We start from the raw sequence: 287,006 nt of genomic DNA, 5'->3' as shown, positions 1-287,006 counted from the left end.
GAAGTGAAAAGTGGAAGAAGAAAAAAAAAAAGCTTGGTGCTTTGGGAAAGGGCTCTGCTTACCATACTTACAATACCATCCTTGAAAAGAGACAATTGTAAGAGAGGAAAACCGGTACGACACTGGTACTGGAGTAGAGTGACTAAGGAGTGCTGAGATGATTTCAGACTTCCAGTTTATTCTTTGTAACTGTCTTCCTCTCCGCTGTTGACCTTGCTATATGAATAGTATCAATCATATTCATTCCCCTGTATTAGCTCAACAAACAAGAGCCATACAGATAAAAGGCAACCAACGCACGCACGTGAGCCCGGCTCTCTGCCTATCCACCCAGGGGAGGTATGGACTGGTTAAAATTCTCCATTGAGCTTTGTTATTCGGGGGCAAAGCCTCTGAGCTGGTGAGATGTGAATCCCCATTCCCGATAGTCTGAAGAAGGGTGGGTGGCGACCAGCTCAGGTCCACTGCAATAGTTCAGTTGCTGTTCTGATCCCAGGTAGGAGACAGATCGAGGAAGGGTAGACTTGGATGTGAACAGAGTCCATTAACTACTTGGGAAACTGCTGTGCCTGAGAGGATTTCATCTTTCAGGGCAAACAGGAGCTCTCCCTTTGATGCCAGAAAGCAAAGAGGGTGAGATCCAGAGCCTTAGTGAGAAGAAGGAGGAAGAGGAGAGTGGAGGCACGGTAGATTCGGCCTCTATCCATCAACAACCCAAAATCCAAGCCCTTCAGCAGTCCAGTTGCAGCAGGTGGAGACTCAGGACTGCAAGAGTTAAGACTCCTGTTTCCCATTACTGTCCTCACTCGAGCCTATTCCCAGCTGGGATGGGTGTACATTAAGAACCTTGTGTTTCTTAACGTGTCACCCACCGCACACCAGGCTGAGAGCTTCATTTGCTTCTTGTTTGTAGGGGAACAAGGTCTCACTCTGTCACCCAGGCTGATATTAAACTCATTTATTCAAGTGAGCCTTGCAACCAGCCTGCCTTGCAAGCATGAATACAATCTAAAGAAATATTTGTGCCCCTCCCTTTGGCTACCACATTATTCAAACAATGAACCCCCCAAGAAATTAGGATTTGCAGGGAGAAAAGGTTGATGCCCTGGGGGGGGGGGGGGGAGGAACTTTCCTCTTGGAAAAACTTTTAGAAATTGTCAGCATTGCAAGAGAGATTTGAATCTGTGGGTAGTGGGTCAGGGAATCACACCTTGGCTAGACTGCTTTTTGTTGTTGTTGTTGTTTTTAAATCTATACTCATGTAGGAGCCTGAAGATGGACTTAAAAGTGGCTGGATTTCTTTGTCCCTCTTTCCTAAATGGCTACATTGAATAAATATCCCTTTTCTGTTTTTCTTTTCTAATTTGGCTCTTTTAACTGGCTTGAATAAAGTTATCTAAACCTGGCTTGTTACCGGCCCAGACTGTGACCCTAAGACTGGTAATAATCGCACTATGTTGCCCAGACTGGTCTGAAACTCACCTACCCCAAGCCTTCATCCTGAGTAGCTGGGACTATGGGCATGCCCCCCCAAAACAGCTTAATGTCCCCAGACCACCTTAATATTGATGTCACAGATTGTTTCCCCTACACTTGACATGAAAGTATCGATTCTTATCAATTTAAGTATAAATACACAACAGAACTTGGGAAACAGCAATTTGTTCCAAAGAGTGAAGCCTAATGTTTCTGTTTTGAAAAAAACTAGTGGAGTGGAACATTAAGATCATGTTTTGAAATAACCTTGTTACTAAGGAAGTGAAAGACCCCCGACGTGGGTAGTCAATCAATCTGAGGAGACCCTCTCAAGGACCAGCGAGACCACGATTCGGATGCAAACAGCAAGAGGCTTTATTGGGAACACGGGTACCCGGGCGACGCAGTCTATCGGAGGACTGGCGCGCCGAGTGTGGAGTTTTTACCCTTTTTATAGGGCTGGGGCTGGGGAGCAAAAAGCGCGGTTACAGAAGCGAGAAGCGAGCTGGTTGGTTAGTTCGAATAAGGCTTGGGGTATTTCTCGGTCATTTGGGGAAACTGAGGTGGGACTTTTTAGTTCTAAACAATGTCTATTTTCAAGAAATGGGTATGGGAGGGGTACGAGGAAAGGGTCTAATGAAGGTTCAACAATGGGCACACACCTGGTCAGAACATTGGCAGACACACAGGTTCAAGGAGTGGCCAGAGCACTGTGCACCTCTATTTTTTTAAATCAGTGAAGCTAGTTCTGCTAACACTGACGTCTGAGAGCCATCTGTTCTTGGCCCTGAGCCGGGGCCCAGGTGCTTGACCACCGATATTTGGCCCCTGTCCCAGTATTATTTAGCCTTAATCTTTAACTGTTAATCTTTAACTGAACTTTCTTGTAACTTTTGAGAACTCAGCTCTGGTACTTTTTCATGCCTTGCAAAATGGCGTTACTGCAGCTAGCTTGCTAAGCCTGATGGTGGGGTCTTTCATTCCCCCCTCTTTCTGGAAACTGAATAAAATCTTTTATTCACGTGATTCCACTTCTTCTGGATCTATTGATTTGAGTTGGTGATACTGTTGGGTCAAAACCAGGGCCTGCACTACCGAAATTCTGTCTTTTACAAACTGGACCAAGCGGTTGAGAATACAGGGTCCTTTCCAGCGAGGTTCCAAGTTCTTAGTCTGGTGCCGGCGTACCCACACGGTGTCGCCGACACGGAAGGGGTGTGGTATCACAGGCTGGTCTTGTTGGTCCTGATAGGCAGCGGCCAGAGGCTTTCAGACCTCTCGTTGTACTGCTTGGAGGGCCTGTAAGTGAGCTTGGAGAGAGGGGCTATTAGTAAACTTTGACATTTCAGGATCATGGAAATTAACAAGGGGCGGGGGCGCCCCATACAGGAGTTTATACGGAGTGAGTCCATGGGGGCCCGGAGTGTTGCGGGCTCGGTAGAGGGCCAAGGGAAGTAGGAGTACCCAGTCTCTAGTGCCAGTTGCAAGCGTTAATTTGGTCAAAGTCTCCTTGATTGTCTTATTCATTCTTTTTACCTGACCTGAACTCTGGGGTCTGTAAGCACAATGTAGTTTCTAATCAATCCCCAGTAGCTTGGCCACCGACTGACTTACCTGGGAGACGAAGGCAGGCCCATTATCAGTCCCCAATACTTGGGGCATTCCAAACCTTGGAAATATTTCTTCTAGAAGCTTTTTGGTCACAACTTTGGCAGTCTCATGCTTGGTTGGGAAGGCTTCCACCCAGCCAGAGAACGTGTCTACAAACACCAGAAGATACTTATGCCCATACAGTCCGGGCCTTACTTCAGTAAAGTCAATTTCCCAATGGGTGCCTGGTCGATGTCCTCTTACTCGCACCCCGGGACCGACCTTAGCTTTACTGGCATTTACTTGGACACAGGCTTGGCATGATTCCGCCACCTCGTGGAGGATCTTATCTTTATTTAGCATGTAATAGGGGCTTTTTTTTCTGTCTAGAAGTGCCCTCATCTTCTGATAGCTAAGGTGGGTGAGCTGGTGAAGGAAGTCTAATAATTTAAAGGTGAACTGGTCAGGCATCACAGGTTTACCTTGCAGGACCCAATATTTTTTCTCTCTATCATATGTGGCTCCCAACTCTTGTAGGTTCTTTATATCTGTCTCAGTATAATGGAAGAAGTCTGGAGTGTACGGGGTTGAGGTCTCTATGAGAAGTGAGGAGGCCTTTGTGTCAGTCCCCATGGCTGCTTTCCGGGCTGCCTGGTCCGCCATTCGGTTGCCTTTAGCTTCAGCACTATTGCCTTTCTGATGTCCTGGGCAGTGAATTATACTGAGTCTTTTGGGCAGAAAGAGAGCTTTCAGTAAGGCCAAGATTTCGCCCTTGTTCTTGATCTCCTTGCCTTCTGAGGTGAGCAACCCACGTCTCCTATATATTTTTCCATGGACATGGGCGGTAGCAAAGGCATAGCGGCTATCAGTATAAACATTTAGCTTCTTACCTTCTGCCATCTTTAGGGCCTGGGTGAGTGCTATTAGTTCAGCTGGCTGGGCGGATGTCCCGGCTGGCAACGCCTTGGCCCAGATTACCTCGGTCTCGGTGGTCACCGCTGCTCCAGCCCTACGTTGTCCCTCTTGCAGGAAGCTGCTTCTATCTGTATACCAGGTGTGGTCGGCGTCTGGGAGGGGCTGGTCCGTGAGGTCTGGTCTGGTTCCGTGTGTCTCGGCCAAGATCTCGAGGCAGTCATGGTGAGGCTCTTTCCCCGGTAGGGGGAGCAACGTAGCCGGGTTTAGGGCTACCACCGGTCCGAACTGGACCCGGTCCGTATCTAGGAGCATCGCCTGATAGTGGGTCATGCGGGCGTTGGATAGCCAGCGGTCAGGGGGTTGCTTGACTAGTGCCTCTACTGCATGGGGGGCCAGGATGACTAGCGGCTGTCCCATGGTTAGCTTGCCTGCATCTTTTGTCAGAACGGCAATGGCTGCTATCATCCGTAGGCAAGGGGGCCACCCAGCTGCCACTGGGTCTAGCTTTTTGGACAGGTAGGCCACCGGCCGACGCCAAGGTCCCAGTTTTTGCGTTAGGACGCCTTTGGCGTAGCCCTGCTTCTCGTCGACAAAGAGTTCAAAGGGCTTAGTCAAATCTGGCAATCCCAGGGCTGGGGCAGTTAGAAGAGCCTGTTTGATTTCTTGATAGGCCTTTTGCTGGTCTGGGCCCCAATTAAACAGAGTCCCCGTTTTGGTGAGAGGGTACAAGGGGGCTGCCATTTCTGCAAACCCAGGGATCCAGAGGCGACAGAAGCCTGCCGTCCCTAGGAACTCCCTTAGTTGTCGAGGGGTCTTCGGAGTAGGCTGCCCCATCACAGTCTCTTTTCTGGCCTCAGTCAGCCATCTCTGACCCTCTTTTAGAAGATACCCCAGATACTTGACCTGTTTCTGGCAAATTTGGGCTTTCTTGGCCGAGGCCCGATACCCGAGGTTCTCTAGGGTTTGTAACAGGGCCCGAGTACCTTGTTGGCAGTCTAGCTCAGAAGTGGCGGCCAGCAGTAAGTCATCCACGTACTGTAGCAGGATCAAGTCTGGGTGCTGGATCCGGAAGTCTGCTAGGTCTCTGTGCAGTGCCTCATCAAACAGGGTGGGACTGTTTTTGAAACCCTGTGGGAGTCTGGTCCAGGTCAATTGTCCTGAGATTCCCATTTCTGGATCTCTCCACTCAAAGGCGAAGAGAGGCTGACTGGTGGGGTGGAGTCTTAGGCAGAAAAAGGCATCCTTTAAGTCAAGCACAGTGTACCACTGGTGGGACGGTGGGAGCCCGCTCAAGAGGTTGTAAGGGTTGGGCACGGTGGGGTGGATGTCTTCCACCCGCTTGTTGACTTCTCTCAGATCTTGGACAGGCCTGTAATCATTAGTCCCTGGTTTCTTAACGGGTAGCAGGGGCGTGTTCCAGGGGGACTGGCAGGGTACCAGTATTCCCTGGTCCAACAGTCTCTGTATGTGGGGCTTGATCCCCAGTCTGGCTTCTTGTGACATGGGGTATTGTTTTATGGACACGGGGGTAGAGGTTGCCTTCAGAGGTATGATCAGAGGAGCTTGGCGAACTGCCAGTCCCATGCCCCCGGTTTCCGCCCAGGCCTGGGGAAAATCAGAAAGCCATGTGGACCCTAGAGAAACATCCGGCTCTTTTGAGGTCTCATGTAGCCGATACTCATCTTCTATGTTTAGGGTCAGCACTTGCAGGGGCTGTCCCATTGGTCCCACAACCTGAGCTCCTGATCCCTCAAAGTGGATTTGGGCTTTTAGTTTAGTCAGCAAATCTCTTCCTAGCAGAGGATAGGGGCAGTCTGGTACATGGAGGAAAGAGTGGGTGACCTTACCGGTAGCTAGATGCACTTTGCGATCCGTGGTCCAGCGATACCGCTTTCCTCCAGTAGCCCCTTGGACCCAGGCAGACTTGTCACTTAGGGGTCCAGGATTTTGGGTCAGCACGGAGTGTTGGGCCCCAGTATCTACCAGGAAGGTGACGGGTTGCCCCCCGACTTTGAGGGTTATCCTGGGTTCAGGGGGGGGCTCCTGACCCTGACCTCCCTAGTCACCTAAGGTCAGGAGGGAGGTCTGGGGCCTCGGTCCTCGGGGCCCTCGTGGCTTCTTTGGGCAGTCTTTAGCCCAGTGTCCCTTTTCTTTGCAGTAGGCGCATTGGTCCTTATCAAGTTGGGGCCTCTTCCGCTCTCTCCCCTGTCTATCCTGTCTCTGACCAATAACTACAGTGGCCAAGAGCTTGCTCATCTCTCTATGTCTTCTGCGGTCCCTTTCTTTCTCTTTCTGCTCATCCTCTGCCCTACGGCGTTCTTCTTTTTCCTCTGTTTCTCTCCTGATACGTTCCTCTCTTTCTTCCGGGGTTTCTCGTTTATTAAAGATCTTTTCAGCTTCCCTCACTAAGTCTCCTAAGGTCTTGCTCTTTAAATCTTTTAACCGCTCTAACTTTCGCCCGATATCCGGGGCAGACTGCCAGATGAATGACATAGACACATTGGTTTCTTGCCCTGGGTCCTCAGGGTCATAAGGAGTGTACCTGCGATAGGCCTCCTTGAGTCTCTCTAAAAAGGCTGAGGGAGACTCATTAGGTCCCTGGGTTATCCCTTTTACCTTGGCCAAATTGGTGGGGCTTCTGCCCGCGTTTTGGAGACCCGCTAAGAGCAACTGGCGATAGAGGACTAGGTGGTTTCTACCTTCTGTAGTGGTGTAATCCCAACCGGGGCGTTCAAGGGGAAAAGCAGCATTGACTTCATTAGGCAACTGAGTGGGGCGTCCATCATTGCCCCGGACTGCCTTTCTAGCCTCTAGGAGCACCCGCTGCTTTTCTTCTCCGGTCAGCAGGGTCCCCAACAACTGCTGACAGTCGTCCCAGGTGGGCTGGTGGGTGATGAGGACGGACTCAATCAAGGCCGTCAATTTACCTGGATCTTCAGAAAAGGAAGGGTTATTATTTTTTCAATTGTATAAATCCGAAGAGGAAAACGGCCAATACTGAAGCTGGCCATCTCCCCCCATGCGGAGTGGAAATGCCTGGGAGGTGGTGGAGTCCACTGCGGGAGGGTCTCTCCTTCCCCGCAGTCGAGACACCATGGGAGAAGGGGGGGAAACCTCGGAGGTGGTGGCCGCCTCTTCTTCGTCGTTCTCCCTGGCAGAGGAGGAGGGTTGTGCTCTGTACGGCGGGGGGTCCTCTGTGAGAAGGTCAATGAGGGGTCCGCCGCTATCAGGGAGAACCTGGGGCTTAGGAGGTTTGGACTTTATAGAGGGGGTAAGGGCAGGGTAAAGGGCAGATCGGGACGGAGGTTGCGCAGAAGGACCGGGCGGGAGGACGGGAGCTGTCGGCAAGGGAGGAAGTTTAGGAGACACAAACGGTTTGACCCACGGAGGGGGGTCATAGGCAAGTGCCTCCCAGGTGACGATATATGGGACCTGATCCGGGTGTCCGTGGGGACCAGGACAAAACACTCTAGACTTAACCTGAGAGATAATACTTAAATTGAAAGTACCATCCTGAGGCCATCCCACATTGAAAGTTGGCCATTCAGCGGAACAGAAGGTAATCTAGCGCCTCTTCCTGACATCCACAGACTGGTTGGATGCAATGCGCTGGACATCTCCCCAGTGCTGCAAGGTTAAACTCAGAGGGGTAGTTACGGTCTGTCCCATGATCTCGAAAACACTTAAAGACAGAAGAAAACTAACGAAGAACAAAAGAACAACAAACAAATCAGACGCGCGGCGCGGCTTCGGCGTAAAACCGAAAGCAAAAATTCAGACGGGGGCGGGAAGTGTCTCTGTCTCTCGTCCCCCAACAAAGCCACGTACAGTGGCGGAGCTCCAAAAAGTCCGACTCGGGTAGGTTAACTGATACAGAATGGGCCACAAAACGGGCCCCCGAGGCCGCTGGGACGTCTCCCAGGGGCTGCGGCCGGGAATACGAACTCGTCAGTTCTTCCGCGGAACCGCCAGATACAGATCTAGTTAGCTAACTAGTACAGACGCAGGCGCAAACATTGGATGCCGGCACAAACACGCACGAAGACAGAGACAGACACGAAACGACCGCTGGCCAGCTTACCTCCCGGCGGGGGATCGGTGGTCCCTGGGCAGGGGTCTCCAAATCTCGGTGGGACCTCCAAATGAAAGACCCCCGACGTGGGTAGTCAATCAATCTGAGGAGACCCTCTCAAGGACCAGCGAGACCACGATTCGGATGCAAACAGCAAGAGGCTTTATTGGGAACACGGGTACCCGGGCGACGCAGTCTATCGGAGGACTGGCGCGCCGAGTGTGGAGTTTTTACCCTTTTTATAGGGCTGGGGCTGGGGAGCAAAAAGCGCGGTTACAGAAGCGAGAAGCGAGCTGGTTGGTTAGTTCGAATAAGGCTTGGGGTATTTCTCGGTCATTTGGGGAAACTGAGGTGGGACTTTTTAGTTCTAAACAATGTCTATTTTCAAGAAATGGGTATGGGAGGGGTACGAGGAAAGGGTCTAATGAAGGTTCAACAATGGGCACACACCTGGTCAGAACATTGGCAGACACACAGGTTCAAGGAGTGGCCAGAGCACTGTGCACCTCTATTTTTTTAAATCAGTGAAGCTAGTTCTGCTAACACTGACGTCTGAGAGCCATCTGTTCTTGGCCCTGAGCCGGGGCCCAGGTGCTTGACCACCGATATTTGGCCCCTGTCCCAGTATTATTTAGCCTTAATCTTTAACTGTTAATCTTTAACTGAACTTTCTTGTAACTTTTGAGAACTCAGCTCTGGTACTTTTTCATGCCTTGCAAAATGGCGTTACTGCAGCTAGCTTGCTAAGCCTGATGGTGGGGTCTTTCAGAAGGAACAGGCAAGAGAGAGGCCGCTTAGGATGAATACACACGAATATACTTGACAGGCAAAATTATATCCCTCAAATAGTTAACTAGCTCTGGAAACGTCAGAAGCAAAGAAGACTCTAAGTGTATCTTAACAAAAAATTCCACTGAGAATCACCGTATGCTTCAGAAATTCCACGGTGCAGGGACCTGAGCACACCTGTTTGTATGTTGTTTGTATCCTGGTTCACAGACGCATCATCAACATAGACAAAAGGTGAATACAGCTCAAATGCCCACCGATAGATACGGCAAATATGATATACTTCATATAAGAGAATATTATTCAGCATTCAAAGTTACAACATGGATAAATCTTAATAATTTTATGCAAATGAGATAAATCAAACCCAAGGGACAAAATTGTATGGCTTTACTTGTTAGAAGGGCCTAGCATAATCAGATTCATAGGGATGGGAAGTATAATTGTGGTTGCCAGGGTGTGGGGTGGGGTGGGGAAGGAATGGGGGATAGTGCTTAGTGGGTGTGGTTTCAGTTTAGGTAGATGAGAGTTCTGTGGATAGACAGCAGTGATAATGTAAATAAATACCACCGAGCTCTGTATTCAAAATGGTGAAAATTGTAACCATTATGGGAATGTCTATTTTTTCAGTTTTGTAGTTATTTAATGAGTAATTTTTGAGACAGGGTCTCATATAGCTCAGATTGCCCTGGAGGTCTTTGTGTAGCCAAGAACTTCCAGTCCTTTTCCCTCTATCTAATCTTGGTTTATGCAGTGCTAGGGATCAAACCCAGGGCTTTTTGCATGTTAATGAAGCTAATAGAACTCTACCACCCCACCCCATACACCAACTACCCTTAAATGGGTAAAACTTCCCAGAGAAACCCCTTCTGAGAGTATGTAGGAGTCAGCAAATGTAGCAGCAGTGTAGCCAGGCAGGAGCCACATGCCTGCAATTCCCGTATGAGAGAACCTGAGGCAGGAGGATGGGGAGTCACAGAGCACCCTGGGCTACACTGGGAGGCATCCTGGGCTACACTGGGAGACTCTATCTCAAACTAATCCAAAGAGAACATTAGCAAAAGGCTCCATGGGAACCTAGAGCCATAGTTGCAGTTAACTTGGGTCTACATCCCCACCAAGACACATGAGCTACCTATGATCCTTAGCACCAGCCTTGGCCACGCTTCAGTTCTGGCTCCTAACTACAGAGAAGAGAAAAAACATTCTGGGTTTAGGAGACACTGAGACAGTCTGTCCTGTTGAATAAGATTTATTCAGAGGGTAATTAACACTATAAACAGACAGACAGACGTCAGACAGACAGACATGATGGGAACTCTAAGGAGAGTTCAGGCCCATGTGGCCTAGTGGGGTGGTAATGTCCCTTCTCAGAAGAAGGAAAGAGGGTCTATGTCATGTGATTGATGGATCCTTTATACAGAGCTGGCAGCCAGGCTGTCTCTGATTGCTGGGTGACAAATGGGACTGAGGAGAGTATATTAGCCTGGGAGCTGTGTGAAAATCAGCTGTGAGGGAGGGGAGAGACTCAGCTGTAAATGAACATGACCTGGGCAGCAGCCTGAGCTGGCTTGGGATCTAACGATGAGCACCAGAGACAGAAAAGCTAAGAGGGGAGAGAAAACCTGGTTTAGTGCCTTCCCAGCCTTTCAGAGTTTTGTAGCTAAATATTACCAGTAGTAAAACATATGAACTCGGGGTTCTACAGTTTTACTCTCTGGAGACAGAGTGTACGACTCTTGTAAGACTTTGGAGGTTTCTTTGAAGTCCTGTGTTCCATCTGAAATATTTATGTCCGTTTCCCTTCTAGACCCTGATGTATTTATCTTCATCCCATTTTTAAAAATGTAGCAGATTTGGCTAACATCTAAGTGTTTACACTAGACAACAGAGATGAAATGGGAGACGAAAGAGACAGGGTCCCAACCTCTCACAGATGACCTCTCACTGGCCTTGGCATTGCCTACTCTCACTCAGACTACAGGATCCAGACCTCGGCTCTCTGCTCCAAGCTTGACAAACTGGCCTGGGAGACAGGGGTCGGGGTATATGTGGCTGGAGAGCTCTCTGATTCTCCTAGCTCTCCTGGCCTCGAGTCAGAGGGCTGCACCCCTGCAGTTTCCTGGGCAGAGGGCACCCTGCAGACCTTGTTGCGTGTTTCTTTGTAGATCCTCTCTCTCCAATCAGTTCCTGAGAACCGTGGCTCCTATGTACATAAATTATTCCTAACACCCCGGGAACCTTTACCTTCCTCTGTGAACTTATCTATGCTTGGAGACTGGGCATGCTCAGAGATGATCCCTGTTAACCTCAGATTTGTTATGGTCCAATATCTGGGTTCCACTCTGCTCTCCTTTTAATCATTAACGTTTCTGAAATGCTCCAAATATGCCACACACAATTAGGTGCATCGGTTCATTGACCCCCGGGGAATTTAACCAGGCAGTTCAGTAATTGTTAAAAGCCAGGCTCTGGAGTCCCGTTCACTAACCAGCCCTGTGGTTTCAGGAGAGTGATGACTCCCATCTGAGCCTCCCCCTTCCCCGATCTTGTTTTCTCCTATAGAAAATAGAAGAAGAAAACTATTTAGCGGCTAAGAAGATGAGAGGATTCATTTCCAACACCAGATGCAAACGCTCTTTTTTCTCTTTAAGGTGTGTGTTTTATCTTCAACTTACAGATGGGGAAAGTGAAGCTTAGAGATGTCAACTGATTTGCTTACAGTCACACTAAAAGGGAGGCGCAGAGATGGGATTAGAATTCAAGACTTTAGATACTTCAGTGGGTGGTCTGGACAGTTTTCCCCTGCTTCTCAGGCAGGGCATTAACAGGATTTCAGGCTTTTGAGAGCAGCACCTCATTAGAGCAATTTCTTTCACCTGATCTTTTGGCTTTAACTCTGAGACCACTGAGCTGGCAGCATGCTTTGCCAGCTATTGCTACAATCGTGATACTCCGTGGTTTGCATTAGGGTTTGTGGTATCTCTGAGAAACCACACTCTTCTTGGAGTAGAATGCTATGAAATGAAGAAAAACAATTGTATAACGATACTAACAAGATCCATAATTATATATAAGTCATTTATCAATGGTTTCTTGATTCCATTTATCTATTTGCTATATTGTCAGCCAAGTATGGACCACCAAGATACACCATCCACCCAGGCAATACTGGGCCTATAAATCAACCAAGCCTCCAATGCCTTCTGAAATCCAGTATTTGATGGTGTAGTTTCAACTACTGCCGAAACCATGGAAATGTATAGCTCAAAGAAAGCTCACTCACTGAGCATGCTCATGTCAACATGACCCAGATCAAGAAACAGAGAATAGGGGCTGGAGGGATGGCTCAGTGGTTAAGGGGTATTGACTGCTCTTCCAGAGATCCTGAGTTCAATTCCCAGCAACCACATGGTGGCTCACAACCATCTGCAATGGGATCTGGTGCCTCCTTCTAGTATGTCTGAAGAAAGCAATGGTGTACTCACATACATAAAATAAATAAATAATCTTAAGAGAGAGAGAGAGAGAGAGAGAGAGAAGCAGAGAATAGTTCTCAAAATGGCCACTCCATGGATGGCTCTTCACTATACCCTCCAAAGATAAGCTCTTCAGACTTCTAAACTACACTTATCTGCTTATCTAAACCTCAGGTGTTTATGTAGTTTTCATCTGCTATGCTTTGAGTGTGCCCTCAGAAGTTGATATTATGTATTGGCCAGACCCCCAACCCCTATAGCTGTAGCCATTTTGGTCCATGCCTGCCAGCTAGTTAACATTGTTGCTGTAACATGCCTGCCAGTCACTGACACAGAGAAGTGACTTGGCTCAAGGACATGCTGACCACACACCCTGTTTTGTTCTCTATGCTCTGAATGAGCAGTATGAGGTTTGCTAGTTAGTCTTAAGACATTCCACAAAGGTTTATGTAGGACCCATCAAATCAAAGGTCGGTATGAACTGTTATGTCTAAATTATCTTGGGTCAGAGCTAACCACAGGGCAGCCCTTCCTGCATCTATGTATGAGCTCACTGTGATTTTTGTGGGTAACACTGAAGAATGCTACTAGTAAGCCAAAATGTTGTGATTATAATACTTGTGCTCTGTTATCTGAATCTTCTGAAATTCCCCTGTTTGCCACCCATCCACCACCTCCCTTGCCTTACCCAGGACCAAGCAGCTTAAAGGTTAGCTGATAATACTTTGCCTAGTGAGCCATCTGCTCCCCTCCTTGCCCTTTAAACTTTTGAACCTGGTTTTCCCTATAAAAAGTCTACCCTGAGAGCAGACTGGTGCCACAATTAGGTTTTTCCTTCTCGTGGACCTGGACGTCCAGTATTATGGTGTGTGTTCAATAAACTTTTCTTGCTTAACTGAGATTGGTGTATTCGTGGTTGGTATGGCAATTTCCTGAACCCCACAATTGGAAATGCAATCCTCAATGTTGCAGTGTTGAGAGATGGGACCTTTAAGAAATGAGCTGGCCTACAGTTGAGTAGGTTAATGTCATTAACCTGGAGTGCGTTCGTCACTGCAAGAATAGGTTTCTAAGAAAGATGAGTTAGTCGCCATCCCCTGTGCCTCTAATGCATGTGCCCTCTTGCCCTTCTGCCTTCCGTCATGGGGTGAGGCAGCAAGAAATCCCTCCCTTTGACCTTGGACCTTAGGGACCTTCAGAACTGTAAAACAAATTCTATTCTTCAAAAAGGTATCCAGTCTTGAGTTTTCTGTTATGGCGGCACAAAATGGATTAACAGAGCATGCTTTTATGTGACTTCTTCCACCAGTATTTGTGGAATTTGTCTAACTGGGTTCTGTTTGATTCATCTCATTTGCTGAATGATACTACATTTTAGCATAGTTTATACATGATTAGTAATGACTAGTATGAAGGGCACTGCCATAGTTAGAATTATATATGTCTTTGTCAGGGTTTCTATTCCTGCACAAACATCATGACCAAAAGGCAAGTTGTGAAGGAAAGGGTTTATTCAGCTTACACTTCCACATTGCTGTTCATCACCAAAGGAAGTCGGGACTGGAACTCAAGCAGGTCAGGAAGCAGGAGCTGATACAGAGGCCATAAAGGGATGTTTCTTACTGGCTTGCTTCCCCTGGCTTGCTTAGCTTGCTTTCTTATAGAACCCAGGACTACCAACCCAAGGAAGGTACTACCCACAATGGGCCCTCCCCAACCCCTTGATCACTAATTGAAAAAATGCCTTACAACTGGATCCCATGGAGGCATTTCCTCAAGGGAGGATATATATATCTATATATCTATATCTATATATCTATATATATTATATCAGAACCTTGGAAACACTGGGTCTGGGCTGGAGAGATGACTCAGTAGTTAAGAGCACTGACTGCTCTTCCAGAGGTCCCGAGTTCAATTCCCAGTAACCACATGGTGGCTCCCAACCATCTGTAATTGGATATGATGCCCTCTTCTGGTGTATCTGAAGACAGCCACAGTGTACTCAACTCCAAAGAGAGAGAGAGAGAGAGAGAGAGAGAGAGAGAGAGAGAGAGAGAGAGAGAGGGCCTGAGTTCCAAAACGGTTATCACAGTCTCTATCGAGACTGAACTCTAAAACTTACATATTTATACATGTCACCTGTGTGTTTACTATGTGTCAAAACCAAGTCAGATGTAAAGACTAGAGGCCTTTAAATGTTATAGGATGTTAGAAAATCTGATCACATTGTAAACCCTAAGATTGTGAACTGGAAAAATCTCGTTGTGGTGTGGCTCAGCCCTAGCACACATCCTTAACCCAAGAGCTAAATAAAGTCAACCCTAGGTCAAGAGGTGGAGCAAGTAACCAGCCAACAGGGAGTGAATATGAGAAAATCCTTCTGGGATGTCGGTGAAGTAGGAAGGTCAGCTGGGAGCTTTCTCTGTCTCTCAGAGCTAACCAGTTTTCACCTCAGAACCTGTCTCCTGAGTCTTTTTTGGAAAAATTGAATGACGTGGGTTTTTTTATTTGTTTGTTTGTTTATAAAACAACATTTAAGAATTTCACAGCCCAGTTAGAAGGGCAGGAAGACAAATAAGTAATGACAATATACTTTAATGTCTGAGATAACTAGAGGTTTCTTAAAACTACATAAATTGTGTAATCTTTTAAACATTCAATTTTAACAAAAAGTGTGAGCCTGTACCAGTGGGCCCTCCCTTGGGATTCTCAGAGGTGCCCTTCTGGAGCCTTTAGACAGATTAAAGAGTCACTCTTTCAAAGACTCTCAGTGCTCAGTCAGTTGACAAGATCCCTTTAGGCATCAAAGAAATGTCAATACTATTCCCCAGAGGCCTACCTTCCAGTGCATTCTCCTTAAATGCCCTCAGTGCTTTTAATTTCTTACTTATTGTCTCTCAGCTCTCCACCCGCTGGGCTTTAAGGCTTTAATTATCCCATCAATCAGTGAATAACCCCCACATCGTTAATTCTATGCAGTCCCCTCCTAGAACCACATGTGAGCACCTCAACTTTAAATATCTATCAAATACACTAGCAGAGCCATCAACAGGCTTATAATACTGGGAAGCCAGGCCGTCCCTAGCCCTATCAATCACTCAGGCTGGGAGCCATTTTAAATCCTCTCTTCCCCCTACATGTCCAGATCTTCCTGATCTGACACTCATTTTTTTCATACTGTTCTGAGTATCCTGATCCTTAGCTTAAGAACAATGCTGGCGAGTGTCCTGTCAACCTGACACAAGCTATAGCCCTCCGAGAGGAGGCCCCTCACTCGAGAAAATGTCTCCATAAGATTAGGCTGTAGAAAGTCCTGCAGGGCATTTTCTTAATCAGTACTGGGAAAAGGCTCAGCCCATCGTGGGCAGTGCCATCTCTGGGCTGGTGTTTCAAGTTGCTTTGGATGGTGGTGTTTCATCACAGCAATAGTAATCCTGACAAGTGCCAACCATGTTAACAGTTACCCACAGGAGTCTTTCCCAAAGGCATCCTCTAACTGTTGTCATGGACTACAGGGTGCCCAGTTTTGCAATGTACTATAGGCTGGCATTCTGTATTTGTGTTTACTTCCTGTGGATGGAGTGAACAGAAACAGAACTGGTAACAAGATTTTGTCCACAATCTAGGTCCTTGCTAACCTCTCTGGTCTCATCTCCCACATCCTATTATCAAATGATTGACATTTCCCCTGCACACCGAGCCTTTCTCGTTGCACAAGGGGCAAGCTCTGCCACCAACCTGAAGTGAATTTCTTTTTTTCTGCCTGGCAATTTTTTATACTTCTTTTAATTTTTTTTTTAACTCAAGTTTAGCTTCTTGGGTAGATTCTCTGGGTTTTTAGCGTGGACTTGGCCAGTTGAGCCAGTGTGACTCATAATTCAACTCTATTATATACTTTCCCCTCTATTATGTGTCTCCTCCATAATGAACATATAATCTACTCTATTATGTGTTCCTTGTGTAACTCATAATCGCCTCTATTATGTGATTTCACTATAACTTATAATCTACTTCTATTATGTTGCCACCACACTGGAGAACATCTTTTGATTTATATGTTTACTTCCTCTGGTAGTTTATAAGTAGCTTGAGGCTTATTCTCTATTTTCCCACTATCTGGTACAAGAGGGCATAAGGAAAGGCTCGGTGAACCAAATCCAATACAATAATTTACAGCGGGAATGGGCTAGGTCGTACTGCTGTGACAAATGACTTAGCAGAAAAGTTTGCGTGTTGTTCAGACTGGTGTCAGTCTGGCTGATGGATGCTACTTATCAACACGTGTGTCTGTGATTACTCTGAAGAACTGTGTGCTCATGAACACACACATATTTTTAAAAAAAAAAAAGATGTATGATGTAAAACATTATAGTATACACTAAGTTGTTCTTAACAAAGTGTAACTATAATTTAGTGGAATTAATTGTGTTCACAGTTATAGAATACAGTCACCACTATGTGGAGTCAGAAAACCTTTATAACCCCAGATGGAAATACCCTCCTTACTGCACAGTCACACCTACCCTACTTCCCCTAGCAGCACACAGCTAGCTATCTGCTTTCCCTCTTCTGAGCATTTCATATGAATGGACTTACACATTAATGTCCTTTTGTATCTAACTTCTTCACTAGTATAACATTGTCAACTTTCATCTATGTTGTGGCATATATCTGTACTTCGTTCTCGTTGATGGCCAAATACTATCTCATTTTATATACATCATTTTATTTACCCACTAATCGGCTTATAGATAACAGTCTTCCTGTACTTGACGGATTGCAGCTGAGATGCTATGAATACTTGTGTTGTAGTGAATGCATATTTTCTCTTTCAGGTGTATACGCCAGAACAGAACTGCTGGCTTCCATGACAATTCCTTTTTGGAGACATCATCTTAGTCTACCCAGACTGGCCTGGCACTCACAGTGATCCTCCTGCCTCTGCCTCCCAAGTGCTGGGGTCAAAGGTGTGCATCTCCACACCTATCCTCACATTTAATTCACTGTGGATCCATCCAATGTTCCCCAAAGTGTCTACGCCATTTCAGATCCCCTCCAGCAGCGGTATACTCGTATCTATCTCCCTACAGCTTTATCACCACTTATTATTTCTCACTAAGAAATGAGAAGATGGCTGGAGAGATAGCTCAGTGGTTAAGAGATGGCTGCTTTCCCAGAGGTCCTGAGTTCAATTGCCACATGGTGACTCAAAAGCATCTGTAATTCTGGCATGCAGGTGTATATGCAGATAGAACACTCGAATACATACAAGAGGAAGAAAGAAAGCAATTACTGTCACTATTATTAGAATTTATGTGTGCTTTCCTCTTAATACATTCACATCATTCCTCATGTTTTAGTTGCTAAAGAAAGTCATGTGATGACAGGAATCGTTGAGACCGGTGGGAGATACAGTCTTGTCACATGCGAGGAGGGGAGGAAGGCTAGAGATATGGGAAAGAGCCCCAATGACAACTGCATCATTGCTATCCAGGGAGGTGAGTGGCATCAATACGGCTCATTGCTTATCGGCAAGTCCATGAGCACAAGGCAGTGTACTTGGTAGCTCTTACTTAAACACTGCAGAGCCTCCAGAAGCAAATAAGCAGAAAATCACCGAGATGGCTGCAGTTGTGAGTAGAAGGGACACAGGAAGGGAAGAAAAAAACCCAGTAACAAATTCAAACTGGCAGCTAGATGTGGGTGCATTCCTTTCTATCCTCAGCACTCAGAAATCTGAGGCAGGGGTATCAAGAGTTCTGGGCTAGCCTAGGCTATGTATCAACCAGAGAAATTGTTGGGTAAGTAAAAGCATTTGCCAGGAAAAGCCTAGTGACCTACGTTTGGTCCCCAGGGTCCACGTGAAAAAGCTTGGTGTGTTAACACACAGCTGTAATCTCACCACTTTGCTGCTATGGAAGGTAGAGACAGGAGACTTACCCAAAAGCTCACAAGCAAGCTAGCCTAGAATACAACCCAGCAAAGAGGAAAAACAAGAGAGACCTCAAGCAGAGTAGAATAAAACCAAGTCTGAAAGTTGTCCTCTGACCTTCACACAGCACAGGGTGGCACACACATACACACACACACACACACACACACACCTTTTTTTTCTGATTAAAAACAAGCACAGAACAGCCAGTGATGACGTCTTTATCAGTAACTGCAGCTTTACATTTGGTTAGATAAAGTAACTAAATATTTTCTGATGAAATTACAAAATCGACTTTTAAAATATGGGAATAAAAATCTTCGTGGAGAGATTTTTACCAAAAGGGAACATTTCATGTAAGCAAACTTCGAGTTACCCAGCAACCCTCTTCTGGACTGACCCCTAATGGGGTAATTGCAGTTGGCAGCTGGCACAACCTTGAAATGATCCGTTTGTTTTTCTTGCTCCCGAAAAGTGTAGAGGTCGTTGCAGATAATAAATAATCCGGAGGCCGCTCATTATTTTCTGGAGTATGATAACGTGGTCTAATGGCCTGGAAATTCTCTTTTTAGCCCTCTTGACATTGACCCCGTGAACAAAGTTGGGTCATACTAAATGCACATTTCAAAGCCTAAAGATATTTACAATTTGGAAATTAAAGTAGCCTCTGTGAGGATGTGAGGGGTGGATAAGCATTGTGTACTTTACCCAAACAAACATTCACTATTAATATGAGTTTGAAGCTCAGATCCACCAATACTAGTTACATATTGTAGACACTTGTTAATTTAGAACAAAGAGGCATTTAGACTTGTGAGGGTTGAATTAGCATGTGTGCTATAAATGTATATATATGATATACATGTATATAGCTTAAAACAACATAGGGCACATAGTGAACATCACATATGTCCTGACTTTGATGGATTCTCTCTTTCTCTATTGAGAGATAACTTTCTTTTCCACTCCCTTGACTAGAAGTATCCTACCCTGTGCCTCTATAATGTCCTCCCCAGGTCTAGACAGCTTTGAAAGGGAATTAAAGGTTTTTGCTTAATGGCCTGTGTCCCTCACTAGCTAGCAGTCAGGGGCAGGTAGAGGCTTGGTCAGTCTTCCAGCAAATCCTGGTGTTAGATGACCTGCTTGTGTGTGCTCTGAAACTACAAGGGAATGTGGAGAGGGAAGTCATTTTCTGAGATTTCCCAGGACTTTGCAGAGGTTTGGGGGGGGGGGGGTGGGGACTGCTGAGTCATAGCATGCCTGTTAAAGATCAGATCATTTTAGCTGGCCTGGAGAGTTGTAATCTCACTGCTTGGGCATGTAGCTGCTTGGGCTGCCCCACTAGGAAGCAAACAAACACAGCTATTCATTGTATGATCTTTCAACTCTGGCGAGCAAAGAGATTCACTTGAACTCATGTCAGAAAGGAAAGAGGTCATGGTGGGTTTAGGAAAACGCAGAAGGCACCTCCCAATTCGAGGGCAGGAACATAGCTGGGTGTCTGAGGAAATGTCACGAGTAAGGTGACCTTGGACTCCTCTCAGCTCCACAGGGACACTCGCTATCTCTGACTCTTCAGGCTGCCTCTCCTTACGGCTCTATTCATTGGGAAAAGTCTCTAACCCCTATCCCCATCTCTCTCCCTCCCTCTCCCTCTCCTCACCCCTCTGTGTGTGATATATATATATATATCACACACACACACAGACACACACACACACACACACACACACACACACACACATATATATGAGAGAGAGAGCGCTCAGTTCCATCTGCACCCTGAAAATTACTAATTTCGTAGCCATCAGACCTGAGTTCTAGGAGTGAATCTGATTGTCCCAAACGGGGCCAGATGTCTCTATTGATCTAATTGATAATCTCTTAATTGTTTCTTACAAGCATGGTTATTGAATAGGGCCACTGTGGAATAGGGGGCAGCCACTCTATGTTATGGTTTGGATGTGAAGGGCCCTGCAAAAGGCTCATGTGGTGAAGGCCTGGTCCCCAGCTGGTGGTTCTAATCACTGGAAGCTAATTATATCCTGAGGACTCTGGAACAATCAGTAATTAATCCACAGATTCATAATCCTATGACCTCATAAGGAGGAAATGCATCATTAGGGATAAGCCTTTGACAAAGTATCTTATCTCTTGTCCCTTGTCTCTGAGTCCTGGCTTCCCCCTGGCTGCCATGAGATGACAACACTGTTCTACCAAACCCATCTGCCATGGATTTCTGCCTCATGGGCGCCCCGAGTCTGCCAGTGAAGCTACCAGACCATAAGCCAAAAGTAATCTTTGCTCCTTTAAAATGGTTTTCTCTCAGGCGTTGGTCACAGCAGTGAAGCGTTAGCATGGGGGTATAAAGAGCATAGCTCATGACGGTCCCTAACGCTATGAAAGCTCAGTTGATGACCATAGCATGAAGTCCTCCTTGTTGGACCTAGATACAACCATCAGTGGGCAGTTATGTCTAAGGTAAGTACTATTTCAAGAGCTTTCTACAGGCACCACACAAGAACTCTTTCAAATTCTCAGGTGCCCCCTGCTTTTGCTTAACTGGTATCTATGGATAACAAAGGTTATCTTCAGCATCTGCTAAGATTGTAAGCACTCAAACAAGATGCTCTGCTAAGATTGTAAGCACTCAAACAAGATGCTCTGCTAAGATTGTAAGCACTCAAACAAGATGCTCTGCTAAGATTGTAACCACTCAAACAAGAAGCTCTGGACGAAGTGCTTGCCCAGAGGTGTCACTTCATGCACGAACTGACACTAACTTCTGCTTGAGTTCTCCAAAATGAGTGAATCCAGTTTTCAAAATCTTTACAAATTACTCCTCTCCCCCCCCCCACCCCGTTGAAGCCCTTCCTTCCTCGTCCTTTTTGGAATACACATATCATTTTCTGTCCCATGAAACTTGCTATTCCTAAGTGTTGTGAATATCATTATTCTTCGGAGTTATTTTAACGGAGTATAAAGTTCATATACTAACCACTGGCTTCAGTAGATTTTTGAGAGCTGTTCTCTTAAGGACATTAAAAACATGCAAACCAGAAGTCTTTTGGTAGAATTTTATTTTAAATGAACTGCACAAGATGATATTAATTTTTCAGATCTTAGCTTGACACACAAACTCAGGTAGCAAGACTGTGAAAATAGTTTCCTGCAAAATGAATTTCTGTTGTGAGTATACTTCTTTCTGGTTTGACTGGGAGCCGCTGAATCTTGGTCAATCATTATTCCCTGATTTCTCAGGGTTGTGCAGAAGTTTGGGTATCTAGCATTTGGGGTGGGCATGAGGGGATACTCATTTTTCTGAAAATTTTGTGATCTCATTTTTTTTTAAGAGCTGAATAGTATTCCACTTTATATGTGTGCCAGGTTTTCATTATCCATTCAACAAAGATGTTGATGGATATCTAGTCGTTTCTATGTTCCCCTGTAGTGAATAGTGTAGCAAACATGAGTGTGCAATTATTTCTGTGGTAGGGTACAGAATTCTCTGGATATATCACAAGAGTGGAATAGCCGAGTCATGTGGCATTTCTATTTTTAATTTTTTGGAGAAACCTCCAAACTGATTTCCATAATGCCTGTTTTAATTTGCATCCCAGCTGGCCAGAAATAAAGGTTCCTTTTTCTCTGCATCCATTCCAATATTTATTGTCAGAGTTCTTGATGACAGCCATCCCCACTGGGGGTGAGGTTATATCTCAAAGTAATTTTAATTAGCATTCCCCTGATGACTAGGGATATTTTAAGAGTAGTTACTGGCCATACATGTTTCTTTTGTCTTTTTAGAAAAATGTCTATTCCATTCATTTGCTCATTTGTTGACTGAGTTTTACTTCCTTATTTAATTTCTGCAATTCTTTGTAAATTCTAAATTTTTAGCCCTTGTTTGAAATATAGCTGATAAAGGGTTTTCTCCCACTCTTTGGACCATCTGTGTGCTAGCCTGATAGTTCCCTTTACTGAGAGATACTCTGTCAGAGATTACTATGAAACATACACTCTAAAAAAATAAATCAAGAAAAATAGAAGATTTCTAAATGTATATCATCTACAAAATTAAAGGCAGAAGATAGAAATAATGTAAACAGGCCATTATAAGCAATGAACTAGAAGTTGTAATTAAAACCCTCCCCTAAGAGAAAAGAAAATGGGAGGCAGAGGCAGGCAGATTTCTGAGCTCAAGGCCAGCCTGGTCTACAAAGTGAGTTCCAGGTCAGCCAGGACTACACAAAGAAACCCTGTCTCGAAAAACAAAAAAACAAAAAACAAAAAAAGAGAAAAGTCTAGGACCAGATGGGTTCATTGCTGAGTTTTAGCAAATTTTCAAAGGAGACCTCACACCAAAGCTTCTTAAATGATTCCACAAAATAGAAAATTAAGGAACACTACCAAATCCATCTTATGAAGTCACACTCATCCTGATACCAGAATTAATCTACAGATTTAATGTGATGCTTATCAAAATGTTGGTGTTATATTTTAAAGATTTAGGAACAGAACAATCCAAGAATTCATGTGGAATCACAAAAAAAGATCAGAAATAGTCAAACAATATACAGCAGGAAGTACTCAAATACCCAAGCTCAAACTATAGAACTGGATTGTAGTGATAAAGACAGCTTTTGCACTGGAATAAAAAACAGACTGGTAGACCAGGGGGGTTGGCTAGAGGACCAAGAAGTTACCTGACAGCAGAGGTTCTTTTTTCAAGATTCATTTATTTTATGTGTATGAGTGTTTTGCCTGCATGTATGTATGTGTACCGTGTTGCACTTGGTGTCTTCAGAGGTCAGAAGAGGACACTGGACCCTCCAGAACTGGAGTAATGGCAGGTTGTGTGAGACACTACGTGGTGCTGAGAACCCAAACCAGGTCCTCTGCAAGAATAGCAAGCACACTTAGTAACTAAGCCATGGCTCTGACATCAATTCCATCTAATTTTTGACAAAGGAGACAAAAAAGGGGGTTGGGGTGGGGAACAACCTATTTGTGGTGGTTTGAATGTTTGGCCCATGGGAAGTGACACTATTAGGAGATATGGTCTTGTTGAAGTAGGTGTGGTCTTGTTGAAGGAAGAGTGTCACTGTGGGTGTGGACTTTAAGGTCCTATGCTCAACCTCTTTCTCCTCCTGGTTACCTTCAGATCAAGATGTAGAACTCTCAGCTCCTTTATCCAGCATGTCTGCCTGGATGCTGCCATGCTTCCTGCCATGATGATAATGGACTGAACCTCTGAATCTGTAAGCCAGACCCAATAAAATGTTTGCCTTTATAAGAGTTGCTTGGTGCCAGGCATGGTGGCACATGCCTTTAATCCCAGCACTCAGGAGGCAGAGGCAGGCGGATTTCTGAGCTCGAGGCCAGCCTGGTCTACAGAGTGAGTTCCAGGACAGCCAGGGCTACACAGAGAAACCCTGTCTTGAAAAACCAAAAAAAAAAAAAAAAAAAAAGATGTCTCTTGACAACAATAAAACCCTGACTAAGACACTATTAAACAAAAGGGGCTAGAAAAACTGAATAGCTACTGGGAGAAAAAAAAATGGAATCAGATAAATAATTCACAAAATCAATTTGAAATGAGTCAAAGACCTCAATTTAAAACATGAAAGGCTGAAGCTTTTAGATGAAAACACAGGGAATCTTTTCAAGAGCCTGCAAGTTAGGGGTTGATGAAGGAGAGACATTTTTCTGTAGTGGTCACTTCGGTGCGATAGCACTGATAAGGCGCCCACACTGCTGTAAGCAGTCTCTCATCCATGCACCTGGAAACTCACAGGCCACAAAAACAGACAGACAATGACGGGGGGCTACTTGAGAAGAGAGAGTTGGGAACAGAGGGGTGGTGTGATCAAAAAAATATCCTATACATTAGATGAAAATGTCATGTAACAAAGCCTTTATTATGTGTATAAAACTTATTGTGCTAATAAAAAACACCTTCCCCTGAAAAGGATGAAGAAATCTTTTCCTACCGAACCTGGAGAAAAGAGAGCCAGAGTGATGTAGGCAAGGAATTGAGCCAGACTGAAAGAGAGGCCAGACAGTGTCATACACCCTGTCACTTATATGGTTTCCTTCTTCCCTATTGGTTAAAAGCAAGTCACAAGTTCAGTTCATAATCAAAAGGACTTCCTGTCCAAAAAAAAAAAAAAAAAGAGTTCTTTCAAAGGACTGTACCTTTTGAAAACCAATCTCTGGGTCTGTTTAACCACCTACTGTTTGCATGGAAGTGAGTCAGCTTTTCATTTCTGTGAGAAAATAGACCCCCCCCCAATCCTCACCCCTCAAAAACTCAGCTTAGAAGAGAAAAGCTTTATTTTAGCTCCTGGCTTCAGAGACGTTTGTCCTTGGTTGGTTGGTACCCTTGTTTGGTGAGGCAGGACTTTCATCTCCTGAACCTGAGAAGGACAAAGGAGGAAAAAGAGGAGAGGGGAGAGGTGGGGAGAGAAGGGGAGGAGGACTGGGGGCTTGAATGTGCAGGGCCAGGTTCTAATCAGACCATGCTCCAGTGACCTACTTTCCTATCTAGGTCCCACCTCGGAGAATTTCCACCTCTTTCCCATAGCGTCATCACCTTCAACCAAACCTTAGGGAGATGGTCAGATCCAAACCCTAGCAAGAGGACCACACAGAAATCCAATTACATTCAATTGTGACACTGAACTCTAAGAGAATCATGGAAGGTGCCCTATAGTGGGATTGCCCGTATGATATCCCTCTGTTCTTCAGGAGTCTGCTATCCGTTAGGCCAAGAGCCTGCTTTCCTTCCCATGCCTGTCCTTTCTAACACCTAGTTAACTGCTCAGAACAAAACGAGTGCACACTAAATACCTCTTGGAGGTTGAAAGAGCCCATTGATAACTCCAAGGGGAGTTCAACTCCGTGCCACCTGAGAAACAGTGACAGCACATTGAAGTTTAGCCTGCAAAGACTCACTGGCCAATGACCTCTTCAAGCATCTGATGTAGTGAGATGTACAAAGGGGAAGGCCATTATCAACTGGTGGTAGATGTTATCTGACTGTAAAGAACAACTCTGTGACAACGTGGAGCGTTTGTTTTTTTTTTTTTTTTTTTTTTTTTTTTTACAGTGCCGTGGAGTGCCTGAATGGGGCATAAGCGGTTCAGTGCTAGTTGAAAGATCATTTGTTGGGAATATTGCCAGACATGTCTGATACATTGGATAAGTCTGTAAGATCATCGGATGACTTTTATGGAGCTCTGAGATAAGGTGAGTCTGTGACTTTCCATGGGTGCTCTTTTCTCAGTTTTAATCCATCAAAACAAACAAAGTGTGACAGGCATTTGGCACTAAGCAAGCATGTTTCGTCATGGCTGGGGTCAGACAGGAGGATGAGGGTCTGGGAGAGGTGGCAGATGTGGCTCTAGCCTCATAAAGGGAGTGGATGCAGAGAAGCAGCTGCAGACGGGAGTGGGGTGACTCCAGGCATTGGCTGCCAAGTGTTCCCGTCATCTACTTTCTCTGCAGTTCAGTTTTATAGGCCAATAAAGCTCTTTCGCTCACAGGAATTCAAACTGACTTTCTGTTTGTTGCAGTCAAACCAGTCCTGAGGTCTCTGCTCCTGTAGGAGATACTCCCAACTATTATCCCTGGAACCTCCCAGGCTTTTCCTTTTCTCTGGAGCCCCAACAACTTCCTCTTAGGAATTTGTCTTTCAATCAGGTAATAAGACACGGAACTTCCAAAGTACAAACAAGTCACTTGCTCAGGAACCTCTAATAAGACAAATACACACACACACACACACCTTATTGTTTCCTGTTTTATATCTAGTTTTTAATTATTTGCTTGTTCTTGAGACGGGGCCTTGTTATGTAATCATGACTACCCTAGAATTCACTGTCTAGACCAGGCTGGTCTCAAACTCACAGAGATCCACCTGCCTCTGCCTTCTGAGTGCTGGGATTAAACACATGCACCACCATACCCAGTTTATGACTTGCTTCCATAATTTTGTTTTGTTTTGTTTTCTAATTTTGAGACAGGCTTTCTCTGTGTAGCCCTGACTGTCCTAGAACTCAGTTTGTAAACCAGGCTGGCCTTGAACTCGCAGAGATCCACTCTTGAGTGCTGAGTGCTTATAAAAGATGTGATCTACCACTTCCCGGCTTCTTTTTATAATTCTAACGAGCTCCCTGAATATGAAGAAGGTGGCTTACATAAGTAACATACCTTAGATTACTGGTTCTGTCACAGACACACATTTGGGAGTTCATCCTCCCTGCCCATAGCCACTGGGTTTCTGCTATTGTGTCAGGAATTATCCTTAGCTCTGGAAATCAAATGAAGATGTCTACTCTTCGTAAACTTACACTCTAATGAAACCAAAACAGAAAATAAGTTATCATGAATAACTATACCTAAGAACATAACATTTATTCAGCTATAATGAGAACCACATACAAAGGCATAAATCTAACCCATAACTAAAGCATAAAGTACCCTTTAGTATGCAGTGTGTGTGGGGGAAAGTTCAGAGTGCAGATTGAAAATGTTAGGGTGTTACAAATACACACAAATACATATTGACTGATATTGTTTTATATTACTTTATCAACTTTTCAAGTATATCTGAAACTTAACTCATCTTTTAATAACACCCACAGAATCTGTTCATTTTCAAAGGTTTCCTTATTTTAATTATCTTGTAGCTATAATTAATTGTTTCTTTGATATCTTATTAAATATAACCTAGAAGTTGGCTCTAAACCCCCAAGAAACAAGAGTTGCAAACCCTGGGTCCTGTGGGCCAGGCTGTAGGGAAATAACGAGTGGGAAACCTTATTTCTTTTACCAGGCAGGATTCTAGGAGTGTTGCCAACATTTTCAACCCAAACCAGAAATTTGATTTTCAAATTCACCAGCTAATCATATTTAAAAATACCTCACACAGGTCCAATAAGATCTGTCTGGACTGAGTTTGGCCTCCAGGTCTCCCATTGCTTGAGGTCCCACCACCCAGCATCACCACCACCCTTTGTTAATTAGCCCTGCTTTTGTTGAACGCTTGCCCTAAAAGGCTGTATTCCAGCAATATTATTACCTTTAACCTGGCTTTAACTGCCGGTGACTCATGTCTGGGCAGACTGGCTCAATAGCTTAACCAACCTGTTTTCAATGAAAACAGTTTGTAGTCCTTGATCCAATTTTCCTTTCACGGATCAGGGAATCATCAGTCAGAAGAGAGCTCGTGGGAGAAGAGGTGAGAATGTCCCATGATGAAGCGTACCTCCTTCTTTGGCATCCTTACAGAGGGTCGGCCTGGCTCACAGAGCTACAGGCATGCAGCTCACTGTCCATCAATGATGGGTCCATCCGTGAATGGATGGATCCATCCATAGACAGGGGACAGCCTATAACATTTCCAGGTTACCCAAGCTTATTCCTCTGAACAGCACAAAACAAAGTGATCCTGTGAAAATTATACAGAAGGAAATATAACCTAGGAGATGGCTCTAAAACCCCAAGAAACAAGGGTGGTAAACCCAGGTCCCTGTGGGCCAGGATGCAGGGAAATAAGGAGTAGGAAGCCTTATTTATTTTATCAGACAGTTGCCAAGCCTGGTAAGAGGCTAGGATGAGGGCTTAGTGTGTGATGGGTCAAAGTCCAGTAAAGGAAGATGGGAACGTTCTAGAATTGGATGGTGAAAGAACTTGATGCCAAAGAACTATTCACTTAACAAGGCTAAAATGTTGATTATTTTTGTTTTTGTTTTGTTTTGTTTTGTTTGGTTTGGTTTGGTTTGGTTTTGGTTTTGGTTTTTCGAGACAGGGTTTCTCTGTGTAGCCCTGGCTGTCCTGGAATTCACTTTGTAGACCAGGCTGGTCTCGAACTCAGAGATCTGCCTGCCTCTGCCTCCTGTAATCCAACTCTTGGAAGGCAGATGAAGGGAGATCAAAAGTTCAAGGCCCGCTTCTTCTGCTACATTGCTAGTTCTAGTTTGGGACCAACCTGGGTTACAGGAGATACACACACACACACACTTCATTTGCCAAGTGTTGACATTTTAACAAGTGCTGGGATCAAAGGCGTGCATCACCACGCCCGGCTAAATGTGGAATTTTATATCATGCATATTTTACCATGATAAAAACAAATGGCTTTCCAAAAAAATTGTCTTCCGTCCCTGTTATTGCTATTTAGAAATCATCTGTATCTTAAAGAAAAAGCAGAATCATCTTTAAGATAAAGATCTACTTTATCTTAAGACTTGTCTTGTTTAAAAAAAAAAAAAAAAACTTGTCTTGTTAAAATGTCAACACTTGGCAAATGAAGTGTGTGTGAATCTCATGTAACCCAGGTTGATCCCAAACTAGAATAACAATGTAGCAGAAGAAGCTGGCCTTGAACTTTTGATCTCCCTGCATCTACCTTCCAAGAGTTGGATTACAGTTATGAATCATCAGACATGGTTTATGTCATGCTGGGATTGTATCCCAGGATTTTATGCCTGCTTAGGCAAAAGCTCTACCAACCGAGCTACACCCTTTCCCCCCGGCCCCGCCCCTTCTCTTACTAGCTCCACGAGCGCCACCTTTAGGCTCTTTCAGTCATCACACCGCGCTCATTCTTTTACACTTGGCGCAACATTCAAAAGCCATCTGTTTCCCATCAGGCTCCTGAGCAAGGCTAACCCCTTATTGATATGATACACGGTATCCTACGGTATACTTTATAGGTATCCATAAAGGGTTTTCCATCTATTGAAATCTCATCTTATAGTCTTGCTTCCATTGTGTCTCCGCAGGTTCTCACGATGGCATGCTCCATCAACGCAGGTATCGCCATGTCGCTTTAGAATTGGAAATGTTTGGATCCACAAGGTGTATGGATTTTGGTCGCAAGACTTTCTATTAACAGTCAGGCCCAACACAGCTTAGTTTATGAAGTCTGATTTTTCTAACCACCTGCCTTCTCCCTTTATCTGCTGTTATTTGTCCCAGCATACCTCCCCCTCATGGTTCACTTTTTAATCTATCTTGGGGAAATTTCCATGGTTTCTCTTGCCTGTGTATTTCACTTCCTCTCCTTTTCTAAGGTGTGGCACATAGCCAGATAGCTGACAATAGTTATCTTCTGCTCCCTTCTCCCCTGTTGCCTTCTATTGTGTAAACTGGGAAAGTTAAAGACTCACTTCCCATGAGCCTTTTCAGCTAGGAGTAGCCAAGTGACAGTTTCGGCCAACAGAACAGAAGCAGACTTTAGTGGAAAATGTTTTAGTTTTTCTGATGAAAGAAAGCAAAAAAGAAGCAAATGGACACACACAGCCCCAGTTTCTTCCCCTGCTCTTGGGTTTTGTTTTTGTTGTTGTTGTTGTTGTTGTTGTTGTTGAACATGATATTTGGAACTGGAACAATACCACCTTGAAGGAAAGCCCTAGAAAGTTCTGAGGCGCTGGCTCTGACATCTCTGAGCCAGGACCCAGTGCCAGCAGCCACTTACCTCGACCCCTTGCTTGCTCATTATCTGAGAGAGGAAGCAAAACCAGGAGCCACTGTTAGTCATGTTTTTCTGTTGCCCAAAGCTGAAAACGTTTCTTACTCTTGCCTAGTATAAGAGATATAATATTTACTTCAAAGTGTTGTAAAGATAAATGTAGGTAATGTCATTAGTAATTGTTTGGCATTTAGGGTACCCTAGCTACTGTTCTGAGCACTTTACATATGTGGATTATCTAAACTCTCTCAAAAATGCTTGTGAAGCCGGGCGTGGTGGCGCACGCCTTTAATCCCAGCACTCTGGAGGTAGAGGCAGGTGGATCTCTGAGTTCGAGGCCAGCCTGGTCTACAAAGTGAGTTCCAGGACAGCCAGGGCTACACAGAGAAATCCTGTCTCGAAAAACAACAACAACAAAAAAAGACATGATGGCCCTCTCCACCTTAAAGACAAAGAAATGAAGCCACTTACTCAAAATTAACAACTTATGAATGACAAGATTTTGTGTACTGTCGTCTGACTCCAGTCTGTCTACTTACTTACAAAGCACTTAGCCCAGAAGTACGAAGTTGGCACCCTGAAGCTGCTGGCAATACTAACGATGGTGATTAAGGAACATTTCCCTCTGGGGTGACTTGAAAGCCGAGCACCTGTGGTTGGGAAATGTACTGTGCACATGAAGGCAAAAACACTTGGACAACAAGATAAGCAATCCTGCGACAGGAGTCTTAAAACTAACAAGGCAGAGTTTGGGGTCAACTCCAATGGCATTCCAGGAGCCATCCATGATTCCCTTCCTTAGCTCTGTCCTCATCCGTAGGCCTCCATTCCCTGAGGACTATGTTCTTACCCGCCCCACCCCCACCCCCCGCTGTGATCCGCACCCACTCCCAGCCCTCCACCATCGGGATCACAGCTTTTCTTTATTTTGGGCTAAAACATCTTATACTTTTGTTCTTGTTGTTTTTATTTTGTTTGTTTGTTTGTTTGTTTTTTCGAGACAGGGTTTCTCTGTGTATCAATGGCTGTCCTGGAACTCACTTTGTAGACTAAGCTGGCCTCGAACTCAGAAATCCCCCTGCCTCTGCCTCCTGAGTGCTGGGATTAAAGGCGTGTGCCACCATGCCCGGCAACATATTATACTTTTAACTACCAATTGTGGCCACTAGGTGTCAGCATCTATCACAAAATGAGCCATTGCTCACACCAGCCTTCTTCAAATTTAAGCTCAAGACTGCAGTTATGTAAAAGCAAATCTGTTTTCTGGTCTATGGATGCTTAGTCTTTTTCTTGTTTTCTTGTTGTTTCCAGGCAGCAGACAGAAAAGGAAAGCAAAAGCTATTTCTTTTGATCTGCTAACCCAAGAGAGCCAGCTGCCACTACTGCGCTCTGGTGGGGACTGCAAGGAGTTATGAAAACTTTAAAGAGTGAAAAAGGGCCTGTCCCTCATGGATTCTGTTGGCATGCAGAAGCTTTAGTTGGCTACCATGAAGTAAGGCATCCTATGTGATTGGCTGGGGCACACATTTGATTTCCTCTATCAGTACAGAACTGAAAGCAGGTAGCTGAGAGGATTGGGGAGTGTCAGTCACTATCAAGGGCTGAGCAAGCCGGGCAGCAGATAGAGGAGCTCTGATAGAAGCTCACTTGTGGAATTAGTAACTAATCCATCAGGGGTTGTAGGATAGGCTGACTTCGAAAGCTATTTGCTGTAGATGGGGTTGGTTCCCTGAGCAGGGGTTAGGTTAAAGTTCTATTTTGATATATACTTTGTCGTATGTTTCCATCTCCCTGTGGTAAGCAGTAATCTTAGCTTTACATTTTTTTTATCATGTTTACAATGTATAAAGTGCATTTGTGTTTATCTCATGATTAGTGAGTGATACGAGACTTTGTCTCTTTACTGTAAAGCCAAGGAGTAGACTCAGAAATGTTCATTAATCCAAGCACCGTGGCGATGAAAGAACTTTAGGGGTGTGTGTGTGTGTGTGTGTGTAGGTGTGTGTGTGTGCCTGCTTGTGTATGGGGGTGGGGGGGAAGGTGCCTGCTTTAGGACTTCAAGTTCAGAGACACAGGTTCAAAAAGCACTAAATTGCTTTACAGAAGAAAGTAGAGGGTGTGGAAGCTAATAAAGATAAACAGTGCTAGTTTACCTTTGTAGTAAATGCCTATTGAATACCGGAGAGAGGGCGAGGCTACATGATAGGTAAGGTGAGGGACAAGAAGCCAGGTATGACTGGAAGTGGTGGTGTAAATCTTTAATCCCAGCACTTGGGAGACAGAAGCAGGCAGATCTCTGAGTCTGACACCAGCCTGGTCTACAGAGTGAGTTCCAGGACAGCTGGGGCTACACGAAGAAACCCTGTCCTGAAAAAAACAAACAGAAAGAAAGGAAGGAAGGAAGGAAAGAAGGAAGGATGGAAGAAAAAGCCAGTGTGGGACTTATGTATCCACTTCCAGCGTTGAACAGGTTGATACCAGAGGACCGTTACACTGTCCAGGCCAGCCTGAACTATATAGTAAACTCCAGGCCAGTCATAAGATTCCCATCTCAAATAAAAACAACAAAAAGAAGAGAATCCAGGCATGATGGCACATTCCTCAAATTCTGTTGCTTAGGTTGCTGAGTCACAAGAGGATCACAAGTTCAAGGCCAATCTGGGCTACATACAGCGTTCTAGATTAGCCTGGGCTGATAGTAAGACTCTGACTCACTCACTCAACCAACAGACCTATTATCAATAAACCAATAAAATAATCCAAACACATAGTAAAAATGTCATACTAGATACACAAAGGAAGGCTAGATATGTATTCACCTTAGTTTTTCTGACTGGGTCTCATTGAATCTAGAGGTTGCTCTTTTAGCTAGACTCGACTGATTGGTAGGCAAGGCCCCTCCTGGCTTTGACCTCAGCACAGGAGCTAGAGACGTGCACTGCCACACTGGCTTTAACTGGGCACTGAGCATCTAAACTTGGCTCTTTGTGTTTGTACAGAGGCATTTTACCCATCGAGCTATCTCCCCAGTCTCCAGAGACATCATAGCATCCATCTGGAGTCTCTGATGTAACATAAATACTAGTCATGCAAGATGCCTGTAGCCAAAGGCGAAGGTAACCAAGAATGCCCATTGCCAGAGAGTGACTTGAGATCTGATTCAGTCCTGTTGCCTTAATGGTATCTAGACTCTGGAAAGCTCTCTCAACACAGCTTTCATTGCAAGTTTCTTCTTTTCACAGAAGTCATTTTGAGGTAGGACAGAAAGACTGGGAGATTTGAGGGACACAAGAGGGATTAGAGTCAGTAGAGAAACAAGAATCCCAGCATAAAATTACATTCGCTGTAAAGGCTGTAGGCACATCCCTTGTGCATGCATGTATATATAATTGAATGTTCATGATCACGGGGGCGGCAGGGCTTCATTCATTTCTGTCACTCATTGCCTGAGAGTCTCAAACTGTTACGGTAAAGCAGAGGGGGTACCTTTGGCAGTTGGGGCTAAGATGTGCCACTAAGAGATCACACCGTGCAATAGATCTAATGCAAGAGGTTTAGTTGTAGAGGGGGGAAACAAAAGGCTGTCCAGATGTGAGAACATGAGAGAGAGATAGAGACAGAGAGACAGAGACACTGGAAGACAGAGAAGAAACATGGACCTTTTAAAGGGGGAGCTAGTCCACTTGATTTACAACACAGACAACTTTGCCCATAGAAAAGGTACTCTACCTTCCTGAAGCCCAGTAGGTTAGCTTTTGGTTAATCTATTATAATGTCAGGTGTTGCTGTGGAAGCACTCATGGATACAGTCATGACTGCAAATTCTACCAGAATCTTAATTGTGAATTCTGGTTCTCTTCATCGTCGTGCTTAAGTCTGTATTAAAAAGCTCTTTTGATGGTTGGTGATGGTGCAAGCCTTTAAATCCTAGCACTGAGGAGGCAGAAGCAAGCAGGTCTAAGTTCAAGGACAGCCTGGTCTACAGAGCAAGTTCTCGGATGCCCAGGGCTACACAAAGACCCCTTGTCTCAAATAAAATCAACAATAATAATTAATAAGTAAAAATAATAGTAACAATAAAGATCTTTCATAAAATGCCCAACTCTACCATACTGGCTAGTCCTGAAGTCTTTTCAGTGTTGGTCTGGCTTGAGTTGAGATTCCTAAAACTCTAAGGGAATTCCCATCCCCCACTGCCAAGTGAAACAGTAGGGAGCTGTGACTCTTACCTGTAACCCCAAATGCTGACACTCTGTGACCTCCTAAAGTCACGATGCTGCTAAGTCTTGAACCACGACTGACATCCCATTCAGTTAGTACTGCCTAGCAATGCAAAATCTACAGCTGTCATCTTAAAGGGAATAAAAGACAGTTTATTTTGGAGCCATTTGAAATGATCATGCCCATGAACAGATGTAGACTACCCCAAATCTCATGTTCCAATGTAGAAGCCGTTTCATGAAGTCTTCCTAGTTTTGCAGAACAAAGAAAGACATAAGTCAAGGCAAGTTTAAACTATATTGGTGGTTACATCAGAGAGGTGGTTACAGCAAGATGGGGGAGACTTTTCTATACACCCAAGATGCTATCGGATGACATTCTTAGCTTTGGGACTGACCGAAGACTGTGAGTCTGCAAAGGTTTTTAATCTATTATGTTAAAGGCCTTGCAGAGATCAGCAAGGAATGACTGCTCCAGAGGGCTAGAACTAGCCCAACAGAAGGTAGTTAGCCTCTGGCCCAGAAACATTCCAGTCTCCCTACTGTACTGAAATTCTAATCACTGGTCCATCGGTCTCTATAGACATAACTTTTCAGGAGTGTCCAGTCATAGTCCTAGATGAGCTTCCAGAAGTCCCTGTGTTTGAAAGAGACATTAACTGATCACCCCATCTTATGCAGAGAGGGACTTGAACTCGTAGCCATTCAGTTCTGGGACCACCCACTGCTCACCTCATTTCTGTTCATCCCAGGCTCCCTTTCACAATCTCCAGGTTTCCTTTGTCCAACCCGCAGACTACAGCCCTAGGGTATATTGAAACAAAAAATATCTTTGCAGTCTTCCGATTAACAACGATCTGAAGAAGGTCAATTACAAAAATCTTCTGTTAAGAGGTAATTAGTTAAATGAACTAGAAAGGTAAAAATACAGCTTGATGTGTAATAGTTTAGTGGCCCTTACGGAACCATCGACCGCCAGCGGGAGTAGTAAGCACAGAACAAAGATGAGGTGACGTCTGTTTGTGTGGATGGTTAGCCTCTTACCTGGGGAAGACTTCAGTACTTAGCAGCTTCTGACCTCCAAAAGCCCATAGAAACATTTTAAAACAATTAAAATAGTGTTAAGTGAGCCCATTGAAAATCACTTCTCTGCAAGGGCACTGCTGCAGCTGAATATAGGTTTCTCTTCCACAGCCAATTAATTCTGCCTTTCTTAAAGGGAACGTCTGATTGCCTCCAGCTACAAAGAGCACCGCCCCGCCCCCCCCCCATCCCCACCCCGAACCCACAGAACAGAAAAGCTATCTGCATAGTTTATGTTAATACAAACCTGCAGGTGGTAAATGGCTGTTCTTTGGAATAACAGCGGTTGGCTATGGGGAGAGGTGGAGATGCATCAGAAAAAGAAAACACTAAAGCAAGAAATCAATTGGTCTTAAGCTATTTACCAACTGGATCGCCCCAGGGTCCCTTTCTGAGCCCGGGTTTCTTGGGCCCAGACTCCACTCTGATTCAGCGGAAACTCCTCATTTCACCTCACCTCCCACCCCCTTTCACCTCACCCCTGCTTTCTCCTCTCTGCAGCAATCCTGGGTTAATGAACTACCTGCCTCTCCTTAGAAGAAAGATCCTTCCAGTCAGGGTCAAACCAAACCACAGCTCCTCATACATCTCACAGCAGGAGCCTTCCTCCTGAAGATCGGCTCTAATTCTATGCCGTTGGGTCCAAAGGAAACTGCGTTTCCCCAGATTCTGCCTGTTAGACAAAACCCAGCATTCCTTAGGACCTTGTGAAGCCAGTCCCCCTCTACCCAAGAAACCATCTTCCTTATCTCTGGCAGAGGGACCTATGGCTATCTGTTGTGCCTATTAGCATACCAAGGGGGGTGTTGCTCCCCATCAGCATGAGAAGACCAAGAGAGGGCATCCCAGAACTTGCTCTGTAGACCAGGCTGTCCTTGAACTTAGATCTGCTTGCTTCTGCCTCCTCAGTGCTAGGATTTAAAGGCTTGCACCATCACCAACCATCAAAAGAGCTTTTTAATACAGACTTAAGCACGACGATGAAGAGAAACAGAATTCACAATTATGCCCTCTCTTGGTCTTCTCTTTTGCCCTCATGTTTCTCTCTCTCTCTCTCTCTCTCTCTCTCTCTCTCTCTCTCTCCTCTCAGTCCACTACTTGGCCACCTTGCTCTGGAATCTTCCAGATGTCTCTGGCTATTCTCTCCCTCATACTTAGAATAAAACCTTCTCCTTAAGCATACCTCAGGAGTGGCATGTCATCAGTTTATACATATGCCCCTGGTGGAACTGCAAGGTAGTCTGGTCCATGCTTTTAACTTCCGGTGAGATGGTATAATATAGAGTCTTGGTCTAGATTTTTATTGTTGTTTAGAGACACCATGACCAGTGCAACTTCTACAAAGGAAAATATTTAATTGAGGCTGGCTTACAGTTGAGAGGTTTAGCCCGTTATCATCATGGCAGAGAGCATGGTGATGGTGACATACGGCTTAGCAAGCAGGCAGACATGACGCTGGAGAGGTAAGTGAGTTCTACACTTGGATCTGTTGGCTGCATGAGATTGTCCTGATCTGAGATACTGGCTAGCCTTGAGCTTCTGAGAACTCAAAGCTCACTTCCTAATGACACACCTCCTTTAGCAAGGCCACACCTACTCCAACAAAGAAATACCTTCTAATAGTGCCACTCCCTATGGGCCTATGGGACCATTTTTATTCAAACCACCACAGATGATGGCATGTCATTTTATTGGCAATCATTGGGGTCTATGGATATGTGTGGATGGTGCCCAGAACTGCAGTATGCTAGGGTAATTTTTACTGTAGGCGGAAAGGCTTAACCTTGGCTGGCTTAAGTAACTTTAGCTGGCCTAGGGTGTAGGGGAGCTATCTATGATTCTTTGATAACTGACCTAAGAATGCTTAGGGTTTCAGAATAGTGATCCTGAGTGTGAAGACCTCAAGAGTGGCAACAGGGAGCTTCTGGAGTCATTATTCTGCATAAGACAGGCACAATACCTGAGAGCTTTCCTGACTTTGGGACTGGTTAGCACCAGATGGACACCCATTCTAGGGTCAGTGAGTCAACAGATGTAAGTATCAGAATACCAAAAATAAGATTCCATACAGGGGCAGCAGAAAATGTACAGGCCGGACTGTTTGCTCTGGCTATTGTGAACTGCCCCCTGGGAAGACTAGATAGTCAGAAAATAAAGGGGGTATGAGGATGGAGAGGGCCCTTTACTCTTAATATCTAACTCTGGCTCCAATTTGTCTCATTGGATGACATCCTGGAATTTAGGCATCACTGATCAGATCACCTGCAAAAGAAGTGAGAAACATCTCACAAATAAGATCATCAAAATGGCCACGGAACTATATGCATATCTTAAATCCAATCTCCTGACATAAGAAAAGGTGCCTTTGATGGATATTTTTATGTCTTTTAGCGTTCCCTTCTTTGCATGATGACAATGTTCCCAACACATCTCTTCTTCAAGGGCAGAATTCTTTAGACAAGAATAGTAAGTATACCAGTGCATATTTCCCCTGATATTTAAACTCAGTTGCAGAATAAATAATCTTAAAGCCCCAAGACACACATACAGAACAGTTGAGCCACAGTGGGCTATGTGCCTTCCAATGTTTGTACTTGACTCTTTGGCTGTGTCTGTTTGCTTTGTCACTGAAGTTGCTAACTTTGTTGTTGTTTTATTGTTTGGTTTGGTTTGTTGCCATTATTGTTTTTGTTATTATTTGTCCTGAAATTCTTTTCTGTGGGGAAAAGGCAGATCTTTTCTGTGCTGCCTCCTCTAGAAGTCAGCTGGCTGCAGTCAGCTTGCTAGATACCAGACTGTCCATTTCACCCTCACCCTTCTCCCCACCTCTGAGTATCTGGAAGAATTCAGGGAAGTAGCTACAATGTTCCCACCTCTCAAGACAGAAGGGGTCCTAAACAAGTGCTGCTGATGGGACCAAGCCTTTGATCTCTGTGTGATGTTTCTGAAAGACCTACAATGTGAGGACTCCCCCACGTTCTGACTCAGGAGAGGTGACACCCCAAATCACTCACGAGAAATGGTCTTGATGCAAACCACAAGAGGACTTTTATTCCAAGAGCACTCTGGGGCCCACAGTCATACACCACGCAGGGGTAGAGGACCATGCGGGCCCTGAGTAGCTGGGTAAGGTGGTATTTAAAGGAAGAAACCACAACTCAAGGGGGTGGGGAGGACGTTGTTAGAAAACACCAAAAATACCAGTTAAGAGTACGAGGGTGTGGAAGTCACAAGAGTCACAAGGAATACTTGGTAATTGTGCAGGTTATTTCTCAAGACAGTTTCTATGAGCCTCTAACAATAGCACATTTGCATAGTGGGTTCCATGAACGGTCAGGGTGACCTTTTTTTAAACAAACACTCCCTGAACCCAGGAAGCAGGTGGGTGAAGGAATGGCGCCATCTGTTTTATGAATAGCATGCCTTGGAGCATTGAGTCACAAAGGTCACATTTTCAAGCCTGGGCCTAAAGGCCTAGTTTTTTTTTGTTGTTGTTTTTATGTTATACTTTTTTATTCCCTGCCAGGGACACCTATGAGACCTCAGTTCATTAGTGCAAATATATAGAAAGAATTTTAAAACTATTTCTGTTTCAGAAATTCTATGGAACTCTCATTATCCTAGCAAAATTAAAGCAAAAAGGGGAATCAGTGATTATTTAAATAAATTTAAAATATACTGGCCTGGACAAGACACTGGTACAAGAAAATTGGAGTAATTTTCCAGAGACTGAACACTTTCTAAGAATTACAGGTTTTTGGCAGCCAAATATCCCAGTAAACATGTCTGGGCAAATACTGGGGAATTTTAAATATCTAATATTCCTCTTTATCTCTCTATTCTCCTTGCCTACTTTATGCTGTTGATGCTGTGATGCTTGTTGTTGTTGTTATTTTTTTTCAAGACAGGGTTTCTCTGTGTAGCCCTGACTGTCCTGGAACTCACTTTGTAGACCAAGCTGGCCTCAAACTCAGAAATCCACCTGCATCTGCCTCCCCAGGGCTGGGATTAAAGGCCTGCACCACCATGCCCTGCTGCTTTTTCTTTCTCTCTTTCTCTCTTTTTTTCTTTCTTTCTTTCTTTCTTTCTTTCTTTCTTTCTTCCTTTCTTTCTTCCTTTCTTTTCTTTCTGAAATAAAGTTTCCCTCACTCTCAATACTAAGTTGCCTTAAACCTAAGCTACTCCTTTTAACTTTTACTCAGCTTCAGGAGTGCCAGGATTAGGGACAGGAGCTACTTTGTCCAGCTCGTTCTTACTTTTCCCCCCACCGTGTCTCAGCAATGCCTGCTGAGCTGCTCTCCTCCAGCAGCACTTGGTTTTCTGCAGAATGATGCTGCCTTATTGAATGACCATGTGTGTTGTTAGCACAGAGCTTCCTACAGTGGATAAGCCATGGGCATGGTTCCCAAGATGTTCCTGGGTTTGGGAAGTACTTTCTGGTTGTGCATTTTTTATTATCCCCGTGGGTCATGTATGGATTGCAGATTAAGAATCTTGGTCTAATGGGAAAGGTAAACAAAAAGTTATGCCAGAGGACATTTGCTCCAAAGAACGGAAGTAGCTACTGCAGGGGTTCTGGGGAGCTGGCTGTACATCAGAAGTGTTATTAAACAGCTCCCCAGGAGATACCCGTCCTGATGATCTGCAAAAGGCCAGCAAGGACACACTTAGCTCTAACACTCCCTAAAGCCAAGTGGCCCTGCCCTGTACTGAGAACAGGTGAGCAGCAACCAGAGCTACAGAAACCATCTGGGGTCAAATTCAAAAAGAGAAGCAGGGGCAGGTCTTTCATTTAAAGAAAACCTTGGTGCTGGTGAGATGGCTCAGCGGTTAAGAGCACTGACTGCTCTTCCAAAGGTCCAGAGTCCAAATCCCAGCAACCACAATGTGGCTTACAACCATCTATAACAAAAATCTGATGCCCTCTTCTGAAGTGTCTGAAGACAGCTACAGTGTACACACATATAATAAATAAATAAATAAATCTTTAAAAAAAAAAAAAAAGAAAACCTTGTGGGCAGAGTGAGAAAGTGGTTCCAGTCTCCCTATTTCAAGATGGACAGGGGCCTAGGAAGTGCTGGTCTTGGCCTGCATTGTCTTAGTTAGGTTTCACTGCTGTGAACAGACACCATTGTAGGCGTCCAGCGGCCATGGAGAACTGGGTCTACCAGAAAAGGGGGCTGGAAGTGAAAAAGGACGGGGTGCAAGAGAAAGATGAAGCCAAGACAAAAAGTTTCTAATCAAGGCTCAAGGTTTAATATTCAGCACTGTGTTGGAGAGCCCACAGCCCCATCCTTTGTTTCAGCTAGACTGAGTTGCAAAGCAAGCTCATCAGGCAGTGAATTCCTCAAAGCTCCTGTAAGAAATTGCAAATGCAGAGAGGCCAGCCAACTCTAGCTAAGTTGTAAAATCATTGTGTCAAGCACTCAAGGTCTCTTTAGCCTACTCAAGGCTGGAGGAAGGGCACACACCATGACCAAAGTAAGTCTTATAGAAGACAACTTTTAATGTGGGCTGGCTTACAGATTCAGAGGTTCTGTCCAATAGCATCAAGGTAGGAACATGGAAATATCCAGACAAGCATGGTGCAGGAAGGCTGCTAGCAAAATACTGACTTCCAGGCAGCTAGGATGAGGATCTTATAGCCCACACCCACAGTGACACACCTACTCCAACACGGCCACACCTTCTAATCCTGCCACTCCCTGGGCTAAGCATATACAAACCATAACAGGTATTAAGATGTGTTTGGTGTTCGTAGTGAGAAAGTTAGCTACATGTGACTAAACTCTTTTTCTGTTGTTGTTTTTTCGAGACAGGGTTTCTCTGTATAGCCCTTTGTAGACCAGGCTGGCCTCGAACTCAGAAATTCGCCTGCCTCTGCCCCTCCCTAGTGCTAGGATTAAAGGCATGTGCCACCACGCCTGGCTGTGACTAAACTCTTGCAAAACCATCTAGAACAATTCTGTCCATAAAGGAAAATATGCACTACACTTCCTTCAGACAGGGTTATCATTCAAGACTGCAAAAACCAGGGCTGGTGGGCAGAATTGACAACAGAAATAATAATTCCATCAAAATATTAGCTGAGTATTTATTGTGCTTTATGCTCATTACTTACTTTTCATAATTGGCTTTAAGAAGTAGCACTTGGCTTCCTGTTCGGCCGCCATCGGAGAGCAGCAGCCATGGCCCTGTGCTACCCCATGGCCATGGGCCTTAACAAGGGCCACAAGGTGATGAAAATAAGAGGAGACACAGCTGGCGCCTCGGGCGCCTCACCAAGCACACCAAGTTCGTGCAGGACATGATCCGGGAGGTGTGCGGCTTTGCGCCCTAAGAGTGAGCTGAGAGCCATGGAGTTGCTCAAAGTGTCCAAGGACTAGCACACACTCAAGTTCATCAAGAAGAGAGTGGGCAGCCGGGCAGTGGTGATGCACACCTTTAATCCCAGCACTTGGGAGGCAGAGGCAGGCGGATTTCTGAGTTCAAGGCCAGCCTGGTCTACAAAGTGAGTTCCAGGACAGCCAGGGCTACACAGAGAAACCCTGTCTCAAAAAAAAACAAAACAAAACAACAACAAAAAAGAAGAGAGTGGGCACGCACATCCGTGCCAAGAGGAAGGCGGTGGCCAAGAAGGATTGATAACCCTCCCCAATAAAAGATCGTTCCTACAAAAATAAAATAAAAAGATTGGGAGGCAGAGGCAGACAGATCTCCGAGTTCAAGGCCAGCTTGATTTACAGAGTGACAGCCAGGTTTTCACAAAGAAACCCTGTCTCCAAAAGCAAAGCTGGGTGGCAGTGGCACTGGAGTTTAATCCCAGTACTTAGGAGGCAGAGGCAGGGGGATCTTTGTGAGTTTAAGACCAGTTTGGTCTACAGAACGATTTCCAAGACAGCCAGGACTACATAGTAAGATGCTATCTCAAATAACTGAACAAGCAGAAACCAAACAACGGATCAAAAGAGTAGCTATGATTGCTCTGTTTGTTTTGTTTTGTTTTGTTTTGTTTTGTTTTGTTGCCGCAGACCCTCTGGGCCCCTTTGTCTGTGTGGAACGGGTCTCTAGTCGGGTGGGCAAAGCATCGGATGAATGACAGATGCACACAGGAGAGGATGTGTAGAATCTGAATGTATTTTTTCAAATCGAGCATCAAACTTTTTATACAGAAGACAATAAGGAAGTTGGGTGACACACTCGCAAGGTACAAAGAGGTTACTAAATTCTTACATAAAACAGAGGAATGCAAACACAGAAGGTCTAACGGGAACCACCTGGAATAGAATTCATTGTTAACAACTGGGATCAACAATGGCTCCACCTAAGATTCACTTAATCTTAGAAGCCAGGGTCAAGGGCTCCATGCCCTTGCCATAGTTCCTATTTTAGTCTATTGTATAGTCCACCTTCCCCTTAGGCCATTGTAAATACGTGTGTATGGGTGTAACTCAGCTATAGTTCTAAGTGTCTATTCTGGTTTCTCCTTAGGTCTGAAACTTCCTTCTTCCTTGGTGATGGTAAATTCCTGTGTAGGGGAGTGACTTAGCTTTTATTCAAAGTGATAGTGTAGTACCAGAGGCTATTCTGAATGTCACTGAATAGCAACATTCTTACTGAATTTCAAGCCCATGGTCTTGCTCAAGGACGTTCTAGGACTGTTGGAACTCTGGCGAAGGCTTTAGCTATGTCAGAATTCAATCTTAAAAGGCACTTATAATAGGATATTAATAAAAGAGAGCACATGGATCCATACACTAGACTACTAAAGTGGGAATGGAAAATTAATGTATGGGTTAGAGAGAACGCCAGAGTCCAGGAGTGAGTTTCTGTTAAACTCTTTTGCCTCGTGAGTAGCTTCTAAGCCTCAGCCTGTCAAGATGACTCGACCAGAGATCGTGGCGTTTTGTTTTGTTTTGTTTTGTTTTTCGAGACAGGTTTTCTCTGTGTAGCGCTGACTCCTGGAACTCACTCTGTAGACCACTCTCAGAAATCTGCCTGCCTCTGCCTCTCAAATTCTGGAATTAAAGGTGTGCACCACCACGCCCGACTATAATTCTTCTTTTAATAGATGAGGAACTTAAGGCTTACAAGCCTGAAACGTAAAATGAATGCCCCTAAGAAACTTTACTCAGGCTATTGCAATAGGAATAATGTTCATTTTGAATATCATTTCAAAGACAGCAAAGTGGGGCTCAGGCTTTTATAAAATCAGGGTAAGAAGGGAGTTAGCCATATAGGATCTCTGTGGAAGGACAGAGACAGGTCGAAGAAGACATATGGGAGGACAGAGTAGCTCTTTACTGTTTTCAACAATACAGTGGGTGCTAGAATTTCCTGCTTCCCCCAGACCCCCTAGATGTCAAGTAAAATTCAGTGTTGTCACAGGTTGAGTAACCTGTCCGAGGTCAATCAGCCAGATAGTGGCCCAGCTGGATTCACATCCAGACTGCTGGGTGTAATCCATTCTAGCCTTGTAATCTGAACAATCAGAGATATTCCTTAGCCAGACAAACCAGCAGAGGAAGAAGCAGAGACCAAGGTCCAACCCAAATTATCCTGTGACCTCTGCTAACAATCACAGGACTTATTCCAATTAAATGGCTTCGAGACCAGTATTTGAAGACTCTTGCAAACCAGGACCCTTGTCCGAGGCTGAGAGAGTAGTTTCTACTTATAGCCGAAGGGAACAGCTGGGAGCTGGAGGAGCTGCCTGTGCTTTTCTTGGAAGACCCCTAATGCCCCTAGGGGCTTAGACAAGTAGGCAAATATGCAGAGACCCTGAGAAAGGTCTGCTCCCTGCCAGAGCCTCTGGGTGACCTGAGCCGCTTAGTGGCTAGCCGACTTCTTGTTAATTAGCTATCATTCTCATGGGTTCATTAAGCAAGTTCAAGGACCTTCACTGCTGTGTTGACTGAAGGGTAAAATGAAAATGAGTTTCTACACTTGAGCAGCTTAATAATTAAAAAGCAAAGAGGTAGCTCTGTATTTCCTAACAGGAGAGACCTCAGCTAAACTTGCCCTAGCATTCCCAATACCAAGCTTTTTTTGATGGTAGTGGGGTGGGGTGGGGTGGGGGAGTTGCCTCATTCTGTGGCCTGGCCTCTTGTCTTAGGCTTTTGAATGCTGGGATTGAAAAGTGTGTGCCTCTATACCTGGATGGACAGTCTCTTACTTAATACACATTGAGTACCCACAATGTGCTAGCCCTGACGTGGAGTGGTTGGTGGCCCAAGCAGACTCATATCCCTCCTCGTCTGAAGTTACAGCCTAGTGGAGTAGTGAGGGAAGAAACAACACATAAGTAAATTATGTAGCATGATAGAACATCGCATGAATAGTATGTACATTAGGGGGATACAGAGCATGGTAGAGAGCCTGGGAGTGACCTCAGCCAGCTTTCTGTGTCAGAAGCGCTGCCCATGATAAGCCCACGTATGAGGAGTAAGTTGCTCTGGTTTATGGCTTCATACTCCTCAGTCTCTGGTCACTTAGCTCTGTTCCTTTGGGTTGTGGTGGCAGTGTATCATGGTGGGGGATCATGGCTGGGGAGGTATTCACCTCACGGCAGCTGAGAAACAAAAGAAAGAGGAAGGGCTAGGTTCTTTTTTTTTAAAAAATTTTTTTGATTTATTTTATATATATGAATACACTGTAGCTGTCTTCAGACACACCAATAGAGGACATAGGAATCCATGATGGTTGTGAGCCACCATGTGGTTGCTGCTATTTGAACTCAGGACCTCTAGAAGAGCAGTTAGTGCTCTTAACCACTGAGCCATCTCTCCAGCCCAAGGGTTAGGTTCTTAATATGTCTCTTTCCAGATCATGTCCTCAGTAGCTAAACTTTCTTCCACTCCTGAAGAGTCCACCATCTCCAATCGGGGCACCTCAGGCTTGTGACCACATCTTTAATATGTAGATCTTGGAGGACACTTAAGGCCTAAAGTATAGCAAGAGTGTAGACTGGGTGATAGCTTTTACTCATGTGTTTATTTAAATTAAAATTGTTTACATTAAATACACATATTTATTTAAATTAAGCTATTTATTTAAATTGTTTTGTGAGATAGAGTCATGCTGTATATAGCCCAGGCTAGCCTAGAATTTATTATCTTCCTGACTCAGTCTTATGAGTCTTATGAATTATAGGCATGAACTACCCTGCCCAAGAAATTTTAAATTATTTTAACTGTAAGCTAAAGGCATACAAATTGTGGGTATGAATGGGGTACCATGAACTATTTCCATATGCAGATCCATTATATAATATTAAACATATCTATATCCTCAGGAATTCATCAGTTATTTACTATGAAAACATCAAAATCTTTTCCCCTGTTTTTTTTTCTTTTTTTAAGATTTATTTATTTATTTATTTATTGTAAGTACACTGTAGCTGTCCTCAGACACTCCAGAAGAGGGAGTCAGATCTCGTTACGGATGGTTGTGAGCCACCATGTGGTTGCTGGGATTTGAACTCCTGACCTTCGGAAGAGCAGTCGGGTGCTCCTACCCACTGAGCCATCTCACCAGCCCCTTTTCCCCTGTTTTGAAACTATGTAGTACATTATTGTCCGAAGTCACTGCTAGCATTCTGTCTAAACTCCAACCCACAGTCACCTGGCAACAGCCAGGTATGCTCCTCCCCACAGTTACCTGGCAACAGCCAGCTAGGCCTGGCTCACTATAAAGGGGGCTGCTTGCCCCCTACTCTCTCTCTTGATCTCTTGTTCCTTTCTTGCTCTCTTGGTCTCTTGCTCTTCTCTCCCCGCCCTCCCCGCCCCCCCCCCCCCTGCTTCCCTTCCCATTCCTTTCCTTCCACTCTCTCCACGTGCTCATGGCCAGCCTCTACTTCTCTACTCTCTCTGTCTCTCTGTCTCTCTGTCTCTCTCTCTCTCTCTGTCTGTCTCTCTCTGTCTCTCTCTCTCTGTCTCTGTCTCTCTCTGCCTCTCCTACCCTCCTAACTCCCCTCTCCATGCCCTGAATAAACTCTATTCTATAGTATACTGTCGCGTGGCTGGTCCCTCAGGGGGATGGGATGCCTCAGCATGACCTGTCAAGACATCCCCTTCCTCACACCTTACCACACACATCCATAGAACATATTTTTTTCTCTCTTTTAGTAAACTCATCAGTCATGCTACTGTGCAATAGCACACCGGGACCTCTTACTCCTAACTCTTACTTTGTAATCATTGGTCAGTTTTTATAGAGGCCCATTTAGATAGTGAGGTTGATACAGGTGTGGCTATGAGTAAATATTTGAAAGGGAAAGAGCAAGCTTTGAAGATATCTAGGGCAAAGTGTGGCAAATAGTGGGGGGCATGTGCAAAGGCCTTGGGGCATGAATGTGCCTGGTGTGTTCAAGGACCTCAGAAAGGCCTGGAACAGGAAAGGATGGGAGAAGATGCTGGAAGAGATTGGAGACGAGATGGCGGTGATATAGGAAAGGTTGTTGTAAGGACTTTGCTTTGAATGGAACAAGGACTATAGAGTTTGTCAACGCTATAGCCTGACACCTATATACCCTAGGCTAGCCTGGAATCTGTTGCAATACCCTGTATCCAACACAAACACCACTAACAACAATACCAACAAAGGGAGAGACCTGTCAGACTGTTATTCAGAGATTGAACTAGTCTTCCCAGAAGGGATCAAGGATAAAGAAAACTTTAAACTTATGTTTAGTTTTTAGTAATTTGATGGCATTGATGGACAAAGACCAAGGAGAGCCTGCAGTTGGAAAGGGAGTGTGCAGTACATAGATAGGACTTACACTTGCTTTTTTCCCCCTTGACTCACTGGGAAGGTCACCCCCAGATCCCGAAACTGCCAAGCTTAATGGCCTGCCCTGCTGAGGTGGAGGTGAGGGTAGGAGGTGGTGCCAGGCAGGGGTATTGAGAGAAATAAATTCTCTTTTATAACTTTTGCATTTTGAAGTATAGGTAGCCTGTATGGGAACAGCTCATTTTAAGACAGGAGGTTAAATTCCAAGGTGTGTCTTGGGAGAATGGGCAGGAGGTAAAAGGTCAGGTGTGCATAGCACGTGCAAAGGCATGTGCAGCAGTGTTACATAGAACAACCCACTAGGTGAGGCTGGAAAAGAGTTGGCAGCAAGAAGCCGCCAGCAACGTGTTATGAGCTTTGCCATTTTCATTGGCTCAGAATTGCTGATTTTGTGAGTGTGTGGTGGCTACTGCTGTGATCAGCATTTGGGAGGCTGAGGCAAGAGGTTGGAGAGTGTGGCTGGCGTGGCTACATAGTAACATTGTATCTCAAGACAGTACAGAAGGAAACCCCCTCAACTCCCAGTGGCAAGACTTGTGTGTCTGCTGCTGTGTCTTTGGAAGTCATGGAATCCTTCCATCCCATTTTCTTTGAAGTCACTGTTACCTTCCCAGCAGCAGCAGCAGCAGCGGGCGTCCCTTCTGTATCCTGAATCTGAGCTGTTGCATGAACTTCAGCGTGTTTATCCAAGAGTTCTGACCGCATGGACTCATTCATTCTTGAGGACAGGGGATGTGAACATCAACTGCCTCCAAGATCATAATGTGCAATATATAGGCTGTGAATAAGGACAGCATCCAAAAGCTTTGGGAAGGCTCAACTGTAGAAGTTATGGTCCGGTTCTTTCCCCCCAGCCCCCAAGCCCCATGCTCCCAGAAATGACTCAGATTCAAAATATATTTACAAACACCTTAGCCATACAGCTAGGCTCTTCTCTGACTACAATCATAACTTAAGATAACCCACTTATTTTAATCTACATTCTGCCACATGGCTGGTTATCTGTGCTCAGGTACCCTGCCTCTGTCTCCTCACATCTTTCCAGGGTGATCTTTCTACATCTGGCTCCATCTCAGAATTCTTTCCTGGATGTCCCACCTTTTATTTCTTGCCTAAGCCATAGGACATAGGGTTTTTAATTGACAGGTGATGCATCCATACAATACGTAAGATATTCTTTTTACAATTGACCTCTACAAATAAGCTCATCAGCGTAACAGTGAAGAGCCAAGAGCCCATTGAGGCCTTTAGGTACTCTCACACATGGCACCTGTGTTTATATCTTTCTACTTTCCCAGCCTCACTCAAATGCCATCTCCTCCCCACAGCCCCTGTTTGGCTACACTACTTAAAATTGCCCCCTCTATCCACATCAAGGTTTTCTATGGGCCCGCCTCAGCCTAGCAGAGTAATATTGTTTGAATGTGTCCAGAGGTCTCTGTAGGAAGCCTAATCCTCAAACAGAGGTATTTAGAGGTGGGGCCTTTGAGGGATAGCCAAGGTTAGAAGAAGTCAGGAGGGTGGGAGTATGCAGTGGGAGGGAGGGAGGGAGGGAGCAGGAAAGTGATATCAGTGGCTTTATAAGAAGAGGAAGGGTGACCTGAGCTAGCAAATCTGCTTTGGCTTCCCAAGTGATATCCTTCACCAAGTTGTGAGGCAAGACTGTCCTAATCAGGTAGAGAAGCCTGTACCAAGCTCTTGTATGGCCCAGCCTTCAGAACTATGAGATAAGTAACCGCCTGTGTGGTTTTGTTTTGTTTTCTTTGTTTGTTTTGAGATAGGGTTTTATTGTGGACTGCACTGGCTGTCCTAGAACTTACTATGTAGACCAGGCTGGTCTCTAAGTCACAGAGATCTGCTTACCTCTGACTTCTGAGTGCTGGGTCTAAAGATGTGTGCCACCATGCCCAGCACTTCTTTTCTTAGAAATTACCAGCCTTAGATATTTGTTTCTAATAATAACAGAAAACTGACCAAAACACAGAACATATATTTTACTAATTTATATAATTTATTGTCTGCTTATTCCCCAACATACAAGTTCCTTGAAGTTCTTATGTCTACTGGAACATGTAGGTTAGAGTAACAAAATATTCTTGAAAATTTATCTTTATTAATTGTATACATTTTGCTAGGGGTTCAGAAGCTCTGAAATTTATCTTTAACTAGATATAAGATTATCCTGTTATGAGCAAAACACCCACAACTCAAATAACAAAAGGGAGATGAATGAAAGACTAAATAAATGAAAAAAACAGGAGCCCAATAACCTGTGTCAACCTAATTAGCCACCTTACAAATTCAGTAGTCTTAATCATACTCTTTTTTTTTTTTTTTTTTTTTTTTTTTTGGTTTTTCGAGACAGGGTTTCTCTGTATAACCCTGGCTGTCCTGGAGCTCACTTTGTAGACCAGGCTGGCCTCGAACTCAGAAATCCGCCTGCCTCTGCCTCCCGAGTGCTGGGATTAAAGGCGTGCACCACCACACCCGGCTCTTAATCATACTCTTATTTTTAAAAACGCTTAACTTGGGTCTGGAGAGATGGCTCAGCAGTTAAGAGTACCGACTGCTCTTCCGAAGGTCCTGAGTTCAAATACCAGCAACCACATGGTGGCTCACAAACACCTGGAATGTCTGAAGACAGCTACGATGTACTTACATATAATAAATTAATTAATTTTAAAAAACACTTAACTTTATTCTTACGTGTGAGTGTGTGTGTGTGTGTGTGTGTGTGTGTGTGTGTGTGTGTGTGTGTGTATGTGTGTGTGTTCCACATGTGTGCAGGTACCTGTGGAAGCCAGAAGAGGGAGTCAGATCCCCTTGAGCTAGAGTTACAAATAACCATGATTGGCCTGACCCGGGGCTGGGCCTCATACTTGGGTCCTCTGGAAGAGCAGCAGTCCTAGTCACTGAGCTGTCTTCCAGGCCCCTCTAGCATACTCTGGACATTTCTTTACATGACATAGATAACTCAGCTACCTCCTTTTTCACACCAGGTCATAACCATATACACAAAGACTTCAAGAAGAATAACGAATTCAAAAGATATTTCTTGTTCTTGAAAAACTCTAATGTGTTGATATGTAGAGAAGACCCTTTGCAGCAGATAAGTAACATTTCGAACTGACTTCATATTGGAAACTGGAGGGCAGGCTCCATTTTTTGATGTGTGGAAACTATTTAAATTTTTAAATTCTTTTTTTTTTATTCTCTTTACATTTAATTGAACCTGAGTTTCTACTGTTTATACAATTGCAACAATTTAACTACTGTTAATACAATTTAGTTTCTTCCCACTTAAAATTCTCCATCAACCAAATATTATGGGATGCTTTACTTACACTTTTGTTCTAGCTTTGTCTTATTGTGTAGCTCTGGCTGGTTTTCAAACGCCCAGTGTAAACAAGGCTCAGACTCACAGGATCCACTTGCCTCTGTCTTCCAGTACTGGAATTACATGCTTTGTTCTGTTTTGTTTTTAAAGGATTTATTTATTTTATGTATATGAGTACACTATAACTGTCTTCAGACACACCAGAAGAGGGCAACTGATCCCATTATAGATGGCTGTGAGCCACCACGTGGTTGCTGGGAATTGAACTCATGACCTCTGGAAGAGCAGTCAGTGCTCTTAACCACTGAGTCATCTCTCCAGCCTGTTAAAGGGTTTTTAAAAAAGCAATAGTTAGAAACATTTCTTACTACCTGATTTATGTTTGATAGAAACTGCTTTGCTCTTCTCTCTGTGTCAAATCAGAAGGTTCTGTGCCACCTCTAGATCACCTTGTATGATCAGGGGCTTTTCAAACATATTTCGTGATCCACAAGGGTCTGTGTATATTCTGGAGAGAGGAGCTTTTTCTCAGAGGATTCATGCTTGTATGCGCTGTAGACTCTATTGTTATAGAATGGTCACCCCCCAGAGCCACGCTGCAGGACTGCAGTTGATTCAGACCCAGTTCCTCCAGAGGCTCCTCACTGCCCCTGCAGAGCAAACTGGCCTTTAGTGCAAACTACAGTTTTGTGTAAAAGGTTCTCTGACTCCACAGGGCAGATCTACCTAGGGGTCCTAATACAATACAGATCTCTGGGAGGATCCCTAGAGACTCTTGTTCAGTGAATCTAACAACTGTCAGAAATCTACATCTCTAACAAGCATCCTTAGTTAAATTGGGGTACTGGTGTGCTACTGATCGGTGGACATTTTGAAAGATGCTTATTATTGGGGAGGGAGGAACACCTCTCCCTTCTTATAACAAGCTCTATTTTGAGACCCTAAAAACTTCATTCATCGAATCAAACATTTGCTTAAGCCAAACACCTTAGAGTCATAAGAAGTACTAGCCATGATTACACCAAAATTATGTGTTATCTGAAATTCACATTTAGCTGGGCTTTCTCTATCTTTTCTGGCACAAGACAGGAGACATTGTATGTGAGGCAAGCCAAGCTTGAGATGGAGCTGAAGGTTGCGTGGGAGGTACTCTTGAGATGTACACATGTCAAACGCTGGAGAAAGAAATTTATTTCTGGTCCCAGGAGCCCCAGCCAATCATAGGTGCCTGCCAGAAAAAACTCAAAGCTGCTCTAACAGTGGGGCTGATGTAACCCAGACTCTGTATTCAGCTCCAATCTAGCACTGTGTATAAACTGCCACTTGGGATGCAGTCCTCTGTGGCTGAGGGCCACTGTGGCACCAGCTGAAGGGACTCTGCTGATGAGATTCCCAGCAGCCAGATAAGTCCTTCCTGGAAGGGGATCCATTTTCCTTGAAGGCAGTGGATCTCGGTGTGTACTCTAACTCTGAGATCTAGAAATGGAGACAGTGTGGGTTCTAGACATTAAAAATGCATGCAATTGTATTTTCTGCTTGAGAGGGAACGGTAAATACCTGGATATGGTGGCTACACTGATTTGGCAGGAAGCCTCTGGCCTACAATGATGTACCGCCACAGGGCTTTCCTGAGCTGGTTCACAATGGGTATTTTTTTGTAGATACCGACATTGTCACCCCCCCACAGCACAGCCCGGAAAAGAAGAATTCTGAGAGTGAATGAGTGACTCACAGGGAAGCCTCCAGAGCGGAATAAATAAATAAATAAATAAATAAGGTAGAAGAGAAGCAAAAATTTCTAGCTAATCATGGGGGTGCCAGATTCAATTATACCTAAGATGTGCAGGACAGTTTGCCTATAACTGTCTCAGGATTACCTTGCCTCCTATTTCCTATTCATTCACTCATTCATTCATTCATTCATTTATTTATTCATTCACAAATGCTAATTGATGATCATAAGTACTCTTACTTCCCGCAGGAGAGGATTTCTAAGAAACCTGTTGTATAATTTGAGTGAAGAAGAAGAAGCTGTTCATATTCTCTTAAACTTTTCAATCCATGCTTTTCTTTGAGATAGGCATTCCAGTTTCTCTCTCCTCTACGTCAATAATTTATTAAAAAAAAAAAAAAAAAAGGACTGGTTCCCATAGCAACTTCAAAGGTTAACAGCCCCAGCTAGGCCAGCAAGATTTTCAGAAACCGTTTATCATAGCATCTCCGGGGTTTCTAAGAGGGGTGAGGGGAATCTGTTTAAAACATTTAAGAGCAAAACACAGTGAGGGAATAAACAAGTGCACACATGGACACCTTTGCTGGCCCACTGTTGGGCTTCCTGAATGCTGGTGCCTTATTACAGTGCAGAAAGAGGGAGAGAATCCATTGAAAGTTGTGGACCCAACAATATACTGCATGATGCAGAGTTAGAGGAGAGACAGCCCTTCTCATACAGACTTTTTTTTTTTTTTTTTTGGCAATAAAGTTTCAAGGGGTTGCAGCTGAGTATGGCAGCTCACACCTATAATCTTGGGACTCAGGAGGAAGAGAACAAGGCTTTGAATCCTGGATAAGTGTGACAGAATAGGAGAACCTAGTTGGTAGCAAGATATACAAAGTTTAAATAGATGTCAGATGTAGTTAGCTGTGTCCCATAGAAGTGCCTCTAAAAGTCTTGATAGATAAAGAATGCTAAAGAATGGAAAGTTTAGGGGCTGGAGAGATGGATCAGTGGTTAAGAGCACTGACTGCTCTTCCAAAGGTCCTGAGTTCAAATCCCAGCAACCACATGGTGGCTCACAAACACCTGTAATGAGATCTGATGCCCTCTTCTGGTGTGTCTGAAGACAGCTACAGTGTACTTATCTATAATAATAAATAAATCTTAAAAAAAAAAAGAAGAATGGAAAGTTTCTGCCTATTTTAAGACAGATTGCTTGGAGAGGTCTTGTGGTCTTTGCTCTGACTTGAGACAAAGTCAGCTGAATGGCCTTAAGCTACCCCACCATAAAGGTAGAATGGTTGGCCCCTACTGATTTGGCTTGGAGTCCCTACCCTGTGATGGTGACAAGGCTCTGTCTGCCAAGAATGTAGGGGAAGAGCTAGAGACTTCTTTTATAGCAATTGAACATTTGAGAGCTCGCTCTTTTGGCTTTTTTTCCCCTTTCTTTCTTTTTTGAGACAGGGTCTCTCTACATAGCCCTGGATGTCCTAGAATTCCTTCTGTAGACCTGGCTGGGCCTCAAAACCACAGAGATCCATCTTCCTCTGCTTACTGAGTGCTGAGACTAGAGACATAGGCCACCACACCCTGCTAATTTATTTATCTTTTGTTTTGTTTTGTTTTTTTGTGGTTTTTTTGTTTTGTTTTGTTTTTGTTTTTCAAGACAGCATTTCTCTGTATAGCCCTGGCTGTCCTGGAACTCACTTTGTAGACCAGGCTGGTCTCGAACTCAGAAATCCACCTGCCTCTGCCTCCCGAGTGCTGGGATTAAAGGCATGCGTCACCACCCTTGGCAATTTATCTTTGAGTCTTTTGGTCCTAAACAAACGTCTTTGCCAGTTGATGGTTTGGTTGAATGTTACCTTTTGCTTAAAAGACTATTCAGCTACCTTGTAGCTCGACAAAAGTAAACTAATACATGTGTGGGTCAATTGTCCTTGTTCCAGCCATCATTCATTATGCAGTATCATTCCATCATGGGTACTGTTCATCAGACAGTGACTCTAGATATCAAGTGATGACAATCCTCCATTGTTCTTCAAAATGCTCTCAGTTCTTCTAGTACTCAACCAGGGTCTCAAATCAGATACTCTGCACAGCAGATATTTACATTACAATTCATAACAGTGGCAAAATTACAGTTATGAAGTAGCAATGAAATCATACTCTTATGGTTGGGAGTCACTGCAAGATGAGGAATTGTATTAAAGGGTCACAGTATTAGGAAAGCTGAGAACCACTGGTCTAGCTCCTTGTATTTCTATGAACAGTTTGGCAGTAGATCACTAACTACTGTAGTGAGCCTTGCTGATTTTTGAAAGGGGATGAATCAAGTCTCGATGGTTTAATTTGGAGAGAATTGCCATTTCGACAGTATTGAGTCCTTCAGTGCATGAACATGCTGCCTTTCTGCTTTAGATGATGGGTTTAAATACCCCAGGGGGACATTCCAGAGAACCAGGGGAGCATTTTAGCTGCTGACCTTCATGGGTGAAGGACAGCTTACCATTGCCAGCTCAAGGTCACCCTCTTCTGTCAGTGTAGTGAAGTACAGTTCCCAGGAGAAGGCTTTCCCCCTCTCATTTATATTTAAGGGGAGATCACTTTAATGTTGTGTGCACGCTTGCCATGACTAAGTCACGCCATGACACTTGTTGGCAGGGCAGAAGACACCCGGTGGGAGTAGATTCTCTCTTTCCACCATGTGGGGTCCTGGGTAGAACTCAGGTTGGTCAGGCTTGGCATCAAACACTTTTACCCCCTGAGCCATCTTGCTGGCCCTTCTGTGTATTTTTATTTATTTTACCAAATCCCAGTCTTAAATTCTCCTACCCATGTTTTTATAGATGTTATCATATAGGGGTTTTTCCTTTTTTTGTTTTGTTTTCTTGAAGATTTTAAACAGATTAATCTCACAGACCATTCGAGGGTCTTCCAGATGTAGAACAGCTGTTGTATGTATGAGCGGGATGAGCAACCTCCCACACATAAGTAGATGTATTGAGATGTACTACTTATTAGTTACTATGACATTTTGTTTTTCAGAACAGGGTCTTTGTTATGTAACCTTTGGGAGAGTGGCCTCCCAAGTGCTAGGATTACAGGCCACCATACCTGCTTGTGTGTGTGTGTTTTTTTTTAAACCTTCTTAGGAGACTTCTTTTTTGTTTTAATTAATTAATTTATTTATTTTTTATATGTAAGTACACTGTAGCTGTCTTCCGACACTCCAGAAGATGGCATCAGATTTCGTTATGGATGGTTGTGAGCCACCATATGTGGTTGCTAGGATTTGAACTCAGGACCTTTGGAAGAGCAGTCTGCGCTCTTAAGCGCTGAGCCATCTCACCAGCCCCTCTTAGGAGACTTCTGTGGTGGCTAGAGTTACATTTAAAGTTTAAATTGCTGTGCTTAAGATATCTATAAAAGGGCACTGGAGAGATGGCTTGGCGGTTAAGAGCACTGGTTGCTCTTCCAGAGGTACTAAGTTCAATTCCCAGCAACCACACGGTGGCTCACAACCATCTGTAATGGGATCCGATACCCTCTTCTGGTGTGTATGATGACAGAGACAGTATATTCACATTCATAAAATAAATAAATCTTTAAAGAAAAACAAAAAACAGATATCTATAAAGCAGAAATGCCTCTTACTTGTAAGCCGCACTTGCCCAAGGACAGATAACGTCCTGAATGCTGGGAGCTGTTGCTTATGTAAGATAAGAAACCAGCTTGGTTGCCCCAACTGCACAGGATCACGTGATCGATCACATGTAGGTGAAAGGAGCATCAGGATGTATGCTTACCCCTGATTGGATGAATGTGGGAAGTACGCGGAGCCTTGTGGGTTTTGCCTTTATAAGCCTCTGACTAACTCATGACCGTGCTGAGGGAATCCCTGATATGGAACTCAAATTTTGTCACAGTGGGATTAACACTTCCCCCACTTATCTCCAGATTGTAAAGCACTTTCAAGCTGGGGCTGCTTTGGCCTCTGTCTCACCCTGGCTCAGTCTGATGAGCTCCCTAGACTCAACCTTTGTCTGAATTCTCATCTCATTTCAGAGGTCCTCGTTTCCAGAGTGCCAATTTTCAAAACTCACATGGTATAGGTCATTTGGGGACCTACTTGGAATCCCAGAGCTGGTATAGGACAAATTGAAGTGATCCAAGAGTTAATGATACTGCACCTTAGCCGGGCATGGTGGCGCACGCCTTTAATCCCAGCACTTGGGAGGCAGAGGCAGGTGGATTTCTGAGTTCGAGGTCAGCCTGGTCTACAAAGTGAGTTCCAGGACAGCCAGGGCTATACAGAGAAACCCTGTCTCGAAAACCCAAAAAAAAAAAAAAAAAAAAAAAAAAAGATACTGCACCTTATTGGAACTTCTCTCCGGACACCCGCCTGAGTAAAAGGAACTTTTGAAGAACAACGTGGCCATTAGTACCTTCTACCTTGGCGGAGTGATGGTCTTGGGAAAGGAAAAAGACCCCTGACACCTATATGTATACAGGCACTATCACATACTTCAGTGTATCCAACGGGTTCTCGAAAAAGCCACTTGTTGCTTAAGATGGTCTTCTCTTCTTTCCTTTCCACACTGAGTGAATAATCCCCTCCCCCTTCCCCCATTCTAATCTCTTCAAGGAAGCACCTCTGAGCATGCTCAAAGAAAGCCTCCTCCTGATAATCCATCCTTTGTCCACTTGCATTGTCAGCTCCCTCTAATCTCTGAACAGAGTTTTCCTCCCAGCCGACTGAGCTCTGGACACTGGCGCTGAGAAGGAGGCGTGTCCTGCATTGTGGTGCTCTTTGGTCTGCCCACTGTATTGGTGAGGCGGGTTCATATTGGCAGGAGGTGTGGCCAATCTTCCTCCAGGGGGCTTGCTGGACTCCAACCCCACCATTTGTCCCTGTGGAATTGGAAAATGTTGAATGTTAAGTTTCATTGTCTTGAGCCACTGAAACTTTCCTTGCATGTTTTGTGAGAAGCATGTAAATATATAGATATCCTGTTTCTCATCCTGAATAACTCAAAGGACAGAGGAAGAGAAGTGTGGATTCATGTGACCTGAATGCTGCAGGCCTTTGAAAATATAAGGATGACAATATTTATCTGAACTGGAAAACATGCCCCAGGGGCCAGACACTGTTTCCAGAAGTCTCACTTGAGGAAACCAAGTAGCAGAAATAGAAGGTTCGCAACAAAGGTATTTATGGGAGTTTTACATTTTGTTATAAAGATCTGGATAGAATACATTTTCTAACAGCCGAGAAATAATTAGCAACTGCAAAATAATGATTTCCAAAGAGTGCATAATGACAGAAAGAAAACTGTTCTTAACTACTTTATCTTTTAATTTTGGGAAATTAAACCAGGACACTATACATGCTAGGTGTGGTGGTTTGAATGAAAATGGCTCCCATCTGCTGATATATTTGCAGACTTAGTCCCCTGGTGGTGGATCTGTTCTGGAAGGACAAAGAGGTGTGGCTTTGTTGGAAGAGTTGTGTTATTAGGAATGTGCTTTTAGGTTTAAAAGCCTATGCCATTCCCAATGTGCTCTCCCTACCTTGTGCTTGTAGATCAGATGTGAATTCTCAGCTCCTGCTTCAGCGCCATGCCTGCCTGCCTGCCCCCATGCTCCCCACGACATTCATGGACTTACTCTCTTCAACTATTAAGCTGTTCACTGCCACGTGAGTGCTAGCAATCAAACCCCTGTCCTCTCTAAAAGCATTGGGGCCATCTCTTCAGAGCCTCTAGGAATCGTTTTTATAAACGTTTATATGTTGACAAAAAGCAGAGTGATAGAGAATGAAATTTTAAGATGGTGTGTTGTGGACGGGCCTGGTGCTGTTCTTGTGAGCCAATCTCCTAATGAATAAAGGAGCCAATCACTGGCCAAGTGGGCGGGACTTCCGGGTTGGACGGAGGAAGAGAGGAAGCAGGAGAGAGTGAGGTCCTTTTAGAATGGGGACAGCATATGGGTAAGATGTAGCTGCTAGAGTTTCCCGGTATCATGGCAGATCTGCAAGGATTGACCACTGGAAGAATCAGATTTTAATAAGGCTTACAAGATTAGGTTTTTGTTGTTGCACCTAGAGATTGAGTTACCATTGTTTCTGAACTAACTTTGTGTTGTGTTTTCCTTCACATGAAGGCTTGTCTGGGTTCAAGAGAGAAAGGTATGGTGGCAAAGCATGGGTTTGCCTGAGTGCACCACACAGGCCATGGGGGATTTGCAGCACAGGGCTGGCATGGTAATGGCCCACCAGTGGGAATCTAGCAAGCTGGTGGAGAGATTGTGGAGTTCTAAGTCAGAGCCTCCATGAGATAAAAAGAGGTTGGCCATTGCCCACCACTGGTGCATGGCCAGCTCGGCCACCGAGGCTGAGAGTTGCAGGCACTAGGGTGGAAACACGCCAGTTCTTTTTAGAATATTTCCTGCAACAGATGGGTATCTCTCAGTGATTAGAGAAAAATGTAGGCGTGCTTCGGAATGACTGCTTCTAAATCATAATTCTGATGGCACACAGGTGATAAAGACAGCACTCATGTTATGCAGTTGAACAGATTTTCAGCATCAGGGCTTACTTCTATGATGCAGTTTAGACAGCAGAAAGGCAGAACTAGAGAGAAATGACAGATGGTAGGAACCTATGGACTCGTGACCAGGAGCCAGGATGAGACCCAGGAAGGAAGGAGTTGCTGGGAGACCACAATGGGGGTCTGTTGGCAGGGGCCTAATAGGAACTAGCAGGTTTTGTGTGGCTGATGAGCTGTGCCAGACACTCTCTGGGATCCTGAAATACAGATAGGGAAGCTCAGAACAGGTCTTGCCTTCATGAAACTCTGTAGGGCAGAGTTCAACCACAGTAAGAAGGAATCTAATTAGCGTGTGCCATTAGGTCGAGGGAGACGCACAGGCTAATCTCTTACTCGTCATGTACTTACTAATTATGTTTAATAGTTTTATGCTCTAATCTGTCCAACTCACTACTTAAAAAGAGTTTGGTTTGGCCACTTCAGCTGCAGAGAGAAATTGCATCCTAGTATTTGGAGACACTCGCCACCAGGGAGCAGCCCTGTGCTATGGTCACCAGGATAAGGAATTCTGGGGCACTCTGGCCATCTTCCTACAACCCCAAGGATGCCTCCCAGTCCCCCTCTCTAACTGCAGCTTTTACAGTCCCCCCCCCCCCCCACATCCCGATTCTTCTGCACTCTAAAGGAGTATATAATCCTTTCTAATGTAAAAGAACCCCACGGCTGTCTGAGCAGCCTGCCTGCCTAGGTAACTGCAGTTACTAATTCTTTCAGTACAGGGGAACGCCAGGGCCATAAAAGGGGAGTGGGTGGGTAGGGGAGAGGGGGTGGGTGGCTATGGGGGACTTTTGGTATAGCATTGCAAATGTAAATGAGCGAAATACCTAATAAAAAATGGAAAAAAAAATAAAAACCTGAATTTAGCTCCAGCTATTCATGGTCCCTGCCCCTTAACCCATGACCCGATCACCCCCTTCTCTCTCTTTCTCTTTTGTCCTCGGCCTGTGATGCTCTTTGCCTACTCTTCTCCACACCTCCCACCTTCCTGCTGCTCTGTCACTATGGTTACGGTGGGGACCAGTTTCTGTGCTGCCCCAGTCCATAGCTTCTGAAGTGATTTCCCCCAGTGGATTCCAGCTAAGTTATATCTTTGTTCTAATCCTTTTCCATCCATCCATCAATCAGTCAACAAATCAAAAGGGGGTGGGGAGAGACAGAGACAGACAGTATCACAATGTTCTATCCTGCAGTACCAGACGTTGTCTAGCTGCTTCCTGTCCTTTTTATATCAGAGAAAGCCCTGGACTCCTACTTTTGCTGTAAACCCAAATCTACATACTACTTATTAAGCACTTCTTGGTTTTGTGGTTTAGTGTGAAAACACTAAATTCTGTATTGTTTAAATACTTTCAATCTGGGGACTTAAAAGGGTCTCTTAGAGAACAATGAATTGAAGTAGAAACCCAGGCTGTCACATGGGGGAGACATCAGCACAAACCAAGTCAGTCCAAGCCACAGTGAGCCCTATTAGGGAACAGCCCACAGCTTTTAATGAGGTTGAAAGCCAAGACTAGAGCTTAGAACTGTCCCCAGAAAGATAGAGAGGACACATTTCCACTGATTTTTTTTTTTTTTAGCAGTGAAGATGATTCTGGAAGAACTTGCTACAGTAACATGGGTCAGAAGGGCAGGGATAGGAGCACGTTGACAAGTGTTTGGAATCCTGTCTGTTGGATTCTGGGTTCCTTAGGATCCTGTGGGTAATTTTCCAGGTTTCTCTGGAGTTACAACCTGCTTAAGTTGTGCAAATGCTCACGCAAAGGAAGCAGACTTATGTTAGTCATTTCTATAATCCTGTTGAAACTATGATTCATGGACTGTATTCTCAAAGGAGATATATATGATGAACATGGTCCAGCCATGTGTTTTTAAGTGGCGTAAGGGCTTTAACTCAATGACACACTTCTCAAAATTTACCCCCTGTTCCCTCCCACTCACTCTCCTTCCTTATAAGGTTCTTTTCTGGATTTCTCTGAACACCTAGAGACAGGCCAGACATCTCAAGTGGTGGGGGGTGTTGCATCCTTCACCCCCCTACACTTGAGGCTTGGCCTTACTGCACATTCAACCACGTTCAGTCTCCACACACTTAATCACTGAAAAAAGAGGCAATTTGTGCTGGTCTATGAAGCCAACTCCCTCATCATGTGACCCATCATAGGTCAGAATATTGCCCCTCTTGATTGGATGGGAGACTAAAGGCCTATGGGAAGAGGAAAGCCAAGGGTTTCCATCATCTGTCTTTGTTGAGGGCAAGTGGGCATTGATAATCCCGATGGTGCCTCCATTTTGGTGCACAGGAGAAGCTGTGTGATTGTTTCAGGGTGATTGAATTAATTGTTCATATCTTAATTGAGTCCTTATGAGTTGTTCTGGTTTGACTCTGAAATGTTTCCTCACGGGCTGGTGTTTTGAATGCTTGGTCACCAGATGGTCAGGCTTTAGGAGTCAGGACCTAGCTGATGGAAGGTCACCAGAGGTGGGTCTTTGAAGGTGCTAACCGTCATCTGATGTCTGTCCTTACCTCTGCCACAGGCTTGCATGGCATGAACTGCGACACATTGCCATGTCTTCCCTACTCTGCCTCTGTCTCCTACAACCATCCTTATCATTCAGCAAAGCTAGTCAGTCATCCTTCTAGGTAGCCTGGGACGCTGTTTTTGGACTCACCAGAATAGATCCTCTAATTACTCTCTGGGACAACATTGTCTTTCCAAAACTCCCTTGCCTAAATCTTTTCTCATCTTTGTTTCCTGGAGTGTAGATGTCCACAATTACCATACATAGTCATTGAAGCTACATGAGCATGCCAGTTCTGCTGGCAGCTCTCTGGTGGACATGTAGATCTATTCTTCTTGAGCCATGTCCCTCTCCCCTCCTCCCACCTCCCAAAAGCTATGAGTCATGCTGCTCAACGCTCCTTCTTCAGAACCCTTTAACAGGTACCAGACTCTCCTACAGTGAAGATCCATGGCTTGAAGCCATATTGAAGCTTCTAGGTAGACGTTATCTCTCGTGCCTGGATGAATGATTCTGGCATTTATCATAACAGCTAATGGTTTGTTTCTGGGAAGAACCCGAAAGTACAGTCAGAAAGATGTCTGAGATCATCAACTATGATCTGGTTCTTATTCGATTTGTTGTCAGGCAGTGGTATCTTTTCATCTTGTACCACATATTGCGGTTGTTCCAACTCAAGGGCCTTTTAAGGACAAAGCTGCTTGCTCTGGTGTACTAATAATTGTTACTGCTATGACTCACTTGCCGTAGCATTCGTGACAAAGTAGCTGAGAATGTAGACATCTCCAATATCAGCATTAGGTCACTGTCCCCTTACAAATTCTTATTTTTATGTGTATGTATGTGAGTTTATGTACACCATGTATGTGGGGGGGGTGCTGTGGAGGCCAGAATAAGGCATCAGTTTCACTGCTGGAACTAGAGTTCCATCCTACAGGCAACCACCTGCTGTGGGTGCTGGGATCTGACTCCAGGTGCCCTTAACTGCTGAGCCATCTCTCTACTCCTAGGTTGCCCTTTAAACTTTCTCCCCGGGAGAGAAGAAGATTTAGAAGTTGCTAACTATGAAATGCTGGAAATAAAGGGGACTGAATTTAGATAGTTCAAAGTCCTGGGTTATTTATGATCAATAATACCAAATTTCATTTCATAATATTCAAGGATGTAGGTGTGACTAGGAGTGTACTTCTAGGTAGATGCTGTAAGCCCTTTTAGTTGATAGATCTGTTATAAGGGGTCTGTGTGCTGCTCCCAAGTGTAAGCATAGCAGTGCACATCTGGCTCAGTCATCAATGACTGCCAGGACACTGGCATACTGACCTCAATATAGGTATATGAGGCAGCAAAACCACCATCAAGCCAACAATGGTCTCCACAAGATAGCTGAGCTGGAAGGGGAGGGGACTTATTATTGCCTTTCCTTTATGAGGAAAACTTCCCACTGAAAAAGCTATTCAAGTGTTATATGAAGGTCACATGAGGGCCAGCAAGATGATTCAGTGCATAAAGGTATTTGCTGCCAAGCCTGCTGACCTGAGTTCAATCCTAAGGACCTACATGGTAGAAGGAAAGAATGGACTCTTGATAGGTGTTTTCACACACACACACACACACACACACACACACGTACATGATAAATAAATGTATACAATATATTTTAAAAAGAAAGTCCCTTTAAATATTAAACAAAGTGCTGGGGGTGATGCATGTCTTTAATCCCCGCACTTGGGAGGCAGAGACAGGAGGGTCTCTGGGTTTGAGGGCAGCCTGGACTACAGAGTTCTGTGTACTAGTCCTACATAGAGAAAAGCTGTCTCTACAACCATAAAAAAAAAAAAAGACAAAGCAATTCCAGTAATAGCAGGAGCCCTTCCCCACCCCTCTCCAGTCTCCTGAAACAGAGACTTTCAGCTGTTTTGTGTTTCTAATGATACCTACTTCTGTATTCTAATTGGGGTAGTGTGCAAGGGCTGAAATTCCTTACGTTATCTGTCCTGGATACGCAGTTGTTGACTTATTATTAGAATGGGTGGAGATTTAAATTTCTCAGCGCTATCTCCCAGGGCCCTTCCCATTTCCCTCCCTAGGCCCAGGACCAGTGATAGAGGCCATGACAGCAGGGACAGCAGTCCCCAGAGTACGGGCTGCTTAAGCTTGCATTCAAGCTTTGTGACCTCAGGGAATGAATGTAAGCTCTCCAGCCTAACAGATACGTTGACAATAAGAGCGACATAGGTGAATGAAAAAACAGATTGGGTTAAACTATTGGAGCAGTTACATTAGCTGGGAGTAAGTGTTTCATAATGCTGGCTTCAAGTTAAGTTTTGTAATTGTTAAATTTAAAGAATTACACTTAGGGGCTGGGGCAATGGTTCAATTGGTAATGTGTTTGCTACATAAGCGCAAGAAGAAAACCCAGCTTTGACAGTCCTGCTGTCAAACCTGGGACCCAGTGCTGAAGAGGCAGAGACAGGAGAATCCCCTGTGCTCATTGGTCAGTCAGTGAGAGACTCTGTCTCAAGCAGTAACAGAGAATTGAGGACACATGGCATTGCCCTCTGCTGTCCCCCGCCCCCCACATGCACACACAAGCAGGCATGTACGCAGGTACACTCATGCACACATACATACATGTAAACATATGCTCACACTCACATATGTAAACACAAACACACACATAGATTCTGTATTCAGATCACTGCAAATATATAAATATTAGTCCCTGCTAAACATTAGTCGGTTTTTCTGCTTTCGTGACTTGTTCCCCGGAAGCTAATAATTGCATTGGTACTTATTTAGTTTTCGGTGAATCTGATAACTGATTCTCAAACCCTCCTCAAGCTCAATAGCAACAATACGTTATCAATAACTTCTCACTTCATTTTAACCCTGGGGACCCCCCCTCCCATCGTCCCAGGAAGCTTCTATACACCTTTACCTTCTGGTCATTTTGTTGCCGACTGCATAGACATTTCAGAATGAGGGTCAACAAGTTGGCTCAGGAAATAAAGGTGCTTGCTGCCAAACCTAACAAGGTGAGTTCAATCCTAGGACCTACACGGTGGAAGGAGCCAACCGATTGCTCCAAGTTGTCCTCTAACCTCCACACATGTACATGTGCATGGATACAAACAAACAGAAACTTTAAAAAGGAAATCTTAGAACTGCCTTCTCGTCTGCCTTAAATTCTGTTTTCAAATCCCGATCCCACATCCCTTTCTTTGACAGTCTATTCTCTCGTTTTGGTGGGGAACACTCTGCAGTATCTTCTAGGGAAAGATTCATAGGAAGTAAAAGTTACGTGATGCTTTCATGACTTGTGCCCCCTGAAGTTAGTAAGTGCATCATTTTTGCTGTGTTTTGTGTCCCTAGGTCTGGAATCTTCATTTCTTTCTTTGGACAGTAGGGGCGATAAACACATCACTGCAATAATTAAGTGATTAAATGTGTGAAATCTATTTAGCACATTTCCTACATATTGGCAAACGCTCAGGCAAAAGTCATTCTCAGAATTTATCTCCATCATCAACACTTTCAGTCTATTCTCTGCAGGTGGCGAGACCATTAAAGATGGGCATGAGCCAGAAGTCACTGCATTAAATGGAAAACTGCATTTTAGGAAATAAATTTAGAGTGATGCTGATGTGGAAAAGGAGCCACTTTCTCTTCTGCTGGTGAGCTCCTGTTTCAGATGACTCTTTCCTTGGAAAGGGCAGCGTGGCTGCCTTCTCCTTGCCTTGAGATGAAAACTTCAGGGCTTCCTCATAGTTCAGACTTGCTTCTTCTAAACTTAGCTTTCCTGAAGATATCTAGTCTTTTTTTTTTTAAATCTTAAACCAAGCTGCAGGAAAGAAGAGTGGAGCTTTTCTTTCAATCCCTGCCTTCAATTAACATCAGCTTCCTAATCTGGCCATCCACAGAATCATAGAAGCCTTATGTCATCAGAGCTAATAGAGCATGGGCCAAAGAGATGGCTCAGTGGGTACAGATACTTGCTGCCAAGCCCGATGGCCTGAGTTCAGTTCCCAGGACCCACACGGTGGAAGGAGAGAATTGATTCCACAAGTTGTCATCTTCTACACACATATGTATCTCCTTTTAGGAAATACTCAAAATTTCTGGCTTTGTGGTACAAATGAAGGTGAACATGAGCATTTTGTTGAGAGAGCTTTTTCTATTTGGTCTTTTAACATAGTGTATCTGCTTATTCATATGCTATTCCAAATACTAGTCTTTTTTCCCCTCTAAACTTTGGTGATTCTGTGCTAAAAATGCTTCCCATTTGGTGAGTAAAATGCCACACCTGTCAAACACCAACATACCAAATGCTGCCTGCAGATCCCTAACCAGGCAAAGCCAAGCGAGAGGAAACTGGCAAGCTCCATAGCCTCATCTCGAACATCTCAACAAGTTATTCCGCAGAATCTGGCCACGTCTTCACTGTCTTCCAAACCTCTAAGTTTCTTCCCCTTTCCCCACCCTGCCCCAAACCCTCTACAACAGAGAGCTACAGACTTTTTCCAAATTGGAAAAGACATGAGGACAGTCCTGATCAAGTTAAAATATTTTATTAAAAAAAAGAAGGAGGAGGAGGAGGAGGAGGAGGAGGAGGAGGAGGAGGAGGAGGAGGAGGAGGAGGAGAAGAAGAAGAAGAAGAAGAAGAAGAAGAAGAAGAAGGAAGAAGGAAGAAGAAGAAGGAAGAAGAAGAAGAAGAAGAAGAAGAAGAAGAAGAAGAAGAAGAAGAAGAAGAAGAAGAAGAAGAAGAAGAAGAAGAAGCCCAAAGCAACTTGGACATCACACTCTGGATGACATTTCAGCCCAGAACTTTGGGGGAACCTTCCCAAACCAAGACTTCAGAATCCACTAGAGAACATTGCAAAAGAAAAATGGAAGACAGGAGCCTGGTATGGCTGTCCTCTGGGAGGTTCTGCCAGCACCTAAGACAGATGCAGATACTCACAGCCAAGCACTGGACTGAGCCCCAGTGAAAGAGTTAGGGGAAGGACTGAAGGAGCTGAAGGGAATTGCAACCCCATAGGGAGAACAACAATATCAACTAAACAGACTCACCTCAGAGCTCCCAGGGACTATACCACCACCAAAGAGTATACATGGGTGTGAGTCCATGGCTCCCGATACATATATTGCAAAGGACTGCTTTATCTGGCATTAATGGGAGTGGACATGCTTGGTCCTGTACATACTTGTTGCCCCAGTGAAGGGGGATGAGGAGGAAGTGGGTGGGTGGTGAGCACCGTCTTAGAAGCAAAGGAGAGGAGGGGTGGGGAGGAGGGTTTGCTGAGAGAGGATCCAGGAAGGGGGACAACATTTGAAATGTAAATAGATAAAATAATTAAAAAAGAAGAAAAAAGCAAGGATGATTCCCAAACCGAGAGAGAGGAGAGAGAGGAGAGAGGGAGAGAGAGAGAGAGAGAGAGAGAGAGAATGAAAATCCCCTTGTTACAGGTCCAATGTGTATAGTTTGGACCCTAAGAATATATATATATATTTCCTTAGTTAACTTTTGGTACCCTTTTAAGGAACTTTGTAAAAATTGCATTATTTATGTGCATATGGGAGGAGATACATATGTGTGTAGAAATGAGAGGACAACTTGTGGAATCAACTCTCTCCTTCCACCATGTGGGTCCTGGGGACTGAATTCAGGCCACCAGGCTTGGCAGCAAGTTCTGTACCCACTGAGCCATCTCTTTGGCCCATGCTCTGTTAGCTCTGATGACATAAGGCTTCTATGATGCTGTGGATGCCCAGATTGGGAAGCCGATGCTAACTGAAGGTGGTGATTGATGCTCTACTCGCCTTTCCCGAGCTTGGCTTAAGATAATTCCAAAGAATGCCTAGGTATCCTCAGAAAAGCTAGGTCAGGAAGGAGCAAGTCTGGGCTGTGAGGGAGCCCTGAAGATTTGAGCCTCAGTGTTAGGAGAGAAGGCAGCTATGCAGCCCTTGCCAGGGGAAGAGTCATCTGAAACAGGAGCACAGCCAGAAGAACAGAACATGAGTTAGGAACATGGGCTCGTCTCCCAGAGCTGGATGGCCAGCTAAGCACAGGCTTTGAAGCCTCCCAGGGAAGGGATCTTACACACATCACAGGACATTGCCTGGGCATTCGGCTCTGGAAGTTGAGCTCAGACTCCTCCCAGTGACATCACCTGCACTCGTGTGCCCCAGCATTCCCTTTCTATTTATAACAACTCCTTAGTTTTACACCTGGAAATCACTTTTAACTTACTTTTTGTCTAGTTGGTTCTCATCCACAGGTTCTAGGAAAAGGCATTATGACCCAAAGTGGCCAGTGGGAGAACTCTACCCTTTAACCACAATGATTGTCAGGTCTAGCTCTGGTCCAAAAAGTCTCAGCCCTGAGACACTGCTTTCAAGACAGAAAGTGGCTCCTAAGCTTTCTGCTGGGAGTGGCTGACCTGACAGGACCAATGGCTGGAGCTGCTTGTGACTGTCTCTCCTCTCTGGAAGAAAGAAGACCTAGGAAGATGCTAACACAGAAGTAAACAGACCTAAGAGGCAAGGAGTGGCAGGGTTATAGAAATATCACAGGGTTACATGGTTCAGGCATTTCTGAAACTAAACACACATGGTGCTTGACTGAGAATGGCCCCTGTAGGCTTATAGGTTTGAATGTTTGCTCCTCGGCTGGTAGAACTGTTTGGGAAGGATTAGGAGGCGTGGCCTTGCTGGAATTGATATGCCACTGGGGAGTGGCTTTAGGGTTTCAAAAGCCAAAGAGTTCCCAGTTAGCTTTCTCTTTTTCTTCATTATGGTTGCTGTCTCAAGATGCAAGACTGCGGCTCCTTCCCCAGCACCAAACCTTCCTGCCTATTGCCGTGCTCCCAACCAGATGGTCACGCACACACTTCTGAGACAATAAGTCCCAGTAAACTGTTTCTTCTATAAGTTGTCTTGGTCACAGGATAACCACGGCTTTTTCACAGTCATAATAACCCCGAGGACAGTTCATGTCACATAACAACTAGCTTAGTTAACTAGCTTAGTTAAGTTTCTATAACGTAGCCAAGAGAACTTTTGGCTTACTGCTTTAGAGATCAGAGATCTCTGCACCCCAGAGATCAGAATCTAGGGTAGAGACTTGGTCACGTGCATTTGGAAAAAAAATCCCAATAATTTTGATATATCCACTGAGAACATGGGTGGGATTTGGGACTAGAAAATGGAGTCTGTTTTTCCTCACTGAACACTTCTGCTGGAGACTATCATTTAGGAAACTCAGCCAGAGTCATAGAACTAGAACTCAGTAAACCTCCCCTGAGTTCAATTCTACCCTGTTTTACATGCAAATTGCAAGCTATCTTCTTAAGAAATAAAGCACGCATCACTTCTACCACAGAGACTGTGGTAGATTGCTTCATTTTGTCATTCGGGCACATTTGACTTTTATTGGCACAAAAGGGAGACAGAAGTTTGAAGAGCTTATTTTTCACAAAGTGTTCCCTTCACTGAGACACCATTGGCCACATTGGAACAAAAGCAAGTTCTATTAAAATAGAAGTAGTTTCCCAGAGACCAAAGTCCCTCCATGTAAATCACAGTCCTGCTGTCTTCTGTGTTGGAACACAACAATGCTGCTGGCTCTTTACCCTGCATGTCTGTCTTCTCCACTCGGTAAGTCTAGATAACTGTAACGGCAGAACCGTCTGGGTTTTCGTTTCGGCCCCCCTTCCAGAAGCCCACACATCTCCTCAGCAGTCACAGAGAAGGACAACCACATTGAAAAGCTTCCCGCCTACCCTCCCGATTGCAGCTCCTGTACAGCAGCAGGGTATCGCTGGTCAGTTACCCAGTTCCAGCCTTGAGAGCAAACTGAAACGCTCCAATGTGTGCCCAGTCAGATCTGCCAGCTGTACGGCCCAAGAGAAAGCGCAGTGTGTGAAAGCGCTTGCTGAGCAAGTCTGATGACCTACCTGAGTTTGATCCCTGAAACTCCCTGTGGAAGAGAATCTGCTCCTCAGAGTCGGGCCTCTGGCCTCTGCGCATGCGCAGTGGCATTCTCATCCATGTACTCACAGGCACATCAGAGAGAGAGAGATAAGTAAAATGTGAAACATTTTAAAATAAATATACTTAAACTGAGTGGCCCATTTAGTAGGATAGTTAAGAAGCTTAGATGTAATCTACCAACATCCCCTATAATTATCATTTATCCATATTTTATAGAACATTAATAAACTTGTCTATAATCATAAAACTAGTAAAAAGCCTCTTGAGGTATAAACCCAGGTTTGCCTAATTGTAAAACGTGTCACCACGATGTCTATTGCCCTAGAAAGAGGAATACTGGGAGGAGCAAGAGGGGTGGCTTAGACGCCAAAGAGCCCCTGGAAGACATGGTTACCATCTCTGTCAGACTCTTAAAGAACTAATTTCTGCCATATTTCCTCATGTTGTGCATTAGACTTGTATACATAAGCTAAGCAACTTTGTAAATCCTTCAAAGATAGGGGTGACTTTCGGTCAGTTCAGCGGTTTTTTGTTTGTTTGTTGTTTTGTTTTTGTATTATCTACCATAGTGAGCTGCATATAGTAGGTGTTTAATAAATAGCCTCAATAAAATTTAACTTGTTGTATTCATAAGTGTGAAGCTTACCAGTGTGCTACTAGGAACATTTCAGGCCCTAAGAGTGTGTTTATGTGTCTGGCAGATTACAGAGTTCTGATTTTGTTTGTTTGTTTGTTTGTTTTGTTTTGTTTTTCGAGACAGGGTTTCTCTGTGTAGCCCCGGCTGTCCTGGAACTCACTTTGTAGACCAGGCTGCCCTCGAACTCAGAAATTCGCCTGCCTCTGCTTCCCAAGTGCTGGGATTAAAGGCATGCACCACCACTGCCCAGCTGAGTTTTGAATTTCTAATTTAGGATTTAGTCCCTGGGCAGTTCCTGGAATGTTACCAGTGGCAGATACCATCCAAGCAGATCGGATCTTTCTTTGTTTCTTAACCAACTAAATGACCATGAGCAAATTATCTAGCCTTCCTAAATGCTTTTCTATCTGTGAAACAATGTCATAATCTTAGAATCACAGAGGAAGAGACGACGATGCAGAAAAAGCACTTAGTACAGTAGCTGGCTCAGAGTCAGTACCCAGTAAGCATCACCTGTTATATTTCAAATACTAAAGGACGCATCCTATGCTACGGGTATTTTATTTATAGCTGTCAAGTATATATGGCTACACAAGGCCAAGGGAATGAAGAAGACAGGGTCCTAGTGTCTGAGGCCCAGTTTTGCTAAGACTGACTTCTAGATCCTTGGTTAGAGAGGAAGCACCCTGGGCGCCTTTGAGCAGCTGCCTGTGGGTCTACCTTGTTCTCTGGGATGACTATGCCAAAGGATTTAGATATTTTGAAAGCACTGCCGTTGCCTTTCCTGCCCTTTGCTCTTGACTCGTGGATAGTCCACAGGCAGGATTCTCTGCGGGATGAGAACGAACTGGAAGGTAGGAGGCTGCTCCATAGACATGCAAACAGGACTGTTGAAGCAGGGGGACTTCAGCTATTTCATTTCTGCCCTCTACTAGGTAGCAAGCACTGTTTTTGGAGCTTAGGCTTCAGGTAGAATGAGATGATAAAAAAAGTGGCAGGTAGGATGCAATCCTGACCCTCAAGGATGCGAAGTTGGCTAGGACTATGCAAAGATGGCTAGATCAACAACTAACCACCTCTAAGGCAGGTTGAATTATGACCCCTGCTCCTGGTGAAACCAATGGGCGGGCAAAGCCAGAAGAGGGAGCCACCACATGTAATGGGCTAGGTATGAATGAAGATTCCAAAGTGTAGAAAAGTCAGGAGAAGAGTGTTACCGGTGGGACAAGTGACCTGAGCACAGAATGACGTAGTGCCTAGGTGATGGGGGATGGGAAAATTGTTAAAGGAACTACAAATGTGGGCAACATGGAGAGCATTGGGGTAGGAGGACAAGGGTCATTTTGAACTTCAAAACATGGCATCTTTAAAAGGCTGGATGTCGCAGGCACCAAGCCTACTAAAATGCCTTCACTATAACCAGTAGGGTTGGCATGTTATGATACTAGCAAAGCTGAGTGAACTGAGCTGTGATTTGCTAGTACAGTGTTCTATAGATGAGCTTGTAGGACCAATGCCAGGCAACCATTTAGAATCAGTTTGAGGTGAAGTAACAAAATCTGAGGCAGTGCCACAGCTATAAGGATACGATCACTACCCTGGCAATTTAGATTAATTTTAATTGTAAAATTTGCTGATTTGCAACATAATTAGAAATCTGTAGGTCCAAAATGCATCATAAATCTTTTTCATTTCCGTGGTGCAAGAAGTTCTGATGCATTGAAATTCTGTTTTAAACATTGAGAAGTCCTGTTCTGGTTGGAAAGGTAATTTTTAAATTAATTTGACAAGAGGTGTCAAAGTGAGAGAAGTGACGTCATTTGAATGGCAGAGAAATATTGAATTATCTAGTGCTTCCCTCATATTTCCAGCAGAGCAAATCTCACCTGCATATTCTTGGTTGGGTGCCAGAGTCCAGCTCCAGTGGGGTTCAGGTCCCAAAGAGGTGTGGAGTTGGCGAGGAAAGAAGACTCACACAGTCTGAGGGTGGTTCAGGACAGCTGGTTTATTGAAGAAAGACAACACCTTTTTATACTCTATGTTTGCACAGCAGCTGAATCACAGGTAATGCTGAAAGCAGACTTAATGATTCCAAGAGATGGATGATCTTCTCACAGATGGTTTTAAACCTGTTTTAGACCGATTTTTCAACATCGAGAATGAGCGAGGTAATCAACTTTATTACAGTATTTTTCTTTGAAGCAAAAGCAGTAAGTTCAGCAAGCATCTAAGTCTTTATTGTTTTCTAAGATTCAGCAACCCCACCCAAGTGCCCCTTTCCTCCTGTAGGCTCCCAGCTTTTGTAGTCAGGAGGTCCCAGACATTTGAGTCCTGAGAAACAAGCCCAGAAGAACACTTTCATTCCTCAAGGGGCAGTGTTTGCACCCTGGAGCACACTAAGCATTGAGCTGGTTCCTACTTGCCTTCCTAGGTGCCTTAGTCTTACAGTATGGACCTGTTCTCCTCATTCTCTCCCCAGAGGGAAGCTCCTGGTATCTTACTCTTCTTTCATTATGCTGTACCATCCTCCTTCAGTGGATGCTCCTGTACATGGCAGAGGGGGAATCAAGCCAGTCTAACTTCTTGACAGACTCTGCTCCTCATAGGGATACCATTCATCCTGTAAGTCACACGCCTGGGGAATCAGTTGTGGACACTATCCTATACTCAGAAACTGAACTTGTGCCCTCAACTGCTAAGGCCTCAGACTCTGGGTCTTGATGATTTTTCTCAATTGTGTGTTTTCATCTTTGGGAGTAGGTGTAAGTGCCTAAGAGTTCCTGGAGCCATCTTTCAGGTGATAAATCGTTAACGTCTCTGCTCTTGGTGCTGAGGGGCACAATGGGAGTTCTTATGTGGGAGTCGGCAGAGTTAATCATGTTGTGTGTGGTTCCACGGTGCAGAGACTGTTCTCCAAAGAATTGTTTAGAGAGATTGCCATTGTACACATTTATGCACTCTATCTACTAAAGCTCATATAAAATTCCCCAAAAGGGAAAAAAAAAAAACATAAGGAGACTCCCATAACACACAGTAAAAGTCCAAGATGAAGGTAAAAGGATGCTGGAGAATTCTGGTTCACAATCTTTTTTTTTTTTTAAGATTTATTTATTATTATATCTAAGTACATTGTAGCTGTCTTCAGATGCACCAGAAGAGGGTATCGGATTTTTGTTACAGATGGTTGTGAGCCACCATGTGGTTGCTGGGATTTGAACTCAGGACCTTCGGAAGAGCAGTTGGTGCTCTTAACCACTGAGCCGTCTCTCCAGCCCGTGGTTCACAATCTTGATATGCTGGAACTTTGTCAAGCAACAGTAGTCACCATGTGGCCCACACCAGTTGAAGATAGTTTATAAAAATGTAGAAATCTCTCAAAAAGTGTGTGTGTGCATGCAAGGTGTGGGTGTATGCAAGTGTGCTTGTGTGTGTGTGTGTGTGTGTGTGTGTGTGTGTGTGTGTGTGTGTGTGTGTAGTGATGGGAACTGGATGGTTACAGAAGTATCTCAAATAATTGGGCAGAAAGCACAACCAGATCTCTTGGGATGTGGGGCAGAAAACAACATGGACTAGGCAGCTGCTCTCCTCCTCCTCCTCCTTCTCCTCCTCCTCCTCCTCCTCCTCTTCCTCCTCCTCCTCCTTTCTCTTCCTTCTCCCTCTCTCTCCCCTCTGAGGTGGACACAATGAACTGCCAAGATGCCCATTCAGGAATACAGGGCTTTTCGTCAAGGAGTTCAGTAGTGAGAAGATGGACTCTGATGGTTGGTATCTTTGCAGATGGCTTTGGCTAAGCAACAGCCTCGCCTGAGCCCATGCCAGAGCCCATGCTTCCTTCCAGGAACAGCTTTCTTCCATATCTGAGGAGAAATGACATATCTATAAAAGTGAGTTCTCTTGCTCCAACTTGGGACAACTGAAAAGAGACATTTCAACTCCAGAGCTCGCGAGCTCTGGAGCTGTCAGAGGCTTTTGTTAGCATCATTGTGCCCCTCCGCCTAATCCTGCTCCCATTCCCTCCTTCCCAGATGTCGACTTTGAGAATATTCTCCAACAAATGCTCCAGCAACCGTTTTACACAGTCTGGTTATCAGGGCGGCCACCCTGGCATGCCACACCTCATCATGCGTCTGACACAGTCCCTCCCTCCCTGACTTTCTTTCCTTTGTGTCCTCCCCTCCCTCTACCCCTCCTCCTTCTCCCTTTTCTCTGCTCTTTCCCACACACTGTGTAGCATCTCACTTCTGCTTCTTTTCTATTTCAACCGGGATCCTGGTACATACACGGGCCATGACAACCGTTCAGAGATGGCTTCGGCCCCTTGATCACTATCATGGTGGTATAGGCTCCTGGTACCCCACCCAGACTCCCATTCCCAGTTCACATACTCACTCCACAGTAACTGGGATCAGTGACCAGTGACAGCTTATGTGTAGTGTTCTCTAGAGGACGATCATTGGTGGACTGAAACCTCTTCTAAAGTTGCCCAAAAGTGATACTCTTCACTCTTGGGCTAGTGTGGCATAATTCACACTCTTGAGTCCCCATGGGACGAGTCCCCACTGGGATGAGGCTGAGACCAGGCATCTATCTTTACCCAACATCCTTTCCTATCCTACGTTGCTCCTTACTTCCTCAGCAAACCTCTCTGCTTCTAGAAACCCCAATTTATCACCTTGCCAATCTGGCGCCTGTGTTAAAAGTCCTAGCCTCTGTGGTCCTAGTTCCAAATATTCAAGGGAGATAACTGACTTGGAGTGCACCCAGACCCAGTTATCTGTGGCCAGAAGGGGCTAGAGTTGAAACTCAGTTGGATCTTAAATGATTTTCTCTTCCTCCCCACTCTTTTCTTGTCCTGTTGACCATCACGCATATAAGCTGGAGAGTGAAAAACTGAAAGATAACACCTGATGACATAAGGTAGACAGGCCTGGATGACAGTCTGAATTCAAGCAGCTCATCACCCAGCATCGTGTTTCAGGCTTTAAGGAAAATTACTAACACCGCAGACTGTGGATGCACAGTCTCTGCACCCGAGAACAGTGCTCGGTACAAGGTAAGAACACCGAAATGGCGTTGAGTAGAAGTAGTTATCCTTTAAAAGGTATAGTATGATCCAAAAGTGGGTAATGTGCTGGGGGTGGGGGTGGGGTGGAGCCTACCAGGTAGCTATTGTGTGGAGAGTGTTCACACAGGCCATTCTGCTCCTGTGCTCCATTTACCTTCTGATGACTATGGATGTGTAACAAATCACCCCAAACAGATCCATTTAAAACAACCACTTTATTATTCTCATAGAGTCCGGGTCACAAATTTGGGCAGGGATATTGTGGATGGCTTGCTGCTCTTTAATGGCTGCCCCTTAGGTGGGAAGGTCTGATGTCTGGTAGGAACTTGACCACACGGTCTGGAGCTGTAGGCTTTACAGGACTGGTGGTTGATGATGGCTGTTGGCTGCAACACCAGCTGGGCCTGTTGACCAGAGCACCAGGAGGTGGTTGCTCCCGAGGGGATTGGTTTTCAACAAAGAAGAATGGCCTCTGGTTAGAAAGACTTCTTATGCAGATGTTCTGGGCTCTGCAGGCAAGTGTTCCAATTTGCAAGGCAAGAAGGAGTTCATGGTTTTTATGACTTAGCGTGGAAGCCAAACTATCACTTTCACCAAATTCAACGTATTAACAGCAAGTCACCAACCATTCAGGTGAGTTCGATGCTACCTCTTAGTGAATTTTGGACAAGGTCTCACAGGCGTGGGGGTTCAAGGTGCGGTAGGGGATGTATTTGGAAAAAATACCATCTGCTGTTCACGGGTTTTCTCATTTATCCCTCTTCTCAGAAGTAGGTTTTGTTATCCATCTTTACGAATGAAGAAGTGGGCTCAGGTTGGTTAAGATCTTTCCTGTTACAAAGCCTGTGCATGGCAGAGCTAGATTTCAACTCCGACTGTACAGTGCAGGCGTCCTCCAGCAGCATATGATGATGTTGCTTATTAGAACAAAGGAAAAGGCATTCCAAGGCCAGCGAATGATCAGGAGTTAAGCTTTCCTCTTCCTTATCACTCTGAAGCCAAATCTACTATCTTTTCTAGATGAGTAATGAAATTCTGTCTTTGTGCGTGGTGACCCAGGGTGTTGCTTCTTTGGAGACTGTGTGATTATTGTGGAGACCCCTGATGCTCCAGGCAACCAGACTTATCCTGGGCAGAGGGTACTGCTGTCTGCCTACCTCCATCCAGTGGGAACATAGCAAGCTCAAAAGCTCTCCATAGAGGCAGCACACATAACCAGTTTGTGCCCGCAATGTCTTCCCTACACACTTTCTTTTGCCTCTTCCCTTTAAGTCAGACGAAGAGCATAGCTTCCCCAAAGTTGCTCTGGTTGTTCCCATGATACTCAAAATCTAGAATTTTCAGGTCATTCTTTGTACACATTGCTTAATCTATAGATGTTTTTGTATATTTAGCCCGCTGCCAATCTTTTTCAAGACTACAGAGGGTGAGCATTGCACCCTCCTCCTGTATTAGTTACCCACAACCACACCATATTCTGAACAAGTAGCCAGTAAGTACTCGATAGGTCAGAGGGACCCGTGGAGTTTATTATAAGAGAAGGAGTCACTCGTTCCCCCTCCACCCCCGCAAACTCTTTTGTTTTATGCTGGGAATTGAACTCCAGGTTTTACACAGGCCACATTGAGTACTTTTCCGTGAAACTATATCCTCAGCCTTTGAAAAGCAATGTTTGAGAGCCTACATGTACATAACAGGCATTGTGCTAGCTACTAATGACTCAAGTGATCCAGAAGCAGGAATCTAGAAAATCAAACATGAGCCTCACAGGCACTGTGTGGCAGGTCAGTCACAGCAAATCCAGTGTCTAGAAGCAAAATGTCCTCTGCCAGATAGAGAGGCCTCCAGGGCCAGCATGTTGGGAGGCAAGTGCTCTCCATAATTTACAATCTACCAGCTGTCAGGAGACTCTAGAGTTAGATATTCAGAAGGTCCCAGATCAGGAGCTTTTCAATCCTAAATCTGAAATTTCTTCTATAAAATGGCTGAGTGGTATTTAACCCAGGCTATCAGATAGAACAGGGTGGTCTTCCTTCTCATTACAGGTTAGCCTTATCATAATAGGCAAACTCCCTCTCATTGAAGGGTGTTACCCTTTCACCTTTAAGTGTCCCTAAACGTCGTGACTTCTGAGTATTCAAAACCCACGGATAGAACCCGGATAAAGGTGCTTATAAATTATGGGAAATTATTTTCATTTGTTATCTTTACTCAATATTCATACAATAAATCCTTGATCCAAATATAATCCTAGTGTATAAAACTATTTCCTCAACATACAATCAACAGGAATCAAACAGCTCTTGTAAATAATTACCTTTGGGATATGAAAGAAAATGTAAACATTTTATTTGGCAGTTGTTTCTGAACACGTGAATAAATAAATGGAAAAGTACATATGAATATTTCTTTTCGGAGTAACAGATGCCATTAAACGCTTATTTACACATCTTCACTGCAAAGAACAGTTACATAAGGAAACTTTTGTCTTATAAAAGGTAACTTCCCACACCACTGGACCGGACAGTTAAGGATGGTGATACTGGTAGTATTGGCTTTAGCAGTCTCAGTGTTGAAAGGTATTCATCTGCAAGTGTGATAAGAAGAGTCATCATGCATTGAGTTCATCCAGGTCACGCACTGTAGAAAGTTTCCGATGGCAGCCGTGGAGTTTGGTGTCTCATGCGCTTAAGTCAACTATGACATGTTTGTAAATCTGCGTGTTTCCCTTAAAACTGGAAGCAAAGAGAAAATTACGCTTATTAATGGATACGTGTGTGAATGATCTGGGTGCCTGAACGTTTAACTCCTGAAACTTCACAAATTTGGCTTTCTCTGCATCCCAGTTATACACTTGAGTAAAGGAGTAATCGCTTCCGAGAATTGCATATTGGTAATTATTTATCTGAAGAGGTTGGAACACCATGGATCCTCGAGATGGCATCCTCTGGATGTCCTGGAAGGAGGAGCCGCCCCACTTCATGACTTTAGAGTCGCCAATGAATCTGGTCAAGCAGATGTACACATCACCTTTCACAGAGAAGTGCTTCACCGCGTATACGTCCTCCATGTTAGGAATGTCGGTTTGGTTAGTGAATAGCTGTGTTGCTTTGCTCCACTGGTAAATAACAGGGCGCTGAGAACTACTGGACAGGATTAAATGAGGTGTTCTGAGGGCCAATGGTGGTCTGGCTATTTCAAGGTATTCCACATCAGTATCCCTGTACCAGGCATGTAAGGATTGGTGGGAGTAGAATCCGTTTCCATTCCACTTGTAAATGGTAGTAAACCCAGCTTTGGAACTGTCAGCGACAACGAAGTACCAGTTGTCTTCAATCTTGAATGTTTCGATGTCATTGGGTTTTCGAATTTTGAGAACTTCAATATCTTGGATTTTTATGAATTTGTTTGCAAAACCATCTCGCTTATAGATATGAGAGCCACCAAACAGCTGGGCCACAATGACATAGAGCTGAGTGTCAATAACTATGGGCTTGCACACCACAGTGGACGTGCCTGAGGAAAAAAACAAATGAGATGTTAGATGTGTAGCCACACTCTGTGGAACATGTAAACCCATGGTTCTCAACCTATGGATTATGAAAGGGAGGCCAAACCAACCTTTCACAGGGGGTCACTTAAGACCACCAGAAAATACAGATATATAAATTATGATTCATAGCAAAAGCAAAATTGCAGTTATGAAGTAGCAAAGAAAATTTTATGTCTGGGGGGGGTGTCATACAACATGAGGAACTGTATTCAAGGATCACAGCATTGGGAAGGCTGAGAACCACTGATGTAAATGCACAGGCTGGAGTTGGAAACTTCCACAGAAATCAGCCTAGAATGAGAGATTCCCTGGGTTTATCAGGCGGGACCAATCTCCAAGGCTAAAGCAGCAGTGCCCTCAGGTTCTGGACCTTTATACCCATGGGGCCTTGTTATGAACAATGACATTGTCATGTTACATCCAACCTGCTCTTGACAATTAGGATGTACATAAATGATCAGAACTCTTTCCTCTCACTCCTTGCAGAAAGTCTTGTTTTCCTTGACATACTGATTTAATTTCTCCCACTGTAATTAACTGCCATTTCTGAACATATGCTTTATCAAAATATTACATTATTCCAATAACCTTGGAGTTAATGCTCTTAATGGTGTCTGTTAGCTAAGAGTATGACATTTACGAATATAGTGTTAACTCCTAGAAGGAGTTTAACATTTGGAAATCCAAAGATCTACAGAGCAAATCTACCCCAGACTTTTTTGACTTTAGCTTTGAGGGAAGGAGTCCCACAAGAAATCTTTCTACCAATTGAAAAAAGAAATTGAGACTTCTGTGTGTGTCCCCCACCCCATGTACATGTGTGTACATGTGTGTGTGTGCACTGCGTTCGTGCATGTGCATACAGATGCACCTGTGTGCACAGATACATTTGAGTACATGGAGCTCAGAGGTAAACCTCAGATGTCATTCCTTGAGTGCTGCCATCTTGGTTTTGGAAGTAAGGTCTCTGACTCGGATATCAAACTCCTTGATTGGGATAAGTTGACTGGCTCATAGTCACAGAGATCCTTGTGTCTCTGCCTCATCAATGCCGGGATTACAGGTGGACGTTACCACACCCAGTTTTTTCATGGGTTCTGGGGATCAGACTCAGATTATAATACTGAAATAACAAACACGTCACCATCTAAACTATCTCTCCTGCCCCTACTTGCGACTTCTTACAGAGCTAAAGTTACTGTATAACTTACAGAGGATGACAACATCTATGGGGTCAGTTTTCTTTTCTACACAGTAAGGGTTAGAGTATATTAGGGAATCCATCAGATTTCATCTCAGGGTCCCATATTGACTGACCGAGTGATCGTGACTGCTTGGTGAGCTCGTGTTGAGAAGAATTCCTTGGCTACATATGTATTCTGCAAGAAATAATGTCACAGGCAGGCAGTGACACCGGTCCACGGTGGAGAGACTAGTGACCATATCACATTTTATTTGTGATCTGCATGGTTTGAATATGTGCGTATCTCCAAACTTGTTTTGAAATGTAATCCTCAGTGGAACAACAATATGGAGACCTGAGGCCTCAGGGAAGTGATTAAATCATGACAATGGAGTCCTCATAAAAGGGCTTGAGAGAGTTCCTTTAATGTTTTAGTCCTTGCTGTTGCCCTGTGCATCCATAGAAAAGAGGCTGTCTTTGAAGTAGAAAGCAAGTTCTCACAAGATACGGAATCTGTTGCACTTCCCAACTCCCGGATCTGTGAGAAATACATTTCTGATGTTTATAAATAACCCAGCCTGAGGCATTTCATTACAGTACCGGGAGCAGACTAAACTATCATCTAAAGCAAGCCTTCTGAAAATCCGCAAGCAGATGACTCGTTCCTTTCAAGTTCTAGTCTACAGTGCCATCCAGAGCAAGCTGAGCATGGTAACATATGCATGTGACCCTAATGCTGGGACTGAAGCAGGAGCGTTGTGGGTTCAAGGCCAGCCTTGATGACACAGCAAGATCCTGAAACAGTGTTGTGTGCACACATCCAAAGACCTCACGTTAGACAGCATTAGAACCTGGCTGCTACACACTGGAGATTCCAGGAAGAAAGAGAAGCATCACCATGCTTGGAAAACAAAAAACAAAAAAAAAACAAAACTATTAGGATACCTGATAATGGGTGGGCTTATGACCACTGGCAAAATCTAATTAATAATTATAACCTTATAATTGTATCTTGCTTGGTGCTGTCTTCAAAGTGCAGAGTCTCACTATATATCCCAAGCTGGTCTTAAATTCACAATCTTTTTGCTTCAGCCTCCTGAGTTCTGAGATTACAAAGGTGTGGCACCCTGCCCAGCTAATGGTGGCTTTTTATGAGGACATTGGGCTGTTCTTAGGAGCAGATTTCAAGATGTTAGAAAACGGCTGCTTTCAGAACTGTTTTGATTGATATTTTACAACTTTAAAAACCGTTGAAATGGGAACAAGACTTAAGAGCTCTCCCACGTGGGAACAAATGGAATCTATGAACAAATTAAGAAAAAAACGTTGACCACAGGCTTACACACTGCAGGATTTCTCATAATCTCTGGTATATTTATAATTAATCTCCAAGAGAGAGAGAGATTTTTGTTTCAAGGAAAGCATTAACATCTTATTTAAAATGTTAAATCAAGAGTTTGAGAGTTGACCCAAAATAGTTTTCTTATTTAATTCACTTACTTTCAATTCAAGCAGATGTAGTTATAATGATAACTATATTTTTGTACCATGTATTCTCATTTATGTATTTGTGTCCTTTCTTAGGGCTAGAATCGGCAAACGACTTATTTCCACTTTCCTTTTATTCTTTTAAAAAAGCTTCCACCCTCTCCCATGTGTGTGTGTGTGTGTGTGTGTGTGTGTGTGTGTGTGTGTGTGATGTTATTTGTACATAAATGCATTGAGGATGCACTCATCTGTGTGTGCATATGTGAAGGTCAGAGGTCAGTGTTGGGCATCCTTCTCAAATGCTTCTCCACTGATTCGAGACAGGGTCTCTCACTCAACCAGGAGCTCACTGAGTTGTCCAGACTGGCTAGCTAGTGAGCTCTCAGGCTCCACCTGTCTGAGAATCTACAGAGAGATGCCTGCTACTATGTCTTTTTACAAGGGTGCTAGAGATCCAAACTCAGTTTTCCATGTTTATGCAGTGACTTCTGTACCCAGAGAGCCATCTCCCTAGCCATACTCCCTCTGCTTTGGGAAAACACACAGCACAGTTCATTGTTTGTTTGAAATAGGGTCTTATTATGTAGCTGAGCTCAGCCTTCTGATCCCATCTGTCTTGCTCAGCTTTCCAAGAGATGGGATCTCATATGAGTACCACCAGGCTCGGCTTATTTTATCTTCTTATTTTAGAGTTAAGAACAATGAGGATACAGTGAAGGTGATGGGTTTGTCTAGCCAAATAGTAGCAGAACCTAGATTAGAGTTAATCACTGAGATCTAGCACTTTACTCTGAAGAAAAATAATCGTCCTTCTAGAGTATATTTTATATACTCAGTACTATGCCAAGTTTCTTTTCTTTTCTTTTCTTTTCTTTTCTTTTCTTTTCTTTTCTTTTCTTTGCTTTGCTTTGCTTTGCCTTTTCTTTTCTTTCTCTCTTTCTCTCTTTCTCTCTTTCTTTCTCTCTCTCTTTCTTTCTTTCTTTCCTTCTTTTTTTTTTGTTTTTTTTGAGACAGGATTTCTCTGTGTAGCCCTGGCTGTCCTGGAACTCACTCTGTAGACCAGGCTGGCCTTGAACTCAGAAATCCGCCTGCCTCTGCCTCCCGAGTGCTGGGATTAAAGGCGTGTGCCACCAACGCCCGGCTTCTTTTCTATTTTTAATATTTATTTATTTTATGTATATGAGTGCTCTATCCGCATGTACACCTGCATGCCAGAAGAGGACACCAGAACTCCGTAGAGATGGTTGCAAGTCACCATGTGGTTGCTGGGAATTGAACTCAAGACCTCTGAAAGAGCAACCAGTCCTCTTAGCCACTGAGGCATCTCTCCAGTCCCTCTGCTAAGTGTCTTAACTATAGGATCACATTTCCTTACTGTGAGTTAGATACTATTCTTATTTACAAGAAGAGGAATTAAAGGTTAGTTAAAGTTTAGCAGGCAATCTCAAGTCACTTAGTAAAAAGTTTGGGGTTAACACAACTAAGACCAGTCAGAGCATTTCTTCATAAACTCCTCTGTTTCTGCTGCCCTTGGGCAAAGCAGTTTAATGTTCTAGTTAGTATTGTTAGGTTTTTTTTTTATATACCTGTAATGTTGTCATAATTCCGGAAGGTCTTCTCTACGTGGTCCCATTCCAGGAAAATGCATTTTCCAGTAAAAGGCTGAGCAATGACTACATATTCATCATTCAAATAAGAAAAAGTGTCTATGGACAGCGACTGATAAGGTAGGTCTTGGGACTTTGCAAATTCTGCAAAAATAGGAAAAGAAGATGAATAAATGTAAGCTAATACTACACCTCGCACTTCTTGGCTAGATCCCAAATACCCGTACATCATATATTTATTTCAGAGATATAATAAAATGACAATTCTGCAATTTTTTAAGCATGTAGAGTTTTAAAGGTTCATAATATTTCACACATTAAATCGCTCAGATGGTTCTTAACAAATTTTAAAAAATCAATTTTTATACGTGCAAAAAAGCAACCTTTCAAATAATTTTCTGCTGTAAAATGGTTTTCAATACATTACCTGTAATGATACAGTCAAAATCCTTGGGGGAGAGGCTATTGATTTTCCGTTTCTTATATTCCGGTGGGCCTTCACAGTAGATGTCTTCCACAGTTGCATTGGTATGGCCGAGCCATTCCACCAGCCACTTCAACTTACAGTCACAATTAAATGCGTTCCCTCTTAGGTCCCTGAAACAGAAACCTCTGCTGCATTTGCAGTGCATGGGTCCTGTCGTGACCCACGCGTGACCAGCATTAACCTGCACATGCTCCGTTATCTGTGTCGAACTTGACTGCCTATTCAGCTTGGGCTCAGAAGGTGATCACAGAGCACCCCTAAAGCCACCCAGATCCTAGTAACCTATTTTTGTCTGGATTCAATGCTGTCTTAGACTAGAAGAGTAGCTAGAGTCAATGGAAATAGTGCATGAGCCATATACATAAGTTGCATTTTTTTAAAAACAGGGGCACTAAGGAAATGTAAAAATGAACAGGTATTAATAATTTTAAAGTTTTATTTATTCTAATACATTCAAAATGTCATCCTCTAGATGTATAATCAATATAAACGTTATGAGATAGCCTACTGATTAATCAATACTCTGTTCTCTCTCTCACTCTTTCTCTCTGTATTATCTTTGAGATTCTCTGATTAGTTTATGCTTACATCTCAATTGTGATGCTAAATTCGCATCAGAAATATATTATCTGTGTTTAGAGTTCATAAAGTTTATAGCTCAAAAATAGATTTATATTCCTTAAGTTGTTCCAAATGTAATTATTTTCTAATATAATAAAATGAGAAAAAAACTGCAATCTAAACCTTAAAAAAATTAAGGATCTTGAGTGTAGCCATGCATGCTTAGCCTGTTCAAAGATCAAGGCTCAGCCTCTTGGACATAAATTAATAAATAGATAAATAAATGTAAAACGTAAAATGCAGTGCCTCATTTGTTCTAGCAGCACACCATCCCCCATAGCTAAGAGTGTCCAGCAGGTACCTTACTGGGTCTAAAGGACAGAATTCGGTGATTGCTGTATGATTATTTAATTAAATCCAGTGAGCCACTGGCTTTTCTTCTTCATAGACATAGTTAATCCTGACCCTGTTCTGTGGTCTACAAATTCCACTTTAATAAGAAATGACTTCAGCATAGCTGAGTTAAGGCAGACATAATTCCTACAGCAGCCTGTGCCTGTAACAAGCTCTATGGCAGAGTTTAAGTTTCCACTCATGGCCTTGGGTCACCAAGCTCTCGGTTTATTCTGCTTCTGTGTTGGTTTTCCACTTCTTTCCTGGGCACACAGAGTTCATAAGATTGGTGCTGCCCATTCTTTATGCAGCACATAAATAATTTTAAACACAAGAGTATCTAGCTATTTCTTAAAGTCTATATTCATTTAAAAAAAATCAATAGAAAAATCCTCTAAGAGACAAGTTATCACGAATCCTTGTACTTCCAAAATGTCTCTTGATTTGTCTTAAACTCATTCTGGGATTCTCTGGGGGAGTCTGAGCTAAATTTTAAGTGTTACATTGACACAGGATGGGAAAGAAGCCCCATCATGAACTATATTCCAAGTAAGTCACAGGGCATCATCTAACTTTCAAAAAACGTTCCCAGAAGTGACCTCATCCCAAGAGTATCAGCCTTTTTGGGCTATGGTAGACCAGAGTAGATAACTGATCTGTCAGCTCTCTCAAGGCGGTTTCTTGATTCTGGCACTTGCTTGGAAATAAACCATTTTTCAGGAATTGGGAAAGCAGGCATGATAGAGGAGCTGGGGATGACTGCGAAGAACAAAGAAAGGTTTTCATCAGCTTCTTGATTTGAAGCTAAATTCTGGGCTTAGAAGGAAATTTGAATTTGTTGTTATTTGAAAAAGCTGTTTTGGAAACATGAATATAGATATAAGTATAGATATAGATATATATATCCCCTCTCTCTGTACATGTATTGTTATATTTACTTTCTCTATTGGTTCCATCAAAACACATTTATATTTATTTAATTTCCTCTTTCTATATTCTATCGCAAAGTAAATGATAGTAAAAAATGTTCTCAGAATTATTCTCAAAAATAAAGTAAAGTCTGAATTGCTGGGAAAAAAAAGTTCTCACACATCTTCCCATTTGTTCCTATTTTCTACTTTATTTATATTCTACTCTATGACATTTAAATGCCCTGCTAATGTTCTGGAAGACATTTAAAGAGACTAAATTGCTTTTGGGAGGACTGGGCATATAGAAGTTGCTTTGCTTACAGCAAAATATACAAATTCCTTGCAACAGATCTTTCACTCTGAGGCTTAAAAGTCAAAGTTTGAAAGCTCTTTTGTTTGAAAAGGGGTCAAAAGTAATTAAGTTCATTCCCTTCCCGGGGTTTAAGCCAAATTCCTAGGGATTAAGCCTAGAGTTGTTGTTCAGGCTAATGAGAGAAAAGGCAAACTCCCCTCCCCTCCCCCACTTCCTGCTCCATTTCTGCAGCCTGACCAACCCATGGGTGTAACCTTTCATCTTACTCTGTCAGTTTCTCAGACTCCTTTATGTTTTTTCTTTGTAGCCCTATTTCCTGGACTTCATGAGAAAAAGAGAGAGAGAGAGAGAGAGAGATCTTGCAGTAGCGGTGGCGAGCTCTCCTCTCTAGGCTCCCCCAGTGGCCCTTTTGATCACCCCTAAAGATAGGCACATACTTTGCCAGAGTAATGCCTGGGTACTGTGTATTCACAGTTTCCCATGCTAAATCACAAAGGAGTCTAATGTAGTCTGTGTAGGTTCAAGTGATGTCAGTGAAAGCATTCTAATTTTAAAGCCAATTTAAAATACTAATCATCAATATCAGATCTCATTAATTATTTTCAATTAATCAGTCAGTGATTTCTTAAGTCCTCTTACACATTTGTTAAGGAATCCAGGCCTTTGAAAATGTCTTTTGGGAGTGTCTGGAGATTGTTGTTTGCAAGACTCCTAGGAAAAGAAAAAGAAAAAGAAAGGTGATACAAAAAAAATGTAGTGAAAAATTCAATAAATGTATTTATGAAAAAGCTTACTTATAAATTACTTTTAAAAATCATTTTCAATCTGTTAAATTGCTGGGGTTCAAACCCAGGACAAGAGGCTGAGGTTCCTATTTAACATACCTGGCCTCCAAGTTCTCCCAGCATCCTTCAGTCCCTTCCTGGTATACCCCACCCTCTACTTCCCAGCCAACAGGCTGGGCTTCTCCTCCCCAAGAGACTCTTTCCTATATACTGGTCCCACTTCTCTCTCTGGTCACCTTTTCTCTTTTCCTTCTCCCTCTCCTCATGGTGACTTCTCTGATCTTGTTCCTTGGGACCAGTGAACTGGCCTGAGAGCGGTTTCCCAATAGACCTACCTTTGTATAATATGGCTTGAACTGGCTCATTTCACACAAGGAGAAATAACATATCAATGATCTATGTAGTACTTTTATTTTTCCCAAGACACTACTCAAATTTCTGTTGTTGAATTTTCAATTTCTGACCTCTTTGCTTCAAGATCCACTTAGCATTGACGTAACACTTGATACGTCTTGATATTGACTTGAGGCAATAGCAACAATGAACCATCAGCAGAATAGTGCGTGGGTGTCACTCTTAGAATTCATAACCTGAGACTCCTACTCAGAGGTCCAACCTAGAGGATGCTTCCCAACCGATGACCGACTACACTGGATGATAATATCCAATTCCAATGCTCTTCCTCTTTTGGCTGAGACTTTGACTTCCTTCCTTCCCCAGTCGGATCCCTTGCTTCAGAGGGCAGCTAAACTCCCAATCCCTTTGCCTTCGTGTGCTTTCTTCTTTCCAGAGTAAGTTCCCTTGTTTCTGGTTTTCCATCTTGGCACAAAGCTTTCTCACTAATATCCATCCATCCTCTTTAATTATTCCCTTCTCCTGACTCTTACCCTGTCATCACAGAATCATTTTCTTTCCCTTCCTAATCGCTGCTCTGCAAATGACTAGAATGACTCTGAAGATGGCTACCAACCAGAAAGTAGTTCAGATAGCAACAAGGTAAGAGAAATGTATACACATTACAGAAAAATGAACAGGAACAATCAAGCTCTGGAGAGGGCACATGGTACTGACACTTTTGGGGTTTTGTCAGCACGCATGATTTATTTCTCACAATAACATTTAAGTCTAGAACAGAAGAGCCTCTTGTTGGCCTCAAAAGTCCTTGAAAAGTTCTCTTAACTTTCTTTTAAGATATTCTTTGAGGTTCTATCTCTCTTCTACTTCCTCTACTTAAATATGGGATTTTTCACATTCGAGCAGTCCTGATTTTTTAGAAAGTATTATAAAGTTCATTATGTTGTTTGTTGGTTTTAGAAATTACTACTAGATGTCAAAACTTTTTTTTTACTGAACCATGGAATGTAAGAATGGGAAAGAATGTAAATAATTAGAAGGTTTAGGTCTCCACGACAATGGGTTTGGTGATGAAGGGCCTAGCATTGCAGTCAGTCTGAGCTGGGTGGAAATCAGGTCTCCACCACTTTGTAGCTGGCTGACTTCTGGTTTACATCTTCTCTAACACTCCTGCTACACCTGTGTAGAACACCTGCTACAGGCCCATGTGCTAAAGGCTTGGCTCTCAGCCTCTGTTGTGTTATTGGAAATGGTAGAAATTTTAAGAAGTGGAGCCTAGTGGGAGATCATTTGGGCTGTGTCCTTGAAAGAAGACTGTGACTCTGGTCCTGACCTATGCTGGTTAAGTTTTGTTAATTTGACATGAGCCAGAGTCATCTGAGAGGAGGGAACTCAGTTGAGAAAATGGTTCCATCCTATTGGCTTGTAGACAGGCCTGTGGGACATCTTCTTGATGGATGATTGATGTGGAAAGCTTCAGCCCACTGTGGGCAGTGCCATCCCTGGGCAGGTGGTCCTGGGTGTGTAAGAAAGCTGTGGAACAAGCCAATAAGCAGCATGGCTGGCTTCTGCTTCAGTTCTTGCCTTCCGGTTCCTGCTTTGGCTTCCCTCAAGAGACTATGATTCAGGATATGTAAGCCAAATAAACCCTTTCCTCCCCACATTGCTTTTGGTAGTGGTGTTTATCACAGCAATAGAAAAATAACCAACACACTTCCTGTTTCTCCATGTTTTCTGATTGTTAAGACTTTAATTCCTCCATACATTCCCACCATGCTATGCTACCATAGGCTCAAAACAAGCACGAACTGAAACTTCTATAGGTGGAAGCAACAATATCTCATCTCAAACATTGTTAGAAAAAGAAAAATGAACAAGAAAGGAAGAACAAGATAGCCTAGGATAATATTTAGTATCGAGATTGCGCTTTAAAATGGTAGGTGGGGGGAATGAGAAGATGGAGGGGGAGGGGCAAGAGAAAGGGTAAAGGCTCCTGTGTGCTATTGTCCAGAAACAATATTGGGAAAATGGATTGCATGAATGGACTGTCATGGCTGTCCACGTATACAGCAATAACGAACAATGTGAAGGTTAGTTATAGAAGATAGGATGGCACTTCCTAGGATTGATGAACAGTAAGACTGAGAAAGCTGGACTAAAAGGAAATAAGACTGGGTCATGCCAAAGGCTTTCCTGTCCACTCAGCCTTGGACTGGATTTCAGATAGCTTCTCTGGGTCTCTGGGAAGCCCCAGAGACATCTGATCGATTTAGATGGACAGACACAGGCAGAGGGGTGTGAGCAGACTCACCAAGGAACCAAAGCTGGCAGAGTCTGGGAATAACTCAATGGAAAGCTGAATGGATTCTGAGAACGATCAGGCTTCTAGTGCAGGTTGAATGTGGTAAGTGGAGAAAAATGTATCACAGGCTCGGAGGGATCAGCAAACCTGTAAATGCCGAGGTGGGTTAGAGAACTGCCCGAGGGCCAGTTAAGAGTGTTCAACAATTCCCAAATGAGGAGAGAGTGGAAATATTAGTATTCCATTGCATAAGCAAGGGAAGATCTTTCATCTGCCTTTGTCTGTAGCTGTGAAGAATTGGAAACAACGGGCATCTCTGCTAAGAAGGGATTATGTAAATAAACAATGGTTCATAATTAACACACACTACCTCATAGATCTACAAAATGAATTATAACATGCCTAAGAGAAAATAAATATGGAGAACAGTCTGAAGAGTGTAGTCTCCAGGCAGAGAGAGAGGTCTGTATATATAGGTCTGTAGATATACAAAGGAAGCTCTATGGAGAGATCTACACACTTTGTTGATTGAGAGTCTTGTGCCCTGATAGAGCCAGCAGAGAAGAGGACTCAGGGCCTCCTGGATCCACCACAGGCACCTGTGGGCTTCAGAGAGACTCTCCAGAGAGTAGAGACACCTAGGGCATCAGGCCTGGGCTACCAGAGGAAAAACACTCTTTGCAGTTTGTTCAATATTAGTTTTTTATCCAAAAGGGTGAAGAGAATGAGATCTTGGGGGCTATTAGGTAGCTGGGACAGCTGTAGAGCCTGAGAGAGCACTGTTTGCTTTAAGATTAGGCTTCCACTAGGGTTGTTAGGATTATTCTACCTCAGCCTCAAGTTCTCCAGCCTGTGTTACATTTTCTCAGAGCTCCCCACTCCCCGCAGCCTGCCCTCCAGCCAGCTTCATAGAGAACAATTTCACATTACCCTCTTTCTTGGTCTCTTCACTGGGACACTCTGGTAAGAACAAGGGTTAAATCAGAGCCAGACTTTCATACAAATCACAAGAATTCTTAGAAATAAGAGTAAGAAAAATTTGGAGTGTAAAAGAGAAAGGGGTCTGGGGACAGAGGTGGCCTTCAAAGGTGTCAGTTGACTTTCAGCTGGGATGAGCAGAGGAACAGTAGGTCCTTGCCTTGACCCAAGCCTGCCTTGATCAGTCTCATTAGGAGATTCTCCAAATCAGCTCCAGAGTGCAGTGCAAAGTGGTGTGAGCAGGGAATGGGGGGCAGGCTTGAGTTCTGGCAGTTTTCTATGAAGCCGGTTCCTCTTGGGTTAGAATGATCTCCAAGTCCCAACCTTGCTACTGAATCACATCTCCATACCTTCCCCTGTGAAAGGCTTGTGGCTTCATCTTTAACAAGAGTCAGATGATTCTGGAAGCAGTGCTGTAAGCCACACGCTTAAGAATCATTGCCTCTGACAGGGGTTTTTCTAGGATGTCCCAGAGACACAGAGTATTAGGTGGGGCTAATAGATGGCAGAAGACAGGACAGTGAGAGGCTGAGGAAAGCATTTCCTCACTGTTAACCACTCCTCCGATTGCTCTGCTTTGAGAGCTTGAAGAATGCGCTAGTGCCATCAGTATACACCTCCAAATGAGTAAAGTTAGTGCCATCAGTATACACCTCCAAATGAGTAAAGTTAGTGCCATCAGTATACATCTCCAAATGAATCAAGATCATGGAAAGGGAGGCAGGGAGGGAGAGTCAGGGAGGGAGGGGATGAGGAGCATTGAGGGAGGGAGAGAGGCAGGCAGGGGGAGAGGGAGAGAGTCAGAGAGGGAGGAAGAGGGGCAGGGATGAAGGGAAAGGGGCAGGCAGGGGAGGGGGCAGGTTGGCAGAGAGGGAGAGGGGCATGGGGGAAGGGAGGGAGGGAGGAAGGGAGGGAGAGGAGCAGTGAAGAAGAGAAAGAATAGGGAAGGAGGCAGGGAGAGCGGCAGGGAGTCTGGAGTGGGTGAGAGGAAGCTCACTTATCTAGGCATAGGAAAGAACAGATGATACTTCTCCAGGATTCAGTCATGTGGGCTTATCCCCAAAGACAGGATTTAAATTAAACCATTTCCTAGAGATACTGCCACTAAATGTTAAACACCAAACCCAGGCTAATTCCCCACCCTTAATACCATTAGCATAGGATTTGGGGAGATTAAATTCCTTCATGAGCTTAAAAGTGCAAATCTTACTCAAACCAAAGCAGGATATTTAACTTTTAAGATCTGAATAGTTGGTATAGATTTCAAATGGGCAAGTATTATTATTATTATTATTATTATTATTATTATTATTATTATTATTATTTGGAAGAAAAGAATAGCTATGGGCAAAGACAATCAGTTTGTTAAATACTAATACTCCATGACCCTTTCCCCCTTCAGTAACACATAACTGTCACCATGACTGTGGACCAAAGGCACCAAGACTGTTAGCACAGGTATAAGGAAGTATCAGAGGGAAAGTGTCCACAGTCTGCCTGTTGTGGAATAGCTGCTGGGTGCTGAGCACTGCCGGGGATAGGAAGGATGTCTACAATAGCTCAAAGCAAGGATACCCCTGAGTTCCAAATCAGTAAAGAAGCCTTCCTTTTAGCCTTAGTGTTGACAGGTTTGTGAGGATGTAGTATATGGTATAGTGGATAAAGGGGAATTTCTGCTACCAGCCTGCCGAGGTTCAAAGCCTGGAGCAGGTCATTAGCCCTCCTGTTTCTAGATTACTCATAGTTAAAATGATGATGTTGGTAATCTGTGAACTGATGGTGAGGGCTGGGGGTGCAGCTTGGAAAGTAGAGAGCTTGCCTAGGGTGTAGATCCATTACTAGGATGCTTGACTAACATATGCAAGTTCCTGAGTTCAAGCCCCAGCACTGCATTAACCAGACATGGTGACATATACCTGCAATCCCCTCATTTGGGAGGTAAAAGAAGGAAGATGAGAAGGTCTAAGGTCATTCTTGGCTACATAGTGAATTTAAGCCCAGCTACAGGCACATAAGCCCCCTTGTCTTGAAAAGAAAGAAAAGAGAAGCAAAAAAATAAAAATAAAGACTTGGAACTCAATTAATCTGAGTATCACTGGTGATCTTGGCCAGAGTTGCTCCAGTGGAAAAGACAGAGTAAGACTCGCTAGAGTGGAGACTAGGGGTCAATTAGCGCTTCTCTGGTATGAGTGATTAAGAGAAAAGAAGTCTCCAATGTCCAGTGATGAGGGCTATTAAATTCCAGTTAATTTAGCTATAACTGTTAAAAATGAGTTCATCTTCACTGACAGTGAGGCTAGCAAGGTACGTGGGAACACCTAGCTCTCAAGCTTGTTTGGAGATTTAAATGAATGGCCAGCTGCACGGTGGTGAGCATGCATCCACAGGGAGAAGATGATGTGTGTCACGCACAGGGGGAAGCTAATGTGTCTGCTTGGATTTGGGGCCGCAGGTGCCTCAGTGCCCTGGTGCCTTCTCGAATTTTGTATGAAACTAGAATACCAGCATGTGAAGCTGCAGGCCCCTAGAGACACAAGCTCAAGCTAAGGATGGTTGCAGGGGGGTGGGAGCACCCCAGATGGCTGTGGGTGTTGCTTTCTTAGCAGCACAGCTCCGTGGCACTGAAACAAATGTGCTGTCTGATCCAGTCTAGTTTGCCATAGCAGCGATTTTCCAGTAGGTTCCATTGCTACAATCAAAGGTTTTCTCAGGCAAGCCATGAGAGCACCGAGGCAGATGGAATGATGGGATGTCTGCCTTCCAGAATGCCTGACCCTGGCCAGTGGGGGCAATATCCCAGTTGATCTGAGAGCTGGGTTGTAGGTGCATTCTGAAGTGAAGCTGGACTTTCAAGGACCCCTATTGGCTTTGGAACTGTTGCTATGGAGAAACTGGGGAATGAGGAGGGCACTTGTAAAAGCAGGCTCACAGGATGGGGAGGTGGCGGTCCAGCCATGGGCATTCACAGCGCTGCGTGCTTTTTCCCTAACTCGGTGTCTTGGGACACACACATGCACACACACACACACACACACACACACACACACACACACACACACACACACACGATCCCTTGCCACAAGATGCCAATTAAAAAGGCCATCATCAGAAGTGACCCACTCCCAGTGCCCTAGCCTCGAACCTCCCCAAACTGTGAGCTGAATCCTTCAATGTTTAATTAGTATTATTAAAAAAAGTATGCCTATATAGTATTAGGACACTCAGAATAAAGCAATTCAGAGAGGGTCTCAATACTTTTATAGGGGCTGAATTACAAGAGTATGCTATTATTATGCCTGGCTGTTTTTTTTGTTTTTTGTTTGTTTGTTTGTTTGTTTTAAAGTGCTTTCCTGGGGCTAGAACTCAGGATGCCAGGCACATAAGGCAAGCATTTTTGTTTGTTTGTTTTGTTTTTGTTTTTTGTTTGTTTGTTTTTTGAAGTAGGGTTTCTCTGTATAGCCCTGGCTGTTCTGGAACTCACTCTGTAGACCAGGCTGGCCTTAAACTCAGAAATCTGCCTGCCTCTGCCTCCCAAGTGCTGGGATCAAAGGCATGTGCCACCACTGTCCAGCTATAAGGCAAGCATCTTACTTAGTTATCTAGAGTGGTTTTCTTATTTATTTATTTATTTATTTATTTATCATTTATATGTAGCTGTGTTCAGACACTCCAGAAAAGGGCATCGGATTTCGTTAAGGATGGTTGGTTGTGAGCCACCATGTGGTTGCTGGGATTTGAACTCAGGACCTTTGGAAGAGCAGTCGGAGCTCTTAACCGCTGAGCCATCTCACCAGCCCTAGAGTGTTTTTCAAGTTGTCTGTAAATGCCCTTTGGGAAGTAAGCCTAGCCAGACAAACACACAATGGGGTAAAAGCTCACTGTTTCTTTAGGAATGGACCCAGTCTTTGCAGCTGATGTAATATCAGGCCAGAGCGGAATGAGTTTGTTCATCCAGTTCTACCTCTGTAAGTTTGGGAATAAGGGTGGGGCTCTTGTCTTCAGGATCTCTTTCATTGTTTTCTTTTCAAATATTCATTACAATAATTTATTTGTGTGTATGTATACAGGCATGAGGGTGCACGTGTGTGTGTGTGTGTGTGTGTGTGTGTGTGTGTGTGTGTGTGTGTAAACACCACAATATATGCATGAAGGTTGGAGGACAATTTATAAAGAGTTAGCTCTCTCCTTTCACCACGTGGTCCTAAGATCCAACTCAGGTCATCTTGGCAGCAAGCACCTTCATCTACTGAGGCATCTTGCTGACCCCAAGATCCCTCTCTTGTCTAGTCATTATCTGAAGTGAGTACCAGGAGCCATCAGGGAGAAGCTAAAAACTAGCAGGTAATCTTCCTGAGATGGTTCCACCATGGACTGTTAAAGTTAACGACAGAATGACTTATTTAGGCAAGGCCAAGAAGAATTTCATTTTAGGAAATATTACTGCTATTAATATGCTTTTCCTGTTATTATTAATATATAATAGGCCGCTAGGTGTTAGCCCACCCTTTTGAGCAGATCTCTGCAGAACAACAAAAATGTACTTTCTTGTAGTGATGCTATATAGACAAACAGATGATTTTTTAGTTCTTAATGATGATCTTATAAGGATTACCAAAATTATATTAGTAATTATTAAGCACTTTTATAATAGAATTGCTATTAAGTCCTCTCTGATCACAAACTTCAACCCCTCTGCAACGAGAACTCTGCCAGTCTTAGTGTCATGAGTTAATTGCTCCTGAGACAGCAAGCAGGCATCCACAACTTAAAGCGTGTTCCAAAAGGTTGTAAAGCAATTCACCAAAGGTCATAAAAAGGAAACTAAGGATTTACTATAAGTGCAAGGACAGAAGAAAAAATATTGACTGGGTTTAACTATATAAAACTTCACTAATAACTTAGTCGTAAAAGTTATGGTGTAGCACACTGTTGAGTTTGTGACAGATGATGAATGTTTAGCCAGATAATTACTCTTAATGTTATGGATGTAAACAGTCTCTGCTGTAAACTTCTTATCTGATTTATTATTTTAATTTATGTGTAAACTTGTTGCCATTTGGTCATGTATTCTGAAAGATGTATAAGTGCTGAGGACATAGGAAGAAGACAGAACAGGACTCAAGAAGAACTTTGAAGAAAAGACATAACATTGGGAGTAAAGGCATTGAGAGCAAGGGCATCGTTGTGACATCAGAGAAGGAGGAAAGGGCAAGATTAGAAGAAGAGAGCAGAGAGAAATTTTTAGAGCAAACTTTTTGGAGGAGATATTTTGTAGAAACTTTTTGGAGAACTTAGAAATAAAGACTAAAATCACTTTTCAAAGTGTCCCTCTTTGCTTCCTGTGACTTCAACTAGCAGGCTGGAAGTTAGAGCCAGCTCAGTTCCTGCAGAGATAGAACAAAGGCTCCATTACTTATCCCCCACCCCACCCCCCATGTTAAGCTGTTAATCACCTAAACCCGCTGCTTTTAACTCTCAAAAAGAGCAAGAAAGTTTTTAGGACTTTTCAGAAGCTATCAGCAAGCACTCAGAATAGTTAGTGGGCTAGAAGGTCCGGAGAGACGATTAGCCTTTAAATCTACACTTGCATCCGATTCTGTGTCCAGGTGGCTCCGGGCAAGGGAGAGTTTCGGTTTCTTAAAAACAAAAAAATGAAACACAAAAACAAAATAAAACAAAAAACTAGTTATGTTGTGTCGACATGTTTTTGTTTTAATCTTAGATGTGGGATAAGAAGCTGTTTTACAGCAGGTGACTATGATTTGTCTCCTGCATTAGCGGGGGTGTGATCATTGCTAGCTGCATATAGTTTGGAATTCTGGGGACTCTGGAGAGGGGATAAATGTCAGAACCCCAAGAGGGGCAGGAGGTGTTCATTCTGCATTTAGCTTTCTCTTGTTCTCTAAATTTTTAAAGCTGCTTTTCTTCTCTGTATTTTTGGAGGAGCTGTTTGCATTGGTCTCTTAAAACCATGTTCATTAACCCATTAGCAACTCTTGTGACTGGCTTTCTTATAGTAGAGACTGTGGGAGCAATCTGCTTTGTCCTCTAAGTAGCAGCTGATCCAGTCATTTTTCCTGATGTGGACACCATGAGCTGCACAACTTTTTCCTCTTTGTCCACTATTTTCTTTTCAGAAGTTTGTCTTTAGCCAGATTGGGTTGCTTGAAGAATATTCCTGCTAGCAATCTTAGTCCATTCCACATTGTCTTTGGCTTCTGAACTTGTCATCTGCCTAGTGTACAGGGAAGCCTTTCCTGGCTCAGCTTTCACATCTCTACACCACAAATGATGGACTAGAATTATTGTGTCAGCTAGTTGAGAGAGCTCTAACTGACATGGCGGATGCCTTGCTGAGAACCTAGGTAACTTCTGGCTTTGTTGCTGGTGAGAAGGTGAGCAGCGTCCACTCAGGCATAATTCACACTTTCATTTTCACACATCCAGGAGAGCAACTGTCACTGCCTATGCCTCCCAAAAGGTCACCTGGAGACTACAATGAGGTAAGACTATGAAACACCTTTATAAATGCTTCCTGTGGTGTACACAGGCTAGCCAGCGCACTGATAATTCCTCACTGCTTGAATGTTTTGCCTTTCAATCAGAAAGAATTGGTCAAAGGTGGAGAAAGTGCCCTTGATAGCCTCACACCTTAAAAATTAAAAAAAAGAGAGAAAGAGAGAGAGACAGACAGACAGCAGGAAGGAAGGAAGGAAGGAAGGAAGGAAGGAAGGAAGGAAGGAAGGAAGGAAGGAACTCCAGGCTTACTTATAAGCAATAAGCTGTCGATAATGAACTCAATGTGTGGAGCAGGCAGAGGGACATTTGATTTTCAAAGGATGCCAGCTCCATCTCCTTAAAGGAAAGCAAGAGAAGCAGGAAACATACCTTCAAGAACAGCAGAAGTAGAAAGGAGAAAAACTTGAAGACAAAGCCACGTAGTGAGAAAATATCCATCTACCCAGTTGCTCTTCCTGTTACAGAAGGAGGTCCTCCAAGGTGGGACTGCATCACACTCATTTTTATGAGTCCTACATACTTCTTGAAAAGCTCAAATTGCATCCTATGTGGTTATGACTTAGAATGACCAATATGGTGTTGCCACTTTTATAGATCCAAATAATAGTATCATAGATTAAGTAAAGATGCCAAAGACCTACAGGACCTGTTTGTCTGATCAGCCATAACCCCTCTCTCTCCCCACTCCTGGTCCTCATTACAAACACCATCTTTACATTGCAGGTTTGTGTAATCTTAAGATGCATGTCTTTCTCTTGAAAGACTCACTTTCACTTTTCCTTAACCGTGAAAGGTTCTAGAGATAACTCTCTACAGGTTGTAGAGGTCTCCTGTCCTGATAGTCTCTCTACCACTAAAGCTCTAAACTTAAATTCCCATTTTATTTGATGGGCAAAATGAGCTGCAGTCAAGCAAAGCAGGTATTCTTCAGCATGGTGATCTACAGATCTTTTTTTTTTTTCCTTTCTTTCCTCCTTCCTGGTTTGTCCCCTTCTTTCCCCTTATCCCTTCTTCTTTCCTTCCCTCCTCCCTTCTTCCATCCTTTTCTGGTGAGATAGACAGAACATTTTCTCCTATTCTATGCAAGGAGTCTGAGAGAAGCCACATGCTTTTTAAGATTGGAACACCCTAGCAAGTTGAGCACAACATACTTGTCTTTCAAGTTCCTAGGGAGACCATGGATCCCACAGCCTCTGAGTAGCAAGCTGATGCTGACCATAAGGCAGAGGCCCTGTTGGGTGATATGTATATACATCCAAGAGGTCTCAGACTAAGTTGTCTTAGTTATTCTTCTATGGCTGCAAAGAGATTAACCATGACCAAGGTAACTTATAACAGAAAGAGTTTATCGGGGCTTACAGTTACAGAAGGTTTGAATTCATGACCATTGTGGCCTGGAACATGGTGGCAAGCTTAGCTTTAAAGTATAGCTGAGTGCTTATACCACAGCATGAGGAAGAAATAGCTATCTGGAAATAATGTGGGCTTTTTTGAAACTTCAAAGCCTGTCCCTAGATAGTAACACACAATCTTCAATAAGGCCACACCTCCTAATCCTTCCCAAACAGTTCCACCAACTAGGGACCAAGTATTCAAATACATGAGCCTATGAGGGTTATTCTCATTCAAACCACCACATGAGGTAATGAATATTCATTTCATCTTTTGTGTGCTTATTTATTTTATTTCATTTTATTTTATCTGATAAACATTCTGCAAAACTAGACTCCATGATCAAAAATTACATAATGTTCATCCTGTTACACAGCCATGGTCACATCATATTATATCACTGACAGGGAGGGCATTGTAAATTGTGTTCATATTTTAATGACCATATACAAGTCTTAGAAGACAGAATTGTAGTTTATAAAATAAGCTTAGCTATCATTTCTCTCTTGTTGCAATCCAAACGCAAGAGACAGTGGGGCCTGGCAGGTATAGCAGGGTAACCACATGGGTACACTAGAAAATAGGTTCAAAGGGTAAGTGTTGCTCTGTTTCATCATGGCTTAGAGCAGAGTGGTGCTGAGGAAGTGTGGAGATAGGTCAAGGTTAACAGAGTGACTATGACACATGGATTCATTACATCAGCAGCACGGATAGACTCATATTAGGTGTTTAAGAAATTGCCTTTGAATGATTTGAATTCATTGAATGAATGAATGAATGAATGAATGAATGAATGATGAAGATAATAAAGCTGCAATTCAGCAATGGAATCGATGTTTTTATAGTTCTATAAGGAACCAGTTCTGTAATCATATCTCCCCTTCAAGATTCTGTCTCTGAGCTGGACCAGGTTGTGCAGGTCTGGAATCCCAGTTTCTAGGATATTTGAGGCAAGAGGATCATAAAATCAAGACATGTATAGTCTATAGAGCAAGTTCAAGGCTATCCTGGGCAACTTAGTGAGATGATGTCTCGAAATAAATATTACTCCTAATAAATGGGGGTCTGGGGGTGCAACGCAGTGGTAGGACACTTACTTCTAATGCATGAGGCTCCAGATTTAGAATCTAGTATCACAAACTGTTTCTTCATCTCTAACATGGGTAGACATTTTATCTTTAATGTGTATTTCCTTTAAAAATAATTCCCTGCCCCCTGTCTTAATGAGGTGGAAGAAGCTAGAAGAAGAAATTCATGTGGTTTCATGTGATGAGATGTTTCCCTTCCCCTCTGTGCCATTTCAGGTGGGGGTCATCCTTGGCTGTACAGATTGCCCTCCACATTAGATATTAACTAGGAGCAGCTCTTCCCCTCCACCCACTAGGTGCTGGTAACAGTCCCATCTTGTGACAAGCAGGTACAGCTTGTATTTCTTCACATTTCCTGGGAAACAAAATTGTCCCTTGTTAAGACTGACAGCTGTATCTCTAACCACCCATTGGATAATTGAGTATTTCAGCTATAAAATAGGTTGTCCCTGCACTATACAGAGACTGCCTATGGCTACATCAGGTTTAAAGGCATATAGAGTCAGGATTTAAACAGTGAAAATGAGCAGTGAATATCAAATTAAAGGATATTAGTCACCCCATAATTCTGGGACTTATGAAGTGAGAGATGATGAGGATAATAAAAGTTATTTCAGTTATGTTATTTCCCTACATAGATTGCTTTTCTAATTATATTCCATCTAGGCTAAAAATAGTAATCATAATCCATTTCCCGAGTTCATGCTGATATATGACAGGGGAGATGGCAAATGTGCATGAAGAGAAAGAATTCGAGCTCTTACATTTTCATAGGTACTCATAAAATGGGTGCCGTAACCTTAGATGCCAAACTGAATTTGTGAGCTCAAAAATACAGGCTGGGACCATAGCTCAGTGGTAGAGCGTTCACCTAGCAAGCACAAAGCCTCTAGGTTTGATTTCAGTACTGCAAAAACCTCAAAAACAACAACAACAACAACAACAACAAAAACCAATTCAGCCAAACAAAGAAGCTTAAAAAAAAATAATAGCATCACCTATACTTACAAGTGAATCAAAGACTTGAGTCCCCGGAAAGTATGTCTTGAAATGGACTTGATATTGTTGTTTTCTATGAATCTGCAAGAGGTAACAACATTCTCATTTGGTCAGACAACTATAGGCACTGAAGAGAACCTGTCCTGAATCAAGGTTAAGCGGGGAGAGTTTTCTTACTTACAAATATTCTAGATGTGGAAGACCAATAAAAGCATCATCACTGATCACATCAAAGGAGTTCGACGTAAATAACCTGCCCAGAGAGAGGTGCACACAGTGAGAAGAGTTACACTGTCAGCCGCCCATCTCCCCTGCCTTGGTCTCTCAGAGAACCAGGTGGAGGCTGACACAGGTAAGTCTGCGTTTCTCTACAGAAAACCTTGGCAGCTTTTCTCACTCCTGAATGTCTCCTCCTGACGTGCTCACTGAGGGCGTGCTTGCAGGCTTCTCTCTTTGGGTGAGGTGCCATCCGTCCTGGGAAGCATTTTGAGAGAGACACAAGCAGAGGAGGTGGGCAGCTGGTGTGACCAAATCAACATTTTCGTGGTCCCATTAACGAAGACGCTGGCAGTCATCTTCATGGGAAAACATGCTCTAGAAACTTCTGGAATTTATTTTGACAGGCCAAAATAATGATCTTTAATCATTACTTAATGATTAATACCAGGAGTTTAATACTAGGAAATGTAGGGAAAAAATGGACCTCCACCTTTATTGTGTAATAGCTCATAGCAGGTGTAGTGGACAGTGGTCATAAACAGTGAACACCAACTTTTTGGCTGCTTAAAAAAAAATCAATAATCTGAGAACAGGACAGGCTGAAGATAGGAACTGATGACATTTGCACATCTGAGGCCATTTTGTTACTAAATAATTAAGATAAACACTTTTACTTGGGCAAATTTATTGGCATTTTCAAAATCCACAGGAACCTGGCTTCAAAATCCCCAAGGAAAAGGGCATGAGGCAATCTGTCACCAAACCCCATTGGACCCTTTGGAGAACTTGCCAGATTTCTTTAAAGCATATATATACACATATATACACATTTGGCTAAATAATAAGTTTGTGTGTCAGACAGTTTAATAATAATATAGAAATGCTGTTAGTAAATCTTGTGATATTTTTACTTTGGGAGGGTAGTGGTTAAATATAATTGCTAGTAACTAGCCAAGTGACTTCTCCCCTGAGCCTGTTAACAGAGGAGATTAAGCCTGGAGATTTTTACTTTCTGAAGTAGTTTGAAATGAGTAATTTATTGGATACAGTAATCAAGGGAGGGTTCAACATGAGCTGAGGAGTAGGAGCCTGTAAGCGAAGCCAAAGGATGGGAACACAGGTGTGTGGATTTTCCTATCAGCTCTATTTTTCCAGGGACTTGAGACTTTCCTGTCAAGGAATGGAGGCAGAGGAGGAGCCAGCCAAATGAAGTGAAGTGACCTTTTCTGTTCCTTCCCAAGCTATCAATCCTGGAATGGTGTTGAGTTCACTTCTAATCCCTCTTCCCTCTTACGTCATGGCTCTTTTTACTCAAGTAATTCACTGGGCCCCGAAGAGCCCAGAGCAACTAATCAAACACACATTACAGCCTGTGCTTATTAAAATGAAGTCCAAGGTTCATGACTTCCATCACTTCTCTGGTAATTGTCTCTTCTCATTTTATGGTTTTGGAAAGCAACCTGATGCTCAGCCTTACTCCTTGGTAAGCTGACACCCAAAGGCTTGAGCAGGCTTCAGGGTTTTGTTTCTCTCCTTAAGGGCAGCAAACAGGGATGGAGAGAGTAGAATCCAGTGGCTGCAGATAGCTTCTCCAATGGTCTGCAAAATGCCCTGCGGCGCAGCTGGGAATTCAGCATCCCATAGTCCCAAGTTGCCGGAAGAAATAGCTTCCATCCCTTACGTTAAGTCAAAAGTAAGACAGGCTGGAAAGTGGATACCAGTGAGCATCCCTTGCCTATGCCTGTCACAGAGATGAAAGATAGGATTTCTAAAATTTTTGTTGGCCTTTTCAGTACTTACTTTTAGAACTTGTGCTAGTAACCATTCCATTGTAAATTTTAAACAAATATTTGTTGAACAAAGAGACATTTGCTTTACATTGCATTCTAGTCACTGCTAGGTTAGGATATTGAATATAATCTTAAAGCAAGGACCTGCCTTTATTTGCTTTTGCATCCCCAACTCTATCCCAATTCCTGTTTTTTTTTTTTTCATGTTTGCTGAACTACATTTCAAAGACTAAAATCTCTGGCTAAAACTATAACTACAAAGCAACATTTTCTAAGGAAAGAAGTCAAAATTCGGCAGAGTGCATTCTGCATGACTAACAGAAAAAACAAACAAACAAACAAACAAACAACAACAAAAAACCCAGCTGGGGGCTGGCGAGATGGCTTAGTGGGTAAGAGCACTGACTGCTCTTCCAAAGGTCCTGAGTTCAAATCCCAGCAACCACATGGTGGCTCACAACCACCCATAATGAGATCTGACGGCCTCTTCTGGTGTGTCTAAAGACAGCTACAGTGTACTTATTTATAACAATAAATAAATCTTAAAAAAAAAAAACCCAGTTGAACAAATCTATGCAGGCAGATATCGACACAGTGGCTTTTCTGGGAGGGTAGTAGTTCTAACTGAAAGTGAACACAAAGATTGTCTCTGGGGGAATAACGGTTGGTTCCTTAACCTGGGTGCTGGACACAAGGATGCTTATTTGTAAACCAACACCACTGAGAAGGACTATACTTGTGATGGTGTCCTTCTCTTTATGAATAATTACACCTCAATTAATTTTTTTTCTTATAGGGCTGGAGAGGTGGTTCAGCAGTTAGGGCTGCTCTTCCAGAGGATCCCAGTTCAAATCCCAGCATCCACATGGCAGCTCACAGCAGTCTGTAACTCCAGTTCTGGGGATTCCAGCACCCCCATACAGACGTACACGCAGCCAAAACAACAAAGACATAAAATAAAAATAAATACATTCTTTAAAATTTTTTGTTATAAAAGCTAAAAAATATTTCCCTGGGTGAGCTAATAATGACTATCATAGCTTTTTGATTCTAAATTTGATAGTGGTTTCTATGAACATGGGATTGTAAAATGATACATAAATATTTTAAATATATCTGGATGGCTTTAAGTATTTTAGTATTCAATATAACAATTTCAGTATTCAATATAAACTTGAAAACACTCATGAATCGGTCACATTCTATAAAGAAAAAAAATCTCAAATCTTTAATTTTTATCGTCTCAGCAATACATTTTATTTCAATATTATTATTTGTGATTAAATCGATGTAGCAAGTATTCTACAGTGTCTATCAAGGGAAATGGTACCCACCCTAGCACATGTTCATACAGTCCTGTGTCAGAGCAGAATGGTTCTCTTATTTTGTATAACCTCTGTGGTCCTTTCCATGGATTTTAAGGGCAAGAAAGACTTGGTTTTCCCTCAGTGTAGCTAATTCCTAGATTGGATAGCAGTCAGTGATCCAAATGGCCGGGCTCAGTAAGGTAGTATTGGGTAGGCAATAGTACTCTTCCTCGGTTTGTGGAACTGACAACTTAAACACTAAGCCTGCCGAGTAGGGGAAGGAGAGCTCTTGGATCAATGACAATTAAGACGGGTGTTCGAGGACCACGTATGGACTGACCATGCACGGAGCCCTCGCAGAGGGGAGAATGTTGAAGGCGCGTGGGGAGATGCCTGCATCTGTGTTGGCTCCTACCAGTGCTTTTCTATCTCGGATGCACTTGGAATCACCCAAGGAGCCTAAAAATACTAACAACTCCTTCCCACTCTCAAGGATTCTGGTTAAATTCTACACTTGGATTGTGGCCCAAGCTATTTTAAAGCTGCCGGGGTGGATGCATGCAGTCAGGGTGCACAGGGAGAAACTTCTGGGTCAGTTGAGATACCCCCTGTACTAATGGTCACCAAGAGTCCTCTGATCCTTGCAGTGGTTGCTATGAGGCATAGAAGGGCTATGGGTTTCCCTGTCCCCAAAAGTACGCATAATGAGAGTCTGCAGTAATATGAGGCAGATGGGACAAACGTCACATTAGCAGTGTCGTGTCATGGTAGCATTTGTGGGAACCAGTGTGTCGTCCGGATGGCCTGGTTTCCCTGAGCAGAGATCAGAGGTCTGAGCAAACCAACTTGCCAGGAGATATCCCAGTTTGTAGAGGTCATGTATGGTTTGCCTCTGCCTAAGTCCCATAAGACCTCTGAAGTCTCTGCTACTTCCTCTCTTCCTGAGGAAGGAAGAAACTAGGCATTTTCCCACTAGTTTCGGTGGACGTTCATCAGGGATATGCCTTGACCTCTCTAAGTCTCCTCAAGGGATAAGCATTTTTTAATATGTCATGAACAAGCTGTGGGAGGGAGGAGTGGGGAGGTTTTTGTTTTTATTTTTTTAAGGAACCAAGGGAGTGTATATTTCCTTACCAAGAGGAAGATTTAGAAAAACTGCATAGATCAACTATCAATCAATTCCAGGCAGGCACTGGCTCGTTTTAAAATGGCAATTGTTGCCTTCAAAATACTCTATACTTCCTAGTCCCTGTCAGAGCATCTCACGTGGGCTTTAGAACAGCGTTGTGAAGGTGGTAGGTCCAGTATTGCTATCTGTTTGACAGCAGGAAAGCAAGGTCCAAAGAAATACTTTTGGCTTTGCTAAAAATCACGAGTCCCAAGACCCTTTTGTCCAACCCCCTTTCCTCAGACTGGGTGGCTTCTCAGTATGATGTAATAACCTCACCCCTCAGTGTTCTGACAAATAGCCACCACGCAGCATGTGCAAGACATGATTAAGTGATTGATGTAAGTAGTTTCAAAGTTACATCAAGATGTTGTATCAATCTGTAATTTTTAAAGTACAACATTTAAAAATGTTGAGTGCAGTTTGCATATTATATACATGTCTCATAGAAGTTCAGGAAAATATAGAAAAAATTCAAAGTAGAGAACACTGTTATCATACTATGCAGAGATAGATACTGATGTGCATACACATAATATGTGTCACATATATGATATCTGCATGTGTATGTTTGTCAAGTTGACAGAGCTATGTATTGTTATATGTCTTCTCTCTCTCTCTCTCTCTCTCTCTCTCTCTCTCTCTCTCTTCTGTTTGAGGATTTGGAGGTCTGTTGGGGCATCTCACCTTGCAGTTCACACTGGCCTAGAATTTACTTTGTACCCAGACTGGCTTTGAACTTGTGATCCGAGCATTGCAGCCTCCCAAGTGCTAGGATTACGGGTGTGCTAAGCACCCAACTTGATGTGGGTACTTTGCATTTCTTCATTTAATCATGAACATTCTTTCATGATGTTGTTTTAATAATATAGTTTAGCGAATGACTGTTTCATATTGTGGCAAACTATAATGTAGCTATCTAGTAAGAATTCTGGGTTTTCTGTTTGTTTTTTTCTACCTACTACAACCACCTTTGGCTACAAACACCTTTTCTGTCTCTGTTTCCTAGGACAGACTTACATATTTCTATTGTTGGATGTTTTTAAGTGCCTAGCTTTTATGCGAGCTTTGCGAATCACAGGTCTGACTCAGAGTGTGGAAAGACCTCCTTCCTTATCTCTTCACCAACACTGAACCTATCACTCTATCTCCTATGAAGTCAGGACTTCTTTGATTCACTTGGGACTTAGCCCCATAAAGTAAAGTAGGTCACTTCCTTGGTTCTTCCCTAGACATTATTCTGCTTTTGGTTAATAATTGAAGGACTTCTAACTTGTGAGTGCTGTTCTTTCCAAATGGCTACCATTTTATTCCAGGTTTCCCCCTTTCAATAGTGAAAATTTGGACTTATTTGTCATACCCACTGCTACTTAATGCATTGCTTTATTTTTTCATTATTCCTTTCTTCTAATTTCCTTCTGCTATTTATTGAGTTTAATACTCATATTTTTATTCTTTCTGTATAAACATAAAACCATATAAAGGTATGGCTTCTCCACTGTGTAAAATATCAATCAAATTTTGATTTGTAATAAGCTTTAAATTACATATTTTATTTAAGTGTTCTTTAGAATAACCCTTTTCTTTCTCTTTCCTTTTTCTCTTCTTTCCTTTCTTTCTTCCTTCCTTTCTTTCTTCTTTTCTTTGTCTCTCTCAAGACAAGGTCTTACTATATAACCCTGGGTAGTCTAGAACTCAGAAAGATCCATGTGCCCCTGCCTCCTTAATATTGTGATTGTAATTACACATAATTATAATATAATGTGTGGCATATGGCACCACATCCAATATAGAATATTTTTGAAACTACATTTTTAAAAATAATTTTTCATAAGTCATTGACAGTATACACCTTGGCCAGAGGATATGACTTGACATATTATGTACTGACCCAACCCATGCTGTAATTCTTTCTTCTACTTGCCTTTGTATGGCTGCCTATAGGTGCAAGGCACAGCTCTTCATCCACAAAACACTTAGTGCCATGGCCATAAGGTTATTGGACGTGTGTGTGTGGAGGTGTAGGTGGGGAGGGGTGGTCTTGGTTGGATGAAAGCTACGATCAGCTTTCAAAAGGAAAACTGTAGGCAACACGGTTACCAGGGAACTTGGGTTAAAATAGAACCTGGACTCGCTTGGCATCACAGAAGTGAATGAGGGGGTAGAGGGCCTAAGAAGAAAGGTTTGGCTATATGAATTCAAGGCTAAGGCTGCCTGAGGTGGACAAGCCAGAGACAAGGTCCATTTAGAGAGATGACAGGTCAGGCACATGAACCCAGAAATGTTTTCTTCCTCCAAAGGCCAGGAAAGGAACATCCTAGGAGGATCACAAAGCTTAGGTCTTGATTGTGTCTTAGCCAAAAATCCTCTGTGTGCACTAATGCATGCCACTTCTATCTTATTAAAGGAAGGGGCCACTTTTAAATCCAAAGACATGAGTCTAGGCTTATGGCATTGTAGGGGTGCAAGCTGGGATGGAGGCCTGCCTGCAGATGGCAAAATATGGGGGTGTGCAATGTTTGCTGAGAAAATCTTACTGTCCCTCAGTCACCCTGCTCACTTGGCTCTGTGTTAAGACCCCTGGCCCTAATAACATTCACTCAGGCCCTCTGTACCACCTGGACATCTTTACTGCGGTCAGGAATGTCACTGGCCCATGAAAGGCCCGCCTCCATTCTTTCATCTAGAGCAGAGCAGGTTCTCCTGGCAACAGAGGAGGGATGGTTGAGGAAAAGGGACCAGCTGTGGCATCCGGCTGTCACCTGGAGACTGCATCAATGAGCTATGGAATACGGAATCTGGCTTCAAAGCTCATCCCTGCCGCTTAGGATTGTATGTTAATCTATTAAGTAGGTGAAGATGTTCACTCTCTGTTCAAACAGGAATTATAATAACAAAAAGGACTCCCTGGATGAGCCTCCAGAATCCTGTAAGAACGTAGACAAGTCTCCAGTGCTCCTGTCAGGAATTATCTACACAAAAGGGAACACTAGCAGTGGGAGAACCTGAGGTCCAGGGACGTCATTTATGCCAGATAAGACTGATGAGTCCGGTCCAGGCCATTCAACATCCAACAGCAGTGTGTGAAAATGCACAGCCCATATCCAGGTTCCTATGGGTCTGGGTATATGTGTACTATATCTACATTAAGGAGAATAAACTGGACATGTTACAACTGTTGCAAGATATGGCAGCATAGTTGGGGGGACTTGTCAACATGTTTAGAACCCTGCTTAACCATTCCAGACCCTCTGGCTGTTAGTAACGTTCATTATCCAAGAGAAGAGGGGCTGGCTGAAGAATAATTAACAATAAGCTGGTGATTCACATCTGCCAAGTGCGCAGGTTCTGAGTGCATGTGCCATGTGAATAATTTACATTTGAATATTTTTAAATATGCTCTCAAGACAGAAGAAGCACTAAAATAGGAAGCATTGCTGAAGAGCGAATTATTTGACGGTTATTTTTGACTCTCATCCTTGGGAATTATTGTCAATGTAATTCAGCTAATCCTTAAGGAGTCTGCCACCTTTTCAGTAAGGATTGGGTACAAAGAACCTTAATTTAGTTCTACATAACCGAGGGGGAGGTGCTCTGGGGAGGTGAAATCTAATTCTGCTTTTAACAGATGAAGAAACTGAGGCTGGTAGAGGTTAAACAATGTGACTAAGGTGTCTTCCCTTCCCTTTCACTTCCCTTCCCTTCCCTTCCCTCCCCTCCCCTTCCCTTCCCTCCCCTCTCCTCCCCTCCCCTCCCCTCCCCTCCCCTCCCCTCCCCTTCCCTCTCCTTTCTTTATTTGTCACAGGTGGGTCAGAATTAGAATAGAGATTTCATATCTGTAAGCATTCCTTGGGCGTGAGCCTGCCCCTTTATTAATAATACAGTGTCATCTCGAGATTATCAAAATCCTTTCTTTCTAGAAACTGACACAGCTAGCCGTCAGCTCCCACTGCGTTCATCTGAAGTTATCCGGTAACTCCCCGGAACACCAAGGAGTGATTTAAACTGCATCTTAAGCTTGGTCTGTACCCTGCCTCATCTTCCAAGGTTTGACATCCCCTTTCATCCTTAAAGGCTACAATGTGGGTCTTACAGTTTCCACTTAACACAGGAAGAAAACTGAGGTGAGAGGAGGTAAGATCATTTGAAACTTGTACGTGGTAGAGCTGGCATTCTGGGCTCTGGCATGATTGTCCCACAGGCACTGGTTAATGCTCATGATCACAGTCAGCTTTGTCCCCTTGGTCCTGCCGGCTCTGCCCAGTAGCCACAAACCAGAACAGCTGACCAGTATTTCCCGGGAAGCATTCCCTTGTGTTCAGACCCAAGACCTTTCAGGGTCCGAGAGAGGTACATGCAGAGGAAAAGGCAGCTAAGTTTAGGAGTGGGTTGAAGAAACTAATCAGGCATTTTAGGTCTATGTGTCCTTTCTCCCTTTAAATTTCGAAGGGGAATTAAACATGCAGGTTTCGCAATCTAATTGGTCGCCGGACCTATCAATCACTGAGATCTACACAAACTGAGTGTCTCATGGAAAGGTTCCAGGGAAGTGCTGGCTCAGCCACAGAGTAAACAACGACGAGAGAACTCACTTTACTTAAAAAACTGAGAGTTCATTCAAGCTCTGGAGCCCTTCGCCTGATGACCGAGTTTCAAGGCGTTATCTACTTCCTGGGAGAGAAGCATCTATATGGAGGTCCCTAAGGAAAAGACAGACTTATACCAAGCTGCTTGACCAGATGGGTAGCCTGGTGGTGAGGCACGACAAAACCATTCTGAGTCATTCCTTTATGGAGCAGATGGTATCATTTCTCCTTTAGAATAGTAGAGATGACCTGTCCACCATGCCTTGTCATCAAGTCTCTTTAGAACAATGGTTCTCAACCTGTGGGTCACGACCCCTGGAGAGGTCGAATGACCCTTTCGCAGGGGTTACCTAAGACCACCAGAAAACACATGTTTACATCATAATTCATAACGGCAGCAAATTTTCAGCCATGAGGTAGCAATGAGAGTAATTTTACGGCTGGGGGGTGGGGGGGGGGGAGTCGCCACACTGTGAGGAACTGTATTAAAGGGCCGCAGCATTAGGAAGGTTGGGACCCACTGCTTTAGAACAAAGTGAGGTATAATTAAAGTAAGCTCATAACTGAGTTTTGTGTGTGGGCGTTTCCAAACGATGTTCCATAGAACCCATACTCTAGGGGAGGTTGGGAAGAAGGGAGGCACTTTATTGTTTTTTTGTTTGTTTGTTTTGTGTGTGTGTTTCGAGACAGGGTTTCTCTGTATAGCCCTGGCTGTCCTGGAGCTCACTTTGTAGACCAGGCTGGCCTCAAACTCAGAAATCCGCCTGCCTCTGCCTCCCCAGTGCTGGGATTAAAGGCGTGTGCCACCATGCCCGGCTTATATATTTGGGGGGGGGGCACTTTAATTTCAGAGTCTTTTCTATGCCAAGGTGCGAGCGAGCAGCCTTGCAGGGATGGAGCACGTCATTGTCCTCACTGGAACACCCAACTCTGTCCTTGCAGGATGACCGTTTCCCTGCACACAGGTTTGGAGAATACTGCGCTATGACGTGACTCTGAAGAAAAGAAGGCCCTTTTATTTTACTATTTTGCTTCATTATTTCTTTTTTCCTGTCAGCTTGTCTGTCTCTCTTTTCAAGCAAGGAGGCTGGGGCTTACACATACCAATGAGGGCTGAAACCTAGGGAAACGAGGAAGCCCTTGCCAGCGATGTTTTCACTTTTTTTCAGAGAGCCTTTGAAACTCCCTTTCAGTCATTGTCCCCAGGATTCAGGGCACATTTCCCCTGAATAACCTTGGTAATGGCAGAGGTTGACCCCACGAGACGGGATTTGATTTGAGGAACAAAACTACCAAACTCACCAAGATTATCCATGTCAGAAGGAAGTAAACAGGAGTGGTTAACAGTAGGGGCGAAGGTTTCAACACCACTCCCGCTGTTTAATGCCTATTCAACAGTCACTGAGAGCGCTACCTGGCTCTCTGAGGACTCAGCACTTCTTCTGGACTTAGTTCTTAGTACTTCCTCTCTGTACTTAGTTTAGTACTTCCTCTGTAGAAAATTGTGTGTACCTCGAAAGGTTACAATAATGATATAAATATTGAAATATTTATACTGTGCATCACCAGGCACTATTAAAGTAGCCAATGCCTCTAGCCAAAGCTTGGCTGGTTTTCTCCTGTGTCCTGTAAAACTTCGGTAAGGGTTCTCAAAGGAGAGTAGAGATAGTTAGCTGCGGAAGGATGAATCCATGGCTCTTCTTGAGGAAATCTCTAAGATTCCCTTAATGGTTTTAAAGTGTGTGTGTGTGTGTATGAAAATGTGTGTGTGTGTGTGTGTGTGTGTGTGTGTGTAGTATATGCATATAGAGGACAGAGGTTGATACTGGGGGTCTTCCTCCATTGCTCCCTCCCCTTTAATTTTTTGAGACTGGGTCTCTCACTGAATCTGGGGCTCACAGATTAGCTGGTCAGCAAGTTCCAACGATCCTCCTGTCCCTTCCTTCCTAGCATAGGTATGAGCCACCATGCCTGGAAATTTTATTGGGGCCTTGAACTAAGGGCGTCCTGCTTGAGTGGCAAATAGTTTATAGACTGAGCCACCTCCCCAGCCCCAGTTTATTGCTTTTTAATTGCACTTTACATAAGCAAACACCCACCATCTTGCTATGTAAGTGAATCCAACATTTCCTTTTGAATCATAGACCTATGAGATTGTTATTAAATACTGCCTCTTTTTAGCCACCACACAGAAGACCTAGTTAGGCACCATTGCACTCTAGGAGATTAGAAACTGTATTACTTGTTTTGGTTTATTGTTGATAGAGATGCCGGGGACCAAACCCAGGGTGTCATAAAAGCAATTCATTAGTATTTTTAACAATAACTATAGAGCCAACTCTATATTGTGGGTTGTTTTGATTACCAATCTAGTTTGCTGGCTTATGAGAATTGATATAATAATTTCTATCTGCTTCTTTAACAAAGTGATTTTCTGTCTTATAGTAAAGTTGTCATAGATTAGAATGGAATAGATTTTTTAAAATATATTTTTGTAATTTTATTTTTATTAGATGTATTTATTTTATGTGTATGAGTGGGTGGGTCCCCCATGTGTGTGCATTTTCCACAGAGGCCAGGTGAAGGTGTTGGATCCCCTGGAACTGGAGGTACAGATAGAGGTGAGCAACCATGTGGGAGCTGGGACCTAAACCTAGGCCCTCTGCAAGAACAAGTCCCCTTAACCACTGAGCCATCTCTCCAACTCCACAGAATATAGTAGAATTCTAAGATTGGAGGAAGCCTTAAGTATTAGTGTGAAGGTCCCCAAATGCCAACTCAATGCTTTGGTTTGTTTTTATCCTGTTTAAAATAAGTTCCCAGAGTTCTGCTTCCCCAAAGAGGGCAATGACTGCATGCTCATCCATCAGCAATAATCAACAGGAGACAAAGATGTCACTCTTAGGTAAGTCATATCTTCTTTGGATGCCCATCACTGTTGTCCCAACTGCCTTCTTTATTTATCTCACCACTCCAACTAGTACGTACTTGCATTTCAAAGCCAGAACCTATTCTTCCTTTGGTGTTTTATGCTTATAGGATCTGAGGCCCAGCACCATTTTGCACTCTGCCCAATGTTACATACACAGTCCATTTATGTTCATACCAGATTTTAGACTCTTATGTCTAAGTTCTAGTTGTATACTACCATAGGAACACTAGTCTGAAGACTGGCCCAGGTTAATTATTTTAAGTAAAATATGACATGTTTTATAAACTGTGGTTGTGGTTACTTATTCATGAGAAAGAAGTGAGAGGGCTAAACATTTTTTTAAGGATAAATAATGCATATTTCCTATTTAAAAATACCTGAAAGCAAGATTTCTCAGCAGGTCCCAATACAGACCTGTGTGAAGGGCCACAGAACCTTAAAGCTAGGGTTGTAGACAAGCTCAGATCACACAAGCAGATACTAGTGTAATGCTATGACAAGTTCAATAATAAAAACAACAACCACTGTCATAAGTCCAGCATTCACTCATTTAAAGGAACAGTGTCATCTGTGAATTTTCACCTGCGACCCAATGCACTAGGCTCTATTGCGTATTTCCCCACTTCATATGCATAAATGCCAAAGCTTGGCTCAATTTACCCCCAAATCACACAAGTAATGAGCATCAGAGAGGAAACGGAGACTCAAGAGAATCTGACCACAAAGCTATTAACACTTGCCACATTGCCAGCTCTCCGGGAGGCAGAGGTGACTTTCCTGCTCATACGGAAAAGCCCCTGCAACCCTTCTGCTGCCCGAGTTACCCACAACCTCACCACCAGCAGGCATCTCCATCACCACCTATCAGCCGGAACACAAATCCTTCTGATCACAGGTCATTAGAGTCACCTGATGCAGTAGAATGCATTCAGGAACAATTGAAATTCAATGCACCTGCCAGCAATCACCACCCGCCTGGAGCTGCCCTACTGGGGTGAAGTGACAGCAGGCCAGTCACTTTTGTGTCCCCGTGAAGCTAGTGATTGTACCTGCTACACAGTAGGATCTTCAAACTCATTTACTGCACTGAAAATATCTAGCTTGCTTGCTTGCTTTCTCTTTCCTTCTTTCTTTCTTTCTTTCTTTCTTTCTTTCTCTCTCTCTCTTTCTCTCTTTCTTTCTTTTCGTTTCTCTCTCTCTCTCTCTCTCTCTCTCTCTTTCTCTCTCTCTCTCTCTCTCTCTCTTTTTTTTTACTGCTTGCAACTACACAATAAATAGTACACAAAAAACTTATCTGTTTTTTTTTTTTTTTTTTTTTTTTTTGGTTTTGGTTTTTTTTTTCCTCCCTTGGTCCCTAACAAACACTGGTTTAAAAGCAAGGAAATGATTCGTTTACCCTTCACAGAAGAGAGTCAAACTAAGAACCCAGGAAGCCAAATGTGAAGCAAGGGTGGGAAAGGGGGCTAAAGATAAAGTGGGTGTCAGATAGGGTTAGCTGTGTCTCTTTTAAGTGCTGACAATCTTTTTTCGGAGAACTTTGAATATCTCTTTTCATTTGTGGTATGGGTGTGTGGGTGGGTGGGTGGGTGGGGGTGGGGGTGGTGGGTAGGTCATTTTCTGGTGACTTACCACTTTCCAGTACTCTACCCCACTGATTTATGTGAAATTGGAGTGAAAGGCTGAAAATTTGCCCAAGGTACTATAGCAAAATGCTTTACTGGGAGTCTGCGGCTATGGTGGTCAGCATCAACAAATATATAAGCAAAGTTTGGCCCTTTACAGTCCCAAGGCTCTTCCCCAGACCGTGGTTCACTTCTGACCCTGCATATTAGACATGGACCAGATAAAAGCACAAGTAATGAACAAAACGTCAGGCAGTCTTAGCAGCATCTAGAATATGAGATATCAGACTAAGACAGAGGCATCTCCTTCTCACATGGATGTCCCTCGTGTACATGGATACACCTAGTCCCTGGTGGGAGTGGCTAGGGTCAGTGTTGTGGTTGACAGGCCAGGATAAACAGGAAAGAGCCAAGTGCTATTAGCACCAGCTCTGGTCCTATGACTTTCTCTCCCTTCCTAGGAACCATTAAGAGCTTCCAAGCACTTGGGTGGCACCGTGACAGTTACTATTTCAAAGAAGGTACCACTAATGCAGAGAGTTCTAACTGAAAGCTGGGGGTTGGGGCGAGGTGGGGGGTGACCAGAGGCATGCTGCAGAAGCCTGAAAGTCCCTCAGGCAGGGGCAGGTCTGTGTGAAGAGGAAGAGTCAGATTCTCAAGTAGGAGAATCCAGGAGGAGGACTTCCCAGCTGAGCATGAGTCATGGGAGGAAGGGCAGGACACCATCAGGTTTCTGGCCCAAATAAGTGGAAGAATAAAACACACTTTCAGTGAAAGCACTCCACATCCAAAGGTAATTCACACAGATACACAAATCTGTGTAATTGGGTTGGCAGTGTAGTTTAGTTGGCAGAACGCTTTCAAAGTATGCGTGAAGCCCTAGGTTTGGTCCCCAGAAGCACATAACAGGGTTTGGTGGCCAGGTGTGGGGGTGCACGCCGTTAATCCTAGCACTTGGGACACGAACACAGGAGTATTAGAAGTTCAAGACTCTCCCTGCTAGATTAAAGAGTCTGGAGTATGTAAGACACTGTCTCATTCATAAATAAATAAATTAATTAATAAAAATTCAGACCTATAGATTTTAGGAGAAAAGGGAAATTTTGGGGGAGGGGCAGGGAGCTTCACAGAGCATCTGCTGGACATAAACCAAGACATATTCATCAACATATAACCAGTTAAGAAAGTGTCCTCACACCCTTGAAGCTGACTGGTCTAGCTTGAGTAGTTGTTCAACACTGTCACATTTCATTCTTATTGCTTACAGTAGAGAACCCAGTGGTTTTAAAGGACAAGATCTGCCATGGCATTTCTCTGAACAAATAAGACAGCGAAGGTCCTAATGGAGTACCGTGGTAAGAATAACCTTATTTCTTATGCAAACTATTTCCTTTTCTATTTATTTTGAGTTTTGATTCCTTGTTGATTACATACTTATGTGTCAACTGTGCATTCATTTTGCTAAATGCTATTTTCCCTATATCAAAGGTAAATTCTATGTTTCACTCAAGACCAAATCTCATTGAAAAAAAAAAAGTGGATTTTTTTTTCTGGCTTTATTGAATTTGTACAGTTTTTTGTTATCCATTTGAGAGTTGTACTAAGAACTACTTCTGAGATTCACTGCCAGCAAATAGGAGTGTCTTAGGAGTCAAAGGGCCTTAATTCATTAAAATGTCATAAACAAGTGGCAATGTGGCCACAATTTTTTTCTCTTAAATCTGAGTCTCCCATCATGAGCCTGTATCACTGGGAATTCCAGTCTGTAGTTGGGAAGAAACAGGGCTGTAACGTGTGAAAACACATTTCTCCAAACTGCGTTCAATGAAAGAACCACTCTAGCACAGAGAGCAAGCAGGAATACATAACCATGCTCATTCGTTATGTTTCAGATTGGCCCTGTGAAAAACATGAAGAAGAAAAATGACATTTGCTTGGGAACTTCTCTTTTTTTTTTTTTTTTCCTACACAAAGGGAATGTTTTGTACAGCTGATATGATCGATTTTTATTGGCTCGGTTTAATTTTTCTCTCTTCTCTAATAGAGCATGGGTTTTGTTTCTCTTGTTCTCCAGTGTAGCCTGCCGCACAGCCAGCCACAGTCCTCAGCATCCCTCTTAGCTTAGAGAAGGTCCGAGGAAGCACCTGGGACCAGAACCAGAGTACCAGATTGTAAGAGTGGGTGACAGGGATGGAGTGCCTCATCCTAGATTCCTCCTTCTTTCTCTTTCTTTGAATGAAGGCTGGCTTCAAACTCTAGATCCTCCTGTCTCAGACCTCTCAAGCAACACTACAATGACAGGGCTGCACCACCACACCTAACTGGAACCAGCCATTTCATGTTCTAGCCAAACAAAGAAGCCAACTGCCTTCAACAAAGACGCAGCAGAATTGATCCTAAAGTTGTTCTCTTCACAGATACACAGATCTATGCTCTAGAATTTGTTGCCAACACCACACAATGCTAGTGACACCTGGGACTTCCTGTTCCAATGGCAGGTTGGTAGCAGGTAGGGTTTCTTTCTGTCTGCAGAACATTCTGTCTGCAGTCATAGCATGCCAGAGTCACTGATTTTCTTACTTAGTGAAAAATGCTTTCATTTGGCTTTTTCCTGAGCATATGAGGAAGCAGAGAACATGGGGCAGGTTGCATGGGAAACAAAGTCCTTAAAAACGTGGTCTTGGAGCTTATGCACAAACTTTGTGGTTTTGCATAAAATCGGAATGGCCAAATCTACTCTGCTGAGGTCAGCAATATGAGGTAATGAAGGACATACAGGACAGAACTACTGGCTCCATTGTTACTTCTGAAACCTGAACTGCTTTTAGAAATAAGGGCTGGAATGTTCCATAGGAACTCAGAGCATGGGACAGCGGGGCATGGCACACACTCAGTGTGGGCTATTTAAAACCAGGCTCTTGGCTTCCCTCTGTGATTCTAAATACGTGAAATCCCACTGCCCTACAGCAGCCGGGGACTATTTCTATGACATTGCCTGGCACCTGTGCTCAGAGTGGCTGAGTCTACCCAACAGAAAGAAAGTAGAGTACAGGCCAGGTTTCCAGCGTCTAGCCAATGTCCACCTTGTGTCAGATCGAGAGAGCACTGGGGGACTGAGAGGTCTTGAAAGTTAAGGATTCATTGGACTATCCCAGTTGCCTTAGCACATTTTTTTTAAAAAGCGCATTTTAAACAAGCCATTTATATGACCAATAAATAGTGTAAGCAAAACTGATCGTTTTCTCAGGATCAGCACAGTCTGTAGAAGGAGCCCAGATTTATAGACATTGCCCCTTTCTGAATTATAAAACCTGTTTAAACATGTTTTTTTCTTTGACATGTTAACACTTCCTGTAATCAAACGGATAAATAAACCCTTAGGAACTCTGTACTTAATTGCAATCAACCAAAAGCCTTAGGCAGGAAAGGACAGTAAGAAACCTTGTTACATAATGTCAAAACACCTGATCAAGTTTGTAACGGCAATCAAACAGTCAAGCCAGTTGTAGGATTTCTGACAGACCACAGAATATATTAAGTAACTTTTAGCATTTTATCTTGATGTAGAAAAATTAAAGCTACAGCCTTTATAAAAACATGTAAGACTTTGCCAAGGCCAGTACCCCCACATCTTGGGCTTGATCTAAAGCTGCTTGTAGTGATTCACACCTTTGATCTCCGCAGTGGGGAGGAAAAGGGGAGAACATCAGAAGCTGAAGACCAGCAGAGCTCTTGGCAAGGTCAGTCAGCGTGAACTATGTGAGACCCTTTTTTTTAAAAAAATTAATACTTAAATTTTTATTTCTCTCTGATCACAACACTTCAAAAATATGTCTTATCATTTCCATTTTGTAGATAAGGAAGCTGAGGGGAGAAGAGGGAGAGGGAGAGCTGGTCTGAACAAGACCACATGGCAACATTCCAGTGATTAGTGTGATGAGATTAGTGGGGTGAGATTCGAACACAGGACTCTTCAACTTCAAATGCACAGTGTTTGCCCATGCATAAACACAATGGCTAAGCATGGATGGCAAGGAAACAAATATAAATCTAGAAAGCAAATAAATTAAAAGCTTGGATCTTAATCACACAGTTAAGTAAGATATCTCAAATTCAGCATATGGACAGTCGACTGTGTCTGTTTTGGAAGTGTCTGTCTGCTAATCTATGATTGATGCTGGAGCACCAGAGACCCCTTGACTCTCATGTGATACCCATGAAGAACTAGGCTCCAGTTGCCAAACATTATTCATCAGAACAAATTATACATATTTCATTATCCCTGTAAAGAGGTCTGATTTCCTAGTCCAGTGCTATTTTTGAATATTTTTCAGGCATGGACTGAATATGTGGCTCCCTTGTGGCCATCTCAAAACATAGAACAAGGAGTATTTGCTGTATTAATATCATCTTTTCCTTGCTGTGAGGGGACTAGTTATAAATTAGAAAGCAGCCTCTTGAGAATTCGTATTTTAAGAAATTACCTAGAAAGAACCAAGGGTGTTTTTTTTCCTCTCTCTTTTTCTCCCCACATGGTAAATCATACAGAGACATAGTCTGCCCCAGATCCCCAAGAGACAACATCTTGAGTGCATATGTGATGCTGGGCTCTGAATTGACAAACCCAAGAACTCCAGCGCAAAATAACCGAAGTTCCCCAAGTTAAAAATGAAAGTAAGATCATCAAAATTAGTATTCTTGTTGCATCGTCCCAACAACTTCACAAATAGCCATTAAGCTAGACAGCATCACAGGTAATTGAATTTAAAGAATCAACTTTTATGGTGGATGTGAAGTTACAAATAACCCATCTATCTCCCGCTTTACCCATGTTCTCGCCCCTTTCAGAAGCATCATCACATTCAACAGAAACAATATTAAGCTCGTTTTACTAGAAGGCTTATCCGAATACATGCCATATTAAAAATAGTCATTATATAAATGTTTCTCACAAGAGCTGCAGCGATGGTGTGAATAAGAAACTCCCTTCTGAGATTTCAGTAAAACCAGATCTCACAAAGGATCTGAAAGAAAACAAAACACACACACACACAAAACAAACAGACACACACACAAAGAGACACACACAGAGAATAGATCTTATGTTAATCCAATTTACCATAACAGTTGCTATATTCCCCCACTATTTTATAAAGTACGATTCTGTCCCTTCCTAGAGGAAGCGAGAGAGAGAGAGAGAGAGAGAGAGAGAGAGAGAGAGAGAGAGAGAGAGAGAGAGAGAGAAAGAGAAGCCTGCTCCAGGTGCCTCCGGATAATGTCCAGGGTGGGGGCTAACTAAGCATGATCACTAGCAGCTTATCAAAAAATCACAAATTTTAAATGCAGGAAAATGTTAGTGCTGTCAAATGGTCAGGCATGCAAGAGGAATCTGTCTCACGAGCTCCATGCCCCTCTCAGAATACATACAAACCCCCAAATCCACCAGCTGGATTTTTTCTTTTAAATTGTAAATTAGATATCAAAATGCTTACGGGCCTTACAGTGAGATAACATCAGGAGGAACGGTGCGTGGAATGGATCTCGCATTCTCACATAAAGCGTTATCTTTGCTACAAGTACACACGGCAGGGCATTTTGGCTTCGCTGGTTTCTTCCCCTCAGTCAGCAAAACCACAGAAAAGAGGCATAGGAAATAGGCAATTCTTTTCAGGGGAATGCAGGCATTTCCCATCCTTCTGCTGCTTTCTGATTCCATGCAGTCGAGAGAATATCCCCACACATGAACAGGGCTTCTGGAATTCAGCTGCTGATTGTCTTGCTCTAAGAACAGGTCACATAGGAGTCCACCCTTCTCTGCTTCTCTATCTGCTTTTTTTTTTTTTTTTTTTTTTTTCAAAACAGGGACCTCCAGCTGATTCGTGAGCTGTTCCTCGCTCAGGCAGCGCACTGCTGGGGGAAGAGACCTGTGAGGTGCTGCGAGGTGGGAGCGAGCCAACTGCTGGAGGAAGAGAGCCGACTCACTTCACAGAAAACACTGAGCACAGACCAGTCTTCGAAGGCAAGCGAAGTGATGTAACAGAAAATAAACAGCTTTCTGCTTTCACCGGGAGGCCCTTTAATTGTTACCAAAAATAGGACGGCATTATGTCTTATTAGTGGGTGGGTGGGCGGGCGGGCGGTGGGGCATAGCATCTTAGCATAGGATGTGGGCAATCTCGGGAACCTCTGGGAATTTGCTCTTCATGTAGCAAACAGCCTAGTAAGAAAAACTAGCTTGGGGGACAGTCTTGGCTGGGAAGAGGAAGTTAAATGAAGCTGTCTGCTGTTAAATCCGTGCCTTCCCTGGCAGAGCCCACCTGGTTGATGCCACCGTTGAATGAAAAACCCGTGAACACACGGAGACTGTCAATTTCAGGGGAATACAGTGTGACTGAATACTTCTCTGACACTTATCAACTATTACAAATTATTGATTTTCATAATCCCCCACCACCTTGCACAGCCCACTCCTCCCTCCACGACAGGGAGGCGACAGAATGGTAAGCCGCCCCTGTGTATAATCCAGTCTCCTCCCTTCTTGCTCTCCCTTCTTTGGCAGTGTTCCTTCTAAAAGGCTGGAACGTACTCCCTGCCAGCAGGAGGCAGCCAACTCCAGCTTCCTGGGGCTTTGAAACTGGGTCTGGCTCACCCAGCAGGCTGCAATAAAGTGAAGTGCTAGAGTAAGCTAGAGACCCCACTTGGAGATCCCAGGTCATCTGGAAAGAGCGGATTTTTACAGACAAGGGAGCTATCCTGCCTGTAGAGTGGGGACATTAGGGATGATAGAGACGATAGGACAGATGGTCTCCTCATGACTGTGGGAACCAAATAAAAATCACAGGCTCTTATTGGCATATATCATAGGGAAGAAGAAGACACTCTCTTGGAAAGGGAAGTTTGTTTAAGGACAAAATCAAAATAGTGTGACCTTGGCTGTGAGGTTGTCCAGCCCCAGAGAGTGAAAATATCCTTAGGACAGTAGAAAAGAATGTCCTTTGACCAAGCTGATGGCGGCCATCCCTCATGGTGGCATAGCCACTCTGGTAAGTCAAGCACGGTCCTTCCTTTTCTTGCTTTTAAAAATTGAACGTATAAAATGAATTGTTCGAGTACCCGTGCCTTTATGAGACAAAGCCACCCTTATCAGAGGTCTTTGCCTTGCCATTCTCCCCCCCCCCCCCCCGCCCCTTGTAGCTGACCCTAGGCCAACTTCAGTGAACTCCTTTTGTTTGTTGGCTTAAAAAAAAAAAAAAAAAAAGAGCCTTGCTGTCTGTCTATGTAGCCTGTGATGATCTTAGGTTTTGTTCTTTCTGCCTCAGCCTCCAAAGTTGTGGGATTACAGGTAGGTGTTACAACTGACTCCGGGCTCAATGGCTCCTTTAACTCTATTGGCTTTGTGAGAGGAGGGCAGTGTTAGTCATGTTCACACTCTTATTGGATTGCTGGGATGAGGATGATGATGGTGGTGGTGATAATGTTGATTCGAGAGGATTAAAAGCTTCATGGAAGTGGAAACTGCTGCAAACCAGGGCCAGCATTCACTGTGTACAAGGTGGGGGTATCCAACGTGCCTGTAGGAGCTCGTTGGACAATGCATGGTCTATTCACATGCAGTAATCATATATTCACCTAATATACTTCAAATTGCCCCACAGTGTTATAATAAAGGGACTTGCCTTGGTCGGAGAGGTCAGGGCACACTTCTATGAAGAAACAGTGAAGGAGCGAGGAGGGAACAGCTTGTGCAAAGCCTGGGGTGCTCTGCCGAGCCATAGGATGCTGCTGCTGCTGCTTTAAGCAGAAATTCTTTCCTGGTGCATGTTTCAAAAAGACAGGTCTTAGAGAAGCCCTGCCTGTAAAATGGACTGTGTTACCACTGTGGATGAAAGAGACTGTTCTCGGAAACCCAGACCCGTGGGCAAGCCTCAGCTCACCAGTAATGTATCACTTCAAAGGTGGCCACAAGTTGAATCTTTTAAAAATTGAATCCTTCTGCAAGTGCAGGATGGGATCTCTCTGCATATAAGGAGATTACACGGTGAGGATTTTATACCGTCATTTTATTCAAATTGCCGCTCTCTTAATTCCCTGATTTTTAATAACTTTTGTTAACCACGACACAGTGGCCTTGAACGTCTTCATGGACCTTAGATCTTGGATCCAACCCCTGCATATTATATTTTGATGGGGAAACTGAGGCACTGAGCCCCCACACAGACACCTGTTGACAGAGCCATTACCCTGTATGACACAAAACAATGGTAAATAGGTGATTCAAACAACCAACGGGGTCAAACAGGATATTCCCTCCCTAGGATAGCCTCTCAGATACAACCAGATATCAAGATTGACAAGCCCTTGGCTTTGGGCTCCCTGACAGCCAAGCAGCCTCCCTCTCTCCCTCCCTCTCTCCCTCCCTCCCTCCCTCCCTCCCTCCCTCCCTCCCTCCCTCCCTCCCTTCCTTCCTCCTTCCCTCTTCCCTCCCTCTCTCTTTCTTTCTTTTTGTCTTTCTTTTTTGGTGTGGAAAAGCCAGGAAGAGAATGCATGACAGTAAGAAACTAAATCCCTACCATCCGCTTGCAGCTCAGCTCAGCTCAGTTTGTCTGTCAGTTCAAACGGAGAAAGGACCACTTGGGGGGGGGTGGGGAAGGACACTAAGGACAAACTACAATGGGCATTTTGAAAAGACAGTAACTTTTTCTTTTTCTATGGCATTTAAAGCCCAGACTTGAATTCCTTACTCAATTAAAACGCCCACCAAGATCAGGCACAGTTTAAACCATGCGGTGAAGGATGCTGACAGCCTTTCTGGGAAGAAGCTCTAGAAATGGAACTGAGGAGGGGCTTGGGAAGTCTTGAGAGGGTTGAGGTCAGACAAGAGGACATCCTGCTGGCCAAGCTTCCCACCCTGCTCTCCTGGGAAGCCCCCGAGGAGTGTAGAACAGATATATAGAAGTTTCCACAACTCGGAGGTCCCTAAATAAAGTTGGCCACCTACCTGTGGACTCTGGTGACCTTTGGGAGAAGGGCCTAGAGCAGATGAAAGCAGAGTTGGCAGGAGACCCAGGGGAGCTGGAAGGCCCCGTTGAAACAGGCTCCGCGCCTAGTCTGAGCTGCAGAGGAACAATGGAGAAGAATCCAAAGCTGGCTCTGTACCTTGCCAGCAGTGTGACCATGGACCTATTTAACTTCTTAAGTCACAGTTTTATTTCTTCCCTTGTTGAGGGGATATTGCACACAGAGTTGCTGAGAATACTAAAGAAGATCACATATCTAAAGGCTTGGTGTGAATCTGATACTTAAGAAAGATTCATCATCATCATCATCATTGAAACAAGACAACTTCAGATTGTGTGGCTCCCAATACCTGGAAAGCAATGTTTTCACATAAATACGAGGTCAGTTGATGTCTATGGTCACTCTAGGAAGCTGCCACTTGTCTTACGATGTCAAGTGCTGATGGTATTATGAGTTTAATCACATGAAGGAACCAAAAGGAACCAAATGAATAAAAGAAACAAAACAACCCTACCAGTCTGGTGAGAACTTCCACACCTAGGGTTGACCTAGACATGGTCCGGAGTTTGAAAAAGAGAAGGTTTCTGAGAGAGAGAGAGGGGGGGGGGAGAGAGAGAGGGGGGGAGAGAGAGAGAGGGAGAGAGAGAGAGGGGGAGAGAGAGAGAGAGAGAGAGAGAGAGAGAATGGGTTCTTCTTAACCCACTGCTCGAGTATATGTGAGCTGAAGATGTTTTGAGATCCCTGTACCAAGATGGGGGTCTCCTCTAATTAGAGACTCCACGGTGGTGTATGTGGATACTATGAACACAGAGGAGGTGCCAGGCTGATGCAGAGATGTGAAGCAAATTACATCTTTATCCAGGGCCAAGGCTCAGAGTCACCAGAGTCACTGATGCTTTGCTTCAACAGCAGCTCAACCTTGGTGGCCCCAGCTGGGCAGCCATTGGAGGAACTGGCTATGCTCAGAGCTGCTGAAGTGGGTCCCAGGAGTGTGCTGGCGATCTAGAAGGGTGGATGAAAGCAGAGGAGAGAGGAACAGCCTGTGCTGTGGGTACGAGCCCAATTTTCCCTTCAGCCTGGCGTGGCCTAGGAAACCCCACATTAACTGTGGTAAACAAATCATTAGGAACCCATCAGGCCTGGCCCCACCTCCTTCTGCAGATGCCCGGGCAAGCAAGCCAGTGTCATTTAAAACAGCTTTCTGAGTTTTGATCAGGGGTTTTGAAGCTGAGAGTCAGGTGAAGCAGGTAACTGGGAAATCAGTCTGGTGGGTACATGATTCTGAATGGCAATGAATTGTTCTCCTCAGGGTAACTGTGGCCATTGTCAGCCTTTCGACTCCATTCGATATGTGCGCGTGTATGAGTCCACTGTGCTGACAGAAATTGTGTCTCTTATACGTACGTGACTTACAGCTGAAACAAAGAAAGAATGAGGTGAAGAAGAAGGGGGGCGGGGGAGGAGACAAAGATCCCAACACACTGTATCAGAACAGGCTAAGGATCTTTGACCACCCCAGAATCTGTGAAGCAGCAGAGAAACGACCCAGTAAGCTTCACTTGCTGGTGGAAGGCAGAAATTGGGCTTGCTGGAATATTGTTTCTGCAGTTTACTTGCTCTGTGGCCTAAGCTTCTCCGTGTCTCATTGATAAGGTCAAAATAATACCGTGTTTGCATTATTAATATTAGGATAAATTATGGTGTGCACACAAAATTAGGATAAATTATAAACAAAATTAGGATAAATTATGGTGTGTTGTGTGTATGTGTGTGATGGAGATACCCAGTGACTGTTGGTTCTACCAGAATTACACAGGAAGTGGTAAAGGCCGCCAGGAGAACGCCAGCCCTCTATTGGGATTTAGGAGTAGTATCATTTAGGACTCTTTGGTAGCAAGTGAGAGACTCTGTTGCCACCTCTGCCAACCTAAGCATACAGGAACCTGTTTCCATGGCGATAGCCTCAAGAATCCAAGAAAGGGCTGGCCAAGCTGGGTTTTAAGAGCAAGGAGCTTGGGAGAGCTTAGGGACTTGGCATTCTTATGCATCTCCTCAGAGGAGAGAGACTAAGAGCTGAGCTGCTGGTGTCAGGTGCCTCTCATCTATTAGCTGTGAAATCACAAGCATCTTGGCTGGCATTCCCACAGAGGTGTGTGATGGGAGAGGGATAGTTCCTGAAGGAAAGCTTGATGATGCTTCAAGAGGCCAAGAAATGGGCACTGGGCAGGCGAAACCGAGGGGCGTGGACCATGGCACCTGGATCTGCTAGCTAACTCTTTCCTTTGCTCTGGACTGTCTCACACACACCCAGCTGCACTGCTTTATAGAGAAATAGTGAGAAGACGGTTTGCACAAATGGCTATGGATCATTTTCTCAAAGGACAGCTAGATCTTGCTCCTCCAATGAGAGAATCGGTGGGGTTTTACCTCTTCTGACCCAAGAGAATAAAGCTTTGGCTCAGAGCGGAGGTTGAAAAGAATAAAAACAAAATCAAACGCTTATATAATACCTGTTCCATGCCAGCTGACGTCCTAATGCACATTCCATGTACTAACTCACAGCAGTCCCATGTACTAGGTGCTGTTATTATCCCCACCCCTACCGCTTCTAGAAAGGTCTATTCCTATTTACCCTATAGTCACAGAAAAGTACAAGCGGGAGAAGCTTGGCTCAGGGCCACCTAGCTAGTGAGATTGGTTCTGGGCTCTAACCTGGGACTTCTGACTGGCATCCACAGCATTAGCTGCCTCCCTGGTGAGCCATAGGGAATGGGATATACTGTGTGTTGCTTTGGAGGCCAACAGTACCAGAACCTCAAGGCATTGCTGTTGAACTACAATTCCCAGCATGCACCTGAACTAGCTATGCTCTTAACTCCTTCTTCACCAAAAGTTCCTCACTGCTTTCTATAAAATCATTTTTCAGTGACAAATTGCAACCTCTCTATGGCATGACTGTGCAATCACATGAATGTAGATGTGGATTGGGTGAGTTTCTGGGTTAAAATAGCTTTTTCGTTTCCAGTGTCCAAAAGAAGACATGGGAGATTTAGCACAGTAAGATTTAGATCAGAGAGGTTGTAATTTAGTCGTTGTTTTGAGACAGGTCCCACTGTTTAGCCCTGGCTGTCCTGGAACTCACTATGTAGAACAAGCTGGCCTGGAACTCACAGAGATCTACTTGTCTCTGTCTCCCAAGTGCTGGGCTTATAGGTGTGCACCAGCATGCCCAACTATAATTTCGTTGTTTTTTTAAAAAAGTCCACCCATGGGAACTTTTGAGGGAACCCCCAAGGGACTCTAAGGCATCATGCAGAAGCCCAAAAATGGAGCCCCAGTTTGATACCTAGGGAGGTGTGAGAGTTGGCCAAGAGGCAGACAGAACAAGGAGAAACAGCCTCTTTCGAAGAAATAGGTGAGGCAGACTAAAGTTATTCCTGGGTTTATGGTTCTTGGCTGATGTGATCTGGAGTGTGGGATCTTGATAGGGCAGTGCTTGGTGTGTGAGAAAGGCATACCCACCTTGGCAAATTAGTTGCTATCTCTGGAAATTAGCTAGAGAACAGCAGTCCCTCCAGCTTAGCCTGGTCCTAGATGCCAAAACGTTGGAGTCCAGGAAAGAAGACATACTTAACTCCTATCTTATATCTATTCTTCAGCAGAAAGCTGATCAAGCCATAAATGAACTAGAAACAATACAGGGGCTTGAAGACTACTCCGGTAAGAGCGATGGTCTCCATCAAAAGGACAAGAAGAAAGCAAAGTGGGAACTGCAGCCTGGGATGTTTTGTTCACTGAGATCCCAAGGCCATCTCGGGCAAGTGAGAAGAAAGGGAGCAAATCTGATGGCTTGAAAATGCAGCTGGGCATGGTGGCATACGCCTGTAATCCCAGCACTTGGGAAGCAGAGGCAGGTGGATTTCTGAGTTCGAGGCCAGCCTGGTCTACAGAGTGAGTTCCAGGACAGCCAGGGCTGCACAGAAAAACCCTGTCTCGAAACAAACAAACAAACAAACAAACAGAAACAACACAAAACAGAAATTAAGGGGGCTGGAGAGATGGCTCAGCGGTTAAGAGCACTGACTGCTCTTCCGAAGGTTCTGAGTTCAAATCCCAGCAACCACATGGTGGCTCGCAACCATCCATAATGAGATCTGATGCCCTCTTCTGGTGTGTCTGAAGACAGCTACAGTGTACTTACATATAATAATAAATAAAATCTAAAAGAAAAAGAAAAAGAAAAGAAAATGCTTCTGGAGGGAGGACACACAACTTGCTTCTCTGCTCCTTTAAGGGCATGGTCACCAACCAGGGAAAGTAGGTAAAAGTGTTTTGTAGAAAAGAAATGTTGGCTTAGAGGTATGAGCTTGAACTTTTATTTACTCTTAAAAAATTAAATCACATTTTGCTTAATTGTGCCACTGGTCTTTATTGCTGACTCTATATAATTTCATGTTTCTCTTCAAGGCTGAGTTGAAAATGAATGGTGGCTCTTGCCTAGGTCTTCAAGGGCAGAGCCACTCCTAGCTCACGCTGGCAGCAGAAATCGAACCACCCTTGCTTTTTCACCTGATTCAATTACTTCCTAGAGAAGGAAAAACAATGCTGTTGATTGATCATGGTGATGATAAGGAGTGTGATGATGATGACAATGGTGGTGGTGATGATTATTAACCTATGTCATTGCTTTATATTGTTCCAAGAACTGTTTTATATGCTTTAGAATAAAATATCCCACTTAGTCATTATAACATTGGTTATTGGCCTCCAGTTTCTAAGTTAGAAAACCTGAGGTTCACCAAGGTTAGGTATAGCTTGCTCAAGATAAGATGTCTAGCTGGCTTTAAAATAAAACATCCAGACCTTAGAGTCTATGAATGTAATAATCTCTTCATCTCCACAGATCTCTGTAAATCACAGTGGTTTCCTGGAATAAAGGTGAGTGAAGGTGACCTCACCCGGTCCACACAGCGAAAGCTGGGTGAGTGTAGACCTTCTATGAGATGGTGAATATAGGGCTCGTCCACTGTTCTAGCTGCAGAGACAGGACTGGGTCTTGGATGTTCTGGCATATGGGAGGATTGTCGACAAGACATAGCAGAAAGGCGAAGGGGTGGGGGTGGGGGTGGGAGCGGGAAGTGACGGATGCAAACATGTGACCTGTGCAACCTTGGGTCCTACTCTTAACGCCTTTGCTCTGGTTTTCCAAGGAAATTCTTGGGCTGAGTCATCTCTAATGATGCTATCCTTATAAAGTGGCCCTGCCAGCAACCCAATTAGGAAGTAATTATTGGAAAGGCAAGGGCAGTGTCGAATAGGTTTTTGTACATTGAAAAATAATGAGCAGAGAGTTGCTTAAGTGTTCTAGAGATCTGAAAACATTAGCTCTAGTTACCTTTTTTTTTCCCTTCAGTGTTTTGTTTTGTTTTGCTTGGTGCTGTGGACCTGAAGCTAGTGAATAGATGAACATTATTTATGGATATTCCTGGATGCTCAAGGAACACTCAGGACAGAATGAGTCATTATTTAGCAATGGGAGTGTTACAGAAGGCCGTGGAAGCAGAGGATATGGAGACACATAAGGACATTCTCCTTGTTTTGGCTCTAGGATTCCCACCCTGTGTGTGAATATTAATTCAGAATACTCATGCCTTTCTAGGAAGTCCTTGGAAATGTGTGTGGGGAGTTCTGTCATCAACCTAACTAGAAAATTTCCTTTGAATGTGCTGGATGGAGAACGCTAAGGGTACAAATCTTGGGTCCTTCATACACAATAAAGAATTATCCCATCCCAAATGTGCTTAGATCTCTGGCCAAGAAGGAACCGAAGAGGGTTGCATGGTTGAAAACATAGCAAACCTTTTGGTACAGTTTTCTGAACGTTGATCAATAATGTATCCATTAACTTGGGGAACCTGCACACTGCCCATACATTATCCAAATCAAATGGACAGTTCTGATAAGAGTGGAGGAATGGCCCTGTGCCCTTAGCCAACACATCCTTTTCTTAGGCTTCACTGTCCCCATCTTTACAGAGCTAATATCCTTGGACTCCCTAAGTTCTCTCTCTAGAAAAAAACAAAACAAAACAAACAAACAAACAAAAAAACTGTGTTAAAAAAAACCAAGGTCTAGAAATGTTTTCACTTTGTGAATGGTCAACACGTGTACTTCCTTTAACAAAAATGTATAAGTTTAAATCAAAACTTAACAGAAGAGACCCTATGCATGTATGGAAATGCCACAGTGAAACCCTTAACATATACAAGTTGTATGCATCAATAATTATAATAACCTATACAAGGTGATCCACACCTGTAATCTGGCCGGGAGGAATTAGGAGGATTATAGGTGTATAGCTAGCATGAGCTACGCAGCCATTCCTAGTTAGTCCAGCTTAGGCTACATGAAAAGTCTGTCCAAAACAACAATGACAACAATTAACAGCAGCAGGAAATAAACAGGACTAAGTGATCTCAGATAACAAAGTAGGATCTTAAGTTAATGTATGAATATTTGAATTTTATCAAATCCACACACTCTGTCCATGAACTACCTACCCCGAGACAGAAGTCGATCCTACAAAGCAAGGTTGCTTATGAATAAAGTCAGGATAATTCTAAACCATGGGCAGAGTAAAAATAATTTAGGTAAACTATATTTTGGGGTGGTGCTATGGAATAGCTGTGGCTCTCAGAGCTGGTGCCACAGAACGAGGCTGGGTCACTGAACTGTGAGACAGAAAGCACATGGACTCTTCTTCCTTCTGTTTGTTGCCCACCCGAGTCAGTCCGCAGACAGTTCCCAGCGGTCAAGAGAGAGCGTTAACTGTTCTTTTAAATGTCCCTTTTATTAAAATGTCATGTTTGTGCTTTGGTTTAAGACGGTGGAGTTAAGTGGAAAACCACACAGCTGAACTGTGAAAACTTCAGAAACTTGGCCTGTGTGTTGCTGGGTTTCAGGCTTTTGTCTTTTGTCTTCCCCTTTGGAAGGCTTCTGTTTCCCTTTGTTTCACTTTATGCTTTCATTCTGGAAGAACTCAGTGTGTTCTATTGCTTCTGTGACTCGAGGCCTCTATCACAACCCCCTAGTTTCGGTAGGAATGGTGACCCAAGAAGCAAAGAATTTGACCCCAGAAAATAGCAAGGGGATGAGAGAACCAGCTATGACCATAGGATTAATGCCCTGTGGGTCTAGGGCAAAAGGGTGGGCTTTAACAGTTTCTGAACCACACTTTCACTGGTCCTCCAAGGGTCCCACTGCTCTGAGCAATGGAGACAGGAAAATGGAGAAAGTCAGATTTCTGGGTCTCCTGCAGGCCTAGTGCTTCTCTTGTGTTATCTTGATTGCTATTTCACCAGCCTTGGACACTAGGCACTAATTAATGTCACTAATTAATGTCATAGTACAGATGAGGAACTAGAACCTTGGGGAACCGCAGTGATAATCCGAAGAACAGATATTTTGTATTCTGCCTTCTGTCTCTTTCCAAATTGTTCGTTGTGTGACTCCTACTTTCTGGGACCCATGAACTAAATCTTGGACAGTTCTTATCTATGTGAGCTCCTCCTGGCTCTGGAGGCTCTTGGGTGACACCTACTGGCTCTCAAGGCTCTGGGGACACCTGAGAGACTTCTTAGGTCTTAAGTCAATGTGAGCTAGTGTGAGGGTTATGACTCGGGTCTCGGCTTTTCCATTTAACAGTTGGGCACTCAGTCAAGTTTTTATGATTTTTGCACCCTCAGTTTCTTCACTGATGGCATGGATATAATACGTGCTTTCTCAGGATTGCTGCGATAAAGAAATGATCTATACCAGACACTCATGGTGAGCAGTGACTCTTCTAGCCTGCCTCCTGTTATCCAGTGTCTCCTCACCCAATATAATAGCCTCCTCCCAAATCTGTCAGAAGGACCTTGGAAGGAGAGGGTAAGAGAAAAAAAATAGGTCTTGGGATCTGGAGAACAAATGTGAATGTCTATAACCCAGATCAAGATCAGCTCCCCCATTGATTCTCAGCTTTTTGGGTAAGATCAAGCGAAGACAGTACCCACTGATCCTCAGGCCTGTGTTCCAGGGACTATTTTTGCAGTACAGGGGTAAGTCTCAGAACAATTGAGAGGTATAGCTCAGGCCTCTTTCCTGAAGTTGAGTCAGATATAAGGATTATCTTAATGAAAGAGCCAAAACTCTTAAGTCCTTTTAAATATCACAAAGAAAGTAGCTCTTTTGTTACTCTTCTTAGTTAACATTAGTGATAGCACAGGCCTTGAGTGAGTGGTTGGCTTGTACATTATCTAAGGTTCACTGATATATCACATTATCTAATTTATACCTACACAACACTGAATCTGTTTAATTTTTTTTAAAACTGTGAACACATTATTCCTCCATCACTTCTTTCAACAACTATACGCCCTCCATATGAAACATAGCATGTCACTAAACATTCATATATAAAGAGACCTGCAGAGTTCCTGCAGAGGCCTTTCAGCCTCACAGGATCCTGATGTAGAGACAAGCAACTAAGTAAGAGGACGCAAAGTACAGGGAAGGGCCAGGCCAGTCTGGGGAGGGGAGGGCAGCATGGCCCCACAAATGTCTGACTAACTTGTTGGACAAGTTTATACTTAAGTCTCTGTGACTGTCTTAGTGTGTCCCAGGGGCCATCCTAGGGGCTGTCCCGTCTCAGGGATATGGAGAGCCGTGCCGTGAGCAATCGCCATTATAAGATGGCGCTGGCTTCCACTGCGCCTAACTAGTAAAGAAACCTTATGCGCAAGTGCAAGAGTGAACTCACGCCTAGTCACTGCCCATCTCGGGGCGTAATGGGGTGATGGGCAAGCAACGAATCAGGAGCTGTCACGCCACATCAGGTGCTGAAACATCATGCTGCGGGCTATATAAGCAGCACCATTTTCTGGGTTTGGGGTCTTCCTCCTGAGAAGTAAGCAATAAAGCCTTTTGCCGCAGAAGATTCCGGTTGTCCTGAGTGTGTTCTTGCTGGCGGGGACAAAAGCTCGGGCAATACAGGGGCTGTAGCTTTCCTGGGCCTATTCGCTGCAGCATCCATCAGCTGATGTAGCAGTGGGCAGCTCCCCTCTTGGACAGTTTGCTTCAGAAAGAGCAGGAACACTCCTCCTCACTTCACAAAGAAGTTGTGAAGGGTTTCAGGACACAAGAGAAGAAGGGGAAGATTGACCAATAAGGACAGCAGACAAGAAAAAGGCACCCTGCTCACTGCCTTTCCCGCTGAGCACTGTGCTGAGAGTCATAGAATGCACCACACCCCATCACTCACGTCTCACACCAGCTCTCCGAGGTCTGCACTGAGCATGTGCACATCTTCTCAGTAAAGGAAGGCCCGGAATCAACCACCCACGAATCTAGCAATGGCAGAAATAAGATTTGAACCCAGGAGATATAATTGGTCATTTCTTTTCTTTTTAATAGCATATATCCATTCACTTGTCTGTGGACGTGTGCACACGTGTCACAGTGTGTGTGAGAGGAGTCAGTTCTTTCTTTCTACCTCCTGGGTCCCAGGAATTGAACTAAGGTCACCAGGTTTGGTGGTGAGAAGTGTTATCAGCTAAGCAATCTTGCCAGGCCTGGTCATTTCTCATTAAGGCAATCCCTCCCCCTCCCTTTTGTTTAAATCTCCCTAAGGAAGAGAGTGACACTATTCCTAGCAAGGGTCTTTGGGTAGAATAAAGACAGATATCCTTTGCAGGGGTTATCAATGGCAAGAAGCACATGAGAAAACAAGCGGAGTGTTTTCTTTCAACTTGCCAGACCCTGCCCTGGCCTTTGTCAAGTCACAAGCCAGTGCCCACACCCCTATGTCTTCCAGGCTGCAGCTCCAGCCTGCTCAGTGGCTCATTTTTGTCCCCTCTCTGCTTCTTGCAATCAATATTCTTAGTTCTCCAGAAAGCCACAATGGACACAAGCATACATATGCTCGCATATGAAATTTTAAATATGTATATATATTTTTATATATGTGGAAAGAAAGAACAAAAGAAGGAAGGAAGAGGAGGGAAGGAAGGAAGGAAGGCCTTCTCTTTTGTCCCTTCCGATTGCTCTTTTTCCTTCAGTGAAGCTGTGAATCAGCCCCATGGTCCTGCTCTGTCCATGCTGTTCAGAGTGAACACTGCCTTCCCACAGGCCCAGACTTGACACAACCAGACGCTATGGACTGAGAACTCTGAAACCAGGAACCAAAGTAAATCTCTCCTCCTTTACGTTGTTTACATCAAGTAATCAAAGGCTCAGGACTAGAGGCCATACCTCAGCGTACAGCCCTGAGGTCAGCACAGATGGAAGTGGATTTGAAAGGTTAAAAGATGCTTGCCTGAGGCTTTGGTTCTGCTTGCCTATGTGTTAACAGGTCTTAGAGAGCTGCTGTGATGATGTTTGTTCTCCAGCTCCTGCATGAGGCAGGCGCCTTTAACTCTCCTCTGAGCCACCTTTGTGGTCTTACACTAATAAACCAAATGAATCCCTGGCACATAGCCATTCGTGTTTGCATAAAGGTCAGACCATTGACCTTTTAAAGAGCACGCACAGGTCTCAATTTCTAGAGGTTAAACACACTTTAAGGGAAGACAAGGCCTCTTGGGTTGGGATTTATTTATTTTTTTTGGTGAACTTCAGATTTTCCCCGTTTCTGCATTAACAGTTTTAAAACATCAGTGGTCAGGACCATGAACTCTGTTAGCTAGAGATCTTAGATCCTTCCACAATCAGACCAACCCACGAAGTTGTGTGTTATTCCTCTTCCTTCCTTCCTTTTCCCCATTTCATTATATCCTGAGATGGTTATTCTGGGCCTGTTATTAAATGGTTTCCTCTCAGATGATGGGGCATCCCATAGGATGCGCCTATAGTGGCTCATCCCAGACTGTTTGCCCTTGAACAGAGGACTGGAACTTTAACCTCATTAGCCTCTGTACTTGATTTCTTGGACTGGCCTCTTGTGTTCCTAAATTACTAATACCAGAAAGTTTCTGGTTGTATATTAAGATTTGGATAAGATTTTTTGTTTCAGTGATCAGTTACTTCGAAAACGTTTAATCCAAAAGAGTGAAACCTTAACCGTAGCAGACTCAAGAGCAGTAGAAAGACAGTGATGCCTGGCCATGTGGAAGCGTCTTGCTTTGCCGTTTACAAGCTTGTACAGATTACTTGCTTTCAGGGACTCTCCTCGTCTCTGACTATATATTAGGACTTGCAGGAGAATCGGGAGGGCTAAGAAATATCACGTCTATAATCCTAGCACTTGGGAGGCTGGGCACATGGAGGATCATGAGTTCAAGATCATTCTGGACTACATAGCAAGACCATATCTCAAAAAACAAAAATTTAAAGTGGCATATCACCAGGGTTGCTGTGATAAACTCCAGGCATTGCCAACTTACAGTGCAGGAGATGACAGAGGTCCTCCAGAAAGCACACCCTGAAACTACTCTAATCATATTGATTAAATGCCACCAGCAATCACAGTTATTGATTTTTAACCTCAGACTATGAGCACTTGCTCTCTAGTTACCTTAAGTTCCTCTCACCACCCATCTGGTCCCTCACCCCCCCCCCCCACCCCCCGTTTCTAATTAAAAATTGGAAGTTGCACGAAAATTCGGCAGGAACGGTTTCTATGAAATGTTTTCCCAGAGGAGCAGATTGTGCTGCTCATGGAGGCAGCTCCCAAACTAATTTAACTCTCAGCCCTAGCCTTCGTACAGAAATGTAGAAAGCAAAAAATGGAGCTGTGATGAACCCTGCCAGTTGGACCGCATCATGCTTCTGACTCACTTCAGAACTGTTATCATGTCAATAGAAACATCCCCTCTGTTATCCAGAGTTTTGCAAGGACATCACGGTCTGGAGAGAGGCTGTGTGCTAAAAGACAAGGTAGCACTGCACACTCAGGCACCGTAGTCATGTGATCAAAGGGAAGAAATTGCCATGGGAAAAGTCCATGTGCCTCAAGTGAGGTAAATACATAATAAATAGTACCCATTGCTTATCAAACATTTAATATGCACATTATCATTTAAATGTGTTTAATAATTGTTTTATTAGTCAGGGTAGGTTAATTGTACTTTGAAAAAACAAGTCCCCAAATTTCAGTGGCTTTCTATCGTAGCAATTGATTTCTTATGCTATACTATGAGCGAGAGGAAGGAGAGAAACTCAAGTTGCTGCTTGAGAAATTCCAGCCGCTCTAGGACCCTGGAATCATTAACTGTATTGTTTGCATATTGCTGGTCAAATTTGCAAAGAAAGGAAAGTAGATGACAAGGACCCCACAGAAGATTTCTTAAGGTCCAGGCTTCAATGTGGCACATTTCATTTCCACTCACATTCTAAGGGCAAAACTTAGCTGCAAGAGAAGCTTGGAATGTCCCCCAAAGAAATGTCCTTTGGAAATAGCCAGGAGGAAAAGAAACAGAGTTTGGAGAACATATCACTTATGTCATTAATACTCACTCTTGCCCCAATACTGAAGGTGAAACTGAGCTTTAGATAGGTAAAGTAACTTACCCAATAGTACACAGCAAACAAGCGGCAGAAATAGGACAAGGTCTTGATGCAATGCATTCTGGGGGGAGATGGACCTAAGAACCTGACTACAGGTAGGTGCATTGAAACTAAAGAAGAAACTGTCATTCCCACTGAGAACACTCTCCCATCATGGGCATTGTCTGACATTTGCAAAGTAACACATGATGTTACAGTTTTCAAGATCACAACAGAAAGATCAAAATGGCAATAGTGTGAGGACCAGGTGATCCAAGCATGCACATCTCTAGCTATCCCATCTCCCCACAGGCATCAGCCTGGCCTCCTGGCTTGTTCGTTCCTTAAGTATTATAATATACTACTGAGCTTGCCTTCACCATGGCTGTACCCTTAATTGTTGCATCTTTCTTCCCAAACATCTTTGATTCCCTTGTTTAACGCCATCTGCTGTTTTAGAACTACAGGAATCCCTACCACATTCTAGATCTGGGGGCACCTTCCTTGTCACACAAATGTCCACAGAGGAGCAGCAGCAGCGCCCCCCAGCCCCCAAAGGGTAATTTGAGATCTAAGATGAAGAGTTTGTTTCCTCATCCTTCATTTCCAGCTATGTAGAATTGTGAATAGCCTCCTAAGCACTTCACACTCTCTTACCCCACCCTCATCCCCACCCCCACCCCCACCCCAGCCTTCATACTCCTTGTTCCTTCTACATGGGAACCACTGCTGTGGATATGACTATTAGGAACTTATTTTTAGCCTCTGGGTAGTTCCATTTTTTAGACACAGTTGAAGACCAGGGACAGGATCAGCTTAAGCCAATCAGCCACTCACATGCTCCTTGGTCAGATGGACAAATGAATATATCCTTTACTAACCAAGATAGATGAGCTTTAAGAAGGTCCACTCTCCTGATCTGTCACTTTCCTGATTCTCCTAGACCCACTCCAGTATGCTTTCCCGGGCTCCTAATGTGTCTTTAGTGGGTTCCTGTCATAGAATCAGCCCACGTTGTACAGATTTGTCTCAGAGGTTCTTCCTTATGGATTTGAGACACTGCCCATTCCGTGTCCCATTATAAGTCATCAGGCCCACTTTGGGGCCATCACTGATCTGAAAGGACACTGAAACCATGACAGTGGCTTTTATTTCTTTCCCTGAGCTAAAAATAGACATAAATAGCAGCACACTCTAGGGCTTTTTTGTCATACCCTGGACAATGGAGACTGCTTTTGATTTTGATCCCTCTTTTCTCCATTCAGTCCATGGTGATGTTAGAACCTTCAATGGCACTGCCTTCCTGTATCTTGGGTGTCCACACTACCTGACCGTGTCCAGACAAATGGAGGTTGCTTGTGCTCTGGGGTTTCCTGTTCTTGTCTTAGGTCAGTTTCCCTTTCCTCCATATTCATTTCCGTTCCCCTTCCCCTTCCCCTTCCCCTTCCCCTTCCCCTTCCCCTTCCCCTTTCCTTTTACACTTCCAAGGTTCTGCTTAAATGTAATCCCTTGAACTTGAGCACAGGAGTCCCTGATTTTATAGGAGGGAGAATATTAAAGCAGGATTCTGAGGATAGGATAGGCTGGATGCTGCATCTGCTAATCTAGCTGCCTAGGCACCATAGACATGCTCTGAGGACAAAGAGGCTCCACTCTATGTTAGTTTGTGAGGTGTGTGTGTGTGTGTGTGTGTGTGTGTGTGTGTGTTTGAATGATGCAACCTGAAGCTCACACCTGTTTGGCCCAGGCTTTCCAAGGATGGCTAAGAGAAGGGAAAGGGAGAAGGAGAAGAGAGTGGGGAAAGAAATGGGAAGAAAGAATAGTGAGATGGAGGGTGAGGGAAGAAAAGAGGGAGAGAGGAAGGAAAGGAGAGAGGTCTTTAAGCCCTTAAGACTATCAGGATTTGGGGACTGACCCATCTTTTTGGTTTCTTCTGTGAACTGTTAACTGACAATGATTATATTAACCAATCTAGACTCTGCTTCTAGAACTCGATCTTATTCACAAGACAAGCAGCTATGAAGAGCAAGATAAAGTGTCCCCACCAACTTATTAAAATGTCAGAGTCCCGATTTGAACAGCAAGACAAGCTGTGGGGCATGCCAATGAAGTCCACAAATTCAAACAACTTCTTCCTTGGCTCCTTCCTCCTTGGGGTGGTCCACTGGAGCCCTGTTGCAGTTGCACCCTGAGTTCCACGGTGTGGGTAGCGTTCTGGAAGATGCCGGGAGATAGCAGGGGTAGGGTGCGGGTGTGGGGGTGTGGGGGGGTGTGGGGGTGGGGGTGGGGAGGTAGTACGGGGGCGGGGGAGGCGGGCAGAGTGGTTCCTGCCCTCAGGGAGCTTTGAGGCTGTAGCCAGAAGCTTTGATTGTGTTCTAAGAAGTTCTCTTCGCAGGTCCCTGGCTATGTTGGGAGGAACTCAAAAGCAGATTTAGAATAATTCCCTCCCAAGGGAACGGAGTAGGAACTGGATGGACGGAGAATTGTTAATTTGACTTTAAAGATTGAGGGACAAGTGAGTATTTGTCTCATTTCCTCGGGTTTGTTTTCTCCGTGGGAGAAGCAGCCAGCATCACTGATTGATTGTCAAGTGTTAATGGGAACTGTTCCATTTTTCCCTATTGAAAACATGCAATTTAATGTGAAGCGTCTATTAGTGGATGGTGAGCAGGCAGAATTCTCAGGATAATGAACTTGATTTTCCACTTGAAATGCAATTCACATTCACGCATTATCTTTTTTATAAGGGAAACACTGAGCAAAGTGGCTCACATATACATCTCAGTTGACCTCACAAACACCTCTGAAGAGAGCATCATTAGCTAGCTTTTATGGACAACAAGAGGAAATGGCGCCTGGGGCTTTGGACTGTGTCAGTTCACTTCTGGTAGATGAATAACTTATTATTTTATTCCCTTTGGTTGAATTTGTATAAACATTTTAATATGAACACCTGCATTACATTTGCACGACTCAGCGCTTCGCACACAGCCTGGTCATGTGTCTTCTATGGCTACCATGCGCCTGTAAGAGCCTCATCTGTAACAATTTGTAAGCCTGAATGTCTGCAACCCAACTTGCTTTCATTCTAGACTAAATCAATAGCAATCCAGCCTCAGGAAGTCTAATCTATTTCTTCACTTGCAGGGTCTCTCTGGGGTGACACCACTTGGTCAGAGAAGGGGACACTAGCACTCTCCTGTGGAAACCTGAAAGCTAAGAGTATAAGATGTTGATGCTGTTACCACTGTGCCTCCTGCTCAGTGGTTGTCTTAAGTCAACAACAGCCAAGGGGACAGAAGGAACACAGAGAAAAATCAGATCTATATGTTTGCACAGTGAGTTGCAGATATTAAAAAAAAAAAAAACAAAACAAAACCAGAAAACAGCCCAAATGAAGCAGGGAGGCGGCGGAGGGGGGAGTGCCTGGAGGGGGGGGCACCAGATGAAGCTGGCAGCAGGTGCTTATTTAATTGCTCCAGCTGCTGCCAAGTGTTTAGCACAATTTCCCCTTTATGTTTCAGTCAGTTATTGGCCCGGGAGCTGGTTTCATTTTTCAGCTGTAACGTGTAGGAACCGTTTCCTCTCTTCCTCCCATTTCGACAGGAAAGCAAGCAGGCAGTTATTCTTTCAAAACTTGCCAATAAATCCAGTCCCTTAGATGTGTTATTATTATTTGCCTCCAAACATGAAATTAGCTTAAATGTAATTCTATGTTTGATTTGATCTCACCAAGGTTGCTACGGTCTGAAATTTTAATTTGCCTCAGAAAGGTTTGATCCAACGCTTCCAACTCATCCTTGTGATTTTGATTCCTGAATTGTGTATCGGAGCCTGTAACCCCCTCAGCTGTTCTCTCTTTAAACGACAGTTCATGTAATTCTCCCACCGATGTGGCACACTTGTTTTTTGCTGTTTTGACTCCCTTTAAATCTGGAAGGTAACCATTGTAAAAACACTGGCTTTGGGTTTCCTTTGTGAGTTATCATACAGCAAATATTTGTGAAAACTGAAAGCCGTGTCGAAACCTCAGTAGGAACAATGTGCTACAACCAGGCCAGGCAACCAGGAGGAATTCAGAAATGCACAAGGTGTGGTCGTTCTCTCTCAGCAGGTTTGATCCCTAACGGAATGTACACAGATACAGTTCAGCGAGAAGAACCACTGTGGTGTGTTAGAGAAGTACCCACGAGTATCAAGTCCTGCTGATGGGAAATGCAACATAAAGACTATGGAAATTCTTCATTTCCTCTCCTTTCTAAACGAATCCTGCTTAGCTAATGCTGTTCCATTATTGAATTGCGATGCACTGTCAGCAGTTTTAATCAGACCAGGGTCCAGGGTACTTCTGATTTAGAATATTTTAGTTTTGGACTTTTGTTTGTTATATTCCAAGGAGAGGGAAGGAGGGAGCTGGTATCATGAGGGCATTAGGAGACCTGGGTTCTGGGTTTGTTTTCATATCAGCCACTTCAGGCCTTGTGCCTTAGCCTGGATTAGGTTGCCATCAGTATGAATGTTTTGAGTGCGATGTCTTAAACTTTGTCCTGGGTGGGACTAGTGTCCACCACAAAGAGCAAAGAAAACCCAAGGCCCGACAAACTGTACCAGGTACCATGAAGAGAGAGGGAAGAAAGAGTCTTTAGGCTTCTGAGTTCTCAACTTTAAATCCTAAACTCTTTGTAGAAAGCCTAGAGGTCAAAGCCACTCAGGTTTGAAAAAGTCTGATTCCTTCTAATTCCCAGTGGGGTGTTGCATTGGCTTTTAAGGATATTAAAGCATGACCTGGACAAAACAAAAAACAAAACAAACAAACAAACAAACAAAACCCAAACAAACAAAAAAAAAAAGCCCCCAAATCCCACATGTGTTGAAAAGATCAACACACTGGTTCAAGTTTGTACTGTACCGTAAGCCTTGAAGATGAAGGTAAGTGAGTTATAATACTTTTATTTCTATAGAAAGAAGTGGCACGGGGTATGGAGGGAGGAGGGCTTGTTTCTTTCTGGCTTTTTCTTGTTCTATATCATAGGCAGCAGTGATCCAAGCCTTGATCACACACAAGCCCGTATGTTGCAGCTGGTCTCCCAGTAATCCCCTTCCTTCTGACTCTTTCTGTCCAGGTGACAGTCTTGCCCCTCCCACGAATCCTACGGTCACCTTGTTGGGTCCCCAAGGGAGTCATTTACCATGTATCTTTGCCACCTGCCGCCGTTCATCACAACTCTATTTTTATTGTGTGTATACATAAGATTACAGCATGATGTTCTGTTTTAATTACCAAAATTAAGAAAAGTCACACGTTCCCTACCTGCAGCTATATTTTTATGCATGTGAGTCCACATGTATATGTAAGTAGAAAGCACCTAAAATATGCACTTACCCAATTTTCAATATGAATACAATATAATTAGCCATAATACTATAAGATCATGAGACTTCAAAGTCAAGGATTTCTGCTTTTACAAGTGCTATCCCCAGCTCAGTGGCTTAGACTTAACACATACAGGAATCACCTGAAAGATTTGTCTAAATGTCCCCAACCCTGCAGGGACAATCAGCGGGCACCCAGGGCAGGAGAGAGAGAGAATGGGAGGGACAAGAGACACGAAGAATGAGAGCAAGTCAATCATACTGATCAAGCTCTGAACAACTTTATTCAGGAGTGGCAATATAAGCATACGCAAGAGGAGGCTTCAATGGAGGGGGCAAGAGTCCAGGGGCTCTCCGAAGGTCAGGTGGCAATCTTCAGCTCCTGGAACCAACGGTCACAGTGTCCTCTCTCCCCACAATATTCTTACTGTTATGACCACGAATGTTCTCTCAGGATTGTTTATGTAAGCTATGGCTGAGGCCATGGCTCCTGGCTTAGACTTAACACATACAGGAATCACCTGAAAGATTTGTCTAAACACAAACTGGGGGGGGGGGTGTTGGGGACACGACTCACAGGATAAAGTGCTTGCTGTACAAGCATGTCGATGTAAGTTCAGATCCTTAGCATCCATGCAGAAGCTAGGCATGAAAGTATACATCAGCCACCCTAGTGCTGAATAGGGAAAAACAGGCTAGAAGCAGGGAGGTTCCCAGAGCTTGCTGGCCAGAAAGTCTTGCCAGTGAGCTCTAGGTTCATTGAGAGACCCTGTCTCAAAAAATGAGATGGACTTCTAGATGCTACATGCGTGTATATGTATGTGTACACACATTAACATATACATACACACAAAACCAAAACAATCCCCCCCCCTCCGACACAAATTGCTAGACATGACCTCCATAATTTCCAGTGCAGTAAGACTAGGGTGTTGTCTCCAAGTGCGTATCTAACAAGTTCCAGGATGGTGTTTGCTCTGGGATCACACTGGTGGCTGTTGCAATAACTCCTTCCCGGAATTTCAAGGACAGAGGAACCAGCTTCTCATGAGTCCTGTTTGCTTCCTTCTGATGTCTGCACCATGGAAACGTTACCCGTACCTCCTTCCAATCACCCTCTAGTTGTTGCTGTTTCATCAAAAGTTCAGTGTGACCACTCTTTGTCATATCTAATCACTGTTTCTTGTGTTGCGCAATCTCCTGAACTTGAATTTATGGTCTTCACATGCTCTGTCGAGTCTTTATCCATGTTATTTCCATTTTAACTCCTAGGACATCTCCTCTTCTTCTCATACCCAATGGTATTTCTTTTTTAATTTAAGAAGTTGTGTGTGTGTGTGTGGGGGGGGGGGCGGAGTCAGGCATAGTGCCACAGCATATGTGAGGATGTCTATCTTAATCAGGGTTTCTATTCCTGCAAAAACATCATGACCAAGAAGCAGGTTGGGGAGGAATGGGGTTTATTCAGCTTACACTTCCACACTGCTGTTGACCACCAAAGGAAGTCAGGACTGGAACTCAAGCAGGTCAGGAAGCAGGAGCTGATGCGGAGGCCATAGAGGGATGTTACTTACTGGCTTGCTTCCCTTGGCTTGCTCAGCTTGCTTTCTTTCTTTGTTTTGTTTTGTTTTGTTTTGTTTTTGTTTTGATTTTTTTTTTTTTTTTTTTTTTTTTTGAGACAGGGTTTCTCTGTGTAGCCCTGGCTGTCCTGGAACTCACTCTGTAGACCAGGCTGGCCTCCAACTCAGAAATCCACCTGCCTCTGCCTCCCAAGTGCTGGGATTAAAGGTGTGTGCCACCACACCCGGCTCAGCTTGCTTTCTTATAGAACCCAATACTCCCATCCCAGGGATGGCACCACCCACAAGAGGCCCTCCCCACTTGATCACTAACTGAGAAAATGCCTTACAGCTGGATCTCATGGAGGCGTTTCCTCACTTGAAGCTCCTTTCTCTGTGATAACTCCAGCTTGGATCAAGTTGACACAAAACCAGCCAGTACAATGTCAGAGGACAATTTTTTTTCCTTTTTAAAAATTATTTTTACTAATTAAATTTGTTGGCATTACATATACATGCATGGATCAAATGCATTCAGGTTGCTCCCATCTTCTTCCCTATCAACATCCTCTCCTCCCTATAAATCCCTTTACCACACTGACAGACATTTTGAGATATCCTCTCAATGGAAAGAATGTCCATGGTTGCAGGCTTCATGGTTTTTATACTGACTCATTTCAATCCCTTTAGTCTTTGTTTATGCAGTAGCTTGCTTAGCCCATTGACAGTTTTAATTGCTTCTTCTTGGAACATCATATTTTATTAAATGTTTAACGTATGTGGAATTAATTGCCAAAGACATTTTATTATTCTTTACAAAGCAAGGAAATGTTCTATTTTTGGAGGAAAAGGTCATATATGAGTTATGTAGAGTTTCTGGTCTTAAGAAAAATGTTAAGGTGATTCTTAAATATTTCTACCAGCAACACTGACATCTTCCTTATATCAGATTTATATATCCCTCATGTGGGTAGAGTAGGAAATAACCAACCACTAATGTTTGGTAGCATAAGCAGGCCTGTTTAGGAAGCTGATTCTATTATATATAGTTCTGTGACTTGGGGCAAGATACTTAATCTCTGTCAGAGGACAATTTTATAGAGACAATTTTCTCCTGCTCTCTCCTTCTGCCTTTACCTTTACCTGGGCTCCAGGGATCAAACTCAGGGCATAAAGCTAGCCCAGCAGCCATCCTTACTCATTGAGCCATCTCCCTGGCCCCCAGGGAATTCCCTTATAACTAATAACTCTCTGGCTTCCACTTGTTTGCAGGCATATGCTAAGCACTACATAGTATACAGGCATCTTATGTGAAGGTTATCGTAAGTCAACCTTGTGAATGAATTAAGTATTGCTTTATGAATGAAAACAGGCTCAGAGAAAACAGGTAATTTGCCTAATAGTCCCCACGTTTTTAACACTTCAGTTGCAAGAATTTCCCATATCCATGGAGGATAGATGCCAAGCCCCTGGCAACTGACTAAAAGTGCATGTAACAACGGAACCTTATGTTTGCTGTGGTTTTGCCTAATACATGCATGCATACATACACACACACACACACGCGCACACACACACACACACACACACACACACACACACACACACACACATGGTAAAAGAGAATTTATTAATCAGCCAGCTAAAAGACTGACAATAAATAATAAAATAGAACCACTATAACTACACTGTGGACGAAGTGATTTGTTTAGAAGCTGGGGATATCGGCACTAGATGCATATAACCTTAGGGCATGATCACTCCGAATTATGGTTAAGGGGAAGGTTTTTATTGTAGAAAGGAGGGAGAGCACAGCCAGAGGCTTCTGGAAGAGTCCAGAGCAGAGAAAGAAAGTAGGGCACTGACCATGGCTAGCAGATTGGACTGAGAAATAGAGGGAGAGAGAAGGAAGAGAGAGAAAGGGAGACAGAGAAAGTGTGGACAAAAGACAAAGCTGAAATAGCAGGGTTATGAGGAGAGCTGAGGAGCTGAGGGAGGGAAGCCCATGAGCTGGAGAAGGTGAGGGTAAGGGGCAGCAAGAGAAAAGCCAACGATGTGCCAGCATGGATCTGAGATGTGTAACAAGTACCAGTGATACTGCGGATACCAGAGGCCAGCATGTGCTGTGGTATGCTAATAGGCACCACAGATAGCTATTTGTCCCTTCTGCCAGTGGCAAGGGAAACAGTTCCTTTGGTAGAGGGAAACTGGCTTCACAAATTCCTAAGGAATGTTGGCTTTTGTTTAGTGACAAAAATTTGGACCTGACAATGTGAACATGGTCTCAAAAGCTCTTCTGGATCTTTCTGACCTGAGGTTCAGACTCTCCCCCTTTTCCTTAGTAAGAATTTTTACCTTTTTGCTTAAAGAAACAACTTCTCTGCTTCCCTTGGGCAGGGCTGGACTGCCAACATCAATACTCTTGCACTTTGGAGACTTTTAAGGAAAACAACGTTTGCTTGGACATAAACACTCTGGTACAGCTTTGCCTTCGATAATGGGGGTCAGTGCTCCGTCCACTCAGTGACTGACAGACAAGTAACATTGACAGTGTGCATACATTGGATGGAGGGAGACTTTAGACAATCAGATGGAGCCAGTGAATAATACAAGGATGGCTTTGCCCTAAGGTATGGTTGAGGAGAAGCGTTTTATTACAAATATGAGGGAGAGTACAGCCAGAGGCATCTGGACGATTCCAGATTGAACCAGGCCATAAGAGAAGAATGGGGGGGGGGGGTGGTGAGAGAGAAAAAAGAGTGGGGATAATAGGACTAAGAGAACCAAGCACAAATCAAGAGAGATAGAATAACCAAGAGGGGCTGAAACACTAGGGTTATATAGAAAAGAGAAGCTGGCAGGGAAGGGAAGCCAAGCCGCTGGACTATAGAGGTTTAGGGTAGAGGTGTGGTGAGAAGAGATGAGAAGAGCCAGGACTCCTGTAACTGGTACTTGCATTACTGAGAGAGCCTAGAGGCCAGCATGTGCTTTGGTTTGCTAATAGGCATCTCAGCTAACCATTTGTCCCCAAGTTTCTTTGGGACCTGACAGCCAGGTAGGCTGAGGTTTTATTACACTGCTCACCAAGATGAACAATTTAGAACTCATCAATTATTCATTTCTGGGATTTTCCATTTAACGTTTTGCACAGCGAGTTGTGTGGGTAAGTAAATCGTGGTCAACAGAACTCCAGAGGCGGCAGCGGGAGAACTCCTAAGTGCCTATTAAATGGCTCGGTTCTGTTCTGATTCCAATGGCGGAGGTTCTGAAGTAGGCATTGCCAGCACCCACTGAATTCTTACCAGCTCCGAGCGACTCTAACGTGGGTGTTCTCAGAACCACATTTTGAGAAACAGTCCTCTGTATTGACACAATTGGCAGCATCCTTCCTTTAAACACTTCCCTTTGGTTGCTATGATACCCCCCCCCCCCAAGTTCTGTGGGCTAATTCTGTTCTCCATCTCCCACTTCCCCTCCTGCCTGTACCACTGTCCCCAGACTCTCTGCTCCTTCCTCTGCTGTCTGTCCCCTGGGGCATGGCTCCAACTTGGGCAGATGGTTCCCAGCCTTGCCCCGGTGAGTGCCAGCCTCCTGGTGAGATCCGTGGATTTTGGAACAGAGTTGCACTTCATTCAGCCTGGGTCCAGGACTTAGCTGTGAGGCAGGTGATATTGACGCAGCTGTTCCATCACCCCCACCCTGCTCTGGGCCTTTCCTCTTCCATTAAGATCTCCTGCTTTGCAGTTTTCTAATCAAATTAGTTCCGAGGGAAGAGCTGATCTGTTTACACGGTCACACTAATGTGCCAACCCTCCCAGTCACTTGCATTTGTAAAGCCTTTTAGGTCTTTGTGGTTTCAACCCTGTTATTTCAGGCTTCCCTTAGCAGATAGGGAGATTCAGAAGGGCACTGACCATGGGGTAGGGAGAGCTGATTTGAGAAGGGTTGGCTCTTCTCTTCTTCGCCTGGGAAGGCAGGCACTTGGCCTTTCTAGGTCTTGGGCAAGGATAAACAATAACTGCAGTCACAATAGGCTGGTCCCTAGAAGCACAGAGGGTGAGGACAGACTACAGATTTGGCTAGTGGGCTGACTTCCTGCCACTCCTACTCATAGCCCATAACCACGCCCACACATAACCACTCCCACATATAGCCACGCCTACCCATAGCTACTTGTATCCATAGCTCCTCCTACCCATACACTTCTAAGAATTCCTCTTCCTGTCTCTTTAAAAGTTCTCTCTTGGGAAAACAGCCTGACCTGGCAGCCAGGTAGAGGTCCCTTTTTTATGATCCTGTGTTAGCAACCGCTAGCCTTTGTTGTATTTATCACAGGTTGTAATTATTTGGTTTCCTTCTTCCTGTCTCCATCTTGGGAGACTAAGGCTCACGGGGGCTGAGATCAGGTTACCTCACAACCCTTCTATGCTGGTTTGTAACAGAGATCAGCTGTAGCAGGAAGGGCTGCATGAAAAGCCCTACCACCCGGCAGTTCCTGACCTGAAGCAAACTGTCCCCAGTAGCTATGTGGTACTGAAAGGCAGCAATATTGCAGAAAGCGGATCATAATATAAATGATTCTTGTATGTAAAGCTGCCAGTAGATTTTTGCCCAGTAGAGGGGCAATTGGCGCTTTCCCTGTGGCTATCAACCAGTTTTGCCTCAAGGCCTGCATGCACTACAGCTTTCCTGAGGGCCTCTGTGCTCTTAGCATTCTCCTTTGAGCCAGTCATAACATCTTACTGATCGCCCCGTTAGTTAGTAAAATAAAATCTCTGACACATTAGTTTCATATTTGTACATGAGTCAAACTTTCAGCTTCTTAAAAATATTTTTTTTAATTTGAGCTTCATGGAAGCCAAGTATTTTGTGCTTCAAAATATGCTATCAGGAAAATGAAAAGTCCCCCTACAAATGGAGAGAGAAAAAAAAAAAGCCCATGCACGAATCATGTCTAGAATATGTGTCTAGAATACATAAAGAACTAAACTTCAACAACACCAACAGGAGTGGTGGAAAAAAAATGGTCAAAGGTTTCAACTAGACAGCTCTCCTAAGAAAATACAAAAGCACATGAGAATGTTACCCGAGTTGTTAGGTCAAAGCCGGAGCTCTCCTGGCATAGAGTAAGGACAGCAGGAAAGAGGCAAGCTGGCAGAGGACAGACATTCCCCATCTGACTTCATATAACTACTATCAGGCTGGAGAAAAGCCCTTGACTTACGAACCACAAAGAGTGTTCACCTTGTAGCCCTGTGCTTTGGTTCTGATTTGTTTCCCCATCAATACTCTAGCCACACCTATCCACAGGAGTCTTTGCCCTGATTCTCTCTCTAACCATTCGTCCCTGGTGAACTCCTCTGACAGAGAATACAAAAGCCCGGAACTGGGTACCCTCTGAACTCAGATCTACAGCCTGGCGTGAAACCTACCCCCTCTCTTTCCCCTCCCCCCTTCCCTCCTCTCCCCCTCCCCTCCCCTCCCCTCCCCCTTCTCTCCTCTTCCCCCCTTTCTCTTCTGACTTATTTTAATTGGCTGAAAGCCTAAGCACTATTCCCTTACACTGTGGGCTTCCTCACTCTTTCCCTGAAGCCCCGCCCTCTTCTGCCATATTGCTGCTCAGTGATGCCCTTGCTGACCATGCTGGTTTCCTCCGTCCCTTCCTCCAGACAGCGTGCTTTTTTTTCCTCTCCTCACATCCCTTGCTGCTGAGAGTTACAGATAACCAGCCTTCTCTCTCTCTCTCTCTCTCTCTCTCTCTCTCTCTCTCTCTCTCTCTCTCTCTCTCTCTCTCCCTCTCTCTCTCTCTCTAATAAAATTGTGCCTGAGCCTCCTCCTGATTCTGTTTTTAAATCAATTTCTAAGCTACACTGTGAATACATAAGGGAATACTCTACTCTCTGGTGACAACCCAGGCAGTCCTAACAGGCTGGGCTCTGCCACCCATCTCCTACAGGCCAATTAGAAAGTCAGGTAGTAGCGAGAGACCCAGACAATGGGTGGGAAGAGAAACAAACAGCTAAAGAGGACCAGTGATCCGCTCCTTAAGGTCATCTTCAGGGTCCTGACTTCTTTTAGGTTTACGTAGATATGCAAGAGATATGCATAGCTAAGCAGTTCTGACCAAGTCCTTGTCCCACTGTTCATTGGCCCCCGAGTGTCTTAAACAACCTCTCCCATCAATGTGGTCTGACAAGTTATCCTGACAAACCAAATCCCTCCTTTGGCCAGCAACAGACTTCAGCATCATCCTTGTTCCAGCATAAGGTTCCCAGGGACATTCAATTCCTTTTTTCGGTGTCCTGTAGTCAGAAGAAGGGGTGTGCATTTGCTTCTCCACAGCATCCTTTCTCCTCCTGGATGATTTCAATAATAGGAAGTGTTATTGGTCACACAAAAATGCAAATCAATACAATGAGACATCGCTCACACCTGCTAGTGAAGAACCAGCCAGTCTCCATCTTAGCCTTAAAGGCTGTCGTCGTCTTATAGTAAAGACAAACTAGGGTCATTCCTGTTTATGACTAAATCTGTTTTCAAGGATTGGGCTATGCCCCAACTGTAACCTTAACAACAAATGGCTGTGTACTGCCTGGTCCAAGAATGGCAATTATGTCTTTGTCTCAGAAAGTTATTATGAGCGTCTTGCAAGCCTACCTTTGTTTCAAAAGGGTTGTGATGGCTACCTTGTTATGACTACCTGTTGTTATGACTACCTGTTGTTATGACTACCTGCTGTTACAATTACCTTGCAATCATGTCTCTGCTTGAGGAGATCCTTGGGATCATCCTAGAATGTTCTTCTCCTGTAACTTTGCGTATTTTGCCTGACGGATCCCCCATTTGGGAACCCCCAACCCCTGAGCTGTTAAAACCTTGTTTTCGTCATATCCAGTGCTGTCAGCCCCAGTACATGAATGACAAATTTTGCTTTAATTAATTGTTTTGTTTTAGTAACCTTGGCTATAATGATTTGAGTTGGTGGTCTTCCTCCTCCCAACTTTGGGATTAATACCAGGATGGCTGTAATGATCATTTTTAATATTAGGATGTGGAGGATGTGGGAACGTAAAATGGTGCTGATGCATTTGTAAACAGGGTGGTGGTTTCTCAGAATATTAAATCTAGAATCTCCATGTGACCTGACAATTCTACCCCTAGATATAAATACAGGCGATAGAAAGCAGGGATTTGACCAGATGTTTGAATGAGCATGTCCAGAGCAGTGTTAGTAACAGCAGCCAGCGCTGAAGTACTCTGAAGCCAGGTGAGCCAGGTGGACATCTATGATCTTGTTACTCAGAAAGCTGAGGTAGGAACATCAAGGGTCAAGGCCAGCCTAGTGATCCTGTCACAAATGAAAATGCACACACACACACACATACACGGGGGTGGGGGTGGGGTGGAGGAAGAGAGAATCAACCAGCAGATAATGAATGAATGAAATGTTGCACATAAATACAGTGGAATGCTATTCAGCTATTTAAAGGAATAAACATGCCAACATATACTATAAAATGAATGGACTTTGTGTTAATTAGGGTTCCCATTCTGTGACGAAACATCATGACCAAAAACAACTTGATGAAGAAAGGGTTTGTTCTGCTTACACTTCCAGGTAACAATCCATCACTGATGAAAGTCAGTGAAGTACCTTAAGGGCAAGACACTTAAGGAGGCAGGAGCAAACGCAGAGGGGTGCTTTTTTACTGGCTTGTTCCTCATGGCTTGCGCCTTCCATCTGAGTGACAGCATCTTCCTCCTCCTCCTCCTCCTCCTCCTCCTCCTCCTCCTCCTCCTCCTCCTTCTTCGTATAGAATAGAGTTTATTCAGGGCATAGGGAGGGGAATTAAGAGGATAGTAGAAGCAGAGAAAAGCAGAGGGAGAGAGTAGAGAAGTAGAGGCCAGCCATGACCACGTGGAGAGTGGGGGGAGGGGAAGGGGAGAGGGGGGAGCAAGAGGCAAGGGAGAGAAGCAGGAGTAAGAGCCAGCTTTATCTTCTGAGGCAGCACAGGCTTTAGTCCAGGGCTTGAGGACCACCGTCCTTCTCCTGAATGCTTAAGACTTATTTTTGTTTTATTTTATGTGTAAGGTGTTTTGCCTACATACATATCTGTACACCACATCCATGTCTAGGAAGAAGAGGCATCAGCTCCCAAAGAACTAGAGTTACAGATGGCTATGAGCTGCCACGTGGACGCAGGGAATTGAACCTGGGTCTTCTGGAAGAGCAGACAATGCTCTTAAAGACCAAGACTTTTGAGTCTCCCTTGAATGGGTTCTCATGTTTGACTTACCAAGATCCTGTCTTATGCTCTGCTTTGAGGTCTACCCTAAAGGCCCAGTCTCGGACTGACAGCAATGAATTCATCGTTTTTGAGGAAGGGATGTATCTCCTATGGATAGAACTCAATGCATATTAGTGTTTAGTTCCTGGAGGGGTTGGCTTTGTTTTTTAAACCTGTGTTTGAAAGCCCGTATCAAGAATATTGATGTCAAGAATATTCAATATCAAGGATACTGAGTCTAAAAATCCAGATTCCTAACTTTTCTTGAAAGGTGGATTGCTCCAGCAATTCTGGCTTGTATATGTACTTTTTGCCTTCCAAACTGGTTAACAATTTCCTAGACAGTGAAGTATGAAGTTGAATATTTATAGTTATTTATGACAACAACTCTATTACTTTGGATGCTGTTGCTATTATATAGTCAAAGCGAAGCGAACAGGCTCACCGTCTCCTTTCTACTCATCAATATTCACCTGACCTGTCCAATCACTCATGATATATATATATATATATTCAGGTGGCAATTTTCCTCTAGTAACAGCACAGTGTGGCAAAGGGAACTTGCTCTCAGAGACTTTGTTAGTCAAGATACCAGTTGGGGGAAATTGTATGCAATTAATGCCACCAGGTTTATGCTGACTCATCTCACAAAGACTTGATGTCATGAACACAAGGTCTTCTGTGTCCTTAAACGCTTACCTGGACACCTTATTTGTTTGTACAAGTGTTCTGCCTCATGACCAACTTCGATCTCACGAAATGTGGTGATGCATGCTTTGGTCACCTCCTATTTCTTGACATCTTCTCTACACCAGGAGAGGCTGTTGGGAGTCCTTGGTGGGCATGGGAGTTCTGGGGAAACATTCCTTTTCATTTGGATACAAAGCTAACATAACTCAGGGCATAGGCTTAATTCCTGTAGTTTAAAACATTTCAAACACAAAGCCTTTGATCTCTGAAGTCTTTGATGTCTAAAGTGTTTCTGGTTTCCCTTCTCTAGAGTTAGGGGCTTTTTCCTGGTGTTTCCATAGCTTCCTGGGTCTGCTTTTGTTCTTGCTCACCATAGGGTATTGTATAGCCTGTTACTGAGAGCCATGACCAGAGCCCCGAGTCTAGTCAGCCTTTGATCCAAGGACACGGTACACTGCCCCCCTTCTTCATCCCCACATCAGCCTTTCCGAGAGCCGTTCCTGGGTGTGGCTTGAAACCTTAATAGCCATGGATATCATATGACAAAACTCAGCACATCAATTTTCCAGTGACATTTAGTGCTCCTGAGCTCTGCCTACTATCTCATCTGTACCACTAAGTAGCCCCCTATCTCTTGATCACAAGGTTTCTCAACCACTACTGCCTTGCAGAGGGTTTTATAGACAGTGTGTCTCTAGGGTCGTCTCTTGGGAACAGATGTAAAACACGACAATCAATTCAATTAACTAGTTGGTATACAGCTCTCTTCATATCCTCTCCCATGGCACATTCAAACTGCAGTATTTGCTCACCCCAGCCCGTCTGGCAGCACCCACCAGGCTTTTACACGGGTGAGTGCACGACCTTTGGCCAGCTGGCAAAGGATATGGTTGCATCCTTTCTCTATCCAAAGGCTGAGCTTTACTGTGGTGGTTCCTTAGATACCTTCAAGATCTGGGCTTGTGAAGTACAAGCCAATTCTGCAACGTTCAAGGCCCTGTTTTCTCGACATTCACAGAGTCTCTGTCCCGGCTGCCTACAGGATGTTTGGTTTTGACTATGTGGGCATTTGTGTGATGTGATTTGTGAGGGCCCACTAAATTCTACCTATCCACTCTCCACTCTCCAATCTGTCCCATCTGTTTATTCATGCTTGAAATTGCTTTAACAAAATTTACATTTCCAGTTAAAGTTTTTAAGAGCCACAGACATAGATATACATACACACACACATATATACATATGCACATATTATTACACATCACATATTATAAATGCATATTAATAGTTCTAATTAATAATTCAATAATAAACCTTTCGATTAAATTAACGTTTAATTAATAATTTAATAATTAGTCTTCACCAGCTACAACACATATATATGAAAGTATATAAATCATAGCTGTAAAAGAGCCACTCACACCATGAACACCAGGTTAGACCATTCCCATTCCCAGAGCTCTCTCCTCACGTCTTCTTCCCTTTCTAGTTTTGTTCCTTAGAACCCACCAATAACTTACAGCAGGATTGGGACATTCATTTTTTGTTTGTTTGTTTGTTTGTGTTTTTTTTTGTTTTTTGCTTTTTGTTTTTTGTTTTTACAAATTGCTGCATAAAATTTATATCTACTTACTCTCACAGCATATTGCTTTGAGATATATACTTACAACGTGGAAGGACTAAATGTAGTTAATTGGCATATGCATTCTTCACATGGGCATCACATTTGTTTGCTTTTGCTCTTGATCCACATTGTGGTGTTTAGTTATAGTTTGTTCAAGGTGGTTTTTATCTATCTATCTATCTATCTATCTATCTATCTATCTATCTATCTATCTATCTATCTAATGTATAGTAGTCTACTGTGTACTTAAACCAAACTCTCCAAGTACTTTAACTTGGATTGCTTCTAGCTTTCTTCCTTAGGAATAGATTTGCTATAAATATTCTAGTTCAGGTCTTTCTGTGACTATGAACACTTGCTGTTAAAGAATCAAACAGATGAGACATTGATATGCGTGTTTAGCATTAGTCGGTGTTACTCAGCGCCCTTCCCAAGCCTCAGCACCAGCGTGCACAAGTTAAGGTCAGAGCACATCTTCACCACCACGGGATCAGCTGTCTTCTCCTTTATCCCCTCCGGTGTGCAATCATGTGCTCTGTGTTCACAGCCTGTGTTTGTCCAATAACAGTAAATGTAGGTGCCTTGCTGCATCTGCATTGGCTTTTGGTGTCTTCTGTGGATGGATCCTTCAAACCTTTTGCCATTTTTTTTTTTTTCCTACCGAGAGTCGACTTTTAGTGTAATACATTCTTTCAATGCTTTCAGATGTTTAAAATTTTTATTTGTACAGAGTTTTTCCTGCATGCATGCATGTCTGTATATCACATATATGAAGTGCCCACAGAGGCAAGAGATGGCACTAGATCTCTGAGACGTGGAGTTACAGACGTTTGTGATCTGACATGTGGGTGCTGGGAATCAAACCTGAATTCTGCATAATCAGCAAGTGCTTTTAGCCTCTCTGGCATCTTTGTATACCCTAGTATAATGGTATTAAAATATGTTTTTTAATGTATTAGCTATGTATACACACTCATATAAACGTTGTGTGTGTATGCATGCATTTATTTGAATATATACATCTCTTTTTCTCCACCCTGTAACTTAACTTTTCATTTTCTTAATAAAATCTTCTAAATGAAACAGAAGTCTTTTTTTTTTCCATTTTTATTAGGTATTTAGCTCATTTACATTTCCAATGCTATACCAAAAGGAAACAGAAGTCTTAACTTATTTATGCCTTCTTATGCACTCTATTTGAGTCCTTCTGGCTCTAAGAGAAAAATATTTAAAAATACCATCAAGATGTTTTTCTGTTTTATTTAGAACTGACTTGTGTGTGGTGTAAGGTAGGGATCAAGCCGCACTTTTTAAACCATATGTTGTGCAGCAATCACTCTCAAACTGAACAATTTCTACTTACTTTTAAAGGTTTATTTTCTTCTTGATTATGTATATAATTATGTACATGTGGTAGCAGGTGTGGGAGGAGACCAGAGGGGGGCACTGGAACCCTTGGAACTGTGGTTACCGGCAGATTACTGTAGCCTGATGTGGGTGCTGGGAACTGAACTCAGGTCTATTGTAAGGGCAGTATATATGTATTCTTAACCACTGAGCCATCTCTCAACCCCAATTTCCTCCAAATTAAAATATTGCATCCTGGAGAGGAACTCCCAAGTCTCTGTAAGTTCCAAAGAAAGGCTTGTTAAGATTCAGGCAGTAAACAACTCCCAAGTCTCAAGAAGTCCCTGAAACTTACCAGGCTCTCAAGGTCTCTCTCTCCTTAAGGTTGTTACTGCTAAGAAGAGGGAACTCTCACCTCCTGAGCTGCCTGTAAGTTGTGCAGAGAGCTTCAGGGTGCTTGTTTTCATGAGTTATCACTCATACTGGGTAAGCTTTTTTAGATGCAGTGCCTGTGGGTTGTCTGTGCTCCTGTAAGTAACCCTCGCCATGCTCCTGTAAGTGACTCTGATAAACTCTGTTAATAGTTCTCTGAGTTGGACTTTGATGGTATTGTTCCTTTGGTCTGTCATTGATCCCTTATCTGGAATGAATAGCAGGGATGAGTATCATGTTTTCCCAGAAAACTTCTCACACAATATTATTCTATTCTGTTGACTCGGAACTATTTATTAGCCAGACCATATTTAATCCTATGCTGTTAACCACAGGACTATATGTGTATTGGTCTTGGGATACTTGAGAAGTAGTTAATAGTTGAACTTATTCCGTTGGTATTTGATTCTTTTTGCAAGTAGCATTTATTATAGTCACTAAGAATAAGTCATCATTGCTCAGGAATCACTTCATCTTAAACTTAATCAGTCACAGTAATATAGATACTTGTATTATCCTATTTTATAGGTAAGGAAATAATTTGCCCAGAGTTCTCTAGCTTGTGAGTGGCAGGAACATGACTTCAGGGAAATTCTAGTTGACTCTGACGTTGGAGAAGCTTTTGATGGGGGGGGGGGGGGACAGTGATGATATTATGTTGTTAGGAGAGAGCTAGAAAGAAGAGCTAATTAAAAAAAAAAAGAAAAAGAAAAAGAAAAAAGACAAGCTGAAGAGTCGGCTCAGTGGTAAAGAGCATAGAGTGCTCTAGCTGTGAATCTGGGTTTGGTTCCCAGCACTCACATGGCAGATCCCAACTGTCTGTAACTCCAGTGCCAAGAGTTCTGCCGCCCCCTTCTGGCCTCCATGGTCACTGCATGCATTTGATATACATGCAGGCAAATAAACTCATGCATCTAAAATAAAAATGAATTTAAAAATCTTTAGGAAAGAACAAAGAGGTAGAGAATGTCTTAACTTAAGTATACAAATATTAAAGGTTTTTTTTTTACAGAAGAGGTATTTTAATCTTTTTGTGTGATTTGCTAAAGTTTCAAATTCCCTCCAAAGCAAACTTATTACTTCTCCAAGAAAGTGTTTTGTTTTTGTTTTAAGTAATCCTCTTGTCTTCCACAGGGATGCTTACAATCCTTCAATCTTTCCAGCTTTAGAAACATCTTTCATTTTTCTCCATTCCCTCATCCTTTATACTTAATTAGCCACAACTTCTACCATGTATTCCTTCAGCTATTAAACCATTTCTCTCATTTCCCACTGCCTGCCATCTGTTCTGATGAACTCCCTACTGTCCCTCCTGCCTCCAGCCAGTCTATTAAAGGGATAATATACTACCAAAGCACTGCGCACAATGTCTCCTTTTCAAAGCTGAACCCTTTAAATGCAACATCTGAGCGGATTCTCACACTCTTGTCCATCCATATTGACACCTCTATTTTATAACTCTCCTTTATCACTAACCAAATGCCAAAATTTAGTATTCAAGAACATTCCAAATCGGCCTCAAGTTCTCTCTGTGGCCTTACCTTCACTACTCCTTTAAATTCTACTCTCAGTGAAGTCACCCCCTCATGTTCCTCTAAACAAGTCATAGCTATTTCTACCTCAAGTCTTTTCCTGAAAGTACACTGTCTTGATTATTATCCCCCTTCCCACATCCTTTAACATTTAATATCTACATTTAAATTATAGCTCAAGTCTGATTCCTTCTAAAGCCGTTACCACATTTTACTAAACTCTTTCTCAAGTTATTTGGTTACTTTTCTCCTTAAAAAAAATAGCTCCCAATTTGCCCAAATATCACAACTGCCATCGGCCTATTGAAAGGCAGTAGAAATATTAAACAGAAACCCTGAACTCAGAGTCAAATGTATTTGGGACCATTTACATGCTCATGACTTTGGGAAAGTTAATTTCTCTAAATCTTCTTTCTTGTCTGTAAAATATGAATGATAGTACTTTGTCTTGTTTAACAATATTTACATATGTGTACTTTTGTGGGTATGAACCTGTGGGCATGTCAGCATGTATGCAGCAGTCAGAGGACACCCCAGATGTTGGTCCTTAGGAGCCTTCCACCTTTAGTTTGAGACAGTGCAACTCTTGGCTCTTACAGGTAGTTAGTCTAATTGCTCCACTAACTTTCAGGAATCCATATATATGTATATGGATGTGTATATGTATATGTATGTGTGTGTGTGTATATATATACACACATACACACACACACACACACACACACACACACACACACACACACACATATATAGTTTCTCAAGAGAACCCTGACTAATACAGATGAAAACATGAGGTAGGTGGGTTATAGCCAAGTTGGGGAATCTGTTATAGGCCTTAGATGCCATCTGATAACATTTTTCACCAAGGGTTGGGAAAGGTAGATCTTTGTCCTTTCCAAAAGGACTTATCTAATCTTTGCAAGAATCTTAGATCACACACAGTCGGGTAATAAATGGTTATTTAAAGGGTTAAAGATAGCCCAAGATGTTTGACATTGGATCTGCAACATTTTGACTTACCATAAATTGAAATTGTAATCAGTCAATTGACCTTGTAGAATGATTAACATGGGCAGTTGTTTTTTGGTTTTCTGGGATCTCAATTTACAGCATAGACCAAACCACCCCAAGAGTTTGTTGCTTGAAGCAGCATTTAATTTGCATAAATCTGCAGTGTGGGTCGGACTCAGTGAAGATGGCTTGGGTCTGTCTGTACTACTATTTACCATCAAGAAGACAGAAAGGGTCAGGCAGAAGCTGCATCATCTGTCACATGCAGCTTCGAAGCCTCTCAGCATTATTTCTGTAGAGCCTTGACAGCTGGGGCAGAGATGCAGATATCAGGTTACCATGGAGAAATATTAATGTTGTATCAACCTTAATGAAAAAATATTCATGTGATCATTTTGGGAAAATAAAGTGTGTTCAGACCTAAAGGATAACAGAACATGTATTGAAAGCATGGCTTGATATTTTATGGCCATCGCCATCCATCTCTGGCCCTTATCTAATGCCACCATAGCATTTTGTTGCTTTGAGCATCAATATATTATTGCATTTTTTTGTAATTATCGATAACATATCTTAAAGCCTGGAACCCATAGGTTTCCATATGCCATATACTTATGGTATATGATAGAATACATTGATTTTACTATTTTATATGCTCTGTCTTTTAAACTGATTTGTCTCTGAGATAAAGAAGTGATTTTTACATGTTTGTAATTCCAATGACTGATCCACCCAAAGCATGTTCTTAATGGGTGTTTGTGTCTTTTAATATTGAATTGTAATCGCTTACTTGAGAGTTTTTCATCAGGTAAGTTTTCTGTCCTGTGTTGATTCAAATTCAGATTATGTTATCTATCTATAGCATATACTTTGTATTTAATGTCTCCAGTAGCTGCTGACCTCAAAGCAAAAAATGGAAACCTTTGAATGAATGGAAAATAGAAACACACATCAATGCAGCAGCTACTCCCCGTAGAATCATGAACTGAGAGGTAGGAGCTGAATTGTATAAAAGGAAAGTGCTGCCGAGCTCCAAACCCTCATGGACCTGTGGGGTCAAGGTCTGTGCATATCTCTCTTATGCGTAAAGCAAAGCATGTGTTGAAGAGATGGTGTGTTACGATTCTATTGCTGTGAGGAGACACCACGAGCAAAGCAACTTATAAAAGACAACATTTAATTGGAGGCCTGCTTACAGTTTTGGAGGGTGAGTTCATGGCCATCATGGTTAGCAAGCTTGGTAGCAGGCAGGCATGATGCTGGACCAGTAGCTGGGAGCACACATCCTGATCCACAAGTTATAGGATAGGGGTACGGATACATATATATAACTGGATACACACACACACACACACACACACACACACACACACACGTCATATCTATCTGTCTGTCTGTCTGTCTATCCATCCATCCATTCACTGGGCCTCTGGGCTTTGAGTTTCAATAAATGAGGAGCAAGCAGTCAAGCATCTGAATCTATGGGGCCCATTCTCCTTCAAACCCCCATAGCTGGCAAAGCTGTGGAGAGGCTTGCTGCTCTTTCCCAGGGCCAGGGTTCGGCTCCCAGTACCCACACCACTCTGTCACGCTTGTTCCAGGGCTTACCACACCGTCTTCTGTCCTCCATGTGTAATGTGACATGGAGAAGCAGGCACACACATATGACACAGAAGCAACATCTTTAAAAAATTTAAATGCAGGGCCTACAACAGCAGCACAGGGTTGTTGGAAAACTAAAAAGAAGTTAATAGATAAAAGATGTTTTTTAAAAAGGAACAAAAATGCTAATGCATGTCAAATATTGGTATACAAGAGTTTCATTTAGGCTACAGGAGTTCTTATTAGTGATAAAAGGACAAAGTATTTGGTTTTTAGATATCTATAAAAATTGACTGCTTGACAAATTAACTCAATACTTTAATAATATTAAATTATGAGGTTTCCTATTTACATTTTTAAAGGAAACATTTTTATTGTAGTATAATTCAAATGCACCTTGAAATGCATAAATTTATAATTTTGTAATTAACAAGATTGCAATCGCTGCTCTATGTAAATCAGGGTGTATCTATGATTTGCTGCCAGGAATAAAAAAAGTCTTGAACTGATTGACAGGGATATTGTTATCTACTGGTTAGGATAAAAGATTTAAAATGAACGTGTATTAAGATTCAGAGTTCTTCCTTAACATGGACCCGCTGTAAAAGTGAGAAGCATGCCAGTTCTGTTCAGCAAATGTTTTAGTAGCTCCTGTGATTTCAAAGGCACAGTGTTGGCTGCGGAGTGCGAGATGAATAACTGCTGGTATTGAAGAGAAGCAAGATCTGTACCCAGTGGAAAGAGGAATGGGACGTCACGGTGTAGGGCAAACACAATGCAGGAACAACCCAGTGGAGCTTAAAATAATTTAATTCTGGCTGCCTGAGGTGTTTTTTTTTTTTTTTTTTTTCCTTAAATTTTATATTGGATGCCCTTTCTGCGTGTGCTAGGTTGCTTATTGGCGTAGAATCTGCGACCCTGTGAAATCTTTTTCATTCCCCATTTCTTCTTTTCCTTGCCAACTCGATCTCTTCAGCCGCCAGCACTGCCTTTGGAACAGTATCTATTGTGTGGGTGGCGGAACGCGGGGAAGCTATTTCTGTTCTAATTATGAGCACTGTTTTCGTAGGGGAAAAAGAGGGGGTGATAAGGCAGATCTGAGGCTGAGCTGCTGGCTGGGCGAGGATGCTCGGTGGAGGCGTTACTAAGGTTACTAGAGAGAGGACCGCAGGTGACAGGCGGGGTTTTTCTCTATAGCAATATACATTTTCCAATGAAGGACGTGGGCTGGGCAGTGCCACATTGTACTACATATTGGATTCCCTAGAGGAAAAAGGAGATGGCCCAAAGGAAAAATGAGGGACCAAAGCAGGGAGCCTCTGCTTCCTCTTCCGGGCCTTTTCTTCCGCCGTCTTTGTTTACCCCCGAGCCATTCTGGCTGCAGCACAGAGTCGGCGCGCCGGAGAACGGTGTCTTATCGATGTGACACGCCTCTGAGCCGGGCCGGAAGCGGTTCCCAGCCGGTACCCGTAGGGCCAGGCGTGCAGCGTGCGGTGACAGTGGCGCGGGCGGCGGCGCTGCGTGGCTCTGGAGGACCGGCGCGGACCTGCAGCGGCTCGCTGAGGCCGTGGCTCGTCGCTGCAGCTGTCAGGACTCTTGGGGGCGAACTTGCCAGACAGAGAAGAGCGGAAGGGAAGGGGTGTGTAAGGAGGGCCGTGGGCGTGTTTGATCTCAGAGAGGACTTTGAAACTGGTTCTTAGTAGTTGAGTCTCATTTTTATTTTGACAGATTCGGGAGGCAGCAGATGCCCTATTCTCGAGATTTTCTTAATTCCAGTCAGTTGATAGCATGATTTGAGTGAGAGCTTTTTAGTGAAGCTACTGGGTTAAGATAGCTCAAGGGATGGATGAAGCTGCCCGAGATAAAAAGAAATGTGGCGTCGGAGCAGAGAAGAGGTGTCTGGAATGAGGGGTCAAGATGATCTACTAGTTCCAGGTTCTACTAGTTTCAGGTCTTCCTGTACTAGGTACCGTCCCCAAACTATGTAAGCTTGAGGTTTGGGCTTCTTTACATAACCTCTATGTTAACCTTTACATAAGTGGGGAAGTAGGAGACGCGTCTGTGCCAGCCAGACCTTAGATTCTGCAACTGCTCCAGGCTCCACACTGCGGTTTTCCACCATCAATATATGAAGCACGTGAGGATGGATTAGAGGGTAGTAGAATTTGAACAGCCTTGATGAGATCTGCTAAAAGGTGTGACGTCTAGGTGTATAAGGCAATGATAGCTGTCGGTCAGGAAGAACTGTGGCTTGCAAACCTATGTCTCCAAAGCTTGGCTGTTGCCTTCTCTTTAGCATTTGGTGGGATAAGGAAGAGAGGTATATACTCACACGCCCAAGTTTGAAAATGGAGTTGCAGAGACTCACAGAATTTAATGATTTGACATAGCTACCTTATTTAACAGAATGACAAACAGAAGGTAGTCAAGAACGCAGACACTGGCTATCCTAGCTGTACTTGCCAACACAGATGCTAAAGTTAATGTCTCTTTACCTGGACTGGGTCCTTTCAGCAATAAAGATTGCAACCCACCTTTACCCCTATTAATGTGTGTTACGAATTCTGTACACTTACTGACACAAATACCAAAGCTGAAAAATATTATCACTTGACCTGGACTGGCTCCTTTCAGCTGCAGGAGTTGACTATTGATGATATACAGTAGTAAAATCATCTGTACCCTTGCTCATGTGTGTTCCAAACTCTGTGTAATGCTGGAGTCAGATGCCTTTTCAGGCACAACTGACAGCTGAAGCTTTTCAGCAATTCCAAGACTATCCATCGGAAAATAATAAGACTGACTAAGCCTAGGGGTAAGGAAACTTAGCTTAAGGAGACCTCAGCTAAAACTCATGCTTAAAAATTAAGGAAAAAAAATTTAATCAGTTGATAATGTACTGTTTACAAACACTAATTCTGGCAAGTTGTGCCTAATATTCCCAAGAGATTGTTGAAACTGGGGCCTTAAGAATCAAGTAGATTAGTTTAACTACATTTTCATTCCTAAAATGCAAGTACTTATTTTTAACTTGAAAAATCATAAGCTTTATAAAAGTGCTTATCACTGTGTCTATGACAAAGTAATAATATAGTCACCCAGTGCTTAATAAGAGAGACACTTAAATACATTTCTGCAGCTCCTTCATTGTTCAAACAGCAGAGAGTATGCTTCTACAATGGTACAGCCATCAAACACCTCTACTACAGACAGCCCCCAAACTAGTATCTTTCTAGACTATGAACGTATATAGCATGTTGTTGCAATTATTACTGTAGATAAGTGTAATGGTATTTGCACAGTTAGGCATAGCTACAATGTAGAAGGTATAGTTGAAGTACTAAGCAATAATTTGTATTTTCCTCCAGTGGTCTGTCTGTGGCTGAAACATCTCTAGGGGGTGTGGGGTGTGTGGCACAAATAAAAGTGATGCACTGTTGTCCCTTGCATGGAGTCGCTTTGCAATATCCAGGCTTAGGTTTCACTGGAAGGCCAGTGACTAATGTCCTTATTCTTCTTATTTCAAAGGGATTAAAGTGTTAGGTGGCTGCGTAGACCAGAGACCATGATCTGCCCAGCATGACTTGTAAAGCTTGTGGCTGTTTAAGATCACTTAACTCTCAGTCTTGTGTTTCCTGAGTATTTGGCAGCTCGGGTCCGCACGGCTGACCTCGCACTCCTTTGCAGATGCATGGGCATGGAGGCTATGACTCTGATTTTAGTGACGATGAGCAAGGCGGAGGCTCCAGCAAAAAGAGGAAGAAGTAAGTCTGTTGATCCATAGTTCACACTGTTTCTAGACGGACATGAAGTATAACTAAATCCTGGAAAGGGTTTGGATTGACTTTGCATATGGAAACAACTGCTGTAGCAAGTGAGGGTTTATTCATTGCACTGTAATAAATGGATTTCAGTTTGGAGGTAGTTGTGGGGAAAATGAAGTTTTGTTGTGAAGGAGTTTATTGAAAGGGATAGAGGGAAAAGGAAAGATTTCTCTATTGCATGTTTTTTTTTTTTGTTTTGTTTTGTTTTTTGTTGTTTGCTTTTTCATTTGTTAAGACTGTGTGTCTGCAAATGTCACAGCTTAAAGGAGGCTTGGTTGCTGTTTGTCTTCCCAGTGAGGTGCTCGTGGAGGATGAATTGTAATTCAGAACAGTTGTAATGTTGACTTGAATGAGCAGGTCAGAGTTGGCAAGACCAAGATCCTCTAGCATACAAAGCCTGGGCTTCACAAAGAGGACACATTTTTGTTGTTGTTGTCATTTTTGTTTCCTGAGACAGTTTTATTATTTAGTTCAGGCTATCCTGGAATTCCCTATATAGCCCAGGCTGTCCTAAGACACAGTCTTCTTGGTTTAGCTTTGAAAGTGCTGGGGTTCCAGGTATGAACTGCATGTCCAGCTGGAGGCTACATCTTCACAAAATTGCTGTGTTTAGGGCCATTGTCCTTAGCTTTCAGTGCTTTGAAATGTCATGGTATGTAGTAACAGGAGGGCTTGATTCGTAGTAGCAGGACTTAGAGAAGTTGGTTTATTATCCCATAGTGAGACTGATGTGTTATCACTAACTAGGAATGAACATTTTATAAAATCGGCAGTCTTTATCAATAACAGAAGAATAGTAATAATTATAGCAATGTATGTTTTTTAGATTTCTTTCTTTCTTTCTTTCTTTTTTTCTTCCTTCCTTCCTTCCTTCCTTCCTTCCTTCCTTCCTTCCTTTCTTTCTTTCTTTTAAAAGATTTACTTATGTTGTTTATATGAGTACACTGTAACTGTCTTCAGACACACCAGAAGAGGGCATTGGATCCTATTACAGATTGTTGTGAGCCACTATGTAGTTGCTGGAAATTGGACTCAGAACCTCTGGAAGAGCAATCAGTGCCCTTAACCACTGAGCCATCTCTCCAGCCCTGTGTTGTTTTTTTTTTTTTAGATTTTCATTAAGAAACATTGCTTTCTGGTCTGGGGGGGGGGGGTGTAACTAAGTTAGTGGAATGCTTGCCTAGGATATAGGACGCCCAGGTTCAGTCCCCAGTGCTGTGTAAAACAAAGAAAAGTGACACATGCCCTTTAGAGGCAGATTAAGGAGCATCAGGAATTCAGGTTTATCCTTGCTTGTGTAGTGATTTCCGGGCTATCTTGGGCTAGTGAGGATCCTCCCTCAAAAGAAATGATTTATGAATAGAATTTGAGCAGATTTAGTTGGGTACTGTGGTCTAGGGTTCTATGTATCCATATCAGTAAGGCTGTTTGTCTGTGGTCAGTGTCCTCTATAGTCAAACTTTCCTTTCCATATTTTTTACCTGTTAAATCTTCATTATCTCTCCTTTAGAGGTAAATAACTTAGGGTGGTAAATGATCAAGTCAGGAACTGAGCTAGGAACCTGCTGCTAAGAACTAGCCATTTTCTCTTATCTTTTCCATTTTATAAGTAGTAAATAAAATGAAGAAGCAAAATGTTTCATTAAAGATCAGAGACCCATTTTAAAGTTAAGTCCTTATTTCATGTTAGTTACTTTTCTAGTTGTGAGCCTGTTACCCGACAAGAAGAAACTGAAAGATTTGCTTTTGGTCAAGATTTAAGAAGGGGTACAGTGAGAAGGGGTTCCTATGGAGGCAGGGGCATGAAGTAGCTGGTCACATTGTGTCTACAGTCAGGAGGCCGAGAGCAGATATAAAGTGAGGCCGGGTTATAAAATGTCAATCCATCTGCAGTGATCCACTTCTTCCAGCAAGGCTCTGCCTTCCTAAGACAGCTGAGGCAGAGGTCACTGGCAGAATACCTGTCGAGCTGTCACAAACATGGGAAGAGTTAGACAGCATCCTTCAAGAAAAATTAACTTTTAACACTTTTTTTTTTTACTACACCAGGACAGTCGAAGATGAGTTGCTGCTTACAAAACCGTTTCAAAAAGAAAGGCATGGAAAGGTGGCCCATAAACAAGTCGCCGCAGACTTGCTCGACAGGTGTGGCGCTTTGGTGCTATGACGGACAGCCTTTGCGTTAAGCTCTTTTATAATCTCATAACCTGTGGGTTTCATTATGTTAATAAAATATGGGCATTTGAATTTACCTAAACTTCTTTTTTAAACAGGGAAGAAGCAAGAAATAGAAGGTTTCATCTCATAGCTATGGATGCTGTATCCTTTTTATAGTCCTATTTTCATAACTAATAGAATATTTTGCTTGTTATCCATGTTTTCTGACTTTTAAAAATCAAAATCTTGTCAAGTTAAGTAGACTAGTTTTATTTTTACAGGTTAGTAGTTATTGATATAGAAATTTACGATTTGAATTTTCAGGTGTAATTCTCTTTTGCTAATATATAGGAAAAACTAGAGGTAAAAATAATGAAATAAATACTAGTTGTGGTCTATTAATAGACTTTAAAGTCCAGGAACTTAAAAGGGTTCCCACCTGTTCTTGTCAGGCTTGCTCACTTCCCTTTACTGTTCTCGTCTTCTTGAATATCATTTTAATTCATCCCCTTCCTACCTGGCTCTTGACTACTTTAAATTTTCTGCAAAACTTCTGTTTTAAAATTAAGTGTGTCTGAGTGCCATCTCTATGTGTGCTGTTGCTCTGTTCCTCGGGTATGACTGAAGACTTGAGCTGTGAGTTAGACTGTCATGCACCGCTACTCGGGATGTTAGAGAACAGGAGAGGCCAGGCAAGACCTGAGTGTTCACTCCCAGGTCAGGACTGAAGAGAGGAAGCACCACACTAGAGTCATCTGATGCATTTTCACCTCATTCCTTTCCTTTAAGTTACTGTGTTCTAGATTTTTTTTTTTTAAAAATCTCTCTTACCTCCTAATCCATTGGAAACTTACCTTAGCTTAATGGTCTTATCTCCCATAAACATCTATACATATGTTCTCCCTTCTCTGACACTCTCATTGAGGGTGTTAGTGCACCTAGCGAGAATAAAAATATAGGTGATATGTTTCTGTCATGGTAGAGAGATCTCATGGCTGAGATGGTAGAGAACCCCAGTATTTTTGGGAAGTAGGCATATGTTTAGCTATAGGAGTAGTCACCATCTTAAAAGTTAGTGATTTTGCTAGGTGTGGTACACACCTTCAATCCCAGCATTCAGAAGGCAGAGGCTGGCAGATGTCTGAATTTGAGGCCAGCATGGTCTACATAGTGAGCTCCAAGCTAGCCAAGGCTACATAGTGTGACCCTGTCTAAAAAACAAAAACAACCAACCAACCAAACCCAAAAACCAAAATGTTAGTGGCTATCTTAGTTAAGGTTTCATAGTGAAGGGACAACATGACCAAGGCAAATCTTATAAAAGGAAAACATTTAATTGGGGTTGGCTTACAGTTCTAGAGGTTCAGTCCATTATCATCTTGGTAGGAATCATGGCAGCGTCCAGAGAGCCATGGTGCTGGAGGAGCTGAGAGTTCTACATCTGTCGTCTCCCACCCCCCCTCACCCCCCTCCCCGCCAACAAGGTTTCTCTGTGTAGCCCTGGCTGTCCTGGAACTCACTCTGTAGACCATGCTGGCCTTGAACTCAGAAATCTGCCTGCCTCTGCCTCCCAAACACTGGGATTAAAGGCGTGCGCCACCACTGCCCAGCTAACTTCTACATCTTGATCCTTGGGAAGCAGAAGGGGATTGATCTCCCACAAACAACCAGGAGGAGAATGTCTTCCAGACTGGGTCCAGCTTGAGCATAGGAGACCTCAAAGCCCACCTACATTGTGACACACCTTGTCCAACAAGGCTACATCTCCTCCAGCAAGGCGCACCTCCTAATAGTGCCACTCTCTATGGTCAAGCATTCAAACCATGAATATATGGGGGCCACCCCTATTCAGTCCACCACAGTAGTCTTTTAGAGTTGTAATTGTTTCAGTCTGTGTCTGATGGTGTTTTTAAGTTGCTAGCCTCACCACAATGTCTGGGGTAGAATAGGCAAAAAAAAAAAAAAAAAAAAAGAAAGGAAAAGGAAAAGGAAAAGGGAAAGAAAAAGAAAAAGAAAAAAAAGCCCGGGGAATGAATGTAGTTCAGTACACGGGCAGTCCCTGGTGTGCCTTTTAACCACCGACTTTCACAGGCTTGTATTTGTTACATATGATGCCCAAAGTGGGACTCGTTAGTTTAAAGAGTAGGGAGGAGGAATAGGTTTTTGTCTACTCCTTCTCCTGGAAGCCAAACTCTCACTGCCATTCGTGTTTTTGCTCAAGGAAAAGTTGTGTTAACCACAGCCCTGCCTGTTGCCTATGACTGCCTCATGTTACAGTAGCAGAGCTGAGCAGTAACGGCAGAAACCACTAGGCTGCGAAGCCTGTAAAATTTGTCTTCTAGCTCCTTACAGAAAAAAATTAGCATTTTTAACAGCTTGCCCGTTTAGTGGTAGTTGGAGAGTTCAAACCCAGGCCTTGAGGTGTTTGTCTACCTCCCCACTCAATTTCATGTTCTTATTAATAAGTACTCTAATTCTAATTATTAATAATTAGCATACACTGTGATTAGGGGAATTACTATGCCTATAAGGGTGTGGTCAGTGAGGTTGAGACAGTTCACCTTGCATGTGCTTGAGTATGGAGAGTGCTGCCTTGGTTTTAAAAGAAACACCAGGTGTTCATATATCTTGTTATTGTGCATGAAAAATATACATAGTTGTGTAGATTCTCTGAATATTAAAAAGAAAAGAAAAATCTTACTGTGGTTTATTTATTTCATTTTCTTTTCTATTTGAGACACTCTCTTACCCTAAGGCCCAGGCTGGCCAGGAAATCTTGTTGCTCCTCCTGCCTCCACCTCTTGAATGCTAGTACGATAGGTGTGAGCCACTACACCTCCTCTCTGACTTCTTCGGCGGTGGTGGCGGCTCCTCCTCCTCTTCCTCCTTCTCCTTCTTCTTCAGATTTATTTATTTCTTTCATGTATATGAGTACACACTATAACTGTACAGATATTTGTAAGCCTTCATCTGGTTGTTGAGAATTGAATTTAGGACCTCTGTTCACTCCGGTCAACCCTGCTCCCTCCGGTGGGCCCCACTCACTCTGGCCCAAACATTTATAGACTATGTTTGAACACTGTGGCAGTCTTCAGACACACCAGAAGAGGGAGTCAGATCTCATTATAGGTGTTTGTGAGCCACCATGTGATTGCTAGGATTTGAACTCAGGACCTTTGGAAGAGCAGTCAGTGCTTTTACCTGCTGAGCCATCTCACCAGCCTCTCTCTGGCTTCTTATGTTGTGTTTTATTTTTGAAACCTTAATGTTCATGGCATTTAATTTTATAAACATATCCTATTTTTATATACTTTATTATTAATTATTACATTGTATAACAGTAGAAGATAAATTTTAATTTTTTATCTTTAATTTAGAAGCCGCAGTTTATTTGTAATATTATTATTAGACTGAATAAAAGAATAAAGCTGTGTGCAGTCTAGAAGCAGACTAGAAAGCTCCCTCTTTCCCCTGGTGGTTATATATTTTTATCCCAAGAATAATGTATTCATGAAAAAGATTCCAAACATTTTAGGTAATACATGCTTGAAAGATTTTCAGCAGAAAGTGAAAGTCTGCTGTGTAGTTGTCGTACATGATTTACACATTTAAAAATGATAGACTCATACCATGCTTTCTTTTTATTTAATAGTATGTTACAGTGGAACAACTTCTGAACAGTTACAGAAGTCCTTAATGTTTTGCATTTCAGTATCAAAGGCACACCAAGTTTGTAAACGACTATATTTTGTACTATGGTGGCAAAAGAGAGGACTTTAAGCGGTTGGGGTAAGTATTGTCAAGTTCACATGGCACGGTAGGGCAAGTACAAATGATTTTCTAGGCCCTGTTGTAACTTTCTTGGCGACAGGAGCATTCTCATGATTGAACCAGGTGTGATGCTGGTAAGAGCAGTACACTTGAGCAATGCTTTGTGTCTTGTTGAATGAGACCATTGAAACGACGACACACTTAGACTATAGTGTCCAGGATTGCTTTTGCAAAATTAAAGCAATGTCCAAAAGACTCCCCAAATATAGGCTATTGCCGTTGCCCTGGTTGCTCCCTAGGCATTGAAGATAAGTCCTACTGCTGAGGACACCAGACACTTGACATAGGATTCAGATGACCTGAGATGTCTGACCTTAAAGCTTCCTTCCTAAGGGCTACCTTTCCTGGTACAATTGAAAAAGTAGCCAGGATGGGCTGGTGAGATGGCTCAGTGGGTAAGAGCACCCGACTGCTCTTCCGAAGGTCCAGAGTTCAAATCCCAGCAACCACATGGTGGCTTACAACCATCCCGTAACGATATCTGATGCCCTCTTCTGGAGTGTCTGAATACAGCTACAGTGTACTTACATATAATAAATAAATAAATCTTTAAAAAAAAAAAAAAAAAAAAAAAAAAAAAAAGAAAAAGTAGCCAGGAATTTGAGAGCAATGGAGAGGGTATCTGAGAGGGGTTGGAGGAAGAAAAGATAGGATAGAAGTGATGTAATAACATTTATAATCTAAAAAAGTAAACATGTTATTTAAAAAAAAAAGCAAGCAGGAAACTTCACATAAAAATTATTCCTGTGTCGAGGCTGTTGTCTTGCATGGATTCTTCTCTGATTTACTATCTGAGTAGGTAGGGCCCTAACGAATTTAACTATTATTTAATTTAATAGTTAAATTAGCTACCCCATTTCTATCTTCCCCTGTCCACTGAGCCCATACTGCTCAAATGTTTCTTCCACTTCCTAGCTGAGCATCTTTATTTTCCTCCTGCCTTTATTGGTCTTTATTAGTAACATGATGTAAAATCGCATATTACTGAGAGCTCGTTACTTGGATCTACTCTGAAACTTGTTCTCACTCACATTTCCTCACTCAGAGTCTGGTTGAGCTTCTGTGTCCTTGTTTTGGCAACAAAGCACCATCTGTATAACTGACCCACTGTAGGGTTGAGTGGATCTGCTTCTCTATGGAACTCACTCCTTTCTTGCAAGTTTTTCTTAAGTACCTTCTGAAAATATTGAATATTTTTTATATAAAAATTTCCAAATTGAAGTATACTTTTATTTATATTTTTATTCAAGTTTTTTCAAAACTTTCAGCAATGTTTAGCCTAAATTTGACTAATTTTAATTTTATATTAAATTAAAATTTTTATATTCTAGGGAGAATGATAAGACAGATCTGGATGTTATACGAGAAAATCATAGATTCCTTTGGAATGAGGAGGATGAAGCAGATATGACTTGGTAATTTTACTTGATTATTTATTTGTTGTGTGTGTGTGTGTGTGTGTGTGTGTGTGTGTGGAGGGCAGAGGACAACTTGTAAGAGGGGTTCTGTTCTTTCACCATGAGCTTCTCAGGGCTGAAACGCAGGTCATCAGAATTGGTGGCAGGAGCCTTTACTAATTAGAGTGTCTTGCCAGTCTGAGACTTGGTGATTTTAGCCAATAGCGTCTAATGGAACAAGTGTTATAGTCTTGTCTTTTTTATTCTATATGTGTGTGTGTGTGTGTGTGTGTGTGTAGGAACTCTTAGAGGCCAGAGGAGGGCATCAGATTGTCCAGATCTGTAAGTACAGGAGGTTGTGAGCCACCCAGCATGGGTGCTCAGATCTGAACTAAGGTCTTTTGAAAAACAACACATGCTCTTAACAACCCTGAGCCATCTCTCCAGCTCCAATATGTATTGTCTTAATCATCATTTATCAAGGTGTTCAGCTCTTTCATAGACAGTTTCTGAAGGATAGAAACCTACATTTATGACTCCTGATTCTGGTTTGCTTCCTTGGGTAATCTTTGGTAATTTAATTAACTTGTAATTGTTTGACCCAGTCTTCAAAAATAATTATGCTACTGTTTGTTGTCTTATAATAAGCAATTGTATGTTCCTTATAAAATGTTTTGAATAATTTGGAAAAACAAAATACATGAAAGTGGTTTTCAAAGTCAGACATCACTGAGGGTAATAAGTGAAGAGTAATTCTCCATCTCATTCTCTGAGAGCCGCCATTAACAAACAGGTCATCTCTAGACAGTCGTCACATCTGTCTATATTAGGCATCTCTTAGCATTAATATTTATAGCATATATGTATCACCTATTTGATATTTCTTCCAAGTAACAAACTGTTGTTGGATTTCTGAATATATAATACATACTTTTTATGAATTTAGGGAGAAGAGACTTGCAAAGAAATACTATGATAAATTATTCAAGGAATACTGCATAGCTGATCTCAGTAGATACAAAGAAAATAAGGTATGCCCTAGGAATATTTACAGCTGGCGCTCTTGTTCAACTACAGCATCAATTTTTATTAACTACCATGACCCACATTACTCTTTCCTGGCACTGATTTGAATCTGTTATCTTGCACTTTGAGTATCATTTTGACCACTTACCCTCTGTGGTCATGGGGTTTAAAGGGTCTATAGGATTTATGAAGGACAAGTGCTTTGTGTTTGTGAGATCATCTATAAAAGGCTAAAATTACACAGTTGGCAACTAGATTCCATCCGGGCTGTCATCTTGAGCCTCTAGTGATTAAACACTTTAGAATGATGTCTCATTTCATAGATCATGCTTTAAATCAGCAGTTTTTTGATTGATTGCCATTTATGGAGTGGCAGATACATTTTTTTTTCTACATAAATATTTCTATTTTGGTAAAATTAACTTTCAGTCAATGCTAATTAGTAGTGGCAGATTCCCATTTCCACATTACATCTTTAGTTAATATTAAAGCAATTTTTATTCCTAGCTCAACTTCCATTGGAACTAGAGAAGGTAATCCAAGAATGGATGATCTTCAGTTGGAAATGTTAAAAGGACTGAGTGGCTATTTGTATTCTACTAAGAAAAAAAATCCATTTATAAACAACTATCTAAAAGAAATTCTAAGGATTTCTTTTTATTTATTTATTTTGATTTCTTTAGTTTGTGAGTTGTTTTCTAGTTCTGTACAGACAGTAGCAATAATTACCTTGCATATTCCTGATACAAATCTATGTGGTTGGGGTAGACCAAAGACTTCTCAGTTCCTTACAAACTAGTTGTGAATGCTATTGCATAGCACTTGTCTGTACCAGCGAATTACCATAGTAACTAGTCTGGAGTCAGCACAACCACCTGGATGGAGTTGCTTGTAATTACTAGACAGTAAGCCAAGTCTGAAATACCTTTCTAGGCCCATGTGGCAAAGTAGATTGCCAGCCATGGATTTTTTTTTTTTTTAATGATACACTCCAGTATTTATCGAAATTGGACTGCACCCTCTATGGCTGCGGTCTCGATGGGTGTGATGGTGTATACCTGTGGTCTCATCACTTGAGGCAGTAGCAGGATTGTGAAGTCATGACTAGCTGAGGCTGCAGAGCAAGTTTTGAGGGAGATACTGTCTCAAAAAAAATGTAGTCTAGCTAAGGAGAACAGATAATTCACAAGAGTGTTTAAAGTCTCCATTTTAAAAATACTACTAGAATTAGGGAGCTGGAAAGATGGCTCAGTGGTTAGGAGTGCTTGCTGAGGAGTCATAAGGACCTGAGGACGAGAGTTTGGATTTCAGCACCCATGTAACAAGGCAGGCAACCACACATATGTAAATACACACACACACACACACACACCCTGTAGTAACAGCCTGGATGTAGTCAGAGATAGGAGGATCTCTAGGACTTGCTAGCCTCTATCCTAGCTCCCACTCCCAGCAAAATTGCAAGCCTGAGGGTCAGGGAGAGAACTTACTTCAAAGAATAGGTAAGGGTACGTTAGACACCTCAGACACTCTTCTGGCTCTCTTATGTGCATGCACTCGTGTGACTGTCTTTTTTTTTTCTTCCACTTTTTAAAATCTATTTAGAATATTAAACATGATAGAAGTAGAAGAAAATCTCTTATGAAGTTCTCTATGAAAGGAAATTGTGACAAGTTTCTGGTTAGACAGAAACTGTTCCATCTGCAAGGGAGAATACACAGCTTAACTGAATGAACTGGGTAGTGTTCCTTCTGTTTCTATTTTGTGGAATAGTTTGAAGAGTATTGGTATTAGGTCTCCTTTGAAGGTCTGATAGAATTCTGCGCTAAACTGTCTGGTCCTGGGCTTTTTTTGGTTAGGAGACTTTTAAAGACTGCTTCTATTTGTTTACAGGTTATGGGACTGTTTAGGTGGTTTATCTGATCCTGATTTAACTCTGGTACTTGGTATCTGTCTAGAAAGTTGTTCATTTCATCCAGATTTTCCAGTTTTATTGAGTTTAGGCTCTTGTAGTAGGATCTGATGATTTTTTAAATATCCTGGGCTTCTGATGTTATATCTCCCTTTTCATTTCTGATTTTGTTAATTTGAATACTGTCTCTGTGCCCTCTGGTTAGTCTGACTAAGGGTCAATCTATCTTTTGATTTTTCTCAAAGAACTAGCTCCCAGTTTTGTTGATCTTTGGATAGTTCTGTTTGTTTCCACTTGGTTGATTTCAGCCCTGAGTTTGATTATTTCCTGCCATCTACTCCTCTTGGGTGAATTTGCTTCTTTCTGTTCTAGAGCATTCAGGTGTGCTGTTAAGCTTCTAGTGTATGCTCTCTCCAGTTTCTTTTTGGAGGCACTCAAGTTATGAGTTTTCCTCTTACCAGTCCTTTCATTGTGTCCCATAAGTTTGAGTATTTTGTGCCTTTATTTTCATTAAATTCTAAAGTCTTTAATTTCTTTATTTCTTCCTTGACCAAGTGATCATTGAGCAGTGCATTGTTCAGCTTCCATGTATATGTGGGCTTTCTGTTGCTTTTATTGCTATTGAAGACCAGCCTTAGCCCTGGTATCTTCTGCACCTGAGATTCTCTCTTCTATCTCTTGTATTCTGTTGGTGATGCTTGCATCAATGTCTCCTGATCTCTTTCCTAGGTTTTCTATCTCCAGGGTTGTCTCCCTTTGTGATTTCTTTATTGTTTCTATTTCCATTTTTAGATCCTGGATGTTTTTGTTCAATTCTTTCACATGTTTGGTTGTGTTTTTTTCTAATTCTATAAGGGATTTTTGTGTTACATCTTTAAGGGCTTCTACCTGTTTACCTTTGTTCTCCTGTATTTCTTTAAGGGAGTTATTTATATCCTACTTAAAGTCCTCTATCATCATCATGAGATGTGATTTTAAATCAGAGTCTTGCTTTTCTGTTGTGTTGGGGTATCCAGGGCTCGCTGTGGTGGGAGAACTGGATTCTGAAGGTGCCAAGTAGCCTTGGTTTCTGTTGCTTCTGTTCTTATGCTTGCCTCTTGCCATCTGGTTATCTCTGGTGTTAGCTGGTCTTGCTGTCGCTGACTGTGGCTTGTCCCTCCAGCAAGCCTAGGTGTCAATACTCCTGGGAGACCAGTTCTTTCCTGGAGGAATTTAGGTATGGAGAGCTGTGGTACAGGGTTGGCTCTGGGGTACATTCAGAAACCAGAAGGATCCTGTCCCGGCTACTCCATGGTGTCCTGATTGATGGCTATGGGTGGGTCTCTCTTGGGCCAGAAATTTGAACAGAAATGGTGGTCTTACCTGTAATCATAGGTGTGTCGGCACTCCTGGGAGACCAGCTCTCTCCTGGCAGTATTTGGGTATGGAGCACTGTGGCACAGGATCAGCTCCTGGCACAGACAGAAACTGGAAGGATCCTGTCCCTGGCTGCTCCTCAGTTCTTGTGTCCTGAGGGCTCCAGGAGGGTCCCTCTGAGCAGAAGTGGTGACTATCTTAAGAAGAGTAATTTTGATAGATGTTATGTTTTGTTAGAACATGGTAACTGCATGTGAAAAGAAGATAGGTGATAATAAGAAACGAAACATGACTTGGGTTTGAGTGTGGAAATGAGAGAACAGGAAGTTTGGAGGGGCTATGTTTGGAACATGTAATAGCTCTGTGTTCTAGCATACCATGTTTGACATGTTGGAAAAAGTTTAGCTTACATCATGCTTCCAGAGTTAGGATGCGTTTTTCTCTTAGCTTCATTTACACAGATAGTACTTTATTCACTTTAATTAAGCAGGTCTTAATTAATTAGTTAATCAGTGCCTACTGTACATAGCAGAGCCTTAAGGCACGTCTAGTGACTCTTCCTTTGCTCTGTGTTCCTGTTCCTTTCTTTGAAAACTTTTCATGTTTGAGGCTGTATTTGAGTTCTATTGAGCCACTAGGAAAGGAGAAGTGGGATAAGAAAAAAGGAAAAACACTGCTTTAAATGAGCCAAAAGCTATTTTTCTTTTACAGAAAGTCCCAGTAGATCTGTGTTGCAGGAAGCAGGATTCAGGACCAAGCCCTGAGTAACTGCAGCCTGGATCCCATGAGAAGAACTGGGGTTGGGAAAGGATATAAGGAGACAGAGGTTACAAAGTGGGACAGTGTAGTCTCTTACTCCCCATAAGATTATAACTTTCCTCGTGATGGATAGTGCCCTGTAAAGCTTTATTTATTTTTGTTTTATGTATATCAATGTTTGCCTGCACATGTATGTGTACTGCATGGGTGTATTGTGCCTGTGGGGACCAGAAGAAGGTGTCAGATGCCCCCGTACTGGAGGAATAGATGGTTGTGATGCACTCTATGCATATTGGCAGTCAAACCCTGGTCTTCTGCAGCAGCACTAAGCGCTCTTTAACAGCTGAGCCATTTCTCCAGTCCTGAAATACAAGTCCAATAAGTAGTTCCTTAAATAGATGAATGAATGAAAGAAAAGGCTTGGAAAACTCTTGCTAGTAATACAGTTGACTTTGTGCTTCAGTAGACACTGCAAGACAATGTGGGATGGCATGTAATCTCTAGACACAGATATACACTAAAGCATAAAATGAAAGGGAGTCACTTTAAAATTTTTACTTCCTTTTTTTGATACTTATTTATTCTACTCCCCCCCATAGACATGGGGAATTTTATTTTTATTTGCATTTTAACTAGAATGTTTTGACATTTTTTTGAATTTTTGTATGAATTTAAGATATAAATTTGAAAAATTAAGAAATGGATGATTTAAAACTTGAATATTAATAAGAAATTGAATGTTTTATCTGAATTATTTATATTTTTCCCCTTTAAAAAATGTGTATGGCTGTTTTGCCTGCATGTCTATCTGTGTACCACATGTGTGCAGTGCCTGTGGAGGAAGGAAGATGTCAGCTCCTCTGAGCTAGAGTTGTAGGTAGTTGTGAGCCACCACATAGGGGCTGAGACTTAAGCCTGGTCGTCTGCAGTAGCAGCCAGTGCTCTTACATACCGAGCCATCTCTCCAGCCTTCTGAATTCTCTCGTAGTACACTGAGTCTCAGGGTTAAGATATTGAAGTAATACCCTTGGCCATAACCACAGCCCCTGTTCTTGTTAATACTGTATACTACGCATAGATGTTATATGCAGATGTTATCCTGTTCTTGTTAATCTGTATACTACGCATAGATGTTATATGCAGATGTTATCCTGTTCTTGTTAATCTGTATACTACGCATAGATGTTATATGCAGATGTTATCCTGTTCTTGTTAATACTGTATACTATGCATAGATGTTATACGCAGATGTTATCCTGTTCTTGTTAATACTGTATACTATGCATAGATGTTATACGCAGATGTTATCCTGTTCTTGTTAATACTGTATACTACGCATAGATGTTATATGCAGATGTTATCCTGTTCTTGTTAATCTGTATACTACGCATAGATGTTATATACAGATGTTATCCTGTTCTTGTTAATACTGTATACTACGCATAGATGTTATATGCAGATGTTATCCTGTTCTTGTTAATACTGTATACTACGCATAGATGTTATATGCAGATGTTATCCTGTTCTTGTTAATACTGTATACTACGCATAGATGTTATATGCAGATGTTATCCTGTTCTTGTTAATACTGTATACTACGCATAGATGTTATATACAGATGTTATCCTGTTCTTGTTAATACTGTATACAACGCATAGATGTTATATACAGATGTTATCCTGTTCTTGTTAATACTGTATACTACGCATAGATGTTATATGCAGATGTTATCCTGTTCTTGTTAATACTGTATACTGTGCATAGATGTTATATGCAGATGTTATCCTGCCTCAACTCCTGTAGATTTTAGGTATTTTAAAAGTCATTTTTAACAGAAGTTGGTAATTGTCAGGAGATATCCTTAAGTTCTGTAAAAAGAGAAAAAGCCATCACACTGATAGTTAAGTTTATTTTTCAGGCTGAAAACGTCACCAACCTTGGCTTTGTGTTTAGATTTGTACATATATTAATTTAAAATTTGAATTTACATTTATTTTATATAAATGTACTTTTTTTTTTTTTTTAACCAGTTTGGATTTAGGTGGCGAATAGAAAAAGAAGTAATTTCAGGAAAAGGTAACTTTTTAAAAATTTTTACTTTCTAATTGATCACAGTTTACTTTGTTATATAGAATTGAAATCACCAGGTGAGAATTTTTTCTTATAAAAATAAAGTTTGGGAAAAATGTATTTCTGATATATATGTTGTTAGCAAAGATCAGAATTTAATGCTTTCATGACTTCTTTAGAATTTGGTCCTTAGAATATTTGAGGATATGTGGACAATGTTTTAAGAATTAAAGATTTAGTAACAAGGAACAAGTGCTTGATTATCAATTATAACAAAATATTGATAGTACTGCATTCCAACAAAAATCATTATTTTGAAGATGTTAAATATCATTCGTGAACCCAATAGAGTTGCACTCCAGCTCCAGGGATCGGGAGCCCTCTTCTGACCGCTCCCGGCACCGCGCCTGACGTGCACGGATATGAGTGGCAGGGGTGTTTTCTGTGACTGATAAAGGCTCTGTAGAGGGGAGGGAAAGGGGATGAATTTAAAGCAGCTCTCTTTTGGGTCAGTGAGGCGGTTGGTGGCTAAGGACAGGTGCCACACCAGCCTAGCAACTTCATTTCAATCCCTCAAGCTAGAGTTAAAGGAGAGAACACACTCAACAGAATTGTCCTCTGAACTCTACATGCATGCACGCGTGTGTGCTCAAGCACACACACACATGCCGTGCACACACAATATTAAATATACTTTTTGGGTTTTGTTTTTCAAGACAGGGTTTTTCCGTGTAGCCCTGGCTGTCCTGGAGCTTGCTCTGTGAATGAGGCTGGGCAGGAACTTGATCCTCCTACCTCTGCTTCCTGAGTGTTGAGATTAAAGGTGGGCACCACTGCCACCACCATCCCCAGCTCCCTATCCCCCTACTCTCCCACCCCCAGCTAAGTAAACATTTTAAAAAATAAGGCAATTCAAAAGTTTTCTTAAGGTCATGTTTTATTTTGTATCTTTACCTAAAATTATGAGATATCTGAGATGTCACTAGTAAAAATATCTGTATTAATTTTGTCAAGTGAAATTTTTAGGAGAGTATATAAAACTGCTTTTAAAAAAATGGCAGGCTGCCGGCCGTGGTGGCGCACGCCTTTAATCCCAGGGAGGCAGAGGCAGGCGGATTTCTGAGTTCGAGGCCAGCCTGGTCTACAGAGTGAGTTCCAGGACAGCCAGAGCTATAAAGAGAAACCCTGTCTCGAAAAACCAAAAAAAAAAAAAAAAAAAAAAATGGCAGGCATTCTCTAAGTTCTTAAATGAATATAGGACTAGTGGGGAAGCAGAGAACAAGCTGTTGCTCTGTTAAAACAGTGTTGTGCTTGCTGTTTAACAGACATTACTAAACATGCTAAACATGCTTAATTAATTAGCTTTTCATTTGGGATAACTTGTACAATAATTCTGTGACTTCCTTACATACTTCATGGCATGACATGTATGTATACACACAATAGATAGATAGATGCATACATACATACATACATGCATGCAGAAAGTGTGTTTTAAGTTCAAGTCGTCCTCTGCTACATGATAAGCTTGAGGTTAGTCTGGGGCACATATGCTAGATCCTGGTGCAGACGACTGAGTTACAAATCAGCCTTTGGATGCTGATGTTAGAGTTTCATTTTGGCAGTCTTTTGCATTTTATGAAAAAGAATTTATGGTTTCTATTTGTTACTCTTGGTGCAAATTATTGTGGTGGAAATTGTTCTTTGTATAAATCATTTTTATTTTCTCTTTCTCTTTTTCTGCCAAAATAGTTTTGAGTTGTGCTTATGTCCAAATCATTTTTTTGTCCTTAGAAGTTTTTAGATAGAATTTTATGTAAATGATATATTTGAAAACATTAATTTAACATTTAGCTAAATACTGAAAGGACTGACATCTAAGAGCATGTCTTTTGGGAAATGATCTCTTTCAGGGTTTTAGTTAGTACACTTACTATTTCACTTTCTAAAGTGTAAGATTCTCTAATATGGACTCACTAAAATTCTACTTAAATAAACAGTTTACCAACAGGAATTGTGTGCCAGCTTTTGTTTTAAGAGTTCAGCTCTTTAGCTTGGTCCGGTGGCACAGTCTCATGGTCCCAGCTACCCTGGGGATGTTTGCAATTCAGTCCTGACCTTTAGAACAAGTTCTAGGCCAGCTTAGGCAATGTGGCAAGCAAGCAAGAAATAATAATAGTGTTTTTGTTTGTTTGTTTTAAGACTTAATGGTAAAACAAACACTTTGCATGCACGAGGTCCTGGGTTCAGTCCCCACTGTAGAAGGAAAAAAGCATCTCTCTGATTTCATATTTCAATACATGCATGCTATAGTTATTGTGGTCATCATTTTTCATGCTGACTTTGTATTGAATTTATTATATTTATTTTATAATTTTTAAAGGAAAATTTTAGAGGTAATAGGTTCTTGTAGGTGACTCCTATCATGTACTGTGGGTGACAGTCCTTTTCTTTTGCAGGCCAGTTTTTTTGTGGAAATAAATGTTGTAATGAAAAAGAAGGCCTGAGGAGCTGGGAAGTCAACTTCGGTTACACTGAGCACGGTGAAAAGAGAAACGCACTTGTTAAATTAAGTAAGACGTGTTCAGTGGATTTCTTCCAAATTTACCTTGAATTTAGAACTGAAAAAAATGTATGTACTATTTAATTTTAAAAGATTTGGTATATTTTCCTGAAAGTATACTTTTTCCCTGTAGTTTCCCCAAACCTCAAATAAAATTTGAATCTAAAGTCTTTAGCATTATGGAAGCGCTTTGATAAGACAATTCTAATGTCAGATTTCAGCTGGTAACTTGTAGAGTCATCTGTTACAAGCTTGAGGATGGCACTAGATTAGGAGTCTAAGTCAGAGTATCAGAAAGGCAGTGTAGACCTCACATCTGATTGTGTAGCCGTAATTATCAGCAATAAATACATTTTCTTTCTGACAGTGAGTGAAGATTTTGGAAAAATATCCTTTTAAAAAAGTTTTTACGTAACTAACTTAATATTAATTTTACTTAATAATGAGTTTCACTATGTCATTTTCATGTATGTACACACACACACACACACACGTACACATATGCTATTTACTCTCTCTTGTCCCCTCATACACTGATCCCCTTTTTCTTCCTCATTAGTCCTCATGTGTGTGTCTGTGTGTGTCTGTGTGTGTGTGTGTGTGTGTGTGTGTGTGACCCAATAAGTGTAGTTAGGGTTACTTACGAGGTGAGGGATTATTTACAGGACCCACTTACCAGTTGCTCTACACCTGAAGAAATCTTCAGGAGTACAGAGTCTCACGAATCTCCCCCAACTCCACAATGATGGACTGTTCATGCATTTAATAGTCTGAAGGTTTTATACAAGTAATCACAGCTGCTGAGAATTCAAGGCTGTAGTAGTTATGTCATGCTCAGAGGACAGAGTTATGTGACGCACTGTGCTACCTCTGGGTCTTCTTTTTTCTTTTTTTCTTCTGCTTTCTCACTGTAGATGTTCCCTGAGCCTTGGAGGCTCTAATATAGGTGCCCTAGTAAGAGCTGAGCCAGTTATTCTCAGCACTTGGACTAGTTATGAGTCTCTGCACTAATAACTGCACTCATAATTGTCTCTCACTGCAAAAAAGTTGAGCCTAGCACCATTCTGGGTAATTAGGAGACTATTTGACAACCACACCAGACTATTTAGGAAAGCAGTAGCAATAGCTTCCATACTAGGACCAGCCACAAGCCCGTGACCAGATTTGGAGTAAGATTTCCAGTACTTCATGTGGACTTCCTCCTGTAGAGTGAGCCTTAAATACCATCCAGAGTAGTTGGTTACCCCATAACAGTCATGCCACTATCACACCAGTGGGCAGGCACATCTTGTCTGGGAGATGGGTTGTCTAACATGAAGGATTCGTGGCTGAGCAAGACCATTGATGACAACTCTCCCAGAACCCCCTGCACAGTACCTTCTGGCACTGTGAAAGCTAATCTCTAGAGAGGAAGCTTCCAGCTCCATTTCCTTTGTCTCTCACACAAGCAAAGCATATGGTATCTTCAATTGCGCTGTCTCCTCTGGCTTCTAATGGGCAACTAATGGCCCTAGCACCAGTCAGTGTTGTTTAAAAGTATAGAGATGAGCTAGTGACATGGTTCAGTGGGTGAGGTACCTGCTACCAAGCTTGACATCTTGAATTTATTCCCTGGAGCCCACAATGTGGAAGGAGACAACAGACCATGTAAACTGTCCTCAGACCTCCATACACTCATCGCACTCACTGTGGTGCATGCACATCCCCTCGCCACAAAGTAAATACCATGTAATTAGGAAACAGTGTAGAGGGACTGGAGAGATGGCTTAGAGGTCAGGAGCATTGGCTGCTCTTGCAAATGACCCAGGTTTGATTTCCGTAGCCACATGATGATTCACAGCCACCTGTAACTCCAGTTCCAGGGGAGCCAGTACCCTCTTGGCCTCCACAGTGAGCCTGTATGCACATGTCCAGGCATGTGTGTAGACAAAACACTCATACATATAACTTTTAAAAATAAAGAAAAAGATTAGAGATAAATGTTACTTTGAGTGTTGTTCTCTCTGAGTTTCTCAACATTGCTCATTTAAGACCAGGTCTCTTGCTGAACCTAGAGCTCACCAGCAGACAGCAGTTGCCTATAGCCATGGTTTACAGTGTTACCCTGCTCTTTTTTAAAATTAGTTTACATCTTTCAGTTGCTTGCTTGCTCCCTCCCTCGCTCCCTCCCTCGCTCTCTCCCTCCCTCGCTCCCTCCCTCCCTCCCTCCCTCCCTTCCTTCTTCCCTTCCTTCCCTCCTTTCTTCCTTCCATTTATGACCATCAGCTTTTCTGGCTCTGTAATAAATCTTCAGAGTTTCAGTCTCCTCCTGATAGTACAGATTGGTTTCTGTGAGCTCCTCCTGATAGTACAGATTGGTTTCTGTGAGCTCCTCTTAGAAGCACCTGTCTGGAAAAGTCAGCCAGTTTGGAATGAGACTAGGGAAAAGAAGTTTTTATAGTGGATTCTCTTTCTGTTTACTTGAAAGTTTTTAACACTTCAGAGGAGATGGCTAAACCCAAATAATAATCATCATCATCATTATCATTATTATATACATATTATTACATCATGTTATATTAAGAGAGATCTTTGATGTCAGATACTAATTTTGTCTATGAAACACAATGGATAAAACTTTTTCTAACGTACCTTTAAAACAACATTTTCATATGTAACAGGGCTGACACATATATAAACTCACAAAGACAGCATATATAAGACCAGCACAAGTTCAAACCAGATAGAATCCCAGCACCTACATGGGAAAGTGGGTACATTAAGCAGGAAGAAGTTTGTGATTGGTAGCTGCTGGGAAAAGGAAAAAAATAAGTTTTCTTTAATGAGTGATACTTTTTTTTTTCAAAAGAGAGAGAAAATATGAATTGGGGTGGATAGGGAGGGGGATCTTGGAGGAACTGAGGGAAGGGAGAGAGTATGATCAAATATATTGTATGAAAAAAAATTCTCAAACATTGTAATATAATTTTAGATATACTGTTAGATTATTTTCTTTGTATTATTTCCTGTGTATAGTAAGGGATAGAAAGAACATGGGAAATTATAATTAAAATATATAGAGTTGCAATATAATTACACGGATTCAGAAGCTCAGTGGTATATTTTTTCTCTTTTAGGATTATGCCAAGAATGTTCCTTTAAATTAAATTTTCATCACAGGTAATTTTTTTCTTTTAAAATATCATTTTTAATGTTTAGTAACTTAGGCCATACTCATTTTATCACACTGAGTGTCTAAATCTCAATTTGGAAAATGGATTTGTTTAGAACATAGAGCATCATTGTATGATCCATGGAATTGGAGATTCACTCTGCCCTCATCAAGCCAAGCAAGTTTATATGTAAAGGTCTGTGTGGGGCGATAGATGCCTGTTGTTAATTTGGAGCCAACGACTAGACACTGTAATAGTCCTAGAAATGATATTATAAAGCTGGCTGCATAAACTGGAGCATGCGTGCATGCCTGCCTGCGTGAGTGTGTGCCCACGCGTTTCTTAGGCAGCTAAAGGAGGACACTGAGTGTTGTGCTCTCTGTCTTTTCCCCCGTTACTCACTTAAAACAAGGTCTCTGGTTAAACCTGGAGCTTGCCATTTTTGACTAGTCTGACTGGTAAGCCCCAGCAATGTTCTTGTCTTTGGTCTCCACCTTCCTGTCCCTAAGCACTGAGATTATTGGCGAACATGGTCACAGCTGACATTTATGTGGTTCTTGGGATTCAGATTCAATTCCCCGTGTTTGCATTGCAGACTCTCTTACCCAGGCATCTTTAAGTCATCTGGAGTGTGTCTGCTATGTTGAATTAGGAGTGCCACTGGTCTGCACCATGCCTTTCATGTGAGATCATTGGTCTTGGTTTTATTTTATTATTTGCTTGTTTTTTGTTTTGCTATTTTGTTTCGATTTTTAGGAAGACTGCCTTCAGTTCATAATGCCTCTGAGGCTAGCCTCACATTTGTGATTCTCCTGTCTCAGCCTCTTGAGTGCTGGCTGGGGTTATAGGCCAACACCCGGCTTATTAAGTTTAGGAATAAGCATGTCTACATTGTGTTCTAGCTACTACAAATAAACAGTACATTTTCAAAACCAGCAGGATTTTTTATGTTACTAGAATGGCCAGCCCAAACCTTAATTTCCTTTTTCTGTTAGTGATGCTGAGAGATTGAAGGTATTTTGTGACTTTCCCTTTTGAGTGACATTTCAGAATTGAAATGACTTTGATAAAAGAACAAATAGGATTAATGACTATGCCCGCATGAAAGCATCTGCATGGGTATCTTAACCAGAAGTCAGCTGAGCAAATATTTGAGAGCTGTTTTTCCAGGTTTCTTTCCTTAAGCAATTAAGATGAATTGTTTTCACCTGCTGTACTGACCAGCAGCTGTTGTTCTAAATCTGGCCTAGAAAAGGTAAAGCCAGAGCACTAGGAAGGTAAACTAGGAGCTGTCTAACGTTGACATCGGAGTTCAGAGTACGTACTTTTAGCTCCATCCCTGGATATGTTTACTATGGTCTCTGTTCTGAGAGGAGAGCATCCTCTCTCTCATGTGAATTAGATCCATTATAGCCCTTGCTTCTCCAGTGCTCACTGGATATGAGTTACGTGCTAGGAAAGGGAGTGGACATAAAAAGTGCACTGTTTGTGTAGAGAATTTACAAAATAGCTCTTTGTGTCTGTTTAGGCTTTATCATCTTACAGAATTATCTTAATTTATATATCGACCTAAAATATTTGCATACTCTAGCATGGCAGTGGTGGCACATACCTTTTCTCCCAGCACTCTGGAGACAGACACAGGTGGATGAACCTCTGTGAGTCCAGCCTGGTCTACAGAGTGAGTTTCAGTACAACTAAGATTATATGGGGATACCGTATCTCAAAAAAATAAGGAATAAAAAAAAATTACATACTCTTTCAAGGTTCCTTATGATATACATTCTATGGACTTTAACTGTTTTCTTTAATTCAAACATTTTTATGGAATCTGTTGAAAAAATTAACTTCAGTATTATGTTGTTTAACATGAAGGAGAAAAGAAATCAAGTCAACAAAGAAAAAGTCTAAAACCACGCCTGAGTGTGACGAGTCACCTCGTAAGAAATCCAGATCGCCACCTTCAGAGGAAGCTTCCAAGGGGAAGGATGAAGGTAAGAGAGGACTAAGAGCTGCTCATCTCGAGTGTGAGATACAGACGGCCACGGCACTGGTCAGAATCCATCTGGGGATGTGCTTAGAGGTCTCTTTTAGAGCAACTGAAAGCGAAGTGGTCAAGAATTCAGATGTAAATTTATAGTCGCTTGTAGCCTGTTAAGAACAGAACTGGTTTTGGTTCCTTTTGGGGCATACCCTATAGTATTATATAACGCTGCAAGCAGTGTTCGGCTCCTGGCTGTATCCAAGCCATGTTACTTGGCTAAGACACGGACTCTCCTGGGCTTACCTTCTCCATGTATGTTGGGGTAGTGTGAACACCTGCCTGCATATTCATAACAGTCAGATGAGAATTTGAAGGCTTTCTCAGACTGTAAAGCAGTTTTTCAGTCTGTCATTCAATCTAAAATCTTGATTATAGTAGCTGCCTTATAGGATTATGAGAAAAATTGAGATCGTTTATTTAGCAATTTGACTAATGCCCGCCGTGTAATTCATTATTAAGAAGGTTTCTTCTAGTTGCTTTTTCGCACCAGGAGGTAATCAGATACAACTTTTACTCAATTTAACCCAATGCTAATATAAGATCTGGACAGGAGAGGGCCCCCTTGCTCTAGATAGGAAGATACTTGGCTCAGGTGCATTCTTTTGTGCATTTTTTTTTTTCCTTCTTGCATATCACAATGGCCATGCAGTTCAAGTATATAGTATAAAATGTCACTGAATTGGAATGGCTGGTTAGTAGACGTATTATTCTGTTGTTTATTGAGAGCTGGCATTTGAAGCTGAAAGCCTTTTTATGTCTATCTTATTTCCTAACTCCACAATAAGTCTCAATAAGTATGGCAATCTCAATTTAATTCTGAGTTTTAAATTTAAATCTGAGTTTAAAATTTTGTATTTATTCTAATATGCTGTAACAGTAATAAGGCATTTGAAATTTTGGTTATGTCCATTATTAAATTAATAATATTGTTATCTTCTTAACGGTAATCATACCATGTAATCATGGCTTATTATAAATTAAGGAAGAGCTCATCTCTACCTAGACCTTTTTAATTTGAAATAATCTTTAATAATGACTAAACATCTAGACAGTTGGCACTCCTGGTTCTATCCCTAGTCATCCCTTGCCCCTTTGTGTGAGACTGTGTATTCTATAGCTTCATCGTTACCCCATAGAAAGTGCTAAGTAAGTGAATGGCTGGGTGGACAGCTGAGTGCCACATGGCAGAATGAGAAAACTAAGACAAGTCAATAGCTTGTGTTTGAAGAGTGGTTTTGCTTTCGCAAGAAAGGAAGAACTAAATACTTGGACAAAGGCTCTCTATCTCCTCTCCCCATTTCCCTCGGAGCAGCCTCACCCTCACTTTTCACTTGAGCTCAGTTGGAAAGGCCCTTCTTAACAACGTCTGTCTCACTTCTCCAACCCAGCTTAGATCCCTAGGGTACATCCTGAGTACCCTGTACTTGTTTAGAGATGCACAGGACCCTGGAAATCATTCATTTTCTGTGAGAGAAGGGATTACGTAGCTGTTTAACTCACCCCCAATTCCTAAGACCATAGGCATTTATTTAGTAGATATTAGTGAGTGGAATCAGTGAATTCATTCATTTTTCTAATAGTTGAAGAAACTCCAGAAATCAATCCTAAACATAATCAAAAAGATGTTGTAGAATTTTGCTTTTCAAACTATGATGCTCTGTTGTAAGCAGCTCTAAATTGGTCTGAAGTTACTGTCTGAAGCCCCTGTGATTTGTGGGTCCTCACACACAGACAAGTGTGCAAGAGCCTCTGCCCTGTGGCGTGTGGTGGTTCTGACTGCTTCAGCATTTCCGGGAAGAGGAGCCCACTCATCCCACAGTCGCCTTCCCGTCAGATGGTGCCAGCAGGTTTCCCTGGACAAACTACACCTTCCCACTTTGGGCCTACTTATATCAATGGGTTTGCAGAGTAAACCTAACCTTTCCACCTACTTTTTAAATTTTTTTTTTTTAAGATTTATTTATTTTATTTATCTGAGTACACTGATGGTTGTGAGCCACCATGAAGTTGCTGGGAATTGAACTCAGAACCTCTGAAAGAACAGTCAGTGCTCTTAACCGCTGAGCCATCTTTGCAGCCTCCACCCACTTTTTAAAAGCCCATTGAACACCTGTACTTCTTGTATCCCCTTTGGCCTCTAAAAGACTAAAACTTAGGCTTCTCCAGCCTCTCATCCAGTTTTGTTGGGTGGCTATTTTGTCATCTGTGCTTTTACTACCCCCCAGAAATCTCTCTCATGAGGGCTCTGTAGAGTGGTGTGTGTGTATATATATATATATACACACACACACACACATACACATATATAATATATAATTAATATATACTAATATATTAATACATATAATAATTAATATAATATATTAATTAATAAATATATAATTAATACTCATAATATATTAATTAATTAATATATTAATACATATAATATATAATAAATATATAATATATAATATATAATAGTGTATGTGTATATGTATGTGTATGTGTATGTGTATGTGTATATGTATATGTATATGTATATGTATATGTATATGTATATAGCTGGGTGGTAGCAGCACAAGCCTTTAATCCTAGCACCTGGGAGGTACTGAAAGGCAGATCTCTCTGAGTTTGAGGCCAGCCTGGTTTACAGAGCAAGTTCCAGGACAGCCAGGGCTACACAAAGAAACCCTTCTCTCAAAAAACATATATATATACACACACACACACACATATATGTGTATATATATATATACACATACACACACACGTGTGTATATGTATATACATATATATGTTATTTACTTATAAAATATATAACGTTTAATTATATAAATATAATTTAACTAATATAATATAATTAAATATAATAAACATTGTTTAAGTATATCAATATATGTAATATAAATATCTTAATATAAATATGTATAAAATATAAAATACACTATATTATTCTATAATATATATACCAATAGATGTTCTGTACTTTTTGCTTTTTGTCTCCCTCAATAACTATTGCAGAGATGAAATTTTTATTTTTTTGACAAAATAATGCCTTGTGATTGTGGACAAGGTTGGCTGGGAATGTGGCTCAGTGGGAGAGCACGTGTTTGCATGCTATATGGAAGGAGGAAGCCCTAACTCCTCGCTACCTCCATTTCTACTTGTATATGACCTTGAAAAAAGTCTGGAGAATAGATTTCTGTACACTGTGCAGTGGGAGGGCTGAGCATCTCTGCAAAGTAAAGGAAGTGTATTAGTGTTGCTGTTGTTACTGTCATCATTATTTGCAGCCTTTGAAGAGTTGTTTAAGCCATGTAAGACTGTTCATAGGCTTTCAGTTTTTAAGTTCTATGTTAGCTATCAGCTGTCCCAGGCTCTATGAACAAATAAGATGATCACTGTCTAAAAGGACCTAATATTTTAATTGAGGAAATAAAACTAAGAGACCTGAAAGTAGTAAAAGGCTTTTCCCCCTTTTTCTTTTTTTCTTTCTTTCTTTCTCCCTTCCTCCCTCCCTCCCTCCCTCCCTCCCTCTCTTTCTTTCTTTCTTTCTTTCTTTCTTTCTTTCTTTCTTTCTTTCTTTCTTTCTTCCTTCCTTCCTTCCTTCCTTCCTTCCTTTCTTTCTTTCTTTCTTTCTCTTTCCCTCTTTCTTTCTTTCCTTTGTTTTTTTTTTTTGTTTGTTTGTTTGTTCTGAGAGCATACGAAAATTTGTGAAGAATTTATAGCTTTAGCTACAACTGTCAATACCATCCAAAGATGATGCTTGGTAAAACAGTGTTTTCTTTTCAGGACATTCATCCTCAAAGAAGTCAGAAGATTCTAGAAACAGTAAGTACCAAGCATTTATCATTAGAAATGTATAGATTCAAAGCACTTGCAATTTGGGTTTTTTTTTATTTGTATCCTGCTGTGATGTGAATTATATTTATTATACCATGAGAAGAACCATAAAGGACAAAAAGTAAATATTTATTGACTTTTTACAATTTTATTGTAAACTATTTACTTTTTTACAATTAAAAGTCTTATTTTAATTATAGAAAGCATCAGAAGTGATTTTCAGTAAACTTGCTGAGTGTGCATTTCAGTTTCACACTGTACGGTGTGCAGGAAGAGAAGGGGGTAAGGTTGGACTGGGGAAGGGAAGGCAGGTAGGACTTAAAGAAAGCTCAGGAGTCTGGTGGCCTGTGCTGCCTTGGACGGGACACACAGTGCAGTTCTCGTGTGGTTCCCCTGCCAGAAGCCCTTGCTCTGAGTGGTGCGTTCACCACTTCCTCCCAAACACTTATTTTACTGGAAGATTGCTACAAAGTCTTATTTCCCATGAAATGCTTCCCCGAGTTTTCACAGTGACTTACAAAAGTACACAGGTTGTTTTAAAATTAGTGACATAGGAATACTGGGAAACAAGGTGGAATTGCAGTATAAAGGTAGAAGCAAGATGTATTCCTTTACCAAAGCATGTCACATGACTGTCGCTGTTCTCCCCACAGCCAAAGCACAATGACTAATGCTCTTTTGAAATAATAAAGAGACTGTAGCGCTTATTTAATGTTTTCTGGCAGCTTTGAGAGAAATCTCCTGTAGGATTAGAAAAGGGGCATGCTTTTTTTTTTTTTTTCTAATATCTGTCTGTGGTAGAAATAAACTACTTTTGGGTTTTAAATTGTAAAGGTTTCTTTTTACTATTTTTAAATTATATCTGTGAGTATATCTACTCTAGTGCAGGTGCCATTGAAGTGCACACATGAGCCATGGCTGCCTTGGAGCTTGTCTTAGTCAGGGTTTTACTGCTGTGAACAGACACCATGACCAAGGCAAGTCTTATAAAAAAACAACATTTAATTGGGGCTGGCTTACAGGTTCAGAGGTTCAGTCCATTATCATCAAGGTGGGAACATGGCAGTATCCAGGCAGGCATGGTGCAGGAGGAGCTGAGAGTTCTATGCCTTCATCCAAAGGCTGCTAGTGGAAGACTGACTTCCAGGCAACTAGGGTGAGGATCTTATACCCACACCCACAGTGACACACCCTTTCCAACCAGGTCACGCCTATTCCAACAAGGCCACACCTTCAGATGGTGCCACTACCTGGTCCAAGGACATACAAACCATCACATTGGATATACAAACCATCACAGAGCTGCAGTTGTAGACTGGCGAGCTGCTGCATGTGGCTGCTGGAAACCAGCGTAGGTTCTCTGAAAGAGCAGTATTCACCCCTTACCACTGAGCCATCTCTCCACTGCTATGCCTCCCCCTCCGTTTTGAAAAGATTATTTTTTTTTAAATTGTAATGTACATATTTATTTTGAGACAAGTTCAAGCTATTCTTGACTTTGCAATCCGTGTGTCTCACTGTCCAAATTTCTAGCATTACAGGCAAATGCCATCAGGGCTATTAAGTAGATGCCCTGAGAACCAGAGAGCTCAAGGAAATTATTCAAGGCTAAATAGTTAATGTTAAAGATAGGCTTAGAGACAAGTTTATAATCCCCAACTCAGTGCTGTTTTGCTCTTACTACCAATAACTGTTCACTATTGGTGAGTCAAATGAAAGCCTATAGTCAAATTGTTTATATTGTAATGAGATAGATAGATAGATAGATAGATAGATAGATAGATAGATAGATAGATAGAGAGAGAGAGAGAGAGAGAGATAGGTAGATAGATAGATAGAAGGAAGGATAGATGGATCCATCTTAAATGATTGGTCCATGTCTTGCTTCTTTTGTAGAAGGGGTATAAACAGGCCAGGCCAGCTTTATTGAATTATTGTCAAAAGAGAAGATATATACAAAAAGTCTGTCTCACACAAAGGAAGTCCTTGATAACCTGTAGCTCTGTTGCAATGCCAGCAAAAAGAAAAATGCCAGACATTAAACAGTCTGTATTTGCTCTCTGAATTGATCAGATCAAAAGTTAATACCTGACCATTTATTATGGTTATTAGAGACATTCGCCATTCTTCAGTTGAATGAGTTTTTAGTTATCATATAACATCCACAAAATGTAAGCATTTGGGAAAACCTGAAGCATTAAGCACCACACACTAAGGAGAGCTTTGAAGGCTGAAGCAGATCAGACACCGAGCAGCCGGTATGGTACAAGTACTGAAGTTGTGCCATGGGAAGAATGTTGGCGAACTATCGATGTTTAGTTTGGAGAAAGGTGGAGGATACGAGGAGGCGAGCGTGAGGGTGAGGACATAAAACTTGGAGGTGTTTGGAGGCTGTTACTCGATGGGAGAAGTATCTTTGGTGATTGGTTCATGGAGTCTGTAGATAAAAAGAACCTGAAAACACATTTTGTCCTCGATTTAAGGGAAACTGTCCCTTGGAATTCTCTGACAAATGGAAGTGAACTGTCTCAGGAGACAGATTGGATGTGGCTTGTTATCACAAGTACCATGGTGACTGGGTTCATCTGCAGGCAGAGCTGGATGAGCAGGCCCAAGAGACCAGTAGCACAGCAGGCCGCGGCTCAGCAGATCCAGGCTGGTGCTGCCAAGCCTGAAGACCTGATTTGACCCTTGGGACTCACGTGTCCAATGCGTGACCTGCACACACGCATTGTAGCATGTTCGCATTATATCACACACATAAATGTGAAGAGAAGAAAATAACTAATTCTTGCCCATAACCACTGCAGACTTGACAGTGAGGCTGTAAGAGGGCCGTTGTGTATAGACCACTCTACCTGTCTGTCATTCCGTAGTGGGACTCTTTCACCCCTGGCAGATGGTTGTAGTGGTAACTGTTAGTAGTGACTCCCGTCCTCAGGGTATCAAGAAGTTTTACTCATAGAGTGGAAGGAACTCTACAGATCATTTAGTCTATTCCTATAGATTTGATTCTCTGAGGTAATTTGACCACTTTTCCAATGGATACTCTGTCAGAGGGATTTATTTTAAGATGATTTAACTTTTTAAAAGTAAAATTTCATTATCTGGTATTAGAAAATTGATGTGCTGCTGGGCTGGGGCAATAGTCCATTTGGTACAGTGCTTCCGTGAAAGCAAGAGATACTGAATTGAGTTCTCAGAGCCCACTTTAAAAACTGGGACAAGGTCAGCTCAGTGAGTGAAAGCGCTTGCCACCAAACTTGACAGCTTAATCCCTGAACCCACGTGGGAGTGGGATAGAACTGATTTCCATAGCTTCTTGTCTAGCCTCCATACTGTGTCCTGCATGAGCACCCCTGCATGAGCATGCACATATATAAAAATAAGTGTATGATAAATGTCCAGGTATAGTTGCACACATTTTCAATCTTAGGGCTGGGAAGGCAGAGACAGGCAGATCTCTGGGTTTGTGTCAGGCAGCCTCACCTGTTTAGTAAGTTCAGGGCCAGTGAAAGACCCCTTCTGTGGACAGTACCCAAGGAACAACACTAGAAGTTGACCTTTGTCCTTCATGTATACACGCACACACTATACTTATGCATACCACACACAGACAGATAGACTCATACAAAGGAAATTAGTGTAGAAAAGCTGACTTGTGGAAAGTATTCTTAAGAGGGAACAGAGTGAACACCAGAGCTGTTTGCAGTGTAAGATTTTACAATCAACTGCTTGTTTTTAAAGGCCATGTAGGTTCTGTTCTCTGACGGCTGGACAGTAATGCCATATAGAGAACTTCATTAGGCATAATTGGGTTTTCTGTTCTTTCTTATCTCAGCAAGTGGAAGATTTTATTCTTTCTTGTGTTATCAGTTCAAGACACTGGGAACTGTGTTGATGGCTGTCACAGAGCAGGAATCTTCCTCTAAGACTTTATAGTTTCATCATCATGTGTACATAGCTCATTAGACAGCACCCTCCCCCTGCTATTTGTTAAAGTTGGTGCCACAACAGGTTCAGTTAGGATCAAAGTTCAGGCATACACATTGATTCAAAGATCAGAGTCCAGCAGGTAAAAGGCTAGAACCACCGTGGCAAATCAATGCGGCTTTATTTTTGTCCTGTGCTGAACTGAGGGACGTTCTGTACTGGCAAGCCAAATCCGAGTTAAGTCAGAACTCTAGTGGTAACTCTCCAAGGCAATTAGCTCTTATTACGTCATTCTTGAAGTAGCATCTTTTCTTTTAATCCTATGGACGTTGTGTAAGTTAAGGTTTGTAAAGAGCACACTGTGTTAGGATGAGCACATCAAGATGTTCTCTTACATTTGAAAGAGTATTTGTCAAACATTTGGAAAAATAATGCTTATTACTTTAGAAAAACTTATTCTGAGAAGAGGAGGCCTTCTCAGACATTGTTTGGAAGAATGGAAACTCTCTAACCTTTCTTCTGGAGGAAAACCTGACCCTGTAACTGGGTTAGAGCACATGTGGTGGCCAATGATGCTGCTTTTGGAATTTGATATTTTATTTGGAATAGATAAGCTCCTCAGATAAACATGGGCAGAAATGCACACTGTTCACCAAGAAAAACAGCGTGGTGGACTGTGTGCCCGCCCACTGTGGAGCTCTTGCTAGCATGTTTAAGATCCTGGGTTTAATCACCAGACTGCTCCCCACCCACCCTCACCCCCAATAAAAATAAAAATGGGAAATACAGCCTAAATCCCCACCAATCAGAAATTAACGATTGGTTAATCAAATTCCATATAACAGTTTTTGTTTTGTTTTGTTTTGTTTTGTTTGTTTGTTTAAGGTTTTCACAGGGCTAGATAGATGGCTCTGTGGCTAAAGCACATATTGGCCTTGGAGAGGATCCAAGTTCAGTTCTAGCGCCTTCATTGGGAGATCTGACACCTCAGCCCTCTGCAAACACCTGTACATACATATGCATCATTCAAAACAAAGATAAATCCTAGAAAGAAATCTCATTATAAAAGCTTTGACATATTTATACGTATTGTCAAGGAGAACTGTCTCTGCTATCTCAAATCCTTTATAGTTACAGTTATGCACAGTATAATCTTAATTTAAATATATATATATATATATGAATGATACCTTTTTAAAGACCAACCACACTTAAAAAGTGACTGTATTACCTGTGGCCTGGGGTAACTTTTCCTTAGGACTTTAAACATTTCCAAATTGCTTTTATTTTAGACAGTGGCAGTATGTATTACCTATAAAATCAGTAAAGATAATATATTCCTATTTTTAAAATATAACAAAATAGACCTCACATGAATTATCTAAACTCAACTAAAATTTATTCAATATTGGATAAAGTAGTATCAGGCAGACAAACTATTCCATGATGTAATTACATTAGTAAGTGGCTCATCTCCAGTGAAAACCCTTAGCCTACAGGAACTAATCTTGAGTGTAGGTCCTAATACATATATGTTCTTTACAAAATTCTTCATTTCTGTTGTATGGCCAAGGAAATAATTAAACCAGCTGCTATTTTAGTGTAACATGGGGAAGTTGTTCATTAGATATTACTTGCATTCACTTTTTGATGAGGCTCTGGTGTTTTTCATATTGTTTAATTTTTTAAAATTTATGGTATCTTGAGGAATAAGTTAAATTTTGTGGAATCATAGAAGTTGAAGCTAAAATACTGCTAAATTCATGGTTAATTTAATTGCACTGGTAAACGATTCAGAATGCGTTATGTTAAAACAATGACGACATTTCCTTGTCAATGAGCAGGAAACGCTGAGGAGGAAGACAGTGCTTCAGACTCTGAGCTCTGGAAGGGTCCGCTGCCAGAGACAGATGAGAAGTCCCAGTAAGTGCTCATTCGCAGGTGCTCCATCCTGGCCTCAGCTTAGCATCTGTGGGTACTGCCGTTCTTGATAGCAGTTGATGAAAATATTTAATGCCATGGATGTTGATTTAGTGCCAAAGTCTCCCTATCCTGGTAAGGTGCAAGTTTATTACCAGTCATTGTTTGGGGATGCAAGCAGCCAGTATGTGCAGCGTCAGTTCACTTTAACAGGCAGCCCTCTGTTCTTGCCTGGATTCTTTCCGAGACGGCTGCTCAGTCGCATCTTGGACAGCCTGTCCCATGGTGTTAGGATTCTCGTAACCCATTCCAAGGAGCCCCTTGAAGATTTACACAGGTGTAAGGATGCCTTGCCAGCAGCCATCTCAGCCTCCCACCCACAGGTGACCCAGTGCACTTGTTCTCTGCCGCCCTTGACTCCAGAGCCTGAGCTGCTGGCTACTTGAGGCTGGCTGCAAACACTAACGTTATTTAGCACTGGGTACTTCTCACCGTATTTCACAGGTTATACTGAATGTGGCGTCTCCTCAAAGCTCTGCTTTAGATGAAACCTCTATAAACTATAAATAGGTAGCCACTGTTCCCAGACTAATAAAGCACTGTGGCCTGAACAGATGTCCTCACATTCCTGGGAGTAAGACGTGGTTTGTTTTTTAGACATAGTTTCTGTTTCAGGCATTTCTTAAGCAGGTTGTAATTTGAAGTAGTGAACAGAGAAGGTACAAAGTCAACCAGAAAGGCAAAGAGAAGCAATGGTCTTTCACAAAGTACTTCAAAGAAAACTGAGGGGTTTTAAGAGAGGTGAAGTATTCCAGTTTTAATCATTCTGAGCATAGATAGGATTGTTTAGATACTAAGAATTATTTGAATTATGAAAGCCAACTGGTATAAAGAGTGATAGCTAATATACTAGACGAAAATATTTTAATTAGTTTCATATATCACTTAATTTTTTACTCTATTGATTTTTTTAATTTAATTTTCATTGAGTACTCTTGATTATAATCAATATTTGTACTTTTTTTTAATAGGGAAGAAGAATTTGATGATTATTTTCAGGATTTGTTTCTGTGAACTGGGAGAGAGAATCTTATTCCTTGGTGAGGAGATGTACAGAGACACTCGGTGAGTGTGTCCATGCTGTTGAGTCTGGACAGCCACTGGGATAGATCCTTCAGCAGCACGGGACATTTCAGACATTTCCTCCTTTACTTTCGTGGCTGCTCGGCTGCTTATCTAAAACCTGGTTTTGGCTCTAGCTCTACAGTTTATGGTATACTTGTTTCAAGTGTCATTTGAACATGGAGTGATTGTCATTGAGCTGTAAATAAATTATTTAGTGTCTTATTCTAAAATGTCAGAGTCTTTCCTTTCATTAAATAATTGTTATTAACTTATTCTGGAGTGCTCACCAGGCTTCTGGTGTGCATGAGCTGCTATGCTGAGCACTGCTTTGAAGGAGCTATTTTGAAAGTCATTTTACAATCCTTTCTGAACGATCAGAAAGCAGCAAAATTATTGCCAGTGTACCAGTGTTAAATATTGTGTAAAAGTCTCCTTATTGCCTCAAGGTGTTGTTTCTTTATAGTAGTACTTATTTTGAGTAAAAAGAAATACTTGATTTCTGAGGGAAATTATCTGAAACATCCAACATCAAAGTTGGAGTTTCTATAATAGTGGAATTTCTATAGCTAAGCATTCTTACAATGAAATATGTTGATCATTCAATGGTCATCAGAAAATAAGAGTTCTGCAAAATTAAATGGTAACTGGGAAGAGTACACACCATTTATAATAGAATAATATGTTTTGGATTGACAATACAGTTTATGATACGAAGTTCATGTATGAATTTAGATAATTATATAAAATCCCAGCGATCTAGCACAGTGGCCAGTAATGGGAGTCATTTTAAGGAGTCTTTGCAAGTCTAAGGTAATGTTAGACATCAACTCTATAGCTACTTCATGCTATGACTCCGTTCAGTCAGTGATGGTCGCCAGGCCCTTGGTCAGGAGGCTGTGGGGTTCTACTTTTAGATTACAGAGACTCTGAAGCCAAGTGCTTATTAGAGACCTTCATCAGACACGACAGTTGCCTCAATTCAATTGCTAATGACTAAGGGAGGAGAAGTTACTTGAGCTGATTGATATTTTGGAGTTAAGGAAAAAGATCACATAAATCTAAAGAAATAGTTTCTTATTTGGTATCTGAAATAGCAGTGCCTCCAGGAGAGCCTTAAATGAAGTAATGAGACAAAGCATCACTTCACCAGATGGTAGCTCAGTCGCTTCTCATAGCTGTTTCCCATTATGGAAAACATTGGGAGTGCCATTCATTCATATCGACTGAGAACCTACCCTGTGCCAGGCACTGCTGTAGATGCCAAGATAGAGTTCAGAGCAAACCTGGCAAAAAAAAAAAAAAAAACCCTCATGATCTTTATGTCCTAACATGAGAGACTTGTAAAATCAAAACAGGTGGTACTTACTTCTTGTCTGTTTAAAACTAAATCTTACTTGTTTGTTTGCTTTATAATAATTCATTTTCAAAGGCAGAGCTCTCCGACAATTTAAATTCAATTCTGACATTTACTGGCAGCAAGCCATGATGTCACGATATATTCTCACTTCCACATGCTCACCAGAGTTAACCGAGGCTTCTCTCAGGGAGGAAAGGCTGCTGGTGTGTTATCATATCCATCCTCCCACTTACAAGTAACCTTCAATTTCTTGTGGATGCATTAAATTTTCTGTATTGGTATCAGAGATTTCAAACCCAAGTTCATAGTAATCTCTACTTACCCAAAACTGCCTAAGCCCAGATCTCTGATAAACAGGAATATACAGAGAACATTTCTCGATCAGCCTTGCCACAGAGCTTCAAGACAAAACACTTGATTCTTGATGACTTTGAACACCAGAGTAGGCACATTACCACACTGGCTGTGCACTGCCTCTGAGGTTGGCTGTATTGTCCTGGGCCAGGTTCCTGCAGAGCGTAGAGTGGTATTGATCTGACCACTGAGAGTCAGCATGGGAATCCAGGCCTAATGAAGGCCATGAGGAGGTGGCAGACACAAAGGAAAGGACACAAGCCACATGACTCCACCCACCCAAAATGCATTGCTTAAAACTGAATCTTACCAGGGCTGGAGAGATGACTCAGCAGTTAAGAGCATTGGCTGCTCTTCTAGAAGACTTGGGTTCAATTCACAGCATCCACTTGGTAGTTCACAACTGTCTGTAACTCTAGGTGCTTCTTTGCTGTTTGAGTTTGCAGCAAAATGCTGGGTCCTGTTTCATATCCAGTCTGTTAATCTATGTCTTTTTATTGGGGAATTGAGCCCATTGATGGGAGGGAAATTAAGGAATAGTGATTGTTAGTTCCTGTTATTTTTGTTGTTAGAGGTGGAATTATGTTTGTGTGGCTCTCTTCTTTTGGGTTTGTTGAAAGATTACTTTCTTGCTTTTTATAGGGTGTAGTTTCTCTCCTTGTGTTGAAGTTTTCCATCTATTATCCTTTGCAGGGTTGGATTTGTGGAAAGATATCTGTAAATTTGGTTTTGTCATGGAATATCTTGGTTTCTTCATCAATGGTAATTGAGAGTTTTGCTGGGTATAGTAGCCTGAGCTGGCATTTCTGTTCTCTTAGGGTCTGTATGACATTTGCCCAGGATCTTCTAGCTTTCATAGACTCTGTTGAAAAGTCTGGCGTAATTCTGACAGGCCTGCCTTTATATGTTACTTGACCTTTTGCCTTACTGCTTTTAATATTCTTTCTTTGTTTTGTGCATTTGGTGTTTTGACTATTATGTGATGGGAGGAATTTCTTTTCTGGTCCAATCTATTTGGAGTTCTGTAAGCTTCTTGTATGTTCATGGGCATCTCTTTCTTTAGGTTAGGTTAAGTTTTCGTCTATAATTTTGTTGAAGATATTTACTGGCCCTTTAAGTTGGGAATCTTCACGCTCTTCTATACCTATTATCCATAGGTTTGGTCTTCTCATTGTGTCCTGGATTTCCTGGATGTTTTTGGCCTAGCAGCTTTTTGCATTTTGTATTTTCTTTGACTGTTGTGTCAATATATGGTATCTTCTGCACCTGAGATTCTCTCTTGTATCTGTTGGTGATGCTTGCATCAATGACTCCTGGTCTATTTCCTAGGTTTTCTATTTCAAGGATTGTCTCCCTTTGTGATTTCTTTATTGTTTCTATTTACATTTGTAGAACCTGGATGGTTTTGTTCACTTCCTTCACCTGTTTGGTTGTGTTTTTCTGTAAATCTATAAGGGATTTTTCTGTCTCCTCTTTAAGGGCTTCTACCTGTTTACCTTTGTTCTCCTGTATTTCTTTAAGGGAGTTATTTATGTCCTACTTAAAGTCCTCTATCATCATCATGAGATGTGATTTTAAATCAGAGTCTTGCTTTTCTGTTGTGTTGGGGTATCCAGGGCTCGCTGTGGTGCGAGAACTGGATTCTGAAGGTGCCAAGTAGCCTTGGTTTCTGTTCCTTATGTTCTTGTGCTTGCCTCTTGCCATCTGGTTATCTCTGGTTATCTCAGCTGGTCTTGCTGTCTCTGACTGTGGCTTGTCCTCCTGCAAGACTCCATGTCAGCACTCCTGAGAGACCAGTTCTCTCCCAGTGGGATTTGAGTATGGAGAACTGTGGCACAGGATCATCTCCAGGCGCAGATGTAAACTGGAAAGATCCTGTCCCAGGCTGCTCCTCAGTTCCTGTGTCCTGAGGGCTCTGGACTAGTTCCTCTTGGGCCAGGTATTTGAGCAGAAATGCCCAAAAGTAATATTAACTGGTCTTTCTAGACTTCTTTTGAAAATAAGTTTTTGCTCAATTAAATACTCAATTCTGAATATTTATTAACTGATTTAACTATAAAATTATATAGTAGTGTCTTACCAAAATTCTTTCAATAAGAGTAATAGTGTATGTTAAAAGTATTCTTAGTTGTACATAACAAAGTAATTTATTTTAGAGTTTGAAAGGGAGAAGGCATAGGGAAAAAACAGTTTTTTATAAACTGCTAAAAATACTTTGGCCATTGTTTCATTATTAAAGGAGAAAAATAGAAACGAGAGAGTATGTGGATTTCTTTCAACATCGTTTTTTTTTTTTCTTTGTTTCCCATACTGTATATGCATGGCTCATTCTATCCCGTATCTTCTCTGAACATGCTGATGAATGATTTTTAGTTTAGAAAGTAGAGGTATTGATCACAGGTATGAGTGTTATAGGCTGAGACCCTTCCCCTTACCAATCATATTGTAGACTCCTAATCTTTCGTACAGCATGTTGAACATAAGGTCCTTGGAGAGGTAACTATGGCTGAAATGAAGTCTCAGGAGTGAGCCCTAATCCAATAGAGCTTGTGTCCTTATAAGCAAGGGACACAGAGCTGCCTATGTGACAACCCAGGGTAAATGGCCTTCTAAAGAACAAGCATGCCAGTACACTAGTCTCGAACTTCCAGGTTCCAGCACAGGAGTTATGAGGAAATAAATGGCTGTGGTCTAAGCTGCCTGGCATGTGCTACTTGTCATGGCAGTTTCAGCAAATGAGTAGTTAGTGATCTATTTTATACTAGTCCCCAGGCTGCGAGATGGCGCAGCAGTCACGAGCACTTGCTGTCCTCCTTGGGATCACAGAACCCACGTCAGACTGCTCAGTTACCTGTAACTCAAGTTCCTGGGGACCTGGAGCCGCCTTCTGGCCCTCACCAGCACTGAGACACATGTCACATAGACTCAGACACATACATATAAACCACTCTTAATAAATACACACAATATATAAAACTTGTGACTCATTTCAAAATAGCATTTCTTTTTAAAATTTAAAACAAACTCAGAAAATCCATTGTTTTTTGTCATGTTTTGTTTTTACTAAACTTTATTTAGCTCACAGGGTTTCCAGGTCAGCAATGGATAATCTGTGGGTAGTCACATGGCAGAATCTCTGGGGCTCTTCCTCTTCTGTCACTTCTTGGTCACTGGACAGAACTCAATCAAGGAGGCTCTTTTGGATGTTTTTTTTTCGTGGAAACTAAGATGATACTTGAAATACAGACCAGTTAGATTATAACATTAAGCATGTTTTGGACTTTTTGTCTTCGGCGCTGCCTCCTAAATCTGTGGCAGCTAGTGAAAGACCAGAAAAAAGCATCAGGAGTCAGTGTGATACAGTGCTCGTCTTCTTACATCCCTGTGGTATTTGTATCAGATCTATAATAGGGTTTGACTGTTTAAAACCAATTGTTTATTCACAATTGGCTCACTTAAACATCAAACTCATGGGGCTGGAAAGATGGCCCGGCAGTTTAGAGCACTGGCTCTTGCAGAGGTAGTCCTTTATTCTCGGCACCAACATGATGGCTCACAACCATCTGTAACTCCAGTTCCAAGGGATCTGATACCCTCTTTTGACCTCTACCGGCAACAGAAACACACATGGTGCACATACACATGCGGGCAAGGTACTCCTCATATGCTTAAATTGGAGAAAATTTGAAAAATAAAATTCAAGAGCCAGGTGTAGTGACATATGTCTTTAATCCCAGCCCTTGGGAGGCAGAGGCTGGTGGATCTTGGTGAGTTTGAGGCAATAGTGGATTCCAGGACGGTCAAAGCTACATGAGGTCTTGTCTCAAACAACAACAACAAAACCAACAGGTGTGGATACACCTGTAATCCCAGCATCCCAGAAGGCAGGGCCAGGCAGATCTCTGTGAGTTCTATCTGGCTAGCCAAGGATTCATAGTGAGACTCTGTCTCAAAAACAAAATAAAGGTAAATTTGATTAGCAGTTACCCAGTCACAATCTCAGTGTCTGTCTCCTTGAGATTAAACAAAGCTGGAATCTGAGCCACAGGCACAGAACCTGAAGCCTGCAGAGAGCACAGTGGTCTTAATTCCCAATGAATTCTCCAAATAATAGACAAAAGTTAGAAATAAATGTATTCAAGTGTGTACAGTCTGGGGGGCATTGAGGGAGAGGGTGGAATCAAAATAGCCAATGTGAATGATGTCCATGCGTGAAATTCTCAAAGAACTGATAAAAATGCTGTATTAAAGAATGAAGGCTTCCCTCCAATAAACTTACTAAGTAAAGCGTCAGGAGTCACTGCAAAGAGGTGTCAGTATCATCAAATTTCCTTTTCCTAAAAAATTTTCTCCTTATGGACTCACATTCTCATGTGTACGACAACATAACATTAGTCAAAATCACTTCTCATGTATTCCTGGGGTTGCGCTAATCCCTCATTGACTGCAATGCAGCTGGCTGCAGCCTGTGTGCTGTTGGCCAGCCACCTACACTCCCAGCTTCATCTGGTACTTGGGTTTCTGTCCTCTCTTAACTACACATGGACACACTTTTCAATTATTCTGCTACACCAAGCTTATTCCCATGTCAGTAGCTATTTTACATATTTTATTTTTCCTTCACCCTCCTCTGCTCCTTTGCATGAGTTGGGACTTGGTGTCTTGGGACCTTAGCACAGGCACCCTCCCTTTTCAGGGGAGCCTTCCTAGTACATACCCCATGCACATGTTAAGGCTCACCGTTGGGTTTTGTATTGGCTGCTTAATGCCCAGCTCTCCCTTCAGATGTTAAGAGCTTAGAGAGAAGGTCCTGTCTTTCCCTAAGGCTTATCTGGCACAGCAGTGAGAACACACACCCATGAATGCTTTAATGAGTGGGCCCAGAGGAATCAGAAAGCCCTGCCTTTATTCTGTTGTGGGACATCCGTAACTTTGGTTTCTCCACTCCCAATGAACAGTAAAATCTGACCGAGCAGTACACTTATGTAAAAGCAACTTCTTTCAAGGCCTTCTACACACAGATGGTTTCTTTGCCAATAGGAATTGCTTACAAAGCTTATGGTGCTAACCTTTGCAGACAGACATTAACATCCCAGGCTCAGTAGGAAAAGGGCTTGCTGCTCAGGCACAAGGACCTAAATTTGAGACCCAGAATCCATGTAAAAAGGCTGAGCATGGTGGTAGATGCTTGTAACCCCTAGTACTCAGGTGGCGGGATTGTGGGGTAGAGACAGGTAGATATGTGAGACTAGCCAGCCAGCTTTGCTGAGTAAGCTCCAGACCAGTGACAAAACCTGTCTCAAATGACAAGGTACACAGCTTCTCAGGCCCCAACCTCAACACACATGCACGCGTGCGCGCGCACACACACACACACACAAGAGCAACCCACCACCACCATCAAATTAGCATTCTGCTATCTGAAATGCTGGGAATCCAGAAGAGGGTTTTTGAATATGCTAGGATAGATTCTACCACTGAGCCCAGCATCCCACTATGAATATGAATATTCAGTTGAACAACTAATAATTCATTCATTGTAAGCATTCTAACATGCTGTCTAAAAACAATGATAAACCTGATAGGTGACTACAGGAGTTGTGATTTCAAGCCACCCTAGTGGCTGGCCCGCTTTAATTTTACCTGTAGGACTTCCTTAAAATGTAAATCTGTAAAACCCCGTGTATAACCTAGAGAGAGTTTCCAGACTTCCAGACAAGCTGTCCAGCATTTCACAGCAAGCACTGTGTTCTTGGCTGTTCCTGACTCCTGGCCCTATGTTTTATTGAGAAGCCCTAGGGCCACCTTCGAGAGCGATGCTAGTGCCCAGTTGTAGCCCTTGCTGTACATGGACCAGTCTGGACCAGTCACCTCCACCCAGAATTATGCATAAGATCTTGTCTGGGCGGTAAAATAACCCTGAAAACTACAAACTTCTTACCTTACCTGCCTGCACCAGCAAGGCAGCTTCCTGTTAGTACATTAGGTCTGTGTTTTTGTCAAGTGACCCCCACCTGCCCACCCCCCACAACGCACACATAGTAAACACTGAATCCAGCCAACCTTTTCCATCTGAGGCTTCTTCTTCCTGCTTTCCCGCCTCTTCTTCAGTCACCTTCACCTTCGCCTCGTACTCCTCCGCCAGGGATTTCCATTCCACCCTGTTATTCTGAAGGCCGTTCAGCATGGGTGTGATCTCTCCATGAAACCGAGAGAACTCCTGCAGAGAAGTTGAGGTGGGAGTCTGATTAATCAGGTAGTTGACTTTCAGTCGTGATCTGGTGTAGAAGGGAAGCTGTGAGCTGGGCAGTGTTGGGAGCTGCTGGGGTGAGCCTGTCTGCTTCTGAAGCTTGGGAAACGTGGGTGCTCTTTGCCGTCTGTCAAGTAGGTCTGTGCATGGCTCACATGTGAGTTCTTGTACATTTTATTCCACTCTGAATAAATAAATGTGAGTGCTCAGACTACTCAGGGAGTGGGATGACCTAATGGCTTTCTTCATTGGTAACTTTTTTACTTGGGTTAGTTTTAATTAATTTATTAGATAAGGTATTGTGATATATCCCAGGCTGGCCTGAAACTTAGCATGTAGTCCAAGGTGACTTTGAAATCTTGACCCCCAGCCTCCTGAGAGCTGGGATTGCAGGTATATACCACCACACCCAGCTCACTCTAATTTTAGTTTGAAAGGAAACTTCTCAATGAAATGATTCTACAGTTCATTCAAATAGTTTGTTTACATACCTTATATACGAAAGTACAAACAAAATCAATAAATCCCACTTGAAGTTTCGGGAGTTCATCCTTTTTGCTTCTGTCCATCATAGGCTAGAAAGAGAAGTGAATCCTTTTAAGGTATTTTCTAAGAGTTTCGGGGGTGGTTTCTAATAGGTAACACAGTGATGAAGGGGTCTTTACAATTGGTTGCTGCTGCAGCACTGTTCTTTCCAGATCTCCTTGTTCCCAAAATTCATTTGCAACCAGAAGTGCTACCTGCAAAACACAGAGGCATGGTTTGTGATACCCTCTGCTAGCCGAGAACTCTCGACATGTTAGCATGAGCGATGTCTGAGCATTGGATCTCCAGCCGAAGCTTGAGCTGCTGCCAAGTTATCTGTTCTGGAGTTACAAAACGACGCCTACGGGAAGGCTCTGGACCAACTCTGAGCACAGTGTCTTGAAGTTGTTTCCATCGCTTCTCAGTGAAAAGGGGGATGGGAGGATGTTTGAGTTTCTCAAACCAAACTGCCTTAGGCCCTCATGGTTTCCGAACCTGTTTTAATCTGCTGTGATCACCTTGCATAGGTCTGCATATGGTGAACACACCACATATACACACACACCACAACACACAGAAGAGGGGCTATACACGTATCTAATACACCACAGGATTGTGTTGCAGGGTTGTGTTTACCCACTGAGCCATCGCTCCATCATGTATGTACGTGTGTATACAAACACACACACACACACACACATATATATGTATATATATATGCATGTATTATATATGTATACACACATACATACATAATACATATATACATATATATGTGTATATACATACATATATACACACACATATATATACATATACAATTTATATGTTTTTTAAATACACAATGGTAACTTGCTTGAGTTTACTTATGAAGGCCCTGGGCCATGTAAAACTTACATAAGCGTATACACTTTTCTCTTTGCAAACTATCTTTTCCTCAGGATCCACAGCCACAAACCAGAGATGGCTGAAAACAAGGTGTCTGCCCTCTCCCACAGTGCAGTCTAGTGACTTTTTCTTTCTAAATGTAATCAGGATGGTCAGTTAAACCGAAGTAATTCTGGCTCTACTGCCGAAAGTTTCACCTAGATGTCACTGAAAAAGGGCAGCTGCTTCCATCTAGTTAATGAGAGGACAGGTAGCTAAGCACCCCCTCATCACCTTCCCCCCAAAACAGATGAAGAACAGCCCTGAGTGTGGACCCCCAGTCAGTACCTTCCAGGAAGTGAGAGTGCATTGTAGAAGAGACCTCGGGAGCAAGGCCAGCTAAATAGAACGAACCATCCATCCCACTGAGGCCTGTTCTGACTCACCTCCCATACTGAGAAGATCACATGTTGGATTCATTTAATAGGTCTTATTATGTAGCCCAGGTTATCACTGAATCCTGTATCCTGCCTTGGACCCCTCATGAGATTATAGGACTGAGCCATCATGTCTGGAGAATTCTACATAAAAATAGCTTGTCTAATAATAAGGAAGACCCCACTTTCAACCTCACATTTTATTCCCAAAGTCTTCTATGTTTTTCCTTGTTCTGGGACATTATCCAGTGACCCACTGGCCTGCTGCTGTGTGTAAACATAAAAGAGGAGTCTGTAGTTGTCAGAGATCACTGTGTGGCCTTTCAGGACTTAGGCAGCTCCTGATGTGTGACAGGAAGAGAAATGTCCCAAAACTTAACCTGACTCTGTACTTCCCAGGGCTTGGTGATGGCAGACAGGTCACAGGTGTGTGAATGAAAGGTCACAGGTGTGTGGCAGGTCACAGGGGGTGTAACTGACAGGTCACAGGTGTGTAACTGACAGGTGTGTGACAGGTAACAGGTCACAGGTTATAAAGGTGTGTGACTGACAGGTCACAGGTGTGTGACAGGGAAGGAAATGCTGTGGGACTTGCCTGACTCTGCACCTCCCAGGGCTTGGTGATGGCAGACAGGTCACAGGCAGTCATCATCATGGCCCTTAGGAAGAAAAGAAGAATTACTAAACTAATAAATACAAAATACTAAAAAGTACAAAACATGCTGTTTTGCCCAAAAGGAGGGAACATTCTGGCTGCTCACATGATGACTTCCTTTTTGGTCGGGTCGGAGGTTACGTATTTGATGGTTTCTTCTTCACTTTGCATCTGCTCGCAGGTATCAACGATCTTTTGAAACATGGTTCTCTTCCTGGAAAAGATACAGCTGTGCAACGATTTTTCCACAGAGAATGATCTTAAATGCTTGCCTTTCATATTCTATGCTCCCACTCTGTCTCAGGCTGTCTGCCGAGCAGGGGCCAAGAGCCAGGATAGAGAGCAGGCAATTCTGACTCTCCCTGGCATAGAAAGGGCTGGAAGCAGAAAAAGCACAAACCACAGAGTGGGGGAGAACCCACAAACATTTGAGTACAGTAAAAACCAAAGGTTCAAACAAGAAAAAAGCAAAAGAGACACAGAGGCCGCGAGCTGTACCAGCGTAGCACACAGGCCCAACAGAAACACAGAAGCCGATATTCACGGATGGCTGATCTCATTGGCAATTAGGAAAATACAGATCTAAGCAAGAGGGTGTCACCTCATGCTCAATAGGTTAGCAAATGGAAATCCAAATGTGCCCCTCAGAGAATCTTGGCATACTGCTGGTAGGGTGTCAGTGGTGGAGCCTGACATATACAGGATATACAGCATATACAACACACATGCACACACCGCATACGCCCACTCCCAGGTATAGGAACTCACATATCGAGTGCACAAGGATCTGCAACGTAGCATCATGGGCAATCATGGAAATAAGATAGAATCTGAATTTATATATGTGGAGAAGTGGAAGGGAATTATCTAACAGTTGAGCACTGTACAACTGAAGCAAGTGACTTGAAACTCTATTATTATTATTATTATTATTTATTCATCTGTCTATGTGTGTGTGTGTGTGTAAGGATGGAAGGCAGGTGAGTGCACTTCTGTGTGTAAAAGCCAAGCTGGACATTAGATGTCTTTGCTTGATGGGTCACTACCCAGCCACCTTCTCTACCATCCCCTCTGCATGCTAGAGTTACCAGAGCTTCCTGACACACTCAGCTTTGTGTATGGATGCTAGGGAATCCAAACTCAGAACTTCATGCTTATATGGCATTTACTGAGCCTCTGGCCAGCCCTTTTATTAGCTCTTAATTGCATCGTTGTTTGGTTGCATCAGGGTCATATCTTGAATCTGACGCATTAGTGAAGGCCTTATAATCAATCCAGTTGTAGTGCCTCAACAGGAATATTTTAAACCACCTAGAAGACTCATCAACAAAGGCAAATCCTTACACAACGCTATGTGGGAAAAGCAAGTTGCAGAAATATATTTGCAAACACCCTGGTGTCATATGTGGGGAAAAAAATCGCACACACTCAACAGGACCGCAGAGGGACAGGATCAGAAAGGGTGAAACGTGTTGGTATCAGAGTCTCTCTTTGGAAGGTAAGAGAACTTTTCATGATGAAACGGGGATGGAGCGCCCAACTGCATCATGACTTTCATTTCTATCCTTAAAAATGAAACTCCCAAGCACATGAGACACGATGGGTTACACATGGGATAACACGATGGGTTATCACAGGGATGTGAGCCCTGGGTATCTGGAAACCATGCTATTCTAAGCACTTGTCACAGCTGAACTGTTCAATAGTTAGATTTTTAAAGGAGGATTCGCAAGGTAATTTTTGACTGTGCAAAAACATCACCTTTTATCTGGATCCGATAAATATACCACCTCTTTCTAATCAATATTCCCCCATGAAACCTTATATTTTATTGAGAAGAAACTGTGCATACACTTGGCACATCTGGTCTCCTTGGCCCTCTGCTGTGTAAAGCTCAAGTTTTGTGAATTTAGTTTTTGTGTTAGAATCATCAAGATTGTTCAGCCCAAAACTCTCACAATCAAATTTCTGAGCCTGAAATACCATATACCAGATTCTGGCACGGATTCTACCACTAAACAAATCCAATTAAACACTAGATTCTGAACCACTGTGAGTCACCAGGACGCAAAGCCTCCTGTGCAGTTTTGTGACATTATTTAAGCAGTGTGCTCTGTTTCCTTCTGTTTGAGCTCCTTTAGGTCATAGGTTATTTCACAGGAGAGGCTCGTGTTTTCAAAACTACATCTCCAAAATAGAGTAAGTTCACTGTCAGTCAACTATCTTGAGAAAAACTGGCATTCTAAAAAGAAAACAGATTTGTGAGCCTGTTCTAAAACATTTTATCTATGTGTGTGAATGACTACGGAGGCCAGATGGGGACATCATATCCCTCAAGCTGAAGTTACAGGACAGGCCACTGTGAGCCACCCAGCGTGGGTCCTAGTATCCAACCCTAGCCCTTTGCAAGAACATCAAATGCTCTTAAGTAATGAGCCATCTCTCCATGTCTTTTGACGTCAGTGCAGTTCATGGCAGGCAGGACACAGGGCCCAAGGACATCCTGACACCCAGTCTCGTACTTACTTGAAATAGAGTGCCAGGTCAGTTGCTATTATTGCAACCTCGAACAAATGGATCACCGTTTCAAACTGCCGCTTGTTTAGATTCTGGAAGATGTTTAAACTCTGTAAGATGAACAATCCACAATAAATTTAGCCACCAATTGGCTTTTGGTTCAACAAACAAACAAACAACAAACAAAACACACTTAATGAGATAATAGCCTGCCTTTCTACTTTTTTTGATGTCTGTTTTTTAAATAATTTCTTTATTTTTATTTTTATTTTTATGCGCATTAGTGTTTTGTGTGTACGTATGTCTGTGTAAAGGTGTTGGATGCCCTGGATCTAGAGTTACAGACAACTGTGAGCTACCATGTAGGTGCTGGGAATTGAAAGAGCAGCCAGTGCTTTTAACTGCTGAGCCATCTCTCCAGACTCTGACATCTGGTTCTTTGTTTTGTTGTTGTTATTTTTAATCTCATGATTTAAGTAAATTTCTCTATTCTTCTTTGAATAAGGTCATTGAAAAATCTAAAACTAGACTCAGTAACTCCATATATACATCTTTAGGATAAATAATGTGTTCTCTTTCAGGACCACGTGGAAATAAAACAATAGAATAAAAACATACTTTTATTCGTTGAGGCACTGTTGTAAAGGATTTCTGGGGATGTCCAATGGTTAGGCATGTGACACTGCTGGCCAACTAATTCTAGAGAAACCATGAAACCACTCACTTCTCAGAAACTGCCACCTACACTCATACTCATGTATGCCAGGAAAAAAATAATGAACCTCTCCCATGGTCCTTATACCATTTTCTTGCAATATTTTACAAAGAATTAGTAGATTTTTTTTTCTGGGCTTCTCATTGATAATCTCTTCATATATGAATCAGTTTCACTTTCTAGATTACTAGAATATATATAAAACTCAGAGTGGCTATTAAAAGCCATGGTATTCTGGGTGGACCATTTTAGTTATGCAGGACAGAGGCCCGACGTACAACGGTGTGGCCAAGTGAAGGCTATTGTGATAAAGCATGGGACTATGCTATGCCATTGGAAAGAGAGAGGCAACAGTCTGTAGGCCTGGATGGAGAGACAGGGGGAATATGCTGCAGAAAGGAGTACCAAACTGAATTCCATACTAATGAGTATTCCAGACCAAATGAGTATTTCTTACCCCCTACCAGCTTCTAAGTGCTTCATGAATATTCTTATTCATCTTCAGAAAACCTGGTATCTGAACCAATAAAACCTGTCCACACAGTGGGTGGTCTCAGCTTTTTATCCCACACTGCCTTTCAGCAAGAAGCCCAGGGCCAGGTCCCAGCCCGAGTATTGATAGCTGTGTATCCTGGACACAGCCCTACCATCTGCCTTTGTTTTCTCAGTTGGGTAAACTTGTCCTTCCAACTGTCTACCACTTAGTCTGTGCTCAATAAAGACCCATGCAAGGTCACTTCCAGTGAAGCGAACCTGAGGAATCCCTCAGAAATGAAAATTTCTACAAACTAACTCACTGTTGGATCTTTGTTATGATAATAGTAATTTACAGAGTTTTGAGACCAACTCCAGGTTCAAATAAAATTAAACAAGTCTTTAAACCAAAATCCAAATCTGACTGTCAGTCATCAAGAAGACTTGGGGTTTTGCCCACAAACCTAAGTTCTAGACATAACAAGTTTTCATGAAGGCCATCTTTTTATATCATCTGGAACAAGAACTGGCATTCTGCAAAGTGTATGTAACTGGTAGACAGGAATCTATCACTTGTCTTGTTAAAGTGTTGAGTTCAAGCTGGGTGGTGGTGGCACACACTTTTAATCTCAGCACTCAAGCAAGCAAATCTCTGAGTTCAAGGTCAGCATGGCCTACTGAGTGAGTTCTAGGACAGGTAGGGTTACACAGAGAAACCCATCTTGAAAAATCAACCAACCAACCAACCAACCAACCAACCACAAACCAACAACAAATATTCATTGTGTTCACTGTTACAACAATAGTCAGTGTTTTTAGATGGATAGAATCAAGCAAAGGCCAGAAAACTCCCAGATTACAGGGGAGAAAACTGTTCTTACTCGGAACTGTTCACAGTGACACCACAAGACAGCTCAGTCCAGTCCAATGTGGGTTTTGTCTATATGTTTTGTTTTGTGTCTTTTTCTTAAGATTTTATTATTTTTTTAAAGATTTATTTATTTATGTGTATGAGTGCTCTACACATATGCCTGCATGACAGAAGAAGGCATCAGATTCCATTACAGATGGCTGTGAGCTACCTTGTGATTGCTGGAATTGAACCCAGCACCTCTGAAAGAGCAACCAGTGATCTTAACCACTGAGCCATCTCTTCCAAGTTTTTGTTTGTTTTCTTTTGAGCCATGGCCTCATGTAGCCCAGGCTATGTAGCCAAGAATAACCTTGTATTTCTGATGCTCTTGCCTCTACCTACCAAGTGTTGGGAATATAGGCATGCTATCACAACACTATGCCACCAGACTACATCAGTGAAGTTCAACCAGTGTTAATGAAATGGCCGTTTCTGGGTGGTAGAATTTGAAGGCTACCATTTCCATTCATATTTTTCTTCCATATTTTGCCTATTACTTGAATTTTTATAGTGAACATGGGTGGTTTTTTAATCCTAGGCTATTAATTCTTAAAATATACGAGCACATAATATTTCTTCTCCATATCCTCACACATTGTTCTGAAAGCATTAGGTAGAGAGAGGCAGGTGTGCCAAAACAAACCAGGAGGCCTGGTCTCTAGCCCAGGTCTAGCCAGACCAGCCCCAAATGGTTTAGCTGCTATGTGCATATATGTATGAGTGCGGGTGCGTGTGTGTGCTTGAGTGTGAGTGTGTGTATGTATGTGCATGTGTATGTATGTGTGTATGTGTGTGTTTAAGTATGTGCATGTGTGAGTGTCTGTGTTTGTGTGTATGTGAGAGAGTGCACTCGAGAGTGTGCGTGCTCGTCTGTGTGTATGTGTGTTCCTGCAAATTTGACTAATGTTTCCACCTATTCACTCAGCTCACAAGCTGATTCCTGTCTGGTTTGGAATACAGGCAGTACTGTTCATCAAACTCTATGAAAGATAAGGATATTTCAGTTCAGTGTAGTATACTATGAGAAACAAAATATCTGAGTGATGCCCACAAGAGCCAAGATTGCCGAATAAATTCCAAGGACTTCTTATGTTAAAAATATGAAAACTTTTAGTGGGCTTATTTCTTTACAGAATAATAAAAAGAGGCATATATTATTAACTAAAGTGTCAATTTTTTGTGGTCAATTTGACTGCTCATAAATGGGCTGTGTGATTGTGTTGTCTAGCAACCGTATTGACAAAGCGTTAAGCATTTGCAATTAGAGGCTGAATAGCATTGTCGACAGGTCCTTGAAAAGACAGTGTACATTACTGAGAGGCAATATTCCTTTTTAGAAAGAATAGCAATCATTCACGTAGGCATCAAAGTCAGGTGTTCCAATTTGTGTCTCCAATGCTGATCAACACCTCAACCAAAAGCAACAATGAAGAGGAAGGGGTTTGTTTTAGCTTGCAGATCACAGTTCATCACTGGGGGAACCCATGACAAGAACATGAGGTGGGCACTGGTAGAGGAACACTTCTTCCTGGCTTGTTCCACAGATTCAGTCTCAGCAAACCCAGGACCACCTGCCCGGGGGTGGCACAGCCCAAAGTGATTTGGACTTTCTGACAACAATTCTCAATCAAGAAAATGCCTCATCAACAGGCCCCCAGGCGAAACTGATGGAGGCTTTCCTCAACTGAGGATCCCGCTCCTGAGGTTTGCCAAGAGTAGCCATCACACCAGGTTAGACTGCAAAATAAACAACATAAACAGACGGAGATAGAAAAGTGTGCCTCTATTATAAACTGTCAAACCCCAGAAGGAAATACATGCAACTTACTAGACGCCTTCTAAGTTATGTGGTGGGTTACTTGGTTGAAGGCCTTTAAATAGTATTTGCCTTAAGAAACACAGTGTGAGCTGGGCAGTGGTGGCACACGCCTATAGTCCCAGCATTCAGAAGGCAGAGGCAAAGGCAGGCAGATCTCTGTGTTTGAGGCCAATCTGGTCTACAGAGTGAGTTCCAGGACAGCCATGTTACACAGAGAAGCCCTGTCCTGGAACTCACTCACTGGTTTGTGTTTCTTAAACCAATCCAAACAAAACAACAACAAGCCACACTAGTTCTTTAGGGGCTGGAGAGATGCCTCCGAGGTTAAGAGCACTGGCTGCTCTTCTGGAAGACCTGGGTTCAATTCCCAGCACCCACATGGCAACTCATAACTATCTGTCTAGTTCCAGGGCATCCACACCCTCACACAGACATATATGCAGGAAAAATACCAATGCACATTGAAAATAAAATCATTTAAAAATAGTTTAATAAAAAGGAGAAGCACAATCAGGCTTACAGATTATAATTGACGCTGCCTTACTGTGGTACAAGAGGGATGGATAGAAAAATCCTTTCTCCAGAGCTCCCATGAAGACATTGACACTAGGTTCTCAGGTTCCTGAATCCTTTTCATCTACTCCTTCTTTACATTGTCCTAAAACAGACATCACCTATGCCCTGAATTTTATGTGGAGAGAAAGTCTCTCTGCACACCGGCGACCACTATGGTCTGACTTGAAATGTAGACTCTGGGTTCCGACTCAGGAGAGTCTGGTCAGTAAGAGGGAGATAGAGGCATGGGTCTGTGTCTTTACACACCCACCCTGTTAAACAGATAATTCTGGAGCATCGGGGCCTTATCTGAGACCCACCATCTAGACACACAAAGGATCAACAACTGGAACACAGTATGCCCCTTCCCAAGCTTATGTTGACATTTGATTCTTGGTGTAACAGTGTTAGGTGAAGACGTGGGGCCTTTAAGAGGTGACTGTATTATTAGGAAGAATTGCTGACTTTTTTTGTGGGCCTGGGTTTGTTGTCACAAGAGCATGAGGTCACTAGGAAGGGATGGATCCTTATGTCCTGTCTGCCTGTGTGTGTCCATGTGACCTTCCCTCACAAGGTCCTTAACAGAGGTCAAGGAGCTGTGGCTGTCTCATCTGGAAGTTTCCAGACTTCAGGGTCCCAAGCCAAAGTAAACTTCTACACATAAATGACCCAGACTCCGATATTTGGTTATAGAAAAAGAAAATAGACAAGCTATAAGGTCAGTACATCACACCAGCATTGTAGCAAAAGAGCTATTATAGCAGGTAAAGGGGAGACAAGGGGTTTGGTGCTGCACTGGCCCTTGTCTATTAGAACCATTCACGTCTTTTTCTTTTTCCTACATTCATATCCAATTGTTTTTTCTTACAAAATGTCCCCACTTGGCTTTCATGACCTTTCATCACTTAAAAGAATTGTGATCTATCTTTAGACTGGAATGGGTCTGTCTATTTGGTTCCTCAGCCTTTAATAAAATTTTATTACAGAAGCTTAAGGGGAAAAAAATGCCACTTTCCAGAGAGTGCATTCTTCCTAATGAACATGTAATTCTAAGCAAGTTCTCTGTCTGCGAAAAACACTATTTTCTTCATTCTAAAACAAGTCCTTGGAGTTGTTCTTGGTTTAGAACTGTCTTAATAAAGTGTATTTTGATCATATCTGTAACTTTTCTGCATGCCCATAAACCCTTGAAGCAGAGTTAATGAAGGGAAACACCAGGCCCTCTCCCTATGGAAAGTTAGCAATGATATACAGAGAGCGCCTATCCTAATGGGTTCAAGGGGTTGGAAGTCACTTCCTGCCTAATCCATCCATGGTCCCTCCCCTTTCCTCCTACCAGTGAAACTCGATACAGGGACTCTCCTGCAGAAGCAGTTTATCTTGATCCGATCTATTACCAAAATTTGACTTTTCTCCAAGGTCCATACCCCACTCTGCAGGATGTGCTCCAGGAGCGAGAAAAACAGTGACTGCATAGCTGTTATTCCCCCCCACACACCCCTTTACATTTATAAATAGATACTTCAAGGAGCACATAGCCCTGTTACATTCTTTACCTATGGGCTCAGAGGTCCTGTGACTTTCAGTGCCTCTTTCCTTCTTTTCCTACTTACACCTTGGCATTCCAAAACCCAAACACAGTACAGCACCTTCTGTCAATGGGCTGAGACAGGGGTATGCAAACTGTTCTTGTAAAAAGATATACATTGCCAGTGTCATAACTGAAGGCCACTCTCTTTCCAAGAACTTGGGGTAGTGTTAGATCCAGAACCTGAAAGTTTCCTTAGAGGAAAAACTCTGGTACCTCATCCTGCAAGAGAGTCTTGCTATATTCCAGGTGATGTCGCTCTAAAATGGAAGTCCCATGAAGCCTTGCAAGTGGAGATGTGGACCTAGGAAGAAGAGGATACAGCAGAGCTTCATTGGCTCAGAGATTACACAGAAATCCATACAATGCAGTGTCTTTACTTTTCTAGAATTTTTCTTCATGTCTTGACTCCTTCCCTACTCAGTGTCTATGAAATGGCCAAATATTGGGAAAAACATGTTTAGCTTAGAAAGTAAGAATGTGTTACATAATGTACATGCCTTTAATCTTAGCACTTGGGAAGTAGGCAGATTGACCTCAGTGAGTTCAAGGCCAGCCTGGTCTACATAGGTGAGTTCAAGACCAGCCAGGTCTACATAGGTGAGTTCAAGGCTAGTCTGGTCTACATAATGAGTTTCAAGATAACCAAACTTAGGTAGTAAAACCATCTCAAACAAAACAAAACAAAACAAAAAACCATAGTAATAGTAAAAAGGTGGAGTGACTCCAATGTATAAGTTATTGAATGATTTAAAATGTTAAGTATGGTCTGTCTCATGGAAATAAAATCTTTAGGTTCTCTGGGCTTATGGTGCTGTTTTGTGACTTATATAACATCTAGCAACTGAGGAAGTTCATGAGATATCTGCATAAAAAGTTTTCATTAAGAGTTTCCAAGCAGGGCCTTGGGGTTACAAATCTGTAACCAAGAGGATGAGACAAAAGGATTGAGGCCAGCTTGGGCCCTGTCTCAAAAAACAACAAATTAATTAAAAATAAACAAATAAATATAGGAGATCCAGGAAATAAATGCAAATCAGTATAAAGTGTCTTTTCTTTCCCCTCAAAGGCAGTAGTGTATGTTTAACAATCTCCATTTGTTAAGAACTAAGGATGCCTCCTTGGGCTGGAGGACCCCACTCCTGGTACCATTTGTCTTCAGTGTCTCCTGTGCTAGGAGAGGGGAAAACACAGTGAACATAAAAAGGTAAAGGGAAAAAAGAGCGACAAGAGGCTGAGATCAAAATCCTGCAAGTCCTGGGAAGATTCTCCATGGAAATACAAAGAAGTGGTTTTTAAGGAAGATGTCAGAAACACAGGTGGCTGCCTTAGAGAACTTTCATTTTGCTTCACAAAGAACAGAACTTTGTTGGGGAGGACACATATCACCAACAGGTATAGTAGACCAATATTATAATCGATCATTTAAAACAAACATGTCAGTATCTACACCATGTCTGCACCAGAGACTTCTTTTTAAGTTTAGTTTCAATTAGACAAGAATGAAATGTTTAAATCTTTTAAGAGATTGCAGATTGCTTACCTCTAGCTAGGATATATATTCTATACCCTCTCCTCCCCACTGCTTAGGGATCACTATGCAAAAGGGAACAGTTATCTAAAAGCAGAGGTCAGGATGAGTCTAAGAACCAGAGACAGTAGATGCCTACAAGGAAATACTGACTTCTAGACACGGCAGGGTGACTGCACATTTGAACTGTACAAGCCAAAGTCAGACCAATTCCCAGCACGGAGTGAGAGTTGAGCACAAAAATTCTACTCCTAGGTGTAGAACTATTGGCAACTGTTAACTGCTGGGAAAAAATGGCCACTTTTCTCTAAGTTTGCAAACCCTGATAACTTGATCAGGCTCTAGTGGAAGACCACACTGAAAAATATTTGGGTAGCACAAAATGGTTTTGTTGAGGAAAAAAGACATAAAGATAGGGAGAGGGGTAGGTCTGGGAAGAGTTGGAAGAAGAGAGGCAAATATGATTAAAATGTTTATCAAATTCTCAAAGAACTAATAACAAATCATAAAACTTTTAATTGCTTAAATTTGTTATTGGGAAGCTAAGTATTAACTCATTCTCGAAATAACTCTTGACATATTACTGCTACATTGAGGAATGTTCCACTACACAGAGAGATTACCAAACAACAGACAGCAGCATGTCCATCGAAAGTTCTACAAGTAGTTTAAAAGCTCAGAAAATGGGGCACATTGATACCTGGGACCTAGACCAATGCACCCAGGACACACAGCACATACTGAGAACTGCTTCAACAATACTTATAACATATTTAGTGATCAGGAAGCAGTTGAGTTCATCAGTGAGAATAACTAGCTTAGACTCTTTAAAACCAACCATCCTGAGAGGCAGAAAAAGGCAAAGAAGCTACCCTAGGTTAAAGAAGATTAAAGCTGTTCAGCAATGATATGCAACAAAGGACTCTTGATTATATCTCAAATCAATTGATAGGGTGTGTACTGTGAAGGGCCGTATTAAGATAACTGCAAAAAGTCCAAACAATTAGTTTGTATCACCTTCTATCACCATAGCACAACTGGAAAATTTTCTTGGGATCAGGGTAGGGTCACTGTGTCTCTCTATGTGTACCCTTCTAATCTTGGGAAGCCCATGCTGAAGTCACTAGGAACAAAATGCCTGGGTATCTACAGACGATTCACAAAGACTTGAGTAACAGAAAAAGAACCAATATATAAGTTTACGTATTCACACATGTGTATTCATGGGAGAAAACTAATTTGACATGGTAATTTTCTAGAATGGGAATTTTTGGGGAAGTTCCTGGAGATTTTGAAGATATCTAAAGGATTTAGGAAAAAAAAAAAAAACAAAAAACAAATTCAGGAACAATTTTCTATTTTTAGGACATCTGGCCACAGTGAGCTTGGCATGTTAAACAGTCCAGTACAGTCTGATGTTCTCTAGCTGTTCAGACAAAAATAACCAGAGAGAAGCTTGGACCACAGAAGTGATGTGTGCAGTTTGATCATTTAACCCTCTGGGTTTTGTTAGTTTCCAGAGAATAATCTTTGAAGGTTAAAATCCCAACAGGAGTGATGCTTCTCCCCACTTGACTCTTGTTCAACTGTTCCACAGATCTTTGAGGCCATGGGAGCCATTAGGAGAACATCTACAATATTCCCTGGGAATTTTTGAGGTGATGGTGTAGTGAGCAAAGGTTGGACACAAATAAAATTTATCTTAAAATTCAAGAAGTAGAAAATTGTGTGATTTGTGCAGGAAAGGAATGGGGAGATTGGTTCTGTAATTGTTGAAACAGATGGTCGATAAACAGTCACTGAGAACTTCAGAGAAGACATGAGATGAGAAAACCAGGCCAAGGCAGTGTAAGAGATCCTTCTGGGGAAGCCTAGTGATGACTGGGTGGCCATTTCATCCAGTCAGGTGGGAAGGCACTTCATGGACTCTCCCACAAGTGTTGGGACATGGATTGTATTCACCCAGCTTTAACCCAAATGACTGGGATGAAGTGACCAAGAGTGTGGCTTCATTGACAGTCTCACGGTTGATTCCCTGAAACATCTCCCTAGTCATGTGCTAGGAGCCCCTTCCGTGCTTCGTTCTAAAACACAATCTTACCCAGGCCCAGTGAGAAATCAGTGGAAATGTGACTGTCTGATTTCCACATGACAAAAAACTGAGGGGAAAAATCGTAAGTGGTTGTCTGACAAAGTGTGGCTTAGATGGACATTTCAATTAAGAGTACATTTAAGAAGTAAACGCTGGGAAGATGGTTCAGTGGGTAAAGGCGCTTGCCACCAGGCCTGAGTTTGATACCCACAAGACCCACATGGCAGGAGAGAAGTGACTCCCCAAAGCTGCCCTCTGACCTCCACATGTACACTGTGGTGGTGCCCAGGAACACACACACACACACACACACACATTCAATAAATATAATTTTAACATTTTTGAAGACTTTAATTTTAAGGAGATGATATTTCAGTAGGATTAAATACAAAGTATTTCAAGTCATTTCTGGATTATTGTGTCAAACTTTGGGATCTCCAGTTTGAAAATGACATAAAAACGCTGAAGCGAGTGGGGGGAGAATCATGGTAAACAAATTGTGGTGGGAGCTGTTGTTCACAGAGCAGCTCCTGCTAGTTGGTGTGGGGCTTGCCTGTAATCTCAGCATGCAGGAAGCTGAGGCAGGAGGCTCATGAGTTTGAGTCAGTTTGCACTATGCACCACACCCCTCTTAGGCACACCCCTCAAAGTTTTCAAAACCTTAGTGTATTCAATCTGAGAAGAAAATAGGAAGAAAGAATGAAGATGTTTTAATTCTCTCTACTATTTAAAGGAGGGGGGTCAATGGGCCAGAAACCATGCTTATTCCTGCAGATCCAAAGCCCCAAACCATGAGAAATAGAAATTACGTATAGGGAGATCAATTTCAGCTCAAAATCCTGAAAAACATCATTAGAATCATCCGAGAAGAGAGGGAGGGCCATGCGGCATGAGCAGATGTGTTCCTTATTATGGAAAGCAATCAAGTGGAGACTACAAAATACAGGAAGATGTATGGGGACATCTATAATTCTTAATATTTTTCTTATCACTGCATTTGTCCAAGGAGATGGAAATATCAGAGAATCAAACAACAAGACAGCAAAGGGGTGAGAGGGGAAAGAAATCTAAAAATGTACAAAGGATGAAACAAAACCAACTGGCTGGGGAAACAAAGTGAGCAGAGTCCACAGGAACTCCGAGGGGCAATAAAAATGTGAAAAAATGGGAGCTTTCCTGTGTTGTCAGAGGGCATAGTCTTTCAGATAAGGCAGTCAGACATCCTGGAGGCAAGTGATCAGGCCAAAGGTGCAGGGTGAAGCCCAGAGGTGTCCCCTGTGTCCCAACAGCTTCTGGACACTCTGCAGGTGGTCTTCCTGCCACCATCAAAGTGAGAACAATCCAGTCTTAGTCGGCTTTCCCAATGATTGTATTTGCCAATGTAGCAGTCTCCCTGGGGAATTCTGAGGAATCCTTCCAGGGCAATATAAAGGGGCTCACTGCAGGTTTTTTTTTTAAATGAATAATTAGTTTAAGACTGCATTTGAGTCCAGGAACTTAATGAATCTGCCAGAGGGTGCCACATGTGCTGAGGCTGAAGGAGAAGGGCTTGTCTCCAATCTGATGTCAAGAAACTCTTCTATGGCCACACCTTCCTTCTGCCAAATATGCAGGAAAGAAATGGCTGAAAAATGCCAACAGCTTAGATATCAGGCCAATATGAAGCCCGGGATGTGACTCCATCCATCTCAAAAGTCTGCAAGCAAGAATGGGCCTCATCTATCCTGGCTGCTGACTACATCCTAAAACAGGTCTGACTTCATCTTTCTGAGTCTCTTTACTCATCCATGGAAGAGGAATAACGTGGCAGGAGGTGGAACCAGACGGGCCTACAAAGAACTTAGGTCAGCTGCTGGCTCACATGAGGTGTTCAACACCACAGACATGGCGGGGGACTCAACTGTGATCCAAGCTGGGGTGGGAGGATATAAGGTTAAGGTTAGCCTACTCTACATAGATGCACTGTCTTGGAAAGAAGACAGAACAAAAGAAAGAAAATTAAGTGACAAGGAGATACCCCATAAGTCTTTGGGTTTTTTTTTTTTTTTTTGGCACAGAAGAGAGAGGACACCCCCCCGCCCCCAACACCCCCTCCTGCCAGGGCCTTGGCCTTAGTAAGGACAGAATGGCCAGCTCAGGCAGGATGTCCTCGGATCAAGCTTCAGTGGAGATGGTGCTTTCAAGATGAAGGTTGACAGCACAATTGTTCAAAACGTGAAGAGACTCTTTGGAATGTGCTTTTTATTCATGGAGTACCTTTATCCCAAGTCCCTGACACGCGGGTTTCATGGAAGTAATCTCACTTGACCCCCACAACAGTCCCTGAAAGGCCAATGCTAGAGCCATTTGCAAGTTAAGAATCTGAGTCTCCGAATAAGGGAGTTACCTAAGCTTTCTATCCAGGGAGTAGTTGGAGCCACAAACCCACAGACCAAAGCCTATGGTCTCTGGAACACTTCACTACCGCCGGAGGATGGTCACGTGGTAGAAATGAGGGTGACGTGGGGCTGAGGATTTTATATGCTTGATTCCATCCAATCTTTGCAGCTGCACATCATTACTATAATCTCTATTGCCCACATGAGGAAATCAAGACTTGGAAAGTAAATGACTTAGGAATCTAAATCTGCCTGACACAGTCTGCACCTGTATCATTACGCCTCCTTCCTTGGGACGAGAGAATGAGGTGGCAGGATGTTAGGCTAAAAGACCAGCTAAGAGAGGGAGTGGAAGAACCGAAGGACCAGGAAGCGAAGGATTACAAGTCTCGAAAGACATGTTTTCTAGCCCGAGCAGGAGAGCAGCTCCCTGGATATACAGGGTAAGCCTAAGATTAATCCAGTAGGATATTTGAATGCAATACTCTGATTAAAGTTATGGGAACAAAGCTGGGTGACCTCAGAAGCAGGAAGGAGAGAGAGAGAAAGAGAGAGAGAGAGAGAGAGAGAGAGAGAGAGAGAGAGAGAGAGAGAGAGGGAGAGAGAGGGAGAGAGAGAGAGAGAGAGATGCAAACACTATGGGAAAAGAGCAGATGTCACAAGCTTGTAGCCCATCCTGAGACTATAAAAGCAGCAGAGGAAGTGACTGGGCTGCAGATCTTGGAGGGTGGAGATCTTCCCTCCCCCCCCCCCCCCGTATCTTCCAGCATCCATCAGTACAGGTCAGTGCAGTACATACCCTTACTTACTTCATTTGGTACAAGTTATTGGTGCCTCTGTGGTCAATGTCATGGCAGAAAGCAGCAGCGAGCATGGCAAAGGCTTCAAGGTCTGTATAGTATTTCTTTAGTCTTCCTGTCTAGAAAGATGTATAAACACATTTATAGAGGTCAACACATCTTGGTCTACTTCAGGTGTAGCCCAGTGTGCCTGCAAGGAAGCGGGGTCGTCACGTTTCTACCAAAGGTTAGGTTTCTGTTTAGTGAGTCTCGTGGCATCCCAGACAGTTTCAAAACCTAGCAGGTATCTGGATTTTCCTTTAAAATGGAAAGCATATGATTTCTGGTTGATGATCTAGCCAAGTGCTCAGGAAGACCTACATCTCTGCCATCCACTGCAGAAGGGTTGGAGTCTGTGGGATCATTACACAACAGGACACCTCCATTTCTTGTCATTTCTCAAGAGGAGAATATTCAGAGTTGCAAAGACTTTCAATGGCTTCCAGCATCAGTACCTACCATTAACAAAGTGAACATGGTCTGCCCCACGTTGAATCCGTGCCGCCAGTTGTGGTAGGTGACAGGACGGTACCCTTTCCGGACTGTGTACATCCACCTTGTAAGAACCTGTTACCCAAAGGCAACACCACCATTCAGACTTTAGAACAGGACACTAAAGGGTGGGTGGCCTGGGGCACGCTTATCTAAGATGGTATGCTGGTGCTGTTGACAGAGTTTAAGCCGGTGTATTCACAAAGTTAATGATAGTTTGAAATCCTAACTCGAGCTAATCTTTGGAACCTCGGAAAACATTGCTGAAGCCCAGCAACAGAGTCAGCTCTTTGAGGAAAATACCACCTGACCTCTACAGGGACTTTGAATTTCTCCACCACGTTTATCTCCAAAAACAGCCTCAGCCCGCATTTAACCAACTCGTGCTCCGTAATGGGGAAGTCGCTGAAACAGAACTCGTACAGGTCTGCTGTTCTCGGGTCCGGCAAGTCCTCCTTCTGTTGGAAGGACAGATTGTTTCACAATACATTCAGCCTATAGCCTGTCATGTTGTACACCCATTATCAATGGTAAAGGGTTGATAGGAGGGGCTGCGGAGGCGACTCAGCAGCTCCAGGTTATTTGTCCCCAGGTCTGATGATTTGCGTTCAATCCCTGGAACCCACATGGTAAGGAGAGAACTGGCCCCATAAGTTATTATTTACTCTACATGTGCACCATGACACACGATCCACACCTATATCATACACACATACACACGAACGCACACACACATACACACACACACACTAATCAATCAATTAATTAAAAAGAGATACAATAATAAAAGAAACCCACAAACAAGTCCCTAAGCCACACAGCCAAGTTCTGCCTCTCTATGCTTTCTGTCCTACAATGTCATGGGCCCCTCTCTCTCCCTCCTCTGCCCCCCCTTCTGTCTCTACTCCTCTTCTTGCTTACACCAGCTCAGGGTACACCAGCACCTGATAACCAGTAAAACCTCAATTTAGAACCACGTTTAAATTGTGCTAAGTGGGTTTGACTTCAAGTTAATCCCAGAGGCTCTTTTCTTTCTACAGTGAAAATTTTTGGTTTTAAACCCACTTCAAAGGGCTTAGGAATATGTGGGGGTGGGGAGGTAAATTAGGCACATAGTCATGACTGTGACTTGAAAGACAAAAAAAATTTTTTTTGCATCTTTTCAATAAGGAGTTTAGTTTAGTGAGATGCTTATAAAACTCGGGCCAAGGAAGGCTGGGAGCTCAGGATTACTAGAGACCACAGCACCATGCTCTTGGTGCCATGGGAGAGACAACGGTTGGGAACCCATCCATCAAATGAGGGAGATGCTGAAGGGGCATCTCCGAGTCTGAGGTCCTAGAAGGAGGAAGAGAAGGAGCAGAAGAGGGGATGGAGGGAGAAGGAAATAGGACTTGTCAGGGCAGGAGACAAGTCATAGAGGAAATAGAGATGAGGAGAGGGACACGGGAGGTCACTGGGACTATCAGGAGGGAGTGGAGTACAAGGAGCCAGCCCAGGCACCAGAAACCAGTTTTACTAAAAGCAACAAATGCCACTTGGTGCTTAAATGTATGTAAACTGATCTCAGGGGAACCTTTAGCTCGTGGAGGGAAGTGACCTGCTTCTCTGTACGTTTGTTTCTCTTCAGCATAGTATTGAGGGCACAATGTGTACCCGGCCAACAGTCACTGAGATGAGTTCCCCCATAGGTCTGGGGTAGAGCACACAGCTGCTGTCTGCTCCTTCTTCTTGGTGCTTTCTCTTCCATCATGGTCGTTGCCTTGAGAAAAGCTGAGCTCTGTCACCCTGGCAGGTATGCCCTCTGGGACGGCCATGCTGCAACCCAAAGCTACTAACATGATAAACCTCACCACAGTCTTCCTGGATCCCGAGGTGCCTCTTGCAACCGTCTAGCTTAGCTACGATTGTACAGGATCTTTGTGGACTGAACTATATCGAACAATGATGGAGAGAAGCAGGAAACCAAAAGGCCAGTGTATTGGCTGGTTTTCTGTGTCAACTTGACACAAACTGGAGTTATCCCAGAGAAAGGAGCCTCCCTTGAGGAAATGTCTCCATGAGACCCAGCTGTAAGGCATTTTCTCAATTAGTGATCAAGACCAGGGGGAGGGGCATTGTGGGTGGTGCCATCCCTGGGCTGGTAGTCCTGGGTTGTATAAGAAACCAATCTGAGCAAGCCAGGGGAAGCAGGCCAGTAAGCAGCATCCCTCCATGACCTCTGCATCAGCTCCTGACTCCAGGTTCCTTCCATGTGTGAGTTCCAGTCCTGACTTCCTTTGGTGATAAACAGCAATGCAGAAATGTAAGCTGAATAAACCCTTTCCTCCCCAATTTGCTTCTTGATCATGATATTTTGTGCAGGAATAGAAACCCTGACTAAGACAGCCAGTCTATGGAAGACTTCTTTCTTTTCCGCCTTGGATAAGGTTAGAAGAGGGAGAGGGGGAGGGAGAGGAGGAGGAAGAAGAAGAAACAACATTTTCTTGGAAAAAAAATGAGAGTGTGTCCAAATAGGTTTTATTTAAAAAGACACCAGGATCAGAAAGAAACAAAGAAACACTTACCAATATGGCCAGGAGCTGTCTCTCTTCACACTCTTCAATTACCTCTACATTTAACTTCTCTTTAAACTTCTAAAATGGGAAAGCAATAGAGGTGTGGAATTCCTACAAAGATTTCTGTCTTATGACTCTACTGCTAAAAAGGAGTGAGCTATATCTAAAATAGGCTACACATCTGTTACAACTAAAGACATTCTGCATGGGAAGAGACTGATAGCAAATGATTAGGAAGAATTGTTTCAAAGAAATAACCTAAAAAAACTGAGTTCTCTCCTTTTCCAAAATGTAGCAGTAGCCATCTTAAAGACAAGCTATGGGCTACCAATAGTCAAGAAAGGGAAAAAGGGTTGTTTTGTTGTTGTTGTTTGTTTTGTTTTGTTTTGTTTTTTTATTGCCAATAGCAGTTTCACATGATTCCTGCCCATGTTCTCATTTTTATCATCTCAACTACTTTAGTTAAATATCTTTTTAATTCTTAATGGCCCCAGCAAACCCAAACCAGACACCCGACATCAGACTCCATCTATATACACATTTTTAAAAACTAGGAAAAAGAGCAAGAAAGAAATGTGATTGTGGGGTGGTTTCCCCCTCCTTTTGTGGTAATTAGAACATTTTCAGCAAAAATCTACTGCCTCCCTCATCAGAAAATGATATCGGACTTGATCACCTGCCTTGGCTTCGTCAGTGAGAATTTTAGAGACTGTCATGTGAGCAAAGACTTTAAAATCACCAGGTTGCTGCTGGTTCACAAAAGATCAGAAGCCACAGGGCAAACTATACTCACAGCTCTGTCACCAAGGTCAGTTAGAGCCTGTTCAACCCACAGCTAGCAAGGGGACGATAGAAGCTTATTAATGAAGGTCACTGAGATGAAACAGTGATCGTTACACAGCATGGGAGGATAATGACTGACTGACATATTGTTCTTCTCCTCAATATTCTTTTCCTCACTGATATCTGTGAGTCCAGATACATTGTGTGCTCCTACACACCCAGGAGCTGTTTTTCACAAACAGCTGTAATGTAACACTGTGTTCTGGAATTCCAGGAAGAAAAGCTCACCAGCGGACAGGGCTCCTTCCTCCCAGACCTCTCCTGCATCTTCATCTCTTTACCCCAGAAACAAGCCTTTGCTCATCAGACTGACCTCCCAGCCATTAGGTGATTTGCAGAATCTGAGGTTACATGCCACCTACTGATCACACGATGGATTCCCCAGTTACCAGAATAGAGCTGATTTCATCCGGGGTGGCTTTTGTGAGGTTCATAACCATTTCCTGAGCAATGTCCTTTCTGCTTTCCAGCTTGTTCACTCGCTCATAGGTATCGGTGTTTAAAAGAGACCATCCAAGAAACTGGGTTAAAGTCTGAAGTGGAAGAACAGTGACTCAGATCCTCTAATGTTAAATTAAAATTGCTTTGTGGAAAACCCACATACTTTCCTATACTGATCTCCCACCACCACCGACCCAGTTCTTTTCTTAAAAAAAAAATATTATTGCTTGAGAAATCATCTGTGCATATAATCTCTTTAATCAAATTCACACCTCTGTTCTGTTCCTTCTAGTTCTTCTGCTATCACTCCTACTTCCCAACTTCATGTCCTCTGGGTTCAAACCCACCAGATCCACTCAGGGCTGACTGTATGTGCGTGGGTGTGGAACCAGCTACTGAGCACAAATAGCTTCTCGGGGGCTCCTTCCTGAGGAAAACTGACCCTTCTCCATCAGCCACCAATTAACAGTGGCTAGGGGTGGGATGTCATGAGCCCTCCCCGACCTACGCTGCCAACCCAGTTCTTTGTATTAGCATGAGAAAAAAAATAAAATCAGAATTTATTGCCCAGACAGTAAAATGAACTAAGCTTTGCTTTTCAAAGTGCCAAGTCTCAAGAACGGTCTACCGCAGGAAAGGAATTACAAACAGGATAAAATAAAGCAGGAGCTAAAAATTAGACAGACGTTTGAGGCTGAGAATGAGAGAGATTATAAAAAGAAAAGGAGGAATATAAAAAAAATACTTTTCAATGTTTTTATAGGATTGGAGAGAATATGGGCGAAGTCAGACTTTATACTTGTACAGAAGATGATGCAATATATAGCAACCCAGAAACCGAAATGACACAGTTAACAATGCCCTGATGACAACGATGAGACTCTTCGTCTTAACCGTTCCTCACAGTATCACTGCAGACTCAGTCGTTCCGCGATATGCTCAGACACACCTGCCGTTCTTTCCCACGCTTACCTCAGTGATATGTTCATCATGCTCATCAAAGGGTTTCCCATCCTTCCGGTTGTAAAACGTAGCTACACCCACGATGTCTTCTTTCTTGTTGACAATAGGCAGGGACAAGACATTTTTAATGACCCAGCCAGTCTCATCTACCGGTCCTTTCTATAAACAATAAGGGAGAGTGTTACTTTAATATCTTCACTTTTTAATTTTCAAAACAAATATAGATTTGCAAGATCTTTCAAAAGAATGTACACAGAAGTTCACGGACTCTTCATTCAGTCCCCACCAATGGAAACATTTCATACAACTTCAGTATGGTACCAAAGCATGAAACAGACAATATATAACCCCTAGACCTTATTCGGGTCTCACTAGATCTATATGTGCTTCAATCACTATTAGAATCGACTGAACTACCCAACCAGCACGAGGCACCCTTCCACTTCACTTATGACCACTCCTACCCACCCACTGCTTAGCTGATTTTAAAGTAAATCTCAGGGTCAGAGCACGGTTAGGACACGTTTCGAACGTACCAGACCAAAGGCAGCTGTGTTCTGACACTCTAAATTTCCCCTTTGACTCTCAGCTCTGGGGATGGCAAGAGCCTTGCATCCTTACATTGTCTCTTTGTTTCCTTTGCACTCTTGCCATCTTGCAATGCCAATGTAGTTCATTTCTTACATTAGGAGCTCTCTGTTAGAGTACTTAGTATAACTTTTGTCTAATCCATCAAGATAATCTTTCAGTTTATGGTGGGTTGTGATTAGGAAAACTTGTGAGACCTGCTAACAATCCAAAAACCCAGCCAGGTTGTTAATGGTATAAGCGAGAGTACACCACAGGCCCTATGCCAAGATGCTCCCACTTCAGTGAGAGAAGCAGACAAATTTCTTGAGAAGTGTTTCTCAAAGTGTGGTCAAAGGCAGCAGATGCTCTTTTTAAAAAATGTTTTATTTTTATATATAGTTAATATTTTAAATTGTATATATCGCTTATATATGTGTGGTGGCAAGTAGGTGGGTGTGCATATGTGTCTGTGTCTGTGTGTGGGTTTGTGTGTGTAAGTGCACACAAATGCCAGAAGGGGGCACCAGATTCACTGAAGTACCAGGTAGCTGGAAACTGCCCAACACAGGTTCTGGGAACCCAATTCCAGTCCTCTCTGGAAGAGAAGAACAAACTCAACCACTGAGCTGTCTCTCCAGCCTCCACAACAGATTCTTCTTAAGCATATGTAGTCTCAGGGATGCATCTAGGTACATCCTGTCTCTTGGTAATTCTAATGCCCTCTCAAGTAAGAGGCTTATAGAGTGTATTTGTAAGTATGTGGCTAAGGCAAACAGATCCAAAGACTCAGCACACCACAATGATGGTTTTTCAAACATTTCATGGTTTATTTAGCCCTCCACAGAGGTTTAGGTTGAGTCTAGGCTCACCATGAAGCCTTCTCTGACTATATTAGTCCACAGGACACTCTTGGGAGGTGGGATTTGGGGAGAGAGCTAGAGATGGCTGTTAGACCCAGACTATAGAGGAAAGATGGACGCAGCATGAGTAAAGTCACCTCAGCCCAGTTCTGGAACGATCTGAGGGATTATGGGGTTTCTTAGGCCAATGTTGCCCATCAGAGGAGTCTAGCTGCATCCTGGGATGGGCATGCCATCCACAGTCACTATCTGGGAGGGAGGCAGGACCTTGGAGCAAATGTGAATTCAGAGCACAGTAGCCCTGTTCTGATTAGCATGCTTTCATGGGTACCACACGGAGGTATGCTGAGATTCTGGGGGATCACGGTAGACTGGAGATTTGTTCCATTTCAGGGACTCCTGATGCCACAGTGAGGGCCCCCACCCTCTTCTCCGTGTGGCCCCAGACTTCCTCAAGCCTCAGTGGGCACCTGAGTCTGCTGGATGAACGCCATTCTCACTCTCTGCTTCCACAGCAGCTGCTCCAGGTTCAGATCCTTAAAACTTCACTGTTCACCTTTCTAATCAGTGCAGTCTACCCTGGCGCATAACTGATATAGATTTAGGGGCCACTGCTCAGTGCAACATGATCACAAGCAAGCTCTGGTTGCAGGAAGGGAGGTACAAGAAACAACAGGACCATATGGTGTTTGTGTGTTTCCACATCAGTAAGCAAAGGGATAGGTGGGCAGAGCCAGGGGAAGCCTCCACTAATCCAAACAGCTGTGCCTGGGTTTCCCCAAGGCAGGGTTTAGTTGCTGCTGGGGCGGGATCACCCACACCCTGAGGAAGGTCCCTTCCATTTAAGCATTGATGGGATTCTGTGTGTCTAACAGCACAGAGAAAGACGGGCATTAGTGGTGGCCCCTCTGCAGGGCAGGCTCTACTCCTGACCCAGACTAGGGATTTAATGTTTCTGGAATGCAGGACGTGGAATGCCAGTACGCAGAGAGGAGAGACTGGGGCACGCTGGTACAGCAACTTCATCCAGTTCTCAAAAGGACCAGGAAGCAGAGATGATGGGCAGGTCCTTATGGAGAATTAAATGAAGCTATAAAGAAGATGAACTCCAAAGTCCTATCATTGTTATAATCTCTTTTCTGCTGCTGTCATAGAATAGTGTGGGCTGGGTGATTTATTAAGAAAAAAAAAAAGGGTGAATTTAAATTTCTTACAGTTTGAGAGCCCGAGAGGTTTAAGAGTATGATTCCATAGTCTCAGAGAGGCTGCTCCCTGCATCATAACATGGCAGAGAGCATCACAGGACAAGAAGGACTGGAGATGCCAACTTGAGTCTCTCTTCCTTTTCTCACGAAGCTAGCGATGTCCTGTGCCTCTGGCTCCGCCCTCGTCTGTTCTGCTGTCTCAGTATAGCCATCATGAAATAATATGTACAAAAACTTGAGGATTCAGCTTTCAACACATGAACTCTAAGGGGTCACACTCAAGCCACAGCTGTGACAGTGGACAGCAGTGGGTTAGCCAAGCAGTAAGTGCGGAGGGCTGGCTGGGGGCTCTCCTCTCCAGGAAGTGGGCTTCTGGATGGTGATGAAAAGGAGATAAAATCCAGGGATCTGCTAATTTTTTTTTCCTGTTTTAGATCACAGTTACAATATACTGCAGGAAGGGCTCTGAGAAAGGTGCCGCAGAGCTCTATTTGGGTCATAAAATGTCTCTAGCCAATCAGTCATTCCAACAAGGGTTCTAGAGCACCAGTCATGCACCAGGCTCACTTGTCACCCTAGCGAACCAAGAGTGGGAGGGAACGGAAGTATGGCAGCGTGCATGTATGTGTTCCACACACAGACACACGCTCAGACACAGAAACACATATATACATAGACACACACACGCATACACACAGACTGACAGACACAGATGCACAGACACGGAGACACATACAGAAACACACATAAACACAGATACACACACAGACACATACACATACAGACACATATATACACACAGTTATATGCAGACAGACACACACTCAGACACAGACACGCACTCACACACATATACAGAGACACACGCACAAACACTCATACATAGATGCACATACACACACACATACAGACATATAAACACAGATACACACAGACACAGACACACACACCTCTTCCACCTTTCTTTTATCTTTCTTCTCTCATGCCCCTTCTTCGAATTTTCTTGATGGTCATTGGCCAAGCTAGAGTTTTGGAACTTGGGTCCCATGTGTGGTTGCTAACTACACTAAGGCACACATAAGCTAGACACTACAGATAAGGAGGGAGAGCGAGCCCCCATCTTGCTCCCAGCCCTGAGGGATGAGGCAGGGCCATGGCCACTCTTACCTGAAATGTGAAGTACTCATCTGCAGGGGCATTCAGCATGTTACAGATCTGTGAAGCAATAGACAGAGTCATTCTGAAACATGGTGAGGTTAGGACCATGTAAGTCCATGGAGGAGAGTGAGAAGGCATGTTGGGAGTGAGTTTCCCACACAGCTCTTGGCTGTTCGGTAAACACATGAAGACACACTCACTACGTCAGGCCATATTTGCTTCTGAAGTTACCTCCTCTTCTGCTATGCCGTTGATTGACATTTCCTGCTCTTTGCTCCTCCCCACTCTTCAACTTCCAAGTGATGTCTTTCGACTTCCCAACTCCTCAACCCAAGCAAAAGAGAAAGACTGCTCTGCTGAGGCAGGTTTGAGCCTGGGTGCTGATCTCCCTTTATTCTTTTACAAAGTAGGGTTGCTTGGGGGGTTGGTAAAAGGAAAAGGCTAAGCAATGTTTCACTTGCTCCAACGTAAGGATTCCTTATGAAATACTGCGCTTACTGTCAGAATTCAGAGGTAGTTTCTTATACCCATTTTTAGTTTTTAGAGTCATAAGCACACGAGGGTCTTAATACAAGTCTCTATTTTCACTTCTTCCAGAGTTCCACTTAAAATGATAGCATTTCAGGCTTGGGTGGTAATGGCTGAGTCATCTTCTCCTTTGAAAGATGAGGACATTGAAGTCCCAAAAGGTTTAGGGCTCTGTTCAGATTCACTGGGTGAAACTTGAATTGTAATTTGAAACTCCAAAGAGGGGCGATGGGATGGACTGATGGGATGGACTCTCCTGGCTAAGGGTTGGGGAAAATCCTGGTGCAATACTCCTACCATGGAGAATACTTCTACTAACATTTACCCACTCACAAATTTCAAGCTCTGTGAGACAAGGGGGCTGCCAATATTAAGTGCCTTTAAAAAAAAAGGATTTATTTATTTATTATATGTAAGTACACTGTAGCTGTCTTCAGACACACAAGAAGAGGGCATCAGATCTCACTGCAGATGGTTGTAAGCCATCTGTGGTTGCTGGGATTTGAACTCAGGACCTCTGGAAGGGCAGTCAGTGTTCTTAACCTCTGAGCCATCCCTCCAGCCCTGTTAAGTGCCTTCTAACAGTAAATAAAACATATCTACTCTTTCTCCACTAGCCTTACAAAGAAAATGTGGAACTCTTCTGAAGCTTTGGCTTATTGATCGATCGATCGATTGATTGATTGATTTATGCATATTTACTTTTGGGTGTTTTTTTGTTTTTTGTTTTTTGTTTTTGCTTACTTGTTTCTCTCTCTCTCTCTCTCTCTCTCTCTCTCTCTCTCTCTGTCTGGACTTCTCTATGTAGCTTTGCATGGCATAGCATTAGCAATCTTGCTGCTCAGCAGCCTCCTCGCTGCTGGGATTATAGAATCCTGCTGTTTCCATGAGTACTCATAGTTTAAGAACCTGAGGATTCTTAACCTTCCATTCTTAATTTCATGATCTAACTTGAATATTCAACATTATTTCCTGGACTGTGGGTCTCCCAAATGTGGTTTAAAGATGCAAACCAATCAATTCCCCTTGCCCCCCCCCCCCCCCGCCTTTCTGTCATGGACATGTGTTTTCCAGCCTTTACTTTGAGGTCTCACAGAAAACACTTGTGATCATATTAAGACCATTGAGTGAGCATTTGAAATGGAATTGAACCTATCGTAAGCCACAGCCACTGACTTTTAATATTCCTGGCTTTAAAGCAGATGTCTGAAAAGTGTGTGGCTTCAGAGTAAAAGGTGGAGAAATGAATGAATCTTTCTCAAGTTAACTGAATATTCTGACACAATATCAGCATCCTGATTAACCCACATTTCCCTCCCTAGATTCCTCTTTCCTTTCTCCTATGCCAAGAAAGTGACCATCTACCCTTGTTTCAGTTATTCTTGGGTCAACAGTTGTATTTATCTAGTAAGGGTCTCACACATGGTTACTTAGCATTTAAGTTTGTCTAATGACTTACAAATCCATTTTCTGCAACGTATGTTGGCAATCCACTAACAAGCGTCCAGTGGTCTGCTGGAGGTGACCTTGGAGAAGATTAGAAAAGATTATATCATTGGCACATATAAAAGTGATCGGGTACAAAGTCCCAGGGGCAACTCCCATGGCTACTTCCGGGGAACACGCACGGAATCACGTTGATCTCTTCTTTTCCATGTAAAATGTAATCGATGATTTTATAGAAGATGATTTCCTAGGAAGAAAGGAGATTGTGGGCACAACATTAATTCCCAGAGAAAATAATCTTCACTGAAGAATGTGTGCTTTATAATTCTTATAAATAGTACCTAATTTCCTAGCCACTGTTTTCTGAATAATGTCAATTACTAAACTCTTCATGTATTAGTCACAGGCTTGTAATCTGTCACACACACACACACACACACACACAGAGTGAGTTCACTGTCATTTAAAAAAGCTGAATTGACCCAAATAGCTTTTGGGGGGTTCTGATTACTAAACCACCAGGAAATCTGCCTTTACTTTTAACTGATTGCTTTTTGTTGCCCAGAAGTAGCTGACATTAATGACTTCATTAGGGAAAAAAAATCACGTACTTTATCAACTGCAAACAGACATCTATCATGTGGTAAGCACACAGGTCTTTTCTCACTGGCTAATCTCAGCAGGCACCTCCACAACAGAAATTAATGGATCCATTGTCAATGTTGGAAGGGAACGGGGCAGGTGAGGAATCCGAGGCCCCAACAAACTTGTCAGTTTCTGGGTTTCATGGTCGGAGGATATGGTGTTACAGAAGCAAACACACTTCCTGCCCCCCATGAAGCTTGCAGTTGAGTGTGGCTGTAAATCTAACCTGGCCCCCAGGAAAGTGACCATCTACCCTTGTTTCAGTTATTCTTGGGTCAACAGCTGAAAGGGCCCCGAGCACATCTCACAATGTTGTTCCAGTGGCTCTGATGCCTCCCTTCATGCGAGACCCACAGACCCACCCCGCTGTACACGACAGAGAGGGACAGGCAGGTTCCCTCCGAAATGTCTCTCCTCTGGGCACTTCAGTCTCTTGGCATCATACACAGACAGCACAGAAAATATTTACCCTGCCATCTGGAGTCTTTGGTCCTTTATAAGGCTCAACTTCTCCAAGCTTGATTGGCCACTCATCGTAAAATTCCTGGAGGCAATTATATTTAAACATTATTAAACAAACTGTTCCACAAGTCACCGCGCCTCATCTGATTCATGGACACTCACATACTTTATGTTAATCTGCATAGTTTTGCAATTTTAGACTTGAAAAAAAAATCTGTAGTTCTCAGCAATATTGCTTATGAACCTGTGACTATATATACAAGCCACTTATCTTTTATTCGTCTGTTAAATGGAAACAGCACAACTTGAGCTTGTTGTGATGATTAAATGAACAATATATGCCCCACACGTGCATGCCATTCAAAGCACTCCATGTATACTGTCTGCAGTGTGTAGCATCTGTAGACGACTGCACTAAAGCCAGGGTGTTAAGAAGCTTCGTGAATGTTGCTCACAGCCAACAGTGTCAGTTGCCCTAATTAACACTCTTCTCCCCATCTTGCCAATTGAACCTCATTTTGCTTAGTTATCAGGTGGTAATTTGTTCAGAAAAGATGGGTCCTGCCCAGCCCATAGGAGGTCTACATGAAGCACCCTGCTAATTTAAAGGCAGGTATGTGGTTCCATTTAGACCAGTGAACGAGGTTGGTGGAGTCAGCTGAGGGGCTATTGGACAAAGGTGATGAGAAGTGATAAAAGTGATGTTTCCTGTGTAGCCAAAAGCATGCTAAACAGCACCTGCAGCCCCACAGCAGGCGTCAGAATCCCGCTCTTCTGCTGCATGGTCCTATGCTGCCCACTTGCAACAGTGACTTTGAAAAACAACTGCCAATCACACGAATAACAAGAAGCATAAATGATACTGTATCAGTTGTGTTGAAATCCCAGCTTTCCAATAGAATTAAAGATGGGAGAGGGCATCACACTATGAATAATAATATTTCTTCCTTTCTACTTTAAGATCTTTTTTATTTCGGATACGAAATGTCAAATGGTCACCAACATTATACACCTACAATGTACTCAATAACTTATGTATCTATCTCAGATTTTCGAAGCTGATAAACAAGATGACCCCCACTTTGGTGATGAGAAAGCCAAGAACCAGGGAGATCAAAAACCTTGCTGAAATTGAGGACAGAGAATGGACAGTGCTTGACTTCAAGCCCTGCGTGAGAACTGTAGCAGCCATAGCAGTGTGGTGTTAGTGGGAAGAGAAATCAGCAAGTGGAAAAGACTGAAGAGAAGTGTGTGCTTGCACATGTACGCGTACTCCAACACACACACACACACACACACACACACACACACACACTCAACTGATTTTTGGCAGAGGAGCAAAAATCACAGAGACAAACTAGTCTATTCAACAAATGGTATTGGAACCACAACATCCAGCAAGAAAAGAAATCTTATTTCTTTAATAATAATAAAAAAACTTAGAATGACTTATAGGCCTAAATATAAAGCACAGAGCTATAAGAATTCTAGAAGTTGACACAGGAGAATATCTAGATAAGCTTGAGTTGGAGGTTTTTGTTGTTGATTGGTTGTTTTTTGTTTGTTTGTTTGTTTTTTAGACATAGCACAAGGGCACAATGTATAAAGAGAAAAGTTGTGGAGATTGTTACAATTTAAAATGTCTGCTATAGAAATGTTTCTCAGAAAAGAATGAAGAGACTGGGAGAAAAAATATTTGCAATTGCAGGACTAGAATCCAGAGTATTCAAAGTGTCCAATTTGCTCAGACTGGTCTTAAGTTCAAGTTATCCTCCTGCCTCAGCCTCCAGAGCGCTAGGATTGTAAATATGTGCCATCACTTATGGTTGCAAAGATCTCTTGAAATCTAACCACCAGGAAGCAGAGACCTCCACCTAAAAACCAGCAGGAGATCAGAGCAGGCATTCCACCGGACCAGAACTGCCGTGGGAACTAAGCATGTGAAATCTGTTCAACATCATCTGCAGCTGGGACTGCAAATTCAAGTGGTGATGCACTACTACATGTCTTGAAATGGATAAAACCAGAATAGAGGGACCACTAACTCCTGGTGAGAGTGCAGATATGCAAAAAATGCTAGCCACTTGGAAAGACAGATTGACAGTGTTTATAGAGATAAACAGTCTCCCTGGATGATCCAATAACTGGACTTTTTTGCCATTTACGAAGGTAAGTTGAAAGTATGTGTACACAAAAACCCATACATGGTGTCTACAGAAGCCTTATTTATAATCACCCCAAACTAGAAGCAACCACGATGTCCTTCTCTACTGAGAACACTGCCTTAGGGTAGATTATTATTCTCCAATGAAAATACATGGACTTTAGCAAAGATATGGAATTGACATGTCTATCAATAAATTAATAGGTAAAGACATTCTAGAGAATATACTCAATGAAATACTATCCAGCCTCAGAAAGAAAGAAAGAAGAAAGGAAGGAAGGAAGGAAGGGAGGGAGGGAGGGAGGGAGGGAGGGAGGAAGGAAGGAAGGAAGGAAATAAATATGGATGGACAGAAGGAAGGAAGAAAGGAAGGAAGAGAGGGAGGGGGAAAGAAGGAAAGAAAGAGAAAGAAAGGATAGACAGACAGACAGACAGACAGATGCAGTCATGTGTCACTCTGACAGTGTTAGCAAACCTGGAGAGTGTGGTAAGAGAAATGGGCTAGGCACTAAAAGACAAACATGGAATATACGTGTGGAATCTGAAAATGTCCAACACTGGAGCAGAGGGCAGAATGTAGTTACCAGATGCTATGGGTTGAGCTGTCAACAGGACAGGGAGGAGCTGTCCAAATACCACAGAGTTCCAGCCAGGCAGTAAACTCTCAGGACTTGTTACAGGAAAACGCAACTACAGCGGATATGTACTATATATTTCAAAGCTGTTATGAGACTAGATATAAAAGGTATCGCTCTGCAAAGTGATCAACATGTTAATTACTGCACTGTAACCATTTCATAATTTACACATATGCATATATGAAACTATCACACTGTACCCCATAAATATGTGCAACTGTTAACCTTCTTAAACTAAGAAATAAAAATTGTAAGTGAGTTATCAAAAATTTGGGCATAGTGTCACATGCCTGTAGTTCTAGATCTCAGAAAGCTGATGCAGGAGCATTGTTTGAGTTTGAGGCTACCCTGGGCTAAATATAGTGAGTACTAGGCCAGTCGGGGATTCACAATAAGATGCTTTCTCAAAAAGATGACAAAAGGCACCAGAGAGAAGGACCATGAGAGAGAGCCGGCCTCAGACCATCGGTCTGTGACCTTTGCCTCCACCCATCTTTCTCTCCCTCCTCATCTGTTCCTCCTGCTTAGTACTCAAGGTCATCTTAGCTGGCCAGCTCAGCTCTCTTCTTGCCCTAGATTGCGTGTTTGCTGCTTGCCTGTTTCCCTTCTCCTTTTAGATTTGCCTCTTCTTATTCGTTTGCTTTTTTTCTCTTCCCGAAGAACATTATCTGCACTTCTCGTAGGGTCTGTGTGCCTAAACCATCTGAGAGACAAGGCTATTCTACATAGTCTTATAGCATGTCTCTCTTTTCAGTCTACCTCTTGCCTAAATTTCCCCATCACCCTGAGGGATTTTTAAATAAATCCATTAAAATATTTTATATAAAAATTTTATAAAATATAAAAATTCATCTTATAATATAAAAATGTTTTAAATACATTTTATAAAAAGATAAGGTATATTTCATAAAATATAAAAATGTATTTTATAAAATATATTCTAAAAATTATTTTATAAAAATAAATTTAATTTATTATTAATAATAAATGTATTATTGTTTTCAACTGAATGTACCTTTCTTATATCTTCTCTTCAAGGCCTGATGTGTATTCTCTTCCACTTTCTTCTATCACCCAATACTACCATCTTATTTGGATTTCTTCTTATTCTCTGTGCCACCAATTATACCCATGATAACTAATCTGTTAACACACACAATGTTATCAATACCCCTTTACTTCCTAAAATAATTAGTAGTTAAGGGGTATCTGTTGCACAATCAACTATCATTCTATTTCCCTAGGTATTCCCTCAATATTCCCTCTGGGTATTGATTGTTGGCACAGAGTAGGGCTGAGAATACAGTCTGGTATCCAAGGGTTTTACAAAGGGAAGCAATGCCTCAACCTACTATGACCAGTTCTCTTCTGAACTCTGCACACACTTTCATCTGAAGGGGAAAAGGTGACTTAAATTCAAAGTTGTTGTTTTTCAATGCAACCAACAATCTAACTCCTGATACACAGATCTCAATACAAAACACAAAATGAAAGCCCAAGACCACATGTCCCCTCTAAAATCTAACAAATCTCACAGCAAATGCCCCCAATGACAGTAACTTAGTAGAAAATCCAGACAAGAAATTTCCAGGAGTAAAGATAAAAATGTTTAAATAAATAAAAGAAGACAAAAATAAACGCCTGAATGAATTTCATGAGAATCTTAAATGGCTGCATAAAGGAAGGAAGCCAACATAAGATATGAAAATAAGGTTGATAAATGTACTGAAGAAAAGACAAGCTGAAATGATACTGGAAATAAAAACTTCATTAATCACAAATTAAAATCTCAATGGACATTCTCTAATAGAATGGCTTGTAGAAAGGGCAGAACATTAGGCCCTGAAGATAAGATATAGGAATTGGTACATTTAGTTGAAAGAAAAAATTATTAAAAAGCTTTCAAAGAGTATATGAAGAACTTGGGGACACCATGAAAACAAATCTATTAATTATGGGCATAAAAGAGAGTAACTCCATGCAAAAAGCAGAGTCAATATTTTCTGTACAATCAGTAGAAATTTGTTTAAACCTGGAGAACAAGAGGTCTGACTGAGTCAGAGAGGAAAATAGAAATCCGAATAGGAAAAATTAGGGAGAAAAACTCCCTACATCACATCACAGTTAAAACACTACATAGCGCAAGGAATGCAAATTAGAGAGAAAAGGAACTTACATTAAGAGTGACAAGAGACAAAGGGTCGCATAAAAAGATAGACCCATAAGCGTAACAGCCGAACTTGCATGTAGGAGAAACTTAACCGGCACATTCACACCGGATACTGCCTCCCTGAGCCAACCTAGAATCTACTGACGTGGATAGAGACCACTGACACTGGATCAGGTGGTAGAACGAGCCTATGAGAAAGAGAACACCACATCTGGCTACTTGAGAACCACTGAGATGCTTGAAGGGGGGTGTAAAGTTTTACCCAGTTTCTTCACTAAACAAGTCTGCTTTTGCCACTTGCCTGACTCCCAGAGTCTGCTCGTTGACTCTGTGCCTTCTTACCCCTGCCCCCAAGGGTCTTGGTTGGGGTTGCAAGCAACACTCACAAAAGAAACTTCCAAACTCAAAAGGGCAGAGAAAGATGCATTTCAACTCCTGAAAAGCCTCAGCTGCCAACCCAGGCTTCTATACCCTGCAAAATTATCTTTGCAATTGATGTAGAAATAAGTGCATTAATGTTTTTAAAAAGCATGATAAAGTTTATGAGTGCTAAGCCAGCTCTGCAGAAAATATTAGGCAGAATTTTTCAAGCTGAAGAAAATAATAAACACACTCAGGGACAGTGGAGACAAAACCCAAGGGGGTATGACTGTAGCTAAACAAATGGGGACCAAGAAAACACTAGACATTACAAAATCAACAAAATGATGTAAATTGTCACACACCTTTAAATAATAACTCTTCAATATCTTAGTTTCCAAATCATAAGACACAGACTAGCATATTGAGTCAAACCAACAAACCAAAATCCATCTAGTTTCTGCCTCTAAGAAACATACTATGCCTTCAAAGATAGATTCTGTGTTAAGGCAAAGAGATGAGAAAAGATATTCCAAGCAAAAGATACCAAGGAGTGGGAGTCAGTATCCTGACATTTCATAAAATAGACTTCAAGCCAATCTAACTCATAGGAGATCAAGAAGGTCACATACTGATTAATGGAACAATCCATCGAAAGGGCATTTCATTTCTATAAATTAATTATATAAGGAAAAATAAGACGAAGAGCAATTTAGATAATAGAAACTGCAAATCAACTTTCCTTTTTTAAAAAAAGGACATTACAATTCTAATTATTTACACAACAAACATAGGGACACACAGTTTCATAAGACTCTACGTAAAGTCACAGATTAACCTTAACACAGCAATAATAAGTGATTCCAGGATCCTACTTTCACTAATAAAGAGACCATCCTGACAAATAACATAGAGACCAAGGAGTCATATGATATCCTAGATAAGGTGGACTTAATAGATGTCTACAGAACATTCTATCCAAGCACTACAGAAGATACATTCTTCTCAGCAGCCATTGGAACTTTCTCTAAAGTAAGATCACATATTAGGACACAATACAAGTGGATTACTTTTCTGTTGCTGTGTAAAATATCATGTCCAAAAGCAGTTAATACTTTCAGAGGGACAGAGTCCGTGCTGGGAGGGAAGACATGGCCTGGTTGTTGTTGCAGGAAGCTGGCTGATCATATTTCCACTCTATGATGGTATGAAAGAAAATGGGCCCCATAGACCCATAGGGAGTGGCACTTGTTGTGGCCTTGTTGGAGCAGATGTGGCTGTGTTGGAGGAAGTGTATCACTGGGGGTAGACTCTGAGGGCACAGATGTTCAAGCCAGGTCTAGTGTCTCACTCTCTTCTTGCTGCCTGCTGATCCAGATGTAGAACTCCCAGCTACCTCTCCAGCACCATGTCTGCCTGTGTGCCCCCAAGCTTCCTGCCATGATGATAATGGACTAAACCTCTCAACTGTCAGCCAGGCCAAATTAAATATTGTCCCTTCTAAGAGTTGCCATGTCTCCTAACAGCAGTAGAGACCCTAACTAAGACGCAATCATACACAGGAAGCAAAAGGAGAGAAGAGGAAGTGGAACAGACTACAAACCTCAACTGTTTCCCACCCACCCACCAGTGAAATACTTCCTCCAGTAAGGCTCTATGTCCTAAAGGTTCATTACTACAAGCCAGAAACCAAGTGTTAAAATACATAATCCTATAAGAGACACTTTCTTTTCGTTCAAACCACCACAGTAAGTCTCAACAAATACATAAAAATAGAAATAGCTTCGTATGTCATATCTGACCACATGGAGAAACACCAGAAATCAACAGCAAGAGAAAGCACAGAGAATTTACACACTCATGGAGATTGCAACTGAATGACAAACAGGTTACTAAAGAAATCAAGAAAGAAATTAGAAAATGCCTAGAATTGAAAGAAAATGAAGACACACTCAGAACTACGGGATGTAAAAAAAGCAATTCTAAGAGAGAAGTCACAGCTATAAGTGTCTACATTTTAAAAATCAGAGATTTCTTGCTTGGATGACTTAAGGGTTCACCTTAGGGCCTCGAGAAGACAAGAACAAGGCAAACCCAAAAGCAACACACAAAAAGAAATAACTAAGATCATCAAAGAAATTAATGGAAGAAATAATTAAAATACAGACAATCAATGAACAAAGAGTTGGTTCTTTCAAAAGATTAAAAAGTGACAAACTGTTAGCTAAACCAACCAGATGGGGGAGGGGGGAGGATGTTAATAAAACTAGAGAAGGGAGGAGGTTACAACAGATACCAAGGAAATTCAGAGAATTGTAAGAACACACCTGAACAACTTATATTCCACTAACTAAAGAGGAAAAAAAACAACAATAACAAAAACCCAGAGTATGACCTTCTTATCAAAGTTAAACCAAGTGAGACCAGTAATTTAAACAGGTCTATAGCAAACAGTGAGATTCAAGCAGTAGTAATGAAAAAAGAAATCTCTCAACTTAAAAAAGTAAAGATCCATGTGGATTCACTGTAGAACTCTAGCAGACCTCTGCGAAGAACTAATGTCTATCCTTTCAAATAACTCCATAAAACAGAAGTGGAAGGAATGCTTCTAAACTCATTTTACAGAGGCAATATTACTGTATTATCCTGATATCCTAATAAGATGTTCTGTGTCTGTGTCTGTGTCTGTGTCTGTGTCTGTGTCTGTGTCTGTGTCTGTGTCTGTGTCTGTGTCTGTGTCTGTGTCTGTGTCTGTGTCTGTGTCTGTGTGTCTCTCTCTGTCTTCCTGTCTCTGTCTCTCTCTCTTTCTCTCTCTCTCATTTCTGGTCAGTTTTCCTGATAAACACACATGTAAAAATTCCCAGTAAATCATTTGCAAATTGAATTCAAGAACACATCCAGATGATCATTTGCCATGATCAAGCCAGCTTGAAGGGCAGAGATGGTTGAAAGCATGTGAATCAGTAAATCTAACACATCTATCCCACACATGGGCTCAAGGTCAGAAATCACGTGACCATTTAATAGAAGCAGAAAGAGCCTTTGACAAGATGCAACATCCTTTCATAATAAAACCCCTGACAAACAAGGAATAAAAGGAACATATCTCAACATAATAATGAACATGTAAGGTAAACTACAGCCAACATTGTGTTAAATGGGGAAGAATCCAGAAGCATTTCCACTAAGATCAAGAACAAGACAAGAATGTTCACTCTTTCCACTCCCATCCAATATAATATTTGAACTCTTAGCTAGGACACTAAGACAAAAGAATGAACAACAGGAGACACAGACAGGAAAGTCAGCATACATGACTTTGCAGATAACATGATCCTATACATGAATGGCGCCCAAAGATTCCAACAGGAAACCCTTAAAACTGACAGGACGTTCATCAAAGTGGCAGGCCACAAAGATATCAGTAACCTTCTTCATCCCAATGGTTTTTAGAGCTGAGTTACTCTATATGTGTCAACCAACCCAACATTTTAGCAGCAGGAAAACTGGAGGTGAGAGTGGAGGATGGTATTGGCACTCTGTACTTTCTGTTCCATTTAGTATAACCATAAAGCTAGTCTAAAGTTAAAGACTATTAACTAATCGAAACAGGAGACTTGCTGGTGATGGATACAGGTATAAAAGAGCAGAACTTTAAGCCTGTGTCACTTTGTTCCTCACTGTTCCCATTAGCTCTGAGCCTTCACAGAGCTGGTTCATGCTATCTGGTTATTTACATAGCATATCCATTTGTTAATGGACCATGTTTCATTTGGGTATGTATTTTCTAGGTAGCTGAGGGTGATATGAGGCATATGGAACATGAAAACCTTCTCCTTGGTCATGTCCAGAAGACCAATGGAGTAGCGATCGCAGTTCAGGTACGTCCTGATGGTGTACAGTGCCTTGTGAAACTGTCGCTCAACATCAGTGAGCTCTTCGAATACTTTATTGGCTGACCACATAAGGATCTGGAAGAGAGCATACAAGAGGAGGAGGAGGAGGAGGAGGAAGAGAAGAAGAAGAAGAAGAAGAAGAAGAAGAAGAAGAAGAAGAAGAAGAAGAAGAAGAAGAAGAAGAAGAAGAAGAAGAAGAAGAAGAAGAAGAAGAGCAACAACAACAACATGAGAGGAAGGAGAGAGACAGAGACAAAAAGTGAATATTAGTTAAAAAAAACATGTTGTATATCAAAAAATGAACACATCTCACAAGAAACTACAGTTCTAGTTTGATCCACCAACAAACATCATGGGTTCTCTAAGCAGGGTGATGGGTAGGTCTTTCCCAAGCCATGGATTTATGAAAGGGGAAGACACATGACTGATCTAATGCAAAGAACAAATGTTCCTAATCTTTTCAAAGGCTCCAGTAGCAGAAGACTGTCACTGGACCTCGTGGGAAGGAAGTCACATGACTCATCCATGCATCCATAGCTAGTCAGAGTTAACCTAACCTGGCAAGTTGGAATGGGGAGGGACCTAGATGCGTTCATTCCCAAACCCACTCCTGTGTTATATGAATGAGGGACCCAAGGATCATGGCTGCTGTTCTGTCGCTTTTGCCCCCTCTATTCCATGGAAACAATAAACCACAAATAAGGATCCTTTTCTGATGGTTACCCAGGAACTAAGAGATTTAAGTGAGAACTTATAATTATGCTTACTCTATTAATAATAATAACCATGCCAACCATATGAGATGGGTACTGTAATCATTACATCACAGGTGAAAAGCCCACAGGCACCCAGAACATAGACTGAACAGGGCCCGCTGGTTGTGCATACAGATGGAGGGCTAAAGGCTGGAAGGACCCCTGGGTGAACATACAGATGGAGGACTGAAGACTGGGAGGACCCCTGGATGGACGGCTGATTGTGACAGGGCACCTGGGACTAAAGTTTGAGGATCTGCTCCAGGTGGCTTAAGCCCCCACGAGGGATAAGAGGGTTCTGGCTTGCTGCTGTTTTGGGGTCCCTCTGCCAGAGTACATGAGCAAGGAGTGACTACTGTTAACTGTTCCATTACCTGGCTTCTCCGGGACTCCACACTGTACAGGTAACTGGTGTGCTGCAGCCTTAGTGCGACAGCAACAAAGCTGAGGTACTTAGAAAAGACCTACGGGCCACAGAGAGGAACAAGTCATGGTTGCGATCCCTTCCTTTGGTTGTACAAGGCACTTCCTGTGTGTCTGGCCAAATACCGGGCAAGCAATACCTCCTCATCCTGTTTGGAAAACTCGGGAGCGCTGATTTTGTTCACTGCCATGACCACAGCAAGGACCTCCTTGCCTGCCACGATCGGGACTGCTAGCAGATTCCTGGTGACATATCCAGTTTGCTTGTCCATAAAGTCAGAAAAATGGCTGTTCTGAAAACAAAACAAAACAAAACAAAAAAGTTTGCGTGTTTGCCAAAATAGGACAGAATCATAGAGTCTAAGACACACTCCAATTAAAAATCCTACCAATGATGGCTTCCGTTTAGTGGTGCCAGGATTCTGGAATGCTCATCTCCCACCCAAGGAGAAGCTTATCGGGATCAAGAGAAGGTTGGGTCGGGAGGAAAGATGTGGTATCACAGCCTGGTGGAAAGCGAGGTGCTAAGGAGATGGAATGGGGGAGTGGGGTTACAGTCTGTGCAGGGAGGGAAAGCTCACTGGACACAGGGACATTATTTAACTGCAAATGCAAAACGGACAGCTGGAACCAGGAACCTCTCTAACAAAACAAGAAAAAAAAAGTCAATACTCCTTCAAGAGGACTGGCTCTCAATCTGTGGGATGCAACAGCTCCTTTGACAAACCTCTATCTCCAAAAATATTTACGTTATGATTCATGATGTTAGGAAAAGTTTAGTTATGGAGTAACAACAAAAATTATTTTATGGTTAGGGGATCACCACAACATGAGGAATTGTATTAAAGGGTCTCAGCATTAGGAAGGCTGAGAACCATCACTCAAGAGTGTTCCAACCTCCCCCACTTAAAGAAGTTAGTGGTAACTGCTTGATAATCTCCTTCCATAGATAGATAGATAGATAGATAGATAGATAGATAGATAGATAGATAGATAGATAGGAAGGTGATCTAAATGAAATAGACAAATAATGGTAGAGACAGAACCCCAAATGCCCATTTTTTGTCACCAAATGAAGCTTCTTGCCCTGGGACTGGGTTACATCTAATCGAATTCTTGGCTAAAGAGATCCCACGGAACCCCTCGCTCCCCCCCCCCACCACCACCCAGCAATCAGGCTGTTGCCAAGTCTGTATGTTGCTTTCCACAAACTGACTTCAAGGCCCCATTGTTTAAGACAACACCCACACACCTCATTAAACACAGAGGTGTTGAGCCAGTGTATAGCCTTCACTCCTATGTTCTAGTATCTTTGGCACAGGGAAGTAGTTTGCATGCTACTAAAGGAGAAATGTAAACACCAACCCAGCCACAAACCCATTGGTTGCAATGATGTCCTGCCTGCAAAAGATGTTAGGGCAATGATGGCACAAAACTTGTGGGAGTAACCAACCAATGTCTGATTTGACTTGCCCATTTCATGAGATGGAAGCCATACTCAACACTGCTCGGGCAACCAAGAACCTGAGAGTAGGTGTTCCAAGGATCTAAGATAAAACCAAGTTCCACTATTCTAAAAACAAAACAAAATCCTAGGAATAAAATGACATTCTGCTATACTCATAGATCAGTGCCGTGCTCAGCCTTGGTCAGAGAAGCATCCTCTTGGAGCAGATGGGAACAAATACAGAAATCCACAGCCAGACATTATCCAGAAAATGAGACACACTGGAACATTCAGCCCTAAAAGTGGATGTCTCTATCAAATCCCTCATCTCAGGGCTCAAGGGTGGCTGCAGAAGAGGAGACAGAAAAAGTGCAAGAGGCAGAGGGGACAGAGGACTCAAAGAAAGCAAGGCCCTCTAAATCAACAAGATGAACAAGCCTGAACTCAGAATGAGGCAGTGTGCACAGGGCCTGCATGGGTCTGCATGGGTCTGCATGGGTCTGCATGGGTCTGCATGGGTCTGCATGGGTCTGCACCAGATGGGGTTCTAGAGCTGAAAGGAGAAGCAGACAAAGGCCCCCATCCCTCAGAAGTTATCTCCAATTAATAGCCACTTGCAAATGAAAGTTGATTTTGCTCTGAAGGAGTTTCATTAGGAAAACAAGCTACTATAAATGGCAGACTGCATGCCCAGTAGGGGATGACCAATGAAATGAACTCAGAGCCATCTTTAAGAGGTTCCTTGTCTTAGAATGTATCAAGGATTGTCTCCTTTTCAGGTATGCTGTTAGGTTACTAGAATGAGGTCACTCCAATTTCTTTTTGTAGGCACTTAGTGCTATGGGGTTGCCTCTTAAAGCCACTTTGTATACCACAAGTTTGGATATGTTGTGTTGTGTTTGTTTGTTTGTTTGTTTGAGACAGGGTTTCTCTGTAGCTCTGGCTGTCCTGGAAGGAACTCGCTCTCTGGACAGGCTGGCCTTGAACTCACAGAGATCTGCCTGCCTCTGTCTCTCTAAGTGATGGAATTAAAGGCTTGTCCCATTACCACCCAGTGACTGATTTTTTTTTTCTTTTTAAAGACAGGATCTCACTATGTAGCCTTGGCTGGTCTGGAACTTGCTGTGAAGACCAAGCTGGCTTTGAACTCTGAGATTCATCTGCCTCAGCCTCCTGAGTACTGGGATTGTAGGCATATGTCATCATGTCTTGCACATTAAAAATGCTTGCCCCCTTCAACTGTGTGATATGGTCACCTTGCCACTGTCAGTATTTACAGGTTACTGAAAGGCTGTTTCAAGTTAAAGTCTTTCCTTTCATAATTTTTAATTTTATTTTATTTCTTATTTTTGGAGAGAAGAAAAAAAAACAGATCTTCTTGGCTTTAACTCCTATGGCTGAAGCAAAGGTAACGCTGATGCCTAGCATGGCAAGAGTTGATTGGTAAATTTCGGGAAATATAAGTGCTCGAAGTCAAGAGAAATGAGTGTGGAGGCATTTATGTGCTCTGTAATTTCAGAGAACATCTCTCTAGAGGGATGAAACTCAATGGCCCAACATATGTGGGTTTTTTTTTCAAATGGAATTATTTTCATTTCTTTTGCTGATTATACTTCTAAAAGCAGCACAGACCTTAGAGTCGGCTCTGTCTGGTTTTCCAAAGTGAAAATGTGAGAGTCGACTGGAGTATGATTACAGGCCAACATTCACACCTAAACAAAGGCCACTTGGCCAATGACACCACTCAAGTCCGAGCATCAGTTCCCAGCTGTGCCACAGGGACCCCACCAGAGAAATCAGATTGCTGTAACCTGTAAAACCCAAATATCTACGTTCTGCACACATTCTAGGCTTTTAGGTGTGCTGTGCAATTCTGATGCTCAACCTAACAGATGCAGGGCTGTTTCAGGAGATCCTTGGAGTGGGCCTACTCATTAAACAAACAGAGGTGTTGGGTAGTTGGGTGCTTCTCCTCACCCATAGATGGTGTATTCTTTCCCTAAGAGGGAACATCATTTCTTTTACAGGATGCAGGCATAAGAGAGAAGATTCTGGAGTGAGCTTTCTGGGCTCCTCCGGTTTCCTAGCTCTGTGATCCCAGTCTGCTCTGTGTCTCTCTTGTCTTTTTTTCCCTTTATTTTCCTTTTTTTTTCCTTTTCTTTTCAAGACAGGGTTTCTCTGTGTAGCCCTGGCTGTCCTGGAACTCACTCTGTAGACTAGGCAGGCCTTGAACTCAGAGATCCACCTGCCTCTGCCTCCAAAAGCTGGGATTAAAGGCATGCACCACTATTGCCCAGTTAAGAGGTGCTGCATAAAGCCCAGAGTTTCCAGTGCAAAAATGGAGAGACACACCATGGACACAAAGCTCTTGCGTACAGCAGACACTGGATAAATACGGAAAAGAGAAGTATACTCCCCACCCAGCATATACTGGATAAACTCAGAAAAGAGAAGCCTTCCCAGGCCCCACCCCTTCACCTGGAGGAAAAGTAGTTTTCTCTCCACGATGTCCTCTTTGTTTCTAGTCCTCACTTTTCTCACCAGTTCTAGTCACAGAAGAAGTTGGGTGCTCAGCAGGGTAGAGGCATCCTCTGCCCCAGGTGCCCTTCCTTCAGGGGCCAGAGCTCTGCCCGGTGACACAGCTCTCTGCTTCCTGTACCACGCTCATCCTTGGTGAGAACATGTCCATAGTCCTCTAAGTTCTTTCCCTTGACTCACGGCTCGGATGCTTGTTCCTCCGACCCTGTTACCCCTTAGCACATACGCCAGCTGTCACGTGCACAAACGACAAAATGGAATCCCAGAAACGTGGCCCAGCAATTGGCGGTAGATGGGGTGTCTTTCCAGATGCATTTCGTACTTGACATCACTAGGTTCTAAAGTCAAGCATACACTCTTAAGTGCTCTCGGGCCATTCGAGATGGTGACTTTCAACTTTCAAAATTCAGTGCTGACTTGTTAGCACATCTGAAAACCCAGATTAAACTGTCCATAGATATAGGGAGAAGAAGTTTTCTAGATTTTTTTAAAGTATATTTTGTTCTATGGACTCCCAAATTCTCCCAAAGGCTTTTTTTTTTTCCCCAAAGGAGATCCTGGAAGCAACTGGAGGACTCCGGAGCAATAAGACGCCATTTCTGCTAACTCAGTGGGTCTAAAGGCTAAAACCTACCTAAACACTGCTAACTCTTAAGGGCAGGAGGCAGGAGGGGAGGTAGGAAGGGGAAGAGAGAAGGGAGGAAGTGGATCTATAAACATCCAGTTAATGATTGAAAACGACGGCCTCGGGCAGCCTTCTTTCCCATCAGTCTGATGGAGCAGCACCTTAGCAGTTAACCAGGTTCCCCAACAGGAAAAGAAGCAGTGTTCGGGGACTACCTCTCAGCTTCCTGTTGTTTAAAGTTTTTCTTCTTTTAACCTAGTTTCAACCATCAATAATCATTGATCCTTTTTTTTTTACCTTGCATACCGGCTCTCCGAACTCCTGCTCCCATCAAGATAATCCCACGTTCGCTGTGGTTAACTCAGCAACTACTACAAGCCAATCATTTTATTTGGTGGTCTCCATTCTCCGGGGTGGGAACTCAGTCCGTTACAGTAACCTCAGTCATGGATCTGCACCCAGGCCTATCAGAGTACTGCCATGGCTTCCCTGTTCCCACCTTCAGGGCATCCACGGTCAGGAGCAGCCAACTTTGCATCTTTGTCTAGGTGTAACCTACTGACCACACACACCTCTCATCTGGGTAGCGGTGTAGACATGGATGTGTGTGGTCATGGTATGTTGAAAAGGGAAGGCCTTGGGAACCTTGGTCTGGAGAAGACACAGTTTCTCTGACCTCAAACTTCCCATCTGACTCAGAAGAGGGTGGGGCTACAGATTCACCAAGCCTTGCCATCTCGTACCTCCTGCATTTAACGGGACGTGCTCTTCATCCTCCTGCATCTGCTCGCCCTTTAGACCTGTGGTTTTCAGCACTGGCTGAGTATTAGTACCACTTGGGGAGCCCACTTCCCTAACAGAGTCTGCTATGGAGTTCTGTTGGGAGTCGAAAGCATCGGTATTATCAATCGGATTTAATGTGGAGGTGGAGTTGAAAAGCGCCATGCCAGTGGACGAAGTGCTTACAACCTACAGGGACAGCAAATGAGACTCCTGTCTCCCACTGAGCTCAGCGTGTCTGTCTTCAACATTCCCGCCTCTCCATCCTGTTCTGAACATCAGGAGTGCCGAGGGAAGTGGGAGATGCTTTGCCCTTGAGCTCACCGCCCTTACATCATTTTACCCAAATCTCCTTGGGGGGGGGGGGAGTCTTAGAAAAAAAAAATGTGTACATCAGGTTCTGAAGTTTGATGTCTTTGCAACTGTGGAGATGGGAAGAAGAGTGCTCTCATTAGAAAATTCCAGGTGTCAGGACATAAGGCTGTTAGCTGGGGTCAAGAGAAGCTGTCTTCAGAGCACACATCAACCCTTGTACCCGAGGAGAGCCCTGCAGTTGTTTGCAGAACGGTGCTAATGTTTGACTCACTGATCCCCCTTGTCTGTGTAACCCTTCTGTAATCAGCTTCCGGAGGTATTTGGAGATTAGCTCGACCTCTCCGCTGCCCTTAGTCACGAGCCAGGTTGTGGACTCTGCACAGGCAGCCCTTCAGGGGCTGCCATCTGACTCATCTTCTCCATCCGTACGTATGACGATGTCCCCTTCTGTTAATAGTAAATCACAGTACTGGGGTGTGGGGTAGGGGAGCAGTGCAGGCCGAAGCCGAGGCTTGTGTTCTGAGTGCTGCTCAGGGAGGGACTATATGAATGCTCTTCAAAATGCTTTTCTAAAACGACCACGAGTTGATTTTCTGTTTTCACAGGGAGCATAAATACCAATGCCTTGCGTTAGCACTGTGCAGTCTTGGTCTTTAGCAGAGTGCAAATGCCTCCTTATATGATTGAAATCTGTGACAACTGGAATTTGTGATTGATCATCCCAGTGGTAGGGGGAGGGGCCAATTACACTGATTCACTTAAATCCACATTTGTGATGATTCAAATAAAATAATCTAACATTTGAATAATAAAAAGTGCTTTCCCTCCCCATGTGGACGTATGCACGAAAGAATCGGTTTGTGAGCCATTTTATTCTGGAGAATCCTCCATGGTGTGTGACGAGAGGCATGGGAAAGGCTCCCTGGGCTAGGATAGCCTTCAGTGTGCTGACTACTCTACTGGTGGGCTTGGCAGAGTAGTAGTCCCCAAAGCAATGGAGAAACACACTAGGCCTAGCCATGAACACCTGACTTAAAAATTCACATCAAGGCTCACTTGCCCCAAAAAGTTGTATTCACCTCTCCTCTGAAATCCCAGCTCCCTTTGTCCCCACTACAGCAAAGGTCACCTACCTTTTTGACATCTGAGACATTAAGGGCTTTCTTCACATGAGCGACCCAGCCAACTATCCCAATGTCCAACGGAAATACAACTTCTCTGTCAGGGGCCACGAGGTTGTCCTCAAACTTAGAAGTTGGGGTGACGTTCAGCAGCCTGGAGGCCACCTCTGGTATGCCGTTTCTTGCTCTGCACGAGAACATACTGCAGCAATCAGCCTGCAGAAGTTGAGCGAGCCTCTGCAGTGCCCGGTGAGCCATCTGCTCCGCGCTTCCGGCCTCGTCCTGCATACACTGCAGTAGCTCCAGGCACACGGCCGACTCCTCCACCTGTGTCATCTCAGGGAGCGACAAGCCGGTCTGGACCCCTGCATGGCTGTTTTTGAAGATCACCCCCAGTGCCTCCACCCGTAGTTTCTTGTCAAAATACTCTTTGGCAAAACAAGGGTTCTTCTCCAGGTAGCGCTCCACGGCCTCTTGGCTGATCTCACCCATGCTGTGGCTTGTGTTGCTGCTGCTACCCAGAGTGGAGGGTTTCTCAGAGTGATACCCTGAGCACCATACCAAGGAAATACATCCTGGTCAAAATCGCCAAGGAAGCCCCAGGTGGCTATGTGAAGCAGGAAGGTTGTTTAGTAGTTCCTCCAAGCTGCCTGTATGTAACACAAGACCTTGGCTTATGGTAGGCAGGAAGCAGTGGATTAAGGAGTTCTTTAAATCACAAAATCCTCAACCTTATTAGCCTATAAGTCCTCAGAGAATCTTTGAACAGCCGGGCAAGAGCCAGGCGGCAACATCTACTGCAGAAGAATAACTCAACTGCTGCTGTCCACTGGTTACCTTACAAGAGCACAGACAGGCCCTTTAAATTGCTCCTGTGTGACAGCTATCGGGGTGGTTTGTATAGGAACCTCAGAAGCGCTTAGGGTTAGCAGTTTTAAGCATTTCAGCGAGCATGGGGCAGGGAGACCGAAGGTTTTAGTTTCCATGCAACACGAAAAAAATGTATATTAACTCTTCCCGCTTCTCAAAAGCCCTTTGATCCCCCGGACTTTTCTATCTACTCTTTCCTAAAAGTCTCCCTTCTCAGTGGCCTTCATGTTAGAAAGCTTGGTCTTGGAACCACTGTCAAGGAACACAACTGAGGCCTATTACTAAGAGAGTTAAAGGGTTAGAGTTTTGAAAATAACATGTGGCTGCAGTCTAAGTGCAGAGTGACCACAGATTGTGATTGCCTGTCAAGGGCATGGCAACAGAAATGACCCATGCTGTCCCTAACTGGCTTTTCTGCCACTAAGCACATTAGGCAGGATTTGTTTTCAGTAACTGTAGCTGGGCATCATGCTTTTTCCTCCCTCTGAGGCAGCTTATTAAATCTACAGGACACGAGCTGGGTCTTCTGTTGCTAGGATTCCTGCCATCTCAGGGGCTGCGTTGAGCAGAGTACACAGAGCTACTAAGTTTTGTTTAATGTTTATTTTACCACGCTTTAATGTCTATTAAGTGCATTTCCTCAAGCAACCCTACCGCACATCCTAAATCGAATGAAACTCTTTCTATCCCAGCTGGCTTGACCATTTAAGGACTGACTCCAAGTCTTGATGAATCTTTTACCTGTTTGAATAAAACTTCAAACATAGCAAGACAACGTTGAAATGAAAAAAACAAACAAACAAAAAAAACAATGAATACCAATTGTTAGTATATCCTCAGATAAACTTAGATTGGCTTCTAAAGGGCAATGTGCAGGTCTCATTTAAGTTTATAAGTGCAAAGGCTCACCTCGCTAAAATTCAGCAATCTCAGTAGTCACGGAAGAGAGAGGCTGAGGTTGCAGGATCCAGGTCATGAACTGAAATTTTTAGTTTTCCCAGGCGAACAGAACTCACACCGGCGTCAACAAGGTACGCCCATGTGTATGATGGTGATTTATTTGTTATCCCAAAGAATCTGGTAAGGTGCCCACATTTTCTTGTTCCTGCTATATGACACTCAAGTTTCCTCTCGGGAGGGCTGTTGCCAGGTAACTATTTCCTTCGGATCATCCTGGACCAGAATACAGAGTTGTGACGGAGGAATAAAGGCAGGGGCATCGTGGAGAAGTGGAATTAGAGCCCTTGAGCAGAAGAAATGAGCCTGTTCCACTGGGAGTTTGCATGAGTTAGTTAATAGGAGTGTTTAACATTGTAAGCCCTAGGCAGAGAACCAGGTTCTCCTATAGGTGGAGCAATAATGAAGTTGAACCAAGGTCAGATGTCCTGTATCCGGGCAGTGTTTTCCTCATCAAGAAGAAAATCCTTAGTGAAAAATGGTCACCCATATAACATCTCAAATGGTTATCTTAAGTCTAATGTCAGGGGAGTATGGTTCCTTACACTGTTAAAAATCACTCTTTTTTAATATTGGTTATTCTTTCCTGGTAGGTATTAAGGTCATGAAGTGAAAAACAAACAAACAAACAAACAAACAAAAAAAAACCCTGCTCTTGCCTTCACCATGACCCTGTGTTCTGGTCCAGGATTTCTTTCCCCATTACTCTTGACTGTTGTGTAGATGAAAATACAGATGCACTTTTCAGGTCCCTTCCATAGAGCCAGCTGAGGCTCTGGTCCTCAAGAATTACATGAGCTTCAGAGGTACCATGGGCTCCTTTACTTAATCAGTCTTTTCCTTCTTTCCTTCCTTCCCTGTCCGTCTTTCTTTCTTTCTTTCTTTCTTTCTTTCTTTCTTTCTTTCTTTCTTCCTTCCTTCCTTCCTTCCTTCCTTCCTTTCTCTCTCTCTCTCTCTCTCTCTGAACTTCTTTCCTTTCCTTCTTTTCTTAATTCCTCTCTCTTCTTCCTCTTAACTTTTTGCCTCCCTTCCTTTCTTAGTTTCTTTCTTGTCCCCCAACCCTTCCTCCAGCTGTGTCGCCTGTTCAGGAGGAGTCAGGTTCTTGCTAACAGTAGTCTTCCCTTTGGAAGCATGGGGGTGCATTTTCTTCTGGGTTGACTCTCTTCTTTGCAAAATGTACACTGGTGAAGTTCAGCTTCTGGCTCTGGTCTCATCATAAGGATGACTTAACAGCTCTCCAGGAGTCTTAGTCTCCCTGGACCTAGTTGACCATGGAAAGCAAGGACTAAACTATTTGGCTTTGAATCCCTATAACCACACTGGCATGACCCCCAATCATGGTTATTGAACCCCTAGAAAGTTGGTTGCACCAGTTTGGGTACTTTTAACTTTTTTCTCCATAGAAAAAGATTTTTCTTATTCTATATGTATTAATGTTTTGCCTGCATGTATATATATATTCACCACATGCATGGCTGGTACCAATCAAAAGGTGTTGTCAAATCCCCCTGGAATTGGAGTTATAGATAATTGTGAGCTATCATGTGGATTATGGGAATTGAACCAGAATTCTTTTAAAAGCAAAAAGTGTTTGACACCACTGAGCAATCTCTAGCTCCAGACACTTTTGACTTTTGTGTAGCGTTTAGATAAAGCTCAGGTAAAAGCCACTTTAAAATAAATCCTGACTAGAGATACATTCTGTTGTTCCTTTAAGCCAGTCCTTATAAATGCTACTGTCTTAGTTAGGGTTCCTGTTGCTGTGATGAAACACCATGATCAAAATCAACTTGGGGAGGAAAGAGTTGGCTCACACTTCCACATGGTAGTCCATCATTGAGGGAAGTCAGGGCAGGAACCTAAACAGAGCATAAACCTGGAGGCAGGAGCTGATGCAGAGGCCATGGAAGAGTGCTGCTTACTGGCTTAGTCCCTCTGGCTTGTTTAGCCTTCTTTCTTATAGAACCCAAGACCATCAGCCCAGGGATGGCACTACCAACAATGGGCTGGGCACTTCCATATTGATCACTAATAAGAAAATTCTCTACAGGTTTGTCTTCAGCCTGATCTCAAGAAGGGTCCCTCTCAAATGACTATAACTTGTGTCAAGAGGACATAAAACTAGCCAGCACAGCTACCCAAAACAGATCAGCAACTTACGAGAACTCTATCGATTTATAAATAAAGGTGTGTTTGTACTTCAACTTTAGATGCTTAGTAGCTTTTAACCATAGGAAATATATGATATCTAAGTCTCCTCATTTACATGTTACTTGGAACTTCCATGACTTGCTTAGATATTCTAGCTTGTTTTTCTTTCCAAATCTGGAAAAAAAAAATCCATCTTACGACAAACTCCTTGCATAAAAAAAAATATTTCAGGAGGGACCTCAAAAAGAAAAAGCTGACTATATTGGTTCCAATATGTTGGAGGCGAAAACTCAGAAGCTACAGTATGGAAAATTTGCCTAAATATCAAAAGCACCCCTCATAGAGGCCTCGTATACCCTTGTTAGTCTGGTATAGAAAATGCATTCATCTTACCACACAGCAACAGGGACACTAAGAAAATATTACATGGGACTACGTCACTGAATAAATAAAACGCTCCTTAGTTCAGTTAGTATAGCTATAGTGGGCTCTACCCGTGGAGCAGGAGAAAGTGTCTCAAGATAAGAAATCCCAAAGTAGCCAAATAGGGAAATAGCAAAAAGCTCCAAGGCTTCTCCCCAAGATTGGGGAGTCATCAGAAATAGAATACCACCAAAATGGTAGCTATGAAGCTTTTTAGAGGGCTTCTGGCAAATGTGGGGTGCTGTGTGGGGATGGGTTTGACCTGGTGTCTATGTATCTCCTCTTTGCCTGAGTAACATCCTCACTTACAGCTTTCAGGCAGGGACCAACACCACATGGAAGCCACCCCTCCTGGCATCCTGGTTGTTGACTCTCAGAACTGCCTCTCTGGGGACCCTGCCCACTGGACCACTGTCTATTTATTGTGTGTTCTCATCATTTTGACTCTCTGTACCTAACAATATTAGCTGGCTAGATTTTTTTCATTTTCCAGTCAATACTTTTGGTATCTTTAAATGCTGCCCAACTTTCTTGGTTTTCATTTTTGTTGGCCTTTTTGGACAACCTAAGGAGGTCAACATCGCTTTGTACAAAATGCAGTAGTGGTTTAAAAATGCTTAATTTCTTTGATGACAGTGACATCAACATATTGCATTAATTCTATGGTAAAACATCTTCCAGCATTTTCTAGGAGATGGCGTGCTCATCAAGCTTAGCATTGACATTCATTTTTCATACAGATGATCCTTCAAAGTCTCCGTGGTGTAATCCAGAGCAAGTTAATTTCTCATGCAAGTAAATTCACGGAGGATGGGAGATGTGCTACTTCGGTTGTTTCATTGGCAGCAAATAAATGAGGTTGGTTGGACAGGCAACTTTTATGTAGCCCATCTGAGCCAGGTTACACACAAACATGTAACACATTCCAGAGGCCAGAACTTAGACTGTGGCTTTAGGAAGTTTTGGGGGGATGGCACAAGGAAAGCAAGAGCTGATGGTGTAGTCTCTATGAAAGGGGATAGAAAGACTTTGACAAAACGAGTCATCAATTCAGGCATAAGTGCTAAATCCTGAGAAACTAGACATGAGAAAGGTTTGTTTGCTGGCTTTGTTTTGTGAGACAGGGTCTTACCTTGTAACTCTGGATGGTTTGGAACTGACTATTTCGATCAGGCTGGCCTTGAACCCACAGAGAATATGGCTGCTTCTGCCTCTCGAGTGCTGGGGGATTAAAGGTGTGTTCCACCATGCCTGGTTTCTGACTGGCCTAAAAATATGTACTTTTTATGAAGCTTTTCAGTGAAGGAAGGTAAGTCAGTATCTATTGTGTGTAAATGGTGCGTCTCATAGAAGAAAGAATGGTGCAGCTATCAGCCTTGAAGAGAGAAATGACAAAGAAATGAACTTTATGTATATTAGATGCAAACTCAGAACACAACTGCGCATATAAAAAGAGCCAGAAAAAAATGTTGGCATATGAAGTATTTGTTTTATTGTATGTTTGACATTTTGTCTGTAGAAAAGCTGAAAAATACAAGCGGTACAAAGAAAAATAAGCCTTCAGTTGTCTGAATCCTATCATATATGGCTAACAGGATAACCACTGTGAATAGTTAACCTTTGGATACATATATACGAATTTTTTAAAATGTTATTTATTATGTCCAAAGCATCAGTTGGCCTGAAATCACATATTTGTAATCATGAAGAAACCCAGGAGAGAATGCCAAAATAAATTGTTTTTCTTTGCTGGGATCTAAAACATCAAGGTTTGAGAGAGGAGGGAGTGGGGAAAGGAGGAGTGGGGGAAGGGAAGAGAGGAGAGAGAGGAGGAGATTAATGGCTCTGCTTTCTAAACACCTAGGATATAAATGAATAACATTGTGGAGAGAAGACACATCGATATCCTCCACATTTATTTGCTATACAGAAAACATCTGAGCCACCAGATGTGCTCCAGGAGAACTGGTTGACCAGAGGGATTATGGGTCTTTTCTTTCAGAAATACTCAGCCAGAGGCAATGGGCTTACCCAGAAGCACATCGCTCAGGCTCTTCAGGACAAGCAGAGGACGGAATACAGTGCTGGGGAGATGCCAGGAGGTACCCAGAAGTCCTTCCCTGCGTGCAGAGATGTGGACCACAACCTCAGCAAACACATGGTTCCACCATGACCTTCTGAGCACGTCTTATTTGAGCTGCTGGCTTCTACCTTCTTTATCTGTGGTTGCAACCATCAGTGAGCCAAAAATATTAGAGGAAAAGGTCGCAGAAAAATAAAAACCAGAGGAAACAACCTGAACTCGCTGCACAGCAAGCACTCTGTTGAACACACGGGGGAATGGTGACACATTCCACACCCTGTGGTGGCCTCACGCCATCCCACAGACCCCCAGCCTCTCCTCAGTGTGTGTGTGTCTGAGTACTGGACACCTTCAGCTTGTTTATGAACCATGTAGTTAGGTGTTCATGTCCAGATGGCTACCAACTTTTTAATCATTCTCTAAACAATATAGCTTTAAAAAAAAGTTTGCATAACAACACACAACACTTGTGTCTACACTGAACTCATAGTTCTTTGTTTACAGTACAATAGTTATTTATATAACATGTACATTGTATTAAACATTATAATCCAGAGAAGACTAAAATACACACAAGGGTGTATATAGATTATATTCAAATGCATCCTTTTCTACAAAGGATTTGTGGGGCATAAGGTACTGGAATCAATGCCCCAGTTGAAACTGAGAGGCAAGAAATGCATCCTTTGGTAAAACTAGTCCAGTCAAATTTCCCAGTTAGCCTCCTGGCCAGAAACACTCTTCCCTAGTTGTAGAGTCCTATGGAAATAAAACATGGTCTCTGGTGCCACAGAGACTACAAGGAGCACAATGGGTGCAGGGGTGGAGAGAGAACCAGGCAGGTGAATGTCCAAAAGCTCACAGGAAGCTGAAGGAGGCCGCAGGTATCTCTGCAAGGTTGCCAGGCATGGCTAAGGTGCTTGTTGAAAGAAATGGCAACTTAGTTCTTTCTGTGGCGTCTCTGTCTCTCCTCCTTTCCCCATCTCCTCTTATATAGCTATGGCAGAGTGGTCAATGTACTCTCATATGCTCAGACTTTGGGCAATGGAGACACAAATACTTTCTCGTCAAAAAAAATTTTTTTTTTTCCCACTAAATCTCATTTGGTCGAAATCTTCCTCCTTTTAACTGCTAGGTTCAGTTTGACAGATCGCAAACTCCAAATACAGAGGGAAATGTAGAGTTATATCGTGCCATAGGCAAAAAAAAAAAAAAAAAAAAAAAAAAAAAAAAAAAAAAAAAAAAAAAATCAACCCTTCAACAGCTTTTTTTGGCTACTACCATTAAGGTTATGGAATTCTTTCCCTCTCCTTTTTCTCTTCCTGAGCCAGTTTTCCTCGCTGTTCTGGAAATAAATAAATCCTAATATGGCTTAGAAATAAAAATGCATGGTAAACACTTGGCAATTATGTTTTTCAGTGTGGTTTCAGGGGAGTGTGGCAAGAGAAGTGGACGATCAACCACTCGGCCATTGGCGCTGAGAAAATATTTCCTGTCCTGACCAGGTTGCGTTTCTAGAGAATATTTAACAGGGAGCGGTTTAGTCCTTCTAAAGATGATGAAATGAAAGAATAAATATTGACCCAAACAGCACCACAACTCATCAAAGAGTAAAATATGCCCTTTCTCAAAGGGGGAAAAAAAAACAGCCAAAATATGCCAAAAAGCTTCTCACAACAGCTCCTCAGTAGAAGCAGGGGCCACTTGGGAAAGCCAGGGCCTGGACGCTAATGTTCCAGGCTACATCATAGGTCCCTTTTCGCTCAGTGAGGCCACCATCACCACACCATGGCCACGTAGGCCTCCAGCCAGGGCAACAGGACCTGGAGGCCACCCAAGACTGCAGCTGGCTGCCGCTGGGTCCCCGGGCCAGCTCTTGGCCCCGATGGATCCTCTGGGCTGGAGAGTTTGGCTCCACCGAGACCACCCTGAGCGGAGCTCGGAGCATAGGCGACGTGGGACGGCAAGGCTGACGGAGGGGCCCCGCGTGCGTTCAGGAGTGAGTCAGGGAGCGTTATGCAAGCTCGGCCGCCCCCCCCCCTCCCGCCCCCGGCACCTCCCCGCGGTCTTTCACCCCGCGCGGTTACGAAAGCGCGACCCCCTCCCCCCGGAGCTATAAAGGACCGACGGCCGCTCGGCTCCGTCGCTCCACGCGCGCGCGAACGCGGCGGCCAGGCTTGCACGCGGCTCCTGCTGGTGAGCCGCCGCGCGCTCCCCCGGGGACCTGCAGGGCGGGGTGGGGCGGGAGGGGGCGACGGGCGGCCTCGGTCCTCCGGCCCCGCGTTTACCCTGCGCCTGTCCCGCAGGGCAGACTCCGGGGTGAGATGGAGTGGGTGTGGGCGCTCGTGCTGCTGGCGGCTCTGGGAGGCGGCAGCGCCGAGCGCGACTGCAGGGTGAGCAGCTTCCGAGTCAAGGAGAACTTCGACAAGGCTCGTGTAGGTATCAGCCCGGGTTCCCCGATTCCTGCGGGTCAGAGGTGGAGCCCAGACTCCAGTCCCTAGCTCTCTCATCTCTTTCTCAGTTCTCTGGGCTCTGGTATGCCATCGCCAAAAAGGACCCCGAGGGTCTCTTTTTGCAAGACAACATCATCGCTGAGTTTTCTGTGGACGAGAAGGGTCATATGAGCGCCACAGCCAAGGGACGAGTCCGTCTTCTGAGGTCAGTGGCCTCTGGTGGGCTGTGTGCGGCGTTCCAAAGTGCCTCCCACCTTGCCTTTGGCTCCCTGGGAGCCCAACCCTCACTGGGATGGGAAAAGAGTACCTTGGATGAGGTAGAAGCCCTTTCCTGGCTTGGCTCAGGATTCTCTTGGCTTTTGCAGCAACTGGGAAGTGTGTGCAGACATGGTGGGCACTTTCACAGACACTGAAGATCCTGCCAAGTTCAAGATGAAGTACTGGGGTGTAGCCTCCTTTCTCCAGCGAGGAAGTGAGTAGTGGGGCATACATGGCCAAATCACTGCGTTTCTGTTCAGCGGCACCGTTGGGAAGGGCTTCGAGAGGCAGAACCCTCAGCCCTGTCTGAATTTAGGGGATGTGGGATTAGAAGCGACTGGATTCTCAGCCTAAAATACCTAATCCAAGTTCGGAAGGGCCTTTGGGCTTATCGGGTACCATTTCCCTGATCATCCACTGTGACTTACTTCACGCTGTCTCACACATTACCACTCCACTCTGTCTCTTGGAGTGGAATCTCTGAGACAGTAGGACAATCTGGAACATCGGCAGAGCTAGAGACCGATATCCAAGAGGAGGGAACTATGTGTCTGAGCTGGGTCACAGCCCAGGCCCCTCCCGGTGGACTCCCAGCCAGGCAGTGTTCTGGAAGCAATAGTCTCCTTTCCTTAAATACTCATATGCAAGGCAGGATTTTGAGAACTCCCAACAAAGTTCCCTAAAGTTTGGGATTCTTCTCAGGACACACAATTGACATGTTCTTTGACTCCCCCAGCCCATTTCACTTAAATTATAGATCCGAAAGCTACTTGATAACTAAGGAATAATTTAGGGTGGGAAGAAGTATTGTGAGATCTCAGAAAGAAGGAACTAATCTCAGCCCTAAGGCAATGGCTCTAGACCTGCGTTCTGAGACCCTTGGGGGTCAAATGACCTTTTCACGGGAGCCAGCTCAAGCTGTCTAAAAACACAGACGTTTACTTACATTATGATTCATAGCAGTAGCAAAAATTACAGTTATGAAGTAGCAACAAAAATAATTCTATGGTTGGTGGTTATTGCAACATGAGGAGCTGTATTAAAGGATGGCGGGATTAGGAAGGGTGAGAATCACTCTCCTAGGGTGAAGGGGGGTGTCCGGGATAAATTTCTCCTTATTTTAACCTTTTCAGAAAGACCGTGTGCAGGGTAATAGTTAAGTATGCCACGTTAAAGTTAGACTGACTGAGTGCTGGAGATGTAGCTCATTGGCAGAACAATTGTCGCACATTCACGAGGTTCTGGAATCTATCTCCAAACATATGGGTGCAGGGGCTTGTGCATACACACTTGTGTGTGTGCGCGTGTGTGCGCGCCCGGCTTGTGCATGCACACTTTGTGTGTGTGTGTGTGTGTGTGTGTGTGCACGCGCGTGTGCTCCAGAGTGCGTGCTCACGAACTCCTGTGCACACACACACACACACGTTCATACCCACACACCCACAACCTAAGTTCAAATCCTAACTAAACTATTACCCGTGGGACCCTGAGTTGTTACCTAACTTTTCTGTGCCCCAGTTTCCTCCTTGTGCAAAGTAGACAGAATCACAACATGCAGATCGTGGGACTGTGAAGATATAATGCATGGGTGTGCAGAAAGCGCCAGGAAGAGTGTCTGAGGCATAAATTCTGTGTTGGATAGCATTTCTTCTTAGTAAAGAAATCTTACTCTTAGGTAAAGAAATCATAGTTTTATATTCTGGCTCTCGAGTGGGAGAACTCAGATATCTTCAGGTACAAGTTTACTACTATTTAAGTTAAGAAATGAGTGCACCAGGGGCACACACACAGCTAACTGTTGGGACCTGGTGACACCTCTTAGCCCAAATGATGTAAAGAAACATTTCCCCTGCCTTTACCCCTGTTTTCTGAGTCTACCAACTCACTTGAGGTGTCTGCCTTCCACTGTTTAATATGCTTGTCTGGGGGCCTCCTTCACAAACTCCAAATTCATTCCTTGTGCTAATTTCCTTCCTTGACCTTGACCTTACATTAAGCGTGAATTTGGACAGGAGGTTGCAGGCCACTCAGAGAGGTCTCTCTCCTTGTCACAATTTACACCTTACCAGATGGATACATTTGTAATAAGGCAGGCTGATTGGAAATAACTCAAGGCAAGTTAAATATAATAAACATCTATAGCTGATGCTGGAGTTCCAAGAAAATTCTGGCCATCCTGAATCCCCATTGTAGTAGATTAGAGAGCTAAAGGCATAGTGGCCATGACCATGAGCTTGTCAGCTGGGTGGAATGAGGAGCTGACTCCTTGGCCCTTTTTTGACTTTTTCTTTCCCCCATAAATGGCCTGGGAATCGACCCCAGACCATGTTAGGCAAGAGCTCTAATACCATGCTCCCTCCTTCAGTGCAAGCAGACTGCTCTGGTCTGCTGCCCCCTCCTTGAGCATGCTCTGTACTGATCTCTTTCTCTTCTCATTCTATGCACGGAGTGAGACATCTCAAAAGTAAAGGTCATTGCTATCAGCCTGTATTGGTCAAATATAGACATAGTTGCAGACTAGGTTCTCTAAAATCTGATTTCCTCTGCTCTCAACTTAAGTTAAGGAATAGTTCCTATTTAAAAGATTGTCGAAAGAACTAGTCATGGTAACACATGAACGAGTTTAGCTTGGTGCCTAATAAGAGCTTCTTAAATATTGGCTACGATCATTATTTTGTTATGCCCTCCCGGAAAAACATGAACTAAGACTTCTTTCTTCCTTGTCTCAAATAAATGTTGCCACTCTCTTGGCCAAAGGATCCTTGTTAATAGAGGAACAATTATTTAATGTGAGGCTTGAACATCTACATCAGTGTTTCTCCAAGTCACTGCCCTCTGGCCAACTTCCATTAGATCAGCTGCAGTACTTTTTCAAAGTGCAGATTTATGGGTCCGAACCCCAGACTTTCTGAATCAGAAACTCTTGGGAGTAGAACACTGTTATCTCCATTTTCAATACATTCCTCTGGTGAGTTCCTTCTGCACTGTGAAGTTTGAGAACCAGCGGGCTAGATAATTCAAACCATGGGAGGTCTCAGACTTCATTCCTTTACCAAGGTTATTGCTATGACTGTTTGGAAGTGGACTGGAATCTGTACCCTGGCTGGTTTAGGTCTTAGGTCCTTCTGCCTGCGAATCATAGGAAGCCCCTCCCCTGGAAGACACAGGTTTCGGGAGCCAAGGGAACCTTTTCGAGGGTCACAGCAAGTGAGAGCAGTGAATGGCAGATCTTTTAAGAAAGCTAATCACCAAGACCCTCTGTTGAACATTTGAAACCAGGCATTTCTAAGCTCTCCACCTATCAGTTCCGTTCACTGTAGACACGGCCGCAGTGTAATGTTATATTCTGGATTTTGGAGGGGAGTCAGGGACTGCCAGACATTATAGTCTCTGCCTCAGGCACTCTCGCCACAGTCCATTGTGTGCAGTTAGGTGATGTCGGGGAAGACTTGGCATGTCTCTTTCAGAGGAACCCTACCCAGAGGCAGGAGGGCTAAGTTCATTCTTTCAAGCTGTGCCCTGGCAGATCTTCTCTTGCAAATACTGTTAGGAGGGAGTGTCTGGTGAAGTTTGTTAGGACTCTTCATGATTGAACTATTCTGCCAAAAAGAACCTGGAGACAAACCAAACCAATTCAGGCCTTCTTTTAAGTTAAAAGCAGTAGCCAAGTGCACTACAACCAGACATTGAAAGTTAGCTCTTAGGTCGTATTTTATATTCCAGCAACCATTTGGGGATAAAAATTGTTAAGCTGCCGGTGTGTCAGGCTAAGTGCGTAGACAATGAGCTGAGATACTAGTTGAAACATGAGTGCCTTTTTGTCTAAGACAGGCTCCTGGGATGCCCTTTATGCCACCGTGATCCCATGACACCATCCAGAGATGGGAAGACTCTGCCCCATACTCAGGAGCCTGGGGAGGAGGGTGGAGCCTGGGGAGGAGGGTGGAGCCTGGGAGGAGGGTGGAGCCTGGGAGGAGGGTGGAGCCTGGGAGGAGGGTGGAGCCTGGGGAGGAGGGTGGAGCCTGAGGAGGAGGAGGGTGGAGCCTGAGGGTGGCCCAGCTGCAGCCATGTGGCTCCCCTCTATTCCTGGTCCGTCTACTGAGGAACTTCATGGTCACTGCCTAGCAGATGAATTGTTGGGCAGGGACATTTTCAAGCCAGGGCTCTGAAAGCCTGGAAGATAAGGGAGTGGCTCATTCCTCTTCTTGTGAGGCAGAGGCTGAGGCAGAGGGGGCTGCATATCCTCTCCTGAGCAGTGATCCTGTGGGTCTGGGCGCAGGGGCTGAGCCAGACCCTAGGCTGGTATCTCAAGTATCCAGAGAGAGCCACACACACTGTTGACTTACAGTGGGGACATGAGTGGCCTCACGTGATGTCATGTTTGGACATCTGGGTTGCTCTGTCTTCCTCCAATATGAACCCTTACATAGGTAGATGGTTCCTTGCTTTAGACCTGGGTGTGAGAAGGAAAAAAAAATTTAAAAACAAACTGTTTGTTCTTGTCCCCTTTGACCCCAATTTACCTAGTGTCTGGAGACACTGGCAGAGGTTAGGTGTGCAAGCTCTGGTTAGGTGTCCAGCTCTGCCCAGCGCCCTGGTCCTTTGGGAATTACTTCTCTTTTCTGTGTCTCTGTCTGCTCATCTGTAATATGGAGTAATAGTGTATGGTTTTGAAAGATACAAGAAATACCCCGCGCGCGTGCGTGCGTGCATGCGTGCGTGCGCGTGCGCGTGCGTGCGTGCGTGCGTGCGTGCGTGCGTGCGTGTGTGTGTGTGTGTGTGTGTGTGTGTGTGTGTGTGTGTGTGTACATGCATCCATTGTATGCATGTGAGTGTGAAGGTGTATGAACCTGCCCAGAGCAGAGCACTGGGTATCAGAACACTTGCTGACAGCCTCATTCCTTTGAAGCAGTCTTTCACTGCACCGGAAGCTTGCTGTTTCTGCTAGGCTGACTTGCCAGTAACCTCCCAGGATCTGCCTGTCCCCGCCTCCCAGAGCTAGGTTTTCAGGCCCACATAGCAGTCTGGCATTTTACATGGGAATTTGAATTCAGGTCCTTATGCTTGCAGAGTAAACACAATTACCCACTGGGCTATATCTCCTTAACAACCCTGCCCACTCCAAATACAAATTCTAATGAGTATTTGAAGCTGGATAGTGAGCATCTTTTGCCCCTAGGCATCCCAGCTGTCAACCGGAGGAAGTGAATAGGATGCCTAAGCGTGAATCAGGGTAGAGCCTGAAAAACTATTACCATCTGATTGGCATCCTCTAGCCCACCCAATAGGAAAACAGTGGGGCTAAGAGAGACGGGGGGTGGGGTAGATTCTGTGGAGCATTGATAAGTCGTGACCTCAAGTTGTTGGTGGCATAAGTTGAGGGCGATAGACATTAGACAGAGACACATGTTATTGGAGGGTGTAGTAGTGAAGACAGTAGTACAGCTGCAGGGGTCCTTTAGAAAAGCATTGTGCTATCAGTTATCAAGAAGCTGACGACGAGAATGAGGTGCCCTCTATACCAGGACAAGATTTGTGTCTTCTGCTACCAAGGAAACACTGACATGAAGGACATGCCTTCTGTGCCAGGACACCTTTCCGGGAAGAGAGCAAGATCCTTTCTCGCTTGCCCAGTTGTCCAGAAGCTGTCAGGAATCTCTGCAGCCTCCTTTCACTAAGGAAAGGCTGCGAGTTCCATGGCAGCAGTGGTAGCAAGTTGGTCAGGTCTCTGGGGCCACTGTGTCTCTCTGACTTACAGACGATGACCACTGGATCATCGACACGGACTACGACACCTTCGCTCTGCAGTACTCCTGCCGCCTGCAGAATCTGGATGGCACCTGTGCAGACAGCTACTCCTTTGTGTTTTCTCGTGACCCCAATGGCCTGAGCCCAGAGACACGGAGGCTGGTGAGGCAGCGGCAGGAGGAGCTGTGCCTAGAGAGGCAGTACAGATGGATTGAACACAATGGTGAGCAAGTCTTCCTGGGGAACTTGGCAGGGCTGGGTCAGTAAGAGGGTGCAACATCGATCTTTGCAAGTGGGTTGCCTGAGGAGCCTCCTTTGGGCCAAGGCTTGGCCCTTCTTGATTAAATTTTTCCTAGGGCTTTGCCATCAGCCATACGGAGAAGGGCCCAAAGGTTCTTTTCCCCAAACCCTAGCACTTTCAATAACCAAAGCTGTGGGGTCACTCTCTTCTCCTTATATTTTACTCCCCACATTTGCTTATGATGCCACAACCCTGAGAAACTATTCTGCAGGAATTAGAGTTTGGTGGAGAAGTGTCCCTAGTAAAGAACTGGCTGGGGCATGCAGCCATTTTATGTAAAACCATAAACAAAGGCATCAATATAGCAGGTCTTTAAAGACTGGTGCCTTGAAATGTTCTTTATTCGTCACAAAACCAAACACCACTTAATTAGCTCACGGGGTCTCCACTTGAGTTTCCTAGGGGAAGTCTCCAGGATAATCGTGGGATACTTTAATATCTATTGTCCTTAACGGATCCTAACTTGAAACTCAGAAACATGGTGGGGAAGTGGGCTACCTATTTTGAATTGACCTGCACTCATATGTATGGGCAATTGAGCCTCAAAATTCCAAAAAGGGTCCTGCTGGGGTGTAGAAAAAGAACATTTTTCTTAGGCATCTCAGTGATCCAATATACCAACAACGTGAGCTCAGACGTATATAGATTTGAAAGTGCCACCAGGGGTGGACTGGGGGAGGGAGCTGAAAGTAGGGCCAGTGAAGGATTGTGTCACCCCGGGCACCACAGAAGCTTTCACCTAACTCACCCCAGTTAACCCTTGGAGACACTTTATAGCTATACATACTCCACCAGTGAGAAAGTTGGAAGCTAAGGAAAGTTAAATACATTGCCTTCGATCTCCAATAGATGGATAAGTTGAATGCAAACTCAGATGTCTGTCACCATGGAGTTCCTTGTGGGGCCTCCTGGTGACCCGGGCAAGACAGGGACATCATGTAGGCTATGAAGCTATAGCAGTGAAGCGGAGGTCAGGTAGGTGTGGCCCTCATGTCTCAAGGCAGGAGGGTGGGCTTCAAAGGCACTTGGAGATGCAATGGGTGGGAATCAATTGTGGGATAAATGGATAGTGACTCATGCCGCAGGTCCTGTGCCCTCAGCCATGCTGCTCCCTGGAGGATTTAGAGAGCTTGAGCATCAACTGTCAGGGAACTTGTGAAGTAAGCCATACCGATGCCTATGAGTGGCCACTTGCTCTATGGCTGCCCAGGTGTTCATTAATCTACGAAAGCACTGAACTAACGATCCATCTCTCTCATTATGGTCTTATTTTCTGTATTTCAGGTTACTGTCAAAGCAGGCCCTCCAGAAACAGTTTGTAGCAACGTCTAGGATGTGAAGTTTGAAGATTTCTGATTAGCTTTCATCCGGTCTTCATCTCTATTTATCTTAGAAGTTTAGTTTCCCCCACCTCCCCTACCTTCTCTAGGTGGACATTAAACCATCGTCCAAAGTACATGAGAGTCACTGACTCTGTTCACACAACTGTATGTCTTACTGAAGGTCCCTGAAAGATGTTTGAGGCTTGGGATTCCAAACTTGGTTTATTAAACATATAGTCACCATCTTCCTATGAGTTGAAGACTTATTTGTGGCGGGGTTGCACTTTTAGAGGTCAAGACCAGATTAAAGACTGGTTTTTAACTTCCTAAGAAAGGGTTTTAAGATCCAAGAAGATCTTTAAAAATGGCCTACCAAGGCACTGGCAGCCAGAGAGGAAGTGAATGGCCACACCATCAAACCAATGGCTGTCAGCCCAGGGCCCGTGAGGTGAGCAGGGCAGAAGGCTCACCTCTGGAAAGAGTTGGGTCAGAGAGAACTCTGGGAAGCCACTCTGTTCTTCATTGCTTCTAGTGTGACTCACGTTGTTTTTCAGTTGGGTGCAGAACGTTGAAGAGCAAGCTGCCTTGGTGTTCCCTTGGGGAAGTTTAGGGATGGGGCTCTGGAAGCCAGCACCCCTAACAAGACTGTGCAGGAAATAACGAGGTGGGAGAGGAAGCAGCCAGGACCATACCATCAGCAGTAATTGTCTCGGTTCCCCAGGGGTTCCTGGGAGCCTGTTTTTAGCAAGGCCGTGGTGCCAGAGGATCTGGGTTTTAAATCTAATCTAGTTTGGAGCTGTGAGACTGGGGGCTGGTTTTGTGGCTTCTCTCATGAAACTTGGGAAGCAATTGCTCCCTGCTTGATGGATAAATAGACAGTCCATACAATGTCTGCAAGCATGCGAAGGAGCTGTGAGAAACACTTCGGACAGGAGGACATCTGTGAAGTGTGTTGGCGTTGTTTTGCTGATGTTTTTAAGGACCGTGGGGAGCTCACACCAAGCGCCTGTGAGCCTCGTTGTCTAGCAAGGGCAGAGGAAACAGCCATGCACGAGAAAACTCAGCTTTCCACTCTTAGAGCAAGCTGACGGTCTGGCTCCTCAGCTCCGGTTTGACACCACAGCCATAAGATATTCACATACCCATTCAAAACAGCATCAAATCCATTAAGTCCACAGGAACAAAGGCGCCTTATTATTTCGTACTTACTGTCATGGTCACCATGAATCAGACCTCAGACCTACACATTGGCATTTCCTGGGGCTCAGCGGTTGAATGTGGTTTCTTTCCTTTCTTCACCTTCTCCCAGGCTATTTCATAAAACCATGGGTTCCTAAACACCATCTCTATTCCCCAACACCATTGTATCGTCAGGCCCGATTCCTTCCTTCTTCATCCAGTTGCCTCACTGGGATTTCAAGCATATGATATGCTCTAAATGAAACCCCATTGGCTTCCCAGGGATCCTGAGTTTTGTGGCCTGCTCCACTATCTAACCAGTGCCAGGCTTAAAGTCCAGGAGGCACCCTATTTGTGTGAACCGTCTCATGCTCCCAAGTACAGCCCACGGTGATTGCACACAGTCCTTCACTGATGCCACGCACCCCCAATGTCCTGTCAGCTTTGCTCCTTCCAGCAGCCACACACCTGGTCTCCATTTTTACTCTCGCTCCTTCAAGCTGGTGCCTGAGGAAAAGTATTCATTCTTTAGACCTCCCATAGTAAACCTCAGTGCCGCCCATTGAACACTGGGAACTTTCACGCTGGCCTGCCAGGCCCTCCCAACCTAGCCCTGGAACTTTATTGGCATGGGAGCATCCCTCTTTCCAAGCATCAAGTACAAAGGTGGCTCAGTCAACAGTTTGCAGTTCCTGGACCACACGGCTCACCAGCCTCTCCTTTCCTGCAAAGGCCCTTCCTCTGGATCCCCATGACTGTTTCCTACCCTTTGCCTTTCAACTTGACTACTGCCCCTTAGTGTTTCTGAGCCCACTCCTACCCATACAAACAACCATCACCCTGTCCTATTTTCTCCAGTGTGCTTGGTCACTGTAGGGTGCTACAGTACTCCTTGGCTTCTGTCTAGCATGTGTGGCCCCCTGCCTCCAGAAGAAGAAGTTCCCTGAGGACAGAGAAAGGGGCTCTCTGCTTTACCACTGGGTCCTAGTTCCAAAGCCACCACACAGCCAGGCCGGTGTTTCAAAGGGGTGATAGGTGGGGTGATGAAGCATCCACTCCAGGTCCTTCTCCATCCTTCCTCCATCCTCCCCTCTTTGATTCTATGGTGCTCCGTCTACTAAAGGAGTCAAGTGGTCTGTCGTATTTTTCTTTTTCTTCCTTTCTTTTTAATGTACTGGGGATTGAACCTAGAGCCACACTACGATTGAGCCATGTCCCCAGCCCATTTTAAATACATAGGGGGGAAAAATGTCATCTTTAATTGTTCCTTGGAAAATCTTTAAGCAGTCTTGATAGGAATGAATAAATGATCTCAAGGCTTTATGAGCCCAAGGTGGGGACTCAGGGTGGCCATGACCCTTTACAGGGAAAGCTGAGCCCTGAATCAGCTCCAAGGTTTGTTTCAGCAATCACAAGATAGAGATTTATGTGTAGGAACAGTTATAAATAAAAATTTATTAACTAGATCATATTACAAACACACTAAAAAAAGTTCACAAAAGGAACCCATAGAAAGTTCTTTTAAGGAAAAATATTTTTATACTGAGCGATCATTCCTTAATTTGCTGGCTCCGTAGATGCCTGCTGTTGGAAGTCGGGTATTTTTAAAGCAGGGCGCACTGGTGGGCTTTCCTTGAAGTTAACTCCCTTTACATGCACACCGTGGTTCACCTGGCACCAGAGGCTAGTTAGCTGGAAATAACAGACAAGTCATTTCGCCTGACAGACGTATCTGTAAAAATGGCTCCCTTCTCTGGAAAAAAGAAGCAGCAAAAAATCTTCCTCCATTCGTTCCTGAACAGCGACATGTTGTACAGTATGGGGTTTAGGGCAGAGTTGGCAAACGTGAAGGCCACCACCCAGAAGAAAAGGGATGGCCAGATGACCAGGTCCTGCCGGAAGTTTTGGATCAAGATGAGGAGGATGGTGATGATGATGGGACTCCACATGATGAAGAAGGAAACCATGAGCAGGAAGAGCGTGCGGAAGAGTCGGTAGTCTTGTTGGGACACTCGGATCTGGTGGCTCTCAGAGTATGCCAAGCTCAGCGTAAGCCTCTTCCGCGATGCTTTCGTGATCTGCAGGAAACACAACGAAACCAGCAATGAGTCACAGTGGCGCATGATGGCGCATGATGGCGCATGATGGCGCATGCCTTTGATCCCAGCACTCCGGGATCGCTATGCACTATGGGAGACAGAGACAGGGGGATCTCTGTGAGTGCAAGGCCAGGACAGCCTTAAAGAGTTCCAAGGACAGCCAGGACCCCTGCCCCCTGTGTTGGGGGGAAAAAAAAAAAAGCTCAAGTCACTGCCGACGTCAGGGGTCTCCCATTGATAGGTTGTGGTACTGAGAATTGCAGCCTGGTGGATAGGAGTGAGACTAGCCATAGTGGGTTGCAGTCTGGCTAGATGCTTCTAACCTGGAATGTGAAGGACATTAAGTCTATGGGCCTGACCTTTGTCCTGAGGGAAGAGAGCCAATGGGATGTGCCCTGACCTTGTCAGTGGCCCTTACTAACTTCCATTGCTGGGCCTGGCCCAGTCTCTGTCTCTCTTGCCAGTTCTGCATGGGGATGGGGGTAGGGGATGAGGCCTTTTCTCCCAAGATCCTTGCATCTGGAGAGAGGAAGTAATTTTAAAATCATTAGCCTCATTCACAATTTGGGTAAGTTAAACTCAAAAAAAAAAAAAAAAAAAAAAAGACCCTTAAAAGGTTCTCCTTACAATTCTTTTAATTCCCTAATTAAAGAATAGATGTTTTAACTATTGCATGATAACATGATCGCCTCTCACTGTGTGGGGCATTTAGAGCCACCTGTTTGTGATAGACACAAGGACCGCAGGTGCCCAGTGAACAGACTGGAGCCCTCTCAAAGCTCCTGACAACCAGAACACCAGGATGTGAGCAGTCAGGGCTGCTGCGCTTTCCCCTTGGCTCCCTGCCACTCCCTAGACATTTATTTTATCAGTTGTCACCTTTAATCTTCCTCAGTGTGTTCACACCACCGCTGCTCTTGCAAATTGACTCTCAGGGAAACATAGGTTACTGGTGGAAAGTCCTTTTTTTCTGATCCTAAATAGTTGCAGCCCCCACCTGTGACAATTGCAGTCCATAGGGGTTCCCATATTACTCAGCTGTGCAGGTGGGGGTGGCACCCCACAGACAATTCCAGTTCTGTGTCAGGCTCTTGCAGGTGTCTGACAGTGGCTGTGATAAACAAAGGGACTGACGCCTAGCCAAGCCCGCAAGAGAATTCTTTCTAATGGATACCACCGTTTCGCCCCATTCCACAGTCCCCACAGTTTGTAGAATCAGGAAGAAAATCAAGCATTGTAATAAAATGTGGGTCCTTTCTTGCTCCTTGTCCCACATTAGATTGACTGGCCAGCATCTAGCCAGGATTTCAAATGTCCCTGGCTTGGGTAGAATGCCTTGTGTGCTTTTAGGAAGTGCCACTTAACTCTCACCTGCAAAACAAGCCCCTAGGGGATGTCCTGGGGTTCCTCCTCTTCAGGAGCCCCACACATCAGGGCCCACGTGCTTCTTCACCCCGGCATATTGCTAATGGCTGGGGAGGGCAACGGCTTGGGGGAAAAACAGCTTGGAGGGGCACCAGTGCTCTGTGACCACTGGGAGCTTGGTAAAACACAAAATGTCTACAAATAAAAGTTCCCATAAAGAACTGCACCTGACACTAACCCTTCTACAAGGCTGATTAACCAGCTAGAAGGCTGTTGAGAGATTAGTGCAGCAGCTCCAGAGCCCAATTATAATTTATCTTTGGCCACTTTTAGCCCCCATAATAGTTATTTTGCACCTATCCTGGGTCTGGCCTGACATTCTTGGGACTGACATGTGCGACCACCAACCAGAAAGTTAAGAATGTCATCGGACATCTCAGGTCTATAGCAGAGGTTTCCTTGCTTGACTGTGACCCACCTTTTACCTGATGCTCCCAACAATGTATCTGAAAACTGCCCTTTTCTTAAAAAAAACAAAAACAAAAACAAAAACAAAAACATAAAACAGTTATCATTTTGGAACATGGAATGTGAGGTAGCCTGAATCTCCATTCCTGGGCCCTGGCTACTCAGAATAAATTATCTCTTATCCTCTTCATGCTAACAGTTGTGTTTTTCACACAGCCAATAGGGCCACTTTGAGACACCTGGACTCGGTGAGGGGATCCAGGGATCCGCACTTCTCTTGAACTGTCTAGATGATTTTTGCTCTTAAGAGCTTAAGAACTGTTAATCCCAGACAGCTGCTTGGTTTGGAGTTTTTCACCCTAGACCTTTTTTTTTTTTTTTTTTTTTTTTTTTTTTTTTTTAAAGTCCAATTTTAAAGCAGATCTTTTGTGACTCACTGTAGCCACGTCAGCTTCTGCCGGCCAGGAGGAAACCCTATTCCCACCCAACACCCCTTTGCCACGCCAGACCACAGTAGCTGGCTGGCAGTGGAAGGGGATACCCACGGACAAGGGTGGAGCCTCGTTTGTGGAGCTGATTGGCGAATCAGTCGTGTCCTGATTAGAATCATCAGACAAGACACCCCACCTTCCCAGAGGTATCCTCTCCAAGAGACCCGACTGCAAGAGGAGAGCTAGGACTGGAGAGAGTAGCATTGAGATAAACGTGTGGAAAAAGGCCAGGACTGGTTGTTTGGTTTTGGACCCCGGGACAAGTGACTGAGATGGTATTTTACATACCAAGGCAGAACTGGCCTCCAGGTTCTCCCAGCATCCCTCAGTCCCAAAATGCTACCCAACCCCCATGCAACAGCCAAGCATGTTCAAGAAAAGCCAGCCCATGCATAGGCAATATACAACCTCAGGAGAGACAAGTGCCATGTAAATTACCCATAAACCACTAGAAGACCAGAGGCTCACTGTTGGGTTTCTTTTTTTTACATAGAACCCCCCCACCCCCCGCCACCGCTCATTACATCCCTCCCATTCTCTGGAATGTCTTTCTCTTAATAATCTGTCCCTGTTTCTATTATTAATCATGTGTCCCTGGTGCATTTGTTTTTCCTATCCCAGAACATAAGAACCTGGAAATTTCAGCAGTTGTCTCCAGGACTCAGGACCCAAATGGAAGCCTATAACATGACCACAGTTCCAAGTGGTGGCCAGTTCCTCGTGAGGGTCAGGCTTCAGGTTCAGTCAATTTTAGTTTCTCAGCTGTTGAGCATCTACAGGAAGCAGAGGGATTTCCATCTGCAGTCCCTAAAGTGACTGGTTCCTTCAATGAATATTTACCAAGCCCCTATGCTCTCTTGGTATGATATATGCTATTATCTCTTGAAGAGGCTGGACACAAGGCAAGAAGCAAAGAAGTCCTGCCCATACAGCATCCCCGTGCCCTGTATACGTGGCCAGTGGGAGGGAGAACAAGAAATACAGTTACAATGGCACATGCACCAGGGTTCATCGGCATTATGGCTGCTGGGTGAACTGGGACACCTTGTCTGAAGCTGCCAGCTCTAAAAGTCTAACTAAGGTACTTGGGAGTTACTGGGAAGCCGTCCCCTTGGGGAAACTGTCAATAGGAAAAATAGGACTGAAAAGGTATGGCACGTCTGAATCACAAAGAAAGAGGAAGCAGAGGAGGCAGAGGGCAAAAATAGTCACTGCCTAGCACATGAAGCAGTTCCTGAAGGGTGATCAGCAAGAGAAGAGGCAGTTGGATACCCACTGAACCACTGCCCAGGGCAGAAGCAGCAGAGGTTGGAAACAGAGCTTTCCTCTGGGGGCTCTGTGCAATACCAGTGGAGAGAGATGCTCTGTGTGCGGAAATGGGTTCTATGATCAGATTTAAGAGTGCTGTCTGGTTTATTCCTGTGCTGGGCATGCCCAAAGCCCAAGCACAGAGGCCCTGCCAAGCATTCTCTGTGCTCCAAAGCTTGGGCCTCACGCATATGCATATATAACCTGAGCACCTACGGAGCTGGGCCAGCTCCGGATGTGCAGACACAACAACGAACAAAACAGCCTTCGCTCTCATGGAACTTGCAGCCCCTAGGCAAAGAGAATGGCTGGCAAGAGGATGAAGTGTTTGGAGGAGAAACCTGTTAGTGAGGGATTGCTCTGAATTAGCGAGAAGTGTTCTACACAGCAATCCAAACGAGAGAGGTCCTGAGCCGGGCGTGGTGGCGCACGCCTTTAATCCCAGCACTCGGGAGGCTGAGGCAGGCGGATTTCTGAGTTCGAGGCTAGCCTGGTCTACAAAGTGAGTTTCAGGACAGCCAGGGCTACACAGAGAATCCCTGTCTCGAAAAACCACATCTGCAGAATTGTTCAGTGCCTACTGCGACCAGGACGTTCTTAACACACTTGTCCTATGCAAGTTCACACTGGGAATTAAGGCTGCCTTTTTGAAGATGATGTGTGCTTTTGTCTCACACTGACACAACGTCACTCTCTGCTGTGCTGCTGTCTTCTTTGCTTTAAAACTCGGTGTCATTGTGCCACTGTCTCTTTGCCAAAGATCCCTCTAGGCAGATCTTGACTTGCACACTCCTAGGCCACACTCACTCCCTGCCAGCATTCTGCACAGTACTCTTAAGAAAACCTCTGAGAAGCTCAAGTGTTGAGGCTCTGGGTCCAGTCTACTTGGATTTCAATGCTGAAGCTAACACCTATAAGTGCATGACCTTGGCTAAACAGCACGGCATCTCTGGATTGTCTCACCTGAGAATCTTATTAGGATCTAATGATTTAGTGCTTGCTCCCTGATAGACACTACAAGCATATTAGCCAAAGGAAAGGTAATTTTAAATGCATCCTAACACAGTAGTGTGTGCCTGTGATCTTACAAGTTCCAGGCCAGTCTAGTTCACATAGGGAGTTACAGACTTGTGATATACATATATTCATATATATATATGAATGACATTAAAATATGCCATAGCGTTCATTGCAAGCACTCTGGAATTGGCCTCAAAAAGAGATCCACAAGCTTGATCTCTTTAGAGATGGAGAGCCATCTGGTGGGACAACTCTGGGTAGTGAGTTAAACACCATCTTGGCCAGAACCAGGGTCAGTAGCCTTAGGTGAGGTTGGCCTGGGATGGGCTCTGAGCTTTATAAGAGGGCTGCAGATCCATAAAGGGTTGTAAAAGTGGCCAGAAGGTGAGCAGGGCCTTTTCAATACACCTGTTTATCTCGAGCCACACGTAAGATGCTATAAAACCAGGATTCAGTCACTGCATACCGTCAAGAGGGCTCCAGAGCTTTGACGTAAACTTTACAAGTTTACCTTGTAATATGCATGGTTGTGTTTGCTAGTGGTACTTTCCATACAAAGAGGATGCCTTTAGAGGCAGGAAGCAGAGGCCAGCCCATCTTTTATATATCTGTGTATATATGTTTACTTTTTCTAGAAGGCCTTGCTTATTTCCTGTGCCGCACACACCTGAAATGGATATTCCCAAGGATAAAGCTACTGACCCACAGGGACAGGAAGGACTTGTGGCCAAGTTCTAGTCTCCATCCAGGAGTCACTTTATGACTGTGTTCAATTTTGTGAGCAGAATACATAATCTGGGTGTGATGTTATATTAGTATATGATACTGCCATAAAAAAAATCTTAAGAAGTAGACACTGGCGATCACTGCTGTGTTTGTGGGAAAACAGCGGACACAACTCCAAAGTCCATAAAGTGATTGTATCATGCCTAAATGACGAAAGCTGTATAGCCCTTAACCAAGAACAAGATAAGATACAGCAACTGATATAGAGATGTCCTGATACTGTGGTGAGTGGGGAAAAAAAAAAAAAGCCACCAACAGCATCACACACACACACAAGCGTTCATAATGCTGTAATACTGCAGAGACATAGTTGGGTCACTAAGGTTGGGAAGAGAACAGATTTTCAACTTCTGCATTACATAATTCTTTGCCTGCTTTCTACCCAATGTTTTTATAACCTGGTATTATTTTAATAATTAACCAAAAAAGATTCACAAAAACACAACTTACTTAGAAAACAAAAGGCAAAATAAATATACAAACTCACCCCTCATTGTTCCAGGGGTTAGCAGAGGATCTGCCCAGTGAGTTAGGATTGTACTGTTAGGACCCCAAAGTGTCCTCTGACTGGGAAGTTCTAGATGGAGTTCTGGCCAGAAATGCCCAGATGGAGTGAAGCTCAGAGCAGCACTGAAACAAACATACCTGTAAAATTTTGGAGTAACTGATCACAATGACCAGTCCCGGCACCAGGAAGTTCAAAGTCACAAAAAACACATCCCATGAGATTTCTCCTATGCGGTTGGGCCAATCCAATGTGCAAATCGGAATTTCCTGGTTGCAAAAGAGAAAACAACATCACTTAAATGCTGGCTTCTTCCTTGGCCTTTAGCCCAGCCCTCGTTTGTGGGCTACAGGACACTGTGACACTGTGTGTTACAAGCTGTTGTGACAGGAAGACCTAGAATCTACTCCTCCTTTGCCCATGGTGCTGCCTCTTACACCCAGGTGCCTAGGGTTACCATAGTTACAATTCTCATTGCCCAGGAAGCCTGAACCCCAGCATCATAGGCAGGTAAGAGCTGGAGACATTTCTCATTGATTGGTCTTTCCACTTCCCTAGGCTGTCAAGCAAAGAGTGTTTGAACCTTCTCAAAGGCTTTAAAAGGAACAAACATGACCCTAGAAAGGTCACAGAGACGGGGAAATAACATAACAAACACAAGCATTTGGGGACAGAATTGTAGGGCCAGGGCAATGGCACTTTGTTGAACACCAGGGGCTGGGATAAGGTATTGCTTACTTGGGGGTGTTCAGTTGCCTCTGTGTGTCAAAGTCAGGTACACACATGTACCCCAGCTACTCTGCAGACCAAGGCAAGAAGATTGCAAGAACCAAGGCGTTTGAGACAAGCTCAGGCAACATAGTAAGACCCTGTCTTAGGGAATGAATAGACAGACAGACAGACAAATGCACATAAAAATGGGGCTGAAGAGATGGCTCAGTAGTTAAGAGAGGGCTCTTAACCACTTGCTGCTCTTGCAGAGGACCAAGGTTCAGTTTTTCCAGCAGCCCATGGCAACAGTCATTAACTCTATTTCCAGGGGATCCAGTGCCATCTTCTGGTCTCCACATACACCAGGCATGCAAGTGGTACATAGTCACACATGTAGGCAAAACACTCGTATGCACATAAAATAAAAACAAATAAATCTTAAAAAGCATCAACATGAAGCTCCAAAACAGTAACAATACACACACGCACACACACGCGCGCACGCACACGCACACGCACATGCATGCTGTCAGACTGCCTCAAAGAATAGGTCATCCCTCTTCCAGAAAGTAAGTGTATGGTACCCAGCCTTAGGAGCCTTGGCCTTGCGTGCCTCCTCTCTGGGACTAGGACAGCCCCAAAGCAAACAGCTGGAGTGGTAAAGGGGGAGGGGAGGGGATCTGGTTGTGCTGCTACCATGGTGCATCAAACTCAAAAGTTTGATGCTAACTACAAAGTGTAGGTGTGAAGGACCCACTGAACAGGAAGAATTCCATTACTGCAACAATTCCTTCCACTGAGTAAATATATCAGTGGAAATAAAGCATGAACACAAAGGTATCTTCCCACACCTGAACTGCTTCTACCTATTTAACAATAAGAACAAAGCCATTTAAAACAATTTACCCCAAACGATCCCATACATCAGTCCACATATTTAAGAGCATGTGCAGTGTAAAAGGTCATATCACTGATTTTTGATAGACTATGCATCTGAGCCTTGCCATTCATTCATAAACTTGATCAATAATTATTGAATACTACATACAGTAGAGAAAAACAAATAAATTTTTAACATTTGCCAACGTGAATCATAACTGAGCAAACTCAAAATGTTGTGAAATATTCCCTAAGTTTCACTAAGTTTTAGTAGAAGACAGGAGCATTTCATATTTATTGAACACTTACTGTGCACTGGAACTGCTTCCTACATTGTAACATCTACACCTACAGCAACCTTATTGAGACTCACATTGATTTCCCACTTCACAGAGGAAGAAACTAAAGCTAGAAATGTTTTTTTATTAAGAAAAAAAAGTCTAAAACACTAAAAGTTAATTGCATTCACTGTCGATATTTTGTCCCCAAAAGTATGAAGTTAATTGGGGGAAGGGCATTAAGAACGTTTTAACCTTGCCAGATGTGGTACCACATGCCCCTCATCTCAGCCTTTGCAAGGCTGAGGCATGATAACTGCCAGCTTTGACTACGTAGGGAGACCCTGTCTCACTACCATGCTCCCAATCCCATTCTTCTCCTATTCCCCTCGTACCCGACCTCCACCCTCAATCCAAGTGAGGAAAGAAAAAGTCTCGTTGTGGAAGCTGTAGTGTGTCATAGTGTGTCCCGCAGTGCACCCTTTTGTCCACATTTATTTGCTTGCAACAACAAAACGAAATGCCTTAATCACATCTGTACATTGGAAATGGAGGTAAGGATGTTACTTCTCCTTCCAGCTTTGCTGAATGGGTTATAACTGGGCTGGACATTCTGAACGGGCTCCTCTGCTCCCACCATCCCCAGCTAATGAGAGAAGGCTTGCCCAGCACCTTACTGGGGCAGCTTAGTAAAGCTAGCCCTGGATGTGGAGGTTTTGGGTGAGCCAGCCCAAGGGCATGAGCATGGAAAGCCAGCCCTGCCTCCTCTCTGCTGTGCAGTAGCATAGACAAGGGAGAGAAGCCATCCTCTCCTCCCTCATCCCTCTCTGGCTAACCAGCTCAGATACCCCTCAGGCCTAGATCCAGGGCTTTGAATTGGTCCACCCAAACATCTACCCCATCAGTGAACTACAGGAGTCCATAAACGGGGCGGTCCTACAGATCCAAAATTATAGGATCACTATGACACAGGGCAAAAACAGGCTATCCGAGAGGATTCCCAGAGAGGTTCCAGTATTGACAGAGTAGCAGAAGCGAGAGGCCTCATACATTTGCAAGCAAAAAAAAAAAAAAAATAGTGGACAAAAGGACATAGTGTGAGACACACTATGACACACTACAGTTTCCACAACAAGATTTTTTTCCTCTGTTGGGTGGAAGGGAGGTGGCAAGGATAGAGGGCAGGTAGGAGGGGAGGGGGAAATGAGTTGAGTGCATGATGGGAAATCCACAAAGAACCGATAAAAAGGTTTCTTTTCTTTTCTATTTTTTTTTAAATGCCCTTCATTTTGGTGACTGGAAAGAGCCTCGTGTCTCTTGGTGATGTTGAGTACTGGTAGCCACATTAGTGTTGTTCCTGGAGCAACCCATGCCCTCCCCCAGTTTGTACTCAGACCACTGCCCACCACAGGATCCTCATTCAGCACACAGGTATGGACAGGTATTCCGAAACCCCAGTTAGGGAAAAGGGGTCCTAGCCCTAAATGGAATTTGATCTCTAATCCCTATATTTGTGAAAGAAAAAGATAGAAAAACATGATCTCAAAACTCTTTTTTTTTATATAGCTCCTATGATCCCTCTCCAAAAGCCTCCTTCTGTGCCTGGGTCAATCTCTTCTGGCTTTGTGAGATTTTTGTAAGAAAATGAATATGATAAAGTAAGGTATTCTCCCTACATGAGGGGCAAAAACAAAAGACAAACAAACAAACAAAAAGCCAACCAGGTCTGGAAGCCATAAACCAATGTGGAGCTTACCAGAACCACATGGGACTTAACTGTGTGTATCAGTCCTAATATAAATAAATAAAGGAGTGAATAAATCAGACCAGGAGATTCTGAAGGAAGGGATCCTGATGGCAAGGATTCTACCAGAAACACAATTCTGATGGGTAATCTTGGTTATCTACTTGATCCGGCTGAGGAGGGCTAAGGAATTAGGAAAGAGTAACATCTCTGGGTGTACCCGGGAGAGGGTGTCCAGAAAGGATTAACTAAGGGAGAAAGACATCTTCCTATAGGCTGGGGGCTGGGATAGAATGGGAAGGAAAGAGCGCTCTCAGTAGAGGTGTGTGGGAATACATTCGTTCTCTGTTCTTCCTGGCTGATATGATGTGAGCCTCTCTGCTCTCCCTGACACTACACACACACACACACACACACACACACACACACACACACACACCTTTGCATCCCCACCCCACCACCCATCCCCAGCTCCCCACTATGGCTCACTGAAACCTTTGAAACTTTGAGCCAAGTATAACCCTAAGTTGTGACTTTTAGTCACAGGGATACAAAGGAGCTAATACAACTCTACACAAAAGCCACCACAACCTTACACACTCACAAGTACTTTACACAATCAGGCGATCAGCTGTCTCTGGCCAGGACTAGACTGATGGCATCTCTGTTATGAACCCTTGTAGTCAAGGCTTATTATTTCAAAATAATTTATATGCTTCTCATTTTGTCTTTTATAGCCCCCGACTCAATTACCTAAGTGATTTTCATTGATTCTGTTGGTTTATCTGATCTCCCTCCCTCTCTCCCTTCCCTCACTTCCTTCTCTCCTTCCTCCTCTCCCTTTCTTCCCCCAATCCTCCATTAATTCAGTGTCTCCTGTAGCTCAAGCTGGCCCCAAATTTGCTGTGCAGGAAGAATGATCTTGAACTTCCAATTCTCCTGCCTGCCTCCCAGGTGCTGGAAATATAAATATGTGCCACACACCTGGCTCCTGCAGTGCTCGGAACTGAACACAGGGCATCATGAATGCCAGGCAAGTGCTCTAACAACTAAGCCACATCTCCAGCCCTAGAATGGTCTCAGTTTTCTTTTAATCACTATTTCTCGTTAGTATACGAAGGAATGGATTTTACTCTGGCATTCTCATCTATATTATTACTAGATTTGGTTCTTAATCATCCCCCACTGCCCTCCCCATACCCCACTGCCCTCTCCATCCCTCACTGCCCTCCCCATCCCCCACTGCCCTTCCCATACCCCACTGCCTTCTCCATCCCCCACTGCCCTCCCCATCCCTCACTGCCCTCCCCATCCCCCACTGCCCTCCCCATCCCCCACTGCCCTCCCCATCCCTCACTACCCTCCCCATCCCTCACTGCCCTCCCCATCCCCCACTGCCCTCCCCATCCCCCACTGCCCTCCCCATCCCTCACTGCCCTCCCCATCCCTCTTCTCTCTTTGCTGATCCTTTTCCTCTCCTGCAAATAGGACATACATTTCCTCCCCTTCTGCTTTTATGATATATCTATATCTATATATATCCCATCAGTCTCTGTTGCTTCCCTTTCTTCTTCCTTTAGATACTTAAATTTTCTAAATGTTGCTATCGATCTTTTTTTTTGTTGTTGCTTTGTTTGTTTGTTTTGTTTTTTAGTGAGAGAAACCAAACATTGCTGCAATGGGCAAGAACCTAGCCTGTCTTTCTTGAGGCACACATTAGGTGGTCAGTACAAAACTGCAGAATGCAAGAGCTCCTGAGACTCTCTGTGGATGGGCACATCTGTCTAAAGGCTCTGTGCAGTTGCTGACCCTTCTCCACTTGGGGGATTTATTTAAATGCTGTCTTGAGTCTAGCTCTTTGCATTTTAAGTTTCTCTAATGATTATCCCTACATCACTTCTGGGAACTCCTAGGCAGACCATCTTCCCTATCCCAGGGCTTCAACCATAAGTCCTCAAGACTGTTTGTTTGTTTGTTTGTTTATGACAGGGTCTTATTTTGTTCAGGCTGGCCTCTAACTTACTATATAGCCAAGACTGACCTTGAACTTAGGAATTTCTTACATCCACCCCCCTCCTATAGAATTCCAGATGTGGATCAAAGTGCCTGGGGATGAACCCCAGGTCTTGTGCATGCTGAGCAAGCACTCCACCAACGGAGTTATATTCCCTGACCCTCAACTCTTTTCTGAGACAGAATCTCACTTAATTTCCCAGACTGGCTGTGACTTCCTGATCCCCTGCCTCAGCTCCAGACTGTTGGGACTTCGGGAATGTACCAACACAGACTTGCAAAGGGTATTCTCTAATATGTGTTAACAAAGGCAAGTTGACTGAGCTCATCAACTCAGACAATCCACACTCAATGGAGAGACAACATAACGTACTGACCTTGTGTTATAACAGGGAAGGGTACAGTGATCAAATCTCAGGCCTCTAAGACTCATGAATTCAGAGGCTATGACGCCCGGAGGGATGAGAGCCAGGCTGCATTCTGGAAGAATTCTCTACCTGACTTTGGTTATTTCTTCTTGCAGAAAATAAATATGGGAACCCCTAATGGGGTGGGGGGGGGTTCCTGGACCACAGACCGCACTGGACTACAGACTCTGGTAGCAGCTGGACCCGATGTGTGTTTATGTGGCTTGTGGTGGGGCGGGAGGAGAAGGGTGCTCAGCAAATGTTTGTGGAATGAATGGACAGCACATTCTAGCCAAAGTGGGCAGTCTTCCCCACCCATGAGTGTGGGTCACTGCCTGGCCAGGGCCACAGCACACACAGGCAGGCATCCCGCTGGAAAGGACAGAGCTGACCTGGGCTGAGAAGTTACTGTTGCTGGGAAGTGTCCACCCTCTTGAAATGGCAGCCACTTGTGTTACAGCAATCAGAAGAATGGTGCTGTTTTAAAGGATGTTTAAATGTTGATGCCCCAAGATAAGGAAACTAATAATAGATTCCTGAGCACTTAGCTCTATGTGTACCAGGTTTTGATCCACGTATCAAACACAGGTCACCATGGTAATTTCACATAGTTGACACATGAGACCCATACTTAAACAAGAAGAACACTGTAGACAAGCAAGGTAGGAAGGCTTGCCCTCGATGGAGCAGGAGCTGCTCCAGAATGTGAGGTCCAAAGCTCACTCTCAAACACTAAGTAGGTTAGAATTACTAGCATGGCTATCAGCTCCTCTGGATTGCAGGATATCTAATAGCCTATACGGATGGAGGTTTTGAAGGGTCTCATGACAGTAGAAGGTTCCAAGGGGCCGGGGGGAGGTGTGGAGAGCCCTCTGTACTCTCAGTTAATGGGAAGGAAATAATTCTTCATCCAAAGCCTCCGTTCGTAGCATCCCACTGGAGATGACAAACAAGAGCCACAGGCAGGAAGCTACCAGTCTGAGCGCTGGAAAAAATAGACATTTGCTATTTGTCTGTATTTGCTTACTTATTCATATATTTATTTAGAGATAGGGCATCACTCTGTAGCCCAGGCAATCTCAAACTTATGGCAATCCTCCTGCCTCAGCCTCTTGAGTGCTGAGATGGCAGAGGTGAGTTGCCACACCCAGCTCTGCTGTTTTTCCACTGTGAAACTCACCACAGTCTAGACCAGTTCCTTCTCAGCCATTTTCTTTCTAAACCAGTTACACCCTATCACTCTTTCTCCTTGCCCTGTCATCTCCTGTTCTTCTAATTTATTTCTTCAACCGGTCAGCTTATAAAATGCAATGTTTCCCACAGAGTCAGTCCATAGCCTTTAAGGAACTTCGGAGTTTCTCCATGTTAAGATCCTTTGGCGTGAATACAGAAAACATGGAATACACTGGTCCTCTTATTCTTATGGGGGTAGGGAGGGAGGACATGTTCTAGAATTCCCTAGAAGAAAATGGAAACTGGAGACACACTGGCCCCCCTATATGCACTGTTCATTTCTCTATGCCTACATCCTTAGGTTAAATTTTAAATTATAAATTAGGCACAGTAAAAGACTAGCCAGAAATTAATAAGAAATTACAACCATAGACTGGAATTATAGTTATTTGAAACAGGAATCCCATCCCCCTGGAATATCCAGCTAATATTTTCTGACCTCATTTGTCCATGGGTAACTGAAGCCACTGCAGCTAAATCAGTGGAAAATAAAGCCAGAAGAAAAAGGGACTCTTGAATTCTATGAGAGAAGATAGCTCATCAGGCAAGATGCTCCATGCCTTTAATCCCAGCACTTGGGAGGCAGAGGCAGAGGCAGAGGCAGAGGCAGAGGCAGAGGCAGAGGCAGAGGCAGAGGCAGAGGCAGAGGCAGAGGCAGAGGCAGAGGCAGAGGCAGAGGCAGAGGCAGAGGCAGAGGCAGAGGCAGAGGCAGAGGCAGAGGCAGAGGCAGAGGCAGAGGCAGAGGCAGTGTTCAAGGACAGCATGCTCTACATAAAGAGTTCCAGGATAGCTAGAGCTACACAGAGAGACCCTGTCTCAAAAACAAACAAACAAAAACACACAGAGAGAGAAGAGCTTAGAAGGAGAAAAGGGGGGGGGGGAGAGGGAGAGAGAGGTTAGGAGCAGGAGAGTGATAGACAGGTAGGGGTGATGACAAGAAAGACAGGGAGACAGGGCACTGTCCTGCCCCTCACCCCCTTTCCACTACAAGTTTCCAAATCCCAACCCTACAAATCTCAATAACTAAGGCTCCTGTCACTTGGCCACTAAAGTAGTGTCAGTCCTTACTGCCCCAGTGGCTTTGCCCAAATGCCTCCCAAGACCTTGAAAACAAACGTCATGAAAACAAGAGCTCCCCAGAAGCACCTGCAGTGAAATTCTGGAAGTACTGTAGAGGGCTCCAGGTTCAGCCATTCCCTCGAGTGGGGGCGGGGATGAGCACAGAGTGCTGAGCACAGGCAAGGGCCCCCTCACTCAAGCTGCATCGGGGTACAGTCTCAGTCTGGGGGTTGGCTGGGAGGAGACAAGACCTTTTTATTTCCTTATTAGTGTTATTTACCAGCCCAATAGGATTGTACCTGAATGAATTTTAAAAGGGACAGTCCACCTGGAAATTTAAGATATACTATTTGGTCTTAATTCTTGGAATTGGAATGCTTCTGTGTTAAGAGCAAGAAATTCTCTAAGTTCTATGAAAAATACAGCAATACTGTTGTAACTCATTGGGGGGGGGGCGTGCAGCTTAAACAAACAACCGAAGGCAGAGCTGCCCCCTTATTGGGCTACCCAACATTTTGAGACTGTCACAGCATTGCCATCCATGTTGGGACATGTTCATAGCTATCCACATTAGTATCCACATGTGGCCAGCTGGACATGCATGTGACCTAGCTGGTCCCTTTGGTGAGGAGTTAGATCTGAGCTTTCTGGAAGCATCCATGTGGCCTGCCCTGATGCTCAGGTGTATCTGGACTAAGGACAAGCCTGGAGTGAAAGAGGGATCTTCCTTGGTCTCTTCTAGGCCAGCAGTACCCATCAGCTCAGTTAACCCTGCATCACCTGTACCCACCAGGTACACATGGTCACATGGTTATGTGTTCTTTAATGAAGAGTCACAGGCCTGATTGGTTTCTGCTTATTAGTCATTCAAAGTCAGTACCAAACAAACACTCCCCTCTGTGAGTTGGGGGGGTTGATTTTTTTTTTTTTAAGATACCGTTTGTCAGGGTGTAGCCTTCATCCACCCTTGCCCTCAATTAAAAAAAAAAAAAAAAGCGATTGGTCTGTGGACACTGCCAACCCTGGAAGCCCTCCTCTGTGTTCGGAGGTTTGGGGGCTGAGGAGGGGGGTGAGTGGGGTTCACATAACCAGCATTTCTGGTCAGAGTATATGCGGGAACAGGAACCTTTCCCCCAGGGGACATCCCACTACTGTAGGATTTCTCCTTGAGACTGCTCTTCTAAGCAGGAGCCCAGCAATAAGGAAGATGCTGGGTGCCCCAGCTTCTTTGTCTGTTAAATAGATGCGATAATAACAGTAGCGTGACATTTGGAGAGAAAGCAGAAACTCTGTGAGAAGCCACCTCGCACCCTGTGTCCCACCTGGCTGTAAGCTCCCATTGCTTAATTAGCCTCATAATAGTCTCTGCAGTTTGCAAAAAGTCCGGGAAGGCCCCCTTAACACTTGTGAGGATTTACTTACCCACTTGGCACTGTGGGTAAACTGACGAAATTAAACTCCAGAGTATTGGGCACTGGGTCTGCCAAAAAGGATACAATTCCACCCACGACCTATTATTGTTACTAGTCACTATCCCCCACCCCCACCCCCGGCCCACGGCTTTGGTCAGATCCTTGCCTCCCACCAGCAGCCCGCCTGGATACTTGTTGCGTTGCACGCAGCCAGCGCTCACCTGGTCCCCGCCGGGAAGGCGCTGCGGGACCACGCGGAACAAGATGCAGAGGGGCAGCGCGGCGAGCGCCGAGTAACCCCATATGAAAGCCAGCAGTGCCGCCTGAGTCCGCCGCCCCGGGCCGCTCAAGCCGCGCCGGAGGCGCACGATGCACACCATGCGCTCCAGGCTGACCGCGGCCAGTGTGAGGATCGTGACGCTGCCGCTCATTGTCATCACGTAGAAGAGCAGGTGGCAGACGACGGGCCCCAACAGCCAGGCCTCAGTCCAGCGCACGACGAGCACTAGAGGGATGGCGCTGGTGAAGAGCAAATCCGCGCAGAAGAGGTTGAGCACCAGGCTGGCTGTCGCCCCACGGCGCCGACGGCGCGCCACCAGCACTAGAGCACACACGTTGCCCAGCAGTGAGACGACAAAGATGAGCCCCAGAACGGTGGTCTCCACGACGCTCAACACCAACCGGTGGTCGCCCTTGACATCCGAGAAGAAAGGGAAGTGGGTGCGATTGACTTGGTCCAGGGTGTGCGAGGGGCCAGGGCCCGTCGTCTGTGCACACTCAGGGGACATGCCGGGCGCCCGGCCGCCCGCCGCTGTCTGAGAGAGCGCTCATCTGCGAGGTAACTGAATGCCAAGGCGGGGAAAGAGGGAGGGAGGAGGTTGCGACACCTCCCCTCTGTCACCCTCCCGCCCGAGTTGCCCAGGCTCTGGGCGTAGGAGCTGCGTCCAGGGCGCACCGGAACGAGGAAGTGCCTGGCAACACTGGCCTGAACACCGTGGGTGGGAAGGTGGCCACCAAGGCAGAGACCTCAGACCCTTGGGCAGTCTAAGTGCTCTTAAGCCAGAAAATTAAAGAATCT

General features: G+C 43.3%; 6 protein-coding genes and 9 long non-coding RNA genes across 32 annotated transcripts; 9 read left to right on the top strand and 6 right to left on the bottom strand.

Annotated features, from left to right (window-relative positions):
* Nucleotides 1–2,627: 2,627 nt before the first annotated feature.
* Gm41844 (predicted gene, 41844) lies at nt 2,628–4,551 on the bottom strand. Its single transcript, XM_011247418.1, has 2 exons — nt 3,091–4,551; nt 2,628–2,786 (listed from the first exon to the last, which is right to left on the bottom strand). Exons 1-2 carry the CDS (start codon nt 4,444–4,446, stop codon nt 2,700–2,702), a joined length of 1,443 nt encoding a protein of 480 aa, XP_011245720.1. The 5' UTR covers nt 4,447–4,551; the 3' UTR covers nt 2,628–2,699.
* A 20,815-nt stretch (nt 4,552–25,366) lies between these two features.
* Nucleotides 25,367–31,604, top strand: Gm33036. 2 transcript variants are annotated; one of them, XR_003952856.1, is made up of 4 exons: nt 25,367–25,507; nt 25,834–25,960; nt 29,047–29,077; nt 31,047–31,604. It is a non-coding gene; the product is annotated as a predicted gene, 33036 (long non-coding RNA). The 2 variants fall into 2 exon arrangements; XR_003952855.1 differs by lacking the exon at nt 31,047–31,604 and having other exon boundaries at nt 29,047–29,202.
* A 2,630-nt stretch (nt 31,605–34,234) lies between these two features.
* On the bottom strand, nt 34,235–35,143 carry Gm32960 (predicted gene, 32960). 2 transcript variants are annotated; one of them, NR_168254.1, is made up of 3 exons: nt 35,000–35,143; nt 34,688–34,759; nt 34,235–34,592 (listed from the first exon to the last, which is right to left on the bottom strand). It is a non-coding gene; the product is annotated as a predicted gene, 32960 (long non-coding RNA). The 2 variants fall into 2 exon arrangements; NR_168068.1 differs by having other exon boundaries at nt 34,235–34,759.
* Nucleotides 35,144–56,551: 21,408 nt separating this feature from the next.
* Gm9886 lies at nt 56,552–74,697 on the top strand. The gene is made up of 5 exons (XR_003952846.1): nt 56,552–57,093; nt 57,470–57,583; nt 71,696–71,810; nt 72,122–72,264; nt 74,518–74,697. It is a non-coding gene; the product is annotated as a predicted gene 9886 (long non-coding RNA).
* A 206-nt stretch (nt 74,698–74,903) lies between these two features.
* Lgi1 (leucine-rich repeat LGI family, member 1) lies at nt 74,904–119,156 on the bottom strand. 3 transcript variants are annotated; one of them, NR_157558.1, is made up of 8 exons: nt 118,737–119,156; nt 118,197–118,268; nt 99,802–99,873; nt 99,630–99,701; nt 85,843–85,914; nt 82,966–83,135; nt 82,518–82,682; nt 74,904–78,223 (listed from the first exon to the last, which is right to left on the bottom strand). NR_157558.1 is itself a non-coding variant. In NM_020278.3 (8 exons), exons 1-8 carry the CDS (start codon nt 118,958–118,960, stop codon nt 77,388–77,390), a joined length of 1,674 nt encoding a protein of 557 aa, NP_064674.1. In that variant the 5' UTR covers nt 118,961–119,156; the 3' UTR covers nt 74,904–77,387. The 3 variants fall into 3 exon arrangements, 1 of the variants encoding a protein (NP_064674.1); NM_020278.3 differs by having other exon boundaries at nt 118,746–119,156; NR_157559.1 differs by lacking the exons at nt 118,197–118,268; nt 118,737–119,156 and adding an exon at nt 118,364–118,460.
* Nucleotides 96,075–108,996, top strand: Gm52382. The gene is made up of 3 exons (XR_003952847.1): nt 96,075–96,125; nt 99,735–99,972; nt 108,025–108,996. It is a non-coding gene; the product is annotated as a predicted gene, 52382 (long non-coding RNA).
* Nucleotides 111,263–119,309, top strand: Gm32771. Of its 4 annotated transcripts, none has more exons than XR_003952844.1 (6): nt 111,263–111,311; nt 111,507–111,595; nt 114,512–114,599; nt 115,662–115,742; nt 116,929–116,984; nt 119,107–119,309. It is a non-coding gene; the product is annotated as a predicted gene, 32771 (long non-coding RNA). The 4 variants fall into 4 exon arrangements; XR_003952845.1 differs by adding an exon at nt 115,319–115,415 and having other exon boundaries at nt 111,278–111,311; nt 115,662–116,984; XR_001782698.2 differs by having other exon boundaries at nt 111,278–111,311; nt 115,662–116,984.
* A 1,871-nt stretch (nt 119,310–121,180) lies between these two features.
* Gm32491 lies at nt 121,181–125,091 on the bottom strand. Of its 2 annotated transcripts, none has more exons than XR_386684.3 (3): nt 124,975–125,091; nt 122,243–122,357; nt 121,181–121,260 (listed from the first exon to the last, which is right to left on the bottom strand). It is a non-coding gene; the product is annotated as a predicted gene, 32491 (long non-coding RNA). The 2 variants fall into 2 exon arrangements; XR_386683.3 differs by lacking the exon at nt 121,181–121,260 and adding an exon at nt 121,304–121,485.
* Gm32574 lies at nt 123,089–126,675 on the top strand. 3 transcript variants are annotated; one of them, XR_386685.3, is made up of 2 exons: nt 123,089–123,529; nt 125,925–126,675. It is a non-coding gene; the product is annotated as a predicted gene, 32574 (long non-coding RNA). The 3 variants fall into 3 exon arrangements; XR_386688.3 differs by having other exon boundaries at nt 123,089–123,509; nt 125,925–126,007; XR_386687.3 differs by having other exon boundaries at nt 125,922–126,007.
* A 32,537-nt stretch (nt 126,676–159,212) lies between these two features.
* Nucleotides 159,213–195,366, top strand: Fra10ac1 (FRA10AC1 homolog (human)). Of its 5 annotated transcripts, none has more exons than XM_006527335.4 (14): nt 159,213–159,413; nt 161,930–162,006; nt 164,116–164,211; nt 164,340–164,385; nt 167,936–168,012; nt 169,386–169,469; nt 170,398–170,482; nt 176,535–176,580; nt 179,034–179,147; nt 182,254–182,296; nt 184,165–184,283; nt 188,108–188,146; nt 193,936–194,014; nt 195,043–195,366. In XM_006527335.4, the coding sequence occupies exons 2-14, from the start codon at nt 161,930–161,932 to the stop codon at nt 195,083–195,085; spliced, it is 948 nt and encodes a 315-aa protein (XP_006527398.1). In that variant the 5' UTR covers nt 159,213–159,413; the 3' UTR covers nt 195,086–195,366. The 5 variants fall into 5 exon arrangements, with proteins under 5 accessions (XP_006527398.1, XP_017173780.1, NP_001074544.1 ...); NM_001081075.2 differs by lacking the exon at nt 159,213–159,413 and adding an exon at nt 159,691–159,881; XM_006527334.2 differs by lacking the exon at nt 159,213–159,413 and adding an exon at nt 159,697–159,881 and having other exon boundaries at nt 161,771–162,006.
* Nucleotides 195,367–199,887: 4,521 nt separating this feature from the next.
* On the bottom strand, nt 199,888–251,062 carry Pde6c (phosphodiesterase 6C, cGMP specific, cone, alpha prime). 2 transcript variants are annotated; one of them, NM_033614.2, is made up of 22 exons: nt 250,418–251,062; nt 243,720–243,872; nt 243,531–243,620; nt 242,336–242,476; nt 233,181–233,255; nt 232,249–232,313; nt 232,080–232,146; nt 230,102–230,149; nt 226,309–226,458; nt 225,285–225,428; nt 224,062–224,130; nt 221,806–221,952; nt 221,462–221,569; nt 220,973–221,082; nt 214,379–214,466; nt 208,108–208,208; nt 205,688–205,795; nt 205,522–205,585; nt 203,763–203,837; nt 203,589–203,672; nt 202,911–203,067; nt 199,888–200,165 (listed from the first exon to the last, which is right to left on the bottom strand). In NM_033614.2, the coding sequence occupies exons 1-22, from the start codon at nt 250,895–250,897 to the stop codon at nt 200,104–200,106; spliced, it is 2,586 nt and encodes an 861-aa protein (NP_291092.1). In that variant the 5' UTR covers nt 250,898–251,062; the 3' UTR covers nt 199,888–200,103. The 2 variants fall into 2 exon arrangements, with proteins under 2 accessions (NP_291092.1, NP_001164430.1); NM_001170959.1 differs by lacking the exon at nt 203,763–203,837.
* Nucleotides 219,825–226,546, top strand: Gm52398. The gene is made up of 2 exons (XR_003952917.1): nt 219,825–220,606; nt 226,100–226,546. It is a non-coding gene; the product is annotated as a predicted gene, 52398 (long non-coding RNA).
* Nucleotides 249,347–258,089, top strand: Gm32440. 2 transcript variants are annotated; one of them, XR_877843.2, is made up of 4 exons: nt 249,347–249,709; nt 254,283–254,419; nt 255,547–255,664; nt 256,809–258,089. It is a non-coding gene; the product is annotated as a predicted gene, 32440 (long non-coding RNA). The 2 variants fall into 2 exon arrangements; XR_386682.3 differs by lacking the exon at nt 254,283–254,419.
* A 432-nt stretch (nt 258,090–258,521) lies between these two features.
* On the top strand, nt 258,522–267,223 carry Rbp4 (retinol binding protein 4, plasma). 2 transcript variants are annotated; one of them, NM_001159487.1, is made up of 6 exons: nt 258,522–258,888; nt 259,196–259,324; nt 259,411–259,547; nt 259,708–259,814; nt 265,359–265,571; nt 266,934–267,223. In NM_001159487.1, the coding sequence occupies exons 1-6, from the start codon at nt 258,775–258,777 to the stop codon at nt 266,969–266,971; spliced, it is 738 nt and encodes a 245-aa protein (NP_001152959.1). In that variant the 5' UTR covers nt 258,522–258,774; the 3' UTR covers nt 266,972–267,223. The 2 variants fall into 2 exon arrangements, with proteins under 2 accessions (NP_001152959.1, NP_035385.1); NM_011255.3 differs by lacking the exon at nt 258,522–258,888 and adding an exon at nt 259,032–259,085.
* Nucleotides 267,224–269,579: 2,356 nt separating this feature from the next.
* On the bottom strand, nt 269,580–286,764 carry Ffar4 (free fatty acid receptor 4). Its single transcript, NM_181748.2, has 3 exons — nt 286,150–286,764; nt 276,333–276,461; nt 269,580–270,228 (listed from the first exon to the last, which is right to left on the bottom strand). Exons 1-3 carry the CDS (start codon nt 286,714–286,716, stop codon nt 269,839–269,841), a joined length of 1,086 nt encoding a protein of 361 aa, NP_861413.1. The 5' UTR covers nt 286,717–286,764; the 3' UTR covers nt 269,580–269,838.
* Nucleotides 286,765–287,006: the final 242 nt, after the last annotated feature.

The sequence above is a fragment of the Mus musculus genome, chromosome 19 (genome assembly GCF_000001635.26).
Source record: "Mus musculus strain C57BL/6J chromosome 19, GRCm38.p6 C57BL/6J".
Taxonomy (NCBI): domain Eukaryota; kingdom Metazoa; phylum Chordata; class Mammalia; order Rodentia; family Muridae; genus Mus; species Mus musculus.
This window is presented reverse-complemented; position numbering and strand designations above follow the sequence as displayed.

Coding starts and splice junctions, on each gene's coding strand:
- Pde6c (NM_033614.2), bottom strand. CDS start 250,897: ATGGGTGAGATCAGCCAAGAGGCCGTGGAGCGCTACCTGGAGAAGAAC. Junction 221,083..221,461: donor CCATGTTCACTTTGTTAATG/GTAGGTACTGAT, acceptor ACATCTTTCTAG/ACAGGAAGACTAAAGAAATA. Junction 200,166..202,910: donor AGAAGCCTCAGATGGAAAAG/GTTGGCTGGATT, acceptor GTCTTTCACTAG/CTGCCACAGATTTAGGAGGC.
- Rbp4 (NM_001159487.1), top strand. CDS start 258,775: ATGGATCCTCTGGGCTGGAGAGTTTGGCTCCACCGAGACCACCCTGAG. Junction 259,325..259,410: donor AGAACTTCGACAAGGCTCGT/GTAGGTATCAGC, acceptor TCTCTTTCTCAG/TTCTCTGGGCTCTGGTATGC. Junction 259,548..259,707: donor GGACGAGTCCGTCTTCTGAG/GTCAGTGGCCTC, acceptor TGGCTTTTGCAG/CAACTGGGAAGTGTGTGCAG.
- Gm41844 (XM_011247418.1), bottom strand. CDS start 4,446: ATGATAGCAGCCATTGCCGTTCTGACAAAAGATGCAGGCAAGCTAACC. Junction 2,787..3,090: donor GGCCTGCCTTCGTCTCCCAG/GTAAGTCAGTCG, acceptor CCTCTCTCCAAG/CTCACTTACAGGCCCTCCAA.
- Ffar4 (NM_181748.2), bottom strand. CDS start 286,716: ATGTCCCCTGAGTGTGCACAGACGACGGGCCCTGGCCCCTCGCACACC. Junction 276,462..286,149: donor GCCTTCCCGGCGGGGACCAG/GTGAGCGCTGGC, acceptor TTTTGCAACCAG/GAAATTCCGATTTGCACATT. Junction 270,229..276,332: donor GTTACTCCAAAATTTTACAG/GTATGTTTGTTT, acceptor TGTTTCCTGCAG/ATCACGAAAGCATCGCGGAA.
- Fra10ac1 (XM_017318291.2), top strand. CDS start 159,538: ATGAGGGACCAAAGCAGGGAGCCTCTGCTTCCTCTTCCGGGCCTTTTC. Junction 159,882..164,115: donor AGAAGAGCGGAAGGGAAGGG/GTGTGTAAGGAG, acceptor TTACTACACCAG/GACAGTCGAAGATGAGTTGC. Junction 179,148..182,253: donor AAACGCACTTGTTAAATTAA/GTAAGACGTGTT, acceptor TTTCTCTTTTAG/GATTATGCCAAGAATGTTCC.
- Lgi1 (NM_020278.3), bottom strand. CDS start 118,960: ATGGAATCAGAAAGCAGCAGAAGGATGGGAAATGCCTGCATTCCCCTG. Junction 99,874..118,196: donor ACACCATCGCTGCAGCTCTT/GTGAGAAACATT, acceptor CTCTCTGGGCAG/GTTATTTACGTCGAACTCCT. Junction 99,702..99,801: donor CTTCCACATCTAGAATATTT/GTAAGTAAGAAA, acceptor TACCTCTTGCAG/ATTCATAGAAAACAACAATA.